General features: G+C 39.4%; 11 protein-coding genes and 1 long non-coding RNA gene across 24 annotated transcripts; 5 read left to right on the top strand and 7 right to left on the bottom strand.

Moving 5' to 3' along the window:
* Positions 1 to 37572: 37572 nt before the first annotated feature.
* On the bottom strand, positions 37573 to 42757 carry PDP2 (pyruvate dehyrogenase phosphatase catalytic subunit 2). Of its 8 annotated transcripts, none has more exons than XM_030470395.1 (3): positions 42637 to 42757; positions 41674 to 41729; positions 37573 to 39678 (listed from the first exon to the last, which is right to left on the bottom strand). In XM_030470395.1, the coding sequence occupies exon 3, from the start codon at positions 39620 to 39622 to the stop codon at positions 38021 to 38023; it is 1602 nt and encodes a 533-aa protein (XP_030326255.1). In that variant the 5' UTR covers positions 39623 to 39678; positions 41674 to 41729; positions 42637 to 42757; the 3' UTR covers positions 37573 to 38020. The 8 variants fall into 8 exon arrangements, with proteins under 8 accessions (XP_030326255.1, XP_030326251.1, XP_030326256.1 ...); XM_030470391.1 differs by having other exon boundaries at positions 41601 to 41729; positions 42637 to 42709; XM_030470396.1 differs by lacking the exon at positions 42637 to 42757 and adding an exon at positions 42418 to 42553.
* A 7400-nt stretch (positions 42758 to 50157) lies between these two features.
* Positions 50158 to 59286, bottom strand: CA7 (carbonic anhydrase 7). Its single transcript, XM_030469841.1, has 7 exons — positions 59212 to 59286; positions 57110 to 57307; positions 54499 to 54617; positions 52782 to 52877; positions 52474 to 52536; positions 50906 to 51061; positions 50158 to 50501 (listed from the first exon to the last, which is right to left on the bottom strand). The coding sequence occupies exons 1-7, from the start codon at positions 59249 to 59251 to the stop codon at positions 50379 to 50381; spliced, it is 795 nt and encodes a 264-aa protein (XP_030325701.1). The 5' UTR covers positions 59252 to 59286; the 3' UTR covers positions 50158 to 50378.
* Positions 59287 to 63764: 4478 nt separating this feature from the next.
* Positions 63765 to 78041, top strand: NAE1 (NEDD8 activating enzyme E1 subunit 1). The gene is made up of 20 exons (XM_030469840.1): positions 63765 to 63875; positions 64921 to 65024; positions 65115 to 65175; positions 66052 to 66082; positions 66520 to 66591; positions 66893 to 66972; positions 67684 to 67793; positions 68133 to 68242; positions 68841 to 68903; positions 69182 to 69245; positions 70369 to 70460; positions 71282 to 71341; positions 71437 to 71570; positions 72341 to 72416; positions 72762 to 72801; positions 73834 to 73920; positions 74951 to 75043; positions 75472 to 75586; positions 75662 to 75711; positions 76208 to 78041. The coding sequence occupies exons 1-20, from the start codon at positions 63787 to 63789 to the stop codon at positions 76315 to 76317; spliced, it is 1641 nt and encodes a 546-aa protein (XP_030325700.1). The 5' UTR covers positions 63765 to 63786; the 3' UTR covers positions 76318 to 78041.
* A 1012-nt stretch (positions 78042 to 79053) lies between these two features.
* On the top strand, positions 79054 to 95306 carry TERB1 (telomere repeat binding bouquet formation protein 1). Its single transcript, XM_030469838.1, has 19 exons — positions 79054 to 79381; positions 80221 to 80331; positions 80512 to 80640; positions 81105 to 81236; positions 81694 to 81754; positions 81848 to 81963; positions 82101 to 82223; positions 82778 to 82930; positions 84156 to 84287; positions 85556 to 85681; positions 86715 to 86872; positions 87640 to 87986; positions 89363 to 89424; positions 90446 to 90529; positions 91779 to 91949; positions 92320 to 92400; positions 93680 to 93793; positions 94192 to 94304; positions 94798 to 95306. The coding sequence occupies exons 1-19, from the start codon at positions 79348 to 79350 to the stop codon at positions 95098 to 95100; spliced, it is 2550 nt and encodes an 849-aa protein (XP_030325698.1). The 5' UTR covers positions 79054 to 79347; the 3' UTR covers positions 95101 to 95306.
* Positions 95307 to 97648: 2342 nt separating this feature from the next.
* DYNC1LI2 (dynein cytoplasmic 1 light intermediate chain 2) lies at positions 97649 to 124490 on the top strand. Of its 2 annotated transcripts, XM_030512795.1 has the most exons (13): positions 97649 to 97944; positions 98718 to 98791; positions 99975 to 100091; positions 106204 to 106434; positions 111418 to 111581; positions 111908 to 112001; positions 112452 to 112587; positions 112925 to 113036; positions 114137 to 114196; positions 114882 to 114923; positions 115347 to 115464; positions 116036 to 116152; positions 121480 to 124490. In XM_030512795.1, exons 1-13 carry the CDS (start codon positions 97817 to 97819, stop codon positions 121584 to 121586), a joined length of 1500 nt encoding a protein of 499 aa, XP_030368655.1. In that variant the 5' UTR covers positions 97649 to 97816; the 3' UTR covers positions 121587 to 124490. The 2 variants fall into 2 exon arrangements, with proteins under 2 accessions (XP_030368655.1, XP_030368656.1); XM_030512796.1 differs by lacking the exon at positions 97649 to 97944 and having other exon boundaries at positions 98731 to 98791; positions 99971 to 100091.
* Positions 124491 to 129750: 5260 nt separating this feature from the next.
* LOC115601405 lies at positions 129751 to 136978 on the bottom strand. The gene is made up of 2 exons (XR_003989336.1): positions 136880 to 136978; positions 129751 to 129859 (listed from the first exon to the last, which is right to left on the bottom strand). It is a non-coding gene; the product is annotated as an uncharacterized LOC115601405 (long non-coding RNA).
* CMTM4 (CKLF like MARVEL transmembrane domain containing 4) lies at positions 135659 to 174696 on the top strand. Its single transcript, XM_030471401.1, has 4 exons — positions 135659 to 136268; positions 155707 to 155883; positions 166158 to 166256; positions 167186 to 174696. Exons 1-4 carry the CDS (start codon positions 136083 to 136085, stop codon positions 167357 to 167359), a joined length of 636 nt encoding a protein of 211 aa, XP_030327261.1. The 5' UTR covers positions 135659 to 136082; the 3' UTR covers positions 167360 to 174696.
* Positions 174697 to 177030: 2334 nt separating this feature from the next.
* Positions 177031 to 195689, bottom strand: CMTM3 (CKLF like MARVEL transmembrane domain containing 3). Of its 3 annotated transcripts, XR_003989335.1 has the most exons (6): positions 195557 to 195661; positions 186103 to 186258; positions 184159 to 184254; positions 182801 to 182918; positions 180779 to 181140; positions 177038 to 177199 (listed from the first exon to the last, which is right to left on the bottom strand). XR_003989335.1 is itself a non-coding variant. In XM_030471398.1 (5 exons), exons 1-5 carry the CDS (start codon positions 195659 to 195661, stop codon positions 181112 to 181114), a joined length of 504 nt encoding a protein of 167 aa, XP_030327258.1. In that variant the 5' UTR covers positions 195662 to 195689; the 3' UTR covers positions 179215 to 181111. The 3 variants fall into 3 exon arrangements, 2 of the variants coding, with proteins under 2 accessions (XP_030327259.1, XP_030327258.1); XM_030471398.1 differs by lacking the exon at positions 177038 to 177199 and having other exon boundaries at positions 179215 to 181140; positions 195557 to 195689; XM_030471399.1 differs by lacking the exons at positions 180779 to 181140; positions 195557 to 195661 and having other exon boundaries at positions 177031 to 177199; positions 186103 to 186353.
* Positions 195690 to 196100: 411 nt separating this feature from the next.
* Positions 196101 to 199402, bottom strand: LOC115601403 (chemokine-like factor). The gene is made up of 4 exons (XM_030471400.2): positions 199201 to 199402; positions 198887 to 199045; positions 197851 to 197946; positions 196101 to 196431 (listed from the first exon to the last, which is right to left on the bottom strand). The coding sequence occupies exons 1-4, from the start codon at positions 199267 to 199269 to the stop codon at positions 196330 to 196332; spliced, it is 426 nt and encodes a 141-aa protein (XP_030327260.1). The 5' UTR covers positions 199270 to 199402; the 3' UTR covers positions 196101 to 196329.
* On the top strand, positions 199396 to 212002 carry TK2 (thymidine kinase 2). Of its 2 annotated transcripts, none has more exons than XM_030471396.1 (10): positions 199396 to 199644; positions 200524 to 200561; positions 201019 to 201093; positions 202473 to 202526; positions 204053 to 204142; positions 205629 to 205702; positions 207428 to 207516; positions 207818 to 207897; positions 209166 to 209246; positions 209642 to 212002. In XM_030471396.1, the coding sequence occupies exons 1-10, from the start codon at positions 199464 to 199466 to the stop codon at positions 209738 to 209740; spliced, it is 861 nt and encodes a 286-aa protein (XP_030327256.1). In that variant the 5' UTR covers positions 199396 to 199463; the 3' UTR covers positions 209741 to 212002. The 2 variants fall into 2 exon arrangements, with proteins under 2 accessions (XP_030327256.1, XP_030327257.1); XM_030471397.1 differs by having other exon boundaries at positions 199399 to 200313.
* On the bottom strand, positions 210608 to 220739 carry LOC115601400. The gene is made up of 2 exons (XM_030471394.1): positions 220373 to 220739; positions 210608 to 217680 (listed from the first exon to the last, which is right to left on the bottom strand). Exons 1-2 carry the CDS (start codon positions 220685 to 220687, stop codon positions 216175 to 216177), a joined length of 1821 nt encoding a protein of 606 aa, XP_030327254.1. The 5' UTR covers positions 220688 to 220739; the 3' UTR covers positions 210608 to 216174.
* Positions 220740 to 225174: 4435 nt separating this feature from the next.
* Positions 225175 to 282666, bottom strand: BEAN1 (brain expressed associated with NEDD4 1). 2 transcript variants are annotated; one of them, XM_030471392.1, is made up of 7 exons: positions 282574 to 282666; positions 281533 to 281606; positions 270600 to 270737; positions 257162 to 257254; positions 244369 to 244575; positions 241725 to 241869; positions 225175 to 228910 (listed from the first exon to the last, which is right to left on the bottom strand). In XM_030471392.1, exons 3-7 carry the CDS (start codon positions 270622 to 270624, stop codon positions 228571 to 228573), a joined length of 810 nt encoding a protein of 269 aa, XP_030327252.1. In that variant the 5' UTR covers positions 270625 to 270737; positions 281533 to 281606; positions 282574 to 282666; the 3' UTR covers positions 225175 to 228570. The 2 variants fall into 2 exon arrangements, with proteins under 2 accessions (XP_030327252.1, XP_030327253.1); XM_030471393.1 differs by lacking the exon at positions 282574 to 282666 and having other exon boundaries at positions 281533 to 281631.
* Between the last annotated feature and the right edge of the window lie 3817 nt (positions 282667 to 286483).

Here is a 286483-nt window from a genome sequence, read left to right as displayed (position 1 = left end):
TGCAGTTTGTTTCTATTTGCAATAGGATTAACAGGAAAGAAGCAATTACTGTTTAAACATGGAGGTTCAAAACTGGGTAAATTTTAAACTGTAATCAGCAAAAGCCCCAATTCACCCACTGCATTTTATAAATAGCAGTTTAAGTTTTGTTATTTGGGATTTGTTATTCAAATGGGAAAGGAAAGGAGGAATTGGAAAATCAATGTAAATGGGCAGATGAAAAATTTAAAAATAGTATGTTGGAAATGTATGAGCCTTGATTAAAAAAGAAAAAAAAAAAAAAAAGCCATCCCATCAAAATGCATCACTAACTAAATAGACGAAGGTATGTGTGCAGTAATAGCAACAAATAATTTAATCTACTCTTAAAATTTCCCAAACCAAGGCAAAGAGGTTACCCACATCTCTTAGTCATTAGGATGGAGAGATACTGTTTTGTCAACCCATTTACAAAAATAAAAACTATTAATTTTGGTTCAGATTTCAGGATAAAGATGGGGATGATAACAAGCAAGGGCTGTCATCAGGCTCTGCTAGTACATGGTGTGACAGAAGCTGGTTAAGCCACCCACAATTTGTGCTTCAGCTTTTCTGCCTGTTGGCTCTGAATTCCCCCCATGTAGGTGGGAGTTCCCCCTCTGAGTCACAGGGTAGCCTGGCAGCCTTCCTGATTCCGTCCCACCCACAGATCCTCTCAAAGGGAGCACTCCCTGAGCAGCTTCCTTTACCAAGCACACTTACTACAGTTCTTCTGTCAACACACTGTGTCTTCGTGGGTGTAAGGCTTCACACAGGAAATGCTCTGCTGTGTGTTTGCTTGCAGTTGTTCAGGAGTCCTTGCATGGCCTTCACGGATTGTGTAGACTTACAGACCATGGCTATGGTTAAACTTCCCATACAGTGGAGGAAAGGAGTACACATTAAAAATCCTAGGTTATTAACTTCAAAAAGTGATTCCTAATATCGACACATAAGATTCCTAATATCCACACATTCCTAATATCGACACAGCTTGGCTCTCACTAGGAATATGTGTTGGTAGAAAGTAGCATTTTGTACTTTATGCTTCCCTATGCAGCACACCGGGTGGCCTCATTTTAGTCCACATCACTTCGTTCCCAGGAGCTGATGGAATTAACAGAATGCCCTTGCCAGCTTAGCAGAGATGACAGGAACTAAGGAGCTGCAGGACTGTGACAGAGGCAGCTGGGTGCAGTATGCAGGCTGTGCTGTCCTTGCTCAATGGTAATACAGGAGCGCTTAATCTCTAGAGTCCTCCTTACAACACCTTTAGCCAACAGTCAATGTTTTCTGTGTAAAAAAATATCAGTCAAATATTTGGATGCTCCAGGCCTTTGGTCAAGATGTTTCTAAGTCGTATTCCAGAAATAGCACTAGCTTTTATTTACTCTGTAGCAGTCCACATTAATTTGCCAAGTGCCATTACGTAACAGCAATTAATTACATTATTTCTTCATTACTAGCTGTGAGCAGAGACTGTTTCCACAATGTGCTGAAATGTATTTCTGAAGCTCTTCTCAGTAGCTCTGAAGGGAAGATAAATGAGGACAAGCAGAGTGCCTAGATTAACAACAAATGATAAATTCAGGCCCCTTCATTGAAGCCAAATTAAATATTCTGTTGTAGGCCTTGACCTAATTCCAGCTACTTGTTATTTTTCTTGTAGTCTTTCATTAAACAGATTTTTTTAAAAACATCTGAGTGTGCCATGTGAATAGGCTACATACTTCCTTTAGACATATGCACCTTCAGAAATTATTCTTGCAAGCTATGGGTAATTTCAGATGGCTTCAAAAGTTGCCCCTAATTTTGCTAGAACCAGAATTCTACATCTAAAAAGAAAAACTCATGTTGTTAGAAATAGTGTTTTATCTACCTTGATTTTAATACTACAAGCTGTATCTGTTTGGAAACAACTCCAAATGTTAAGGATAGGATACTTAGTTTTAATCTTATAAAAAACCAAAAACCAAACTTCCTTTGTTTTTTGTGTTTTGTTTTGGTTCTTTAATTTTATTTTTTTTTTATTCCTACATTTTATTATACTCGCCCATCCAGAAGAAGTGTGTAAGCTAGTCTGTTGTATACCATGCTAACATATATCCTATACATGTAGCAGGCCAAAGGAGGTGATCCTGCCTTGTGAGACTCCACCTGGAGTACTGTGTGCAGTTCTGGCGTCCTCAGCGTAAGAAGGACGTGGAGCTGTTGGAGCAAATATAGAGGAGGCCACGAGGATGATCAGGGGCTGGAGCACCTCCCGTATGAAAACAGCATGAGGAAGTTGGGGCTGTTCAGCCTGGAGAAGAGAAGCTGCGTAGAGACCTCAGAGCAGGTTCCAGTATCTGAAGGGGGCCTGCAAGGATGCTGGAGAGGGACTCTTCATCAGGGATGTAGTGATAGGACAAAGCGTAATGGGTTCAGACTTAAACAGGGGAAGTTCAGGTTAGATATAAGGAAGAAGTTCTTTACTGTGAGGGTAGTGAGGCACTGGAACAGGCTGCCCAAAGAAGTGGTAAATGCTCCATCCCTGGCAGGTTCAAGGCCAGGTTGGACAGAGCCTTGGCCGACGTGGTCTAGTGTGAGGCATCCCTGCCCATGGCAGGGGGTTGGAACTGCATGATCCTAAGGTCCTTTCCAACCCAAACCATTCTATGATTCTATATACTGTACTGTACTGATTCATTGGAATTGTACTACCTTTCAAGCACTTGTAAATGGCAGCCAACACTGTATTGAATTACTTAGAAGTATTTAATTAATTTAATCTTGTCTGGTTTTGCAGCCTTAAAACCTCCTGAATTTCCTTTTTTAGGGCTCTTTTATATCTCTCGATATCTTCCCTGTAAAAACTAATCTCACTGTCCCTAGGATTCAGCCTTCTGTATTAGAAAAGTCTCCCGTGTCTCCTATCGCTTAGCTTCAAAAGCAACCCTAAACTACACTGACCTATTTTACCACTGTATCATTGTCAGAAAGGAGGTTTGCCAGATGTCTTAGACGTTTCATTATTCCCTCAAGGAACCTGACCTGTCCTATAATAAAACCGAGATTGCACAGGAAGGATCAAATAGAGTTTTCAGGAACAATGAATTTACTGGGCAAATTCAGACAGAGTTGGAAATTAACTTGTATTCATACAAGTTAATTAACTTGTATTCATACTGGTGGTGCAGCTGAGGTCAGAATCTGGCTAAAGATCTGTCTACTCTCAAACTAAAAGTTTTGCCAGCTGGTTACTAAACTAGATGCTAAACTGGCCCCCTGTATATTAAGCTCATACGCTCTTAAATTCCTTTTGGCCCAGGTAGGCTCCAGATACATGTTTGTGCGTGGAGGTGTTCGTGACATCTGTAGTGCATTTGTTGAGCAAAAGCTTGTTATTTAAACACAGTGTCAGTTCTGCTCCTCCAGAGGCAAAATTCCAACCGTGAGAGAGCATAATCACATAAGTAAATGGGTCCACACATATGCTTTTTAAGTCACTTAATAATACAGTTCTAAAAAAGCCCAAAATACTTGCACCATCACTGTTTTGGGTTTTTTTATTTGGGCTTAAGTTAGGGTCTTCGAGGACTCTCCTTCTTCTTCCCTCAGCCCTGATTATTTTCACTTACATATCACAGTTTATTTCTCTTGTGTAGCCCATATCTTTTGTCTTTGACTGGTACCCCAGCTGATTTTATTATGTTCAGAAGGAATTTCTTTCTCTTTTTTGGCCCTGACCATCACAGCTCTGTGTCCCTTGCAAGCCACCACTGCCACCTGATCACTCTTGTTGCTCTGCTTTGCTGTGCTTGCTGACTCCACATGTAAAGCTGGGATACAAATACGTTTCAAATGATCAAAACGTAATTGCTCTGTTGTTTGTCATTCCTCAGTTCAACTCAAAAAAAAAGAATGATGTGCACAGAAAGAAGAGAAAGTGCATTGTTCATCCTTCCTACTATCTGTAAGCTTCTAAGGGTATGCAACTTTTTTTGCTGATCTGAGTTAATAAGAGAAGATACACAGATAAGTTAAGTGACAGGACAGGCTTGAAGGCAGAATAACGTGATCTTTCTCCAAGATGCCATTTCTAGTGAAGCTTTTAGCATAGGGCCTCACAACGAAGGGAAGCTTACCCTGATTATTCTTCTGTCATACAAGTTATTAATTTGCCACAAAAACCAATTTACCCATCTAATCTAAAGAAAAAAATCAGTTCATAGGTAAAAGTACGTTTTTAGGCATGCTTGCAGTAAACAATTTACAAGGTGTTAACTAGATTTCCAGGGCTGGAAATAAATACAATCAGATCAGAGTTAGTAAGTCCAGAGTCCAAATAGAACAAACAGAAACTGTAATCTCTAACTATTCCCTATGGAAAACTTGTGTGTATCTTAATTTGGCATGTCAGTATTGAAAGGAAGAATCCTCTGATTTATGACAGCAATGAATTCATAGTCCATAGTCATAAGGTCTGGAAAATCTGTCCACTGCTTGAGGGGAAAGGAGACAGTGAAATCACATACACTGTGAAGATCCATACAAATTAGATAAGCAAATTCTTATTTTTAGCATTTGCCTGACAGCAAAGACAAAGGAAGAGCACATAAACAACTCATAAGGAACCAGTAACCTCAGCTATTCCAGGGTACACTGAAACAGTCAAGTTCCAGATGCAGGGTGTTCTCCTGTAACTGAAGAACATGTAACTCATATAACTGAAGAAAAATTGGAATAGATAATCAAATAGAGAAGACAAGCCACGTATTTCTGTCACTACCTTGCCACTCCAGGAGTGATCTAGCAAAATGCTAAGTGTCTTTTGCTCAAACTGAGGGATAGAGCGAATCAAAGACTTCACTTGCCCAGATTTATGAGAGTATTTTGGCACTTAACTCTCAGTGAAGTCAGATGGGTTTTAGGAAGATAAATCTCTGAAGATCCAGGCCTTTGGTACCTAAAATAAGACTTAGGCTTAATTTGAAAGCCAGCTCCAAAACAGTGATTTTGAATTTTTTTTAACCATCTGGAGATGCCTGACATTTTTAGATATAATTTTCCCTGCTTTTCTGATAGAGTCATAAAGATAGAAGAACTCTGTGGCATAGGGAATATGGAAATGAGTCTTCAGCTCTTTAACTCTGACATATTTTAAGCAAAAAGGATGAATAACACTCATTTCCTGAGCAACTGCCTTTACCAGAAAAGGAGATACCACCATACATTTCCTCTGAAGGAACCTCTCAAGATAAGAAAGGAAGCCCCACTCTGCTCTGTGAGTGAATGGGCAGAAGTGGCATCATTTGTAAGAGAAATCAAAGCTGTGGAATCTGAATGGACAGAAGATCCTCCTGACTGTAGAGAATAAAATTTCTTGCAACTCAGAGTGTAAGATGCATCTTGTATCCACTACTTCCCTAGAAAACAGCACACAGCTTTCTGCCAGCATGCAGGTCTCCAGATCCCTTCTGCTTGCTCTTCCAGATTCTCCTGTAGCACTGTATTATGAAGTCTGCTCCTGAGAACAAGCATTTGAACTTTAGGAATAGATCTGTTACACAAATCCTTCAAGGCCAGTCATAATTCCACACAGGTTGAAGCTCTCCTGGAATATCCAATAAAGTGCTATCATTTGATAACTTGCCCATCTGTTCCCATACGACTTCATAATGAGTTGGGTAAGACTCTGTAGAAATAAGCAGTGTCTCAGGTTGTGTTATAACGCCACCATTTCTGCTGTTACTGGTTTGCAGATGTCAGATAGAAGGGGGATTGTCCAAGCAAAGCTAACACTTCTTTTATCACTCATGTACTAATCCCATAATGCTACATATATGTAAAAGTCAAGGGACATAGATCCAAATGAGTCATTCCCTGTCCCAGATAATTGCAGTTTGTATTCTGCAATATATAGGAGAATATGGTACATATCTCCTAGGATATATTCTCGTAGGAGCTTATCTTGTTTAAAATAGCTAAAAAATTATCCAGATTTGCTCACACTATAAACAGAAGTAAATTGTAATTCTCTTCACTGGTTCAATTTTGTCTGTAAGTAAGGACAGCAATTAAAGATGCTATTAACCTAGTGATGGGTATGTTTCCATCCTCCACGTGACTCTTATTTGAGCATCTGTGTTCTTGTGAGCAATCCTGTGATTAAATTCATGATCTCCATAAAGATAATGTCCTAATTTCTGATTGCTTATTTTCTCTGAAAAATTATGTTTGTCTGTAACTTGAGGACCATACGAGTAAGTATCTGTAGCTTAATGTAAAGCGAAAATTGTATTAATTGTTCCTGTTGAATGATGTCGTCAATCCAAAACAGATTTTTTGTTAGGATGGGCCGAAGAGATTTTCAAAACACTATTGCTTCAGCTCTGTAGGATAAAAGGAAATGGTTCCTATATCTGCATTGTAAGAAATCTGAACAACAGCAATAAAAATATTTTCCAGAACAGAATCTTCTGGAATAGGAGCTGGTTTTTGTGTCAGTGTTTGGCAGTATAACCACACACTGCTTTAAAAAAAAAAAAAAAAAAATCTAAGGGAAGGCTCAGTACTTTTGAAGTACTTTTCTTGGAAGAGATCAACAAATGACAGTTCTGGAGAAGACTGAAGTGTTTATTACGTTTTTTTCATCACCCTTTTAAAAAAGATCAGTGACAATAACATGGGCCTAACATAATTAGTACCAGCGAGGGAGGGATAAGATCTTGACCTAGAAGAGGAAAAATACAGACTGGGGAGTTTTCACATTAACTGGGCTGAGTGAACTTTATCATCCTAGGATATTTGAAAAAAGTAACTGAAGCAGTTCTGCAGCTCGTAATACCTCTTTTTAAAAACTGGTACACAAAGGTACAAAGTGAAAAGGGAAAAAGAAATGTAGTGCCTATTCTCAGAAAAAGTGAAGCAGGTAGCATCTGGGACAGTATAAAGCACAACTCTTAATTAAAATTCCTGGAAAAATACTGAAATATTTTCCAAAACATTATATATGAGCACACTGGAAAACCCAAAGATTCACGGACATTGTATATTTATCGAGAACAAATTCAGTCAAGTCAATCTAATTCCATTCTGTCAAAGGTAACTGGCCCTGTGAATGGAGAAGAAGCAGTAGGAGTCAAATGTCTGGGGTCCAGTAAAGCCTTGGCCGCTGTCTCATATGTAACATACACAGAAGGAAGCGTCCTGGATGAAACTGCTGTAGGATGGGTGCAGGAGTGCTGGGAAACTATATTTAGATTGCAATCATCAATGATTGCTAATGAAAACTGAAGGACTTGCCATGCTGAGTTCTGCAGTGGTCTGTCCTGCACAAGTGCTGCTCACTGTTCTCAGTAGTGTCTTGGAAGACGGAATAGAGACTGTGCTTATTAAATTTGCAGATGCTAGCAAGCTGGGAGAGACTGCAAGTGCATAGTACAAATTTGGAAAGCCGTCTGAAAAGACATGCAGGTCGATGGGGATAAGTGCTATAATGTTCCAAACAGAAATAGCCAACTGCAGAAATAAAAGATGGGGAATAAATGATAAGGCAACATGAATGCTGAACCTGGGAGTATCAGTGACTCACAAGCTGGACATGAGTCAATACTGTTAATGCAGTCACAAAAAAATGGAAGATAGCATACTGAGAGGTTTAAATGAAAATGTAATCTAGAAGACATACATAAAGCAACCTTTTACTCTACAGTGGTGCAACTTTGGCTGAAATGCATTTTGGGCCTCAGTTTTGGAGGCCATTCTTCAAGAAAGCTGTTGCTGAGATTATGAAAATTCAGAGGAGGGCCACATGAGGCTTCTTTTGATTTCTATGCAAGAATGAACAAAACGGGATTGTATTGCTTAAAGCTTTGAAAACTGGGAAAGCTGTGAAATCCTGCCCAGGATGAACAGGAAAAGAACCAAAAAAAAGAAGTTCATGTTAGACATTAGAAAAGCTTTCCAATGATAATAGTGAAAGTCCAGACCAGTTGACTTGCATGCCACTGCAGGGCCAGGCATGCCAGACAGCCTACCAGCCTTGTTGAGCTGCTGGGCATAGTTGAATAAGTCATGTCCCTGTGTAATTCAGAGGGTGCTTGACAGTCATGCTTGTGGGGTGATCGATGGCATGGTCAGTGACTTTGGTCTAGATGGTGGTGTTGGACCACCCTAGAAAGAATAGCATTGATCTGCCATGGCCAATGAGTATTATCTTTGTGCTTTCACAAGAAACATTGAAGGCCAATTCCTGCCTCCCTCTAGACAATTCTAGCATCTGATTTCAAGGCAGTTATAAGCTACAAAGTTTCACACATTTACCATTCCTTAACACTTTATGTTCTGTTAAAGACAAAATCTCTTCCTAATGGCTTTATTTAAAATGTATTATCTTTCATTACAATTTTTATCTAATTTCAGGATGATGGATAAGAATTATCCAATATATTGATTGTAAAAAATGTAAGTTACCTTTCATAATGCAACAAAGTGGACATAAGCCCAATAGAGCTGCATGTAAAGATACTTGGACATAAATATGTTGTGAATTTAAACAGACACAAAAAGCAAGTTGTATAAATGTTTTAAAGCAATAAACCCTTGTTATTTAGGTGAGAAGGAAAACACTGCAACATTTCTGTTTATGTCGTGAGTGAGTTTACTTGAAACATACTCTCCTTGAACTAATAATCTCATAAATGGATCAAGCCTCAAGTGGCAGAGCTTTTCTCTGAAGTCAAAGCTGGCAATTTCCCCTTATATTATGCAAAACAGATAAACGCAGTGTTGCAGCTGCACAGAATATTCTTTGAAAACTTCACTCCTAAATAACACCAGGAGGAAAAAAAATAAAAGTTGAAAAGGCTCATACTAGTACAAGATCCCTCAAAAAAAAACCTCTCCGTGTATTAGATACCTTCTTGAATTTAAAATAAAATTATTTCTTTTGCTCTGTCCTATCAGTTAGGAATTTGCAATAAAGACAGTGACGTATCTATAAATGGACCATATAACAACTTAATAATTCTCTCATTTCCAATATAAAATTATTCTATATCAAGAAACACTGATTTAACAAAGTAAACTTCTTCTGTTTTTTATTTTTCAAAGGAATGTTTCAGAAAACCAGAAATCCATTAATTATAAAATGGCCTATTTATGCACTTACTGTATGTTTATCTCTATCATCAAGGGGTAATGGGTTCAAACTTAAACAGGGAAAGTTCAGGTTAGATATAAGGGAGAATTCCTTGCTGTGAGGGTGGTGAGGCACTGGAACAGGTTGCCCAAGGAAGTGGTAAATGCTCCATCCCTGGCAGGTTCAAGGCCAAGTTGGACGGAGCCTTGGGTGACATGGTCTAGGGTGAGGAGGCCCTGCCTTCACACCAACCCCTCCAGCAGGGTTGGATCTAGATGATCTTAAGGTCCTTTCTAACCCAAACCATTCTATGATTCTATGATCATATCTGATAACCTCATGAATAGCCTATTAATTTAGATTTTTCCACTAAATACTCTGGGCAAAATTTCAATTAGATTGAAAGCAACAAAGTGTCTGAGGCTACATTTAGTGCCTGTTGTCCAGAGTTCAGCTGTAGCAGTTATTTTTCTCCTTCTTAGTAGCTGGTGCAGTGCTGTGTTTTTGACTTTAGTCTGAGAACAACACTGATAACACACCGATGTTTTTAGTTGTTGCTAAGTGATGCTTACTGCAATCAAGGACTTTTCAGTCTCCAGCTCTGCCAGTGAGGAGGGGCACAGGAAGTCGGGAGGAAGCAGAGACAGGACACCTGACCCAAACTAGCCAAAGGGGTATTTCATACCACAGCACATCATGCCCAGTATAGAAACTGGGGGGAGTTACCTGGAAGGCCAAGATCACTGCTCGGGTCGGGCTGGGTATTGGTCAGCAGGTGGTGAGCAATTGTATTGTGCATCACTTGTGTTTATTGTTCTTTTTCCTTCCCCTTTTAGTTTTATATTCTCTCCCCTTCTTATTTCCCTTATCATCATTATAACTGGTGGTAGCAGTAGTAGTTTTGTATTATACCTTAGTTACTGGACTCTTCTTATCTCAACCCGTGCGATTGACATTCTTTCAATTCTCTTCCCCATCCCTCTGGGAACGGGTGGGGAAGAAGGCAGGGAGTGAGTGAGCGGCTGCATGGTTCTGAGTTACCGGCTGGGCTTAAACCATGACACCTATGCATACAGTGGTATCACCAGGGATTCTGTCCCTAAGTATTCCAAACATATATCGGCCCATAGAAGATATATTTTTTAGGAAGCTGAAAGAAATAGGGAAAAGTTCAGGAAGTGAGTCCCACCTCACTGAAATGCATGTTGTTCATTTCAGGAGAATTTACTTAAAGTGCATTTCACTTAAGTCTGTTTTAAAGCTTCTCAAATAGAGTAACTGAACTTTTGGTGAGGTTTGTTTGCTGTGTAACACTGAAATATTAATGTTTCCAAGTAATACACAATCTTTAAATTACAGGCAATTGATTAGCTCAATCCAAAAACCTTTTTCTGTGTGCTTAAGCTGCCCTATAACTCTCACCTTGTCTGAAAGTCACATGCATGCACAAGTAAGCGATTGCTCCCCTACTACTCATATTTTGCCTTACCTAGTTCATAGCTGCCTTCTGCTAAGTGGTAGTACGCAGGCATTTTACAAATATCACTGATAATTTAATGTACCTAGCCACTTTTCATACACTGCCTCCAAAATTATGAGAGTAGAACATATTATATGAAAGTCAAGGAAGAGTTGGTGAGAAAAAACAATGTACAAATCATAGAATCACAGAATAGTTAGGATTGGAAAGGACCTTAAGATCATCTAGTTCCACCCACCTCACCCTAGACCGTGTTGCCCAAGACTCGGTCCAGCCTGGCCTGGAACACTGCCAGGGACGGAGCATTTACCGCTTCTTTGGGCAACGTGTGCCAGCGCCTCACCACCCTCACAGGGAAGAACTTCTTCCTCATATCTAACCTGAACTTCCCCTGTTCAAGTTTGAACCCATTACCTCTTGTTCTATCAAGAATGTTGAAATGCACAGGATTTTGGTTTTGACTTCTCATGTACATTAGAGATTTCTGTTAACCCCAAATTCTTCTGAAAATCAAAAAAAAAAAAAACGGTTGTTTATGATCTGCTCGTGTGTCTAAGCACAGACAACTGGAGGAAATACTGGGTTACTAATCAAGGATCATTTTCTTTCTCAGTACTAGCCAAGCATGAATTCTGAAGAAAACAGTCACTTCCTAGCAATCATGGCTCATGGACTGAAGTATGAAATTCACTTCAGCTTGGGCCCTGTTACCAATACAACCTGAATGAACTACAATGTGAGCACAGCCAGAACTGATAAAGAACACACCCTTGCTAAAGACTGCCAGTAAAAATACAAAAATTCTCAGCGTACAATGAATGTGATGAGAACTTCCAAAGCTGGGTTCAACAGCATAAAAAAGAGAGACTTGGTTAACTCTCATCTCTTTTAGAACTAATGAATTTTTAGCAACCATTCCTGCTTCATGTGGGAAATCTCTCTTGTGGTTACAGCAACCAACTGACCTTCTTTAAAATATCATATACAGGGTAAAATGGAAAAGAATATCTTCTACTTAGATATCAGCCTGTTGTCAGCCATATGCAGTTTTGGGAATCACACTTCCAATACTGTAAGTCAAGTCAAGATATAAGCTGCTCTCAAGGAATCAGCTTTATATGAGTTAAAAGGACTTCAGGTTTTCTACCAAGATCTTAAAAAACTATTACTGTAAAGCTACGTGAATCAAGATTATAGTAATTTAGTAGGCTAATTATTTTTTAGTGAATAATATTATGTGTGCCTTTTTATGATATTTGGATACAGTTCAGGAAGGTACTTAAACAATTGTTTACTGCTAGTTTATACTTCAGGATATGTGTATGCGCCTCGCTGAAGTAAAACCCAAATTACTAAGGAGGAACTTTGGGGTCAAATTTTCAAAAGCAGCTTTTCATTTTATTGTTTGACCAAATTAATTTATTGCTAAAAGTTAAAGCACAACACTAGGGAAGAATTCCAGCATCTTTTCAGGTCTCCAGACTTCGTAAGACTCTGCTGATCAAAGACAAGTTCTTCTTTGAGCACTGGAAATAACGAGAGGCCTGCTTTCTATCAATTTGTGTTCTTTATCTCCACAAATGCTTACAAATACACATCATTGTAGTAACAGTTTCTCTCCCTGCATGTCTAAAACGTCCTCAGACAGCACTTTGTCTATAGATTGGTTAGCTGGCTTCTGATAAATGGGGTGTGTGCACCTCTGCATCCCTCAGTGATGGCACTATTGCAGATTTTCTCTTCTGTACAGGCTTCAGTTTTATTGAAACTTAATTATGAATTAGGCTTTTTTTTTTTTTTTTTTTTTTTTGTCAAATTTGGCTAAAATTATCCCAGGGGTGTTGAAACATCTTCAGGGAGATAAGACTGTGTTATTGCTAATAATATGATAGTATACATCTCATTTTCATAAGAAGCTAAGATATAAAGAAAATGACTGTCAGCATTAAAGAAATGTGCTTATAGGAGAAAGTTCTTTCGCAGAATAAATCTGGGACTGCTTTTCAGAAGTTAGTGATGTTTATACCAATGACTTGTAAGCATAAATCTTCTGTGCTATCAGAATGTAAGAATCTGCTTTAGCATGGAGTTCTAAATAATAAACAGAAAATAACTAACCACAGAGTGTCTGTCTGTGAAGAGAAGGAAAATGCAGGGGTGTGCGCAGAGAGCACAGGAAACAGACTAAGGAAGTAGTTCTCATCGTTTTATGTATTTACTTCTTTATTATTAGGTATTTGATTATGGGGACTACATTCTGAATGGACAAAACCTGCTGTGATTAGAACTTCTCTGTGCTCAGTGGAGTTCAAGTGCTTCGGTTGATTCCTCCTCTCAGAAGGCAAATCTGGGAGAGCATCAGTAGCCTCATTTCTTTCCTTGGCTGAGAATATCCAGTGATTTAAGTCACTGTCCTCAAAGAGAGCATTTTTACCATCTTGCCTAACAAATTCCAGAGACAGTGACCTCCTGAGTGTAAGATGTTTCTGCTGTCTGTAGATTTTCCAGAGGCACTGACAAAAGACAGATGGAAATGAAAAGTTCAGGGTGTACTGTGGGAAGGCCTGCTGAAGATTTTCTAGATCCAGCTCATTTTCTTTTTTTACTTTTTTACCTTTCCTTGGTAATTGGTGAGAAAAGAGATTAAAAGTCCCCAGAAAATGTATGGTTAGATATAAAAACTGAATAGTGCCTGACACTAGCAAGTCTCAAACAAGTGCCTGATGTCTGCTATTTTTACTGGACTCCTCAAAAATGTCTCTTACAATTAGCATTTGTGTCCTACCCAGTAGCTTACTTTCATAAATTCAAACAGACTTTGTTCTTATCTCTTCTTAGAGTTTAACAGTTTTATGACTTACTTTTACTAATCCCCTGAATGACCCAAACTGCACATTAATGTCACATTCCTTCTCTTCAGCCTCACAGGAAATCATTTTTCCTTATGTGATTCAATGCAGTATGCAGTACGCCAAGGGCTCTCATAAGCCTTTCCAGTTCTGTTTCAGATATATCTTGTAGGTAGAATGGAAGTCCAGGCAGCTGAGGTTTACTGCACGGAACCAGGGAACTTCCCTTCTCAGTACCTCAGCCTCCCCTTTTTGAACTGTGGGGAATGTTTTCCTGCCTCTCAAAGGGACTGTGAGACTTCTGAAAGAGCATGAGCTCATTGAAGAAGATACACTGGAAAGGTCCAGCTGTGCAAAGTGCTACCATATGTGAGGTTTCAGAACAGCAAAGGGAACTGAAAGCATTAGAGCTCCTCTGCGTTTTAGGTATTTCTCTTTTCGAAGTTCAGCTGGAACCTCAAATTCCATTATTAAAACACCTCAACATTTTTCCTCCTTGTTACTTTGGGTCAAATTCAAAGCATTATGCCAATAATGAAGAAACAGAGTAATCTTCCTAGTCACTTACTAAAAGCAAAAAGAAGAAAAGTTTCTGACACTAGAGTTCCCATCTGATTTTTCTTTTTTCCAATGCAAATGGCAAAAAATTACTAGAATTAGTAAGAAAAGAATAATAAGAAGTTCCAATAACATAGTTTGTTTGAGGTTATATTTTATGCTAACTTCATGACTACATAGAATGGGATAAGGCAACACCACTAAGATTTCCTGATTTGAACAGGCTAGATCTAAAGAACAGGGCTGACAATCCTAATAATGGTGCTACAAATGTTTCTTGGGGCTTCCAAACCTTCAAAGTTATCAAGCATTTCACTGATTTATTTTTTTAAATTGTAAATCATACTCAATTTAGAGAAAACTTTTACATCTTTTGCTCTAGTGACTCTTTCCTAGTAGGTTAGAATTGTGCTTTACATATAACACTTTCTAGAGGTGGGGTTTCATTTGAAATTGATGTCTGATTCTCTGTGCACATGGTCAAAACAACGCCAAGCTGTGAAAAATACCAAGATTCCTCCTAGTTGCAACTGTGTCTCTGGAAACTGTTCCCAAACATACTTACGGAGTTTACCTGTATCTTGTAACATCATTCCAGAATGCCACTGTAGTCTGGCTCACATCTAAGCAGTTTTGCAGAAAAGGTCTTATATTCCCTCTGGAGTTGGGCGTTGCCCAAGTGCACCCAAGCACAGGGTGCAATAGGGTAAGGTTTGCTTTCAGTAATGCCAATTGCCAGTAAACTCAAGAGGCCTATTAAAAATAGAAATTGTTAAGACAAGTGGTGTAGCCACACAACATTATCCTGGCAGGAAAGAAGAGGGGTGGACTGGAGCTGCGGTGTGAATTTCAGGTTCATGAGGATTCCCTCTGCTGTGATGATCTCACCATAACTTCTTAAGTCATCAAGAAGGGCTGCTTTGTAGGAGTGGTTTAGCTACAAAGGAACATTTTACCTTATTCAGTGAGGATGACAGAAACCCCAATTACCACCATCTGCCTTTTCTTCATTTCAAAATTCAGTCATTTCAATGACATACTCAGAAATCCAAGGTACGGGAATGAGTTTCTGTTTTTCCATCTCCTTATCATCCTCCAATTTTATTTATACTTCAGCAGTGTTTAAGATTAGGTCTTTTGATATATTGGAGTTTTGGGGAAATTGGATAAGACAGATTGATTTTTTCATTTCAGCTTATTGGGAATGAAGTTTTTGCAGTTATTTGATGACCTGACTGAGGAGCATTCACAGAGTAGAAGTAGAAGAAGGAATCAACTTTCACGGACAGAGTGAGTAGAAAGACACAAAATACTTATGTATTTCAGAGCTTTCCATAACTACAGCAAAAGTATGTTGTTCGTCTGGATTCAGGAAGCTCCAAAGGAACAGACCTAAGGAAGACACAAAACATGGTAAGATCACAGATTTGAGAAAGTGAGTAACAGCCACCTTCTTCCTCCAAAATGCCCTTCAAGCGTTGGCACACAAGGGGGGAATGAAAAAAAAGGCAAGCAATCAATCAGACAGAAACCTGCACTCAGACACTGATTCTTGCATTGCTGTTTTCTCCTCTCCCTGTTCCTGGAATGGAGTCCCCTTGCTGGGAGCTGCACTTCCTGTTAGGAACTAGTGTCTTAAGAGGGCTGTAGTGGTCTCCACATTGCTCCTTCCTCTGGAAGACCTAACCACCTCCCCAGTCAGATCAGCAGCTGCTCACTTCTTTTGTCCTCGTTACTCTGTGTTGCAAAGGTCCAGCTCTTTTCAGTGGTAGATCTGCTGGTACCAACTGGGACCCAATAGAGACCATAACTCAGTGTCTCACAGACCTTCTTGAACAGTCAGTCTGATCTCATTGTGGGGGAGTATCTTGAACTGAAGATATAAACAGCCTAGTAAAAGGACTGAAACCAGTTACTCAGCAGAAGGGAAACCTCCTTCCTCCCCCCCTCCCTTTAGTCTGAAAAGTCACCTTGCACATTGCAGGAAATTTCTCTGCCTAACCGACAACTTGGCATCCCTGACAAGAGCAGTTTGACTTTGGATGAAAGCTGGATCTGTGGCAAGCATATAGTTACAAAATAAGTCACGCTTTCCTTCCTTTGAGTGCATGTTCTATTTATAGTACATTCCAGATTATGCAAGGATTCCCAGAACACTGCAGGCCCTAGTTGAAAATTAGATCTGCAGAGCATGGAGTGTATCAAGCAATATTTTTAAAATCCCATTGTTAGCAAAATGAGCATCTTGCAGAAAAGCTGGGGTAAATTTGGAAAGATACAGCGTGGTAATGAAGGAAATGAATTACAGTTCATTTGATTTTGTTTGCCAAATCATTTTGATTAACTTTATCTTTTAAAAAAGCAAAACAGTAATTGCATAGAAAAAGCCTGAAAAGCCAAGGTAGATAGTTCATTTGGCTGAAAAGTGAGATTTTTCTGATGTTTCAGAGAGTATATATTTTAGAAAATATGAAGGAATGTTTTAGAATATGTATGATTTAGGACAAAAATAATTGAATTCTAATAGTTTAATATCAATTTCCTCTCAAAGTTCTGACAGAATACAGTATTTTTCTATCCATTCAGCCATGGGATAGAAACTTTCAGTGAAAGTTTGGTTTGTGATGCAAACATTACAAATTTCTTAAATTTATTGTTGAGAATGCCAAATACTAAATTATTTTCCAATACAGATAAGTACTGGAACTTAAAATATTTCAGAGACATTTAAGAAAAACAATATAGCAGGAGGCCATTCAGATATAGAAGTAAACCACATATATCATTGAATATACTTTTCAGTGCAAATACACTGTAAACACCTGCATCTATTTAGTTTCCCCCAGCTCTCATGTCATGTGAACTTAGTCTTCTGCTTTGAAATAGGCCAACTGGCAAAGCTTATTCTGAATTTTCAAAAGACTTACCACTCCTAAAGCATGGAGCAGGAATTTCTGAAAGTCAGACTTAGTAACAGCCATTTCGAAAATCTGGTTAAACAAAGAAGATTCGTAAATCTATTACAAAGTTTATTATCACTGAGTCATCACAGGTTTTCACTGAAACATCAAATACAGACATAGCTTTGGGTTAACACTATTCAAAAAACCAAACAACACGGACCACTTTCATGCCAGTGCATTCTGTCAGACTTCACAGTCTTGCCTCATTTTAAAAAATGGATGTATTGATTGGATGTCCCAGTCTATTTTAGACAGCAGATTCACTCTAAACTCTGGTAACTGGCGTGCTGGCTAACTAATCAATCCCAAAACACACCGTACTCTTTCAATATCTTTTTTAGTTTACTACACAATTGCCAAGCCCTGTTATAAAGTGAATATTACAGTCTAACAATAAAATACACCTATAGAGAAAGTCTGCAAAGTTCTCTTCAATAATAGGTTAAATTAGCAGTGTACTTGGGCTTAACTGTGCAATTTTATGAAGTGTGTTTAATGTGTTACAAAGCAGAGTTTATTCAACTAGAATTAAATAGCTTACCCTCGAAAGTCCCTTAGAAACTGGAGGTCAACAAAGTAATAATGCTGTTGCCTTTGTTAACACAGCATTCAGGCCTCTGTACCTATATATCAGATTCTGCAGGGTTTCAGTCCATTAAAAATACAAAATATATGGGAAGAGGGGAGAGAAGGAAGGGGGATATCTCTAGACCCCAGTGTACTTGGAAGGGCATTTCTGTGGTATTTTTGTTTAATGATATCACCTGTACTTCTCATGTCACTCGAATTTTAATCACTGAAGTGCTATTTTTCCATCAACAAACCATGGAAAGAAGGTGATGTGAGCTCCTCAGTTGTCTATCCAATTATTCATCATTAATGGGCTGAATCGCAATGCAAACCTTCATGCGTAACTCTAGAGTCAGAAAGGAGCCAGATTAGACAGTTTTAATTACCCAAGTCATCATTTGAGCTCTCTCTTCTCGTACCCTTTCAGTTTTAAATCAAACCTTTGGTCTCACATGTTAGTTTTTGCACATCATCCACATAGATACTGGAATAATTTACACAAGGTGTGAAGTAGTCTGTTTTTAGCTATCTGTTACAAAGTTAGCAATGTTACTATTCTTACTGGGCACAGTGTGTAAGATATATTCCCACACTAGGAGAGTATTTAGTAAGGTCACAAGGATGCCCAGTCCTTATCAAACACATTCCCTGGAAACTTGGCAGGGGTTTCATTTTACAAGAATTCAGGGGCAAATTAATGGTATTTGGTTTAGACTTATTTATTTTTTTTCAGTGTATGTGCAGAAGGTGATTTGTATTACCAACCTGTAACAGAAAATCTGTGGTCAGCCACATTCAAAGTCTAATTTTGCTTTGAGTAAATGGATTTTTAATTCATTTAAGTCACTAACTTCAGTGCTAGTGTTTCACATTTTCACTAGGCTGTATTCACACTACTAAGATTTATTTTAGTCTGTTTAACCATTTTGTAAGGAAGAAAACCGAGCTTTTCACATAATTTTAAAGATTATAACATTGAGACTGGAGGCAAACAGTAATATATGCAAGGACTGGATGCAAATATTTTCAATGTTTAAAAAGCATTTTATGTAACCCGGAGGAACAAAAGCAATAGAAGTGTGGCTCTAAATGGAAACAGAACCCTGCAGAAAGGCAGGACTCAGTGAGAGCTGTGCTTCTGCTTCTAATAATCTGTGGGAAAGAGGGAAGTCACACACCACTTCATTTCTTGGCATTTTTCTGACATTTTCCTTAGCCTCCATCCTGTTGACAGTGTCTGCGCATGGTGGGCTTGTTGCCAGAAATGGTGAGGTGGAACTTGAACACAGCCAACCGCTGAAGATTTTTGGGGGACCCCCAGGCAGTCTGTGTAATCAACAGGAGGCTCTTCAACTTCTGCTGCCAAGCCAGACCAAACTGTATGTCCTGAAAAGATGCATTAAATGACACAGCATGCTGTATCCAGTGGAAAAACATGGGAGCAGGGAAAGCCTTATTTTAGGAAAGAGTCTTTTTTAAAAACTTATAAAGATTAAAAAAAGAAGAGCAGGAGCAGAGTTACTTGTTACTACCTGCAGAAGCTGAAAATAGCCTCAGTAAATTAATAAGAAGACTCAGATCTCTCTGAGATCCCAAGAATGTGTATAAAATGAAGTCATGAAATTTGGCAAATACTATATTCAACTACGTATCCTGAAAGCAGAATATATACAGCTAACATGCAAAATCAAGTATTTGTTGTAACATCAGCTGGGTTTTGCCCATATCTCAGCCTCACAGCAAGAAATTGGAATTTGAAGCTGGATAATTCATTAGTTTCAATTAAAAGGAAAAGAACTAAGGCCTAAATCGTACCTTGGGCTACACCTGTGCAAATTAGGGACTGGGGGTCACCGCAAGTCCTTTCCTACCAGGCATACACCACCAGGCAGCACGCACTGTACAGCAGGCAACAGTGCTCAGGAAGAACCACCGGCCGAGCTGCCAGCCTTCAGTCTGCTCTGTTGCAGTGTTAGGTCTTCTTCCCCAGCACACTGGCATGGCATCTCGCCATATGCAGCATGTGCTGGCCAAAAGATGGCATTTGGGTACAACTGCACTCCAGAAATCCAGCAAAATATATTCACTCAGCCTGCCTGTCAGACGCAAGTCTTCTACCAAAGGATACCCTTTGTCAGATGTTGACAGTCCTGCAGAAGACAGCCACGCATAAGGAAACCTGCTTTCACATCCAGCACCATGAGAGATTTCTTCTGTGACCTTGAACAAGTTACTGGCTTGTCTGTGTCTCGATTTGCTGCCTGAAAAATATTTGCAGGGGTTCTTGAGGGTAAGAAAGATTGCAAAGCCCTCATATACAATGGTACTGAGGAGCAGAAAAGTGGACAACTTTTTTTGGAAACACAGCTTTCTACTTCAGCTATCAAAAAACCCCAACTGTCCCAGAGTTCAACTATGGAGGTCAAAAAAGGCTGTGATAATAGAGATCCTTCCAGCTCTCCTCTTAGGTAATGAACATGTCTTCTGACACTTAAACAGCCACTGCTGACTGATAAACAATGCAGCATCTTGCCCTTCTAGCCTACAGAAAGGGTCACCACATGTAGGGCCTTTGAGTTGTTCTGGGAAACACAGATCTTGGAAGACTTCACCAAGAACGATACAGTTCTGTGTTATATAATTATCATTTCTTCTCCAAGATACACAGCTCCCAGACAGTGACATTCCCTGGCTTTCCTCACGTGAGAGTCACAGTGCTCTTTGTGCAGCATTGCTCCACTCCTGGAGCTCACGGTTCAGTGACTTTCTGTCTGCCTTGATTGTAAGTGGCAGTGTCAACGCTCATGCCAAAAATAAACCATCCTGTCGAATGACATGGATACTCCACAGGCTTAGAGGCATCTTTTTATAGCAACCCTTTGATTTAAGATACCAAACATTGGCTATTTTTGGCACAGAGGCTTGGAGAAACTTTGATGATCTTTAGCCTACACGACTACATTTGCACACAGCTCAGGTGCTGTCAGAGGACTAGTGGCTTTTCCTAGGGAAATATGTTTATTCTACTAGCTATTTGTACTCACTAAAAGGAACAGCTGACCTAGAAAATAGAGACTGTGCTATCACATGAGGTTTTCCAAATCATCGCAGGGGTATTAAGGACTTGTCACTTCAAGAAGTTCTAAGATGTCTGATGGTCTGATACTTAATGTAACTGAAAATAATTTTAATTGAATTAACTAGAACTGAAATGTAACTATGGGATGACTCTGATACATTTCCTCATTTAATGACCTGGAGACAATATATATATTTATTTTAATAAGAAAATGTGGTGCTAATGGCAGATGCCAAATTCACCCTCTGGCAGATAAAAGCTCCCTATTTATTCATAGTGCAGATTGAAGATGTTCTTATCCAAACATATTTTTTTTAAAGTCATAATTTCCCACTATTACAACTCTACCAGCCATAAACAGCACCAGAAGCTAGTGCGTAGGCAGAGCTCCTGTTATTTTACCTCACATCATTCAGTACAACTAGATAACAGAACAGTAACATTTTGGCAGCACCACCCAATTTAGTCATTGCTATCAACATTATAGTGAATTATATCTCTGATATTTACTATTGTAGTCAGAGCCAAATCTCAGGGAAATGTGTATTGCTGCTAAATGTTCTGTAGCTTAAAAAATACTTCACAAATTAGACCTAGTTTACTACAGTACATACAGAGTCTGGAAAGTAATTTAATTTTCCCATCCTTATAAATCTTACTATCACTGGTAAGATTCTTTAAACAATTATGACCATTTTCGTGATGATGGTGTCATTTGCAGCTGACTAAGCCATTTGCAGCTGACAAGCCCAGACTATCAACTTTTACCTAGGAAAACATAATACGAGGAGACAGAAACAAGTAGACAATGTGAAAGGACAACTTTAAGAGAGAGAAGAGGCCATGTGAGGAGCCACATCTGGAATACTGTGTCCAGTTTTGGGTCTTTCAGCTCTCTCCATTGGAGAGAGTACAGTGGAGAGCCACAAGGATGGTAGAGTGTTTGAGCACATAACGTGTAAGAAGGTGGTGATGGAATGGGGTTTGTTTAGCCTGGAGAAGGCCATAAGAGAATTTAAGAGTTGTCTTCTGCTGTCTAAAGGTGGGGCTTATAGAGGAGACAGTGACAGACTATACCCAAAGGAATGCCACAAAAGCACAAAGAGCAGTAGGCACAAGTTGCAACAAGGGAAAGGCGTAAGACAAATATTCTTTATAACAAGGGTGGTTAAGAAAAGTAACAGATTACCCAGAGAGGTTTGAAAATCTCCAAGGCCATGAATTCAGCTGGCAAGGACGCACATCAGCCTATAAAGTTACAGTAGTTCCTTTGTGGTTAAAAGCTGTTGGTTGCCAAATCTGATTATTTCCAATGAATACATCTTTAAATTGTGGCAGAAATTGTGAGTTTTAAGAGGTCTCATTTCAGCACTGCTTCAGTTCTATGAGACTGAAGATTTGCTTTCAGCTTGCCTTCAGACAGTGTAATGCAAGTTACTGTATGGTTTGCTATTCTTTCATGCCTGCAGTTCACAAAGTCTCTAGCCCTTGTACTTGGCACCATACAGATGCAGAGGAAAGAGAGGAGTCCCTATACATCATTCAGGCCAGACAAATAGTGGGAAGATAAAAACAAACCCATGGCTCATCATCCAAAAAAACTGGAACAGATCCCCAGCTCTCCTTTTAATGCTTTATTTCCATTGAAGTTTCTTGCTCCTGTTCCCTTTTTCATCAATATGAGTTAACAGCCAATCTACGTAATAGAAGTACAAGGAAAAAAATACCAGTCTATGGACACTTTCCCAATAACTGAAATAATTTTAAAAGTTAATTTCACAAGAAATCTGTGAATAGAGACTTATTTCTTCTGTAAATAAATACGGTCCTAAATACCAGTGCATTAAGGCTGCTTAAGCCTGCAAGTAAGATGATTCCAACTTGTCCTATTTTAGCATACTCAAGGTATGCTTTTTAAGACTACTGAGTGCAATTCCTTTCACAATTACTTTGAAAGGATTGAAAGCTGACCAGATTAGATTCAAAGCCTGGGCAGCAATTGCTACAGCTGAAAACGGACCTATCTTAGTTGCTCACTGATGTTGATATCCACTGGTCATTAAGTAAAAATTCAGTCCTTTAGACTTTCCCCTCTAAGGCATACTAATGAATTTATTCATTAATGTTAATGCAACTAGTAAATTGTTCCTCTCCCTCTGTACATAATGTCCCTCTCCTTTAGCGTTTGACCATTTCAGATGCTGAAGGAGAGACTACAAAATCCCAAGGAAAGCTTTCCCTGTAAACACTAAAATGAAAAGAACAAAAGAAAGCAAAAGGATTGAAAAGTTACTATGCTTTTCGATGAGGCAAGTGAGAAACTCAGTTTTATTTCTAAAAGCTGACATACAATGCGTATTGTATATAACTATGCTTTAGCAGTATCTTCTTTGTCTTTTTCGGGTATTCACAGCCAGGTCTGACTACAGGAAACAGCCCATGGAAGAATACGTATTTTCTTATACCACATCTGCCAGGCTGCTTTATTTGGAAAAACAACACAAAACAGGCTCAAATAAAATTGAGTCATAATTTATCTTGTCCACCAGAATGTAGGCATCAGAAAAATATATTGTAAAACAATGAGCTGCTTTTGGGTAGGAGAATGTTCCCTTCCTTTACCTTAGAAATTTAGCAGTGGCTTTTAATTCTGACACTTACCAGAAAACATGCTAAAATACCACTAATTATCAGAGCTTGACAGATGCAGGAAGGAGCTGAACTATCATACACCAGATCTCTCTCATTTTTATTAATGTTATAAAATCTGAAAGTTAGAAAATTTCAGTACAATAAAACTCTCTTGCTGAACTCTTCTAGGGCAGACTGAGGAGTGACTAACAGGCTTGTTTACAGTACGACCACTAAGCCAGGGTAAGGAAATATTCTTATCATTTTGCACTACCTCCTGTGTGCAAACACTTCAAAAAGAAAAATCAGTCCACATGCACAAGGATGCTCCAAGCTGAAGGCATGCCTTCCGCTGAAGAATCTGTCCTAAAAAATAGATGCACTAGAAACACTTTTTTGCCTTCCCCTTAAAATGAAAGATAGTGCAGACCTCTTTCAGCAAGGTGGGGCCAGAAACAAACTCAAGCAGTCGTATCTATACAGCAATATACAAAAGGTCCCACCAACAGTGTTTTTGACTAAGCAGCAGCATTGCACTTCAGTAACTATTTGCTGTCTTTGGAGTTAAAGCTGGTCCCTCATTTAGTATATATATTGTTCAGTGAATGGTGTTGTATTCCTCTGCACAGCACTTTTAGTTGAAGAACTGCCCGTAGCAAAACAGACAGCAGGCAATTCATACCATTAATGTACAGTAATACACTTTGTAAACAAACTCCGGTTCAGACTGCTACTGATCTTACTATTGACTTACCAGCTTACATACTCACTTTAAAGAATGATGGTTATAACCTGCTGTGGATAACTTTCTGATACATTATGAAAACCTAAGCTAAGTCTCTGAGTACATTACACTTGTGTGTATCCAGTGACCCCTGGAATTTCTCCAGACTGATCCCCAAACAACAGGTCAAAGCCTTAACTCTTTTCTTCTTCTGCTGGCTTGGTTGTCTGTTTTTAACTAGGAACATTTTATATATCTTAAACACATAAGGTTCATGATTACATTACTCAGCCTGAGTTAGACAAGCAATAAGAATATTGGAACAATGCACACAGCTTGCAGTTGACAGCATGTTACCAGGTAGAGGGGAATTGTTCTGAATTCATTTCAAGCCTGAAATAATGCCAAAAAGGGTGAATGCCATTCTGCAAGCTACAGACAACTCATAATTAATGTCTGAAATCCCATTGTAATTTAGTCTTTAAAGGTGAAGAATCAAAACAACTATCAATTATAAAGACCATAGAGCAATATTAGACTGTTTTTACACATAAGTGTTACTGGTTTACTTTTAAGGTTTTTTAAAAACCTTGGTGTCATACGTGACCACCGTTGTCTGAGTACATCCATGCAAATTGTCAAGCACATAATCTTTACGGAGGCTTTTCTCATCCCCAGTTTGATGTGCTAGGTGGAAATGAGGACCCTGCTGACAGCAGGCCAGATAAAGTACACATCCAGTATTGAGTCAAATGCTCCCCAATCCCAACATGCACACTTGACAGACACAGACATTTGTGTAGTTAACATTTGGCAAGAGGCAGATGAGTCGGTGGTTTTCTGAGAACTGAATAGTTCTGGTCATCTGTGTAATATGTGCACCAGCTGCCAGTCAGAACTGGGGGGTTTCTCTAGACTGGTAGAGTCACATGTGTTCACCTTTTCTTAGCTCACAAAGGAAAAATCCTCCCTTTCCAGAAACAGACATAAATAGACTTTTCAGCAGACATGGATGCAATGGAGATTAGCAGATTTCTGAACACACAGGGTAAGGATTGGAATCACAGTGAACTTCCCTAGTTTAAAGTATTTCCATAGTCAGAACTATAAAAGTCTAAAGAATCTGTATTAAAAAAATTAGATGCACTAGAAACACATTTTTGGTACAAGTTCTCATTAAGGCTCCTTCCTTGTTTTCCCTTGCTAGAAACCAAGAGAAGTCCTGCAGGCGAAGCCCTATACACTGACAGCAAAGGGTGCAAACCTTGAATATTTTTACCTTTTCTTGGAGACAAGCATCTCTGAATACAGTACCTCTGCTCCTCTTACCTCAAGATTTACTGCCTCTTTTCTGGAAGAGCTGTGATATTTTTACTGTAAAGCAGACAATGTTCAGCATCACATTTCAAACAAGCTCTCTTGCCCAAATGCTCTGAGCTGGGAGGCAAAGCAACCTGTTTGTTTCCTGAAGCAAAAATCTGGAAAGATGCCTTTGCTCCCAGACACTGAGGCTTTCTTCCTTTGACTAACACACAGAGCCTAGAAATTCCACCCATAATTGACACGGTTCGTTCTTGTATCAGCACAAGTTCATATGCATCCAGTTGTGTTTTTAACTGAAACATGCCTTCTGATCTGTAAACAAATTATCTTCTGTTTGTTGCATTTCCCTGACTTTTTCTGTACAATTGTTGGTTTGAAACTGAGTTTTGGGTTAAATATAATGAGAACAACCCAAAACCTGTTACAGAATTAAGGTTTAAAATCCTTTGTGCATTAGGTTACAGGCACTATTAGTACATCTTATTACTTTACCATTGCCAATACCTTGTAAAAGATAAGATTATCTCATTAATCCTGTTGTGCTCCCTCTAAGAAGGTGAAACACTAGATAAAAGAACACAGAAATAAAGCAGTTGGTAAGTGGTGTCTGATACTAGAGTATCGGAGCAAAGCTGTGCATACTGCCAAAGCATCTCCAAAGTACAAATTAAAATCAGAGATCTTCACATTCTGTGTCTTCCAGCTGGACACAAATATAAGAGCAGTTCCTTTTGCCCAGTCTAAAGTGTGGTAGAAAACAGTTGTGTTTCACACACTGCTGCCGTTACACTCTAACTTTTTCTGTAAACATTTCACAGTTCTCAGAGAAAACTGTGCCTCAATTCAAAGACAAACAAGAAAAGATAGCTTAAAATATATTTTTATATATACTTATAACTAGATATGAGCCTGTTTTCTTTCCTACCCTCCTAATACTTTCATCTTGATAGCAATTATTATTTCAGAAGAAAATAACGAAAGGTGAAACATCTCATATCAATTAGCTGTATTTACATTTAAAAAAAATGCATAGAGGATTGTAAGAAAAACAAGTTAGAAGGATGTAGACTGCATAGTTACTGTCATACTGCTAAAGTAGTGGGAACTCTGCAGAGTTGGAAAATGCCACATTTCTGCTTGGGTTCCAGCAAGAGGAGGGGAATAACCAACTTTTTAAGCTTGACTGTACGGCCTTTGGGCAGAAATACATCCTGAAGGCACGGTATCTGAAAGCTTATAATGGATTTACTTTTACTCATGAAAACTCCATGTTTTAACATTGTCTTTTTACCCACTCCCGACACATTACAACTAAGAAGAAAAAGTAATTTCTAACAATCATTTCATATCAACAGGGAAAGCTTTCTGCTGTGGGAAACAGGACAAATCTGTTCTCAGATAATTACTTCACCGTATCATTGGTATAAATTCCATCCGCTCAAAACACAGTAACTTCTGCAAAGTTGCTAAGATCTGTCTCAGCAGTCACAGTCTCTGCAAGAGACATAGGGAGAACTAATAGTTACTGCTTGCCAAAGAGTATCTGAAAACTAAACAAAGCATTTTGGACCAAATTACAGGAATAATAAATGCTGTCAGATTTGCTTTTACTATCAACTTTTCTTATTATGAATACAAGTTTCCCAAAATGGGTCAGTTTCCTTAATCTTGAGATGCCGAAGAACATTCCCAATCTGATGCCATTTGTCACCTCAGCTCTCCCAGCATTATGCTGGACCCCTGGAATTGCCAGGCAATTTAGTAAAATGGGCACTAACACATAAAAACCCACAACAATCTCCCCATAAACCTCCTCATCATTGACTGCTAGTGACCCTTCATGAAGGGATTTGAAGTGAGCAGCTTTTCCATATGGAATGAACCAAACGTCTACTGTGCAGGAAGGAAGCGGGACAATTCAAATCCAGTTAGGGCACAAGCAGCAAGGTTCTTCACAAGGTAAGAAGGAACAAATGTGGCCTTAAAGACTAATGGCGCTGTGTTGTCATTATTCCACCTAAATTAGTCTGCTCAAGTTATAGACAGTGAAACTTTAAAAATGAATACTTCATTTCACCTAAGCTGTCCCTGAATAAGTAATTTAACTTTAAAAAGTGCTGATGGAATTTCTGAATTGCTTTTTTATAGAAAATTAAGGTTTTTCATCCCTTCCCTCAGGAAAACAAAAAATAATTGCAGGGTTTATTTTCCTGTAATACTTGTTGATTACCTCCAAACATTCTGATTTTTATCCAGTGAAAATTAGTGTGTGAGGCTGAAATGTGTGACTACAAAACATTTCCATTTAGCTAAATGAACATAAAATGATTGCATTTTTTATTTTTAAATGAAAGTTACAGTCCTATATGCTACTGAAAAGGCTGTGAATGCTTTGAAACCTTTTTTTTTTTTGATCTTTAAGAAAAACCTTTTCATAAATTGAAAATGACCACTTTAAATCACTTCAGCTAGAGATTGCTCTGATGCTGTAGCTTAGCAGGTTATAGGTTTTCCAGACAAGCTATAAATTCTCCAAGTAGACATCAATAATAGAAATAATTGCAGAGTCTTTACAAAGCAGTATGAACAATTATCCTGCAATATAAAAATCTATTTCCACTGTAACCGGCGATGAATCAGATGCCCATTAATGAATAAAGGTTGTGAATCATCATCTCGAAAAGATTTAAGACTATGAGACATAACAGTTTCTTAGAATTGGCTCCCTAGCTTGTACCTGTTAACAACTGCATGACCAGAGATTGTTAGTGTTACCCTTGGTGTTTGTCTCATGTGCACCAGGGTTGTTTTGGCGTGGCTTTGAGATCAGCTAACTCCCAAGGATACAGACCTTCTGGCAGTGCACTGGGAAAGGGCTGTGCTCTCGCCTAGACCACGCAGCATCACACCCGTCAGCAAGGCTCCTTCACAAAGCGAAAGGGCCTAGTTCAACACAACAACATCTGTAAGCAGTTTCTTATTTTAACTCAAACAATTCACTCACCCATCAGTATGCAGTTAAATGCAGGATGAGTCAGATGGTAGCACAATATCGGCTGCTGGTTACTAATGAGGCAGCTCAACATCTATACTTCAAATTGCGAAGTAATGGTGATTGGCAGCTTTGATTAGAGGCAGTGACTGAGCACAATATGTGCATTTTAAGGACGTGTATTATTATATTTAATCCACTAACATCTCATTTATATTTCACAGGCCCCTTATTTAAAGCACAATAATTTTAAGAATAGAAGTTAAGAAAATCATGTCATTAGTTTCTCTGACAAACTGTTGGTTCTAGAGGCAACACATGGACTTGACTGGTTTCAATACACAGTAAAAAAGCTAAAATTAAGACGTTCTGGGAGAACTGTAGAAAACAGTGAGATAAATAAATATCTAGAATAAATATCCTAGAAAAACAGTCTACAGCTCCTCCTCAGTTACTTGCTGTGTCTCACGTAGGGTCTTCTCCTGCCCAGTGTGCTTTGTTCCTCCGTAAGGAAGGAGGAAGTAAAGACATTAGTTAGGATGTTATCTCATTATAACAAAACTAACTGACTTAGCTTGGCATCCAACCACGTTTGAAGCTTGCCACTAAGGGAAGAATTAGGGCAAAGTCTTCATGCATGTCCCAACACCAGAGTTCCAGCTTCTGGAAGGCATGGTGTGCCAGACATTCAGAGCAGAATGTGCACACAGTTACTGCCAGTGTTCTCAGAGTACGTATTTCTGGCTGAGGCAGTAAGCCTTCAGTCTTCCATGACACTAGATAGTTTGAGGATTCATGCATTTTCCATTAGTAATTCTACTTGAGATATTGAAATAGAGTCACATACCCATAAATTGACTTCACCACTTCAGCACCAAGTGCTGATAGAGGAGACATGTCTGCCTCTTACATACGAAGAAGATAGGCAGAAGTTAACAAGATTTTAATTTTCGTCTGAAGAAGTTATCTCAGAATACCAGAAGATACCAGAAGCCATTTGTTTATCCCACTGTATACATTTCATATATTTTCTTTAACTACCCTAGTTTTCCTACTTCCCTTACAATATATGCCTTTAATCTCTTTTCCAGATGGTTTCTATCGCCGTTAACGGAAATACAAAAATAGCCCTTTCATAATGTAAAGGTTTAGAACCAATTAGCTAGGTCTTTGCTTTCATTTCATGAGCTCAAAACTTCTGTATATCAGATCACATTGTTCCAGCTGAGATCCTAATGAGCTGGAATTTCTCATTTTGGTGGCCCCTAAATTCTATTTATAGACTCTTGTCCAACAATGAATTCATCTGTTCAGAAAACAAGGTCTGACTGTGCTATAAAATAAGTTATAACAAGCCATGTCAGCAAATACTAGATAAAGGTAGTGCTGAAAGAGGGAAATGAATACTTCAAGCTCATTTATGATTTATGAGCTCAGGGTTGAAATGGAAATGGCATATAACAATGAACAATGGAAATACCTCTTGTTTGGAGAGTGAGGATGAATAGAATTCTGAGCTTGAATAGGTTATTAATAGGTTATTGATCTAACCTGTTTCTGCTACAGAAACAAAGAGCAAAGTTCAAAAACTGGTCAGCAATAAACAAAAATACACTGTATCAGCCAGTAGGCAAAATACTCCTGCACAGCCATAAGAACACAGATCTGTAATCATCAGTCATGGGCATTACACATCCAAAACTGCATCTCATTTACAGTTAGAATGTACATGTCCAGGGGTTTCACACTCTTCTCTCCTTCCAAGTTTTCAAGGAGAGGTCAATTGCCTCTGGACTGAGTCCCAGGATGTTATGGCAGTGAAAGCTTACATGAGCTTAAGGAAAACACAAGAGTGTGTTTCCTACTCCAGGCCACAGAATCAAAACTCCCATAACTTTTTAGAGGTGGACATTTTCTTATTTTCTACTCTACCGGCTTCATCCACTGCCAGAGCTCAGAGGATAATGATTCTATTGACCAGTGCCTCCAGAGATTTGACTTCAGAGGCAATGCCTGCATCATTGGCATGTTTTGTTTTAATTCAACACTATCTTGAAAATCAGAGTCAGACTTTGACGTGTTCCTGAGGAACATGTCAAAAACATGCAGTCATGCCTCTGATTAAGATCATGGGAGAGCACTTGAAGCAGCTGAACTTCCATCTAGTCAAGTATAGAAAGCCTTTTCAGGTAAAAGTTTAACTGTATGCACATTTGTACGTCTCCTTTCTCTTCACAGAGCATAAAAATCACATCTTCGTATCACAAGCATATAAAGTAGCAAGATCCTTGTACTCATGACCGTCTAGGACAGTGGCTTGCCTACAGTGCTTGCTTTCCATCTGTAGGCCAAATGATGGGTTTTAGATACACTTATGTAGAATATATAAAGCTGCATAAATCAGTTGGTGAGTACTAAAACCTGTTTCAAATGTATTTAGTAATATTGTTACATGTTTATCTAGATATGTAGGCTCCTGCAATAATTTACAGCTTTTACAAAATATATTTACAAAATACAACCAGAGAAAGGCTGCTTAATTACAGCAAAGTTGTGTGCTAGTTTCTAAATAAAGAGGTATGGCAATTAAAGCTGAGATCATGCTGTCAATAGCTTGCATAAACTAGCAATTTCCACTCAAGTATGAAAAAAGAATTATAACTTAGCTGGATTTCCACTGGATTTTCAGCTGGATTTAACTGGACACCACTGAATAGTGCTGTCTCCCCGAATTCCTACATAAACACACTCTTACCTAGATGGAAAGAAGAGGGTCAGTATTGTGAGTGCTTCCTTTTTTTCCATTAATAAACATTGACAATTAATTTATTCTCAGCTCCAGTTCCCAAGACACAAAACTTCACAAGTAATCATGTGTGGTACCACTGCCATAAAGCAAGAGCACCAGAATCTGAGGACTAAGGACTTGAGGTCCAGCTGCACCAATCCACACCTCTGAAGTTTTAAGGATAGAAGGGCAGCCAAGTTTTTATTTTGGTACAACGCTGGCATTTATGCAATAAGAACATACTAACCTGCAATAAGAGTCGGTTCGCCTGTCGCTGCATTGACCAGGCTGCATACTTTCTTTTGCTTTAATTAAACATCAGGACTTCACAATTCCTAACTTCAAAAATGTGTAACAAGGCCATAGGAAATTCACATTAAGCTGCTAAAGGATCTATTACATCCATAGCTGGTAAGTTTTTGAACTCTTTCGGCAATGGAAGTTTCACGGGAGATTGTTTTCATCAGCAGGATGAATAAAAGATGAGTTGGCAGGTGAATAAGGTAGAAATATTTATTACCAGCATTCACTGAAAATGACACTAGAATGACTCTAAAAGCCTGACTGGAAAAAAATAGAATAGAAAATTAACTTGGACTCCAGAAAAGGGAATGAAGATATCCGAGTACACCTACTTTTATGTCAGATAGTTGGAAAACCACATGGAAACTGAAGTCAAAAGGAAATTGAAACCCCTTTTGATTTTAGTAACATGGCTGTCAAAGGGCAGCAATGTCACATAGTTTTTGCTGGTTTTACAGAAGGTTCTACACTCTCTTCTGCATAATGTCACCAAGGAAACTTTCAGGCTATTGACTAGTGCAATCTGCTCTACTGTAGCCAAAGATTCCAAAGACATAGGGCCTGCTATAAACAAAGTCATAATAAAAATAAACTAACCTTTTCAGCACTGTCAGATGCATTTTTTAAAAAAGGAAGAGTGTCATTCAGGATTTACTCTCTATTATTATCACAGTTTGAAAAATACAGAATTATCTCCTACTTAAAAACATAGCTCTGCAAGTGAGAGACAGGTCCCACGTACATGCTGTAGGAGTTCACAAGGGATAGCACAGCACAGCAGGGAAAGCCACTGTTTCTTAAAGAACGGCACAGCAGAACTGGGGATGGATGCAAAGCTTTTATCTGCTTTTCATATGCTTGAGAACCGTAAGACATAATAATCCTGTTTTGTTTAAAATAAATGATGCAACATGAGCCCTAGCCCCAGAAGATTTTAATCATGACCTAGTTTCTCTGAAAATCTAGCCAAATGACTACATTTCACTTTTAATAGATCAGCAAAGATCTGATTAGCAAATATATCAGGTGGGCTTGCAATCAGAACCTGAACCAAGCCCATGTGTGGAGAAAGTCTGTGGAGGATCAGCTCTGTAACCCAAACACATCAGCTTTATTCTGCCTCATTACCACCTATCATTCTAATCTTCCAGTTGAGCTGTCTGATTATTTCACTTTCATAGTCAGTGGCTAGAAACAGAGACTCAAACATAGGCTGAATTTTGGGATTAAAAGGTAAAGTTGGTCTATAAGGAGGCTGCATCACTTACCTGTGATAACAAAGAAGACAAAGCAATCACTCTGTGTCACCCAGCACTCCAGAAGTTTGTTATTTGCTGTACTGCATTGCTGGGAAAAACTTTTATATAGCATTGTAGGATCACCCACATATGCCCCCAGCTGAAAGCATGTCTTGCCACACTAGAGAATTCCCTCACTGCTGTGTGTGGAAGACACAGTCCTAAAATCGGGAGTACTAATAAATCACATAGAATTTTTAAGATGTGTGTAGGTGATTTGTGGGGTTTTTAAACTCCATTTTTCAACAGCACCTGAAATTGAAGTTACGAACAGCACATACGCAGTAGAGAAGAGCCTGTTCACAACACAGCTCTCCTCTTGCAAAGCTCAGATGACATCTCCTGGCCAACCTCGGTTCTGCAGGTACGAAATCAAAGATTTTTTTGGTAACGCACTGAAATTGAGATCCTTTTTAAGAAAAACACCACAGAACTGTGGGGCATGAAGAGTGATGCAAGAGCCACCTCAAAGCAACAAAGGCCATTTCATAGAGCACGAAGCAAAGCATACTGAACAAGAACAGAAAAGAGCATGCTGATGGCTCCATCGGAGCTCGGAAACCCCTGAGCTGACAGCAAGGTGTGTGTTTCTAGTGCACTTAATAGCCTGCAGGAAGAACTGTTTCCACAGGCAGCATCTTGGCTGATCAGATAGAAGTCAGAGACTGAACTAACCAACCTACTCTAGAACTAGTCCCTATAGCGCTAACTGTAAAATGTCAGCAGGGAGGAATGAGAAGTACACTTTATGATCCATTCATCTGCTGCCTAGGGTTCCTTTTAAGCATTGTTTCTTGACCACATTTTCACCTTCTGCCTTGTTTCTAATTCGAAAAAGCTCACCAGTAGGCACAAAACATACTTCTCTTTTTTTGTTTTTCTATAAGAAAAGAGAAGTGCCTGCTTAACTTGGCTTAACCCGAATAGAAACCATAATAATTTTGCTTCCTCTCCACAATTGCTTGGCTCCCAGTCAACTTTCTTTCAAGCTATTCAAGAGCTTCAGCCAAAGCACTCTGAGTCTCCAACAGCACAGACTCAAAGCAGCCAAACCCAAGTAGACACCCCATTGCCTGTTAGCATGGTGCTGCAGTGCAGGCCAGGAGGCTGTAAAGTCCTTGAGCAGCAATTAGCTAATGCAATAAGAAATAACAGGCTGACAGTTACCTGACTGAGAACTGGAGAGACCTGACAGTAGCAATTTGAGCCAGTTCTTGAGGACAGAGAGAGAGATTTAGTAAAATTTCTTGTGTTCTATTTGACAATAATACTTCTTTTAAGGTTAACCTGCCACAAGAGGTATGAAGAAGGAAAAACTTCTTTTCTTTCATGTCACACCATGCTTCATAACCCCAAGAGAAACACATTTAGTTCACTACTGAACTATTAAGCCTGTGGTAGCAAAGAGCAGACACCACCAGTGTGACCAATTGATATGTGACAAACCCACAAGATGTGCACAGTTTACTTTCGGTTCTCAGTACAGCTATAGCTCTGAACAGAGAACCTCTGTTCAACTAAAGCAATACCAAAAAACTCGACCTCAACATTTAGACAAATATATTCTTTCTTGGGGGAAAAAACACAAACAAACAAACAAATCAAAACAAATACACACCCCCCCAAAAAACAAACAAAAAAAAAAACCAAAACCAAAAACAAAACAAAAAAAAACCCAAAAAAAACCCAAAACCAAAACCAAAAAAACCAACAAAACAAAAACCCACATAAAAAACCCCAACAAAACAACCCCAAACCCGCTTGGAATTAATGGAAATGAAGGTAAGCCTCAAAAGCTAAGTACTTGAACAGTTGCCTTACTACTTGTCTGTTGTAATTCAAGGATTTAATCAATGTTTCTATAGATGATGTATTTGTAGGAGTTTTTGCATGATTTTTAAGACAATTGCAGCACACACCTGATGTGAATGTTACAGTGATGTCTTCACTGTTGATGAACATGTACATGAATGTGACCCTACCAAGGTTAAAATACAAAACATATTTATGTAGACTGTGAAATTAACTAAAGCACAACTTGGATATTTTGGCGAGCGAACTCATGCTCCCTCTCCTGTCTGATTAACTTAGTGGAACCTCAATACTACTAAGATGCCTTTACTTGTGCGTATTAACAATGATTTCCATTGTGGGAAAAACACAGAACTATAAACCGCAGAGCAAACTTGCCATGCCTTCTCACACTATTCACTTTTACCTCAGTTTCAACATTTATGCTCTCCAACCTGGAATCTGGTGTCCTTTAACATGAGCATTCAGCAGAAAGAATGCCAGATTCCAGTACAGCAGCCAAAACATTGTCTTTCATCCATTTAATAAAGATTAGTTTTAAGTGTGAAATGAATATTTTTACTTAGAAAAAGAAAGTAGTTATTAAAAAAAACCAACCCAACCCAAAACTCCATATATAAGCAAGCATCATAATTTAGGAACATGGAATAAGAGTTCTGGAGTAGAAAAACCAAAGTGATTAAGTTGTATTTCAAACCAAGACTTAAGTTTTAAGAAGAAAACAGTATTCTTCCTGCTATTTACATCAGTACTTAACCTCAGATGTTTTGCTTCAGAGTCATAATGGCTGTAATTCCACATTTGAGAAACAGAATTTGTGTGACTTTTGGACTACTGCTTCTCTGGATTCCTATGAAATAAAGAAAATAAACACCAAGCAGAACTATCTAACCTAAACCGAACAGGCTGCTGCAAATACATGCGTTCCAATATCTTTCCAATATTGCAGGACTTGGATCTAAATATGCTATCAAATCTTCACATCACTGTACTTGCAGGAGCAGATTAATGCATTTAGTTCACTCATTTAAACACTGTTGATTCTCCAAGTCACAAAGTACTACTTGTATTAATGCCTATTAGCTGCATTTGCAGTTAGGAGATGAAAATGTCTATGATCCAGTTCAAATGAAGAGGATCATTATTTTCGTCACCACAAGTACAGATACATTGCTTTCATTGTCCTGCAACAAATTGCAGGGAGTGTGCAGTTAAATTTGTGATTTGTACTTAAAAACAAAACAAAGCACAAACCCCCTAACTAGTTTAATGTTATCCTTCTCCACGGTAGGATAATTATAGTGTTGTATGTTAGGCTGAGCAAAACTAACATGAAATTAGAAATAGTACTTTTCCGACTTTCAAACATGTTCCCCAAAACAATCATTATCAAGTTGCAGTTACAACAACCTACAATCAATAACATACCCAGGAGTAACACTTAGATAATGCAGTGCCACAAGGATTCTTCCAAAAGACACCCTAGATTTCACCTCTGAGTGGTGAAAAGAACGAAAGAGATTGTTCTTATTTTATGCCTATATACCAACAGGTTTGCTACATTACTTTAGTAGTTGTATGTTTACATCAAAAGTTTTCTAGATAATCTTCATGAGAAAAAAAATGCATCATTTCGTATCAGCAACAATGTGGGTTAGCCCCTTTGTTTCTTTAGCTACACTGTTAAGTAATTTCTCTATAAGAGGTAGTCTAGAAATGCATTCTTTTACTGCTTGATCTCTATCAAGCAATGAGGCATGTAACTAATCATGCAAAAGGGTTTGTAAGAGCAAATGGAAACAGCTCACTTAAAGCCGCAAAGGTTTTGGAATGCTGCTCTCCCCTCCTCACCAAATTGCCTCGTAGGTAGACCAGACCCCTCCTGAGGTGAACACAGGGCCTGACCTTCATTCCTCGCTGCCTGCTGGCAGATGAAACCTCCATTCCCACAGGACCAGCCTCACAGATGAGGGCACACTTTACAGTATGTAACTCTACTTACTGTACAAGACTCAAGCAACAAGAATTTCAGCAACCTCTATAACATCTTACACATACCTAAAGTCTTCCTGCTGTCCCTGTCACCAAGATTGGTCAGATTTCTTGAGGCAATCCTGTTTTGTTGTTATCAAAGGGAACAGACCTATTCATTTTGTCTGAAAAAGAGGGCTACGTGCCTCCTGGTTGCTGGATGCACTCCAACACATACTAGCTGAAAAAAACGTAAATTAGTTTTCGAGAACAGAGGGGTTTTTAAGGATGCATTCAGCGATAGTAATTGTAGCACTGATTACAGGTCAATCCTGACTAGTCAAAAGCATGTCTATTTTTAAAAGTTTTAGTTTCCTTCTAAATAATCTTTAAAACAGATTATTTAGATGCCTGAAAAACCAGTGAGAATTTTTATCTGGAGGAAAAGCATACAAAAAGCCCCAAATCCACAACTGCTACCTGTTTATGCCCCAAGATAGGATCTACTTAAGATCTTGAGAAAAATGTAAGTACTAGACATCTGCTAAACTGCAGAAGGAAACCACTTTTATTTTAAGTGAAATTCGGGGGTGGAAGGGAAGGCCATTTTTCTGTCTGCTGTGCTTGGTAGCAACAGCAGTGAACAGCCCTGTATTCCCACTGCTCACATTCTTGCTGTATCTATATTTAGATGAATTTTTGAACTTCTGGATCTGCCAAATTTCATTTAAATTACAGTTGACAGATTTGATGCACAGCACTTCATAGATCAATACTTAATAAAAGAGTATATTGTTTAAGCAAGTTAAACACTTAAATGCTTAAGTCTAGTACTGTTGATCCCTAAGCAGGGCATCGTGAAGTCCCTTGCGTGTGTTTGAGCTGTAAGTTGTCACACAAGTCTGCAGAGTTAGGAGAATATGCATTCACACTTCAAAATAATTGTGGAAGAAAATATCATTTTTCTTCCTAGCTTAAAAAGTAATAATTAGGAAAAAAGACAGACAATCCCAGAGCTCTGTGAACTGCCTTTTTTAGTGTTGTCTTCATATATACAAGTCAATTTGTTGAAGTATGTGACACATCAAATAGGGGTTTGATAGTTTATTTAATTAATTCAATACAGCGCTTCAATAGAATGCTACTCATTTTCCACAAAAGCAGAGCCTTTCTTACACTCCATGCAGCTACAAGTATTATCCATCTCTTAAATTGCACCAGTCTCAGTAAAATTTCTCTCTTTTGTTCATTTGGAAGGTTTTACCAGTGCTTCCCATGGAATCAGAACTGGGTCAGCAATCTTTAGTTCAGTTACATTTCAGTGAACTTTCATCAAAACATTTTTCTTCAGTAGGTACAGACCTGGAAAGCCAGGGAACTTTCAAACTCGCCTCTAGGAAGTTATTTTCAAGACTAGTAAGTAACAAAAAGATTTCAGAACTTCCAGACCGTAACACTGGTAACAGCTTGAGTATCAGAGAAAGACAGAAATGGTTTCAGTATCAAACTTGTGGCATAGAACAGCAGCAGCGCAGGTCTACTTATTGTTTCTGTAGTAATTTTCAATTGTTTCTGAATTAAAATACACCACAGTAACTGTGATATCATCTCTGTACATTCTCGCAAGGTCTTCAGGCAGTGTCAGCATTGCAGCAAGTTTCTCTTGGTCCACCTCCCCATACTCATTACTTCCAATTGCATGCCTTATTAAATGAGTAGCTATGTTCTGGTCAAGTGAGGCAATGCCTCTGTTTTTCCTCTGAAGTAACAAACTGTGCATGTAACCCAAATTAACTGGTTTCTCAAAAGCCAGTTGTGGTTTCTGCACATTAAGCTCTGTAAGGTGTCCAGCAACAAGTTTTACAACCTTCTCATTACTTAGCATCTCCCACAGTCCATCTGAAGCAAGAACTAGAAACTTATCCTTGCTTCTTAATTTGTGGTACGTGACTTCAGGCTCTGCAGTTAAATAAGGGGGTGTATGGTAGTTTGGAGGAACGTACTGATAAATATTTAAATCCTCAACATCACAGCTATTCTCAAGAACACTATGCTGCAATTCCTTACTCCACTTTAATTGCACATCTCCAAAAGCTCTGGAGGGCATAAGAATCCCCAATAACCTGTCATTCACAAAGAGGGTTTTCTCCTCAGATCTAGGATGTTCCCTTTTCAGTCTTCTAATTTCAAACTCATCAAAGGCATTGTGGTCTCGGGTCAGAGGGAGAGTAGACCATGTCCCATCTTCCTCACAAACCCCTAAAATTGCTCTGCAATCACCAGTATTTGCAACATGTAAGTGAACACCGTCAATGTGAGCTACACAGGCTGTTGCACCAGAAAAAGCTACCTGAAGGGCAACATTTCTCATCAACTCGTTTTCCTGGGGTGCCTGAACTTCCAGTGATATGTCTGAGTCTAACCTTTTGAATGCACATATCATGGCTTCTTCTAAACTAAATCCTGGCTCAGTGTCTAGGTCCAGTAAATGTTGCCAGTAAACCCGGAGGTTTTCAAAATATTGTGAAGTTATTTCTCGATACTCTACATCATTAGGATGCTTGTGCCACTGCAGAATAGGCAGAACTGGTTTCATGCACTCCACAGCAAGCTCAAGCTCTTCCAAGGTTTGCCGAGACATGAGAGAAACTGCTATATAATGAAGGAGCCTGTCACTCACTGCCTGAGCACACGCAGAACCTGCATGACCATCAAAGACCCCAAACATCATCCCTTTGGTCTGCAAACAAGTGGCTGCACTTCTGCGGTCTTCTATAGGAGTGTTGGATGCCAACTGGTTACTTTCAAACCTCAACACAGAATTTGCATTTTTACCATTGAAAGACAGTATTTTATGGGATAATTCGCCTGCTCTGAGTATATCATTGACTTGTGATGGAGACAACTGGAAAGAAAAATGCTCTTCTTCAGTAGAAGTGTGTCGAAATGCCTTTAAGGAAAAAATATTGTCTAAACTGCTGCTCCCAGCAGGGTAGAGACGTGTTTTGGAGAAAACAAGCTTCCATTTTATCTTGTTTCTGTTTGGGATACAGATGGAGTACAAACGTCCTCTTCCTTGTAAAACAATGCCATTTCTTGCCGAGCTTAAGATCCAGGATGACACAGTTCTTGACATCATAAGTCACTCCACAAACAGCAGCACTATCCTTCAGTCACACAGAATGCCCTTATGGCCTGGAATATAAGAAAAGGAAAGGCATAAAATTTAGAAGGCTCACAAGAAGCTTTCTACATAGTAATACAAAAACAAGTCTAAAGCTCACAGAAAAATTCAGAATTTTTTTTCCCAGAAGACCACTATAGAGGCATCTTAAAAGTGATACAGTTTCCACCACATAATTATAATCTTAGGAAAGGACTGCCCCTATCCAGTTAACTCATCAGGAAAGCTAACTTTTATCTTCCAGGCATGTTTTTCCTCATTGTGGCAAGGCTAAGAAGAAATTGCAACATTACAAGGAATGTAATTGTAAACTGCAAAGGAGAAAAGCCTTATCTAACAGAACAAGAACAAACAGATCCAACGAGTTTGAAAACAGGAACTTCAGTGACAATTAATGTGCAACTCCAAAAAGCCTGCCAGAGCACAACTCTGAGAGCACATTCCAGATACCAAAACCAAGAGGTGGTCAGTACTTAAACCCTATGGAGAAACGGAAAGATGTGGGAAATTAATGATCTTTACGGACTGCCATGATCCTCACATCTAGAACAAGCTAGTCTACCTTTCCAGTTCTGTTCTAGCTTATAAGCTTGACTGGTTTTCTGTGGTTGTTTTTGTTTTGGGTTTGGTTGTTGTTTTTTTTTTACTTTCAAGGTCATAACCAACCTTGACACAGGTAGGACTTTTTGTGCAGCTGAAGGCAGACTCCACTGCTAGCTAGTGAATGCATTTATCACAGCATTAGGTACTTTGATGCAGTGATAGTTACAGTACAGTTACATTGACAGCTTTTACAATTTTGCTTGTTCATTATGGGTGTGATTATTACAAGCAGCTGTGAAGAGCTCTGTGGCCAAGATCACTAAAACCCAGGGCACCCGAACAGCCGAAATACTTCAGTTGCTGTGGGGGAGGTCCATCATATTGTCTCTTACTTTAAATAAGGTATTCAAGCTGTGGGAAATGGCTAAGTACAACCAGATGCTTTCTCCACAACACAGTTTTGCCCCATGGACTTCAAAAGCTGACTGTAAAGTAGCACTGCCAGTACAGTTACTCCCAGAAGATCACTGTAGCAGCCAGTTAGAACAATACAGTTTTCTGTAAGCTCTGAACCACTTCCAGGTGGCCTGCAGCACAGTGCGCTCTAGGACTCAGGCCAAAGGTGCTACCTACCACTCCAATACTAGTTCTTTTAGCAGGGCACTTCATGAGAAACAAGCAGCCAGCCCTGCTGTTGCATTAAAGTGTTTCTAAGAAATCAGCAGGAGCTAAAAACAAACTTGAACTATTCTAAACAAAAGGCCTACTGATAGGACTCAAGGACTTTACTGAAATTTCATTTCAAAAACAAAAGCAACATGCAACGAAACATTTCTGAAGTGCATCACCCATGTTTCACAACAGAAAAGACAAGCCGTTCCAACAAGGACCCCACCACTATCATTCTGGAACCCTATAAGGACAGGCAAAAGCACAGCATAACTTTATCGCTGACATCAGGAGAGGCAGAAACAATGACGATTTCAATGTTCTTGACTCAAAAAGCCAATAGAAACAGTGTTTTAAGCAAACTTACCTTGCTCACATCAGCTGACTGACAGACACTGCAAGATAGTGGTTTTTTTCATAGAAGCAGAGTTGCCTAATACCCCGGAGGCATATGTTTGCCTAAGGTCAGGTAGCATTGATCTGTCCTGGGGCACATTTCTGAACTCGCTGCCATAACTACGATCTTCACACCCTTGGGTTCCTACCCAAGTGCAATGTGCAGATCCCACTGCTTCTGCCCAGGACTCCCACCCACATCCGTTAGCCACTGCAGCACAAGAGTGTTAGAACACAGTACCACTGCTAATAAAAGCAATGTGCTAAAGACCATTATGTAAGTGCCCATTACATAAAGCTTATGCTCCCCATGCAGCACACCTACCACTTCAACACTTCCTCATCAGATGAATTAGTGTAATCACTGAAACCCAAAATGCCACCGCAACACAGCCCACCTGCTGCTGGTTAGTCCGGGTGCACACTGGGGGCTCGCAGGAGAGAGGCGTCCACGCTGTGCAGTAAAATAACAGATATCCATTACATTTACCTTTACAGCCCTGCAACACCTCGAATTCCCCTCAACACCCCGAATTCCCCTCGCTCCCGACACTGCCTACACAGCCCCCACACACCCAACCCTCACCCCACACACACCCCACACCCAACAGCCCCAGCACACGACCTCTCCCACAAGCTCCCCACCGACCCCTCACACCCCATCACGCACACCCAGCTCCCGCCCCACACCTCCCCGCAGACCTCTCCCCTCAGACCCTCCCCGCGGCCTCCCTGCCTGCACCGCTCCGCGGTCCCGCTGCCGGGAGGCTGCCCCTTCCAGCAGGCTCATTAAGCCAGGCCCGACTCCGCTCCCTTTGCCCCGCGGCATCGCTCCCCGTCCGGCTCAGCCGGTGCCGCGGCGGAAGAGCCGGCGGCCACCGCCCAGGCGAGCCCCCGCGGCAAGGCGCGGCGCTGGGCTGCCCGGTGCGGCTCACCCGGCGCTGCGCTGTCCAGCGCGGCTCCGGCACCCGCTCCCTTCCCGCGCCGCGCTGAGGGACCCGCTCCCCGCGCCCGCACCCACCGTCCGCAGGTTCCGGGCTACCCGGTGCGGCGGCCGAGCACTGACGGCGCTGACTGACGGCCCCGCGGCCCAACCCGCGCCCCCTCCGCCAGCCCCGCCCCCGGCGCCCCGCCCCCGGTACCGGCCGCGCCCGGGGCGGTGCGCGGGGTCCTGTCAGGACGCGGCGGGACGCGTGAAGTGCGCGCGGCCGAGCGAGGCCTCCCGCCCGCCTTTCCCTCCCTCCGCCATGTTCTCCTCAGCGCCGGCCTCCGCACTGCGAGGTCGGGCACGGCTGCGGAGCTGCCGCCCGGCACAGCGGGGAGGAGGGATCCCCGGGGCGGGGCCCGGCGCCTCGTGTCACCTCAGCTGCCGGCGCTGGCCCGCGGAGCTTGGCCGCCTCATGGCTGAGGTGCTGGGGCGACCCCGGCCATCCGCTTCTTCCTTCCCTGCGTGCTTTTAAGCAGGGCAATAACGTAAGCGATAAAAGCGAGCAGATGAGATATGTTAGGGGGAAAACAATAAATCATTAGCTTTTTTTCCTTATGGGTAAGGTTCATAAAACGTTATTCTCTTGAGGCAGGGTCCTTAGGGTTTTTGTTTGCTTTGTTTAAATACGCAATTCCACACTTTTCAGTGCTGAGGCCACCAGCTGATGAGCCTCAAACTTGAAAAGCCCCTCTGAAAATGATAACATAATTTATGAAGAACAAAAATTAAAGGCTCATTTTGCTGGCTCCCTGTTCGTTTTTTGTTGGTGGTGGTTCATACGGCTGCTTGTCTTAGAATTTCCACTGAGTGGTTTTATAACATGTAACAAGACAAGGAAGAGGCCCAAAGTGCATGGTGGTTAATAAGTTATTGTGTATTACGGATTGGTTACTAAGTACTCCTTGCTTTAACCTGTCATGGTGATTTATGCGAAAACGGAGGCTCACAAGTCACAAGAGGCTTTGATATTACCAGTGCATTTTTTTTATTCTCCTGGCTTCTTGTACGGAAGCATGTTTCATTTAAATAATGAAGGTATCCTGGATGAGATGAATGTGTTCCCAGGTTATCTCAAGCGGAAGGATGTGCAATCACCTTCGTGAGTCTGAGCTTTCATTTGTTTCTTGTTTTTATTAATACAATGAAACATTTCATGTCAAATGGAAGACCAAACCAAGGGGGGGAAATAAATAAATAAATAAATAAATAAATAGAAGATCACTTTAAAGAAAAATTCCAGGACAATATTTTAGCACACATTAAAAAAAAAAAAAAAAAAAAAAAAATATGAAGTTTGACATAGTTATTTTATTTTCTGACAAATCTGTTGAACTGAACGAGGTCACTGACAGCAGCCCTTACCTGTATCTCTTCACTTTGCTCCACTGCTCAGGTATACCAGCAGTCATTTCTGGGTCTCAAAGCACTCTTCATTCTGACCTACCAATTTTTTTCAGCTTTTATACTGTTTACAACAGTGATAAAACCTCATAGAGCAGCCTAAAGACTAACTTAACTGCTCAAGAGTTTCCTGTGCTCCCAGCATGCTCAAATGCTTCTCTTCGGCTGACAGCTATTACTTATCATTCACTTCATGAAGTAATTCCATAAACTCATATGTATAAGCTGAAGTGATTTGGGAAATGTGTAAATGAAGGTGAAACAATTAACAGTCCTGCAGAAGAAGGTGTTGCTTTCATTTCCTATTTTCTAAACACAGGAAGGAATACTGTATTGAAGGCTTCCAGGAAACTTAATGGTTTTCAATGTGAATATACAGTACTTCACAAGTCTGGATAAGAAATTGAACTGAGATTTAGATTCTGCTTGGGAGTGTTTGCTTATGCTGATGAACCAAAGTGGCATATGATTAAAGATTTTAAAAGTAGAAATGCTACTCCTTGATGTGATTTGAGGAAAGAAACAATATTGCACAGGCTTGTAGTATTTTTGCCTTCAGGAATATCTAACTAAAATGGCAGATTTCTGTGGCAAGAGTGGCTTGGTTGCCATAGTGCTCTATCTTGTCAGTTTGTATTGAAAAAACAGTAACTCGAGTTTCTTTAAATAAAACTAAGGTTTGGCTTTGACTTCCCTGTTTATAGGTGAACTAACATTCAGTGTCAAATGTTTTCTGCCAGGAAAAAGCTGTTACCACTATTTATAAGCAAATGATTCTAATTCCCGGGGCATTGCCCTAAGGTGCAGAGATAGGTTAAAACATAGAAATGCTATATTTAGATTTTTTCAAGGTTTAATTTTATCTGTGGACTTGTAGTGTCAGCAACTTTGATTTTCTTTGCAAATACATTTTTCATGCTCATTTCTGTGTTGCTTGTTTAGGCCATGATCCAGCTCCTATTTAAGGCTTCAATAGGTTTCAGATAAAGTGAAAGGTTTATTTGAGCCTTGGAGGTCTGCATGACACAGGTTGCAGTGAGGACACTCAAGTACATGGCGACTTTACTTCTGAGCTGAAGTTACTACCTCAGGAGTTGGTAAGCAGGTAAATCCTGCCAGGCGTTTGAGACAGGAGTACACTGCTTAAGTTTTCTCAGCCAACTTGTATGTCTGTATGAATGGAGAAGTGTGAGACTGTGAAAGAGACTTCATTAGTTTCACTGTATGTTTCTAATTTTTCATGTCCTTTTATAAAAGGAAGCTAATTCTGTGACTAACCTGACAGGGAAACTTGAAGTTTTCTATCTGACTTTCCTCACAATGACACTGGGGGATTTCCTTGGAAATTTCCTTCCATGGAACATTACTTTTTTTTCCTCTGCTTGCATGTTTGGGCAACTGACTGTGGCTGATTTGGTGCAATATGTACAGCTTCTGCTTCCAGAAGCTGCAGATGCTTGTCGGTTGCCACTGCCTTCACAGCAGGTGCTATGATGGATTACTTTCCACTAACTAACTGATACTTGTGAAAGGTGTGGGACTACTAGTGCTTTGTAAACATTTCTTCTTATGGGGACTACAAATAACAGAACCATCAAATAAGCCTGATGTTCCTAAGACAGCAAGTTAAAAATCAGAATAATATTTCTAACAAAAAACTAATAATTTTCCCAAAAGCTGACTAGTAAAAAACACAATTTGAATTCAAAGAAAAGTAGTTTACTAGAAGTTTTCCTGAAGTAGAAAGGCTTAGTGTAGTGATACACATTAGAAAATGGCCAGAGATCCAAACCCTTTGGAAATGTGTGACTGACCATCATGCAGAGAAAGGTAAGTCCCTTGAATGAACTGACTCTGGTCCATCTTAGAGACTACAGACTGAGTTGGAACTTGCCTTTGACAAAGAGCACAACAGTCTAGCTAACCAGCTTCTGAAAGGAAACAAATACAACACCAGCTTACAAAATGCTTGGATATCTTCCTACTAAAAGCCTTTTAAGAATGTCAGCTATTTACTGTGTGCATTTTGCACTGTGAATAGTGACATACATGTAATTTGCTGTATATCACATTTTGAATTTTCACAGAAGGCTGATTAGCACCTTAGATGCAGAGATCTCAAGACAGACAAATAAATTTCCACTAGGTCTGTTAAAACAATTGCATTTCCTAGTTTGGTTACAGCAAACTCCAGTCTTTGATCTTCCTATATAATCTAAAACAAATACTCCGGTGCTAGGAAAGCAAAAAAGCTGCAAATGCCCACGAACAACCATAGGAAAAATGCCATTCCAACTCTCTAACTTCATTTAATCTCTGCTGCAACAGCAGAGTCTAAGCAGTGTGTCTACATACAAAGTTGCAGGGGTTAAACCAAAGATTCAGCTTAAGTTAATGTAATTGGACTGGTGCAAAGGCCTATCTAGTTGCTGTAATTGGATTTGAACTCCACATATAAAATTGTTAACTGGACATTGCTTACAAATTGGTTTGTTAAACTGAAATACGTGCTCAGTTAAGGTTCTGTGCTGCTGCAAAAATAAGTTTTTTTGGGGAATTTCTGGGGGACAGTTTACAAGTGCAGGAAAGTCTTATGTCTTGGTCTGAAGCGCTCATGCCTAGAAAAGTAATTATATTCCTTTCCTCCCTGTCCTCCTTTCACCTTCTTCCCCTCCAGCAGATGAACGGGCTGAGGTGACTCCTGAATTGCTTCATTTAATATTCCACTATATTAATGTGAAATTAAATAAAATGATAGTTTGCATCACTATGTTGCTGTTCACAACCTGGAGTGGGGCTGAAATTTTACTAAAATTGAAATGTAATGCAAGTAGCAGTGTAAATGGAACACCAGAGGAATAAACATTATCTGCCTCATAGCCATGCAAATTAAGAATATTTATGTTAAACTCAGGTTTCATCAGTATACAGTAGTTCCTTTAGGGTGAGAAAAAAACTTGAGACCCCTTCTTACAGGCAGCATAGAACAAGATGCTTTTTCTATGCTGCAGTGTCTTTACTAAATGGTCACTTTTGCATGAAGAAGGAATTAAGAGAGGAAAACAGCTAAGGTATAACATCCTCCCTCCCTCCCCCCCCCCCCCCCCCCGCCTTTTTTTTTCCAGGCTTATCTTTGCTTTTTTCCTGAAATGCTCCCTTTTTTTATCTTTCTGACCTCTGAACACCACCAAAAACACCACCTGGTGACAAGGCACCTTGCAACACTTTTCCCCTGATGCTTATATTTGGGTTAGTTTGCACTCATCACGAAATGTATCATTATAAATTACTGCTAGATCATACCAACTGTATCACTGAAACTGCCTAAAAATCTTTCTGCTTGCAGAGGATGGGGGAAAAAAAAACCCAAACCAACCAAACATAAAACCCAAAACTAAGTTGGACCTTAACCATAGCTATTAAAGTAAAAAAGTTAGTGTGCAGTTTACCAGGTAGAGGATATCTTCACTCTATCCGTGAAGAGAGGAACAAAAATTGTAACTGACTTTGTTTTGTCAGATTTATTTTTATCTGACAAAGGCATTTCAATGACTGTATATGCAGAGCCAGGACAGGGATTTCAATTACACTCACCTATATCTTTAAAAATAATTGTTGTCAAAGTTAATTCGCTCATCTGTTTTGTTTTGACTGAATTGGCCTTAAAAATTCTTTCAAGCACTGTGGTAAACAGACAGCCACTAGATGGCATTTCTAGTCTAGCATTTACAGCTGTGCAATTTCCGTCACTGTACTAAATATAAGGCCTCGTGTTCTCACAGTCATGACAACTGTGATCCTATTACAAGTTGAGCTAAGTCTTGCTGGAGTAGTTAAAGTCAACTGCTATTTTTCCTTTAACATAGCTGGTAGAAGATGGATGACCAAGGTTTCAAGAAACAAAGAATCTAAAGGGCTTCCTTTTATATTTTGCTTTACCATGGTAAAAATAGAATGTGTTCTTTAATTCAAATTAAAAAAAAATCAAAAACCAAAACTGAAAAAAAAAACAAAACAAAAAGAAAAAACAAAAAACCCCACGAAAACCAACCCTGTAAATAAAATCTATTTCTGAAGGAAGGTATAATTCAGTTTCTCCCAGGAACTGAACACCTTGGGGACAATTCAGCATTTAAAGCTCTTTACAATAGCTAAGCTTTTACAATAACCTTGCGAGCTAACCATTATCCTTCTGTTGTACATGATTAAGCCACCCTTAAAGAAGCTTAAGTACAGTGTTCAAGGTCACAGAATGGACACATTCTGTAGATAAGATTTTTATTTTATTAGACTGACTTCTTGTAGCTAGGGAATAAACAGACAAAGTGTTGGTATAAAAACTCTCTTTACCTTTTGTAGAGGGTAAGTGAGCAGAAATCTCCTAATATGCCTAGAATAAGAAAATTGAAAATATTAACCAGTGACTTGTCCTGTGAAAGTGTGTACTCATACTGATTCAGCAGTACTTGATTAAGCTATCTATGGTAAGTAATATTAGTTACACTTCAATGAGGAAAATATTTTAATTTACCCCTAGTAAAATGTATTTGGACCATCCAATATGTAGAGGTTCTTTTAAAAGACTTTTTACATTTTACAATTAGTCTTTTTACACAGTTTTAATTTTAACAGTGACATAAGAGTCATGACAACAACAATCTAACTGACTAGGCAATCCAGAGTTTCTTGAGTGAAAGCTTTAAGCTGAAAAAAAACCCTGTTAGTCCCAGAAGATGAGAAAAATTGTGATATAGACAAAAAATAATTTTTAAACAGAGGTAGGCTTTGTAGAAATTAAAAAAGCCCAGAAGTTTTGGGGGCATAACTTCTCTGTACTTTGATTATTCTACCGTAGCGTAGTCAAGTTTTCCATGAAACTGAAGGTAAACAATCAAAGCACTTGATCAAGAATAAATGCATCAGTTGAAGATACCAAACAGCATTTGTGTTAACGAAAGTCCAAGAAAAAGAGTGCTGTAAGTAGGGAGAGGTAGATTTAATCAAAATAAAGGACAGAGATGCACACTAATTTTTCATTTGTTAAAGAAATCAAGATACATTAAATTGATTTTCTGCAATACCAGTTTGTATTACTAGTAAATTTACATTCAGAATAGCTAAACACATGGCATTTTTGTGATTACTTTCTGTTTCCCTTAGCATCTGTTATATAAGAATCTCACATCTAAAACAATGCTGGATTAGCTCTCACAACATCTTTGTGAGGTAGGTCTCTGTTACCTTCCTTTTCATAGAATGGTTTGGGTTGGAAAGGGCCTTAAGATCATCTATTTCCAACCCCGCTGCCAGGGGCAGGGACATCTCCCACTGGATCATGTTGCTCAAGGCTCTGTCCAACCTGGCCTTGAACACTGCCACGATGGAGCATTTACCGCTTCTTTGGGCAACCTGTGCCAGTGCCTCACCAACCTCACAGTAAAGAACTTCTTTCTTATATCTAATCTGAATTTCCCCTGTTTAAGTTTGAAACCATTTATCACCCCTTGTCCTATTGCTACAGTCCCTGATGAAGAGTCCCTCTCTGGCATTCTTGTAGGCCCCCTTCAGATACTGGAAGGCTGCTCTGAGGTCTTTTATATAAGAGGAAAGTGAGGAATGGGAAGATTTAAGTCAGTGTACCAGAGAAACTGTAGAAGAGTTAGATCTAGAATTCTAGTCTTCCATTCCTTGTACTGTGCTTCATATCTAGTGTGTTTCTCCCTTTTTGAGAAAGGGGAACAGCCTACAGTAGCTGGTGTTCTCATCACATCCCCCTTCCCCTTGCTTTACATTGTACATCTTTGACGATTTCTCCATCTAAGCTGATGAAAATTGATAAATATCATTAATTTCTATCTGAACTATACAGATGAAGTAGAACATTTGAAGCTCAAAATTGAAGTATCTGAAATTAGACTGTGGGTAGTTACAGAGAACATCACCGTATTTAGTACACAAATCTGAATTTGTCACACAGCTGCAGAAGCAGTAGTGCTAACACGTGGTTTTTCTAAATCAACTTTCTTTCCAAGAGGTAAAAGGATGAAACCTCACATCTGCAGGGAGTATCCCTGACAGACAGTCATAGTGAGGGGATGAATTGTGCAGCAATGTACATTCAGTGCAGTCATGGTCTATCCATATTAGGTCCTTAGAGTACACAAAATTCCTACTTTTCTAGGGCAGACAGTGAATGAGGTCATATTGCAGAGCAAATCACGTAACTGAGGTAGAATCTGAAAATTGAGAACCACAAAACACATACCTGAATTGCTAGAGATGTTCTTTAAAAGAAAACTCACTAGGGCATTATAGGTATATATGCTGCGTGGCTAAAAAAAGTGTCTGAACAACACTGTGCAATAAAGTGGCCTGCTTTTAAACACAGCATTTGTTATTTTAAATTATTTGTAAATATAGATAAACATATACATGGTTTTCATATCAGTGGCTACTTGCTTAATTTTTAGAGTTTCAGGTCTTGGAGACATGGTGGTTTACTCAACTATTCCTTTTATTAAAAATATGCCATTTCTGAAAAGAATGAGCAATTCAAATAAAATATAAAGTCAGAAGATTATCCCCCTCCAAGTTGAGTTTTCATGGAAATGGTTATCTTGTGTGTTCCAGAAGTAATCTGAAGACCAGAGTTCCTGTTTATAGTATCTCAGATGTGGAAGCTCTTGGATATCTCAGTGCCATTATCAGTTTTCTTCAGGCCTTGAAGGAAGCTCGAACTACTCTCCCCTTAAGAGGCTGAGGGGGGCGGAAATTATTCACCATTTGGATCCTTTGGTCTTCCTCACTGGTGAAGAGGAGCATGCGAAATTTCTCCAGCTGTAAATTCAGGCAAAATATTTCACTTAAGAGGGCAATCAATATTAAAGTTTTTGGGGTTTTTTGTTTGGTTTTTTGGGGTTTTTTTTTTGTTTTGTTTTGGGTTTTTATTTGGGGGGAGGGGATGTTTAGGGGTTTTTTTGGGGGTTTTTTTTGTTTTGTTTGGTTTGGTTTTTTTTTCTTTAAAGACAAAAGGAGAGTATTCAGTACATTTTAATCTATTAATAGAACTGGTTCAAGCAAAGATCCTACAGAGTATTAACAGAAAAATCAAAAGCCCTGGTTATTGAGCAGCCTGATTATTCACAAGCTAATGGTCTTTCAACTTAGCCCCACTGCAAATCTAATCAGTCGCTGCCTGTTTATCCAGCCTTCAGTCCTACAAGAGCTAATCAGAAGTTTACCTGTTTCTCAGAAATGCTGATGGGTTCTTTCAGCACTATCCATGTTACACTCTCATTAAGGGGTGGTGTTGTCAAAGAACCAAGGTATGTCCAGTAATCTAGACTCAATGGCAGGAGACATTTGGGGTTGAAGCTACTAAATTGAGCTTTTGTTCCCTGGAAAAAAAAGATACTTGAAATTTATCTTTTTACTCTTAAGTGCAGATTAAATATATATATATAATTTTTTAAAATAAGAAATGTTAACATAGCATTAAAAACTAGCAGAAAGGAAAAGTCTATAAAGCTTTGGCTGCCTTATAACAAGTTATCTAAGAGTAGCATGGCAAGTATGATTCCTGCTGCTAGCATACTGGACTTTGAGTTCTTGCCCCATTACCTCTACCAAAGTTCAGCTCTTGCCACAAAAGGTCTAAAAAAAGTGTTCAGTGTGAGCTCTAGATATCATCATAGCAGAATTCCTTGTCTCATTACTTGCTATTTTCTATTCTTCCTCATCTATTTTGGTGGAGAATATAAACTATGGAAAACTTAGCCCCAGACAGTCATTGTCTGCTAGGACGAATACTTCTTTAAAAATCAAATGTTCAAGTCTAAAATTAGAGACAGGTTGGTGAACCTAAAAGCCAGTAGAAATAGGAGTTACTGCCAGAAGTGATTGCCTTAATTACCATAGTCTAGGGCAAGATTTTTCAGCTTGTAGGAATATCTGAAAGGTACTTGGTCACTCAAAAAGGACTGCCCAATTGTCTGTAAAATTACTTATATGGAACAGACCACGCAGCTTATTCCCAGTCACAAACCTGCAGAACTTCCATCACTACAGCTGCGGGATAACTATTTCTTTCCTGCACGTGGAAGAAATCACTTAAACATCAAAGTGTCATTAGTGTGTCTGCAGCCTACATACTGCTGTGTAACTGCCTTCATTTCTTGTCTTTCTTAAGCACTATACAGAGGAGCAAGAAATAATATGCCCACTCGAGCATTAGATATAATTTTGCATAATAGAACATATGCATGTTATAGAATGCATTAGCCTCATGTAAATCCAGAAAGGATAACATTTGTAGTGGTCTGATCAGTCTGCACTTGAGAAAGCACAGCAGGTATCAATCTTCAAAGCTCTCCGGTACATCTGGTTAAAGACCACCCTCAAGTATCACTGCAAGATTAGACTGGCTCAGGACCTCAAGATTGTCCCCTAACAGAGCTTTGCAGCAAAAGATAGACAGCCAACTTTGGCTTGTTCAAGGTGAAGCTCAATGGAAAAGGATTATTTTGCCAAGTCTAAGAGCTGAGCCTGAAGGGTCATGGAGCTTTGGATTTTTAGATACTCTGGGAAAGGCACAACCTCTGAATGACCAGGGGGACCAGCACAGATTTGTGAGGCATGTGAGATTAGGCAAGTGACATGAACTTTGGAGGAGAAGAGAATACAACTACAGTGATGTTCTAATGATGAGAGGATTTGTGGTGGGTGTTTTTCCATTTTTGTCTCAAACATATACATGAGCCTGATTTTTAAAGGATATCCCAAAAACAAATATAAAGAGCTTAAGACTTACTTTAAATTTTACCATGTAAAAAGCATCAGTGAGTCTGTTCATACTGGTATGTTCTTGCCCAATCTAAAATAATGGAATAGACAAATTGAATAAGAATGACTATAATTATGCTTTGAATAGGTGTTGTTTTCTTATCTGAATCTCAACATTCCTACTGAAGTAAGTTTAACAGCAATTTGCAATGAGTTACTGCCTCCAATAAGTCATCTGTTTTCCTTAAGCACTTCTTAAATATGCAGCTTGGTTCTCAAACACTTGACAGCATAATGCCTTTCATCATATAAACATGCTATTTTTGCAATTCTTACCTCCAAGAAAACAGCAACTACTGCCAAGCCATCTGGAGCTGCTGCTGCTTCTCCAAATGTTGCATATTTTCTGGCATTCCAGTGAACTAAGTGGAGCTTTAAAGGAAAATAACAAATAGGAATTAAACAAATTAGTAATAGAAGCTGCAAACATAGTTTGTCTCACGTGAACAGGCACTAATAGTCATTTATAACATAATGTAGGTTTTGCTCCAAAGGCATCTTTGGAAAGATGAGCGAGTTCAAACTTTTGGACCAGTCCATCAGCACTGGCAGACACTGAACAAAGTTGCTGTATATCAACCTGTATTGGGTTTGCATGGCAAGGTCTTGGTAGCAGGTGGGCTACAGGGGTGGCTTCTGTGAGAAGCTACTGGAAGCTCTCCCTATGCCCAATAGAGCCAATGCCAGCCAGCTCCAAGACAGATCACACCACTGGCCAAGGCTGAGCCCATCAGTGATGGTAGCACCTCTGGGACAACATATTTAAGGGGAAAGAAACCCCATGCAACTTCAGCTGGAGAGATGAGTGAGAATAAATGAGAGAAACAGCCCTGCAGACACCAAGATCAGTGCAGAAGGAGGGAGGAGGTGCTCCAAACACCTGAGTGGAGATTCCCCTGCAGCCCATGGTGCACACTATGGTGAGGCAGGCTGTGCCCCTGCAGCCCATGGAGGTCCATGGTGCAGCAGATATCTACCTGCAGCCCAGAGTTGAACCCACACCAGAGCAGGGGGATGCCCAAAGGAAGTTGTGACCCTGTGGGAAGCCCGTGGTGGAGCAGATTTGCTGTCAGGACTGATGACCCCATGGGGGATCCCAGCTGGAGCAGTCTGTGCCTGAAGGACTGCACCCTGTGGAAGGGACCCACACTGGAGCAGTTCATGAAGAACTGCAGCCCAGGGAAAGGACTCGTGTTGTAGAAGTTCATGGAGGACTGTCTCGCATGGGAGAGACCCCATGCTGGAGCAGGCAAAGACCATGAAGAGTCCTCTCCTGAGGAGGAAGGAGCAGCAGAGAACTTGTGATGAACTGACCACAACCTTTACTCCCTATACCCCTGTGCCAGTGGGAGGAAGGCAGTAGAGAAAATCAAGAGTAAAGCTAAGCCTGGGAAGAAGGTGTTTAACAAAGATTTGGTTTTCTTTCTCATTACCCTATTCTGATTTGTTTGGTAATGAATTAAGTTAATTTTCCCCAAGTCAAGCCTGTTTTGCCCATTACTAATTAGGGAGTGATCTCTCCCTTCCTGATCTTGACCTCCTTCTTTCCTCTGCCCAGCTGAGGAGGGGAATGAAAGCAGCTTGGCTGGACACCAGGTGCCCACCAAGAGTCAACCCACCACACAGCTTTAATTGAAAGAAATCAGGCATTAAGCTGTGACCTATCTTCCCCAGTATAGGCCTTCATCCCATGAAGCACTATGCTCTGGTACTCACTGGTAGACTCTGGGATGCCATGCTACCGTAGTATTTGGCATAGACTGAGCTGGGAAAGGTCTGTGCCTTGTCCTAGCTTCGCAGAACTTTCTCAAGAGCCCCCAGACGAAGACATTTCTAAGCTATGTATAGCACTGGCCCATTAACATCTGTGCTGACCTAACCATGGTGAGTAAGCAATCAGAATCTTAAAGGACATTCGGTCCCCACTGCAGACAAAGTGATTTGTCAACAGCATTTGCATGAATTAATCCATGTGTAAACAACACACTGTTACCTCACAGGGAAAAGGTTTGCCATCAATTGTGTGCTCCGATCCCTGGCTGCGATTTGTCCCCCAGTGAAAGTGAAACTGCTTTAGCCGAAATGGATTCTCAAGGGGACCACCGCTGATAGCTAGGCAAAAACAAAGGAAAAAGCTTAAGCATTCTGTCTTTTTAGCTCCTGTTAGTAAAGACTAAGTGTTGTTGGCACAATAGTGGAAAAAAGCCAACAGCATTTCCTAATTGCCAATATAAAAAAGGTGCATTATCCAGACATTTAGAAGGGTTAGATTCCTTAATGGAAAGCACCTGAATTCATGCAAAATTTTAAATTAAAAAGAGTGAGTGGCTATTTATACAGAATTTTGTAGGTTTTTTCAAAGGGGATATATGAAGATGTCAAAGCCATAGTTATTGTTATGCTTTCCTGTTAAACATAATAAACTCAAGTTGAATATTAAAAAAACCCCAGCAATTTAAAACTCATGTACCTAAAGTATTTTTGACGGGGTTCTTGAGAGTTTGTGCAAAAGAGTGTAGATATCTTCACATCAGGCAGGCAGTTCAGCTAAGAATTTCCTTTTTAGAGTACCTGTACATCCAGCAGAGGTTATCTATATTCTGTCTCCTTTAAAAACTTGATCCCATAAAAGAGGTAATATAATAGGCTGTACTTCACATGACACCATTCGGAATCTCAAATTGCCTTATAAAAGTGAGGAAATGCTACAGAGAAACTTCATACATCATTTAGAAATAACACTTAAGAACTGATTAATGTTTAAGATGCCACCTATAGAAGATACTTTACCAACAGCATCCGTCACCCTCCTGTAATTTTATATGGCACTAAAACAAATTAATTTTGCTCAACAGACAAGAAAACCTGATCAAAGTCTTATTTCAAGAAAATTAGAATGACATTTAGTTTCTGTAAAGCACTCATCCTTGGTGTAGTCAGTAATATTTTGTTTAAAAAAATTAAAGCCTAGGCTTCCACAGAGCTACCACATGTGAATAGTTCCAGCTGGCCTTTATGCAGGAAACTGGTGTTGCCAAATCAAAGGATTTAGTATTAATTAGGAATCTAAGTATCTCCTCATACTTTTTTCTGAACTTAGCAATAAAATGCATCACCTGTCTCAAATATTATTTTAAGAAATCTAGCTATGATGGCTTACTGTCAAAATTCTGTTGTGCCATTTATGCAGAGCTGTGAGTCACCAGATCTATTTCAACACAACTAAAACCACTTTAAACCATGTCTTCCACTGCTAGCAATCTTCTTCTTTAAAAGCATTATTAAAACAAGGCATGTGCTTAGTGTAGCAAGGGCAGAGGTCTTCATTCCCACATGAGTCTGTATCACTTAATGCAGTTTAATAGATGTTCTCAAGCTTCTAAAGCTGCATAAAGTTCACTGTTATGTAGATCAAGTTCAGGTTTGAATTGCATTAAAGTATTTAGCAAGCTAAGATAATACTTCCACACACATTTTACAAATTCTCTTTTGTAGGACGGCATGCTTAATCGATCTGTGTAGTAAGATTTTTGGGAAAATGCACATCCAGTCTTCTTTTCAAACTTGGTAATGATGCTTGAAAACCTGATCATTTGGTTGGGTGGTTTCTTAGATCCATTCAAGAAGAGAAATTTTAAACCAGAATGGCTGGAATTTTAACTTCCAGCCCTTATTTCAAAAGGTTACCAGCACAGACAAATCACTTACTCAAAACAAGTTACGTTCTCTGATCTAGGATATCCTATTTAGCTAGAATCAATAAACACACGCAAATGAAATCGGCTTATAGGTTAAAAAGTTATCATCTCCATTTGAATGCTCCTCTCCTACCCCGCAGATGCAAAAGCAAGGTCTACCATGGAAGTAGGATTAACAGAAGTAATCAATCACTTAAGCGTTTATATTCTCTGCCAAGAGCTAAGAGACAAGAATAATACACAACTGCAGATAGTCCAACATCCACAAGCTGCTGCCAACTCAGAATTGGCTGAAGGCTTTATAATTTCTGAGGAAATTGAATTGCTATGAGGCAGGGACGAAAGAAGAAAACAACACAAGGTTAATAGCTATTGGTCCAGATACAACTTGGTGTAGTGACTATGATTATAATGACCTGATCTCTGCTAATGCTTTTCTCTTCCTTATCCCTGTCAATGGAAACTGGGCAGAGAGCCAGACAGGACTGGCATGTCTGTTGGCATCTTTGATTTGGATGATCATGGAAAGAGGGCAGTGAGGAGTGTAGGTAGTGCTCTGCATGCTGATGTGGTCTAGGAGCACTGGAGAGATGCATGGATTCCCTGCCTAGCAAACTGACAACCCCCACTTAAAAGGTAAGCATGGCAAACAATCTTCTGATTTCCCTAATGCAAGAGCTTTTCCAAACACAGAGTTCTGATGTGCCATATTGCATTGCTAGCGACTCAAGTGAAGACAAAAAACATGGTGGTCACAAAGACAAAATATAAAGGGTTCTGGTCATATGCGCTGTTCTAAACTGAAATTATGTATCATAAATATACCACACAGAACATACTTACTTGTTTCCCTTCACTAAGTCACAAAACAGTATTCCACGTTAGTTGGCTGTGTGTTAGTCTCACCTGTCTTGTCATCGGTATCTTCAAACTCAACCATAACTGAATGGCCATTGTTGGAGATGTTAAGAGAGGCACATGACTCATAGGAGAAAACAAGTGGCTTCAGGTTAGGGTCATAAACTGCTCTTGCAGAAACTATATCAATAGGTGACTGGCGGTTCCCTTGGGCAATAGGATAAGATCTGTGCCACTCTGAAGGTCCTTCAAAAGGAAAAAAAGGAAAGAAAGGAGAACACCATTATTTTCTTCCTACTATACACAAAATAAACATTACCAATTTTCATGAGGCTTGAAATAAAGGTTGGTGAGCAGGAGTGACTCAAAAGTTTGGTCTCTAAGAAGTTCATTTAAATTCTAAGCTGGTGTGTTTTTATTAGCACAAACAGGCTGCAGCAAGATAGGGGATTCAAATGTCTTGTACAAAACACACTAATGGCGTCACAGAACATCCACAGACTGCTGTATGTTTAGTTACTCGTGCCACTCATTCTCTGCAGAGTTTGTAATTACACTGCTAAGGTATCTGAAGACCATCCAAGGTGGCGCAGGTGTAAACTCACTCACATGCACACATGCACTCCTCAAAGAAACTGCATTTAATTCTTCCTGGGAAAGACAGTGTAAAAGCTCTGGTGATTCAAATTAGATGCAGATGACTCAATCTCTTAGCTACTGACTATGCAGTTATTTTTAACGTAATTTTATGACTGCAGTAAATCTTTGAGGCAGCTTCATTCTTTACTCATGCCCATTATGGTATCTCTCTACCCAGAGTGAAGGGTACAGTGTGATAATCAACATTTTTGGACTTTCTGACCTCAACAGAGTTGTGAGAAAGACCAATTTAATAACAGCTCTCTGCTGCCGGAGCTGGAACACTCTTATGGTGTTTGAGATAACAAAAACCTTATCTGTACCAAAGACTTACTTATGACTTTTTCTACTTCGGTATGGTACTGCAAGAAGCAATTAAAATCTTCTACTGCTTATGTTCATAAAGTATTAAGAGTAACAATTTTACTTTAAGACTCCCACATACCTTCATGAGCAGAAACTTTTTTAAATCAAGCACATGTGTTTACCCTCCTTGAGTTTACATAACAAAACAAGTGATCTATTATGCTTTTATTTGTCTTTGGCATTTTCTCAAAAGCTAAGCTGATAGAATAGTATCTTTTCTCAGCCTGACTATACAGCAGATTCAGGATTTAAATGCTGTTACACAAGCTTAGGCAATATCATTTGTGTCTTACAAGCTGGCTTTGTTACTATAACCTATATGCCCAAACACATAACGCTGTCTACTAACACTAACTGGCTTCACTTAGCATTCAAACTTGCTTTTGGACTCACAGAAACTAAAATAATGGCTGTTAAGAGAGACTGGCTCCTGAAGGTTATGCAAAAGACTGTCTTACTGGACATCAGTCACTCATCCATCCTTCTCTGTAAAGGACACAGGTGCTATAAAATACTGTTGTAGGAATCTCTCAGTAGCTTCACGTATCCTCTCACTTTGTGACATACATCCTTGGAGGCGGGAAGCAAAGGAGGATGACTAAATTAAAAACTGTCAAATCAGAAAGCATAAACTGTTCTATAGAGATCTCTGAGACTCATCTGTACAATTTACTCGTTCTAGAAATATAACATATACCTTACTTGGTTCACATCTGTGGAAGCATAGATATTACATTTCAACTGTTGTACAGGATCAGAAGATCTATTACTGCTCTACTAAATCTTTACTTAAAAGAGTTGCTTTTGGAAAGACAGACACAGTTAATCCTCTTCCTAACAGCTTTTTGGAAAGGGACCCATCTGTAATAGCTGCAGCCTGAAAAAAACCCACTCAGTATTGCTTCCCTCAGTTCAGGGACATTGATTCCAACAACGAAAGGCAGCAGGCATACATTTGTGCCTCTTTTGGGGTCACTTTCTGGGTGCTATTTATTATCAAGAAAGTAATTAATTACCTGCTGTACATACTTGGTGCTTGCAGACATCAAAATGCAGAGGAGCTCTGCAGGGCTTAGGCAACAGCTCTAGAAAGAAAACGAGTGGGGGAAGAGAGAGAGATGCAGCACGGAAATGCTAAAACCTACCGTCATCCTTCCCATATCCCCAACTGCGGTGGCCAGTCATTATAGGGAGCTGCGCCCCGCTCTGCTGCCAGCTCTTTGCTCAGGGCACCGTTGCTCTACCTGCCCTTATAACGGCTCACGGCGGGATAGGGTCAGCCCCTTAAAGGTACAGAGCACCAAAGCAGCTCCTGCCCGACAGGGAAAGCACCTGCGTTCCTCCTGCTCACTCTGATAACTCAGCACAGGAGAAGGACAATATAAAACTGAGATAACTGAAGTCCCAGGACGTAGAGAAGAACCGAGACTGTCCAGCTGGCATTTAGGAAAAAGTTATTTTTTCCCATTCTACACCACATGGGAGCAAGAGCCTGGTAACCTGCTCTGAACATCAGGGCACAGTAATGTGCTTTTATGTTCTGCAGGGAGAAACATCACTGTCTCTCTTTTCTTCAGCACTCTTTCCAGCTGAAAAAAAAAAAATAAAATTAATGATGTTTCCACCTAATTTGTAATTAAAACTTCAGAATCGGCACTTAGGTGAAAAGGAGAACATTCTCATCTCAGAAAAGATTAGTTGTGCTACTTTGAAAGAATGTAAAAATCACACCATTAAGGATAAATTTGCAATTTTTTTTTTAAGGGTTTTTTTTGTGGGTTTTTTTTTTTTTTTTTTTTAGTTTGTAACTGAAGAAACTTTTCAAAAAGACAAAATTAAAACTGGTTATATTAGGGAACAGAACACAGCTGATTTGTGAAGCCCCAGTTATCTGCTATGATCCGGTAGTTGCCTGCAGCCTGCTAAACCTGTGAAGAGGCTACAATGAGATACCCAATCTGTAGCTGTAAAATGTCTTAAGACATCTTTGTGGCAAGAAAAATGTCTCCTTGGTAGGAATTTTGTTAGATCTGAGGAAAACTGTCAGTCAAGGCTACATTTTATAAACATATTGATTTTCACAAAAACAGAAGCACACAGTAATAGGGATTCTTCTATTATGCAATCAATAAAATGGAAAGAAAAAAAATCAATGAAAGCATTTTATGCAACTTTTATATTGTGGTACTGCATTGTAAGAATTAACTTCCTTTTCCATAGAAGCTTTCCATAGGAGTCAGCTATAAAACTTTTGAGATTCACTGATGCAAGCTGTATCACTCAATAAGGGATGTAAACCACTGTAAAAGTGTCCAAAGGATAGTTCTACAGTGACTCACTCAGGCCAACTTCTTCATTTATTTCTGTTCAACTTCCGTGATCGACTCGTCCCTGCAGGACACATGCACCAGGCACGGACACTGCAGGTATGTCTGTGGCCAAATAGTCTGCGCACACCTCGGGGTAACTCAGGTACGGGAAGGAGTACAGCAGCACTGCTGTTGGGTTAAAGTACCTTGCTGCTCAGTAGGACAAATGAGCTGGGAGAAGTTTTGATGCTTTGGTTCTTACTCTTGTGTGGCTCTGTGCTGTGATTGTAGCCAGGCAAGCCAGACATAGAGAGAGTCCGTCAAATGGAAATACTCAGGAAAGCTGTTCGAGATCACGGGAAATGATCAACTTACCAGTGAAAAGATGAAACGGAAGAGGAATTTTCTAAGTTAAAAAAGCAAACTATACTTTGGGGAAAAAACATGCCAGATAGAGAATACTGAGCAACTATTTTCAAGAAAAACTTGAAAATTGAGCCTCAGCTCTTGCTCACAGGGCACAGTCCCACTGAAGTGGCCCTACATGCATTTGACACCATTCATCGTTTCAGCTAAACATTCAAAACCACACAGATGTCTATACATGACATACATGGACTGCTAAGGCAGGGCACAGGAAGAACTCTAAAACAAGGGAAAACATGCTGAAGACATGGCAGGCAGTAGACTCCACAAAATGGATGTTTGATTGGTTGGATTTAGAAAAAGTGAAAAAGGGGGAATGACAATACCTAAGAGGAAAAGAATAGCTTGAATAAAATTTTAGCTACAAATGACAGCCAGCGTGTATATGATAGCTTAAGGTACTCACCCAACCATTCAGCCTTGTTTTTAAGGAAAACAGGAAGCTTTCCTTAAAGTGAGAGTAAAATGGCTGCTTATACAAATGTCTCATTATTCTGTAACCCTGATGCCTCTTGATAGTGGCTGCCTCTAAGAAAGGATTTTCACTGATTCTGTCCTCAAACTATCATTCATCACTTCAAAGGTTGTGGTAGCAACCTAATTCCGATTTCAGTTTTACTAGCTTGCATCTAGGATAATTACATCACACTCATGAACTTCTGGAAGTGAGAAGAACAGAGTGGTAGGTGCTTAAAGGCTGGATTTCTACAGGGCTGAGCTAAAAGTGAAGTACTCCTGATTGATATCCACAAATTTCTCACAGGCTTTGACTATGTCTCAAAGCGTCTGCTTGGCGGTGAATGACAAGAAGACATAATTCCATCCACTACAATGTAGCGTTTCAATCCATCTTAAAGAATAATTCTGTCTTCCCCTGTCTTCATAATTACAGTTTTATTCCTCTTTGACAGTAATAATGAGTGGAGAGAACAGCAGCCTAGGACAAATACCTGGGTTCTTCTGGACCTGTCACTGTGTTATGATCTGAACTAACCACAAATGCTCCAGTTCTCCCATCCCTATATATGGAATAATTTTATGATTTAATTTGGGCTCTCTTTATTAAAAATGCTGTCTAGAACTGAGCATTATAGTCACACAGCTCCAAGTAAGGTTGGAATGTGGAACCGAAGTTGAACATATTAAGCTTTGCAGGTTACAGGAAATTGGATTTTTGAATCTCTAAGGCAAGTTATCTCTGTAATGCAGATCTCGAGTCATTGAGAGGTATTCACACAAGGACATGATGTCTCTTGAGGATAATGCTGTTGGTGTACAACTGCATCACTATAGGGGGGCAGAGCTGCATTTTAGGAGATGTAAAATGAAGGAATAGTTGTTTGGTTTCGAGGTGAATGGCTAAATGGCACTCAAAGTGTATTTGCTTTGGTAACTTGGCAATTATCTTTGATGAGCATCCTTATGTAACGGCAACATACATTTGAACGAAGTGTCTTGTGCCTTCTTTAACGCATATGAGTGTGTCTGATGTGTCATTGCCTATTAACAAAAATATGGCAGAAATACCATCAGTACCACCAGGCTGCTCACTCTGGAGCCTTTGAAGTACAGTAGGTAGGAGCAGATTAAATGTTAAAACATTCATCACTCCAGAGCTTGCCTACACCTCGGGTTCTTGAAAGAGTATCTTGTTTATCCAGGCAGCTCGTCTCTCTCCTTACATTGCTGTTACGAGTGCTGGCAGTTTCCAACAGGGAGTTACACTAAGGTGACATCTGTTCTTTATGTTTGTGTTAAAATAATTTATAACGAACCCACAAACTGCACAAAAAATACTTCGCAAGGTAAATACAAACAGGAGGGTGAACTGCCAACGCAGAACAGAAAAAGCAGAATCGTTACAGATTTTTTTATAACTGTTTTAGTATTTAAAAAGTGACTGCCTACACTTGGTGATTGATGATAGAAATCTCCATTTTATATTCTTATTTTTCTTTGCAAACACGAAAACACCAGAAATGGGGACTATATTTTGGAACTAGCTCTGAAATACTAATTCTTGTGATTTATGGCTTATCCATTTGAAACTGTATAATCGCAGCAGATAGTGAGAACCCAACAAGACAACTTTTGATTTAGGTAAAGAGAACATTCCCACATATATTGCAACAACGACTGAATTTTCAACAGAAGGATTTACTATGAGAAAAAGGAACTTTGGAGAAGATACCGTGTATGGGAAAGCAGAAGAGGAAGCGCTCTTTTTTATTACAACGTCATCTGCAAGGTATAAAACACTGAATTGCACTGTTTTTTCCTTCATTCCAGCAGATAAATAGCAAATCAAATTTATACTGAAGAGAAGCAGATTAAAAGGATGACTGAACAGGCTTTCACAGGCTGGAACCACGAACGTACTTCTCTTCTGCTGTTGAAACTTTGTGCCAGAGACATTCGTTGCGGTTTTTAAAGACTTTTTTTTTTTTTTTCTCTTTTTTTGCACACTTTGATAGTCCAACATGTACTGATCCTGTATGGGAAGCTTTTCATAACAGAAAGATGCAGATTTCAAATTATACTGTCTCAATACTAAAAAGAATTCTACCAGCACACACCACCTGCAACACACATCTAAGCTGATGTATCTGAGCTCAGGCATCTGCAGAGCTTCCGCGAAATGCTTCAAACCTCCGCACCATAAAGCGTGCAGGGAGCTGAACCGAAATGCCACCTGAACGCGGACGGTGGGAACGGCACACACTTTCAGCAGCACCTTTCCGCAGGGCACGGCATCCCGCAGCCGCCCGGGTCCGCCTGCCCAGCACAGGGGCTTTCTACCGCCTTCCAAGCCGCCGCCTCACGCTCCAGCAAGACGACGGTGGCGGCAGCACCCGCCCCGCCCCGCCCCTGCCGGCGCCAGCTCCGCGGCAGCACCACGCTCCGCATCGCAGACCCGCCGGGACACGCGGGGACACCTCACCCCAGCGCCACGGGGCCCCCGCGCATGCGCCCTCTCCGTAGCGCATGCGCAGCGCGCACGGCGGGGAGCGTGTAGCAATGGCGGAGCCGGGCAGGGCCAGCATGAAAGAGCAGCGATACGACCGGCAGCTGAGGTAGCGCCGCGGGCCCCGAGCTGCTGGGGTGTGCCCGGGCTCCGCGGGGCTGCCGCCGTCACTGCCGGGCGGCCAGCGGGCTGCTGTGGTGGCTGGTCCTGCCTCTCGCCGCAGGCCGGGCCGCTGCTGCCGGCTCTGGTTGCTGGTTCTAGCACGGGCCTCCCCCGGGGCCGCTCGCGAGGAGAGGTGCCGCGCTGCGCTTCGTGGGCAGGGCCGCTCGCCACCCGCTGAGCCCCCCGCGCCGGGGGCTGTGTCCGGACCGGGCGGGCTGCTCCGGGCCGGCCGCTTTCGACTGTGCGAATGTGTGCGCCGGCAGAGGGGAGAAAGGCAGAAAAGAGGCTAAACGGGAGAAGGGCTATAGTGGTGAGAGCGGTGTGCCGAGTGTGGCATGGGTTAATTCTCGCAGGCTGGTATGCATCTGAAAGTCGTGGTAGTGGTTATGCTTTTCTGCACCTTCAGTAACCTTTTGTGCAGCTGAAGAGACAAAAGTTACTGCCCCTGTGAAATCAGTGGGGCGTTGTGACCGAGTACTGTCAAGTCCTGATTCCAGGCTGAATATTGTTTTATAGGTGTCTTCAACACATTGCCAAACTCATCGAGACTGATTTACATCTGCTTGTGCTGTGCAGTGTCTCATAATACAAATTATATGAAAACAAAAATTATTTCTAGTAAAACTTACGAAAAAGAGAACATTCAGTTTCCATGACACAATTTGTGTAAGGGGTGTTTTGGCTCATGCTGGTTTTTAAGCAGTTAAATGTTATGACAGAAAAAGGTGTGAGTGTTCACGGGGTGTAAGAGTGGGGAAATGAAATGACAGGAGCATTGGGTTGCTTTTTAGAAAGCTTCAAGTTTGCCACAGTGTGTTTTCTTAAGGAAAGCTTATTCTGGTTACTGCTATTTAGCTTCTCTCATCAGTGAATGGAAAGTAGTATGCTAGCCTCCATTGGCGACTGTTGACTTTTATATTTATTTCTTTATGTTGGCTTTACAACCTGAAATGAAATCATTTCATCATGTTTTGGTTTCCATCCCAATATAGGCTGTGGGGTGACCACGGACAAGAAGCATTAGAATCTGCCCATGTTTGTGTGATAAATGCAACAGCAACAGGAACTGAAATACTCAAAAACTTGGTGCTACCAGGTAAGTAGATAGCTCTTTTGTATTTTCTTTGTAATGCATCTAGTAGCTTCATAATGCCTAGTTATTAATGGTAATTTTTTTTTCCACAAGGTATTGGTTCTTTTACAATTGTCGATGGGAATCGGGTCTCTGGAGAAGATGTTGGAAATAAGTAGGTTTGTTAGTGATTTCTTTTACAAATAGAGAAGTAACAGAGTTTCATAAGTAGTTCCATCTCTATAATGTTAATTCTATAAAATTATTTTAAAAGCCTCTATATGTTTCTCCAAGTTTTTTGTGGTTTTGGATGTTGGTGACATACAAAGCATGCACGATCACTTTGGTATTGGCTGCTAAATTTGACATTTTTTTTTAGTTGCTGTTTTTCTATCTCACAGGTCTATTTGCTTCTCTCAATATAAAAATATTTTTAAAAAACTTGTTTGCTGCAGTCTTGAGACATGACAGTGCAAGATTTACTTGTGTTTCAGCATGGGTAAATGTATTCTCTTTAATTTTGGTGATGAAGATAATTTACTTTTCATTAGTTTACCATTGTGAAACTGTGACTGAAAGCCATTTATTGGCTTTCATAGCTTTGAAAGAGTGTGTGCAGCAGGGGAAAGGATGAGAAACTCTTTAGACATCCTATAAAAATAATTTGTTTACTAAGTCTAGATCACTTTCTCTTATGGCTCAGGTAGATGACCCCTGTAAGTACAGGTATTTTTGTAGGTATATGAGGGGGAAGCGTATTCCATAGCATGAAAAAATTAGTACTAATAAGTCTGCAGGATGATCCTGGCTTCCAGAGGAGTTTGGCAGGTCTTATTTTCCAAATTTGTGGCTTGGGTACGGAAAAGTTTTCTTAAGTAACTTTTCTTAGGAAAATATAACAGTGGTGGGGAGCAGAAAAGAAGATTTAAGGGACAACTTGGTTTCTTGTGTGTGAGAGTCAACAACATGTTCTGCACTACAAAATGTAGCTTTAAAGTTGTTCTGCAGAATAAAAATTCACATATAACCCTTTTTCTTGTGTCCTTTTCAGTTTCTTTCTACAAAAAACCCATATTGGAAAGGTAAGGAGATAATGTCACTTCAGGTGTATGAAAAGCATGGAAGTATTGAGTACTCAAATGTAGTATTATGAGTAATGCTAGAAACATGTATGTGTAGGTTAAAGTCTGTTTGTTCTTTGACATAATTCCCCATGCTTCCCTTTTAATTGCTTATAAGTGAAAAGATAAGCTTAATTTTGGCTAGACTGAATGGAAAAAATGAACAGGGTATGGTTAAGAAAATCTTTGTAAGGATAAGGCAGAAGAGCATTGTGGTTGAAGGAGTAAAGCTAAGAATAGAGAATGGGGAAAAAAATCACGAAAGTCGCAGGGTACAAGAGGCACATTTTTGGGGTTTTTTTAGTTTTGTTTTTTTTTAGCATGTAACATGTATTACTGATGTACTGGATAAATTACATTTCAAGAGGCTAAACACTGTTTTTATTGTTCTGAAACAGAATCGTGCCCAGAGTGCCACTGACCTCTTGCAAGAATTGAATAATGATGTTTCTGGAAACTATGTCGAAGAGGTTTGTTTTCCTAAATTAGTTATATGTTTCTTGTTACACAATGTGATAAAAATATGAAATAATAGCTGTGTGTTGTCTTTGTAACAATGCAATTTAAGTAGCTTTATGATAAAAACATTTGAGGAAGAACATCTTAATTTATTTGCAAAAAGTCAATTTATGTATTTTAAACATTATTTTGTAACTTCATCGTAATTTTATAACTTTAACTTAACGCTTTATATTCAGTGTTGAACAGACTTGCTGTGTATTCAGAAATTTTCACAGTGTTTCCTGGCATATTTTTTTCCCTACTCTGTAGAGTCCAGAAGTACTTCTAGACAATAACCCTTCCTTTTTCAATCGTTTTAACTTGGTGGTTGCAACACAACTCCCAGAAAGGTATGTTTGTTTTCCTTCAGTTGTAAAAGCAGGTGTTAACTGCAGGCATATTCTTGCAGGGAAACTGATGCAAAACAGAACTGTGCCATTGTGAAGGAATGTTGCAATAAATTATGGCCTTTTCCTATAGACTTTTTTATATGTTAGTATGTAGTTTAAAATCTTTTTCAAATCCATGCCTGACTACTAGGTGATGTTTCCAGGTGTATTTTTCTATGTCAGGTACTCCTCTGAAATGAAAGATGTCTCTGATTCTGGTTCTCCTTCCCTCTACTTAGAGAGGAGTTGGAGATACTCTCTCTTATGAAGAGCCAACTTGCCTTTCTGAAGAGGTGATTCCCTTGTGAATAGAGTATTTTTTATGTCCTATTTGGAAACCTCTGATAGGAACTGCCTCTGCTAGAACTTACCATTGTGCAACACACAGATCTAATTCTTCTGTTTCTTTCACAATTCATTTAAGTTTTTAGTTAGATGTTTGGAGCATTTTGGTGGATGGACTGAAATACGAGTAAGCTAATGGATAAGCATATTCCTAACCTAGTAAATTCACATATAAAATTACCTTATATGTGTTTAGAGTCATAATAATGTTAGAGTTCTCTGAGGAGACTTCTCTTTAAGTAACCTGTGTAAGAGTTAACTTTATAGGTAATTGTCCTCTTGTACATCTGAAAAAAACCTCAAACCAAAAAATGTTTTTCCTTACAGTACGTTGTTGCGCTTGGCTGAACTTCTCTGGAATTCTAACATTCCTCTGCTGGTCTGCAGGACTTATGGGCTGGTTGGTTATATGAGAGTCATTATTAAAGAACATACAGGTTAGAGGGTTTTTTGGGATAAAGACTTTTCTAAAAGGTTTAAAGCTTCAATATGTAATGTCCCTTTGATTGTTTTTTAAGTATTTTTAAGTATTTTTTAAGTTTTACGTAGCTTGCAGTTCATCACCAGGAGCATTCTTTGAGAAATGTATAGAAATTACAGACTGCAACAAATATTAAAATTAAAGATTATCCTGACATTAAATGTAACTTACACAAAACACTTATATTGAGAATCAAGCAGTTGAACGAGCAGGCAATGAACTGTATTTGATGTATAGCTCTGTTCTGGAGCCGAACATAAAACTGAAACGCGTTGTGTAATGGTTTTTTTCACAGTTGTGGAATCTCATCCTGATAATAAGTTAGAAGATCTGAGGCTGGACAAACAATTTCCAGAACTGAGAGAACACATTCAGTCTTATGACTTGGATAATATGGACAGAAAGGTTGGTATGTGGTTTGCACTATGTTCTCGAAGACAGATGAAGACATAGAACAGGGATTCTGTGAAAATGACTCTTGGCAGATGACTTTTTTTGGTGCCTGAACAGAGGCAACTGTAGAATCACTTGTGAAGTACTATTTTTGGCCTGTGCCTGAAATGTTACAGTCTGCATTTAAATCTTAAGCAAATGGGGGTCTTGGGAAGTAAGGAATGTTCTTGGAACAACTTGATTTTTCATTAGATAGATTCCCCCTAAACCTCCCATCCCCCTTTTTTTTTCTTTTTTTTTTTCTTCTTTTAATTTTTATGGTTACCTACTGCTGCAGAACTCTGCAGTGTAGGTATTTGTGCACAGCATAAGTTCCACTCAAAAAAAAAGGACTGGAGAGCTTGGCTCAGACACCCTTATTTTAAGTAAAGGAATAGTAATTTGATAATTTGTTTTATAATAGAGAACATTATTTCTGAATCAAATCTGGAACATGTGTCTTTAGAATAGTGGAAGGGATGTTAGTTTACATTTAAAATAGGCTTTTAATTTGTTTCTTGTTTTTATCTTTTCTCACCTTGACAAAGATTTCTCTGCTGTTTGATTACAGGACCATAGCCACACTCCATGGATTGTGATTGTAGCCAAGTATCTAACAAAATGGCTCAATGAGGTATATTGCAAAATTGGATAAGTCATCAGGCTTATCATTATTATTGTTATTACTTTAGATATGTCTTTTCTAAACTAAGTGGTTGTTTTGGCAATGTGTCACAAATACAGAAGGCAAGGTGGAATCAGTTAAAAAAACCCTACTAATTGAGACACAAGTGAATGTATGTGAACAGTGACAGACTCCTAGAGTTCATCAGTCTGGACACTCATGAAGCCAGAAGTAGATGTTTTAAAGACAGTATCTTTTTAGTGTGGTTTTCTTTTTCTTTAATTTAGAAGAATGAGCAGTTTCCTAAGAGTTACAAAGAAAAAGAAGCCTTCAGACAACTGATTCGTCAAGGTAAATATATGTCCCAGGAGTCACTTATACTGGCAGAAGCGTGTAAGGCAGCATGTGGAAAATAATCAGAAGTTCTGTCAGGGTTAATTTATGAAAATTTCACTGGCGTATGCAGTATGACTCATCTGCTAAATGAATGTTTCATACAGGTGGATCTTAAGATCTCAGACTTGCTTATAAATGCAGTTTGGCAGTGTTTCATACTGCTTGCTGTTTAAGATCAAGAGTACATTTTGATTTGGGTGGAAAGGCCTTAAGAGCAAATCTTGTGGAAAATGTTGAAGTTCAACATGGAAAATGTGATAGAGAGGAAGGCAAGTGGCTTTTGACACTAGACTTGTTAACAACTGCAAGTAGATGGTTGGTCAGTTGACCCAACAAGACATGGTGATCATTGCATCTCAAAATGACCAGTTCAGAGAGAGAGAGAAAGATGATGTAGCTACTGAAATAGTCTGTAACCGCTATGTGAACAGACCTAATTTTTGGAGATGCTTCAATCTAATACCTTTTGTCAGTGCTAAAAGTAATGAGGCATTTTTAAGATCTAGAAATACATTATCTTTAAATGGCTGTAGAATAAAAACATGAACTGAAATTTCTGTATTTCCTCGCTTAATGCTGGCCCGTGTGCAAATTGCTGAGTGATTCTGTCATCCTTATCCCCAGATTGGGCTAGGGAACTCATCTGAGCTGTACTAATTACCTCTGGTTAGATTAGGTTTTAAGTTGAGGCCATTTCTTGGTCTGGCTTGCTGTGTGGTTTCGTGTTTGCCAAATTTGAGCAAAAAACCCCAACAAAACACGAGTGGGGATGGGAAGGAGACTTGAATTGCCTCTTTACCACCATCTGTGCTAATTTAGGGATTATTAAGCTTTTTCTCACACAAACTGGTATTTTGGGGGTAAGTAACCTCTACTTAACATCACAGGAAGATTAATCATATGCAGAATGTACATGTAGTTAGTTTTATCAGTACATCTTATTGGTAATTCAATTTTTTGCTGATTAGCTCTTATGCCACAAATACATTCAAAGCCAGTCTGCTCTGTTGGTAAGACCTAAATGAGATGTAAGTCAGGGGATTGTGTATTTTTAATTCTTTTTTTTTTTTTCAAAAAGGTATCTTAAAGAATGAAAATGGGGCCCCAGAAGATGAGGAAAACTTTGAAGAAGCTATAAAAAATGTGAACACAGCATTAAATACTACAGAGGTAACAAACATACGATAAAATCTAACTGCTTTGGGTTTTTTTCAGGACATACTATGCACATATAGGGCAGGAATTCCATTTGTCCTATATGTATTTACATTTATATTTAAGTAAAACAGGATTAGTGCAATTTTAAAAATTGAATAAACCAGCTCTAGACTAGGTGGCACTGTAGCTTATGGAAATTCTTCCATTTCCTTGCTCATGCAAAAAAGTTACATTTCCTTCCTAAAGACTTGAATCCAAGTATAGAATGAATCAATAACCAGAGTCCATTAGTAGTGTGTTCCTGTTGTAGACTTTTACAGTTTACTCCTTAAAAGAAGATCTGTGAAGTGCTTGGTACAATTATGAAGAATTACCAGTCACTGTTGTGGGTGGTGTCTGATGTAAATACGTGGCTAGGAAAGAGACTCAGAAAGCATTTGTTGAAATTGTGCTATATTGAAGCTGGTTGCTATAGTATTTACTCTGTGTAGAAATGAAGGGCTTTAAGGGACTTCTGACTTGGCAAGCTCAGTACCTTCCTCTTGACGAAACATTATGAAATTCCTTTCCTAAACTGATCAAGCTTAGAAATATTAGAAGTGAAGTTTTCATTGTTTTTAAGTAATCTTGAAGTAGTAGCTCAGTCAGTGCTACTATTTGAAATATGTCTGAGAAGCAGGGATTATGTAAGATTCAGAGGAGATTTTGGTATGAAACTGAGGTCATTTAGAGTTGGTTCACCTATGTAAAGTGTTGAGATAATTCAAGAAATCAGAAGTCAAGTACATACAACCTTTTTTTTTTTTTTTTTTTTTATTTTTAATTATTCACAGATTCCAAAAGGCATTGAAGAGATTTTTAATGATGATTGCTGTGTAAAACTCACAGAGCAGGTAATGAGTAGTTAAGGGTAAAGGGTAAGACTTAAGTGTAGACAAAGCATCATAAGTAACATCTGTGTACATGATTGCCTCTTGTGTATTTGCAGTCACCTTCCTTCTGGATATTGGCTCGAGCTGTAAAGGAATTTGTGGCAAATGAGGGGCAAGGAAGCTTGCCTGTCCGGGGCACTATACCTGATATGATAGCAGACTCCAACAAATTTATTGAATTGCAAAATGTGTAAGTATACCGTTTTCTCTTTAACAGTTACTAATGATAGTAGATGGTGATGACTTCAGACCTCACAAAGTGTGTGAATTCCTGTGTTTAAAATAACAAAAAAAGAGTGTATGTGGGCCTGAGGTGAGGAGGGGTGTGGGAAGCATGGCAGCCTGGAACTATGCTCCCGGTGTAGATTGTCTGCTGTTTGGAACCAGGGCAAAAGCCTTCAGTGTATCCTGTTTCCTAAGGTTGGCAGTAAGTGACCAATTCCCTTAATTACAGGTCTAGTAAAAACCTTGCTATAGGTAGTAGATCCCATAGCACAGCTACTGCTGTCCAAAGCAAACTGTTGCTTAAACACAGCCTTTGTTTTTTGTCTTCAGTGTGTATGTTTACCTGGTTGCAGAAATTCTATTTTCCTCGATACTTAATTCTAAATACTAATAAATGCCCTTTCAAGGGACTGCTTGGTACATCAGGAAGGGCAAAAACTTTGTGGAGGAACATTAACTGCAAATTCTAAACAGCATCAGTGTGGATCAAGATTTTAGAAGGTCATCTTTGAACACAGGTATCCTCAACATGAACTTAGGATTCCTGTGCATCCTGGACATGATGCAAATAATTGGGCCCAAAAGACTTTCTTACAGTATTACCACATTTTCTTGGCAGGTTCTTCCTCCTTTTTTTTTTAATCTTTAAAATGAAGCAGTATCGTGCAGAAGACTTACATTTATTGTCTGTGCAATTGTGCTGTTGAATTAGTAAGGCTTCTTTATTATTAACAGGTACCGTGAAAAAGCAAAGAAGGATATTGCTGCTGTGGGTAACCATGCTGCTAAATTGCTACAGTCCCTAGGCAAGGTAATTACAAATGTGTGGCTGTTCATACAGGTTACAAATATTTTTTTCCTGACATTCTATACAGACATAAGTCACAGGCGACGGATATGAGAAGGCTTAATTACCTCATTCTCTTTAAAAGGCTTAAGTAAGTTGTAATGAAATTTAGTATTTGTGGTCTGTTTTACCATTTTTGGTTTGGTCATGTAAAAGGCATACAGTGATATATTATTTACAATTTAAAAAGTCTCTTTTTTTTACAAGAATTAGTTACTTCACAATGAATATATTAATAACTTTGAAAATATGAATTCTCTGACATGTGGTCATTGTATGTACTGGAATTGAGTATATGGTCTCTTTTAGGCACCCGAGTCCATTTCAGAGAGAGAATTAAAATTGCTTTGTGAGTATACTTGGGATTCTGTTGCTGTGTTTATGCAAATGATAAAATTAATTAACAAAATTTGAATTATAATGTAGTTATTAATCAGTAATTCAATATTTGAATTTTTCAAGTAAGTGCTTAGCACTTGCATCCGTCATCTCCAATGGAAGTAGCAAGTGTTCAGCACTTCTCAGTAGTGAGTCTATAAAGGTTGGCTTTTAATGATAGTTTTTCAGGTCCAAACAACAGGTAGCAGGTGTCCTCTACTTTCTGTGATTAGTACCTAGTCACTTTTGCCCATTCTGTGATACTGACTTCGGAGTGTGGGCTTTGTAAACTGGTAGTCTGAAAAGGTAAAACAGTGATGCAGGGAGTAGTACTGATGGTGGCATTTTAGGTTATGTCTGTTCCAGACGTGTATACGTGTCCACAGTGCAGCCTTGCTAAGTCTCCTTGCAACTGGAAAACTTCCCTATAAGCCTATAGCCAAGAGCATGCTGCCCCTGCGTTCATAGATCATTTGCTGGGGGGATTGAGAACCAATCAGTTTGTCTTTTTTGAGTGGTAGGTAGTAGCTGCACTTTGGGTTGTTTCATAGCCATGACACTGGAGAAGAGCCTTTTCCTGCTCATAGCTGTGCTATTAGAATGTTAATTGAGAGTATGTGAGGCAGCAGTAGGTATTTCAGGAGATTAAAAGAACCCATGTTCAGTTGCAGCATGGGAGAGGAAAACATGAAGTTGCGGAAGTGGTTGATGAATTGCTGTAGAAGAGCTACACACATGAGCTGTTACATTTATGCGGCAGATGTGTAGATTCTAGAAGTAAATAAGCACAATGTATTTCACTACAATATTTGTGATTGTAGACCTAAATGTAGCTTAATAGATTTTATTACTGCAAGCTACTGGAAGAAACAGAAAAGCGTTAAATAGAGTTATCATGAGTTTGTCTTTCATGTTTAGCACATCAGAGATACAGACTTAAAAAGAGTTAGTAACTGGTGATGCTTTCAAGAGGGTGACATTCTCCTTTCCGCACTCTGCTTAGGCAGCAATGCTGCTTTCCTCCGGGTAGTGCGATGTAGATCTCTGTCTGAAGAATACGGCTTAAACACGTTTAACAAGGATAAAATCAGTAAGTACGCCTTTTTGGTGCATACTTTTAATTGAATTTTCAACTTGAAATGCTTTTGTGATCCAAAAGAATTGTATATTAAAACATTCTATTTCATCATGCAGTTTTGGAATTTGGCATCAACTAGAAGTATGGGGTTTTAAGTCTAGAGTGTTGAATTCAATTTGATTTTGAAAGACTTTATTTTTGATATAATATAAATAAAACATTTTTCTTCAAACTTTTCTGTACTTCAGTCATTTCTGATGGAGCTGGAAAGGTGCTTTCACCTAACCAAAGATAGGAGAATAATTGTCTTGCCCACTCTCAGCTTATCTTTTCAGCATGTGAACTAGCAAACTAGTTACTTAATATTGTATTTTATTTTTTTAACCTGCATAAATTAGTAAGTAATACTAAAAAAGCTGGAAATACTTTTTATCAGGTTAAATTAAACATATATATGTTCCCTGAATGTTTTGGACAAAAGGAATATGCAGAGTGTATACATTTTGTGCTTACATACATTTTATAATATTTATCATTTAAAGTGAAAGCTCCTTGAATAAGTTGCTATTATGCAATGTGATTTAAGTAGTAGTTAACGTTCAGAAAGATTACTGAGCTGTATGTATGTTAAGGGAGGTAAGACGTCCTTTATAATTACAGTCATTACAGTTAAATATATGAAACGAGAGTTTCAAATCCCAAAATTATAGCTAAGCATTATCCTATTTAATGTTATAGCAGCTGTCAGAGTTGAAACATGAGTATCTTCACAGAACAGTATGTCAAATACATACAATATGGTTTGTCTTACGCTATGGAGTCAAAATCATGTATCTGAGAGTTGACTTACTGAGATTCTTAGCTGCAGGTTTTTTTCATTAAAATTTCTTTTTACTGCAGATTTTACAGTTTAAGCACATGGGAAATACTTGATTTAAAGTAATTGATTAAAGTAATACTTGATTAAAGTAATTAGAAAATTCTTTTTTTTTTTTTCCCCATTTCATCTGTACCAGCTAATCAGTTCTCTTGCTGTTTTCAGTTTCCTATATGGATAACCCAGACAGTGAAATAGTTCTGTACTTGATGCTGCGGGCTGTAGATAGATTTTATAAGCAGCATGGCAGGTACCCAGGTATGTAAATACCAGAGTTACTTAACATCATCAAAAGAAATCTAAACATCCAATAGTTACTATAATACTAGTTATAAACTATAAATATATTATTAGCTGTGGGTTTGTTTCCATATTAATGTAACATTAAGATTGTGAAAATTAAAGTGAGAATTTTGTGTCTTTGGGAACTTAAAGGATGTATCTGTATTGATACTACTGAAATGGGTTGCATGGATTATGAATTCAGATATGCAATGAACATAATGACAAAATGATTTGTCATTACCATGAGTCACATCACCAGAATATTCAGTTATTATTAGTCTCGTATTAATATATTAATTGGCTTAGAAACTTTCCAGAAAAATACTATGCTGCCATGTAAACCCATTAAGTGGGAATATGGTGTTGCAATTGTGTGATGAACCAGTTAACTTATTTTCTAGGTGTCTACAACTATCAGGTAGAAGATGATATTGGAAAACTAAAATCATGCCTTGCTGGTTTCTTGCAAGAACATGGGTTGTCTGTGGTGGTGAAAGATGACTATGTTCAAGAGTTGTAAGTATTCTATCTGAAGTGTCACGTTGTTGGTAAAACTGACCCCAAAATACTAACTGTTACTTTGCTGTCTAGTTGCCGCTATGGAGCTGCTGAGCCACATGCTATTGCTGCCCTTGTGGGAGGTAAGAATGCCGTGGTATTTCTAAGGTCCATACAAACAAACCAGCCTGCTGCGGTACATGCTTGAGTCCAAATCTCCACTCTGTTAATTAGTTTGTAACTGTTGTAATCACAGACTGTTGTCAAAGATAGCATTAGAACAAAATCCTCCCTCTGCTTTCTCCAGATGTGACCTCCTTTGATAAACAGAAGAAGTGGAAACAGCGAGGGTTTAAAGTCAGCAAAATAAACCAAATAAATAATCTCAGTAGATCAATTCTATGTGTATATGTAAAGCTGACTTTTGAAGTAACAGTTTTCTGAGCCTCTTCAATGTGGGAAGTACTGAAAGGCAGTTTTTCCCCCCCCTAGGAGTTGTGTCAGGTGCTGCTGAAAAAATTCCAGTGTAGTGAGTTCTAGTTAAATAAGATTCTTTTACTGGCTTTTAAATGTAATGCACTAACCACCTTCTGTGTTATCTTTTTTTCTTTGTTTTCCTTTCCTTTGTTTCTTTTACAGGAGCTGCTGCACAGGAGGTTATCAAAGTCATTACAGGGCAGTTTGTAATTTTTAATAACACCTACATTTACAGTGGGATGTCACAGACTTCAGCAACTTTCCAGCTGTAGGATAAGGATCTTGCACTCGTTGCCACCAAGCGATGCTGCTGCAGTGTTCTGTAAATACTGAGGTGTTCTGCCACTGACTGTTCTGTATTACCTGCCAATTAAAGTTCCTTTATTTGTAGCGATTTTTCCCCCCCACACACCCCCCGAGGACAAAAAAAAAAAAACAAACAAAAAAAAAACCCAAAAAAAAACCTGCATACCAAAACCTGGTTAATATTTTTTTCATCTGGAATTTTCAGATCCACCTTTGAAAGAAAGCATCTGTGGCTGTTCTCTGTCAGGGTAGGTGCATTTACAAATTGGCCGACCTGGTTTGCAGCAGAGCTGATTTTTATAGTTTTATTTTCTTCCTGAAAAAGCTGTTCTTCAGGTTGAGGGGGGAGGGCTCCCAAAAGGTTGAAAAAGGCCACTGTAACCATGATGGACTGAGGATCCAGCCGTGAGAACAGCTAGGGAAAGCTGCACTACCTTTTACAGAGTTCAGGGAGGTTGCAGATGGGGATTGTGTGCCTGGAAGCTTGGTTTGCAGCTCTGTTCCTATACTAAAAGATTCTTTTTCCTGCACCATTGATGTCCGTGGAATGTCAGGTGATGGCTCACTGCGGTTTGGGGTGGTGCTGTAGTTTCCAAGACACAGGGTATGGAAACACCGCACTGAAACCGAGTGACTGCGGCCCGGCCAGGGCCTGGCGCCGCGGTGCGGCTCGGGGGGCGCTCGGAGGGGGCTGGCACGGGTCCCGGTGCCCGAGAACAGCCGCGTCCGCCGGCGCTCCGCGCCCGTGGCCCCGCCCGACAGGGCTCCTGAGGGGCCGCGCGCCGCGGCTGGGCGGGAAAGGCGCGCAGCTCAGGCCGGGGCCGCGGCCGTTCGGTCTCCTCAGGCCGGCAGGCGGGAGCGGCCCGGGGCGCCTCGGTGTGTGAGCGGAGCCGCTGCCGGAGCGGCAGGTAGGTGTGACCTGGTTCACGTCCTCTTGAAATTCCTCGCTCCTCCCGAAAGCTGGCCGGAGAATGTTGTTTCATCCTTAGACAGTTGGCACTTCTTTTTAAAAAAATCTTTTAAATATTCTTTCCTTTTCATATTTGGGGTGATCTCGAGTGCTTGTTAAGACTTCAAAGTGAAGCTCCGGTAATGAGTTCTAAATCATACGTACAGGGAGGAGGGGTGGAATGAATGCTGAAATAGCACTGGAGGACTTCAAAGGTCTGTTGCGCTGAGGAGTGTTTCACCAAAGTTAGCAGGCACATCCTCAGCTGGTGGCGCGCATTTGGGTTTCCACAGGACGCCGACTGTCCGGACTTCTTCCACTGTATAGGATTTGACCATAGGGTTTTAAAAAGGAAAAATCCTCCTGAGACTGGCTGTTCTTAGCCCGGCGTGGCTGTGCAGGGGCATGAATATATCTGAGCTGCTTCTAAGAGTGGGGGTTTTTTGAGTTCTGAAGGGATGTTACTGGTTATTTTCCATAACTGATGGGGAAGAGGTAATCTATTTTCTTTTATACACAGCATTTGCCAGAAGTCTGTTGCAGCAAATCCTGTTACTTATCTTTTCATCTTTACCCTGTGATGCAACAACAGAGTTCAGCTATTTGTATTTTGATGTAGGCTGGCTTATAACTATATTTTGTGTACCTTCCATATGTAGCAAAAGATTCAGCTGAGGTCAAGACATCTTTCTATAGTGTTTAAAAAACCCCTGTTCTTATATTAAAGGCTCTTTAATTGTATGCATGTGTATTTAATTAAATGAAATTAGCTCCAAAGTGAGCTCATTTTTGCAGCCTTTCTTTTGTTGAGGAATATGTGGGTAGTTTTTTTTTTTTAGGCTAGCAGGGTGGTAGCAGTAGGGGCAAAAGATGTGAGGAAGACTTGCAAGCTTTCTGCTGTTGTGACAGGGTTAGATTTGCAAGAAAATTAAATTATTTGTATTATCACTTATGGAAGGGTAAAGGAAGATGAACTCTTTAAACATTCCCTCTCAAAACACACACTTCACCAATGCCATTGTAAGGATGCATGTGGAGTATTTGAACTAATGGAAGCAGGAAAGGAATGGAGACAATCAGTAACGAAATTAAAAACAGACCTGGCTGTGTTCATGAAGATGGCACTGATACTTTCTTAAGGCCTTTGGTCTACATGGAGAAGAATAACTAATCCATTACCAAGCTGGATACAAAGTTTCTACATGGAGCTAGATAATTACTGACATATTGAAGTACGTTACTGTGGTGCTTGCATCAACCTTTTGTGTCTGGGACCTGGGGCATGGTGAAGGGACCATCTGTCCATTTCCAAACCTCAGTTTCACTCTGCTGTTCAACGAACTTTCAGATGCTGGCACATTAGGTTTATGTAGAATCAATGTGGGGTTTTCTGGTTTGCATACTTAATGTAACGTCGTAATTTCTTCGGTGAATTAAAATAAATTCTTAGTTTAAGAAATAACAGTTGATGCTTGTTGTCTTTTGTTTTGGTCAGTACTGATGAAACAACACAATCATAGTTTAGTGGCTTACTGAGTAGCAGTAGAAGGCTGCAGGTTTTATAGTCGATATTGGACACAACTGACCCTCTGCATAAGATTACTTGGTGGTCTTACTGCCACCAGTACGTTGCCACAGGTGTTGGCTCATGACAGTTGTCAACCTAGTGCAAGGAAAACTGGATCAGATTTATTGTGATAATGACACAGAACTAAGTATATTTTTAATGACAGGGACATTTTTGGTGCCCACGTGGAATCACTTGATTTCTGCTAAATGTTAACTTTCAAAAGATAGTAGTAACACGATAGTTACAAATGCAGTGTTAATATAAAATACTGTGTTTCCAAAGGAAATCTTCTACATGCAAAAGCGTTATTAAACTCTGCATGTGTCAGACGATAGAGTAAAACCATAAAACGGGAAAGAGTGTATTTAAGAAAGCATATTTAGTTTATACTGTGTACGGTGTTATAAATGATGCTAATCTGAACAGAAAACACTTTTTCCTTGCTGTTGTAGAGCAAGAACAGAGATACAACCAAAAATGGAAACTCAGAAGGTGCAGAAAAAACAGTGTGGTAAGATACTCAACATAATTTGCCATTTCTTACCTGCACCAATTTTACAAAGTTTTACTAGACTGTGATAGGTTTATCATGGATGGTGAGCTGCTGGGGAAATGTTCTTTTTCCATGTCTGTATTGGAAAATCTAATGACAAACTTTCAGGCAGTAAACAATACCTCCACAGTCACTTCTTGTTTTGCTAATATTAACCTACATTTTTATTGTATTTTAACTTATTTAAGAAACCCCAAATCTTAAAAATGTTTACAAATCTGTGCTTGCTATCCCAAATGATTATCAAATAAGTCTTTTTATTATACCCAAATGACTAAGAAACAGATTTTCAAACTTGTCTACCTACCTAGGCTTGTGTGTAGGTGCCCAGAAAATGTTTTGTCTTAATAATATAACAACTCGATTTAAGATTCTAGCTGCTGTGGTAAGGGATTAAGTTTTCTGTAAGTAAATATCATTTAGTGAGCCTTGCTTTGTTGGATTCTTTCAATCTATTTTCACGGTTCTATTTTACTTACTTAAACACCCTTAATGCACCTTGCAGTTGCATCACATTTACTGTTACTGGTAATTAAAGGACAGAAATATGAAAAGGGGGCTGTAACTTTAGCAAACGAAATTATGCTCAAATAACAAACTATGGAGAGGAATATTTTTAGGTTAAGTATGTTTGTTATTTGTGGATAGAGAGAAATGGTGTAGCTCCATCTTTGCTCACAGTTTTTTACTTTAAAAAACACATACTTACTACATTTTTGGTCAGATTTATTGTAATACTAAATAGATTATAAAGAAGAGCTAACAATTTTCATGAAGTTTTTTGTGTTTGCTCATAGATGTGAAAACAGATCTGAACTTACTGCTTGAATGCCTTAAATATCAGATGGACTGCCCTGTATCTCAGAAAGAGGCTTTGATTACTATTTACTCAATTTGTCAACAAAACAGTAAGAAGAGTTTTTCCTTAGAAAAAACACAATCATTATGTTCACAATATATGTTAAGAAGTTGATTGTCACTGTAAAAAAAAAAAAAAAAAAAAAAACCTAAAGGATCTTGGAAGGTTTTAATTTTAAATAGAAATAGAAGCAAAACTTTAATTTTTGTTCTTTTTTTTTCTGTTATAGGTGAAGCAAGTGAATATTTTCGAGAAATTGGTGGTTTGATGTTTATAAATGATCTTGCAAAGTCAAGTATTCATGGCATAGTAAAGGAAGCAGCTTTGTTTACATTAGGAGTTATAATGGAGAGTAATGGTAATAAGTAATATTATTTGTATTTCTGGGTAATTATTGCATCTTATTACCTCTGCTGTGCTTAGTCTCTGTTACTTTTTTGTCTCAAAAAATCAGATTATAAGATTCTCGTGTCAAGCAAAGGGCAGTAGGAGTGCCACTGTGTCAAAGTCTATCCCCAGATCTGGAGAAATACCTTGCTGAATTGTGTAGGCAGCATGCCTTGATGCTACCAGACAGTTGTACTACTTACCTTCTTCAGCAGCAAGTGTTACATGACTTGTAGATTGTTTCAGAGTTTGCCTAGGTCGTGGCTGGTTTAGCACTGACTACAGGAGAAGCACTCAGGCACTTTGTAGTCCTGTTTTGTCTCCACTCACCACATATTGGATGCAACCAAGACTCTTGTTAATATATTACAAATATAATTTAGGATTATGAATGGCTTGCTTTAGGACTTACTGATTTTTATTTTCTGGTTTCAGTTTATTGTCAACAAACTTTGTGTACTTCTGCATTGTTTGAAGACCTCATTTTATTTTTAATTAATAAGGATTCTGGTGTGAACTTGAAACGAATGTCTGTTTATGTCATCTTAGTACTGGTTACCAATAATAGTAAGTTCGTTTTGTTGGGGTTTTTTCTGTGTTACACCTTTTTTTTTTCTATTTGCCAATCTGCAGTACAGAAACTTGGAACATTCAATAAGTAATGTTTTGGTAAAGTTAATTTCTAAAAATGAATGATTGCCTGTAACTCAACCTGAATTGTGTAAGTAGATCATCGCTCACTGGGATTTCCTTAAATAGTGGAAAGTGGTTTAGTTCTAAAAATTATAGTTAAAAAATAATGCAAACCAGTAGTTTCTGACAATGTATAAGAAAAAGCAGACATAAATATTGAACATTTTTGCCGATGGGTTCGCATGTGTTGTGAGTTTGTATTTGTTTTTTGGGGGGTGGGATATATGCTTAGGAAGTGGGAATGGAATGTATATATGTAAATTAAACTTGACATTAAGATTTTGTCTCAAGTTGCATATGTCTTATGAGTCTTGCGTGTGTTCTTTTTTAGGAAGTGGGCAAACCTATGTCAGAGACACAGGCTGCATTGGCCTGCTGCTACAGTTATTCAGGTGAGCAGTTGCAATTCAAACAGAAAAATTATAGACTATTTAACACTTAGGTCTGTCTGACTATTTGGGACTTGTTTGCATTGTTCTTACCAGGACAACTCTTTCCACATATGAGATCAATCTGTCAGATGAAGATACTAATCAGTGCTATCAGCTCTGGTCCTCAGTCTGCAGTACTCTCTGTGCCTGTGTCAACAATCCCCAGAATGGTAAGTGTTGCTGTTAAAAGTGTGGCAAAAGTTTAAAGTATTTCTCCAAAGTGACAACAGTTTGTTTTAATTTTTACTGTTCAATTGAAATTTAATACTACATTTTGATTGGGAGTTACTTGTTTTCACTTTTCTAGAAGATAATCAAAACATTTGCTCTTCAATTTTCCCATATGCCAAAGAGTGGCTGGAAAGTTGCACGAAGCCTGAGATAGTTCGTCCTATTTGTTCATTTGTTGGTCTCACAGTTGCAAATAACTGTAAGTGCAGCTTGAGCTCTAAATAGTTTTTTATTTTGGAAAAGTAAGTTTAATTTGATATTAAATGTTTAATTTGTTTTTGTCAATCTCTACAATTTTGCTGTTCTTCCAACTTTAGTTGCGAAAACTATATTCCACCATCTTCATTCAGAGTGCATTCATTGTGCTTAAGCCCACAAATAGCCACAAACTGACTACATTTAGTGATGTTAGTAAGAAAATTTTGGAAGCTGTTTTGATTAAAAGTATTTTACAAATACAAGACGTTATTACAGCTCTGAAAACAATGACTTCTGTAGAACTCGGGCATAACATTTGCCGTTTGTATGCTAGCATTAGGGCCATGTGTTCCCTGTAACTATTTTGTATGACAATTACTACATTTCTTGAGAGTGACATATATTCAACTTCTGTTGCATGGGTGGAAATGTAATGATTAATACATGCACAGAAAAAATTGTGATGAGCCTAATTGATAAAATACTAAAACAGTTTGCGACTCGTATTATACCTTTTGAGACACTTTCAGTTTGTTTCTTGTTTTTTTCACTCAGCATATGTGCAGAAATATTTTGTTTCTGTTGGAGGACTGGATACATTAGCTAGAGTTCTTACCAGGCTTATGCATGATTCCAGTATGAGTCACTCCAGCACAAAACTTGCAATAGTAGTAACAAAGACTCTGGATGCCTGCATTGCTAACAACTGTGAGTGAAAAGACCACTACCATTTTTTATATATGTTAATTTTAAAATGAGATTTTTCAAGTCTAGTTTTCATGGAAAGGTGGTAAGATGGATGCTGAAAGGCATTGTTACATACATCACAGTTGATATTGCAGATTTTTTTAAAAATCAGACAAGTATATGGGGAATATCTGAATATTCAGTTCATCTGAGCTGAGTTACGTTCCCATTATTGCTGAAATAAATATAATGAAATTTATATTGAAAATTAAAAATAAGATGCTTGTTTTGTGTAAGTAAAGCTGAGAACTGTGTGTGGCAGTCAGCTTGGATCCTGGAGTTGGAGCTCTATTTCTATAGGTCTGTGCCTAAACTAATAAGCTTTGTAAGCTTTGGGAGGCTTTAGTAACTCAGATATGAAGCTGAACAGATGTAGTATTTTTGCATAACACATCTTTACTTTGATTTACTGTCTGGAGAGTGCTATCCTAATGAGGTCTTTGTGTATTCCATCAGATTTTGAGAACCCTGTGAGCCTGATCAATCCGTGCTGTTGACTGTGATTATTATATTTGACACTTGTGCTCTAAGTGCTTGTGAATGGAAGTTCAAAAAAATTTAAAAGCGTATACCTGCACTAGTTTTGAGCTTAGTTTCAAAGAAGTTGATGTGGGACAGGATTAGGTGTCAGCATGTATGTACTAGCAGTGGTGTTACTGGTTTCAGGAAGTGGTTGCCCCCTACCAGAAACATTGGTAGCTACTTTTGTGGCAGATAGTCCATGTGTCAAACCTTATTCTACTCTTTTACTCTATTCTGGAGCTGATAAAAGATGTGGACAAACTCAGCAGAGGTCTGCAAAACCTGCACATTGCAAAGGCCTTGTTTGTCAGATATTTTGCCGCATCTCTATACCACACAATCTGGGAGAAAGGGCAGTGTCGGCTATGGGGCAGAACTGCTGCTCCAGGAAGGATGTGGTGATTTGAAGTGTTAAAATGAAACAGAAGACAAAGACCGTGCAGGCCCAAGGCTTTTAGAGGGCTGCAGAGTTCCCTTGGAAAACAACATTTTATACTTGGATGATGCCTATATACTTATTATTGTGTTTATTTGTCTTTATCAAATTATAGTTTATATTATTAAAATTATATTTATATTATATTATTTAAATATTTATATTCTATTATTAAAACATATATTATTGTGTTTATTTTTCTTTTTCAAATTATTTTTAACATAATAGCTACCATAGGTGTTGTCTTGACAAAGTACCACACTGTGTCAGAGCTACTAAAGCTGCTGTCCTATGACACTCTGGATACAAGAGAAAAAATGAGTATTATTCTAACCATTGGACACTGTACTGAAGTTTGTGGTAAGATTTTTTTTTTTCTTTCTGTCAGTCTCTACTGGATTGTTATACACTAACTACTTCAATGGTGTCATGTCATCAAGAGTGGAAAATGAAGGGAAATTCTATTAAATAATGTAATACTAATATTTAGAAAAAGCAGACTATTATGCAGGAATTCAGAGCTGGGCTTAGGTATCACAGAATAAAATCCATCCAGACCTGAAAAACACTACAAAACATACACACCACGCAAGTCTTTTTGAGCTTTGTTTTAACGGTCCTTGATATATACAGCTTCTCTCCACTGCTTACATAGCTATTAATTTTTTTTAAAAGCTATGTAAAAGTATTGGTGTTGAAGTAAGGTAAGCAGTAGGTAATCCTGAAGTGTTTTTGCCAGGCTCCTCAGGGCTTTCCCAAGGATAAAAACATTAAACACTTCAGTTGGTATTTTATGGTAGTAAAAGCAACAGAATGGGAACTTGTGACATACTAATCATTATTTATACTACTGTTTTTTCACATGTATGTTCAGAGATGCAAGAAAAAGGGATTATGTTCAAAAATCTTCATTGATTATCATCCTCTAAATGTCAATAACAAGTTCAATAATTAGCTCAGTAGGTCATAAATGAGATAGTTTAAAAGATGCTTTTCCATGAAGAATTAAAACATCTTAATTGAAAATGTTTTTCAAATAGAAATATGATAAAACCGACAGAATGAAAGTTTCTCTTTAAATGTCACCACTGACAAAATAACCGTATTTCATCCTTTTTTTTTTAATTCCTTTGTTTTATTTAGACAACAAAGAACTATTTTTTGGAGAGTTGTCAGGTGTATGAATATATACAGCAAATGACATCACAATAAAAAATTTAGCTAATTACATAGTTAACAAGGAGGAACAGATTAGTTAGATTGGGATTAAACTACTAATTTTATTAGAGTTTTGCCAATTACAAATTTTTTATTTTTCTGCATCTCAAGGTCTACATAAATATAGTGTATATACTTTAGTAGTATATACCAGACGAAAAGAAATACAGAAGCCAGAATTCAAATATTTTAGGCAACAATTAAATGAGTTTGGATTGCTATCATAATTTGTCTCAGTCCTCCTTCAGTTTTCTTACAAGAACTTTGAGCTATGGTCAAATCATCATGTGTGATCTAAAGTGCTTTTGCTGCAACTTGGGTGGTAGGTTGTTACAGCATGTTTGGATCCATAATGAAAGTGTGTATGAAGCTGAAAACAATCTATTTTCCATTACGATGTCCTATTTTAGAAGAAAACCAGTGTGAGCTACTCCGGAACAATGGTCTTCCACTTATGATTCAGGTATTAACCGAGTCTCAGGATGAGGAACTTAACAAAGCTGCGACTTTTGTGCTCCAAAACTGCAAACAAATGAGTAAGCTTACTGTTCTTGCTTTAAAAGTTACAGAGATTATTTCCATCTTTAAGTTCTGTTGACTTTCTAAATAATTTTCACAGTGGCAACTTTGTAACTCTCTGTACTCCAAGTGATGTTTGTTTTCTGCAGGAAAGTTGCATGTTTGCTACCATGGACTGATTATGGCATTTAGACCAAAAAAAAAAAAAAAAAAAAGTAAAAATTCCAACAATGTTGCAATGATGCATTTATGAAATCTATATATGTAGGGCCAGTTCTTGAAAGCTTTCCCATCTATAAATTATGTGCAAAATATTGACACTGTAGTCTAACACGCAGTTGGTGCTCTATTTCTGGGTACATACCCTGATATATAAAGGCTAAACCAGAAGATAATCAAGCCCAAAATCACCATGACTACAATTATTTTGCAACATGAAAAAAATACTTTTTTTTTTTTTAATAAGGTGTATTTTGAAGTATCCTTTTTAAGTTTTTTTGATGCTTTTTTTTTGTTTGTTTGTTTGCTTTTAATTAGCTGTAGAATACTACCAATGAAACAGAAAGACATGTCCTTTAATCTCTAAAGCGTGGAAGTATTATGCAGTTGATAATTAGTAAAAAGCATGTATCTACATTTTTGTACTATAAACATAACTGAGAGTTTTGTATAAGATTGAGGGGGTGTGGTGATTTTCAGTGCCCATTAATATGGAGTTGTTTCTTGAAAAAAAACAGAGACACATACAGGTAAAGGACTTACAGAATGAGGATTAAGTCTATGATAAAGTTTTTAGAGAACATTGTTGTGTAAAAAGCTTATAGCAACTATAATTGCAAGCTCACCTCTTGTAACTGCAGTTTATATTTGAAGTTTATAAACATTTACGTGTACATTAAGTTATATTAAAATTATTATTCAGAGATTATATTTTGCATTAAATTATCAGGGCTGTCTCTCAGAATACTAAAATATAATAAATGTTTATTTAAGTGTTCATTAAAAAGCCTTGTAATATTAATATTGTTTTATTTTTTATGATTTATAAAGCTAAACAATTGTTCCTGAAAATAAATGATAATTCATTAAATGTAACCAACACAGAGGAGTTGGACATGCAAGTCAGAAAAAGAAGTCTAGAAGACTACTGGAAGGAAGCAAAAGAAATTTTGTACAGAATAAACTTGCTTGAAAAAGACTATAATGAGGTTGGCCCATTTACCAAACTAGATAAAATTAAGCAAATTTTCCCAGAGTTTAGGGTTAAATAGAATGTAAACCCTTAAGGTATTTCAGTGTAAGCTAGAAAAGCAGGGAAAACATTGGATGTGTGTGACACTACAATCTGCAACTTCTACCATTATATCATACAAAATTAGAAGTATGCAGGGCAATTGTAGGATATAGACATCTGTGTTTTTATGAAGCATTTTAATTTATTGTAAAACCACATTTTCTACAAATTTGAAATCATTTAGGTTGGAGAAAAAAAGAGTTGGATTTATTTTTAATTGCCAAACATTTGAAGCAATAATTTTAAGATTTGCAAGCATGAAATGCCCATGATTGTACAGCTGTGAGATAGATGATAATGGAAAATGGGGGCATAAACTAAAATAAAGTTGTTGCATATTTTCCTCATACTGTATAACTACTTGGTATCTCTGGGTGTGGAACAGCAAGTTTTTTAGTTATTCAGCTGGATCTTAATTAAATATTTTCATTTCTAGAAGTGCCTTGTATTAGTAGCAAATCCATTGCTTCAGCCTGGAATTATCACTTAATAACTACTCCTTTCAACACCTTCGGGAGCACTGCTGTCTTGTGGGCTCTTAACTCAGGGGTTTCTGAAGCTTCTCTGGAATTTCTGTTACCTCCACAGTTAGACTGGTCTATCCTAGTTAATCTTGTTACTAGGTTTATTTAATATTTTTATAGAGCTTGTATAGTCACTAACTAGTATTTTTCAATACAGGAAAGAGTGCCAGGAAGAGTATTTGTAGAAAGATCTTCAGAGGCCAATACTGAAGCATCAAAATACTATGAGGTGAATCCTGCTGATCCAGAAACTTACATACCAAGAACACATAAAGAAATACATTTTCCACAGTTGGATGATCAGGTTCTTTCTCCATCTGTAAATTCTTCTGCACTGAAAAATGAAATAGTTAACACTATAAATCTAGTAAATGCTTCTGTGAGACAAAGTGAACAGAGGAATAGTCTGTGTTCAGTTAAGGACCTGCAAACAGACAGTGTACTTCAAAGTCACACTGTGAATGAAAGAACTGCTTGTGTAAAAAATCAGTCTATTCAAGTAAGGTAAGTGTCTTACACCTAAGCAGAAATACTAAGTTGCTTTTCTTTAGTAATTTCCAAATTGAATGTCAGCCTTTTACATTAGCATTTACTAAGTAGGTCTTTTTCTCCTAGTGAAAAGGCATAGCCTTTTGGTGGCTCACTAGAAAGTATTTTGTGGAAGTGTTTTTGAAGTCACAGATGATAGACACGGTAGTAATAAAATACTATCTTTTTCTCTGAATGATAGCTTCTGACATTGTATAGCGAAACAGTACAGGCCATGTTCTAATGCCTTCAACAGTCGTGAAAAATCATCCATCGTTTTTGCCTCAAAATTCTCACTGATTTAGTAGATAAAAATTTCAGCCATTGGTTTGGATGAAGCCACAAAGACTTCTGAAATATGCACTTCCTAGCAAAACAGCAGTTACAGATCTGCCCTGCAAAAAATTGAAATTGGAGTGCCTACGAACTACAGAAAAAAGCCTCCACGCTCTGCTTTTCTCCTCTCATATTCAATTGCTTCCCTGCATGGGAAGAGAAAGATAGAACCTTGTTTAGTCATTCACTGTTCTCTTGCTCATTGGTCTCACACAAATGTGGCTGGCTGGACCCTGCTCCTGGGCAGCTTCCTTGCATGCATTATATTGTAACTTTGCAACCACCACAGAAATTACCAAAAGCCTATGATATTTTCCATGGTACATTCAGATAAATTTTGCTTTGCTACTGATTAGCATAATTTCACACAGACTATTTTTCTTCTGGACTCTGAAGCACAAAACTATTAAGAATTTTTTTTTTTTTGGGTGAGGGGGGAAAAAAGCTCTCTCCTTGCACATGTATTTGTGTGACAAAAGGAGTTAACTAAGGATAACCATGGATTAGGGTCCTTGCTCTTGCAGCATTTGGAGGTAGTCAGTGACATAGAAAAATATATGATCACCGTATCATAGGAGTATGTAGGTAGCATAGATGTTAGTGTAAGAAAAAAAAGAAAAATCAATTGCTTTTTAGAGCAATTGCTATATCTACTTAAGGCTACAGTATTTGGAAGAGATTGTGAAAGTTTTATGGGTGCTAAGTACTCTTCATGTGAATCAGGATTGCAAATGAGCCAGTGTCCCTTGAAAGCACTGTACTCCCAATGCTGAGCAGCACTGCAAGGAGTGTTTATCACAGATCTCTGGTAAACTGAGTTCCAACACACAGTGATTACATGCTGGATACTACAAGCCCAGTAACTTGGAATAATTAGAATATTTTTTTAAGTTTCATCTTTTATATACTTAATACGTGTTATATTTTGCCTTTGGAATGTGTGTATTGATTTACAGGTAAATCTATATTGGAAAATGTGATTTTTTTTCACTTTGTTTATATTCTGATCTTCCCAGTGAACACTTATTTAAAAAACCAGCAGAGATCATTAAAAACATGAAACAGACATGCACATCAGGTATAAATAGCTAAACATATTCCTTTCTTAGATAATCTTGTTCTTAAACAGATTTTAATTAGGTTTGTGTGCTTTTATCACTATTTTTTAATCAAAATTTATCTATCATTAGATGATGGAGTACATTATGTGTAATGTATCACTTAACTGCTTGCATAGTTTGGGAATTTTATATTGTGTGCAATTTTACCAGGAGAATATTTATTTTCCTTTTCTTCTAATACATATTTTAGCTTTCTTTTTTTTAATTGATTTTAACTATTCACATGAATGTATCACAGATAAATGTTTTAAGTTCGGTCTGAATGCAATCTATACTGAGCAATGAAAGCCAGAATAGAAAATGTGTAAGGATGCTGGTTTTGTTCTGTTATTGTCAGACGGGGGATAGAACCTGCCTGTGAGCATGACTTGCCTGAAGCTATTCCTACATCTTGAACATGTGTTTAAGATAAATGTTTTGCAGATTTGCATTGATACTTTTAGTCTGATACATTTATTTCAGAATTGGGACCTGTTTGATCAAATCTTTATTCATAATGTAGTTTCCTGTTAATTTATAAAATTTATAATTATTCATTAGATTAGTATTTGCCAGAATGGTAGCTTTACAGGTGAGTAAGCTTATGTCCAGGATATATCTATTTAAATTGAGAATAAGTATTATTCCAGCACATTGTATTTTTCAGCATCTGATTCCATATAGAAGTAAAGTTTATAGGGCTTAGTTAAGCGATACAAGTTTACAGGGTTCTTTTGCTCTGTTCAAGTAGAAGTAATATGCTTTGGGAGAATGATGAAAAAGTTCTGAATTAAACGTAATTATTCTGGATTTACAAAAATGTAAATGTGATCCATTTAACTTCAGGAATTTCATTTGGATTTTCAGCTATTATGTAAATTAAACTTTAATAACCTACAAATAGAAAATGCAGTTGAATACAGGTGTGCTGATGCATGATTGCCATGGCAAAAGATGGGTTACATTTTCTTAGTGTTTTTTTTTTCCTTCCTAATTTAGATCAACACTCAGAGATAACCAAAGGAGAAAGAAGTACTTCAGCTACATCTGCATCCCATAAAATGGGAGATTTCAGGTGTTCAGGTAGGTATTATCCTAGGTCTTCTCTTCCTGAGTCCATAAAAGAAGGCTTAAAGAGATTTTAACGCATCTACTGGATTACCCATTATGTAATTCTTAACTGCTTCCTTTCCTTTTCCTGCCCCTAAAATAAAAACTAAATGTTGAAATAAAGCTTACATATTCCAGTTCCGGTCTGTGTACCTTTTAATGTGGGTTTACTAACAAACAGAATATACAACAGCTTAAAAGATGACATGCTACTACAAGAACAGTTAAGAGCAGGTGTTTTCCTCCTTTCTCTGATTGGAAAGAGGAAGGAAAAACTTGGAGCCTTGCTCAGTTCCCTCATGTATTCCTCTGCTAAGCCTCCTGACTACTCTGCAGCCGTTCTGTTTTCTCTGCCTTACTGCTTTTAAGTACAGTCAGTCAGTTTTATAGTAATCCATGACTGCAGCCTTCAGTTACCCCATCTTCTACTACCTAACCACAGTTTATCAGTAGGTTCTAAGAATGCTGCTGGCACTCAGGATTTGTAACTGTATTTTGTAACTAAGTCTATGTATCTTGATTAAAAAAAAAAGGGGGGGGGGGAGGGGGGAGGGGGGAGGGGAGTGCCATAAGCCACCTTTGAACATCATGTAGGCATAGAGCTGTCAAACTAAGTTCAACTTGAGCTCTAGCACTGCTTTGTCTTAGGCTAGAACATTGCAGTTACGTACCAGTGACCTTCTTATAACTCCGCACTGTGAAGAAGTGCACCTTCGGCTGATGTAACTAACTCTGAGAACATCCAAGAATAACTAAACCATACATTACCCTAGGAATGTCCCCAGAAACAAACATGAAGGCTTCCTGTGAGGAAGTTCATACCTAAGATAGATGTTGTTTATTCAGGTTAATGCAGGTAACTCTTACAATACAGAGAAAGTTTCAAAGAATAGCAAAGACATCTTTTATATTTTGGCTACTGGATAAATCTGCAAAGAGAACTGAGGCCCCTTTCTTCCAATCCTGCTAATATTTTCACTTCCCTAGAGGATCCATGCCTCATTTAGTACTTCTGGATTTGAAGTGCAGTGTAAGAGAGCAAGTACAAACCAAGAAGTATTTTCAAGAAGGCACATAAAAGTGTTACTTCTTTTGAGATGTGTATATGGAAAACTGGAGGTTAAATTGTAGATCATAGTGAGCAAAATAACACACTGGATTTTGTGATGGCTTCTACAACATTCATGGTTTCTGTTTCTACAATATGCTACTGTTTTTCCAGGTTGTAAAGCAGGAGGACTGTCCTTCAATAGTAAAACCTTTACCAAGATGTTGCAAAGTTGTCCACACCAGTGTGACCATCACAAAGTCATTCTGGAAGCTGAAGAAAGATATAAAAAGGGCCTTCAAAAATTGACTGTTTGTAACAACAGGAGATATGCAGCTTCTGAGAGTAATTATATTTTTATTTTTTAGTGGTTGTAACTAGTGTTTTAAATCATATTTAAAATTCTGAACTTATTTTAGTCTGATTCTGATTGTCCTGCTCTTGTAAACTCACTCATTTCATTTGCTTTAGCCATGATTTGTACTATGTGAGGTCAGAACTAGCCACTTCTGTTTGAGGATCTTGTGTGTTTCTTGGATGTATGACATTATAACAAGGTAATTTCATTCTAATATTACATATTCATGGATGTGAGCATCTTATAATTATTAATGAATAAAAGTGCATCCTATATTTATTTGGTTTAAAGGAGACCTTTTGAAAATTAAGCAGTTATTACTGGCAATTGTACTGGTGTCCATCTTATATTTTGCAGAAATACTGCTGACCCCAGTGAAGAAAGAAAGACTGCATGCAGAAATACCAACTTTTAGGAGCAAACTGGACAGTTTTCAAAGTAAGAGCTTATTCAGGTACTAATAAAGGGAATATGTTAAGTTGAAATAAGTGTGAATGAATGTATGACATTATCACAAGGTAATTTCATTCTAATATTACATATTTATGGATGTGAAGCTTATAGTTCCTAATGAAGGAAATAAAAGCGCATCCTATATTTTTTTGGTTTAAAGGAGCGTTTTGAAAATTCAACAGTTATTACTTACTGGCATTTGTACCGGTGTCCATCTTATATTTTGCAGAAATACTGCTGACCCCAGAGAAGAAAGAAAGACTGCATGCAGAAATACCAACTTTTAGGAGTGAAATGGATGATTTTCAAAGTAAGGACTTGGTTTAGAAATTAATGCAAAAAGCCCTTACCATCCAAATAATTCTTTTGCAGAACTTTACCGTGGGAGGCTGTGGATAGGGAATTATGTTGTGGGGGGGGTTTCTGTAGATTCTGTGAAAAAATCTGTATATCAATAGGCCAGAAAAATGCTATTTTGTAATCATTAAATTGTGTTATGCACATTAGTTCACAACGAATTTGTCTGGCACTTGCTTTGAAGATACTTCTTTGAATCCTGACAGGGTTGCTTCCATGCCATCTGCTATTTTCAGTTTTGTGGTGTTAATTTTTAAGATGGAGAGGTATAGACAGGGCCAGAGCACCGTACAGTTCCTGTTCCCGGATTGAGCATCACTTTATTATACATTTATAGCCATGTTATCCTGTCATACCTGTTTCTGTTCCAGCTTGGAGCTCTGCTAAGGACTTGTGCCTCTGTGTCCTGAATAGCTAAAAGGGTAAACCTTAATGTATACATCAATACTAGAGCAAGTAACTGAAAACAACCTGTCAGAAAATTAAGTACAGGAGATCTGTTTACCTGTCCTGTATTATGAGGTGTTGAATAAGATGTTACTAACAAGGTAGAGTTGTGAATATCATTATTTTATTTAATTAATTTCTGGTAAAAGCTAGTAGATTTTTTTTTTTTTTTCCTTCCAGATTCAGAAATTAATTTTGCTATGATAGCTATGGAGGTCTCTTAAGATACATAAATAAACCCCAATTGTATTTCATGTCAAGAGCCTACTACACTAATATATTACCTTTAGCAAGTAAATATTTTCTGAAGTAAACTGAATTTTTCATTCTTTCTCCGAAGACCTGATTGCAGCTTGGCTCAAAAGATGGTTCTCTCTTAAATTTTAATTCCTAAAACATTACCCGTGTTTTGGTTTTTTAAGAAAGATGCATAATGTTTTATTGTTTGGGTTTTTTTAAGGTATTATTTTGACTCCCATTAGAAAAAAACAATCAAATACTTCAAATAGAGATGGACATAGTAAAAATGCTGGGTTGACTGATGACTGTAACTTGATACCTACGTATAAAAAGTGTGAGTATTACCAGAAAATTAATTCTGTAATAAGTGTAACTTAAAAATCAGGCTGTGCATTTAGGCCAGGGCTTTGAGAAAAGCACCTGTGGTTGCTGCTGGAGACAAATGGCTAAGAATTAAAATAGGTATGTTCTGGTACCTTCAGCCATAGTATTATTAATGTTGGAGTTAATTCCTATAATTTGCTAGTTGCTTCCAATGCATAAACAATCCTCATGTTTTAATGTCAATGATGAGAAAAAGAGCTAATGAAAATGAGGTATGACTAATAAAACAACATTCACATATTCAAGTTCATTAGCATAAATATTCCTTTGCAACACTATATTCAGTCGTGCAGTAGATTTCAGTCAGTTTAATGTAACTAAGAGGTGGCCTTGTTCATAATTTCATAGCTTTCCAAAAAAGCCGAGATCCTAACTTCAAGAGGCAGAGAATCAAAAAAATGTGCAACCAGGAATGTCCGCGCTTAAAAGAAAATCATGTGTATTCAACTGACAGAGATGAGGTTAGTTATGCAAAGCCTAATCATACACTCACCTATTTATAAATGTCCAAAGAAAATCACTGTGAATTGCATAAATTCTTTTTAAGTCACCTTTAACAGGAGCCTGGTAGCAAAGTGGACCTTCTTAGAGATATTCCTCTGTTAATTCTACTCCAGTCATATTGATTTATTCCTGAAATGAAGTAAGCATTTTCAACTGACAGTCCTTTCTAAATAAAAGATATGGAGGTATGCTTTTTCTGCATTAAAGAAAACGTGCATGGAAATAACAGAAATATGCTAAAAATTTGAACTATGTAGGCACAACAGAAATGAAGGTATGGAAAAGTACTGTATTTCAGTAAGTGGGTGACAGTGGAGAAACTGCGAAGAACCATTGCTATCTTGACAAAGCGATCATTTCTTTAGAACTGCTTCAGATTGTATTGACAGTAATAATGTGTTATTTCTAAACGCAAAACAGTGTGCAAATTTACATAATTTTTAATTCCACCAAAATAAATATTTGCAGAACAATGAAAAATGTTCCCTGTACACAAACACAAAAACTTTAAACAAGAGAAGAACCCGAAAAGATTTTACAGCTGAAGAAATAAACTATCTTTTGAGTGGAGTGAGAAGAATAGGTAACCATTGGAATGTAATTTTGTGGTCTTATCCATTTCAGAAAGGACGGACAAATGTTGACCTTTCAAAGAAGTACTACAGGTTACAGTTGCAAGTAATCATAATTTTTTTTCTACTAATCATATATGTATGCTGTCAGCTCTGTTTTCAGCTTTTGCCCCTGAACTGACAAGGGAAAAAAAGACAGGCTATCATAACTTGCAACCCATGGGATTGTGCTTGGTGTCAGTTCAGTGCTATGCATGCTGAGCACTAGAACGGTCTCTGGTGTAATCCAATCAGGGCTGGTGCTTGGAGAGGGAGAACTGAACTAGGGAAATACTAGAGAGCATTTGAACCTTTCAGTGCCACCTGGCAGGATACAAAGGATAAGAGTTTCAATTAAGGAGTCTAAATTAATCCCTGTTTTTATTAGGAAGTTGATCTCTCTGTTCAGTCCCTTTTCTGATGATGGTTGGTGAAAATCTCCCTGGCAATTTTCACCATGTTTGACATGCGCACTTGGTACAGGGAGATGCTGCATATGGGTTGGGTGGGCAGCATTTCTGCTGTGCCTCAGGTGTGCAGGGCAGTGTTCATTGGGACGCCTTTTGCTACTGAAATGTTTTCTGAAATTTTGCAGTGGTTTGTGTCACCATTTGTATTGACATTTTCACAGAATCATAGAATCCCAGACTGGTTTGGGTTGGAAGGGACATCAAAGACCATCCAGCTCGAAGCCCCTGCCACGGGCAGGGACACCTTCCACTAGACCAGGTTGCTCCGAGCCCCTGTGTCCAACCTGGCCTTGAACACTGCCAGGGATGGGGCAGCTACAGCTTCTCTGGGCACTCTATGCCAGCGCCTCAGCACCCTCATAGGGAAGAACTTCTGCCTAAGATCTAATCTAAATCTCCCCTCTGTCAGTTTAAAATCATTCCCCCTTGTCCTATTACTGCTTGCTCTTATAAAAATTTTATCTTTCAAAAATTTTCTTTTATCTCCATTTTATAGAGGCGAGAAAAAACCAAAGATCAATAACGCCTTTCAAGAGTATTTTGGATCTTGTTGCAGAACGTTGAAGAACAGCATTTTTAACAGTGACGCACTGTCGCAGCAATACAAGCCCTTGGAGAATTTAGATTGGCTTGGACTCCTGTTTTCAGTGATAACATTCATGACAGAGTTGTTCCGCTTTGTAAATTGAAGTAACATGTCATTGCCTACGTTTGTTATTTTGGCGGGGGGTTTTGCCTGCCCTTTTTTTTTTTTTTTTTTTTTTGATAATGCTGTGTAGCTGACAAAATACCAGTAGAATTTATGAGGTTCTTTGAACCTTCTTGAATGTTTGATTTATGTAACATTGATTTGGCTTTTTGTTTGAAGCTCTCTATAGTTTGCTTTTATAACATTTGTAAGAAAAGGCTCTATTACTAAAATGATTATTTTATGTCAGAAACTGGTGTTAAATGTTTTGTCTTAATTTGTTTCCTCTTAATCAGTGAAATATTTAAAGTAGGTAAAATATTTTGTTGTAGGTTTCATGTGCCATATGTGCATAAAAATGTATCTATGACAGAAAATACCAAATGTATGTAGTAGCATGTAGCAGGCAAGTCGCAGTTGGCACAGGATGGGAATTGGAAAAGAAAGCTTGTGGAAATGTCAGAACTTCTGGGTAGAAGACTTGGTGTCAGGTGCAGCTGTGATGTTTCGTTAATGATTGGGTTAACTGTCCTAGATCTACCTAAAATACTTTGGTGTTGAACTAGGTAAATTGCAGGTACTGGTAGAAGTTGGCTTCTGTTGACAGCTGGGCATTTTTTGGTGTATTGCTCAAGTAAATGGGCAGAACTGCCATTTCTGCTCATTACACAATTTTTATAGAAAGCTTTATTGAAACCCTTAAGCACTTGATTTTTCAGTGATAGCCTTAGTATTTAATTTGCATATCTTATCTGTTCTGATAAAGGGGTGATTAATTGATAGTTAATTTGTTACGAAAAAATTTTAGTTACCTTATTAGCACTAGGTTTTCACCTTTCAGGGAGCTGGAGAGAGCGATAAGGTCCGTCCTGAGCCTTCTCCTGTCCAGACTAAACACCTCAGGTTCCTCATCACACTTGTGCTCCAGGCCCTTCACTAGCTTTGTTGCCCTTCTCTGGACCTGCTCCAGCACCTCAATGTCTCTCTTGCAGTGACGGGCCTAGGGCTGAACACAGGATTGGAGGTGCAGCCTCACCAGTGCCCAGTGCAGGGGGATGATCACTGCCCTGGCCCTGCTGACAACGCTATTGCTGATACAGGCCAGGATGCCCAGCACTTTGCCTTGTTAAATTCCCAGGACCTTTCCTGGTGTTTCAGCTGCTCTCGCCATGCAAGTTGCTGATAACGGCATCATTAAAAATTACTGTGTAATCCAGAAGGGAAGAGTCCTGCATGAAAGTGAGCAGAAACCTGTTGTGTGCATCTCTGCAAGTCAGTCTTTTTCTCTCTTTTTGATTGACTGTGCAATCTCGATCCTTATTTTCTTGCATGAAGTGCTTTGACATCCACACATAACGGGCATCATGAATATATAACTGCATAAGAGTAATTAATGTCATGTTTAGGCGGCTTGAGCTACCCAGCACAACAGGCTCTTAGGAGCGGCGGCGAGCGCTCCTCCCCGGCGCCAGGGGGCGCTGCGCGACGTGGCCTCCCTCTCTGCCTTCCCCGCCGCGGCAGGCACCGCCCAGGGCGGGGCGCGCTGCCGGGGCTGCCCGCACTCCGCCTGATCGGAAACCAGCGCGGCCGCGGGGGCGGGGAGCGGCGGCGGCTTCGCGCGGGGCGGCGGCGGGTCCGGCAGCGCGGGGCGCCCCCGAGAGCGGGCGGGACAGGGCGGAGCGGGGTCCTCGCGGGCCCGGATGAGGTCACTCTTTGTGGCTGCAGTTGGCAAGATGGCGCCGGTGCTGGTGGAGAAGAAGCTGCTGGGGCCGGACGGGCCCGGCGGCTCCGAGCTCCCCAGCGAGGAGGAGGAGGGGCAGAACCTCTGGTGAGTGCCCGCGGCGGGCGGGGGGAGGCCTCCGGGGCCGCGGCCACGCCGGCAGCTGAGCTTAGCGGCCGCTGTCGGGAGTCCGGTACCTGTCACGGCGGGGTCTCTTCGCGCCGCCTCAGCCCTCGCCCCGCCCGGGCGGGCAGGGGGCGGTGGGCGCCGGCTGCGGGCCGCGCTCGGGTCCCGCTGACAGGAGCGCCGCGGCAGCGACCGGCCCAGGCGGCAGGGCCAGTGAGGAATGCTGTCCTTCCCGGCTCTGGAGGGAGCCCCGCGCTTGCGGGATGAGGCAGCATCGCTACAGGGTGGGGAGGGCAGGCGTGCGGGGCCCCTGACATGTGGCTTCTGCGAGAAAGGCTCTGCGGGACTGGGTCTCTGGTGTGCCCGTCTCTTGTCTCTGAGTTAACGCTTTTGAAAACAGTAATAACGGCAGAAAAAGCTATGTGTAAAATACAGTAATGGATTGTGGGAAGAGTTAGTCTTTAGTTGAAAACTAATGTTTTGCAGTAATATGGCCTCTTACAATGGGAGAAAAAACGTTACTGCATGTGTTTTAGAAACTGTAAAACATTTTCTTGAAAAGGTGGCATACTTTCGGCCTTTTAAAATGAATTTACATCTCTAACTGTAACATCATATCCAGTTTGTAAATAGCCTGAATGTAACCAGATTGGTCCGTGCCGATCTGCTGAGCTCATCGGTGCTGTCAAATGGGCAGTGTGTGGGTTGTGTTTATGCATATGTGTGGCCTAACAACAGTGATGCTGTTTTTCTAGGTCTTCAATACTGAGCGAAGTTTCTACCCGGTCAAGATCTAAATTGCCATCAGGCAAGAATATTCTCGTTTTTGGTAAGTAACACATGCGGGCAGTTCGTTGGTTGGGGCTGGTTTTTTGTAGAAACAAAGGTGTTTAAAGCAGTGATGTGAACAAACTGATGTGTCAGTTCAAATCAGGTTATGCAACATGATCTATGCTGTTATTGTCTTCAGGCTCATAGATCTACTTTTTCGTTTGCGCTGTGAGATTTATAACATTCAGTTTACATTCAGTTTGTTTAAATATATGTAATAATTACATATAATAATAATGTATGTAATAATTACATATAATATATGTAATAACTGACAGAGGGTAGGTTTAGGTTAGATATTAGGAAGAAGTTCTTCCCTGTGAGGGTGCTGAGGTGCTGGCACAGGTTGCCCAGAGAAGCTGTTACTGCCCCATCTGTGGAAGTGTTCAGGGCTGGACTGTTACCATAGAAGTTGGTTGGAGAAACTCTCTAAGACTCAATTTGGAGTTCTAGCAAGCAGGCATTCTTTCCTGCAGCGCTGGGCACACGCGGATTATTTCACGAAGGTGAGCACACCCGATACTTGCCAGCAGCAGCTATATATTTAGCAGACTCATGCATATACATACCTTTCCCAAGAACTAATTATAATATTTACATCCAAATTAGAGATGCGCTTCCTTGCTGAGTGGGGGTCTTTGGTGGTCATTGATAGTCTTCCTCACTGTGTTTACTGAATGACCTCAGTGCTTGCACACGCTTGCAAGGTCCTAGTGCCGAGTTAGCAGTTTGTATGTCCTTGCTTCTGTTCTGTTCCAGTCTTGCTCCATGCTGGGTGCCGCTCTGCTGTCTTGAAGGCTAGCATCCTTGGTCTTATTTACTGTCTTTTTAGTTGTTATCAGTCCCATGATATTCCTTCCCTCATCAGCCGAACATTCCTGTCTCTCTACGTGTTAGTAAGTTAGAACAGTTTGGTTTATTCTACTGTGTTAAAGGCACACATGCTATTGTTAGTTTAAGATTTAAGGTTACAAGACCATTCTGTGATTCTATAATAGAAAATAATTGAGTCATGGTATAAGCTATTGGATTCAGCTGTAGTACTTAAAAGAAAATAACAAGTATGGTCTGAAAATGTACAAGGATACTTCTGGTTACTTAAAGATTTGAAAAATCTTTTTTTTTACAAGTTAAAAATTGTTCTGAAAATGTCTTTTTTCCCTATAAAAACTTACTGGCAGGTGACGATGGTTCAGGTAAAACCACACTTATGACCAAAATACAGGGAGCAGAGCATGGCAAGAAAGGAAGAGGGCTGGAATACTTGTATCTGAATATTCATGATGAGGACAGAGATGGTAAGTTCATTTTATATGCCATCTCTTTACTGTAATTAAGTAACTGATATGCTTTTTTAATAACTGTGGTTTCATCAGTGTATTTTCGGTTACACCCAAGTAGCTTGTTCCAGCATTGCTCTGTATCTTTTAGAAGCTGTATCAGTTTCTTATAAGTGAAATGTATTTTACCTTCAGTGTGCATTCTCCTCTTGCCTTTCTTACAGCTTGACCTGTGTATAAGGGAAAAGTATACTTGAGCAGCTCTCAGGATCCATTTACTTTCAGGGTAGATACGTTTGCTGATGTTGACTTACTAGCAGATATATTGTCATTTAGTATGGCTACTTGTTAACTATACAAAGTAAGTGATACATCCATGAGAATTCAATTTTCGGTATGGATTTCTGGGCAGGGAGTTTTGTTTCCTCGTGGGGCCTGTGAGCAGAATTTTGGTTAACTATAACTGAAATGTTTTGTTAGAATGACTGAGTGAAGAACAGTACTTAAAAGTCAAAATTAGTATTTCCTTTTCTCAAATTGAAGCTTGTCTCTTTGCCCCTTATTTTTCTGCTTGTTGCTGTTGATGATTGCTTGTCTTTTCTATATGGGAGGGGAATGATGACAAGAGGCTGTTTAAAAGTAGGTCTGATGATCAGAACACCTCTATTGTTAGGAAGGTTAGGGATAGGAAGAGATGGGGAGCAAGTTCCTGGCTCGTAAATCTGCCTCTGCTTGTCTCATTTTGAGCAAACTGCTGGGACCAATTTTGTGCCAGTTTCCATCTTCAAAAACGAGGAATGGCAATCTTCCTGTTCATGACTTCCTTCAAAGTTTTCAGTTCAATGAAGAGAAGCAATGGTGGCAGTTCATCCATGTTCCTGAAATCACATCAACTAGGAAGATCATATAATGGTATTCTGGAAATGGAAATGTACTGAAGGCTTGCTGGAGTGATTAAATACCATATGTGACTGGTTGTTATGGAGATTGGTCCTGTGCTCACATGATAATAAACTGCCTTTGGATACTAACTTAGGCACAATGAAAAGATGAGTATATTGCCTGTGTTTTCAGTGGCCACCTGATCTTGCAGTTCCTAAAAATCTCTTGTGCTGTAACTTCAAATGCTGAGCCATTCTTGACTCCTTGAGATTCTTGGTCTCAGTGCTTTTTCACCGTGCACAAGCTTCTTTAGTACTGCAAAATACTTCAGGGGAAGAAACCGCTACGATTAGGAGTGTTAAGACAGCCTGTGACGTCAGGCTTCTTGCAATATCAAAGGAGATGATATTATAAGCAGAAAAATGTTTGGTGTGCTATTTTTCCTGGTGCTGTCTATCAAACCTCAAGTATGTCCCTTTGGAAACATTTTGGGGCTATTGCTGAGTATCTGGAGGTGATGAGTATTCGAGGTGATTAGGAGAAGCCTGTCATAAGAACTCAGGCAGCACTAGCAGAAAAAAAAAAGACCTTTTTGACTACCAGACTCAGCTGGAGAATTCAGGTCTTTATGCATCCCTTTAATGGATGTGTTAGGATCTAATAATACATGCCTTTTTCTTTTCTGTCTCATTAATGTCATCAGCAAGCGAAATAAATAGCAAAGTGGGTCAGGACCTCCTAGCAGGCAAAGATAGCACTCTTCCTTCTCTGGGGCAAGTTTGGGTTTTTTTCTTTGAACTCTTTGCATGCTTTAGGTGTGTGTTTGCTTGGATGTGTATTTGGGAACAAAACCTTTAGAACTGACCCACAGTTCTTGTAAGCCATAAAGAAACTCAAGATAGGCATTCAGGAGCTTACTATCACATGTTCATTTTTGAGGGTATCTGCTTCTCATTATGCTCCAACCTGTTCAAGGCCAGCAAACCATGAGGATTTCCAGGAGTGTCAAATCCACACTGGTAACAAGCTGCATAGTGGAGTGAGATCTTTCCAGCCTCTTTACCAGGTGCTGGAAGATTTCTTTGCTCTCTTTGCCTGTTTCTTCTTCATTTCAGAAGGGTTTATTCTGTCCAGGAGAAATATTTTGGTCATAATGCTGAAATACGGAGGAAAATCTTCTGTGTTATTTCTTATCCTACCTCTGCTTCCTCCTTAAAGGATAATTGAGTCTGGCTCCTCCTACTTTTAAAGTAGAATTACTCTAGATTGCTAGGTGTTTATCTTAGTTTACAGTTAGTTTTGTCTTTTCCCCTAAAGATTAGATCAGTGCTTAAATTTTGTTTGGGTTTTTTTGGGGGGAGGTTTGTTGTGGTTTTTTGTTTTGTTGTTTTTATTTTTTGTTTGTTTTGTTGTTTGTTTTGGTTTTAGGAAACTTCAGCGCATAGAAAGCACCTCTTTTATGAAGGACCCCTGTGGCTAATACAGGTGCCCACTAACATTTTAGTTTCCACTGTCATCTCCTTGTTTCTTGACAGTGGCTGTTACCTAGCTTAGATGACAAGATACACATCACCACTGCGTTCGTAATTAGCTGGTTCAGTTCTGTTAGATATTTTTTCAGTGTAGTGTGCAGTAGTTCCTTAGGTCTCAGGATAACTTAGAATAAGACCACTACTGAATCTCTACCTGAAAAATCTCCTCCGTAGGATACTATCCCAAATTCTGCCTCAGGTAAGACATTTGTTCAAGACAAGGTTTAGGGGATGCGTGAGAAACAATTCTGAGAGAGAGATGATTCTCCTAGATCATTAGCCCCAGGTACAATATCCTTGGAGCATATGGCTTTTTCTGCTTACATGACACCATAGTTCATCTGGATGAAAACACAGCACTACCTGTGAAGTTAACTGGGAATGTTGAAGTGACTGTGCAGCTCAGGCCTGAGAGTCCTCTATTACTGGAACCTGTCAGGGAGTGTGGCCAGTTTTTATTTTTTGCCTTTCTTTGTGATGAGCAGATGTTTTGTGTCTATGCTGGCCAGTCTGCTTTTGGGAGCTGAGAATCTTAATTTGTAGGAAGTAGAAGAGAGGCTCTGCATAATTTTCCTAAAGGATATGTATTTCTAGAGTACCTTTTAGAGTCTCATGCAGAGTAGTTAAAAGTGAGGATGTACAGCAGGACAGTGAGACAAACATTGACTGGTTTTGCAGCAGTACTGTGTGGGTTAGTTGGCAATTATAAACACCACAGAGAACTTTGAGTTGAACTGCCTCAAATTATAGATGCAGTACAGCTGTCCCAACTGTGCCAAATGTGCCAGTGAAATAAAGCCATTCTGTTGTGTTCTTACTTGTCACAAAGTCAAGTAGTCTTGGTTTTTGCCTGAGGTTTGGACTGGCCTCAGTCATATCATATGCATATTCTAGACAAACTGGTTGTTCCAGATTGAGCCAAGTGCTGCTGGTACAGTGGGTTTCTAATGCGAAAATTGTCTTTTTGTCAACATCTCAAAGTAGTTTTCTTGGAAATTATTTTTCCCTGTTTTGCTTCTCTTCACAGCTTGGACAAGGGTTGTCTAATTACCACTGATACTTTTTGAATAAACACAGGAGTTGTAGTTGCAGTTCACAGAATCAACCATCTTCGGTAAAATTGATCAAAACTGGAAATCTTTCATGGCTAAAGGGATAATGAATTATTGACAGTTTAGAAGTGTAGTTTTAGCACCTATTGAAGTAGTGTTTAATAAGTAGCACCTGCTTTTCCAGAAGGATCTGGTAATTGTTTGCTGTTTTGGTGTCTCTGTCATAGACACTGTGAAAGGTTCAGTTACTGTTCACATCATACGACTAACTGGGAGCTTAATGCAGTGCTGACAAAGTTGAATTTTGTAATCAAGTCCGTGCCAAATTGAGAACAACTAGTACTGTATTTTTAAGTGTAGCGAATGTAAATCACAAGCCATACTTCTTTACTTTAGGAAAGGAGCAAAACCTTTGGTTTTCATACAATTCTATACTATTCTTTTAAAGTATACTTCATGTGAGTGCTAGGCTTCCAGTCTTCCTAGCAGATTGATTTCATTTGAGTGAGAGTTCCAACTGCATTCTAGTTCTACCTCTATTCTAGTCCCAGTCTGTATTCTAGATGTTAAGCAGAAATTAAAACCTTAAGTAGGACAAACTCTATGATAGTGCTGATGAAAGTTCTAAACATTCATAGCCTCTGGGTAGACTTAAGTTAGGTTTTTGAAATTTGCACGTTTGCTTCATAGAGACAGTTGTGCATAGAGATAGTTAATGTCTATTAATAACCTTTAACTCACAGAAAGCTCACAGGGTTTCTGTTCACTGGCACTGGTAGATTTCTGCTTTTGGGAATATACAAAGGGTGCTTCTGGAATGTGGAGGATAACAGACTCCTTCCTGCACAGGTGTCTCATTTACAATAGTAAACAGTAATATAGTAAATATATGTATGTTCACATTATGTCCTAGCTTAATTTCTGTTTTTTCCAAAGTTTTACCAGACTTTCCTCTGCCCTTAGAGGTCTTCCAAAAGCTTTAGAATCGTACATCCAGTGCTGTGAGAATCCTGTGTGATGTCGGTTTGTGAGACAGTTTCCGGAAGTGGGGTGGAGGGATGAGGGAAACAATTGACAAATATGCAGAAGCGCATTTCTTAGATACACCACCATTATCGTCACTTGTTTACTGCAAATAATAGATTTGAGATGTGCAGCTGGCAGAGATCTTTCAAGGCATAACTGTTGGCCTATTTGTGTGATGACTGGTAGTTGAATGTCTTAGGACAACCTAACAGTACTTAAGTAGGAGCATGACAATGCTAAATGAAGACTGCCTGTGTATAGCATCTTGATGTAATCTGTCTGTAACTTGGCTGCTCAGTAATTTTATCCAACATCTGATGAGAAGGGTGGTATGTGTATCTCTGTACCCATTTCTCATTCCAACTTGGTCAAGTTTTTGCCTTTTCTAGAGCGAGTGGTTTTGATCCTGGTGGATTCTTTCCTAGAGTAAAGCTATGATAGCCACAGCAACTGGATTTATTTTATGAAGTTGAAAGATTAGGAGCACAGGGCAGAGGAATATATTGAGGCAGAGTAATGACAAAGCTCAGTGGCTGCTTTGAAAATCTGAGCTCTGTAGTAATTGGTTTGCTGAATTCACATATCAGAATTCATGTATCTTGTATTTAATACTTATGGAGACCCACTGTTCCCTCTGGACAGCTATAGTAGAATAGGGAATATTTTGAAAGAGGTACTAGGAAAAGTCTAGAAGATAGAAAAAAAGTAAGGTGTTCCTTTTAAGGAGGAAGTTCTGAAGATACTGTAATTTATTTATTTTATTCATTTACAGCAACAGAACTGGTTGTTCATTTTGCCTGATACATCATTTCTAGTTGATGCTTCATTTTCAGTTTCTTCTGGTTTTGCTGAAGTTCAGGTTTGGGGTAAAACTTCTCATGCCAGCTGTCTGTTCTAGGTGATTTTTCCCACCCCCCCACCTTGCATTTCAGCAAAAAGTGTCCAATCGCTACCAAAACACTGGGAGGGGGGAGAAACACGAAAACTAAAATTCCAAATGGTTTGTCCAGTACTCATTCTGTAAGGAGTCTGCAAGTAGAGGCCAATGTGAATTAAGAGCAGGTAGCACAACTTTAAGGTTTGGTCAGTTGTAAGTTTATCCTGTGTTTGCTCCTCCTACTTCTGTGCTAGAAACCTAGGCTGCTTATTGCTTGTATCTTGTTTGCAGCTTATTTCTGTTGTGAGATGTCTTTAGTATGTTAAACCAGCTTATGTGTCTGAGGGACATCTAAGGCTTCCCCGCTGGACTCAGCTATAACCACCCCTTTGGAACTTGGACTTAGATGTGGTACATGTATTCTGCTTTCACCTGTAATAAGTATCTTTCAAATTCAGGAATGCTGTGCAGTGTCTTAAAGCTGTTGTGCCAGCTGTCCTTAGTGAAAGCCAAAGAACAGAAATTATTTCTGTTTTTTAGAAGAAAAGATTCTGAACCAAGATAAAAATTCTGTTAAACAAAAGCATCTACTGAGTAATGTAGGCATTTACACATGCACCTGTCTTAATAAACAGGCAAGGTCTGCTGGTAGCTGGGCTTTGGCCTTCCATTTAACGCTAGTGTACTCCTCTAATCACTCACAGACTAGCAAAGCAAAAAGTTGGCATCTGTTGAATTACAACTGTACCTTTCCCTTTCAGATCATACTCGCTGTAACGTTTGGATTCTGGATGGAGACTTATACCATAAAGGGCTATTGAAGTTTGCAGTTTCTGCAGAATCCCTGCAAGACACCATTGTAGTCTTTGTTGCAGATATGTCTAGACCTTGGACTGTTATGGAGTCTTTACAAAAATGGGCCAGTGTCTTGCAAGAACATATTGATAAGATGAAAATTCCTCCAGAAGAGATGAGAGACATGGAACGGAAGTGTAAGTCTTTGTGCATCCATAGTCTTTTTTTCTTTTTTTTTTTTTTTTACTAGCTGTTGCAGCTTTCTTTTGTAATGATAAATTTCTTCAGATTAGTGTTTTGAGAATGGGTTGGATAAGAATTACTTTGAAGTTGTGATTGTAACTCTAATTCGGATAGACTCTATTAGGCTTTAAAACAACTCTTCCAGTTTCACTGTGCTAACAAAACATCAGGTGAATTAATGGTCTAAATCCCCTGCAGTAATGAGATTTTGATAATTTGATTTTTATAAAGGCCAATTTTTTAAAAAATATAACTCCATACAGAATCACATTTTTAAAAACAGTGACAAATTTCAGTAGCATAGTGAGCTGTCTGCTTTCCAGTGGTATCTAAGCCAGGTCCCATTCCCGTACTGTGTGTGTTTTCCAGTTGGTCTCTCTGCCTTTGTTTTTCACATGGCTCAGGCTGTGATCCTGGTACATCTAATTGTCTCTCACTACAGCGTCTCCTATCCTGTGACTTTAGGAATGTTGTATAAACTAACTTTCTTTCCTGGCATATCTGTGGCAGGAAAGAATCTGGCACTGGCAAGCAGACGTTGCTGCAGTATTGTTATGTCCTGCAGCTTCTTTTCTCTTCTAAAATGGTTTTGAATGTTTCTTGAGTGTTTTTTCTGTTTTCATACTGAATTACTCCAAAATAAAGTCCTTCAGTGGAAAATACCTTAGCCCCATGGATTCATCTTCAGCTGAAGTGTAGATTCATGCTGATCCTTGCTCTTTGCTGCTTTCGTTCAGGGTGGGTGACCGGCTGTATTGGAGTGCTTCAACCTTGCAAATACTATCCAGTAGCTTCCTTAGATTCACTTTAGCGAGCAGTGTAATCTGTTTGGTCTGTGAGCATTCAGATGTATTTCTGTTGCTGGTATTCTTTCCAAATGTTAAATATTACTTTCCTGAAAGGCTTGTGCCTACAGCATACTAGCTAGAGTTTAAAATTAATGACTGAAACCACCTGGGTTTGGTCACCTGGTTAGATAAAAAGGTAAAATCTGACAATCTGAAGAGAAAAAGCATTCTTTTCTTTTTTTTTTTTTCCTTGTGTGTGGGAGATTTGGGGGGAATGGGAGATAGAAAGGCAGTTTTAGTCTCGCAATACAGCAGCTAACCTGATTTGCGCTTTTCTGAGGCACACCAAATGTTACGGCAATCCAAATAAATACAGAGTGTTTTCAGCCTTCGCTAAGACTGTACTGTGTGAAGGAGCCAGTTACACCTATGGCAAAGCTTTCCCACCATGTTTGGGGAACTTAGAAGACATTCCAGTAGTGTTGTCTCAAAGATTTCTAAATTAAAGTGTGGAAATTCCTGGTTTCTCTTGTGCTTTGATGAAAGACAAGGGAAAAGAAAAATTGGAGAGCCAGTTCACACGCTTGCAGGACTCTGCTGCCATCCCATGGCTAGGCGGTGAACTTCGGTCCAATATCAGCATCCAGATGAAACAGGGGCCTTAATGTCTCCATTCCCGAACTTCCATCTCACTCCTTTTCTCAGACACTGTGTAGGACACTTTTGTCATCTCAGATATTTGTCTCTGACTTCTTGCAGACTGTCCCTAAGGCCAGATCTGTGATCAAAACTTTGACCACCGTAGCTTGTAATTCTTCTAACAGCAAGCTGTGCTAAAAGAAACTTGTAACTCTGTATTAATGTAACTGCTTAGACAATATAGAGCACACATGCCTGAAGAATGCCTTGTGACCACAGTCCATCGGTAGAGCAATACCAGCAAAGTTTTCCTTACTAAAATCCTGCTTCATACACTGTCTGAGATAAGCTGCCACTTAGAAAATGAAGAATCACTATGTTGCAATAGCCTGGATGTGAAAAACCTGGGATAATAAAGCACATATGCAAAGCAGGCAGTCAGAGAAACAGGCTGCAGAGTGGAGAGATGTGCTAAATTCACTCCAGTAAAGCCCCACTGCAGCATAACATCGCATGGATGCATGTTCAATTTGCAGAACCATGTTCCCTTTGTGCTTGTTTCTAGATACAAGCTGTGGCATGTGGACCAAGCTCAATACCCATGGTGCTTTCTGGTACCAGTACCCACTAGTTCTTGTTGACCCTGAAGAAACATTTTTGTCCCATTAGCATCTGTTTAAGTGCTGCTAGGTTGTTTTCTTTCTTCATTACTGAGATGTTACTAACAGTTTCCAGAATTCCTTTTGTTAGCTCACCATTCTCAATGGAATTGAACTTTGGACTGCTCGTCTTTGCTTTCAAGGTTTTTGTGGCCTTTCTCCACTCAGCCTTTTGTGTTGTGTTTGCTATTTGAGATACTGACTCTTGGCTTTACTGAACAGATGATGCTAGGCTCCATCTGGTATATGAGCAGCTTTCCTTTTGTGCTTAAAGAGCTTCCAGAGTGGGAGGCAGGACACACATGTGGAAGCAACAGGCTGCCTTGAGAGAAATTGAATTATTCAGAGTATACCAGCAGCACTGTTAGTCTGCTCTCACTCTTATCAGTGAGCTGCTCTGGAAATTCCTTGCGAAAAGCTTGGCTAGTGTGGGTTCAGATAAATAATGTCAGTTTAAATGTTCTAATTTAATTCAGGCTCAATTATGATAAATCATTTTTTAAATAACACACATTTGAATAACTATTTCAGGGAAGATCTAAATTTTGCCTTCCCGTATATGACAGCAAAGCAGAAGACTGTCAAGAATCAAGAAATGCAGAAAGGAAGTATACTGGTAAAATGGCTGTTATATTAATGTCCTCGGGAGCTCTACAAGATAAATACTTGAAACAATAGCATATTTTCCTGAAAATTAAGCACTGCCCCATGCAAGCTGAATTAGTTATTAGTTTTGGGTTTGGTGGTGGTTTTTTTTTTTCTGTGTGACATACAGCTGGAAGAATTCTTAAGCTAAAAGCTAAAAGAAACTTACTTTGCCCAGACATCTGTTGTCTGGGAATTCTTTTCACAAGACTAAAACTTACGATCAGTAAAGATAGCACACAAAAGCATAAAGCCAAAAGCTGCATGAATGTGAAACTAATAGAGTGTAAATAGGGAATGATTGTCTCGGAAAAAGAATTCAGCATTTTTCTTGCTCTGCTGCTCGGGCCTTTGTGACCTGTCTAGTTCAGTAAGTTATAGTGTTTACCATTTCCGTACTGCAGTTATACAGTGATCCAAGACTGAGGTTTTTATTGTAACTAAAACAATTAAACCTAACAGTAATTGTGGATTGATTTCTTGGTGGTACTTGGAGTAAATTGTTCCTGTGACATGAATGATTCCTGTTATAGTTAGCTTTCAGGAGCTTGTGTAAATAAGCAGGAACGTGAGAACAAACCAGTTAATTGGAAACTTCCATTCATTTGCTGTGTTAAGTGCAAAATTTCGCATAAAGGGCTTTTTCCTAGATAAGCCACAAGTCTGGTAGATAAATCAGCATACTAATTTTTATGTCTGATTTTTATGGCACATCATCACCTGGTGATAATTTTTCAAATTTGCTTTCTGTGAGGTCGTCAGTAAACATACTTAATGTGCACAATGTGTAATGGAATTTTGATTTCCAGTTGCTGAATATGAAACAGTACTAAAGGAAAGCATCTCTCTGAAAGCACTGTTGTTTCTGCTCCACCAGAAGGCACTGCCTCCCCAAGTTCAAAAGCAGCTGCATTTGACTTTTTTAAATTTAAATTTGTTTCCTTGGACCTTGAGATATACTGTAGTGGTGATCTGAGTCTTACAGTCTATATTTAATATGGGTTTTTAAGCCTTTCTCTGGACTAAGGCTCTTGTTTTCCCCAGGAATCACACAGATTTATATTTCAAATAAAAATTATGGATTGTGGAGCCTTGAACAGAAGCCTTTTTCTGCTCTGTTCTTCCTTCCACATGCCCATTCTGTTGCAGGAATGGTTTCTATTTTGAAAAGGTACAGTGACTTCATTTTGCAAGATTTGTATTACAAACCTTTCAGAGGTTTTACCACTTCCTAAACCTCAGGAGGAACAGATGGCCTGCAGTACAGTTGCAGTTCCTTCCCTGTCACATGGATGGATGTACTGAACAACACTGTCTTTGTGACCAAGACTGGGAGCTTTTTTGGAGAGTTTTCCTTACTGTATGTACAGTCAGCCTGCTCCCACTGTTTCTAAAATAAAGTTGCTTTCGTGGGAGCAAATCGTGGAGCTTTGCTTGCCTCTCTTCTGAGAGCTTCTCATGGCTGAGCAAGAAGGAGGCTTCAGGTGGGGTTGTCATGTGAGGGAAAGCCCTGGGCCTTTGGGAAGTGCTGAGCTGGGAACAGACACATCCAGTAGGCAGATTGATCTGGTCTGTGGCTTTCCCTCTGAAAAAAGACATAAAGGCTGTAAGTTGCAGCCCAGTTTTGATAAAGCATGTGTGGGGTCACAGTGCACTTCCAAAATGTAACTGAGTCTCTTCAGATAATATTTAGAAGTGCTTGAGTCTGTATTTACGCAGTGTAGTTTTTATATGCCTAGCACTGGACTCCTGCAACACAAATAGAAGCTTAAGTTGAGTTATAGTTTGTAAGAAAGAGTGGCTGTTTCAGCTTGGTGTTTTCTGGGTCCATTTACATTTTCACCATACTTTCTTCCCAAACCAGGTGCGAATTGCACTGAGTGTAAGCTGTGTTGCTAAACTACATTTATGTTTTCTGTTTTCAGCTGCCCAATAATGAAATGCATTGAGTTGAGGAATGTGCATTTGTGTATACTATAGCTCTTGCAGCTATAAATGCACTTAATTTAGCTTGCTGAAAGTTTTGCTGGAAGAGAATTGTGTTTGAAGGGGCCACGAGGCTGAAGTTTGTGTTCTGTTCTCATGGAGTACCTCATTATGAAAGGAGGAAAAAAAAAAAAGTTGAGATTTCTAGTTAGTCATGGGTTAATTATGGTTTGAGAAGAACTAGTTCCTTTGTTGTGCCTTAAGATCTCTTTCTTAATAGTTATAAAGGAGTTTCAAGAGTATGTAGAACCTGAAGAAGGCTACCAAGGATCACCGCAGAGAAGAGGCCCTTCTGGCCAAGAGGATGAACATGTTTCTTTGCCACTTGGAGAAAATGTGCTGACTCACAACCTTGGTATTCCTGTGCTGGTAGTTTGTACAAAAGTGAGTTTCTAGTTCTGTTTGCTACTACAGAAAAGTTTAATTACTTTTCTTCTAGAAGACATGCTTTATACAGATATGCAGAATGAATTCTGGATTAATAGTAAAGGGATTTATTTTAAAAGTAAGTAAATTTTTAATTCTGCAGAAAGGGTAATAACCTTATCAATTATATGTTAATTGCTTTCTCTTTTGAGTTATTGGTGGCATTTTAAAACCAAAGGTTCACAGTAAATGTGATGTGTGTGTAATATTCAGGAAGATGTTTTAGGATGTGCAGGAATTAAATGACTGGGTTTTCTGGTTTTGTTTTTCTCCCTTTCTGCCAGTGCGATGCAGTGAGTGTACTAGAGAAGGAGCATGATTACAGAGAAGAACACTTCGACTTCATTCAGTCACACATTCGTAGATTCTGCTTACAGTGTATCCTTTCCTGTGCTGAAGAGATTTGCTGTAATCTGGAAGCAAGAAAATATGTTTTAGTGTTGAATTGCACGTAAAGTTAATCTGAGAAGTTGCACTTCAAGATTGCTTGTGTCGTGGTATTTAGTTATTTACTATGTAGCATTTGTTGTTTTGAAGTTGTTGATAAATGTTTTTAAATTGTGCATGGGATTTGGCGCTTATGTTCCTTTACAGTGGATTTGTCTTGCATTGTTTGATGTTTTTTCCTTGGTTTTCCCTTCAGAACTTGCAATTTCCATGTAAACCTGAGATCTCAGCTGTCTCCTAATACTAAATGGCTTTAACTATTGCCTTGAACTGCTTCTCAAAATTGGGTCTAGTCCTAATATCTCTTGTTAGCTTCTGTTCTGAAATTCTTACTGTAATTTAAAAACTATGTTACAGAATTTTCCTTAAATAAATAATCAGATGGGGCTGCCTTGATTTATACATCAGTTAAGGAGGAAAAGAACCTTGATCTGTTGTATAAGTACATTGTACATAAAACATATGGTTTTCAGTTTACCACACCTGCCTTAGTGGTAGAAAAGGATGCAGTTTTTATGTAAGTCAATTGTATGAGCAGCATGGTTTCAGATTGTTTTCTGTTAAGCACTGTGCTTCATATAGCACATATGTAAAAATAACTTGAATTGTTTGTGTCATTCAAAAGCTTATTATGTGAGTCTTCTGAAATTCTGAGTTAAAAAAAAAACGTAGTGCATATTGTTTAGGTTACTTAGAGTATACCATTCCAACTTCTTAGTATCTTTGGAATTTAGCTGAGAACTAGGACTGACCTGTAATAAAATTGCCTTATTGAGGCAGTGGACATTAAATAAATGGTCTCTGTAGAAGTGTTTTTTATGACTGAAAAGCCTAAGCTTTCCTTCCTTTTATAGACCTGCTGGTTGGGACAATGAAAAGAAAATTGCCATTTTACATGAAAATTTCACAACAGTGAAACCAGAAGATGCATATGAGGACTTCATTGTAAAACCTCCTGTGAGAAAGGTAAAAAGGAGTAAAGTTTTCCCTCTGCCCTGACACATAAGTAAAGTTTGCTTGAGTGGCTGCAAATACCTATTAATATTGAAGAACTCTGAATTAAATATGCGGGGTTTTTGTATCCAAATGTGTGAAACATGAGGCTTCCATTTTCCAGTTGTTTAAAATACTGCAGGCAAACACAGAAATCATTCACTTCAGTGAATGAAAGGCTGTCCGAAAATAACCATTTCACATGAACCCCTCTGCATGTGTGGGGCAAAATCACCTTTTGAAAATGGAGAATACCTTTGTAGGACTTCAGCAATTTACATACATACACACATGGCATTGAGGTTACCATGTAAAGGCAAATCTTTTAAAACAAGACAGTCTGTCACTATTGCATTAATGTACTATTAATAACAGATTTCTTTATGTAGGGCAAGAGCAGTAAATGATCCATATAAATTCTGTTTATTGCAAATTTTGCGAGTATAGGCACACAGGATTAGGATATGTGTAAAATGGATAATATGGAAAATTGTAAAGGAAATTTTCTGGTTTCTATCAGAAAGCTTCTTTTACAACTTCTGTACACACCTAAAGTTTCTAGATCAAGCCCCAGTCTTGGGAAAAGGGAAGAGCCGTTTGAAGCTTTCATGGAAGGGAAAGGTTTAATCCTGTTTGTAACTCATGGCACCTATAGGAAATAATCAGTGCCTAATAGCAGTGTTAGGACTGATAAGAGCTAGTATAATACTTTTGGGGCTGAGGAATTGAGTGTGCGGTTTTACAGGGTAAGGTCATCTCGAGTCTTTGCAGGGATGCTGATAAGATTGATAGTTAAAAAGATGAATGTGGCTACTTACCAAGTACTCATCTTTCTAGGAGAATACCCACAGGCCGGCATCAATGCTAGTCTACTCCATTCACTTACAATATTTTTTTTTTTAATGACAACTTCTTTAATGTCACTACTTTTAAATATGAAAAATTGGGGTTTGTTGGGGTTTTTTAGTGGTATTAAAGATTTGCCTCTTTTTCTTCTTTTGATTACCAAAACATAAAAACAGTTAAGGTAGTTTCAGTTTTTACTTCTAATAACAAGATATGTTGTTCCACAGTTAGTCCATGATAAAGAGCTGGCAGCAGAAGATGAACAAGTATTTCTTATGAAGCAGCAGGTAAGAATGGATGAAAATAAGTCCTTACTAAAAAAGATTTCACTTTAAGCTCTGCATTATTATTGCCTTCAGGTTTTCATGCCTCATTTAAATCACTAGAAAGTCTCACTTTTCAGCTTTGCAAATTCAGACGTAATTGCGAAATAATTACTTTATTTTAAGTAATACAGATAGAAAACATGGCCATGTATCTTGGCAAGTTGAAAGGAAAATATGCTGAGAACAGAAATAATTCACATTTCGAAGAAGAGCAAGATGATTTGAAATTTTGCAACACAGCTGTATTGATTGTGAAATATAAATACTAAAACTTAGGGTTGTGGTTTTGTTACAGGCAGATGCTTGAAAGACTTTAAGGTGTCAAATTTGGCTGTTCCGTTTCTTGCCGTTTTCTTTATTGCTCTGTTGTTTAAAAAAAACTATTAACACTTTCCTGTATAGTTGATTATAAATTTTGTAGAGGTTACAGACTTGGGTGTTATGGTTCTGGTTTATAGTTCTGGAACGGCTGTGTAAGACAACTGATTTACTCATTTTAACTCTGTCCTCTAGTGGTGAAGTCTGGAAGTATATAAATGTCAAAGAGGAAGCCTGTAAATATCGGAAAAAATATCAAATATCACTGTATTTTATTCCTTTATATTTTTTAAAGTATATTTATTATTTTAATATGTTGTTTTTGCAGTCATTCCTTGCCAAACAGCCAGCAACGCCTACAAGAGCATCAGTAAGTAAATCTAAGAGAAGAGTAGGAGGTGTTGTTTTCTGCTAGGAAAGAGGGGAATGATTCTAATCTGTGGAGGTTCATTTTGTAAACGTAAGTGTAAAATACATAATCTCCCCAAAACTGCAGGAAATAAAAACAAAAAAGGTGGCAATATTTTAAAACGTTGCTTATAAATTTCTTCATTCTAATTCACTGTGGAAACATAGTGAAATCTGATGATTATTGAACTGAAAACTTCCTGCAGTGGAGGAACATGCCCAGAATAACTGGTGGTGGTTTTTTGTTTATTTTCCCCAGTGTGCATACACTACAGTGCTAATATAAAGGTTTAAAAAGTAATTTGTACGTAGTGTTACATTTGCTTTATGTAATTAACCCATTTAAGTTCTTCTCTGATTTGTGCGATTTTTGACTTGTTTTAAGGAATCTCCTGCAAGAGGTCCTGCAGGGTCCCCAAGAACTCAAGGCAGAGCTGGTCCCGCCAATGTACCCAGTGCCTCACCAATAACATCAGTTAAGAAACCAGATCCAAATATTAAAAGTATGAATAATCATTTTACTGTTTTTATCATGTGTTGCTTACGTTAAAAAAAAAAAATCCTTTTTTGTAGAAAGATTTTTGAATTTATTCATGAATGGTTTAGTTTAATAACAGGAATGAATTTATGACATAGCTTCAGGTTTGATTTTTTTCTTTCTTTTTTCCTCATTTTTTGTCATTCATATGACTTGAAACAGAGCAGTCAGAGTTCAGAATACATTATTTTCTTAAGTTGCCTAAACATACATAATACTTTGTTTCTTAGCTACTACATTTAGAAAAAACACAAGCATATAAATAGATTAAGGTTTTGTGACAACCCCACATTTGAAAAGAGCAGTAATATGCTTTCATTCATCTTTGACTTTACCAAAGAATGCAAAGGACTAGTGTCTTTAAATTGAGCAAGGAGAGACTCTCATATTTGCGGTTTATTTGCTTGATTGGTAGAAGTTATGTATGTATGTAAAGAGTAAGTTACACCATTTACCAGCAGTAACTATTCTGTGAAAATATACATATATATGAATATATATATATGTTCTTTGTTGTTTGGTTTTTTCTTATTCAGATAACGCTGCAAGTGAAGGTGTCTTGGCTAGTTTCTTTAACAGTCTCTTGAGCAAAAAGACTGGCTCTCCTGGGAGTCCTGGTGCTGGCGGAGTGCAAAGTACAGCCAAGAAATCAGGTATTGGACTTGTTATTGCAGGCTGTTTTGCATATTTTCAATGATTTATTAGGTCCACATTGGTTTAACTGCATCTGTCTTTTAAACTGGTTGTCGAAGTGACAGACCTTGACAGATGACAGTGCCAAATTGTGCTGTCTTTAAAAAAAGAACTAAACTACTTCAATTTCACAACTCCAGGACTTCTGTTAAGCCTGTTATAACTTGATTCTTTTAAGAAGTTATACTGCTGGGATATAAATAACATTTGAATCTTGATCATATTCAGAAAGTGCTCATTTCCTTTTGTGCTTTAGAATTCCTTCCTTTCTTGACACTTAACTGTTGCTTCAAGGAAATGCAGTTTATTGGATTTGGACTGCAGTTTCTAGTCAAACTATTGACTAGAAACTTGAACTCTCTCCAGGGTTCAAGTTAAATGAATTACTTCTTATCACAGCTTGAGGTTATTCTCTCATTAATTAGTATTTTATTGTGATCCAACACAATAAAATCCAACTGGATTTGTTCTGTGTATGTGCTTATGACTGCACTGTATGAGGTATTTGCTGGAAAGTAATTGCACTGGTCTTGGTGAAAATAAAAGAAGCCTGTCAGAATACTTGGAACCTTTACTGAACTCAGTGTTGTAAAATGTGTGGTTGTTCCATCTGATATTAGCAATTTAATACTTGGAGTATTTAACTGTTTCATTTTGATTTGGCATTCCCATCACACTTAACATTCACGAGATTTCTTTCCAGAGTTATTTCACTACTAAATTATTGATAGAAAGCCTACTTCTGATCCCAGACTTGTGAAACCATGTAAAATGTAATGGTGATGCCAAAGCCACGGTGTGTGATACTTAGAGGAGAGTGCAAGGCCCAGGCATTCTGAACTGGAAATGAAAAGTATTTGAAGCCAGCCACAGTGATGGTATTGCCAGTAAGAGAACTAGAGCAGCTGTTGGAGTGTGGGAGTTTAAACTGAAACTATTCCTGGAGAGGGGAAGTAAGGATTTTTGGTTTTTTAGGGGGAAAGGTTTTATATGACATTCTGTGCTCTGAAAGCTCAAAAGCGGCTAGAATTTGGCTTCTGGCAAGGCAGTATTTTGTTGTTGGTTTGGTTTTTTTTGTTCATCATGATGAATTCTGTAATTTATCTTTAAAAAAAATATTTTAAAGATAACAAAGCACTATTTGTGTTATTTACATAGTATTACTGTATCTGCATTATAAAAATACTGAATTCTTTCTTAATCCAGAATACCCTCTTCAGTCAAATACTGGTGTCCCAGTGTCCCCTGCTTCATCAAGTGCAACCTTGTGCTATTACTGACCACAGTGTCAAATTAACTGTTTTAATAAAAATAGAACTAGAAATAATTTCTAAGGATTATTTATTTCATGCATGCTCTTTATCTACAGCAGAATCAGTTATGAGTTCCTGGCTAGCAGTTAAAACAAACTGAAATAGAAGATCTAATGTCATCTCCCCATTATGTCTATTCTAGTACTTAATTTCTTAGTTATTTTTTTCTCTTGTACAGTCAGTATTTCTTAATCCCAGTACTATTTGTCTTGTTCAAGTGGAGACAGATGAGCGTAGCCCCTTTGTCTTTGCAGCAGCCTGTTGCATATTTGAAAGCTATTACCCTTTTGCCTGTGACTTTTGTCTGGACTACAAAAATACATTTCTGTTGGCCTTTCCTCATAGGACTTGTGTTTATGGCTCTTACAGTTCTTACTGGTCTTGTTTGGAATGCCTTCTCACATGAGCTGTTCCTTTTGGTACTGAGAAGTGAATGCAGTACATCAGACAAGGCTTTGATGCCCTAAATAGGGGTTACTTAATCTGTGTTATGTATTGTGCTTCTGTTTAGATGTCTTATTGTGATGCTAGTTTTTATCTGTATGATGTTAAACAGGATTTATTATAACGATACAGTCAGTTTAATACAATTTCTGCCTCCTAGTACGAGGTTTTCTAGTCTGTATCAAATTATCTTAGTATTTCAAAAGGTCATACATTTGCTTAATCATTGTTTTCCATTCTATTATTATGGCCCATTTTATAATTTATATGAATAACTTTTACCTTCAAACCTGTCTTTCAAAATCCTTTGTATTCCCTCCATGCATGATTGCCTACATATCTGATATCTTCAACAGTTGGACAGGGTAGATTGCTGAATAGTACTGACTAGTACTATGGATAACTAATGGGTGATGTTATCAATTACAATACATTCATTTTTCTGAAATATCAAGACTGTTTTTTGTCTAGTTTATTTATATGAAGGTCATGTAAGATGTCATATAGACCACTTCTCCATTCTCCACAGGACCTGTTATCCTATCATAGAAAGAAATTTGGTTGGCTTGACACAACTTGTTGGTAACAGATCCCTGTTGGTGGTTGTGCTGGTAGGCTGTTCGTAAGCACCTAAAACATAATTGCAATTTCTGGAAGAAATACTAGAGCAAAAACTAAGTGGTCTGTAATGGGCTTTACTCTTTCCTCTCTGTCTTCTAGAACATTATGTGCCTTTCAGGAGTTTTTCAAAGATAATGAATGGCTGTGTGTACTTCTTTTTTCTCTCCTTGTGTCAGCATTAACTTCTAATTTAAATAGATTATTTCTCTCCTGAAACATCTAGACGCAGCAGTTATAGATCCTTCCTTAACTTTGTTGTTTTGTTAGACTAAATTAGACAATTTCTCTCTTAGTCTCCTCTTAGAGGTTGAGCTCTGTTTTCCCTACTAGTTTCTTCTTCATTAGTTCTTATCATTGGTTTATCTTTTCCTGAACATGAGTGATAAAATTGCGTGCAGCACTCCAGATATCTCATTGTAGTGTCTGGTACAGCAGTTCTCTTTCTTTGCTGGAAGCACTTCTGAGTGATCTCAAGATTGCAGTTGGCTTTTCTTGGCTGCATCAAGTTGGCAGCTCACGCTTGTTCCCTGACTTTCAGAACAGAACAACCGTCTTTCATTTGCAAGAGAATATGCCTGTTCCTTATCAGCTGATGTGCTCGTGACTTATATTCAGCCAATATAAGATTAAACTTTCCTGAGAAGGTAAGGGCTCCTAACACAGGTTTTTGAAAAGCTCTTGTTGAAATTATAAGGTAGCTGGTGCTGATGATAAGGGAAAAGATTGCTTGCCCTTTTGTGGAAGTTGAGGAGGATATCTTGGAGAAAGTCTTATTTATGGTAGCATCCTCTCTGCAAGTAAATGTGCTAAAATGATGTTTGTGGACATTTAAAATGTCTAAACTGTTTAAAGAGCCCTAAGTTTTCAGAAGGTTGACACCAAAAATATTTGGCTTTAAAGAGACCATCTGTTTCTCCCACAGCTATGAATATCCTGCAGTTGAAATGTTGAGATTCCGTCACAGGATGAGAGAGACATTGTGGATGTCAACATCCTGGTCAGCCTAATTGATTGACTGGTTTCTCCTATGTCAGTTCTTACTTGAGAAAACTCTCTCATCTGCACACATGCTGCAATGTCATGTCCGTTTTTCATGCTGTGTCATTCCTCACCCATCTTATTTGTCTTTGTTTCTGGACTGTCTTTCTTCCATGTGTAGACCATGGTGTTTCAAAGAACTTCAGTTTGTGGTTTCTGTGGGAGATTGTTTTAGTTCACGTGAACTTCTAGACTTGAAAAATTTCATTTATATTAACAAGCAGGTTCTTGCAAATTGTAGGATTTGCCTTCACCCATCTATTCCTGTGCAATAGATAAAGAAGTACAGTTCCCTGCTGTCACTCTATTCTAGAAAGGAGAATGCATACAATTGTATAGAACACATCTAATTGACTAAGGCCATTACTGTCCTTGACAATATTTTTGTAGGGAAATTGAAAACAAGGATCAATTCATAATAGGGAGAATTCATATTTTCTTAAAAACAGCTCCTTGTATTTCTTCTCCTTTGAAAGGTGCTCACCCATGATGATGGTAAAGGGCAGTATGTAAACCCACGTGTCATTGAACAGCTTGGCAATGTTTTTCTGTCCAGATTGAGGTAGTTGCAGGAGACAGCTGCTTGGTATTATTTTGGAGGCTGAAGGATCCACTTCATCTAGCATAAAAAAGCCACAGTTTTTCAGTTTTTATTTAGATTTACTTTTGTTGCAGCAAGAAGTTTGTATGTTTTTTATCGTTTTAGGGTTTTTAACTCCAAGGTACCATTAATCTACGTGTGAAGTGTTTTGTATTGCAAGTTATACTATAGTTAACGTCCTAATCTTTTAATTTCGTTTAAATACTCATGTTTTGAATACACGCTACTAAGAGTACTGTGGCTTACGATGTACTTATAGTGATTAAAGGTAAACTTTTTGCTTAGTTATGTCTTCGTACTTTGGAAAAAACCACTTAAATATCTAACAGTCAAATCTTGCCTTCTTAATGTTTTCAGCATGTACCCTGGACAAAATCCACCTAATATTTCACACACATTTGAGCTGGAAAACAGATGCTTGTCAAATTCTTTGGCTATGTAAGGAAGCTGTACATGGTTATATAATCTACTTTTTGTCTAAAAATATAGCTTTCTAATCTTAAATGCTTGTATGGTCTAAGCATTAGAATATACTGTTCCAGTTTTAGTGATTAACTTGTTTGTGGGTTTATAATTTCCAGAATAAGAGAATTAAACTGATGGTTCAGTTACAGAATTGGTAAGAAGTTTTGAGTCTAATATAAAAATGTAAGATACACCTTATCATGAAATACTTCAGTGTGTCTGTTTCCAATTGAAGAAGTCCTTTGAAATGACTGCTCTGAGATATTACATGAATATGTAATCATGTCCCCTTTTTTAAGGGAAACATTGTCTGCAGACATAAAAGAGTTCTTCCTGTTAGTTGTTTAATATTAAATGCAGCAAGTATAAGTGTGACCAAACAAATGTGATTTTTGCAGCAGGTGTCTTACATACCTTGGAAAACTTGTGGTTAAAATCTGGTTTTAAATAAAGTCCTTGCTAGTCAGTACCACTAATAGAATGTAGCACTGTTTAGGTTGTGTACTGTTGATTTTTATAGAAAATTCTAAATGTGGTAGTTACTGTAAAATATATCACAGATATTTTTGTGTTTTATGCTGCTGTATACTTCAGTATTTCATCTCTTTAAAGTTAATCAAACCTTAGTATTTATTAGTCTTCACCTTGCATTATGTCAGGCCCTGCGTTCTTGGGTAGGTGGTGAAATAATGAGAAATTAAATAATATAGTGCCATATAAAGGTGATTTTAGGAATACTTGTATTTATTGGTTAAAACATTTCATTGAAATAAGATTGTTTTAACCTTGTTCTCTTTCTTTTCAGGACAAAAACCAGTTTTGACAAATGTTCAAGAGGAATTGGATAGGATGACTCGCAAGCCAGACTCTATGGTAACAACAAACTCTCCTCCAACAGAGAACGAAGCTTGATAACGCATAAAAAATGCATATGTAAATGACCAAATAACTATATATATTGATCTGATAAGACCAGGAATTTTCTGCTATGGCAGATGCTATCAGTTTTCTTGGGGCAGGGGAAATGAGCTTACTACATCATTGCCTTGTCCCAGTAAAAAGTGCACATTCAGGAAGTTTGCATATAAAATCCCTCTGTATAAGATAACCATTTAGAGTTTATATAGGGCAATTCTTTTGGTTTTGGAGGTAAGCAGGTGCAGCTGCCATTTCCTGTCGTGAAGAACACAGAGAAGCAAAATGGAGAATTCTCATTGAAATACTACTACTGACTGCACGCAAGGCAAGAAGGAGAAATGAAATCCACTTTGGGAGTTTGGCTACTTGTATGTTTGCAAATGAGTTATATTCTTGGAGTGGTGGTGGTGGTGTAGCAGAGCATTAATTATGTGAAAGAAGCCTAGGTAGGGAATGGAGCCCTAAAAGCGGAAACAGATTTGGGACAGTGAGAAACTAGTATGTTGGATTGACTGGAGAGGAGCAATGTTGTTAAATCCTGTGTTTCACACAGGGTAAATAATCACTGTTTTATTAAAAAGACTACTTTACATTGGAGAATTCCAGGCCAAACACTAAGCATCGTGGGAATTTATTCTTGTTATAACTCTTGTTTTAGTTTTTAAAAAACTCTTTAAGAGAGTGGATGCCCTTTCTGGTGTAGCTGACAAAGGGATAAACTACAACTTGTTTAGATCCAAGTGCCTGGCACAGTGTGTGATGTGTCTTTAGAAGGTGCTTGAACTTATTGTGCACTGTAGTACAAACAGTCACTGTTTGGTTTTATTTTAAAACAGTAGTTTGGCAATTTGTATTTAATTTTAAATCCTGTTTTCTGATAGCTTCTGCCTTTTTTTTTAATGCCAAGAGGCTAGCCTATGAAAAATGGTGGGTGACATTATCATTTTCCCATAATGAAATGTGCTACAGAACACTCTCAGTATTTTTTTTTCTTACTTTTTGTAACTAAATATTAGCTATCAAGCTAAAATTGATTCCTGCCTTACACCTGTGGAGGTTTTTAAAAAAAAAACTTTCAAGGCCCTAGCTCCAACCACATCTGCTGCAGGTGCAGCCAACTCCAATTCTGAAGGTAACCTAAAAAAGCATGAATGTGTACATGATGAACATAGTAACTTGTTTTGTATTTTCTTTAATGTAGCATTTCATTTGGAAAAATGGGTTGTGGTTGTCCCTGTTGCTCTAACAGAGCTCTGTCCATGGTCACATAAAACCATTGTGTAAGAAACAAAACTGCTATGGTTACTGAAATGGCACTTTGATTTTATATACGGTATGCTTGTTTCACATGTACACACTACCAGAAATTAAAAATACCAAGCATATTCTGTGCTCTTAATGCTGAAGGGAAAAACCACAATTTGAATTTTACAGAGTTTACTTTTTATTGATATGAATTTGCTGTACTAAATCTGATGTCTGGATATAACTTCCCTAATATATGCTGTTACTTAAATATACAGAATTAGATTGACCACTAACACAGTACTGGATGTTAATTTAAATCCTATGTTACATCAAGAGGCTGTTCTTGTAAGTCTTATGTAAACATCTAGAAAGCTAAGAGTATTTACTTGCCTCTTTGACAAACATTAACATGAGTATGTTATTTGTGCCAGGTTTTTTGTTGAAAATACTGTTTTGTTTTTTACTTTTTCTTTTTTTATAAATGGTAGGACCTGAAGTTATACTGTTGCCTAGATAACAGTTAGGCTAAGACTGTGGATGGCTGATGGGAAACGTGGATGTACTTCCTGGTGTAACGGGTGCCAGTTGCAAGTTACCACGCCAGAAGTAATTACACACTGTCCTCCTGACACTGAGAATTGAGATTAGAGACTAAAACATCAAAAACTTGGCAGGAAAATTGAACAAGTGTGTGATTATAATGGGATATAGTTTGAAAACCTCAGTCTGAAACTGCATTTTTTTGTCATCTAATGATAAGCACTTTCTCTAGCAACATGGCAAAAACGTACAATTGAAGTACTTTCCACTTCTATAAAAATGTTAAATATACTACAGTTGATCACAACTGATAATGTATGATGACTTACCAGCTTGGCAGAAAGATGCTTCTGACAAAACAGGAACAGATTTCTGGTTTCTAATTGCAAGTGAATGCTCCTAGTTTATGAAAGTAAGTTGTAAGTAATGTAGCATCCATGGTTGCCAAAGTCTGTCAACTTTGGTGAGCTGCACAGTTGTTATTCTGGTGTCTTCAAGCATTGGAACCAAAGGCCAAATTGCAAACAGCCTTTACATTTTCAAGTGAAACTTCATTTTATTTGCAGATACACTTGTATGGTAGACTGTTTAAACTATTATATGACTATATTTATATGCATTATAGTGACTGCATCTACTGTTCACGTTTAAACTAAGAAAATAAAAGATGATGAAAGCATTCAACTTGAAGCAAATAGAAAAGTTTAAAGATTGGCCCTCCATAAAAATGCTGTGGTTATGCTGCTTGATTTTAAGTTTGCACTTTTTTTATTGGCATTAAAAAATAAATTAAAAAAAAAAACAAACCTGTTTAAACTGAACAGAATTTCATATTTTATTTAATTTAACTACGTTGAAAGTGACTGCTCTGTACATCATTAACTTAACAATATACATGCTGTAAATGAAAGTTCACTGTCCTGTATACTAAGTTTATTGGGTTTTTTTTCCAACTTACAATTAGGACTGCAAATGTATCAAACAAACCTTAGTCCAGTTGTATGGCTTTAACCAGGTGCAGTATGCAGTCATGTGGAATCTTGCTTTCTAGTGCTGGCAAAATGGGGACGTCTTTACTGGCTTCAATAAACACGAATCCAGACTGCTTTATGCTGTGCTTTTTTCTTGTTTTTAAGATCCCTCTTCAGACCTGTTTCTGTGGGAGCAGAGTATTAGTGAGTTCTCTGAATAGGAGAAATAAGTTAGCTTGCATAATTGTGTACCTCAGTAAAAACTTCCTTCTTTGGAGTTTTTGTACCAGCCTTTGCTAATGGAACTCCTGTCTGGACTTCAGAGCGTGCACCTTGTATAAGTACAGGCAAGTTGGTATAGCAGAGAGAGGTGTGCTCATGACAGCTTACACATAAACAGTTACATCAAGAGGCTGTTCTTGTAAGTCTATGTAAACATCTAGAAAGCTAAGAGTATTTACTTGCCTCTTTGACAAACATTAACATGAGTATGTTATTTGTGCCAGGTTTTTTGTTGAAAATACTGTTTTGTTTTTTACTTTTTCTTTTTTTATAAATGGTAGGACCTGAAGTTATACTGTTGCCTAGATAACAGTTAGGCTAAGACTGTGGATGGCTGATGGGAAACGTGGATGTACTTCCTGGTGTAACGGGTGCCAGTTGCAAGTTACCACGCCAGAAGTAATTACACACTGTCCTCCTGACAAAAGCAGAACTGCTTTTGATGTAACACATTTCATGAGAATGGGGAAACAGCTGTATATTTTCCCAGGCTAAGATACATCCTTTCTAATATATTTTGTGGAATGCTGTATCCAGGCAGAGCACCGGTCCCAAATTTGCAGCATTAAATTCCAAGTTAGGAGAAGTTTAAGGAGTAAATTGCTTGAGCAGTGCAAATGCCTCTTCTCTGCCAATAGCAGAGCTAAGTTTTCTCCCTTTGTGGGTGTAACAAGTTCATCCTAGTAAGCATAGAAATAGTAGACTGATATAATTAGGATTCTGTTCATTTAATTCATTGTTACTTTAACTGGATGCCTATATCTTCCTCTGCACAGATTGAAGTTCTAGTTACTAATGTTTCTTGAGTCACCCTGCTTTGAAATATAAATCAACTAAGCTTTTGGTTTCTAAAATATGTAGTTTCTCTAGAAGTGAATCCTTGTGAGGCCACAAAACAATTATAATTTTAGAATTGCCATAATGCTTTATGTTTTAGTAAGTTTGTTAATGTAAAGAATTAATTGTAGTCCTTTAAGATGGGATTTAGAAAATATTTTTAGAATATATGAAGAGAATTATCTATTATGTTAATTTGGGAGGAAACTAAATGAAGTCTTCATCTTCAGTCATACTGAAGTTCAGAGTTACTTTCTTCAGAAAGACTGTAACAGTGAATTGAAAGGAAAGAACACCCTTGAAACTCTTAGGTTTACTTTGCTGTTGTTAATTTGTAATTGGCATTTTTGGGTTTTTTGGGTTTTTGGGGGTTTTTTTAAGCAAAATGTCTCCAAATCTAAAATAGAAAAATTGGGATAATAAGGTTTTGGTGTGGAAAACATCTTGCTGGAAGCTCTAAGCTGCTCTTACAAGATGAATCTTTTGCTGCTGTACTGTTCCAGATGGTGGTGTTAACCCTTCTGGTGCTTCAGCCATGGCAGGGTTTTGTTAGGGAAACTTCTTGGATAAGAACCTCTGCTTGAATAAAATAATTGATTTCTGAGTCTTTGTAGTTCAAACACATACAAGGGAAAGGCTATAGATCACTAGGTTGCTATTTATGACCTAAACCAGACTCTGGTTGTATGGGTCTATATGTAGAGCAGCGTGGAATATTTAAATTGAGTATGTAACACTAAAAACAGAACTTGTCTGTTATTCAGTCTTTTTAATTAAAAAATAAATAATATATTCATAGGATAGAGGCAGGTTAATTCCAAAAGCACACTTTTGATGGAATTCAGTTGCCCCTTCAAGGAAGCATTGACAAAACTTCCAGCCTGTTCTACAGCCTTCATGATAATTAATGACAACTTCTCTGATCTATTCAGACTGCGGAGAAGATAATATAAACACAAATAATGAAGAAGGGCCATAGTCTGAAACTAAGGCTTTGGGACACCGTGTGGTCTGGTCTCACAAACATCTGAGATTTCTGCAGTCAAATATTACTATAGCTTATAAGCAGCTGTTCCATGTAATGGGAGCTACAGTAGTGCAGGTGAGTGCAGAATCTGATCTAGCATGCCTTCTCTTCTGTGGAAAAGTGAAATGGAGCAAGCTCTGACTTGCACATGTACATCAATGCCTCTTGAAACTCAAATGCTTAAAAACAGCCACGGAAGTTAATTTTTGCAAATGAAGCGCTTTACAAGTGGTAGTATAAATGCGCTGTTACAATGCTTCAAAATCAAGCATGTCTCTGTAAATCTTAACTATAAGGCAGCTAATTCTGCCTTAAAATGAGCTTAAAAAAAAAGTTACTCTTTTGCCAAATACAACAGTGCACCAAAGAGAATGGTGCTGACACTCTTTAGAAGTTACTGATGCAAAAGCTTTGACTTGTCAGTGTAAATTGATACGTAGCACTGCTGATCTCTGAAACAGCTATGTAATCACTTTGTGTCCCAGTATTCCTAGTCGGAGACTTCGAGTCACTGGATACTGTTATAGTGGGTCATATTGAAACCACACTAGTAGTTTCATGGAAGAGGTCTGCAAGATAATGTCATAAACAAGGGAAGCAATTAATTTTCTCCGTTGCCTTTCTTTGCAGACTTTCTATGTGTCAGAATCAACATTTTAGTTGTAACTATTTATTTGAAAAAAAAGCACCTTGACTCCCCTTTCCCTGACAAATAATTATGTTTTGGTGGAGGTTTCTGGAGATTGAATCTTCCAACTCCAGAAGGTAGCAGGCTTGAGATCCATGCCTATAGGTGATGCTGCTTAACGTGCCATTGTGAGATGCTATGTGCATTGCTTGTGATGTTCCCTTAATAATTCTTACTTGGTAGATTATTTTTTTTTTCTTTTTTTAGGCTAAGTATCTTTCAAAGAGTGAATTGCTGAATTTTTCCCAAGCAAAACCAGTTTCATTCAGGTATTAGAATTTTATTAACATAGATTAAGCTTTTTGACTTTCAAATTTTGAGTTGTCTTAATACACTCCTTCCTTTCAGAACAAAAGCTGGAATAGCAATGTCCAGCCCTGAAAGAACACAGTTGTATCTGTACGCAAGAAAGCTGAATTAGGTTGCGTAAGCTACCTTAGAAAAGTTTTTGATTTTTCAGTATGAATATTCAGTAATTAAACTGTTGGTACATGTTCATATGTAACACTTGGTGTAGCTTTATGATGCATGTAAAATGTCATCCTTGTCCAAGACTTGCCAAAAGCTTAAAAACAAAAAAATCCTTCAGAATGACCCAAAAAGGTGGTTGCATCTAAAAGGTGCTAGGAATAGTCTTGTGTGGATATTTGCAAGAATGTGCAGTAAAATACTTTTCTTGAGAAAAGGAGACATGCGATTGTACATCTCTGGCACTTGGCTTGTCAGATAGACAGCGTTCCAAAAAAGAGGGTCTTCCCTTTTAGAGAGGGAATGAAATGATGGCATTAGAATTGAGTTAATTGATAGAATAGAGCTAGTAAGACCACTGAAAAGATAATGGATGGAGATGGCTACTGAGGCTTGGACAAGGTCAACTCTATATATAGTTCACTGGACTGACAGCCCGAGGGACTAGAGGACAGAGCACTCTGTAACTTGCATTCATTGGCCCAAGTGACTGGCTACAATTTTTGGTTTGCCTTTTGTTGCCTCTTTCACTCTGTGAAAGAGCCCAGCCAAGTTTTAAGTCACACACCAGCCTTTTGGCTGTCCTGCGAGGCAGGCTGGGATAGGTATGGAGAATTCACAGCACAGTCACAGTGCTGACAGGAAGGGTGAGTACATGCGGTAGGAGGAAAATGTACACCCAGGCAGAGGTCTGTATATCTGAACACAGACTTAATGCACATTTTGGTTGCAGAGTAAACTTAGATGTTGCACTCAAGTTTAAATGACCATATTGATCATGTATGTCCTAAATGGTAGGACAAAGGTGGGGATGAATGTTACTTGCTGTAGTTGGTTAGTAAAAACTGTTTTCCATTGATACAGATCATCAAGTACTATCAAATTAAAACCTCTCTTTTCCAAAGGAATCAAATTATTATCCTTGAAGGGCTCACTATACAGGCTGTGTATTAGAAAGTGAGGATGTTCAGTATTTTCAGATGATCTGAAAGACTTAAGTTATTCTGCCCATAGGCAGAAAGGGAGAAGTAGGAAAAAACCTCCATTTTATTAAGATCAATCATTGACTACACAGAAAATCTCTTAAATCCAAAGGCAAAGGATGGGGAAAGCTCTTGGCACCTCCAGCCAAACCCAGAGCTGGATTTATCTAGCTTAGGTGTGGAGGCTGGTAAGGAGAGTGATCTTTTATCATTTGTGCTGTAATCTCATTGTGTGACCCAACTCACAAATACTCAACAGCTGTCAGCTGGCAGCATCTGGTGGTAATAATTGTTAGTTCCTGTTGTAATGGGCTGGTTCTGAAACAAGTGGTATATTAGCCTTTGGTGTATGTAAGCGATTGGGGTTACTGAATTAATACTGAGGTATGTGTGTGTTATAAACCTGGATTGCTACATGCAGGTTTATTTTCCTGGGAAAAGCACAGATGCCCCAGGAAAAGACTGCATTGTCAGTAGGCAACTATAATTAGCAACTGTTTAACTACCTGTATTAGGATGTTTTGACCCATACCTTGCAATGTGGGGCTGAGAAGTTGCCAGTGAAATCACCAGGATGTGATGTATTTCAGACTTAGCAAAAGCCTGTCAAAATCTCTCCAAGTCACCTTTTAGCTGAACAGAGGTATAGCACAACTATTAAGAGAATGCTGTCATATTTAAAATATTTTTAGCATGGTTTCCTCTGCTTTTGCATTTGTGCTCTGTCCTGTTCTCTTCCCTCCTCAAAAATAATGTAGATCTCGTGGCCAACTTCAGTAACAAGAGCGAGCTCGCAGATAGCTGACTTAATACCAGTTGCATGAAAATTAGTGCCTTGGTGGAGACAATAAATCCAAAGACTTCCTCTGCTTTAGGTAGGGATTGCCAAATAAGTTTGGCTAGTTCATAGCCGAGACAGGCCAAACAACAATCTGTCGGTCTGCGCACATGGAACCTGGCATAGTGCTTGCTTCCTTTTGCTCAAGCAGTAGTTTGAGGACATAAATAGGAGCTAAGCCTGCTGTGTGTGAAAATGGACCCTTGGGAGGGTGCTGGGTTGTTGGGCTCAGTGGGAGGGGTGAGGTGGGGAACGTAGTAGGAGAAGACATAAGTCTGCAAGAAATCAGGATTTATTAGTTCCGCTGTGTATGGCTTTGTAGAGTTGGGGCCATATGCCTGCCTTGAGTTTATAGCCACTGATGGAAGACTTGAAATTATTTTTCCTGTTTAAAAAAAAGAAAGAAAGAAAAAATAATTAAAAAAAAAAAAACAAAAAACCAAAACTTTCCCGTGCATGTTGAAGACCCACATAACTGAAGAAATACTCTGCAAGGGAATGAGCCAAATTAGCTGAGTATAAAGCTCTGTCGCATGGAGGAATTAAGTGCTGTTGAAAAAAAGGAATATTCTTTGAACTGTTGTCATGCTAGCTGATGTTAGCAATAAACTGCAGTTTAGCTGCAAGTGAAACAGATTCAGAAGGATAATTAAAAAATGAACTTGTTGAATGCTTGCAGCTCCCCACGAGGAGCGCGGGGCACGGATTGGATTGGTTAGGTAACAGCCCACACAGTATTAAACCAGTTGAGGTCAGTTGTTTTCGCTGGCCCATTTCGTCTGTGGAAAGAAAGAATGTACTTCATCTTTTTTTTATATATATGTTTTTTTTTTTCTCTTAAGCCTGCTAAGGGACCTTTAAAACTTTGCTTATAAAATATGGTTTATACAATTTTTTTCATCCTCCCCTTCAGCTTCCATCTCTTCAACAAATAAAAATGGGCTTTTTCTCTCCAAAGGCCTGCTGTACCCTACACGCTCTATCTCTTGCCGTAAAAACACAGGATATCACAGGGGCAGCATGACCATGCCCACAGAGTCAGAGGGAACGAGTGTATTCTGACCTTCTGTTCTAGGCCTGTGTGTTTTTATGGTACGGTTGGAAGAAGACCATCTTTTTTCTCAGCGCCGGGCTTTTTTTTTCCTCTGTTCCCTGAGTAAATGTAGTGCCATGAATAAAATAAACACTGCTGTCAGTCTCTCTGCATATTTTTCAGCGTGCTTCATTATACAGGATTCTTTCAAATGAAACATAACTCTCAGTCTTGGCTGGTTCCCGGCACTGTTAAAGGTCTACTGGCACTTTTCTTAAAAATATAAGAGATTGCTTCTACTTTTTAGGAATAGAAGGAATTAGTTTCACCTCCTTACTATGTAGAATGTCTGCTGGACACCTCTACCTGTCGTCTTAAGGGTGAGGCCAACCCATACTGGGACAGGTCCTGTGGTGAACTCCAGCCAGCGCTGTCAGACCTGATGGCTGCCTGTGGTGCTCGTACTGGGGGAATCTGTAACCCAAGCATACGAGGCCAGTACGGCCTTCCATTCATTTTCCAAAGCATGAGGGCTGGAATACAGGTGATGGTGTTGAAACTGCACTATGGGGTAATGTTATAGTGCAGCTGCAGAACAGGAATAGAATTCATCAACACTTTCTGTTACTGAAGCTGCACTTTTCTAACCAGACAAGAAGCCAAGAGATTATGTGCTGTGCTGTGTCTACGTGCCTGAAGCACCCTGACCAAACCCGCAGATTTGAGAAGCAGGCACTATGCTGTCAGCATGTGAAACTTCTCTGAATATTCAGTGGAAGAGGCTTTTATAGGTTGCCCTTCAAATTTCTTTCTGTCCTCCTCTCTGCTTCTCTTGGTACTTTCCTCAGTTGGTGTGACTGAGGTGAGGCGCTGGCACAGGTTGCCCAGAGAAGCTGTGGTTGCCCCATCCCTGGCAGTGTTCAAGGCCAGGTTGGACGGGGCTTGGAGCAACCTGGTCTAGTGGAAGGTGTCCCTGCCCGTTGCAGGGGCTTAAAACTGGATGAGCTTTAAGGTCCCTTCGAACCCAAACCAGTCTGTGATTCTATGAATTCAGCTCGTCATTGTTCCTTAGATGCCTTTATGCTGAGCGGTCTTACCCTGGGAGGTTGCACAGTGCTCCTCCAGCTGTGGTTGGACATGGGGAAGTAGCAATCAGCACTGCTGTACTGCTGTACCATTCAACAGCAATTATCCTCTAGCAGTTAGAGATGCCTGGCTGCATGACTCCCCACCGTTCTGTCCAATTTTCCTTCTGCTTAAAGTCCATGTGAGAACTTACAGCTTATTCCTGTTGCATTAATTCCTAACTCTGACACAGCAAAATTATTTGTCTGCTTCCCATGTTGCTCATGGCTACAGAATCAAAGTGTGCATGCCACACTGTGAAAATGGACAGTTTACTCAAGCCACTTAAAACTACCAGATGTTTTCCTAAAGCAAGTTATTTATTAGCTTCTTAGGGTGGGGTTTAGTAGGGTTTCTTTTTTCTCCAACTGAAAAGTTGAGAAAAAGCTTCAGCATTTTTTACAGTGAGAAATTCAAGTGGGAAAAAGCCTCCTCTCCGATGCCAGAGTTAAACTCTAATCACTGCTCAGCTCTCTTGGAATTTGGCAGCATACCAGTGCTCCTTCCCTTTGGTAGGTCATGTGGAAATACCGGAGCATTTTCTTAAAGAACCTCTGAGCAATTTTCAGGTACTTGCACAGACGTAACTTTCCTGTTAGGATTCTAATTCCTTTCGCACTCTTAACTACACTTAAGCACCATTCGTAATAAGCACCATTCAGAACTACAAAATTTTATGTGTAAACATTAGATTACTTTTAAGTGTGTTGTAACAACATTAATGCAGCTTTAAAAATCTGGTTTTAAGTCGGTATTCCTATCCAGTTGCAACAGAATCACACACTTTAATCTTGAAAATATGTGCTTAATGAAATGAACCCACAAGGAGTTCACAAGTTTATTAAAAGCTTTATGAGTAACCGAGATGAAACATGAGAGATGAGGGTGGTTTTGTTCAGTTTGATCAGTGATAAAATTTAAGATTCTCTTTCCACTGCTTTTTACACCTACATCACCCGCTGGTTTTCGTTTATCACCAGTGGCCTGGAGATTCTTTCTGATGGGGAATGTTTAATTCTGTCAAAGCTGACTTGGCCATTCTGTAAAAATACAGATTTTTGATCATATAATTATAGTGCCTACAAATAGCATACTTGGATTTCCTTCCATTTTCTCCACCTCTGTGCTGTTTCTTCCTTGCTTTTACTGTTCAGTCATACTTCAGCTGGATACGAAGCCCACTCTGATGACTTCTGTGATGTGATTAGTGTGGTGGTGTTTTCAGTGCTGATCGTTGACCCAGTTCCCCATTGTCCTAGTCTGCAGTGGCAGGCTGTGCTTGAAAAGCTTATGAACGTGTAAAAACAAAGGTATCAGAAAACAATGTGATTTGTCTTGGATGAACGCAATGACCTTTTTACTGGATCAATACTTTTATTTACATATTAAACTTGGAAGTTGTTTTCCTTCAAGTGCTACAGAGCAGGCTGAAAAGGTGCTGTTTTGGGCAAGAATGTGTGTAAAGGATTCCTTTCTTAAATGCTGGCAGCAATCTCATGAGCCCTTGCCAAGTCTGTCCAGCCCACCCACCCATCCAGGAGGACACCAGAAGCCCCCCGCTATGGCTCAGTGTTGGCATGGTGCCGTTTGGAGCAAGGGGGATGTCTGCTGTTCCATACTGGAAGCGGCACGGTTGCCATGGGTGGCGATGCCTGTGTCCCATTGCCCCGGAATGGCTGTGAAACCACTGTCCGTGGCGCTGTGCAAACAGCCCTCACAATTTTTCAGGTAACACTTCAAACAAGAGCAGAGAGAACACGCTGCGCCTTTGCTAGCCGGGTGGTTAGCTCTCTGAAGAATAGAGGGGCTTCAGGGTGCCCGTACTGCATCGGATTCTCAAAATGCTCTAATGATTTTAAATACATTTCAACTTTGCTTCCTCCACCTCACCTAGCCGCCTTCTTAAATCATTCAACCATATCTCCCTTTATCCTTCATTTGCCCTCTGCAATTCCACCTTTTGATTATCTTTCAACACACTGATGTGTTTTGGTTAGAACTGAAAAAGACGCACCAAAATAACACTGCTTGTTTCAGAAATGTCATCACTGTTTTGCTCAGGATAATTTTCTACAACCGCCACAGGAGTCCCTCAAAACAAACGGTACATGTCTCTATAGGCGAATGTGGGTAACCTGTGTTCCCAAAAGAGCTGTGGAGCCTTGGTTAAAAATAATCCAGAAACCTTTGTGAGGCTTCTGGTTTCCCCAGAGTTATACAAGAACTGAAATAAGACTGAAAACCTGCTAGCCCATCATGGCCAGCCCTGTGCCAGCACAGGACTTTTCCCTTTCATTTATGGTTTCACATTGTTAGGCTAGTTTCATGTGACCCAAGCAAGAGTTACCATCCTTCACGCCCTGCTCAGGTTTTCTTTTTTTCTTTTCATTTCCCTGCCATTTGCTCTTCACCAAAGGGCAATGTCTGTGTTCTCTCAGGCATGTCTCCGAACTCTTCATCTTACTAGAGAATATTGGCCTCTTCCAGCAGCCGGGTGTAGCAGAGAAGCTATGGAGCTTTCTCTTGCCTGCATGCTCCCAACTGTGTCTCCAGTTAACCAAGCAGTGATTGTTAATGGTAGATAAAACCCCAAGTCTTTCACTGATGTGCAATCTGAGTCTGTCTCTTTGGCCCTGCTTCCTGGGTTTGATTCATCCAGGGGCTAAAGAAGAAAAATATCTTTTGAAATTAAAATTCATACAGTACTGGGCAGAACCCTCAAAAAGAAGGATTAAAGGGTTTTCAAGGGAACTGAAAGGGAGAAATGAAGCAAAACACAAAGATAACTAGAAAGGAAATAAATCCCAAGGTTCATAACCCATAGTGTTCATGGAAAAGAGAAAACTGTACCAGTAAGAAAGGCTCGTGGAGGTCAGAGGAAGATGTTGGAAGAATAATGCATGTGAAAGTCCTGTATTGGTAATGTGAAATAAGAGAAAACGGTGTAGACTGTCCATGAAAGAAGAAGAGCGGGGATCTGTCAGATAAAGCTGGCACATCATGGGGTGCAACACTGAACACTTGAATTTCAGCTCTGGCTGTGTTGCACAGCAGCCTGCCTGGCTCTCCTCACGTAAAAACTTCTTCAGCTGCATTTCGTACACCTGTATTTGCCAGATTATGTCGTGATTTCTCCTTATTTATGGTGACACAGCAGAAGTGTCTCCAAAAAGTGGTTCACACCCTGTCAAAGTGAACCATTCGCTACTTAAAATTACACTTTAAAGTGTTGCAACACTCATGGAAGAATACCCTGAAGGTTTTCAATGATCAAACTACTGTGACTGCAGCATCCTAACAAAAGCTTCAAAGTGTAATTCTGAGTGGTGTGAACTGCTTCGTGTGTCTCAAGGGACTAATCCTGAGCTATGATCAGACTTTAAAATACCAGTATCACAGAATCACAGAATAATCTGGGTTGGAAGGGACCTGCAAAGGCCGTCCAGTTCCACCCCCCTGCAACGAGCAGGGACATCTTCAAGGAGCTCAGGTTGCCCATAACCACATCCAGCCTGGCCTTGAATGTGTCCAGGGATGGTACATCCACCACCTCCCTGCGCAGGCTGTGCCAGGATTTTACCACCCTCATTCTAAATAATTCTCCCTCATGTTCAGCCTGAATCTCCCCTCTTTTAGTTTAAAACCATCATATCTCGTCCTATCGCTACAGGCCCTGCTAAAGAGTCTCTCCCCGTCTTTCTTATAGGCCCCTTTTAAGAACTGAAAGGCTGCAATAAGGTCTCCAGGAGCCTTCTCCAGGCTGCACAGCCCCAGCTCTCCCAGCCGCTCCCCGCAGGAAGGCTCACTGACTCGCAGTGTCGGCGCTCTAAACCCCTGCTGACGCCTACTCGGCTGCCAGAACCCCGGGCGACACCAGCCGTGACCGCCGCCCGCCGAGCGCACGGACCCGGCGCCGGGCGGGGCGGGGGCAGGTGCCGGCTGCGGGGCGGGGCGGGGCGGGCGGGCGCGGGCCGGTGGAGGCACCGCCCGGTGTCGGCGCGCCCGGCGGGGCGGGCTCTCCCCGCCCTTTCCGCTGAGCGCAAGGGGAGGAGCGGCGGCGGCAGCGGCCCCGGTCGGAGCGGAGCGGAACGCGGCAGAGCTGCCCTTGCCGGGACCGGAGTGAACCGCGGAGTGCGGGTGACGACGGTGCCTCAGTGCCTGCCCCAGCTCCAGCCCGGCCCGGGCGCGCCGCGGCAGCCCCGGGCACGGCGGCTCCTTCGAGTCCCTGTGCGGGGCGAGTGCGCCCCCGAGCGGTGGGGCGCGGCGCTCTCCTCCTCTTTCCGCACCTCACCATGTTGCCCTCGCTGTCCCCGCACCGCTCCGCCTGACGCGGGGACGGGGGTAGCCATGCAGCCGGCGCTCCGCTAGGTAAGCGCGGCGCGGCTCAGCTCGGGCCGGAGCTCCGCGGTCATCCCCTCAGCAGCGCGGCGGCACCAGCACCACCGGCACCATGAGGAACGGCGATGACTTGGAGGGCTTCGATGGCGAGGCGTCTAGCACCTCCATGATCTCGGGGACCAGCAGTCCCTACCAGCCCACCACGGAGCCCGTCAGCCAGCGCCGGGGGCTCGGCGGCCTCCGCTGCGACCTGGACTACCTGCGGGGCACCTTCGGCAAGATCAAGCTGGCCGAGGTGGTAGGTACCGCGGGCGGGGAGCGGGCCCGGGGTGCCCGGCGGGGCTCCTTCCCCCGCACCGGTGCGGGCGGGGAGCGGAGGAAAAGCCCCCTCGGCGGTGAGGCCGTGCCGCTCGCCCGGCGACGAGGTGCGTACCTGCGGGTGCGGCGCTGGCCGCGGCCCAACGTCCTCCATTTCAGGCGGCTGGGCAGCCCCGCGCGGGCCGGGAGCGCCGTGTCACCCACCGGCTGCGCGGGGCTGGGTCACCCCGATGCGGGGAGCGGAGGGCGGTTCGGCGCGAGAGCGGCCCGGGCTGCCTTCCCGGCTCCCGCCGTTCTGCCCCGCTGCCGTCCCCGGCGCTGGGGAAGCGCTGCTGGGTCTGCGGTGGCTCGAGGTTCGCCCGGGTTTGCCCCGTCGGGTGGTGCGGCTTCCCCTTGGAGTGGGAAACGGCCCGGGTCAGGCCTCCATTACGGTGGGTTTTGCAGGGGCGTTCCGCTGTGCCGGTGGGGTTTAGGAACGGATTTTACCTCAGCATGCGTGCCAGGGCCTCCCCGTGCCCATGGTCACTGGGCTGTTGGGAGAACTCCACCACTGCAGCTTCTGTATAGCTTAAAACCAAAAGGGCAACTCACCAGTATGTAAATGCTTCAATTCCAGTATTAACTGTGGTTTCACGTTGATGATTTACTGTAGAAGCGTTGGCGAGCGGCGCGGCTGTGGCTGGAGGTGTCCCAGTGCCTGGTGTGTGCGGGGTCCCGGCTGCGGTCCCGCGGGGGAGGTCCCTGCTGGGTCACCCCTGCGCTCCGCTGGGCTGCACAGCGGTGGCCCCTGTGCTTGTAAGAGGGCTTGAGTGTGTTGAAGTGCACAGTGGAGAAGAAAAGAAACCCTGGGGAAAAACCCAACCACACAACAGAACAAAACAACCCCAAACCCGTGTTTGCTGTTCTGAAATAGACTGTGAGCTGCATTTGTTCATGTACTTTGAACAGCTAAACTATTGAGTTCAATGGAGTCGGTGCAAGTCTTGGAGCACCACAGCAGCTAAACGTGTGTGGTGACACCTAAGGGTTTTCTTCGGTTTTTTTCTGGTGATGGTGCTGATGGTTGTCCTCATCGATCCATTTTCTAAGTCACTGTGATACTAGTTTGTTTGTTTTCTTTTAATCAACAGATGTATTTTTCAGGATATTTTAAAATGTGCGTTTCATGAAAATGCCAGTAAGTTTGAAATGAATTTTTACGTAGTTTCTTATAGAGTACTACAGATTGTTTTCCCTTAAAATGGGTGAGTTCTTTAAGGACAGAAACATTTTAATATTTAATATATTTAACTTCAGCATTTAAAACCACTGCTGGTTAGTACAAGACAAAGCTTGCAGATACAGGTTTCATGTAAAATACATTCCAAGTATCCTAGGTTCAGCGGTGACACAAGTTTATAAAGGGCTGTGGTGATGAATATGCAATAATTTTTTTCTGAATACCGAGTAAAATCCAGGGTTTGGAAGTGCAGTTTGGTTCCTTTTCATCTCCTCAGTGTAGAATAGAATCTGTGGTCTGTGAGTGGTAGCAACGAGTGTGTTACCTGAGTAGTCTTAACAACAGGGAATAGCTGTATCTGTGTTAAGTGTTTTCAGGATTGAAGCCAAAACATCTGTCATCACTGTGCAACATCTACCTGTTGTGGAACTGTTAAAAGCTGCCCATGTGGTAGAAATCCCGGGGTGGTGCTGCATAATGTGCTGAAATAATCTGCCCTCAGGATTTTTGTTTCTCTTCCTACTGCTGATCCTTTCTGTAGTACACTGATAATTGTGGCAAGTCACATTAAAAGCTTGTAATTAAAATGGGTGATTACTGATGATTGGTAAGTGAATGCTATATTATTAAACTGTGATTTGCTTGGAACAAGTTCCAAAGATAACATGGAGTACAGTTCTTAAGTTTTTAAGCCTTGTAAGGAATGATAGGGGAAACCCACGCTGTAGTGGCGTTGCACGTACAGGAGTTTTCTTGTCTGTGAATAAAGACATCGCTATTTTCAGGACATTGATAGGAAGACATGCATATTGGTATCTTCAGAGGAACTGAGTAATGTTTTGTGCCTTATTAAAAAGAGGGATATGAGCTGTTGCGTGTGGTTTCTATGGAGTGTATGAATCCAGTAGGCCAGAAGCTAATAAGAATTAAAAGCTAACAAGAATTAAATTAGCTAGTATTGGGTGGAAGCCTATGTACCAGCCTGGCATGTTAAGTTTCTGCATAGTTGTACTCAAAAGAAGCTCTAATTCATGGTAATGACTGGTACAGCAAGCTGCTGAAGTTTGCAGACCAATGGAAAACTGAGCAATTTTGGAAAAGAAAGAACACATTCTGCAGTGTACTTAATTTGCTTATTTGCCAAGTATCATTATTTTAATTATCACGTTTAATAACACCTTTACAAAAATACTCTAGGCACTAAAATGTGTCAAAGGCCGTAGTATAGAACTCTAGCTCTTAAAAACAAGGAAGAACTCGTTTATTGCACCCTTTATTGCACACAAGAAAACTTAAAGAAGACAAGTATTGGTTTAGATAAAAAGTCTCTTAAGTATATTCTAGTAAAAAGAATGCTACAGGAAAAATTACAAGGCCTGTGCTTAATTTAGCATCAGGATTTGTCTAAAATACATACGTGATTGGCAGACAAAAGTATCAGCTCAAGACAAACATTGCTGTTTATTCTAATCTTCAGTTGAAGGACTTCCCTCAAATTAGTTCCTAGTGCTGTGTGTGAAGGATGATTGTGTGAACCGGTGTGGCTTAAATGGTTCTTCTAAATGTCCATTCAAATTTGAAGGAACAGGGAATGCAGGAAAAAAAACAACCATGTAACTGAAAAAGTGATTGTAGATCTTTATTATTTTTCGTGGTAATTTGTCTTTATTCAAAATATTGTTACAAGAGAGAAAGCAGTATGACATTTTTGGCATGTGGAGTAATTAAAGTGCTGCTAGAGAGGAGAATAGTTTTAACTCGTGTTTATTAACATTTCAAGAGACTATGCCCTAAAGTGCCCTTTAAAGGGGCACTAACCTAATGGATTATGATAACAATTCATGTATAGGGCAGCTTATTTCTGAGTCTTGGTTTAGTTTTCTTTCCCTGGACTCCCAGAAAATGTTGCATAGCATTATGGGGTTTTGTTAGTTTTAAATTGGGTATGCAAACTAATAAAACTGCATTTTACTATTTAGGGCTTCTTATTCATATTCATGGCTAAGTTGAACAGTTAGGTAGTACATATGTCTGATTGCTAATGATCAGTAGTATCAATATGAAGAACAGCAAGGAAGTACTAAAAAGGCTCTGTGTGGAACAGCTTAGTGTTGAACCAGTTTTCCTCTTCTTGGAAGTTGTATTGGTGGGTGATCTTCTCAGAAAGTAGCTCTTTTGCCTATGAATTACTGTTCTGCTGAAAAAGTTGTGTGTGTGTTAATTTGGATCTCTGAGGGAACATCTGCTGTAACTGGGGCTGCAGCTGTAAGCCTCTTTAAGGAAGAAGCTTCAAGGAAGGAAGATGGTGCATGTTGGATCATACCAGGAAAGGAGTGTTCAGGGCTGCTGGGGTGGCTGGGACACCTGACGGGGTCATCAGGCAGGTGGGAAGTAAATGGCATGGGAGGAAAGGATGTAAAGTAGTGTGGAGCTCTCATGTTTGCTGTTGTGCCTTTTTTTAATGAGGGTTTGAACTTGAAAGCCGGTATGCATGTGTACTAACCAAATAAATGGTTTTGCTTTGGGGAGGTTGAAATCTAGGTGGAAATTGTCTCAGCTGACTTCGTAGCATTTAGACGGAGCAGTACCTTGCCTTACGGCAGATGTGAGAGATCAAATAGCTGCCCTTGGAGACCAGAGCAGAAAAGCTCGTTAGAGTTTATTTTCATTGCTCTCTGGCATGATTTTATGTTTCTCATGCTTTCAGGGGCTTTAATACTTCCCATGGAGATTATTGTACAATAATCAGATATCCCTGGAAAACTTTTCTATGGACATCCTCAAATGATTTGTTTCACTTCGTTCCCTTGAATTTCTTACGGAGAGTCTCTTCTTTTTATGAGTGTCGTTGCTGAAGGAAGGTGTTTACTATGTGAGGAATCAGGAGGGGCCCATTGCTGTCATCCTGAAGAGACAGGCTGGTGCAGGTACCACCTCTTTGCTAGAAATAGTTTCTCTTTAGATGAGATTGCTTGCTTTTCTCCCCCCGACTTTATTTTTCTCTTCAGCTTTTCTAAATGTGTTATTATTTTCCCTTGATTATTATAATTCTGCACCTTCAACGCTCTTACTATCATTAAAGTTGGGTATAGATGTATATTTCCCGCCGAAATTCCCATGGTGAGTTGTGGCTGCTTGTTCTCTGCTTTTCTGTTTCTTTGGGAACCGTAGCTTCAGGTGAGCGGTTCATCAGGCCACGAGGTGAGTTGGAAGGAAACAAAGCAGGATCCTGTTGGGAGCCTCACTGGTTATCACCTGGTGCCAGGTTTTCACAGGCACTTTATTTAGAGTGACATCTCTCACCTCTAACAGCTGATGTGAAAAATTGTTCCTGGTCAGTTCTTGTGATACTGGTGGTAGATAGGAGTGGTTTAACTGGAGCAGTAAGATCCCAGAGCAACCGTCTGATGGAAGGAGCAAGCGTGAGAAACCCCTTACTGCGTGCTGGCTTAAAAGAGGATGACATTTGTGGTGATTAGTGATGGCATCTGTGGATTGAACAGTTCTAGGCTTTATTTTCTTTATGTGTCTATTCCAAATGCTACGAAAATCCATCAGAGATTCCTTTTAAAGAAGATAATACTTCTGCTTGGGAGGTCTCCGAGCTACAAGTTGCTGATGAGCGTACTGGGAAGTATCACTGCATGCTTGCTCTTGTTGTCTTCTCTATAAGCATATGCTATTGCCCATTAGTGGAGGCAAGATTTTGAGATAAATGAAATCTGGTGGGAATAGCGGTTCATATGTTCACAATTTTCAGAATAAAAAGTTCCATCTTCATTGGTGGAGAGTAACTGAGTGTTGGAAAAAGTTGTTTTGTGGCTTACTGTCATTACATGTTTCCAGATCCAGAAATTGGTTAAGGCCAAGACTACAGTAAAATTCTTTTCTATCAGGATCTATTGTAATGAAGAAAACAAAATTCAGAAAGCCTGTAATACATGCCTACATGGGTAATAAGAGTATTGACAATTCACATTAAGAAATTAGAGTACTAACATTTCTGTTCCAAGAAGTAAGGTAATTGCTAACCATTAGAATCCAGTTGGTGACTATGATGAGGTGTTCATATATCTCATATTGAATTATTGCCCCCTTCTTGTGCCTTCAGCTCAGCATCTCATTGTGATCACGGCCCGGTGTGTCACATCTTGTGTGTCTAACTTTCCCACTCCTTTCTCCCTGGGTCTCTCTGCAGTACTCCTGTGCAGCTGCACAGCAGCATGACTCTTCATCTGCTTCGATTGCAGCAGTGTGACTTCTCATCTGTAACTTTCATGTTGTAGTGAGGAGCCGATGCTTTACAGACAGTTGTCATTCTGTAAACCATAGAAGTTACCAGTTGGACAATGAATGTGATGTGAAGAAATTGATAGTTACTGTAAAGTTTGTTTTTATGTAAATGGGGTGTTAACTAAGCTACAGGAAACTAGATTGTACCTAGTAGAGGTCAGCGGCTGACATTCTCTGCCTGGTAAGGTCATTCCACAGAGGTCATGTTATCCTGGTGTAAAGCATTCAGTGGGAATTCACATTCAGAGCACTGCAGGAGACATCTGAGCTTTCTAAGGTAGCCCTGTACCTGAAGGTTTTTTCCAGAACTGATAGTTTCACCTTAAAGTTAGCTTTTGTTTATTTGTTCTGCACTTGGGAGGTACAGAAACCTTCCTCATTTCTGGCGAACATAATTCTAGCAAATGTATAGCTAGTTGTTCTTGTGTTAACATTGCCGCTTTCCATAACTGCTTCTTACTGCTTCATGCACTTTGAAACAGCTGTCTGCACTCAACCAACCTTCCTCTTCCTGCACAAGGCAAGACAAAATTGTTTTAGGCTGTGCTCGTAAGGAGGACTCTCTAGTCTCGGGACCGTCCAGCAGCTCGTCTGACTGAGGTAATCGTTTCTCAGTAGGCACAACCTGAGTAGTAGGTGACCTTCCAAGTGTGTCTTACCAGTGTGTAGAAATGTCACTTTTCAAGCCTCAGCTAGAGATACCTCTCCTGTTACATTCTAGGGTTGCATTGGTAATTTATGTGTGATAAACTGTATCAGTGATAAACTGTATCATCCATACTTATTCTCTACTATTTCCAACCAGTAAATGTGCATTTATGTAAGAAATCCTTGTGACTTTGTGTGTTGTACATTGAGCTTTGATTCTCAGTGGTATTTGTAGCTGCTTGCTCAGAAGATGTTAAGTATGACAGTGGAGACTGGTGATCTTTGACATTTGGTCTTAGAAAAAGACTGTTACAATATTGTATTTAAAGGATTGAGTGTGTAATACACAATATGTTTAAGATCACAGAATCATAGAATAGTAAGGGTTGGAAAGGACCTTAAGATCATCTAGTTCCAAACCCCCTGCCATGGGCAGGGACACCTTGCACTAAACCATGTGGCCCAAGGCTCTGTCCAACCTGGCCTTGAACACCGCCAGGGATGGAGCATCCACAACCTCCCTGGGCAACCCATTCCAGTGCTTCACCACCCTCACAGTAAAGAACTTCTTCCTTATATCTAATCTAAATTTCTCCTCTTTAAGTTTGAAGCCATTACCCCTTGTCCTACCACTGCAGTCCCTGATGAAGAGTCCCTCCCGAGCATCCTTGTAGGCCTTCAGATACTGGAAGGCTACTATGAGGTCTCCATGCAGCCTTCTCTTCTCCAGGCTGAACAGCCCCAACTCTCTCAGCCTGTCTTCATATGGGAGGTGCTCCAGCCCTCTTATCATCCTCATGGCCCTCCTCTGGACTCGCTCCAACAGCTCCATGTCCTTTTTATGTTGAGGACACCAGAACTGTACACAGTACTCCAAGTGAGGTCTCACGAGAGCAGAGTAGAGGGGCAGGATCACCTCCTTTGACCTGCTGGTCACGCTTCTTTTGATGCAGCCCAGGATACGGTTGGCTTTCTGGGCTGCAAGCGCACACTGCCGGCTCATGTTAATAAATAAAGAATTGAATTTAAGTTGATGAATAATATACATATACATATGAGTGGGTGCTTCATCACATTCTCTAAAGAAGAAGATGGATCAGGTGAGGCAGATATGCTGACCAACAATGTCAGATATCCCTCATGCTAAACCTTCTTTGTGATCACTTGCACATGCGGCACGCTCCAACCTCTTCATACCTACAGAGCCAATGTAACCTGTGTTGCTGATTTGCTAATGCCATGAATGATTTTACAAGAACAACAGCAAACAAAGAACAGTCAATAGTAAGAAGTGCCCTTTCATCACAAGCTTTGAAATCAGTGTACCTTATGGAAAGGACAGTGTGTGCCTTTGAGTTCCCCACTGAATTTGAAACAAAACCTGCCATGAATAGGCAATGCCCTGTGAAAATAAGAGTAAATGTAAAATTAAATACAGAATGTCCTCTTTATGTTTCAGATGTCCTCTTTACGTAAACCATGTTTTTTCAGTGTCTCAAATTCCTGATTACTCTTTGGAAAGATTTTTGTTTAAAGGTTGTAGATCTACATTGCTGTGTGGTGATATTTTTATACTGACATTTGCCATAGAGGGAAGAACAATGAAACAACTCTGTTTAGCCTTGCTTTCCATTGTTTCTGTGTGCAATTAAAGAAAAGACTGTGGTTGTCTTCCCACACAAAGGTGAATGGGTTTTGATCTCTTTCATGGTGTCTCTTAACTACCATCTGGCCATGGGCTGTGTTCTACTGTCAGTAAACTCCAAATTCCTGTTACGGATTTCTCTCTTAGATGGTGGATAGCTTTAAATTCTGCTTTCAGAAGAAATTTCTATAATTTCTGTAATAAGGATGCTCTATTTCTTCTTCCAGTTCTGAACCAGTGTGATGGTAATAGATACACTATTGTAATCGTAGATGCTACAGTAAGGAATCTACCTCTAGTATTTGGAAAACTATTTTTTTTTTCTTCTTACCTTTCTGGTAATATCTTTTCTTGATGAGTCTCCCTAGTTATTTAATTATCATCTTAAGAAGACAAGGAGGACTAGAGATTTAAGAGGTGCTTTTCTTGTAACAACACCAGTATAGGAGGAACTTCTTATTTCTAATGCAAGTTAATGAATCATTTTGTCCAATCAGCTTGCACGCTTTGTCATCCCGTGCTCAAAATTGCATTCAGAAATACCTGCTTCGCTTCAAGACCTCAACGAATCATTTTGTACTGAAATTTTGTATACGAAGAGGACTAGACATGCAATGAATAGACATCTTAATAGTGGGTCACCTGCTGTTAACTCTGTAGCGGTAGTACTCACTACTTCTAAATTAGAGCTGGATTAAAAAAATCTATACATTCTGGGTTTTTTTTTTTTTTGTTTTGTTTTGTTTTGTTTTTTTTTTATTTTTCTCAGATGGTTTGTGCAGTCAGTTGCTTCAAAACCATGGAAGTAATGTTGGGGCTTCTCTGGAACTTACACCATTAGCTCTTCAGAATATGGGAGGAGGAAAGGAAAAGCTGGATAACACAAACCTGGTTAGGTGTAGGAACGTACAACCATGAGCAGAGGAGCGATGAGTCAAAAATATTATGGGCAAAGAGGTCCTAGAGCGCTAGTGCAGTGCTCACTCAAGCTGAGAAGCGCGCACGCATATGCAGTGTCAGGAATCAAGTAATGCAGTCTTTACTGTGGCAGATCTCAAGCATTGCTTAATTTAATACATGTCCAGGGTGAAATTACTCCCTCTGCAGTATGGTACCGGAATGGCACGGTGCCTGAAGTGCGGTTTCAGGTGAGCAGAGTAACTCAATGTTTTCATCTCGCTGTGTGCAGGTTAAACTGGAACTATGGCTCTTATGTATCACATTTCTGACTATTGTATTTAATTGTAATTAAGACTCTGGTATTTAATGCCTTGGTTTGTGGGAAAATGTGACGCATTTTTACCCAAGCAAGTGTCTTCAGCATTGTCTGCAGTTAGACTTTTTTTAGTATATAGCTTAATATTCAGGTGTTGATGCTTGAATAATATTGTGTTCAAGAGACACTTTACATTTTCTTTAGCTTGTATATATGTTCACAATGTGTTTAGCTTGCAAGTGAGCTGAACTTGTCTGTGATAGTTCCCTCCATTAAGCTATCCATAAGGATAGCTTAAAAGCACAGCAGCCATGTGCCTGGTATGTAGAAACATGTCCTGTGCTTAGATCTGGAATTGCATATGGTGATATTCTGCTGCAGCTTTCATTTAAGGTAAACATTGTTATTTTCAAATGCTATAAATTTACCAGTGATACAGCACTGCTCGTAACAGTTCTGTCATCTTTTTGTGAAATTATTTTATGAATCAACTGCAAGCATTCCCGTATTAATAGTTTTCTGTACTTTTGTACATTCTGAACAGAAATGCTCATTCAACATAGCAACAAGCACAGTTGTGAATATCACGAAATACTTGAGTTCTGCAAGTGTTTAATAGCCTTCAGTAACTTATCTTTATGAAATTATTTTCATGCTAGGAACTGATATTGCCATTTGAATGTTGTGAGTAAATTAATTGCTTGATCATATAACTAGTTTCTTCTAAAAGAAAGATCATATAACTAGTTTCTTTTCTTCTAAAAGAAACTAGTTGTTGCATTTAATGCTTAGAAACTTCTTATTTAAGGTAGAGGAAATCTTTAATTAAACATTGGCATCTTTCACTGTTTAATGTTTTTTAGTAATATCTTTAAAGTATTTTGGAATAAGTGCTCTTCCAGAATCACAGGATAGTGTCCTAAGTCTTTGGGATGTTCAGTATGTTTAGTTCATGGCAGTACAGTAAGAATAGTGACTGACAAGGTGAAGGTGGTGTTGCCAGAGCCTTATGACTTGTGTGTTGTTAACAACATTTTATAGTCCTCTGTTTGCAGTGTGCCAAGTTTGTTTGCAGTCTTCAGACAGATCTGTTCTTGAGTAGGTGGATTTGCAGTTATGCAATGGAAGTTTGTGGGCTCTTTTCTATTTTGGATGAGATACTACTGTGTAAGGCTTCTAAGACAGTCTAAACAGCAAGCTGGGCTTGAAGGTTTCATGCATTCCCCAGTACAGCTGGCAGTGCTCTTTAATGTTCTGGCCTACATCTATTTTTTTTTTAATGTTCTGTTTTACCAGTATGTCTAGACTCCTTTTGCCTTTTAAGGCATGGCATTTAAGGGGGCCTTCAGATTGCAATCTTGGGAACGTTGGGATCGCAAGGACAGTTTGCACCATTTCCTTTAAACAAAAACAAACCCAAAAAACTTTAATAGATTCCTTAGGACTACTTTAAGTTCTTGATTGTTTTCTCATTAAAATTCTTTTCTTGTTTTAGTATTTGTGGGCTGTTTGATGTTTAGTCATAATTGGGATTAAATGGGGTTTTGAAGGCTACAGAGTAATTCTGATAGTCTTAAAATAGAACTTTCACTTTTTAAAATAGCTGCACAGGCTAGTTAAACAAGAGGCTGCACAGATCAAATACTTGACAAATTTTATGAGGGCACCTTTACTTCTTAAACCCAAGTAATTTATCCTACTGTACATTACAGATTTACAGTACTCTGTTTGAATACTGTTTTGACTAGCCAGGTTTCTAACATGGGTTGGCCTATGTACGTGGATGGGAACATAAAGCAAGGTCAAAAGTGTTGCTTTTTCTCTTTATAAGAGCTGAGTAGAGAATTCTCAGAAGTGAAGCAATAGCCAAGGTTTTTTGTTTTTTTTTCTTTGATTAAAAATTACACAAACACAATCTCAGTAACTTGCTGTGTTCCAGCAGGAAGCATGTGTCTATGTACCATAGAGAACATGTGTGTGCAGCCTGAAGACAAAAATAGGGTAACCGTATTTATCCATTTAGTTTAAATAGCAAAGATAAGAAGTTACGAGTTCTTACAGCTTGACTTCATAGAAAATCCTAGGAAATGGACTGGGAAGGGTACTGTACCCTTGCTGGAAGATTGGGGATGGGAAGTTGGACAATGTACTGAGAGATACCTTTCCTGGAACATGCTCTTTTGAGCATCCTGCACAGTTGTTATTAACAAACTACTAAATGCTGATACAAGACTAGTGGCTTTCAGTGACACTATTAAATTAGCCTTTAGGACATATCAGGAGTTACCAATGATTCTTGAGGAAGCTGGCTTGTATCTTCTCTGCTGTGGTGACTGAAAGTGAGGGTTATTAAACTTTTTTGAACCTGTCTGTTAAGCTAGACTTTTTTTTTTCTCATTTTGTTTCCTGTAGGCAGTTTTTAATTTGTATTACTATTGTAATAAAGCCTGCATGAGTAGGACTAATGGAAAAATATTCTCCCACCCTTCTGCTCTCTACTACATGTAGTTGACAGTGGCTGAGGAAGATGCAGAGGACTCAGTGCATACAAAATTATATTTACGGCAGCACTGAAGAAATACATGATATTTTTCTGACCTGTTTTTCCCTAGCTTGTCTAAGAACATGGCATGCAAATGCTAGTCAAATTGTGACAAAAGTAGACTTGAAGAAGCTCAGTTGAGTACTTTTACTGTTTTAAGAATTTCCACTTCTGTTATATGCATGATTTAATTATGGTTTTTACCAGCACTCTAGAGCACTATTCTGAAGTCTGATGTGGACATATTGCAGTGGTTAGACTGCAAGAGTTCCCTTTGCCTTGTGGAGTGTCTTTCTGCTCCTCTGGCGTAGGCATGGGTATGCTGAGGCTTACTGGTTTGTGTCCATTCCCTGAAGCAATGGGCATAGTTCAGTATTCTGTATGTACAGAAGAAGCCATTCCATTTAGGAGCTGTTTATTTCACTAGGTTGCATAGGAATTAAGTGATTAATACAGCATATAAATGGGGAAGTTAGAAATGTATAACTCCCTGCTGGGATTTCATTCATGATTGTCTTGCAGGACCTGTTGCTTATGAAAATATTTTGAATTCTCATACACATGTATTATAGTTTCTGGGGACTGAAGACACAGGTTCCTGTGCAAAGAAATTGGTGGGAGAAACTGGTTGCATTTTTCATGTTTTGCTTGCTGCTATTTAAAGTATGGCTCTCTGTGATCTTCAAATGAATGTTCCAAAAGGATGGGGTTAGTACAAAGCTATTGACGGGCTTTTGTTTATGGGACAGGTGGCATTTTACATTCCTTTTTTGTCTCATCTGGAAGGTGTGTTTGAACCTGACTGAGGTTTCTGCAAGGAAATGTAATGTGCCTAAGCCAAATACCTTGTTGCAATGTGTCTTGGCTTCAGATTCTGTTCAGTGGTTCTTTTGGTCATCTGCTTGGTTGGATAAAACCTGAAATATTCCTAAATCAGAGTGGGGTTTTTTGGTTGTTATTTGCTTGCTTGTTTGTGGTGTGTGTTTGTTTTGTTAGGAACATGGTTGTGTTTTCATTGGGTGTGAAAAAAGCCCCTTAAATTATTTATGTGTAACAGGAAGAACTGTGTTTATTTTTTCTTTCAAAAAACCTCAAACCGTAAAATATTTCCATGCTGTAAAACACTGTTTGTTTAATGGCATCTGAACTGGCATTAGTTTTACATTTATCTAGCAGATAAGAATGTTTGTTGAATAGATGTAGTCAAGCAATAAGCAAAACACTGCACTGATGCATAGTTAGCAGGAAATAAGTCACTACTTCATGTCTGCAGCTTTTTTCTTTTTTTTTTTTTTTTTGTTTTTTGATTGTAGATCCTGTGATTAAGTCCACTTTGAAGATGGATGCAGTTCTGGTATAGCCAGTTGAGAATCTCTTCTGCTCCTCTTATTTCAGACCAGTTAGCTTTTTTTTTTTTTTTTTTTATTTTTTTTTTTTTTTTAGAGTAAGTATTAGTTTTGGGGTACTTAGTGTTTTAAAACAACTATCATTCAGTTATTAATTTTGAGTGTTGATTGCCTCATTCTTAAGTACGATCCTTTCTCATAGTACGCCATTAAAATGTTTCTGGCCTCAGAAATACGTTCTGTATTTAGAATTGGTCTTTTGCCTAAGTTGAGAAGGAGAAGTCAGCAGTAGCTGTATCTTTCAAGGATTACAGAAAACTGCTGGAGGTGGCAAAAGATCAGCAGATTTAATAAAGATTTCACAATATTTAATGCACTGAAGTCTTGCCACATTATATCCAAACATGAACTAAGAAATAATGAAAATTTGAAGATTGCAGCTACATGTAAACAGCTGGAGGTGCAATGAAGATCTGAAATGTCAATATTCTGCTATTTCTATTGTCAGCACCAAAACCAAATCAGAGTTGGATTTGGAGCTCTGATTGAGTTTCTCTGGATTTGTTCAGTGTTGTATTTTGTACTATTAGAGCACAGTTCAGTTTATTCAGGATGCTGAATCACTGGTGCTTCTTAAGCTGCCCTCTCTGGTGAGTGCCCTTTTCCTAAATTTTTTATTTTATAAGAAAAGTTTAATACTCATTTGTGATTTAAGGCTCCTTGCAGTCCAATTACCAGAGTTAATAACACATTTCTTTTGGTCTTAAGGATGCAGACTAGGAACAGGCAGGAAGTCAGTCATTCTTCTGTGTAGAGTAAAAGATGGTTTCCTGCTGGAGAAGCAGAACTGTGTTTAAGCCATATGATCCCAAATATTCATATCTGTGCCAGCTGTTTTAGATGTGGGAAACGCTTTGCAAGGAATGAGACCCACTTGGTTTCGTACACTAAGTTAGGACTGCTGGGCCAAGTAAATGAGAACAATAAATCTAGATTTTAATTCAGGGAAGTTTAATGTCTTCAGATACTTTTGGTGTAAAAGCAATTTACTTCTTCTCTATTTTGTGCATATGTGTCCTACTGTACCATTAATTTAAACAGTGTGGATGTAAAGATGTCATGGTAGTGTGACATTCTTACTGAAATTCTGTGGGTATTTTTCAGGCAGAAAAAATGCTGACCATTTTGTGGTTTTTTGGAAATCATGCGTAATTATGTCATTTAACCACACAATAAGGCTTTCTGTGGTAACGTTTTAGATAAACAGGAAAGCTCATTTTTTACTTTGTTTTCATTGCCGAACTGTTTTTTATTTTTAGTGCAAAGTTGTTTATTTTCTTCAAAAATAAACCACAACATATTCTGACAGGAAAAATACACCATTAGCAACCTCCTAAAAGCTCTCTTTCAGCATTGGTGCCTGTCATAGCACATTTTCTCCATTTTGGGGAAATACAGTGTTTTATGTCTGACCTGCCAGTGTTGCCAAGAAAGTGATGTAAATATAAGCCATTTACATAGCCCTAAGGCAGATGATTTCTTCATTAAGGGCCCTTCTCCAGGGGAATTTACAGGAAAGTTGAGATGAATACTGTAGTGGCAGGAGGATAATGTGGCTAAATTAAAGGACATTGGATCCCAGTATAGAGGCTCTCTTTCAGGAATTAAATGCCCCTAAATTGTGGTTGCTTCATCCCCTTCCAGCAAGGGGCTGCTTTACTCTGAATGGAGCCTTCAGTTGGCATTCAGTGCTGTTTAATAGAAGTGCAATACCCTTGCACTGTATCTTAGCAATTCTGAAAATCCCAAACAATAAAAGTGAATAACACTTTGCCAGTTTATTCAAGACAAAAAGCACAAAACATGATTATTGGGTAATACATCTCATGCTTAATCCTCTACTTGGAGGTTTTTTTTTTTCTTCTGCCTTTGCATCATGTGGTGGTGGGAGATGAGGGGTGAAGGGCAGGGCACCATTGCTCTGTTTACAGAGCAAGCTCTGCCTGTCACAGAGTTAGAGCTGTATTGCACACATTGAGTTCCAAGTCTGGGCAGACGCAGACCTTTGCTTAGCTTACCCTGAAGCTCATTCTTGTTGATCCTTTTTTCTTGACCAGACTCTTGTATGTCTCTTGTTCAAGAAAAAGGTGGTATTGCAGGCAGCCTAGGATGCCTCTGCACAGACCTGAGCGTCTGGTAGAATAAGCAGCTGTTTCCAGCGTGACACAGTTATGTATCAGTGCAAAATCCACTGTACTTCAAGAAGAGTAGAAGTAGAAGGGAAACCAAAAGCAACTGTTAAAGATAGTAATGAAAGAGAGTTATACAGATCTTAGGGCATAGGGTGAGTTAGGGTGGAATAGAAAACTCTCCAAAGTACTCAAGTTCAGAGAAAAACAGATGAAAAGGTTTGTTTCATCCAACAGAGGAAACTTGCTGTATTGGCTGTGCCTGAGAAAGCTGTAGCTGTGTTGTTTGTGGGAGAGAGCAGTAACACTGGTAAGAGGAGATCTCCTCCACGTTCAACTTCTCATTTTTATGCAGTATAGAAGCCTTGAAACTTCTGCTTGTGGAAAAACTTGTCAAAACTCATCACTGTAAATTATGAGGTGTGACTTGGAGGCGAGGGTCGGCTCTTGCACTGGACAAATGGCAGCATGCATTTTGTCAGCCGAAATTTGTGCTCTGGAGCCATACCCTGTAACTGCAGTTATGAGAGGCACACACAGGCCCAGTCTACTTTTTTTTCCGAGGTAGCACTGGTGACTTGTGTTACAAAGCAAGAGCAAAGCTTTAGCAGCTGGGGAGTGAGGGTTTTCTCTGCTGCCGCTTTGTGCCGCAGTCACCTGGAGCAGTGTGAGTCTCTGCACCCTCAAGTGGTGTCTGGATGGAGCATGGAGCCTTCCCAGGGGAGTTGAAGTATCTTTGTCCTGTTTCTTTTCTCCCCCAGAGAACATGTACAGTCAACGTGGTAAGGCAAGGCACCAGTTTTTATCTTGGATGTGGTGTGACAGAGGGAATTGCATAGGAAGTGACTTTTTACGTCTTTGAGCCTCAGTAAGCTGTGAGCTGCATGTAGATTAGCTAATTCAGTAGGCAGTGATGGGTGGAAGACAGGCAGTGGAGGTAAACATAGGTTAGAAAGATGTTTTCATTATAGTTACAGAGCTCCGTGAGAGAACAGGAGAAAAAGGTTAGTGCTAAACCTGCACTGAAGTCCCTCAGAAAATAAGCTGGGGTAGCTGGCACCAGGACTGCCTTCTGGTCTGTCTGCAGTTTGCAGTGGGACACTCTGGGGGCACGCTTATGATCACATCAGTTTGCTTAATGGCCATGTCAATCAAGTGGTATTTTGGGTAGCAGAATTGTAGTAATTCACTACTGCATGAACCAGCAGTGGTTCCTCATGGCCTTTGGCAAGCTGTTTTGGCTCATGTTAGAGCATTTACACAACACTTTAAAGTAATTTAGTTGAATGAGCCATGGGTTTGATTCTATAATGTATTTCATGTTCATTTCATATGTTCAGAGTAGTTTGCTTTATTTATTAGAAAGAAACTGAAATTCATCTCAGAGTGGAATTGCCAGTGAAAGCAGCATTAATGTGCTTTTATGGAAGATTCACATTACTAGTAGTTAATTGAAAGGATGTTTCTGGCAAGTTCATAAATGTGTAGGAGGAGAAGATTACACCGATGCTTCAAAGAGAAAGTATTTTTTATTAAAGACTAAGTTTTCTATTGTGTTTATGAAAAGGGAAGTTTTTGTGGGAGGATAGCGCTTTCTGGTGTGGCAGTGAATTCAGATTTCATTTTTTGTCATAGCATTCATTGTGAAACATAATGGGCAGTTAACAGGAAGGTGTTATCTGTAGCACTGGCAAAATGGGTGATCTTTGAGAAGGGTGAAATACATTTTTATTTCAAGAGAAACAGTAACACAGTTGGAATCTTACTTGAAGTACAAGTGTTACAAGTAAATCGTATTCATGGGAATGTTCTCCTTTTCCTGTCCCCCAGCCAACAAATGTTCAGGAGTCCCAACCTGCTCTGTGATAATAATACTTCTGTTGATAGTTATTGTGCGTGTTTCCAAAATACAGCCTCCACTTTATGGCTGAAGCAATTGATGTTTTCTCCCAGCCTTTCTGATAAACATATCAATAGATTTGGGCTGCCCCAACCTAGACCACTGTGTGCTAATGCCACTGCATGTTGCTTAAACTGATGACACATCTTTGCCTGCCTTTGGAATGGTTTGGGTTAAGTCAAACTTAAGTGTTCACACCTTTTTTTCTTCCCCCCCCCCCTTCCCCCCATACCAGGGTGTGAAAGGTGTCACAGGCAAATGTATTTTATAATTTCTTAAGCAATAAAATGAAGTCTTAAGGTAGAATTGCGCTGAAGTTTATTAACTATTCTGAGCTTGGGAGTACATAACATACGATGATTAGGATTCATTGCTTCAAGTGCCTCTTCAGCGCATAATTTATTTCTAACCCTGTATGCAAGAAAATCTTTCATCTTTTTTGAGCTTTGACTGCTAAGATGGATACATTAGCCTTGAAGAAGCAATGCTGTCTGGTATGGATAAGGGTCAGTGTAAGATTTTTATCAGCAAGACAGTAGAGACTCTGTGTGCCAAGTAGCAGTTGTCCAGAGTAGTGATTGCCAGAGCTTCTGGCTCCTTCAGCCTAACGTTGGTGGCATTCCGAGCTGTTCATATTTTCAGAAAATGAACCTAATATTGTTTGGGCTTGTGCTACAGTATTTTTAGAGAATATTGCAGAACCATTGCTCTTAGAACAATAAAAATTTTAGAAGTGTCATATCAAAAATTGTGGCAAGAACAGTGGAGACTGTATTGTAACATTGAAAAGGTAAAGTTTTGCCAGTTCCTGCTTGAAATGGCTAAGATTTTTTTGAGCTTTAAAAAGATTACTCATGTGAAAGAGAGTGTGCAGAGTGAACTGTGGGAGACTTTCTACCCAAGTGTCAGGTTTTTTTGATAAAAACTGTTCTGGTTTGGTTTAATTTATTTTTAAACTTAAATTAGCTGCTGTATTCTGAAGTCTGTGGCAAATGATGCATGTGGGTATTGTCCTTAGAATTACCATTTTTGTCAAAATGGTAACATCTTTCAAAATCCTCTTTCTTCATTTTTTTAGTTCTATTGCAGAAGACAGACAAATTAATAGATGAAGCGTAAAAAAGTGCTGGAAGAAAGTTTATCTGCAAAACATTACTGAAATTGGCAAAGAAGGATTTAGAAATTGAGTTGTATTGTGGCTTCTGTCAGTCTTTTAAACTTAGGTTTTGTTTGTGCAAAGCCTTCAAACTGGGGTATATTTAGCTCTGAGGAGGCTGTCATCCTCAAATTGAAACGACTTACTACAGTCTCAGTAGAATTTTGTGGCAGAGCAAAAAAATGAATTCTTTCTGAAAAATGTAAGTGGGTGGGTGGGGGGGTGGTTGTCTTGAAAACTGAAGCAAAACACTCTTACGGCCTCCTTGCTTGCAGTGGAACATTAAAAATACCCAATAACACAAAACTGTCCATGCCACTGTTTTCTTTTACCAGTTATATTTAGAAAGGAATCCTTTGAAATGTAGGCTTAGGTATGTAAGTTGTATACTCTGTGGTAGCGAATCAGTGGCATCTAAGTGATAGCTGTCAGTGGAAGATAATACTGATGTGTGGTTTTTATATGTTTTAGTTTCATCCATTGGGCAGATTAAATATAGTGAGATTCACTGATTTATCCTAAACAGTAAATTAAACTCTTTTCTTGCAAAAGTCTGCATTTAACCCTACCAAGATTCTTCTGAATTTAGTGTGACTAACAGTTATCCCATTTATATGTATGTGTTTGCAGCACCAGAAGTTTTTCCTTGATCTGTTAGCTGCTGATTTTATTGTCTTACAAGGGAATGACAAAATATGTTCTAATATTAAATATAGCATATTGATGATAAACATGAAAAGGCATTTTTGGAGGCTGGTAGAGATCCTGAATCTATTTGATTTTGAATATATTTAGATCTCAAGTTGATAGTGAAATTTAAGTAATAGCTTGTTTGAAATGTCTTTCACAGTCACACTATGTTCATATTATGTAGTTGAGCTTGAGGTTGGCCCAACAGACAAATGCATTCCAAGTTTTGGAATTGCATATTATGAGTGAAAAATGAAATAAAATGTTTGAGGTGCTGTTTGCCTATTAAGCCAATGCCCTGAAGGGGTTTCATGCCTTTCTGGGTGTCTCAGTTATTTTGATGTTAGACTGCTTGTAATTTTGCTAAAATATACTTTGTTGAATGGGAGATATCCAGAAAGTCTTGCATTAATTTGCTTTTTTCTCTTTAGACAGTGCCTTGTTATAAACTAAAATCACACATTCCTGAGTGTAAACTGATCATGTTCCCAATGGAAATTTCAGGAATACTTGTGGCTACTTTCAAAATGTGGAAATCTATTTATTTTTTTTTTCCACTTGTTTTTCTTCCTAGGTTTTGGCACTGATTGCGTTCATCTGCATAGAGACCATCATGGAATGCTCCCCTTGTGAAGGCCTTTATTTCTTTGAGTTTGTGAGCTGTAGTGCGTTGGTGGTTACTGGAGTTCTGTTGCTTATGTTCAGTCTAAATCTTCACACAAGAATACCACAGATCAACTGGAATCTTACTGTAAGTTCATACAGATTCTTACTCTCTTAAAAATAGCTGCAAATCTTTTTTTAAGTTTGGGCTTTGAACTTTACTTTCTACTGTTGTTAAAGATTGTATATGAGTGTTGTCTATGCTGAGTAAAGTAGACATTTTGCTTATATATAATTTGAATACTAACAGCAGAATGAGCTTTGAAATGTGGCAGAATTAAACTAAATAATAATGGAGCTAAAATTGTCTTCGGGTAGACTCTCTTTGGAAGGAAAAACCTCCTGCTAATGCCAGTAATTACTGTTTGTGGATGAAGTGGATAAAAATGCAGGCTGTAGTTACTTAACTTTGACAGATGCTGTATTTACAGTAGCCTGTTGTTCTCTCTTAAGCTGTGTTTTTATACTGGGACAGCTATGCTGCATATATTTTCTTACACAGATTAATACAATCATCAGGTAGTGTAAAAAATTACATGCTTTCTGTGAAAATCAGGTGTTTGAATTGCTTACACACATAACTATTAAACATTGACTGGCAATGCTTAATGCATTCTCAAATATGAAAAGTTTTAGGAAGAGAACTGCTGGCAGTGCACATTCCTTTTGTACAAGTCTCTATTCCCATGCTGTATTATAAGTTAAACTTTCAGATTGGGTTGCATAAATACAGGTCACAAAATCAACATGTTAAGTCACTCTTGCAAAAGATCTGTCAGCTTCAAGGACAATATTTATATCAACTTCTTTGGACAGTACAGATACATGTATGGCCATGTTCTGTTTTTATTTTGTAACAGTAATTTTGTAAGTGCTATTGGAGACCAGTCCCAGAGGTTTTTAGACTTCTTCATGATTTTTTTTTATAGGTTTGCTTCTAATGTAATTTATTAATGTTGCGATTTGTGCATGTGCAGTAACTGTTTATAAGCCTAAATGACTTGTCAAAAATGAGCCTAGAATATGGAATTAGATGATCTTTGTGCCCTGGGGATGCATGATCTATGGAGAAACTCTTCCTAAGAATACTTAGTAGATAGATTAGATGAACTGAGAGCTATTCTGCAAGCCAACTGAGAGGTGGCTTGCAGAATAGAACCGGTGCAATCACTGGAATGTTACTGGGCTGTCTTACTTTTGCTGCTTATGTCTCCATTCTGCCAGTATTGTCACCACTTACCTCGGCAAATTGAAAAGCAGCAGCTGCAGGGAGAAGGTAGTCTCTGTTTCTGTTGCCAGGTTGTTTGTTTTTTTTTGTGTTTTTTTTTTTTTTTTTTTTTTTTAACAAGCATCCCAACAGCTTGACAACTGATAACAATTGAAGAGCATTTTTTTTTATGCCACACAGTTCTATACATGCTAGTAGGATGTACAAGAGCATGAGAACAAGTGTGTATAGGACCATCAGCATAAAACACATGATGGCTTTGCTGGTGTAATGCGAGTGGTTTCACATTGAACAGTAGATCTAGCTCATGTTCAAAGTAAGTTAGACAGACCTCTTATCAAGAGACTGGAGAGTGGTATACATGGTGCCCATAACTGAGCTGAAGTTGTACCTCTGGAAGAGATGGTTTAATGACTTTGCATACCCTTGGTTCTGCATGTCTCCATCTTTTGTTCTGTTGTTGAACCCTGCGGCACACTCCTACTGCCTGCCAGGACGCTTTCACAATATGTTGGACATACTTAAGTACAGAATCCTAAATGCAGCTCTCTTCTTTCCCCCCAAATAATGCAGTAGATGTCAGTGTGTAACTGGCAGGTCCTTTCAGCCACTCTGACTTCTTAAAGTATTTGCGTGTCAAGAATTGCCACTTTGCAGTGTTACTGGTTTCTGCATAACACTGTTAGAGGTATTTAGAGAAAAGAGGGCTTAAAAATCCAACGAATTGTGGTATGTGGTCTTTTGTGGGTTTTTTTTTTTTTTTGGTTTTTGTTTGTTTGTTTGTTTGTTGTAAGTATTTTCAGTTTGAGGGAAATGGTTACACTCTGAACCCTTTTACCTAAACAGCATGGAGTAACATACATGGTTGGAGTTCGACCTTATGGGCAACTGGAAATGCTTTTGCTTCAGTCTATATTACAGTAACAGAGGTAGAAGTAAACTGTCATGATCTCACAAGTCTCATTCTTTTAGTTATGTACTGAAGATTAAATGCTTCTTCCATCATTATACCAGAGATCTCTAACAGAAGTGAGAAGAGAACTGGAAGCTTCTGATTTCCATTAACTGATGAGACCATCCTTCTTCCTGGTATTTCTTACTGAATTTAACAATCATTAATCTGTTAGGATTATTACTCCAAGAGGAATGTGGGAGTATCTTCATTATTCAGTTAGCTGTAGTCTGCTGTTGCATGTACAGAGAGGGAGATTGAAGGCTGCTGATAAAAAACCTCTGGGAGATAACTTTGGCAAAGTTGTGAGAAAATTTAAGAATGTAGAGTTGTGGCTGAATGCCTTTTTGGCTTATTTTGGCATTTTATTCTTTACAATTTAGATTTATATTCATACATTATTTGCCTCTTTCAATACTTAGTATTTCCCTGTGCTTTGATGGTTATTCTGGTAATTTTACAGCATCTGAATATGACACAGTTATCACAGGAGTTGCTTTCTGAGCAGTCTTTGACACTCCTGAATGCTTTAGGTGGAAGTCAGTCCTGCTTTTGCATAAATTCAGTAATATACATGCTTTAAAAAAATATTTATGACTTTATAATGGGTATTTCCTTTGTGAAAAGTCTCAAACTTTGCTTTTAAAAGCTGTGTGAGAAGAAGAGGCTGTTACAGTGCTTGAAAGAATTTGAGAAGTCTTTCTTCAAACACAGCATCGCACAGACTTCCTAGAAACTATTTGAATCTGTTTGCTTTCAAATGATTCTATGTATTAGAAAGTACTAGGCAATCATCTGCCATTGTCCAACACAGGATTGTTTCCTTTAGTGCTTTATTAAAATTAGACTTTTTTCTAATGAGTTGTGGCTGTTGTTTGATGTCCACTATCGTTGGTCGTAATGAAAATGTGGATCAGTGTGTACTAATACCTAACAGATACACAAATTTAGTAAGGTTTTTTCAATGCATATTTTTAGCTATATATGGAAAAGAGTTTTGTTTTGTTCCTAATTAGAGACTTGCCAACCATTTTCACATCTTCCTGAGGTAAACATTAAAGAAACATGGAGATGGTTAGGCCAGGAAAGAACCTTGCTTGGGTGTGTTGGAAAGAGGCAGGTCTGTTACAGTAAGATGAAAGAACAGTCACTTGTCTGTGTTGTGCAGTGCTACCAATATTATGCAAAAATGCAAAAGCTGAAAAACCTGTCAGTGGAAATTTCCATTTCTTTTATGCTTCACAGCTCAGAGCCTGTTCTCAAGGAGACTAGCAAGTGGCATGAGGGAGTGAGCAGTATACCACAGCAGAGATTCCTGCGTCACTGATGAGCTGCTGCTTTGAAATGTTTGTTTTCAGAGCTAACTAATAACTGAATATTTGCTATAATTTTGTTTGTCTAACTTATCTTTTTTTTATTATTATTATATTCACGATTTGAATCTCATGTGATCTACGGGGAAAACTTAAGATCTTGCAGCCAAGCTATGAGCATGACATAGCCCTCTAGAAGTAGGGAAGGGGTAGGAAAGTTAACAGAAGCATCTGTAGTAACTTTGTGGTGAATTTGCATGTGGTTTGCCAGGCTTTCTGACAGTTACTGGCGCTGCAGAGTGGGTTCACGGTGATGCTGTGGTATCTTTTTCCAACTGAGATGCCTTGGAGAAGGTGAAAAGTGATGGCAAATACCTGAGAATACTGGAATTGGACAGTATTGACAGTTTGTATGATGAGAGACATAAGAGTCAATACAGATGTAAATCACTGTATAATCAGCCAGTAGAATGGACTTTTTATGTCTGTGTAGGAAAAAAAAAATCCACTGGAGCAGTGGTAGTGTATTCTCTGTGTGCGCAGTTTGGATTGTAGGCTTTTCAGCCTACAGCAGCCTCAAAGATGAGGCACAGAACTGAGCACAGCAATTAAGAGTTCTGCCAGGCTTATTAGCCTGGGCTCAGTCCCAGGGAGCCACTGCTACAGGGAGGAAACACAAGGACTCAGGTGTGCCTTTTAGAAGACACAGATCAGTGGTTGTGTCTTGTGCTGCCTGAAAACTTACTTCTTCATCTTTGCAGGGTTGTTTTTTTCCCCTCAGTTATTGCAGGGATGAAACCTTTGTGTGTGAGCAACTAACACTTGAAGTAGTTGACCGCAAGTTTGATGCAGTGCCAGAATAGCAAGCTGTCTTATGCCAGCTTTAGCTATAAAGAGTGTAATTACAAAGCTGTAGTTCAGAGGCCTTCACAGGATAATCTTAATTTTTTTTTTTTTAATTTATTTTTTCCCCTTCTGTTTTGATAAAAGATCCTAGTTTTCTTTGGCTTGCTTAGCTGTTGGATGAGAAATTAAGTCAGTCATCCTTCACTTCTATGTTTACTGCTGTTAAAATAGCAATAACTATTACGGATAAAAATTAATATTTTATAAATTTTAATAAATTGTCAGAATTCATTTTCTCTGGGTTGGTGCTCTTTTTGGTGTTCTCATTTGGTGCAGCATGGTGTAAATGATGCATTATTCTGTAAGAAATACAAACACAAGTTTTAAATACAAGAAATATTACATGGTTTGTTAGTTACTGCTAATAAGGTGTGTTGCTTTCTGGCTGTAGCTGTTAGTCCTGTCTGTGTGCAGGACTGCTGATTGGAAAATTATGCAGGGAAAGCAGTGAGGAGCAGCTAAGAGAGAATCAAGAGGGAAATGGGTGATCTACAAGACACTAAAATGAAATCGGGTTGTATAAGCATTCCTTAATTCAGGAATGTGTTTTGTCATTTGCAGCAGAGCATCCAGCAGAGCTTGTATTTCAACTCAAAAGCGGTTAAAAATAAGAATAAAGTCATATGAATCTTGGTTGCAAGGCCACTTCTTCCATTTCTTTAAAAATTATAGCTTGTCCCTGACCTTTTGGAGAGCTGACGAAGGCTTTTGAACATCACTTGCGTTAATTCAGGGTTCTTTACATACTTGGCTTGCGATGCTGGAAATAGAACCGATTTCAGCAAGTGCCTGGGACTGCATTGAAGCATCTGAACAGGAGCACCTGCAGAGAGACCTTTGGGGGCTGCTATGTGCAACATGGGACCCGTGGGGACCTTCAGCCTTGCATGGGGATGAGGCACTGTAGTCCCACACTGAGATGGGCACTAAGATATCCCTGTTTGCACAAGGCTCCTTTACCTCTATAAGCCTAAATAAATGAGAAAAAGAGACAGGAATTAGTGCTCATACAGTTAATTTAGTTCTTTCTACGCAGGACTGACTTTTTCTTGAGAAACCTTGTTTCCATTTTTGTGCTGCAAAATACTCATACAATGTTTAATAATACGATTACAGAGTAAAATTGCAGGAGTTTGACAGTGCTGGTGTAGAAGACTGGCTGGTATGTTTGTAAACTTCAGGTTAATAGCTTCATATAGAAACAAGGGAAAAAGTTCCCAAACTTTGCAAGTAAAAATAAAAAATAATAAAAAAATCAGTAACCACACTCGCCCTCCCTTTTCCTGCCAACTACAAAGCAAACCTCCAAAACCCAAAGACCTGAAAGGAAATGTTACTTTTGAGTACTCTCTTTTGTGGAAAATAACCTGGACAGCAGCATGCCGCTAACTTTTGCCACCTTTTGTGGGAAAGTCCAGCTGTTGAAATGTGTAGGTTTCTTCCGCAGATTATGTAAATTTAGCTACTTTGAACTCCATGTAAATATAAACTCTTGGATTTCAGACCAAAGCAATCACCAGTTTAAATGTAATATTTTTGTTAATGCAAATTACAATTGCAATATGGCAATGTCTCCCTTTTAAGTAGTCACTTGTGCAGCCTCTTCACAACAAAATACAGGATAAAAAGGCAGAGCATGTCGTTTGGTTGAATGTCTCTTAAAAGTTTGCATGTGTGAAGTCATGGAGAGTGATGGATAAAGGCACGTGGATGTTACTGATGTATCTTGAGCAACAGAGCCAACTCCTGGTAACATACCGAACTAGAGGATTAAACAGAAGCTTTGAAAGCTGATGTGCCTTGCAGCTTTCAGGAGTGACTTAATGGGAGTTTTTCATGGGAGTCTGTTAGCAGACCTCTAATTTATAGCACCAGTTCAGCTTTTCTGTCTTCATTAATGTAGGAACCATACCAGACCCTTAAAATGAAAGACTGTAGGATGCTGTCCACTTTCCGTTTCTAGAGTTTCCCACCTTTACAGCAGAATCAGCAGAAGAGCCTCACCCTTTTTTAGTATGAAATGCTGTCTTGGCATAAACTCATCTTCATTCACAAGTTAAGATGCTTCCTCTGCTTTATGCTCCTTCTCAGTGGAACAGATAGCTGGTGATGGCAGTAGTAAATACTTGTCCTGGGATACTCTGTTTTGGACTAATAGGACCATTGGTGAGTGAACAGAATGACTTGCAAACAACTAGCAAGTGACCAGAAGTCCGTCTTTTATTTTAAATCATTTTGGAAAGGAGAAAGGGAGCAGCAGCAGTCTAGAGAGGATTTGATTCAGCTTGTAGATTTTCTCTGTTATGGATGGCAGCTTTGTACAGTATTTTATGGCGCAGCAGACTGTCTCATGAGGTTGCTGTAATTTCAGCAGAAATTCTTCTATCTGTGTGATGTGGTTTTTACTTTGTCTATAAATATAATAGCAAGAACTTCAGCTACATTGTGGCCAGATTTGAAACAGCTCATCTTTTTTCAATTAGTTTATTCTTTTTATTGTCATGATTATTCATTTTCTTTTACGTGGAAAAAAGCTACATTATTTTAGGGAGTGTCCTTTTCTTCTTGAATTCTTGCTGTAGTTCCCTCCTTTTTGGTTTTGCTCTCACTTTGTCCAAAACCACTGTATTTTTTTCTTATCTTTCTGCTCTTAGTAGTAAGCACCAAATTTCAGGTTAAAAACTGCCACTGATATTTTGTCTCTGTTCTTACCATTATGTATCTGTATGACGATGTTATTGATAAATGTCGTAAGCTCCAAACAATCCGATCTGTGGATATGAAAGATTGTGTTAGTTTTAGCTTTTTAAGAAACAAGCCTTATTGCATGAATGTGATTCAATTGTTAATTGCATTAAAAAGGTTTGACCTAAACAGGGAGAATGGAATTGCAGTTCTTTAGTTTTGAATTGTTGGCTTTTTGCAAGGACAAACTTAATATTCTTGGTAAAGATTGCAACTAAATAAAATGCCAGGTGATGATGAGAAAGTTTCTAATGTAGTTATATCTTTGGTTTCCTGGAAGAATCGTGACAAAGGCACCAGCAGTCTAATTTCAGCAATATTTCATACTCAGCTGTATCTCAAACTTCTTACAAGAAGCCTTTGACTTGATTTGTAGCATGGAGATAGGTGATAATGTCTGTCATGTTGTGGTTAGGTCAGGCTGTCTGTCTGTCTTCTGTTCTCCTCTGGCAAGGTAATTAAGCTGGTGGATTCAGAAAGTCATGAGTTAATAAGCACATCTGACCCCATAAATCATAGTATATTATGTGTCAACCACTTAGTCTTTAAGTATGGTACTAAGGAAGTACAGAATGTCTGAAAAACAAATTTGGATTATAGGAAGTGAAAAAGTGGAATAGTAAGCACATCTTTGTTCTGATGGTTAGTTCCCTTAGAATTAGAACTTACTTCATTTTGACTATGACTTGTCTTAACTCTGCAGCTGTTAATTTTGCTATTCTGTTAAATTTGTTGTGCTTTTCTATGTTAAACTTTGAAAACAGCTAGTGTTTTTTTGATGGTTTGAACACTGAAGTCTTCATGTACACAGCTCAACCTTATTAATATTCAAAGCAGTTTAGGTTCTTTGATTCATACTGTGAGAAACTGTCTCCTCCTTTCAAGTAACTTCTGTGGCTCTTCTCTGTACCCTGTCCAATGTTTCAACATGCTTTTAAAAATGTGGATACTGGAACAGGACACAGCATTGCAATGTCCCTTGAACAGATAAGATTACAGCCTTACACCTGTCATGTCCATATGTCCAAAGGAATGTGTAAGTGCTTTTTCTTCCTTTTTTTTTTGGTCATGGCATCACCTCTTGAGATGCTTACCTACCATAACTACTGAGTTCTTCTGAGTTTTTTCTTCTAAGATTTTGTCTCCATTCTGTACAGATGTACCTTGGTAGTAAAATACAAAACTTGGCCTTGGGTTGAACTAATTCTTAATTATTTTGGTTTTAATTATTCAAGAGCATAGCTGCCCTCTCCTCAGTACTTAGTTTCAACATTCTTGGTGACATGCATATGTTTACGCTAGAGACTTGGTGGAAATGTTGAATACTGTTGAGCCTGGTGTCTGTTGTCATATATAGTGACACTTTCCCTCTAGTGGGGAAAGGTTTGTGCAGATGAGAACCACAGCTCTTTGCTGGCAACTGCAGAGGCACAGTTAGAGCTGCTAAACTCAGAGTTTCATAGGATACTTGGAAAAATTGTAAAATGCCATTTATTTTCTGATATCTCTATTTCTTGTCTCTGCAAAACAAGTTAAAACTGCAATAGCTATTTAATAAAATTACTTTTTTTCTTTTTTTTCTTTTGTGTTTGTGTGTTTTTTTTTTTTTTTTTTTTTTTTTTTTTTTAATGCTGTAAATACCGAACAATATCTGTCTTGGTAAGCTTGAGCAGAGAGAAAAGCTATTTCTCTAATTATACGTTGGCAGGTAGAAAGATGGTAGGAGTTCGAGACCCACAATTTGCTTTTGTTCCTTTACTATTTGGGAAGACAGTTTGGGTATTATTTGGCTCATGAAATCTGAACATGTCTGTGGAAATAGCAATGAGCAATGGAAGTCTCTCAGATTTCTTGGAAAGGTCCCCCTTTTAGATGAGGATTAGGCCACAGTGGTATAACATACAATTTATTGCCAGGTACACTTAATTGTGATAACCAGCTGTCCCTGGGTCAGTACCTTCAAAATAGATAGCTTTCCCTGCGAATAACACAGCACCAGAAACTCAGATTTTATAATTACTTTCTAAAGCATTCTTCAGTCATGGCACGGAAAACGGATATTTTGGGGGTAGCTGGATGACAATGGTCTTTCAAAGTCTTTGTGCAATGTAGCTGGAATATAGTCATGGGATTCATACCCAGGGAATAAGTTTAGGTTTGTATCTTCAGTTTTCTGTGCCTAACTTCTTACAGCACTTCACAAGATGCACTTTGGTGAAAAATAAAATAGAACAAAAAAATAAATCCTGCTTGTAGTAAGTGGAGGAGCAGGAACAGGAAGTAAGTCTGGCTTGTATGTGAAAAAAGAGAGTCAAATAGAATAGATTTATCCTTGAATTCTAATCAGAGTGGTGATGAGATTTTGTTTGTAATGGTGGGAGTTGCCATGTTCAGAGTGGTTTTGTTGTGGGGTTTTTTTTCTTTAACTAAAACCTTCGTTGCACAGTGGACATTCAGAATTTTTACTTATGTTCCAATGATATGTTAATGATGCTGCTTTAAGTAAGCTACAGCAACATAATCATCAAAGATACTGACATGAGCAGCATATATGTAACTGAATTGGATGTTGCCTGTCATTTTTCTGTGCTTGGAGCAAAGCAAGGATTTTCCCTGAACACAGGTGCCATGGGGTGTTGCTGTGCTTATGTTCTAAAATGTCTGCTTGAAACATTAATCTTAATAAATATGTAAAAATCTCTGTATTTTCACAATCCGGGCAGCTGTTACTCATAGAAATGGCGTAGGACATGCAATCTTCTACAATGAAGGCCTCAAAGAATTGGTAGAAAAATTCCTGATGGTTATCTGGGCAGTGCATGGAGCACTGTTGTGATGTGAATGAGAACAAAGGGTTCCTGGAGTGCTAAAGTTTGATATTGAGGTTACTTCAGCGTCAGCTGAGTTGGAACAGCTTTGCTGATTGTTCACGCTGACAGTACTTTGCTAACAAACCCAGTAGAAATTGAAGTAACTCATCCAGAACCTGCACTGGTGCTTTATGTGTACATGCTATTTGACTGCAGTTCACAGACTAATGTGTGCATATGCTATATTTCCTGTGTAATGATCTTTGCCTTTTGTGTGAGTGGTAAACTGCATAGAAAGTGGGAAAGTATTGCTATAGTTCTTGTTCTAACCTTCTTCTGTTTCATCACTTCTAATAAAAGCAAGCAAAGAATCTTTCTTTAGTAATGCTAATTAATTTATTTTTTTAGGATCTGGTCAACACTGGACTCAGCACTTTCTTCTTTTTCATTGCCTCTGTAGTACTTGCTGCTTTAAACCATAAAACTGGAGCAGAAATTGCTGCTGTGGTAAGAATTTGAACTTCTTTATATATGACTCATCTATTAAAACTAAGAATAACTTTCCCTTGTGCTCATTGAATACTCCTGTTGCCTTTGACATGACAATTTATTTCTAATTTTACAGTTGGCTATAAGGTAATTCTGATTTGAAAAGTACTGACATCCTTTGAGTTGTATGTCTTAAAGCTTGAGGCAAGAACAAACAGAAAATTGACTTGCAGAGATCACTTTTAGCAGTTGAGCTTGCCTTCTTTCTCTATAGCCAGCTTAGATGATACTGCTCTATATTGTAAACCTATGGAAAACATAGAGCCAAAAATTCACAAAAAATTGGAGCTCCTTACACATAATTTGCTGAATTCTTCTTGCTCATTACAGACAATTTTTGTTCTGTGGAGTGAGTATTGTAGTACTTCAAGATTTTAAATCTAGACCAGTAAGTTCAAACAGATTAATTTTGTGCTTGAGTTGGCAACCTCTTTATACCTCTTTATTAACCCTCCCTCCTTTTAAACCTGGATGTTGAAAATCACACGACAGTTCTGCCGAAGCATATAGGAAAAATTGCAGATTAGCTCCTTCTCCAGGCTAATGGTCCGGACTGGTCATCTCTTCTCTTGTAATTTATTCACTGTTATTTTTACCCTGTGGAATGAATTATTGGATGAAGAGCTATATTCTTTGTTTGTATATTTCTTGTATATTGTTGAATATTTCTATGTTTGTAGACAGAGAACTTTGTTTTCTGGAGTCATTGATGTTGGTCACTTCTTCAATGAACCAGAAAATCTGCAGAAAAACATCAATTTTTACAGACCTGATGATCTGTCAGTGCAAATAAAGTAGAAAACCAAGCTTCTGAAGAATTTGTTGCAAAACTACTCTTGTTCTTGTTTTCAAAAGTTGTCTTTGACAATTCTTTCTACTTCTTGTAGATATTTGGTTTCTTGGCAATGGCAGCGTATGCTGTGAACACATATTTAGCTATTAAAAAGTGGCGAATGAACAGCAGACAACAAAGTAGTCGGCAGACCAGTGATTACATACGTGCTCGGACAGAGTCCAGAGAAGTGGATCATCACCCTGAGATTCAGCGTCTGGATGCATGAAAGCGACATTCAAATGGGACTGAAAAGGGAAAAGATGTGCTTAACTCCCTCATGGAATAAAGGGTTTTGTCTTTATTTAAAGAAGAAAAGGAAGATCCCATGGTGGCAAAGAATGCCCAGCCCTGCATATGTGCAGAGGTGCATTGAGTCAGAAGCTGTTGTCATAAAAGCAGTAAATGTTGGTCATTCAAAAGATCTGATTAAGATGTCCACATATATATACATATATTATATAGTTTATATAATATATAACATATATATGTTTTGAAGTATGTTATTGTTTTGGATTAACTGCACAGTACTTTCCTTCCCTCTCCCAAGTGCAGGTTCTGAATATACATGTTCTGCCACTGTTTCTTCACCTGTTGTAGACGCTAAGACCAGCACTGCATGGGTTGGTTAATATAAGAAAGAAAACCACCAAAAGGAAATCTAATACATGTGAAAAGGAAGTGAACGGCAAATAGCAATAATTTTAACCATGTTACGTCTAGCCAACTCTCTGTATCCATCTTCGTGCAGCCTCAGCAGTGCAATTCAATTCTTGTCTGCAAGATCTCCTGCAGTTTCACTCTTGGTGCACTTATACAGCTGAAATGGACAACCATATCCCATTTTTTTGTTTGATGGATGTAGTGTTGAGGTAGTTACTCTGTGGGTTACTCTGGAATTGCCATTCATGCACAAGTTCATGCATGAATTTGTGCAAAGTTAGCAAGTTTCTTGAATGGTCACCGTAATGCATCAAATGCAAGTATGTGTTTTTCTGCAGATGTTGGGATACATTCTACTTTTCATTCCGAAATAGGGAGATAAATATGGTTGGAAGGTGGGGTAGAGAAAAGGGGGTTGAAGGGCACAGTACAGAAAGAGGAGGTTGTCATCCAATAAATTTGCATTCCAGCCATAGATTTTTTTTTTAATTTTTTTTTTTAATGCTTAACATTTCTGAGGAGCCTGGGGTGAGCAAGAACCAGCATGGACGTATAAAGTGTGTTTCTAAGGTTTCAATATTGTTATTCATGCAAGGTAAATATTGTCCTTTTTGGAAGGTTGGCTGCTGCTTCTAAAATTAAAACTGTTGGTAGTAGGTAAAACTGAATTTTTAAAGATTTTTTTTTTTTTTTTTTTTAATTGGGTGTTTCTGCAATTTTTCCCTTAATATTTCTATGGAAAATGAGTTAATTGGAGGATAATATGGTTGCATTGGTTTGTTCAGAAATAGTTTTACCTAACTGTTTCTTATTTCAATTGTACTTCCAGTGAAGAGGAGGATATCTTGTCTGGTCAAAACTGAAATTCTGTAGTAGTTGGTCAGACAAAATCATAACTTTATTAGGAAGATGTCCATTGATATTTTTCTGGACTTATTTGATTGGTGTTTTTTATCTTCGTAGTGCATTATTTGGCATATGCATGCAGGCATGTTACAGGAAGAATATATTTGGTGGAGAAGATCTCTAGAGCTGGATTCCTTTCTGGTATAAGCTGCTGAGATCTCTAAGATGAGCAGAACTGTGTGCCCTGTCTGCCTGAATTTATCTCATGCTTGACCTGAACACTTTTTGCATTGTGTTCTTGTGTAGCTGTATTCTTAAGTGGATGAATAGACAAGAGCAAACAGCAGTACGTGGCAGATAGGTCACTTACAAATGTGAAAACCAGGTTATACTGAACAGTAGGTCAGTAGAAGTGCCTGGGCTTTTTTAATACCGGAATGAACTGGGATAGCAACAGTTGTGAACCTAATGCTGCAATGTTTGAATCAAGCAACAGAGAATTACTTTGTGTGAAAAACTGGTGACAAAACTGATGTCTTCTCATTTTCAATTTACTGATGTCTGCAGTGCATTTCACCTTAATGGCTAAGATAGAGATCAAAATTCAGAAAGAGATACTAATGAGGTTAAAGAAAGCTTGCATTTTCTTAAGGACTAACGGTTTACCAGTTACTACAGGAACATTTTCTTGTGCTGCTTCAAAGTCAATGCCAAAGGGAACACCAATTTAAAAAAAAAAAGATGGAATGGTATAAGCCAATGTCTGGTGTTGGGTTTAGAACAGAGACATTTTACTGAGATGGTGTCTCACCAGGATTACTGTGCATTTTGGAGAAGTAAATAAATGACAGTTGCATGTTCAGTGTGGTATGAAATAACAAAGTTTGTTATTGCCAGTGCAGATGTTACAGCCCTGCTGTTTATCAGCACTCTGCCTAATATTGGCGAAGTTTGCAATGAGAGTTCATGGACAGTGTCAGTGACTTATAAGAACCTTTCAGAATGTTGTCCTTCAGAAGATCCATGCTTTTAGCGTGGAATCCTCATCTGAAATCAAGAAATAGAAATTAGGTGATGCATGGCAAAGGCTTTTCATTAGGAGTGTATCCTGTTTGCTGGATAGCAAGGACAGAAATGGTGCGTACCTTCCCTTCCTGTACTCTGTACCAGAATCAACCCTTCCTGTGTTGATTCTGGTTTTTTTCAGAGGAGTGGGAAGTCTCATGCATCTATAAGCTTATGAATTTGGTCTCTTTCAAATGCTTGCACCTTTTCATGGCAACATCACCCAGCTTTTTCTGGAGTGAGATCGTGAAAAGCTTTTGTTACCTTTTAGCTGGAATGGCAAATGCAGAGTGATATTTCTAATACAGTGTAATACTTCATCATGTAGTATCGTGTACCTGAATGACCCTGAGTGAAATGTTTCCTTCAGCTGAGAACAGAAGGCTGTTATTTATTGCTTACATCATGACTTGAGCTTAGCACAGCTTTTGGGTAGAATTCAAAGAGAGTATTAATTTAAAAAATGCTATCTGATACACTTTGTAAAACAAAAACAAATGTAATTTTGTAATTTCCTTATTTTGGGGACCAAAGACGATTTTAGTCTTTTACAGTATATACTTTCTAAAAATCTAAGTTAAGCATGTATTACTCTACGGAGGCATTGCTTACTATTTGGATTATAGAGAAGGGAAAATTAAATAGCTGTGAAAGACAACTGAATTTGAAATATTAAGATCATTTATATATATACTTAGTTGATTCCTCCCCCAGACTCAATTTTACACAGTGTATTGAAGAGGTAATATTTTGAGACTCTTACACAAACTGCAGTCATAATAAAAAAAAATAACTTTGAAGGAAGAAAATAGGGGAGATATTTTTTAATTTGAAGCTTGCTTAGAAAAGTGACATTAAATTGCTTCTCCCAACCAGTTAGCCTGGTAATTTGTGAGCACATAGAGATAATTCTTTTCAGTCCTAGAGTGTGATGTTTATTTCCATAAAGGGACTCAAAACCCACTGTTAATAAAACTAAATTAAAGTTAAACAGTTGAAACTTGTAGTAACAGGATGCTCAAAACTGTAATGGTTCTGATTTGTCCTGTTTCTTCAAACTAAGCCCTGAGATATGCAATCTCCATGTATTTCTGTGTGTAGAAGAAACTAAATTGTGCAACCTATGCACAACAGACATCAAAGGACTAAACAGTAAAATATGATTGGAGCAACAGCATAATAATTGTTGTATAGAGTTCTAGTAAGATATATTTTCCTGTTTATGCTGTGTATGCTCAGTTTTGTCAGCCTTGGTTCAAATTTCTCGTAGGTTCCTGTAATGATGTGCAAAGTGCCTACAATAGGAGTTTCTAAACCCCATAATTAAGAACTGATTTGACTGTTTAATTGCTTCTTTGTAAAGTTGATTCCTTCTTTCTCTCTTCACTTGTTCCTTTCATTTTGTCTATTCACACCTCATCTATCTTATGTTTTAATATTTAATTTATTTTAAGCCTTCTTCATTGATTCTGTGTTGTGTCTGCTTCAACAGAGGGAAGATAAGAATACTGTGTCCTTTTGTTTATAGTACTCTTCTCTTTCTTGATAGCTTTTGATGTTTGGGCTGGATGTGCTGGGGGAAATGTTATTCTTTCCCCTGGGACATTGGAAGCTAGCTGGCATACGGCATGTCCTTCTGTGTGAGCTTTTGGGTAGGAGCCTCATGTTTAGAGTTTGAGAGGATTAGAGATCATCTACCTCTGCCTTCTTTGAAAGACAAGATACAGACTCTAGAGATTAGGTGCCTGTGTTTCACTCTGTGCTGTTCATCGTAGTCTTTGTGTTCAGAAGCATGGCATGAGCAATGAGCTGTGTCTTGGAAGCAGCTTCTCATCTTTTGCATATGTCTCTTACATGTGCACTTAAATCAGCAACATGGGGTGCTTCTTCATAGGCTTTGGTGTGTGTGCATCTCATGATATGATCTATAGTTTTTTCATCTGTTTATTTCATTGTTGATTCTAGAAAGAAGAGGGGAAAACTGGGGAAAGTTTTTCAGTCTTCCTCAGATAACCTTATTTTAACCTGCCTTCCCTGTGAATTATTTTGTACCATATGATGATCACTCATTTCTAATGCATCAGACTTACTGCTTCTTAAAGTGCTGTGGAACACAGCAGGAGATTTGACCTTCTACAAGCTGCATGTCAACTGTTACGAGTGAATTAACCATTAGTTTTCCATGAACTTTAAGGTCCTTAAACAAATTCGGTAATTATCACCTTCGTGCCATTTTGGGAATGTGCAGGTACAGCAAATGCTTATCTAATATGTGATTTTATTAATGTAACCCTTCTTCCTTAGTCTTTGTTCTGTATCATTTTCTTGTCTCATGACAACTTTGTAAACTTTCCTACTTGTTCTTTTTTGTGAGGGGGAAAGGAACCAACCCACCATAAGTAAGAATAGTGTTTTGGGGGCATAATAATGGAAAAAAACCCAAACCCACAATTCAAGTAGTGTAGAAAACATATACTCTCCTACTCAGATGAGATACTGAACAGCTTTGTACATGAAAATCAGAGCACAAAGGACAGGGTTTATGCTGAACGCTCTGGATCCAAACATCTTCAGGTATTTCAGATAACTAAAAAGGCAGGCACAATCTGATGATAAATTTGAGATGTGATAAAAAAGTGAGGAGAGAACCCTGAACTTGATTGTTAATAATCTAGTGCTTTCATAATGATACGTGAACATTAATAGTCCCCAGCCGCAGATGGAGAGATTGCTTCTGCGCTTTGTAGAGACACTCAATCAGTAGTAAAAGTAGGTGTAGGAGGGTTTCTCTGTTCTTAACTCTGGAGCAGTGCTGGCTGCGTAATACAGTTGGAGAGATTCTACACCAGTGTTGCTAATGGTGGATCTTAAAAGCTGAGGTGTATGGACGAATCAGTGTGATTTTCAAATAACTTCTGCTCAGCTGTAGTGTGGTAGTTGATTAGAGAGACCTGCAGGACATAGGCACTGCACCACAAGGGCTCTATATGTCTAGAAGAAAGGATAGTTTCAGATTAATTTCTACTCAGTCCCACTGAAGTGAGTAGAGCCATCAAACAGCATTTTCTGAAAACTGGGTACATGGCTCTTGCTGTTTAGAGCATAAAATAATGGATTGTTTGGAGGACCAGCAAAGCTTAAATCACCTGTGCAGATAGAGATCTTGTGTGTATGAATTTTAATGGCAACAAAAGTAAGAATTTAAAAACAAAACTGAAATAGGTACAGCAGAATGTTTGAAAATACTTTGTTCAAATTATGCCATATTCCTCTTTCTGTTTTAACAGAGGGATTGATTAAAAATGAATTTATACAAATATTCAGGAAGTCTCTGAATGCCATTTAAGCTCTTCCACGGTATGTTGTTTTCCCTGTTAGCTGCTTGGCCACCTCGATAGATCTATTTGGCAGGGTGCAGTGTTGTCCAACCTCAAAGGGTTCCTTTGTTGTTTTGGTCTTATTTTTGCATTGTCTTTTTAAAATTTGTCTATAATTTAACCATTCTAAAAATAATCTTTAAAAAATCTGCTTACACTGTGATTTATGATAGCCTTTAATTTAGAGTATACAACACAATCTGAATTTTCTTTTGGGATATGCAGCTTTCAAAAGTGTTCTTATATATGCCCAGAAATGAAAGTTGTCTATTTATCATAAGAATGTGATTAGATGAAGTTACCTATCCAGAATCCCAGTGCAGCTCTTAGAGATGTGCTGGATGGATGAGTTAGAGAAATTGCCTTTTAGTCTCTATGGGTTAATAAATATTTTTTTATAACTAGCCACAGATATTCCTTTTTAAATTATACTTGGCAAACAGAAGATATTTAATTTTATATACAATATACATAGTTACCTTGATTGACATATTTATAACATAGAGCTTTGTGTTTACTATGAAGGTTTTATCTGTATACCATGGACTTCATGGGTAAAATTTTAAAAAGCCAGTTAGCATATATGGAAGGATATGGAAAACATCTTCACAAATTCAGAATGAGGACTTAGGAGCATTAAAAAAAGCAGTAGCCAGGTTGTATTAACAGTGTATCTGGGGTTTTTCTTATTTTTTTGATTGGGGCTGGTCCCTACAGCTATTTTAATAACATCTGGATGTGAGTAACAATGAAATACGACCATCTGCCTCTTCTGACTGTCACAGACTGTTGTCTAGAATATGGGAGATTTCAGGGTATTGTATTTACAATTTTGCTTTGGACAAATGTCTCAACAGACATATTTAATTAAAACCTTCATGTGTTTGGAAGAAAATACCCTCCCTTAACTAGGCTGATTTATCACTTTTGGTAACCTTTTAATCCCAAAATAGTATAGTCTAAATACTTGTAGTAATGCTACATTTATCCTGATGTCTGCAGGTTAAAGTGAATCTGGCTAGCACCCTTTTATTACAACAATTGCTACCTTCATTTTTCTACTGTTTATACTTTAATCTTGAATGTTTACCGGTTTCTACTTGTTGGATATTGTGGAGGGAGCACTACAGTTCATCCAGCTTTAACTCATGCATCATGGTTCTGGAGTAAGAAAATATTTTGATTTATATATTGTGGCCAATTTATTGCATTTTAAAATTATTTCTATACTTAAGACACAACATTTATGACATAATATAACGAATGACTTAGCTAATCATTATATCTGTCTAGGCTTACTCTCTTCTGTGTTAGTGTCACTTTGAAACTATTTGTATATGTTGAAGTTTGTAAGGGTTCAGGAACCCACAATAAAATAGTAAAGTATGTATTTATTTCTCATAATAGTGCTCAATTTTGATTTGAAAGTTGACACTTTGTATGTCTTTTCACAGAATTGTAAACAAATACCGAGAAAACTGCTTCACCTAGGGTGCCTTCATGTGTGGTATAAATACGTGTCATTCACAAAAAGAGAGATGTAAATTTATTAAACCAGTAAACACTGTTTTTGTAATGTGAGTCACTAATACATCTCTGGCTTTGTTGTGCTTTGTTTATGGCTACTGTAGTCATTGACTTCCCTTTGTGCACTATAAATAGTAAATCCAATCTCATGGCCAATCAAAAGGTTGTATGGCTTTTGCTCTGCTCTGCCTTCAGCTGCTATCTGCAAGATGGAGATGAAGCACACTGCTGATGTGAGCTAGAAGGTACTCCACATTTCTTTCCTTGAGACTTGTGTAAAGAGATGCTCAGTGTGGGGTATCTGTGTCCTCGGTGCTGATTCTGGGTCCTCCAGAAAAATGTAGCAGGTGTAACCTAAACATTCTCATTATAGCTCATCATTTATGATTTATGGTGTCTGAGGAAGGAGTATCCAGACCTGACTGAGAGACCTGATCTCTTGGGATATAGGTCTTACACTGTCAGAGTTATAATTGTGAACAGCTCAGAACTAGTGGGTTAGAGTTCTGTCTTGCGCTGAGCAAAGGGGATGCAATTTTTCTTTTATCATTTGATCACAAGTCTGCTGTGTAACACCCTTGGTATTTTGCTGTTGAAGAAAGAAAAATTGTAATGTCTTGCCAAGGAAAATCTTACAAGCATTCTCTGTGTGTGTAGAACCTGAATCTGTTGTCCTCACTCAGGCAAAATTCCCCATTGACTTAGGGGACTGCAGATCAGGTACCCGTTTATCACGAAATCCTGATCAAGGATTTAAAGACTATCATTAGTTAGCAAATGTTGATATAGAAACTATTTACAGCCTTGAAGCAATTTCACATTATTTTGTTAAGTGTTCTTGAAGTTCTCAAACTGCACACGAGGCCAGCTGATAAAATAGATGCTTCCTGTAGCCGTACCTACCAGCTGTGATCACTGTCATCTCAGGATTGACAGCTGGAACTTATATGTGTGCGTAGCATCTTCAGCTTTGTACGTGCAAGTTGTGCCATTAATGCTTGACCAATTCCATGGGCAAGGTAACTCTACAAAAAAGTGTAACCCCAGCTTGGTTTTACACCAGTAACAATTTGTCAATGTGTGTGTGCTTCTTTTCTATTGGTGTTTATGCTAAACAAAAGCCACGAGCTGAAGAATTGTCATGTCTTGCAATACAGAAAGCAGTCTTTGCTCTTAAAATCCATACTGTTACAGCATAATTTAAATGGTGTATTTATCAGTTTTAAATGTCATTTTGCCTTTCCAGTCTTTTGTATATGGGCACAATACTTTTTGTAAATTTTTTTTTTTTAATTGTCTTTCTGTTTTTTCTTTCTGATATTTGAAGATTTGAGCTCTACAGATTTTCATGGTACTCTTCTGATCATGTCTTCATAGTGGTAAAAGTCTGTATTTTTGTATGTAGGGAAAATGGTAGTTTTCTAACACTTATCTTGATCAATATAGTATGGAATCATTTGTGAAGGACTTCCTGTTTAATAAATGGACATATTAAAGTACTAAAACATTGTCTTCATCTGTAAAGGCAACATATAAACTCAGTATGCCAGATGTGGTGGTCAGTTGATAATCCAGTAAGTACCATTGCTAAATGCATTTCCTATGTAAGACAACAGCAGAGGGGTTAGACATCAAACCAGCCAACCCTGAGTTGTGACTGTCTCTGACAAGACAAACTTTGTAGATAGAGGATTTAATGAAAAGCCATGTGTAAGCAGTCCTTGAGAGGTTACATGTAGCAGAAAGCACATGGTACTGCTTTATTGCTGAAGGGCATTGCTCTTGTGTAAGTTTCTCCCTCTGGTACACTGTAACAGGCTGAAATGCTGTGTCTTGTGGGTGGCAGCATCACGTTCTGGACTGAAAAGGAATTTTGGGGCTGAAATGCCAGAACGAGTGGGTAGTACTCTGTCCCTCATGGGCTGTAGGTTCCAAGTCCCATCTTGATTCAGTTGGGATTTTTGGTATGCAGGCACTTTAGGTGTGAGGCGAAAGCAGTGAGTTAATAAGGGTAAGAACTGCAGAAACCCATGGATGATTGAGTGAGTGTTGTGGAAAGATTTGGGAATATGGGTGATGCTCTTGAAACACTGCTTAGGAATAACATGCGGGAGGTGGCGAGGTGGGCAAAGGTGCAATTGAGCTTCTAAAGAAGGATTAACAAAGGAGACTCCTGTGCTCCTAAGGCTTTTCTGCTACAAGATGGGCTGGGACATTCTGCATGTGTGGGGCTGTTGGGAGTGCTGAAGTCGTCTCTTGTGGTGGTGCATCCTTTGGACCAGCTTAGAGATCAGACCTTAATGTAATTGATGCTAATTCTGTGAGTAGCATTGTTTTACCTTCTGACCTAGAAGTTTTACAGAGAACTCGGTGTGCTGTGAATTCTTCCAGTAAAGGAGGAGTCTGTGTTGCAGCGTGTGGGTTTTTTGATGCAGTCCTGTTTATTTAGAAATAAAATGAGATAGATGGTGTCTCCATCCTGTTTTTTAAACCAATACTCCCTACTAAGAGGTGTCTCAAGCATTTGTAACAAGATAATCTAATTTTTTTTCTGCTTCCTTGATGTGTTCTCTCTTGTTCTCTCTCCATACCTAAAAAAAAAAAAAAAAAAAAAAAAAAGAAGAAAAAAAGATTAAAGGAAGGCTAGGTGGAGCTGCTGCTTGTACTTTTACATAAGCATGGTGATATGTATCTTGCATTTGCTCTTTGGGGACAGTTTGTATCCCGGGCTTTGGAATGAAGCTCTTAATTTTATTACTTTCAGCCTCTGGTGAGGTTGGTTACTAGCTGCCTGCTATGAGGTTTATCTCAGCTTAGTAGCAATGGGTATGTGTTCTCATTTATTTCTGCACTTTAGAAGTGCAGGTGTTTGTTAGAAACACGCACTGTCAGTGTTTGGTTACAAGTACATGCTTGCTTAATGATACACGCTGTTGGCCTCCTAGCAGGGGAAGATGCAGCTGTAAAATTCAGGCTTAGAAATTTGCACAATGAATGCTTACCAGAAGCATAATGAAAAAAACATCTGCTTGCTATGCAGAGCATTAAATTGTCTTCTGCCTCCCAGCACACCAGGCTGGTGGAAGCATTCTTCTCAAATACCACGTAGGCTGAGATACACAGTGCTTCATTTGGTGTCTTGGAATTTCCTTTGTCAGTTGGAAATTTAAGACTTCCAGAACTTTGAACAGTGTCAGGTGAAAAGCAGAATTAAGTGGAGTAATGGACAGAGTGTAACAAGGGCAGTTGAGCCTCTTAGTCAGAATCTAAAAAGGCTGCTCGGAAAGGTCTTGAGAATTTCTTAACATCACCTGAGCATAATCACTGCACAAGACTGGAGCAATCTTCCATAGGGAAGTATGTATAAAAGCTTTTTGATAGGAGAAGGTAGGAGAGAGAGTGTTGAACAGCATGAGAATTGTGTGAAGTATTCACCTGTGATGCCAGCTGATCCATTTTCCTTCCTGTTAGTGGCTTTGATTCACAGTGGCTAGATCATAAGAGTTCTTGTGTTGTTTCTACACAGATTTGTTCCACATTGAAACCTCACTGCTCCCCGGGTTTGTCTGCTGGTTAGTGCTCTTCAACAAGCATGGAATAAAACGGGAATAGCTGTGTGCTTTAGGTGCAGCTTCTGTCACGAACCTTGAATCTCAGCTATTTTGGTCTTCTTAGTTGAGGAAAAACAACCAATAAACATACAAGCTGAAAAAACAAGTAGACTCTTCCTCTCCCTACACTAGACTCTGAGCTTAGTGCAATATTGCTGGCAGGAGATGAATGAAAGACTGAGCCAATTCACCCCAAATCAGAACTGGCTTTAAAGTAATTGTTTTTAATTGAATTTTCTATTCTGAAATTCATAAAATACAGAAGTGTATTTTATTTCAACCATGGGAACAGATCTTTTTAAATAAAATGCTGGAATCTTACACAAGTGCTTGACCCTGGGAGGCAAACTGCTTAGAAATAGACTCATCAAATACTTGAATGCTAGTAACAAAATTCTCTGGACAGGCAATTAATTCCCTGCCTACCTGCCAGAGTAGTCCTGAAGCAGCTCATGAGCAATTTTGTTTGCCTCTTCTGTGGATTTTAGGTAGAGCATGAGAGACTGAAAAGTCCTTGATCGGGCTAAGTGTTACTTAGCAACAACTAAAAACATCAGTGTATTATCAGCATTGTTCTCAGACTAAAGCCGAAACACAGCACTGCACCAGCTACTAAGGAGAAAAATAACTGCTACAGCTGAACCCATGACAAAAACCTTAGCAGATTTTAGGTTCTAACATGTCTGTGACAGGTAATCCCAAAGGAGATTGCTGGTTGCAGTGGTGGTAGTTGCCAAGTAGGAGCACAGTATCTCCAATGTCTACTGAATATGCTAAAACTGATTCTTGCTTAAGTTCTTTCATGCTTATGTGCTAGAGATGAAGTTTCTCCTTTCAAGCTGTGTGAGTGTTGAGTCTTCAGTGCTGGTTCTGGGCTATTGGCCACCTCCCCAGCACACAGAATCCTGCCTGATGGAGCTCCTTGAAACACCATTAATCCCACTGGGCAGAGGCAAGGCAATAAACCCAGGTCTTTAAGTAAAGACACCCAACGCTTCTATTAAAAGAGGTTTAATCCAGCATGGTTTCTAAATATTAACCATGTACTAGTATCCAGCTGTAACATGCAGTACAATTTTTTTAATTAAAAAAGAGAAATACAAAATAATTGACTATAAAAATGAGCCCAGGTCCCCTGTTATCACAGTACGTGCCAGTAAAGTACGACAAAAGAAAAGAAACATGGAATCTCATACAGGAAGAGGTCCAAAGAGCTTTTTCTCATAATAGTGAAGATGATTTGTTGCAACGCTTCGTTTTTTGCTTCTATTCCCCCAGTGGTCTGGAAACGAGATGTGGAGCTGCCTGATGGACAGCTCTTGTGTCTGACAGCACCTTCCCAGGCCCCTGCTTGCTGTTGGGTACCGTATTCTGCCTGTCAGCAGCCAGCTGCTAACAGGGAATTGAAACCCAAGTGGTGATATCATTCCAAAGGAAATCTGCCTTTATTGGTTTATCCCTGTTTTCCATTTACTCTTGTTAGTACCATCTGCTCTCATTTTAATTACTTCTTCTGAAGGCCACCTGTTCTGGTACTATATCAATTATTCAAAATGTATACAGGTTTCTTTGAAATAGACCTGTCTGATGCCATATGCAGGAAGCACATCGTGCTTTTTCCAAGCAGTGTGTGGTGGACACAAATATTTCAAGATAGGTTGTGCTACCCATGAGAACACCTTCAGAAAATTCAAATGCAGAAGGCTTTTCCCCCAGAATACTACACCAGTGACATAAATCATGTCGTTCTGGGGTGGGTGGAAAAAACCCAGCACACCAAAACACACACAGCAAAAACGGGGTCTGGGAAAATGAATTTCATTGCAGACATCCTTCAGTTTGGAGGTTGTTTTTTTGGCCTTTCACAGTGGGGAAGATGCATTGCCCTCCTGGGGCCCAGGTATCCTGAGTTTTACAGAAAGAGCTGTCTGTTTTGCAAACCCAGCAGACCAAGTCCAGCACTGCTCCTCCTGGGAGGACTGGCATTTGCACCACCAGAGCATGAGATCAGACAGTGGTTGAGATCTTGCACACAAATATCTGCAGGCTTCAATAGGCAGCTGTTGGATGGTATTCCTTCCCTGTATGTGCAAACACATACAAGGGCTTCCACGCAAATGGTAGAGAGGAGGCTGGTAAGATGATGCCTCATCTGTTCTACCTCATATCATCTGTGGTGAAATTGCAGAAGATGGGATGTGACTCCATGCAAGCAGCTTAAAAAAATGATACTGAACATTTGATGAGGCAGCTATGCTATGGCAGTTACACTCTGAGCTTTGTTCTTGCTGCAGATTTCCAGTTGTCACTTTTTCTTGTCGCAGATAGGCAGTAGATATAAATGTATTGAAACCAACCTATTAGCTATAACCTATGCCTTCAGTGCTTGAGATAGTGGAATACTCAGACTTCAGACAAAGAAATACTGTTAGTTAATCAAGAAAAATACAAATAAAGTAGAGGCATTCCGAGCCTCTCTTCTTTGGCACAGCAATAAGTATAAAAGCTATACGTGTTACAGATTTGGAATTAATAAAGCATATTAAAAGCTCCACTTACATGATTAAAATATTATGATCCTGTTTACTCAGTACACTGTAGTGCTGAGGAAGGATGGGCAATGGAGAATTGAGATGTGTTGTCTGGATACAGACCTCTGGGAGAGGTTGAACTACTGTAAAATGCGTAGTTCTGAAGGATTGTCTAATGGCAATGGGAATAGTCTCCTCTTCCACATCACTGCCCTGTTTGTGCTTTCATGATTCCATAAACAGTGAGGTGGAAAGAGAATACCAAGGCTGAAATAAGGGAGATATTTCAATTGGCAGTGCATTCCGCAAAGAGGAAAGTGCCTGATGATCTTCCCTTCACGCTTGGTTGCTGCTCAGTTCTTCAGTCTGAGTCGGAATTAGAGTCCTCATCTAAAATGTAAACCAAGAAACAATAGTGAAAATGAAAACTGCCCACCTCCATGCCAGCTTCTACTCTTGCTGGGAGAGGTACACTGCTATTCAGCAGGCACCTGCTTCAAAGGATGTGGCATATTTCAGAAAAGGCTGGTAATATGACAGTTCTTACTAATATGATGGAGCTTTAAATGGTGTTTCAAAGGACTAGAGAAATGCTGCTCAGAGGTACTTAGACCACTCCAATGTACGTAACAGTTCAGATGCAAGAAGTTGCAGAGGTATTACTGTTAGTGTGACCACCAAGAGGAAGTCTGCTTAAGATATGCTTCCTGTACTAGAATGTTGATGGGGGTCACGGTTACGCACTGCCAGTTAAACGTATCTGAAAGCTTTAAGATGTTAAGAAATCCCAATAGGCCCATAGAGGTACATCTTGCCCAAGCTCAAGACTCCACTTGCAAGGAAGCAAGGGATTTCTGGCGTCAGCAGTTGAAAGTCCCAATGTGAACATGAGTTTGGTGCTGGAGGAGCAGTGCTGGAAGAGCAGTGCATGACTGCATGTTATATTTATATTTATAAATTTGTCTCTTCATCTCCAGGGAAATTTGATCTAATCTTTAGCCTGAATTTGTACGCTTGTCACCTGATTTTCTTCTGAGGTTTGTGGGGATGAACAGTTTTTAGTCTTGTCTGTTTCCTATGATGTGTTCCTTTAATTCGTCATTTCTTTGTTTCTCTTTTTGGCCTAAAGCTTGCAAAACATTTAACAGTCTACTAAAATACCTAGAAAAGACTGTTAGCATTACTATAGATCTTCAAGGATTCTGTACACATCTGGGGTGTTTGTTTTTGAGAGTTTTTTGGGGGGAGGTTTTTTGGGGGGTGAGATTTTTTTGGTCTGTTTTTAGATGTGGAGCAGTCTTTTCCATCTGTGTGGGTGCAATGAGTAGTATCGGAGCGTGATGCCTGATTTGGACTTCTGGGTACTGCAAAATAGCTACCTATGTTCTGACTTGACTTGAAATGGGTTTGAACTTCCAACAGCGGGTTCCTCTTTTTGTCTGGGTGGATCTGTCTAATCTGAGGCAGACTGTACCTCCTATATTAAAAAGAAATTTGGTAACAATGCTGTTAATTTTATGCTGTGTGGCTTTCAGATTTCAAGGCCATTTGCCCACAGATGGTTAAAGCTTGACCCTAAATAAGAGGTAATCATGATAAAGAGATGGTAAAAAGAAAGGGATATACAAAACTGTGGACTAATGGATGTTAAGTTATTAAAAAATATTTTTAAAGTTATCAAAATTAAGTGAATTATTAAGTTATCAAAAAAAGGGAGACTTTGTGCTTGAAGTAAGATACTTTGGGAAGAAAAAGGTCTGTTCTGCACAGTAATTTCTATAATGGGATTCGGGGCCTTCCAAAGTTAGACTCTTGAGAAACTTCACACTCCTGGCTTGCTAGTTCTCTTTGTAAATCACTGAAATTCCAGATGTATTTTAAGACTACGCAGCTTCATAATTCAGTATAGTTGTGGCATACAAACCCAAGGTAGCCAAGAATAGAAACTGTTCTTACTGAGCGAGTGCTCTTGCTCCCCTGTGAAGGGTGAAATGGAGAGGAAAATCTCACGTTGCATGCTCATATAACCAAAACTAGGAATTTTACCTACCCTCTGACTTGTGCCCTTCAGGGGAATCAGAACTGCCTTGCTTGAGAAAAGTAACCAGGTCATTGAAGGTTATGTAGAAATCAATGGCGTACACTATTGTGGCTATAAATCCAAACACCTAAAATGGGAAAATAATACTCTCTTTAACAACAGGTCATGTCCAAAACAAACCAAAATCAGCCTAACCAATACAACAATTCTTAAGGAAAAGTGAGGCTAGATTTTTTTTGGCCTGTGCCTTGCTAAAAAGACAGGGAAGGGAAATGCCTTGTGACCCAGTGGCATCGATTAAGTTACAGCTAATTTGAGTGCCTGAGTAGCAATGTCTGCTGTTGCTCTGTCAGATGCATCCTTAACTATTCCCCAGGCTACATCCTTCCCTGGCTCTGGGCACATTCTGAGCTTGAGCATCAGCACTGCCCTGTGCTGGGAGCTAACAGAGATTGTAGCCTACCCCTCCACCCTCACCTCAGTTTCTCTGGAAATTTTTTTTACTGGTTTGCAAGGAGACATGTCTATTGCAGAGTGAACTAGACTGAGATGAAATGATCCTGCAGTAACCTATTTAGTGTCAAAGAAGTGCCAGTGTGGCAAGAATAGGCTGGCTTTCACTCTGAGAAGCTAGGGTAAATGCTGGGTGTGTTGCACCACGTCTAAATGGAGTGACAAAGATTGAAACAAGGTCTTTGTTTTGAAATCGTGTATGACTTGGGATGGTTTGGTATGGGCTGCCAGCTAACACTACTGGGTATTGTTCTTCCCTATCTTTTAAAATTATTATGCAAATTTTATTTATGTTGCATACATTATTGATGCTTAGAGTCAAGTTGCGGGTGGAGAGGCTGTATCTTATTTCTGAACACAAGATGCTGTTGATGAAGGCTCTCTCGGGGGCAGTCCATATACTGGAGTGTAAAATGACCCTGCTCTTGTTTCTACTCATCCAAGTAAAATGAAGCAGTAGAGGCAGGAGTTTGAAATTACTTAATTTAGCTGTCCTTAGTAGTCACATGTTTGTTTTTTCATAATTATTATTATTATTCCCTCCATTCAAGGAACTTGTTGTTCTTTGCAGCAACAGGAAAGTTTATCTTCCCTGTACAGCTGATGAAATTAAAAAGCAGAATAGGTGCCTTCCATAAGTAGTACAGTTAACACTGAGCAGCACTGTCAGGATGAAAAAGCTATTCATTGATCCAAAACCTGTTTTTCTTCCTTGCTTTAGGCAAATCTAAACCTCAGTTAGTTAATTGAAGAAACATCTGATACTTGCAACGGGGTCAAAATTGAATTGTTTCTGAAGTACGTCCATACTCATTTCACCAAAATACTCAAGTGGAAAGCTCACATCTACTTACTCCTGCTGCTTTAGATGCTCCGTCGTTATATTTTGAGACAGCAGCAATTGAAATGGCGAAGTAAATAATGGCAGCAGTGACACACCGCAAGAAATCCTGTAAAATAGGCAATGTTGCATTCTCAGATTAGTCATGAATTCCAACATAGAAGATCCTGTAAAAATGATTTCAGAAATGACCACTAAAACCCTCTGTTGTTGTGTCAGTGGACTTGCCTGATGCTGCAGCATGACTGCAGACTGCTGTTTTGTAGCAGATGAATTGCTCATCTGGGAAATACTTTTAAATGAGAGACGACCAGAATCTTGGCATAAGCTTCTGCTCTTACAGATGTTGGTATAAATCCTACTTTTACCAGGCTTATGACACGCAGACCTTTCTTCAGGCTGAGAAGGGCTAGCTTTCTGTGAGGCTTAGCCTGGAGCACAGCAATGTCTGCTCTAGTGGAAGAATCATTTGAAATACCTCAAGAAGTCTCATCTTTAAGCAGAACTCCTGCGGTACCGGAGGCTCTGGAGGAGCATACCAGTTCCCATGGGGAACCGGTGTGTGCCTGTTTCTGTATACAAGTAAGCCTGTCTGTAGGAACTGTAATATTTAGGAATGAACTACTTTTAGCATTTAAAACTATGATCTATACTTAGTATATACACTTGTAATTCCACAGGCTAGCCTGAAATGAATGTACCTGTTGCTGTCACAGAAATACATGCTTCTGTGGATGAGACTGCAGCTTGGCAGGGTAGGGGTCATGCCCTATAACACCAGCAGTGGTGTGCTGGGGAAACTGTCTCTGAACTGTGTATTAAATAAGGAGCTGTGATTCCCAGGGCATGTGTAAATCATGTGAGCTGGAATACTGGTATCCTGACCTCTGTTCACAATTAGATCTTCTGCCTTTTCAGAAGGCAGATGGATAAGTAAGATACTGTCCTAGAATACAAATCTTACAAGAATTTCGACTCTTCTGAAGTCAGGACAAGGTCAGTTATCTACATTCTGCAGCTGGAGTATATTATGGTAATGGACATAATAAACACACAAGAGCTTTTTTTGGTCTTAGTTCTGGAATCAGAGGCATGTAAAAAACAGGAAAATGATGGGACTGAGATTACCAGCTGGAAACCACGCACAGTCATAGTCAAAGTCACTGCTATCGTTTTATCCACCAGTGGACTTGCTAATGTTATTTTTATACGTTGAGAGCTCTAATTCAAATCTCACTATGATGAACTATTGCTAGACAGTACCAAAAGAGAATCCAGATCGATTAGATTAGATTAGCATTCTTTTTTGATGTATTTGTACTGCTAGGCAAATGCTCCCTTTTGAATGTACATTTGAAGCAACAGAGACATCCAGTGGCCAGCGAGCAGTAACCACCTGCAACTACGAACCTGGAAACTGCCCAAGGAATAGCCAGCCAGTGGTTTCCTTTGTGTGAATGAGCATCCGCTGGCAAGAGCTGCAGGACTTCCCTCTTAATGAGATAGCTGTCAGCTGATGTATGTGAGTATGACTGCATCTCAACAGCACTTACCTGAGAATTTACAAACACTAGTAAAGTATATGCATCACTATATAGCCTGCCCCGGCTTCCCCATTTGTAAGGGTGGCTATATGAAGGAGCCCTGAGCAGTGGTCAGACTTAGGCTGATGTTGCCTGCTTCTGAAAATCCAGCCCTAAGCCATTTGCCTGGAATACGGCATAAATTCCTTGCTTTAATAAAACCATGCTTTGTGTCAGCACCAAGAAAGCTATAGTACATAATACAGCATAGTTTAAAGAGTGCTCTGGGTCCTTTTGAGTAAGAGGCAATGCAGACAAGTTTCTAATAAGAGGGAGAAGTTTTTAACAGTCAGCCTAAATTCCTGTACAGTCTCTTTTACTCATGTTACACTGTACAGTGAAATCTGTGTTTTTATATTGCACATTTCACTTACCATCAAAGGCCAGTAGAGTCCTTTAAACTTCTCATTAAGTTTGGAAGCGTAGGCAAAAAAAAGAAACAGTGCCAGCAGAAACTCAAGGAGTGGTGCCGTCATGAAAGAGGTAGCTAGAGACGCAATATAGCAGATAAAGATGATAAATGACAGCACCTAGAGTAAAGAGAAAACTAGTTATTCGCTTGGAATAGCAGAGCCTCAGGCAGCTGAGCAGCTTTGAAGCAGTATTCTGCCAGTGCCGCTGGCGATAGCATTATCTTGCTTCCTTTTTACTTTTTTTTTCCCTTAGGCCAAATGGGTTTTCTCATTTAGCATGGAATAAATCTAAAGTAATGGCATTTATTTCAATGTGTATGAAATTGACTTTCCGGAGCACGCAGTGGATTTGCACCTCTCCGAGTCAGTAATTTGCTCTGGATTGTGAACACTGCTGACAACATAATTCTGAAAATAGAGTGGGGTATTGCCAAGCAAACAGAGCTTTAAGCTTTCAACTGTGACTGTTCTCATTTGAAACCCAAATCATTGCTCAGATAGCCCAAAGTAACTCAGCACTGACAATCTTCTTAGAGTTGAAAGAAAAAAGTCTGCTGTTGATGGATAGAAAAGAGCTGAGAAGTAATTATTCTGTGATTTCTGGAAGTCTCAGGTTCTAGTCTTCCAGTGTAGGCAGCTGGTTTAGAGACTAATTGGATAGATAACTCCCATACATTTGTTTTATCTTTATGACGTTTCCTAAATCTACAAATATAATAAAAAATGGCATTTTTTACCCCATTCAATTAAAAGATCTTTAGAGTACAGCTTATAGCTTAAACCAGAAAGTTTCACAATGGGAAAATGGCTAAAGAAAATGCATTTTCACCTAAACCACAGCACCGAAGTGCTTCTGGACTTTCAGCTACTGTATTTGTGAAAGTGGGAGGTAAGGAAACCATGGAGAAACTTAATAACATTTTCAAATGATACGCTGCAAGTTAGTCACCTCTGGGAAGAGGCTCCAGCCCTGCTGCTCTACTGCCTTGCGTGGGAACAGGTTGCTGTTTTCTTCAAATTAGCTCAAAATAATAATGCTAATAAAACATAGCTAGCATGCTGAATAAAACACCTCCTGCAAGTGTGAGTATTATGTGCTAGTTTACAGCTGAGCTGCTCTGTTCAGCCTTTCTTCTTGGAGACAAATCTCTGCCCAAGCAATGGTCAGAGTTGCTTTTGGTCAACGTAGCAGTAGGTGCTGTTTGAGCATTAGATTACAAGGAATTTCTGAACTTCCAAATTCTAAACTGGGACACTGACATTCTCACTCATATAATACTGAAAAGAGATGTGTTATTTTCCCCCAGATGGCATGGCTGAAGGCAGATGTGGCTTCTTGAAAAGAATAAATGTTTGTACTGTGATGATCAATGCGTTTGCCTCATTCAATGTCAGATCTATGGATTTCTTTGCTTGCTGCTATCACGTATACCTGGGAACCAACTGTACCTCAAAAAAACCCATTATTATACTTGAATGAAAAGGATCCTAGAATTAATAAATAGTCCTATGAGCGGTCAGTCAACCTTCAAATACATGTATCAAGCGAGGCCATTTAGGTTTAGGGGCCAACTAAGCAGTTCAACCCTGTTGAAATAATTTCTTAATTAACAAGCCTTTATTCTAAGCCTGGGTTTTGGGGAAAGCTGTCAATTCTTTACCAGGATGGTAATAGCTGGAGTATATTGTTTATATCCATTAGGACTGGGTGGGGAAGTTTGAGAGGATGTGACATTTTTAGTAAGATACTATATTTATCTTTATGTCTATGCATTGTTCTTGTTTCACTGGGTTGTATGAACTGATCTGGATAATATATAGACTTCACTTTTACATCTAGGCCTGTTACCCTATTTGTTGTTATTTATCCTATTTTTATTTGCTTATTGCTTCCATAGCCTCTTTGCAGCTTTTTCTAGGGTTTTCATATAGTGGAGGGACCTTGTTCACTGTATCTTATCCTTAATGTGGTATTGTATTTCTGTAAATGAAAACAGTGAGTTCTGTTTGAAAAGAAGTGGGTATAACAGAACTTGCAAAACTACTAAAAGGAAAGAGTGGACTTCCTCCTTCCTATTCCCTTCCCACCTCCAAGGAATTAAGCTAGAAAGAAAGACTGGACTTTAACTTTGGCAATCTGCTTCACTCGCATGTGTGGAACATAATTTAGACATGGTTTCATGTTTTCTTGGTTTAAAAAGAACGTAGTTAGGACATTTTTTCTTTCTTGTTCTGGTGTTTAAAAGGAAAAGAAATCTCTTCCTTTTTCTGGCTAAAGGCAAGTCTGATAGCTGAGATGTATAGACAGAGAAGTATGCAGGGACAAACAGCAGCAGGGAGGAGACGCCTTCAGGATAGCTCCCACCTACCCACCCCCTTTCAATAGGTGGGGGTGAATGTTAGACCTAAACTGAACTTCGTAGATCACTTATGAAAGGATTAATGGAGTGTTAAATAATACATCATACTACAGCAATGAGGGTAGGTAGAGAAGCAAATTTCAGATATGTAAGTTGATGACGCAGAGGGAGATCGCTTTGATCTTGATTCTGTTTGATACAGTAACTCCTGTGCTCTGCCTGCCTTTATACAGAGAAAAAGTTTTCCTGTCAAAAGCCTTAACTATTAGGTGAAACGAAGAGCCTTTGTGTTCTCTTCAGACCAGCCTTATGGTAGTTCGTGCAACTTAAGGTTCCTGCTGTCTTCCCCTAACCTTGATGGCCCTGGGCAAGTCTCTGTGGTTTGAAATGCAGTGCAGTGCCTGAGACCCTGCTGTTAACGTTGTTCAGGATGCAACAGAAACTTGTTTTGTGACAAGAGTACGCCGAGGGGCTCCTGCTCTGATGTGCTGGTGGGATTCCTGCTTTGGTGCAAGAGCTGAAGAAACAAAAAGAGAAGAGACATTGCTGAAGAGACAAATGCATCAGTCTGAGCATTTCGGCTTTCTAATTTGGTCTGATCCAGAAAACTTGGCATCTGGGGAAATACTAGTTGTCCATTTGAAAATCCGGTTAACAGGCCAGTTACTTGCTTAAACAAACCCCTCGGTTACTGGTAGGATCGCAGCAATCTCCTGCTGCCTGTTCCTCAGCCCTGATGAACAGTACCTGTACTCTCGCTATCACCACCACGAGTGGTGGGCTAAAGTCCAGCCCATCACAGCTCTCTGCTCCTCACTCTACTTATCAGCATGCTGTTGTTGTGCACGGGAAGTGCACATCAAAGCCACATTAAAAAAACCCCAACACCCTTGATTTGCAAGAAGTCCCTTGATTTCAATGGATTCCTGATGACAACAGTAAAAGAGAAAGAATCTGGCATGAAGTGCGATTACTGCTCTCTCATTTTGGAGGCATTCAGAGACTGAAAAGGCCCAAGGAAGATTTTGTGAAATACCTACCTATAGAATAGTGGACTAGAGTTTGAGAATGAAGGTTAAGAGATGGTATTTTAGATGCTAACAGCCTTCATTGAGGCAAGGCTGGAAGGGCAGGCAGGCATTAGAAAGAGCAAGAGAAATAAAAAGAAGGAGGTGCCTGATAGCTCTGTCACTACCAGGTAGGGCTTGTTCTTTGTTTGTTTACTTTCTGTCTCCCTGGTGGCAGTGTCACAGGCCTGATGTGGATTTTGATGCCAGATTTGCTAGGTAACTTGGGGACAGCCCTATGTAATACAAGAACCCCAAAGCTGCTGGCTTTTGACAATGTTTCTCGTTTCTTCGATTAGAGCTCATTTCCCCTTCTGATAAGTGGAGCACATGAACTCCCTGAGCAATAGTGGATATTACCTATTACTGCCTTTTCTGAATTATAGAAGTGAGTAGGTACCTTATCTTGTCTGACCATTTAATTGCAGTGCCACTAACTGCAGCACTTGATGTCATATAAAAATTTGGTAATTAAAAAAAATACACCTCTCCCCCCCACAATACACTGATCTGCCAGTCTGTATCCAGAACTAATGAACACCTACTTACTATTCTAGACTTCAAGTCTTTGAGACAAATATCTGCCACACTAAAAGTTGCTCAAAACTGACAAACTCTAAAGCAACATTCAGAATTTAGCCTGACCCTTCTAAAGACCGTCAGATGATCAAAGCACATCAAACTTGTTCTGCACCTTTTTACTGCAGCTGCATGTTTAAAAATTATTTCAGAGAAGGCCAAGCAATGGGATCTTGTAATTTTAACACAGCTCTCTGTCTGTGCTAAAAAAACAAACCAAACCAAAACCAAAACCCAATAGCTAGAGAGGAAGCTTGTGAGGCTCAATGCATTTGCAAGTTAATTTCTAGCACTTTCAGACTCAGAAAGAACTGCTGCTTCTGGGATTAAAAAAATGTAGTGTTTTATCAGTTTTGTCCACTTTCTCCCTTGGGATTACATCCTCAGCATTGATAGTAGCTAGGAGTCCGAGTTGTTCCTGCGCTGTTATTGAAAGTGAAGCGTGATTGCCAGCTTTACTGTGGAGTAATATGTGGATGCAGAAAGCTCTAGTGCAGTGAAGCACAGAACAGGATCCTTTCATAGTCTGGCAGTGGTAAGATTATAAAAAATCCTGGCAAAAAAAAAAGAAGCCCGATTTGTTCACTAAGCATCTCTTTTTTTGTGTATGGGAATGGGAATGTACATAAAAAAGAAAAAACTATTAAATGTTACTTTTTCTTTTTTAAAGGAACTTCTTTGGTATTGTGTTTCAAAAAGAAATTTTCTCCCACATAATTATTACTTAACATTGTGTTGCTGGGCTTCTTCAACGGGCCAGGCATTATGAAGTTATACTTCATCATATAACTAGCTTGCACTGGAAGGTATAAAAAATAATGTGTTGCAGTGGTTACAGAGCACTGGGCTCCTTAAGGGCGGGAGGACTGATGAAGTGCTGAGATCACGGCTGAGCGAGAAGGCGTTAGCTCCGTGCAGGGAGAACAGAGCCACTGCAGCCCGCTGGAGACAATGCGGATGCCGGGAAGCAGCTGACATCATTGCACGCTACTACACACGCCCCAATGCCCTCCGCTTGCTGCTCTGCACCATCAAATGCATCAAGTGCTCCTCATGTGCCCTCCATGGAAAAGAACAGGTTTCTTAACAGTTTTAAAAGTGGCTTGTGGTGATCTCTTTTGGGCAAGAGTGCATTTTGTTATTGCTTATTTGCAGAGAGAGAAAGTAGGTCACAGACTGGTTTTGGCTGGAGGACACCTTAAAGCTCATCCAGTTCCAACCCCCTGCCATGGGCAGGGGCACCTTCCACTAGAGCAGGTTGCTCCAAGCCCTGTCCAGCCTAGCCTTGAACACAGCCAGAGATGGGGCAGCCACAGCTTCTCTGGGCAACCTGTGCCAGCACCTCACCACCCTCAGAGGGAAGAATTTCTTCCTAATATCTAATGTAAATCTCCCCTCTGTCAGCATCAAGCCATTGCCCTTGTCCTACCCCTACATGACCCTCTCCAGCTTTTTTGCAGGGCCCCCTTTAGGCACTGGAAGCTGCTCTAAGGCTCAACAAGTCGAACTCAGCTTGTCTCCATAGAAGAGGTGCTCACTCAGTGGTCCCCGCTATTTTACTTCTCTGTCATACTTGTCATGGAGGTGAAGTTCTTGGTTTACCCAGAGTTAGCTGCAAAAGTTGCCTTCTGGCTACAGACCCAGTTAAAGGCATAGGGGTTGTCTTCAAAGGAGGCTTTACACAGAGCAGCTGGAAGTTTCATTTATGAAGGTCAGTTCAGAGGAAACTGAAAAGACAGAAGAGAGACAGGAAAAGAGAAGAAAAACAGGCACAATGATTTCTACATTCTCTATGTGACCACAAAGGTGACACAACCTTATTCAGGACAACCTTACATAGTCATTCTACACTTCTATTAAAAAAATACATAGTGCCACTGTGTACTGACTTCAGGGGACTAAGGAGATCACAATTACAGTAGTTGCCAGGACAAACACAAAAGCTTGACTGAAACAGCTCTGGTGAGCAGCAGAATGCATAAATGTGGATCTTGCCTGGACAAGCTCTGGTGGCAGGTATGAGAGTGGCTGTTAAATGGTTCCAACACGGGACAGAGGGAACTGAAAAATGCATCTCTTAAGGAGGGAAAAGAGCATGGATGAGATGCTGACCTTCAAGACAGCAACTTGAGTATTCAGAAAAAATAAGTAGCTTAAGAGGAGTGTTAAAATATATGGAAGAAATAATGGTATGGGGAGAGGACAGAAAGGGAAGAAAACCAACCTGGGAGATTAAAAATGGTGATTAGAAAGTGGAGGTGCAAGACAGTGAGCATAAATAGGCTCAAGAGAGACAGCAAAGCTTATACATGTATTTGATGTTACTGCTTTGTGGCTGTGCAGCTATCCCAGGTGGAATAAAAAATTAATGAGGCAGGAAGATGAGAAGGAAGAGGAACAGAGGGATAGGGGGAACTTCCTTCTCTGAATAAAATTTGAGATTCTAATTAACCTTCTCGCTGTAATCGGCTTCACCACCAGCCTAACTTGTTCTAGAGGAAGCACCAGAATGCCCAGACCTGATAGCCCCCAGAGCAGTTTGCACGCTGGCATGAAAACTGCACCTGAACATTGTGAAGATCCATACTCCATGTGAAAATGTATGAAAATGTTACTTTTAAAAGCAAGTGGCTATAGCAGTTTCCTTCAATCTGAACAAAGCAATCCTCGCCGGCTGAGGGAATTTGCTGAAACTGACTCCTGTTCCCTTTCTGCTGTAGACGGAAAAGCAGAAGTGTAACCATCTACCCCAGTCAAGACACGTCTGCAAGTCACTGCTTTGCTTCGGTGGTAATATATTTTTCAGTATGTGGTGGTTTGTGTTTTGTATGTTGAAAAAGCTGACTTGGCATTTCCTGAAGCGGAACAGAAAGCCTCTGATCTACCTGCAGACATGCCAGTATTTGCATGACTTTAAATACAGAGAAATAAAGCACATCCCTTGGGACTTGCCAAGCTGCCGAATAATAATAATGTGACAGAGGTATTTGGTAACAATAATGAGAGCCCCATTTTCTTTCTAAACAAAAGACACTATTCAAAATCTGTATCCCATGAATTATTATTTACACATGTTTATGCAGAACCCAACCCCACCCCACATTAGTGCTGTGTCAAAGAGGGAAAAAATCACACATTCGAGAGGAGAAATACAAAGCTAAAGATGAAACACAGATATAAACTGTGATTGATAGACTTAACTTGGACTCATCTTCAGCTATTTGGCACTGCATTTCTCTAATTGTACACAGACTGGATTTGTTCTGGGCCCTGTGTTGCCTTCAAGGATTTCTTCTGGTAAAGCTGAGACAACAGGAGAGAAACTACTGCTGCCTCCCCTCTGCCAGGAAACGACACCCTTGGTATGTGGGCTAGCCCACAAAGAGCCACAGAAAGCTTTGCAGCAGCCTCGGCAGATGGGATTTTAGTGCTGCATCCAGCCAGCCAAACCCTCAGGAAGCCCCAAGTGGTCTTACATAGGATAAGCCCCTGTTTCGTCAAGACAGAGCAGTTTTTATTACTCCAAGGAGGCATAATCAGTACTTCTCTATGACAACAAAAGGGTGAGTCTGATCCCATGACCAAAACAGTATCCTCAAATATGTCATCATTTAGAGATGTTAAAAAGCCAGCCCGTCTGAAAGTCATCATCCATGGGCTGTAGGCTTCTATAGGAAATTCCAGTATATGTTATAGTACATAACAAAAATGAGTGCCAAAGGAGGAAAGATAGTTGGTTTGGTATCTTCTAAACGTGTTTTTGCAAACTGCAGATGAGTGATGGGGGTACATGGAGCTTTTACAGCACTTCTGCTGGAACTGGTGAAGCCTGTGGCCTCTGGTCCTCAGCCCAAGGTCTGTGTTCCCCACTGCAGAAGTCATCCTCATCTCCTGGACGAATGGGTTTTCCTCTCAAAGCCAGCCTTGCACCTCCTGGCTGTTCCCAACAGCTTCACAAACTCACAGGGCTAGTGAGGGAGCCAGATGGCACTGCCTCCTTCTGCCCATACCTTCCCTTTCTCCTGCCTGAATTTCCTCATTTCCTTCTCTGAGCCAGCACAGTGGATAGTCAGAGACACCTTACACGTCTAAACAGTGCTCCACGTACCTGACTATTAGTTTGAGCTGTCCTGATATGTGACTACTTGCTGTCAAAAAATTACAGACAACTTAGCATTTAAGTTTCTCATTATTTCTAGTACAAATGATAGAAGGTCTAATTTCAATCAACTAATGTCCTCTTAAATGTTAACTTTTGATTGTGAAATACCCACTGCCCATGGCGTTAAGTTTTCTTAAAACACCACCAGTACCTTAAGGGGAGCTGCAAGACATCTGGAGAGGGACTTCTGACAAAGGCATGTAGTGACAGGACAAAGGAAGTGGGCTTTTAAACTGTCAGAGGGAAGACTTACATTAGACATTAGGAAGAAATTCTTCCCTGTGAGGCTGGTGAGGCTGTGGCCCAGGTTGCCCAGAGGAGCTGTGGCTGCCCCATCCCTGGCAGTGTTCAAGGCGAGGTTGAATGGGGCTTGGAGCAGCCTGCTGTAGTGGAAGGTGTCCCTGCCTGTGGCAGGGGCTTGGAACTGGGTGAGTTTTAAGGTCCTGTCCAATCTAAACCAGTCTGTGGTTCTCTTTCTCTACCAGGAAGGTACTCTGTCAGCTGTCAGGCTTTAAGCCTTTACAAGTAAAATACCAGAAAGTGTTACACTAAAAATCAGCAGCCCTGATCTCAGGATTTGGACCTAGAGGAACAAATGTGGGGTAGTTCTGGGGGAGCAGTGTTTCCATCATTGCTGCTGCTGATTGTTTGGTCCTTTCACAGTAAATAAACTGTCCCCACAGTGTGTCCCTCTGTGAGGTCAGGGCAAACACAGCTTTTGGAATGCTCAGGACTGTGGCTGGTAGATAATGATGCCCTATGTAATGCCACGCACCATCAGCTGGTGAGTACACCTTCCTGACATACTGAGGACATACTCATACTGTCTTGTAGACCATGCCTCCCCCATGGCACTAGGAGATAAACCCAATCTGGTCAGCTGTGGTCACTGTATCCACACTGCGGGTAGGTTAAAACGAAATCAAAGCCGTTTTCAACCGAAGAGCGTTCCTGCCAACGGGGAACACGCCGGAGGCACCGGGAGCTTAACGTGACCGGTCAGTCGGTTTCCTAACGCGCCTGCGAGGACAGGCTCAGCGGCGCTTCACCCCGAGCTCTCCCCAAGCAGAACGCGTGCTCCCGGTCTGCCCCTCAGCCGTGTCTGCCTCCGCCACACCGCGCTGCAGCCGGGCGGCCCCGCTGAGGCAGCCGCCGGAGCCTGCTCCGCGAGTGGGGGCTGCGATCCGGCCCCGGCCGCCCCCAGCTCCGTGCGGGCCCCCCGCTGCCCGCCCCGCTCCCGCCCTTACCGACTCGGCGAGCAGGAGCCGCCCCTTGCGGGAGCGCAGCAGCTCCCCCGGCAGCAGCAGCGGGCGCGGCCCGGGCGGCGGCTCGGCGGCCCCCGGCTCCTCCATGGCGGCGAGCGGCGGCCGCGGGGCGCGGGCGGGTGCGGGGTGTTTTTTGAAGGAGGGAAGCGGAAATCGTGACACTGCGGAAACGTGAAAAAAAGTTTCAGCATCCCCAAATCTGGGGGGTGGCGGCGGCGCCGCGCGCACGGGATGCGCCCTGCGACACCCGTTTGACCGTACCCACCCTCCCCACGGCGTGGCCGCGCTGCGCTAGGGGGACGCTGCCGGTGTTTTCGGCGCTATCCTGAACACGAAAGTTAAAGTTGAGGGATCAAAACGCTTCGGCAAGGAAGTGTTCACACGGGCTGAGGCAGCAGTCAGGCGGGAGGCTGGTCTGCGGAGCGAGGAGCGCAGCAAGGGGGGAAAAACTGTTCCCAACAGTGTTTACTGGTACATTAAATATTTCGTTTCAGTACACTTAATAAATAAGTATTAAATAATGCACTTAAGCCCATTTGTATTTTTATTACAGAAAGACAATTGTGAAATTAATCTTCATTCGGGTAAAAGTTAACCTTCATACACATAAAAATGTAATTAAGCTCAGAAAACAGAAGTTTCTGTGAAGTTTATACTTGTGAACAAAGGTGAACATATGAAAATACAAATTCTTTAAAAAAGAACAGTAAACCAGTCATCAGTGGAGAAATCGTTCTTTTACTAAAACATTACTCTTATTTGGCAGGAGCATTCCTTTCTCTTTGTCCACCAAAGCTAATCTTCCAGAAAACAACTGCATCCACAACACAGAGAATAAGCAATATAAACCCAAACACCTATAAAAATAATAATAATGTTAGTTTCACCATGGAATCTCTTTTACTGTAGTGACTCATCTACCATTCCTCAAAGCAGCAGTACATACATGTTCCTAACCTGGTTCTGGTATAATGTAAATATATGTGAGATTTGAGACAGCTGGTAAGTAACGTCTGTATTTAAACCCCATCAGCCTTTCACACAGCAGTCCACACGCTGGCTTTGCCCAAAGTCTATGTGAAGCCCTGGAGATTACGAGTTCTCTTTGAAAACTAACGCTGCATGATGCCAGACAGTGCTTTTATCCTAAATTAAAACTTTTCTGTCTCTTCAAGGATGCCTAATTAATGGTACTGGCCTGGAGAAAAGGCAACATTTGTAGAAACAAGCCTATCAGGAAAAAAAAGATAGCACTCCTCTCCTCTAAAGCTCTGAATGGGAAACATTCCAAATTGAAAATACACGTATCTTAAAAATACACATGGAAGATGTCAGATGTTCTGCCCAAACTTGTTTTCCAAGCTACTTGCTCAGTCTCCTGCTTCCAACTTAATTTCTATTAACTTCACAACTGACAATACAAATTATATCCTAGCACTTTATCAGGAAGTTTCCTTTCTGCTCAGGATGGAGTTGTCAGTGAGAACATCAGCCTTCCCTCTCGTCAAGTCTCTTAAGCTGATTTTGAAAAACTCCTGAGGCAAGTTGTGGGTTTCTGATGGTTGCTTGTCACATTTGAGCTTTTCTTGTACTTCAGGAGACTTATGTACTTTCAAAACTGAGGGCCTCCCCCTTATTGTTTCTTAATGTTACTATTTTTCATTTGAATTAAAAATTACAGTTGCTTAAACTATTAAACTGGTTTGATCTTAAGTACACAAAAATCTAATAGTTTGAAAAAACCACCCAACCCTTTTCAACTGCCAGGATTTCTCAGTTTGTGTCAGAAAAAAATAATAACACACGTCAGGAGGGAGGTATCAGCATGTCTGTTAAAAAGTTTCGACCCTCTTTTTAGCTGGAGTGTAGGATTTTCTTCTTAAATGCTGTAACCAAACAGGATAGTCCTAAAAGAGCTACAGATTCTCCCACTGAGGATTGATGGAAGATTTATTCCATATTCCAAGCTGTGGAAGCAAATGTCAGTAACTCCAATCAGTTACACTCTAGGAGTTTTCAGTGTTAGTACTTCTCAATAGCAACTCACAAGTCTAGTAATATGTTTAAATTATGGGTGATTTGAAGATGATTTTTTTAGTGAGATTCAATTTAGTGAGATTTAGTGAGATTAAAATTTTTACTGAGATTGAATGTGTATTCACTTTTGTTCTTCCACAACCATTATTTTCATGGTCTTATCACAACAGAAGGATACCAAGAGGTTCAAATCCTGTCCACTTTAAGAACTGAAATGCTTTAACAATGTTGCTACTTACTCCTCCTGCCAGTGTCGCGTTGTTGGTCTTGATTACTACTGCAAACAAGCACACAACGAGGAGGAACAACGCTGCAATCACCGAGTTAAAAATATCCTGAAACAGCCAGCGGAAGCAAAATATTTATTCTGAAATACACACCTGAAGAACATGTATAGCTCCCAGTTTCGTACAAATCATTAAAAATAGCTGGTTTGCTACGACAGTGGAATTACAGATACCCATGTAAGATCGCTAGTGACACCCAGTGGTTTGATGTTAAAAGGGGAACATTTGCGATGAAACTTCGTCATTTTACCCTTTTTTTTTTTTCCCCAGCCAAATTTATGCAACATGGCTACACTTGATAGACTAAAGCAGCAAATAAATATTTCAGTGAAAGTGTATGGTTAGTTTGTGGTGTGAAAGATGAAAATACGGTATTACAAAGTTAAGCGAATGATGCTCATTGCAGGAGGAGCTGCTGGTGGACACAAGCCAGCTGTTTAGATATCAACGTGAAAGAACCTCTAGGAAAAAACTGGATCAAGAACAATGGAACTCAGGTTTGCTTTAACTTTATGGCAACGGTGCCTGAGATAGCTAACCACAACCCTCACAATGAGGCTGAGTGCTGGGGTTGTTCAGCCTGGGGAAGAGAAGGCTCCAGGGAGACCTTAAAGCAGCTTCCAGTGCCTAAAGGGGACAAGAAGAAACATGGAGAGGGGCTTTTGACAGGACAAGGGGGAATGGCTCTAAACTGACAGATGGAAGATTTAGATTAGACATTAGGCAGAAGTTCTTCCCTGTGAGGGTGCTGAGGTGCTGGCACAGGTTGCCCAGAGAACACTGGCTGCCCCATCCCTGGCAGTGTCCAAGGCCAAGCTGGACGGGACTTGGAGCAACCTGGCCTATGGAAGGTGTCCCTGCCCATGGCAGGGGGTTGGAACTGGATGAGCTTCGAGGTCCCTCCCAACCGAAACCGTTCTATGATTCTATGCACAGGCAATCACCGGGTGGGTGAGATCCCTTCATCTCAGGGCCCGCCAGTACTCACGGCCAGCGGCCAGAACAGCCAGTTCATCTTTTTATCGAGCTTCAGCAAGTACAGGAGGAAGAACAGGGTCGTGATCACCACCTCCATGCCGGCCAGCGCCCTGTACGTCCCGCGGGAGCGGGAGCCCAGGAAGCAGAAGAACATCACCCACGCCACGAGCTGCGGGGACACGGGAAGAGTAACGGGCCGGGGGGGGGGGGGTGTTACCGCTGCGCCGATCCCCGCCCGCACCCCTGGGCCGCCGCCGCCCGCTCGGCAGCGCAAGGCCCGCGGGGAGACCCGCCCGGCCCCGCCCCGCTCCCCTCGGCGCTTACCATACGGGCGATCTTGATGGAGCCCCGCACGGAGCGGGGGAAGGCGCTGTCCACCTCCACCAGCGCCATGGCGGCCGCACCTCGCAGCACCCGCGCCCGCCCGCTGGAGCTGGAGCTGGAGCTGGAGCTGGGGCCGGGGATGGGGATAGAGATAGCGCTAGAACCGGCTCCGCCCCGGCGCTCCCCCGGCGGCGGAAGTGAGCGCGCAACGCCCGGAAGCGGTGCTGGGCGGGTGGTGCCGGGGCCGGCGGCGGGGATGGGCGATGTGGCGGCTGGGCGCGGCCTGGGCGCGGCCCGGGGCGCTGCGTGGGGCCCGGGGCCGGCGAGGCCGGGGTCGGGGTAGCGGCGCGGCGGGGGCCGCCTGTGCGGGCGGAGCGGCCGCGGGCTCCCCGGCAGGCGGCCTGGTCTTGCGCTCCCGGCCCGGCCCGAGCGGCGCTGGCGGCTGTAAGTCCGCGTGCGGGGGGCCGGGCCCGCGGGTCGGGGCGGCGGCGGGACCCCGCGGGACAGGGAGGTGCGGGAGCGGCGGCCGGGGAGGTGACAGCCGCCCCCCGCGCAACGACAGGCAGTGGTGGCGGTGGCGGCAGGGGAGGAAGAGGGGCTTCACCGCTCAGCGCTCTTGAATCCCGCAGCGGCGGTGACACGGGTGTGAGGAGCCACCGCGTCTTGTAAGAGGGCGGCGGCAGGACCCCCCTTCCCCTCTGCAGCCTGAGCAAACCTGCGTCTGATTTCTTGCACGTCGTGGCCCTTGTAGGCTTTGTGGTCCCTCAGAGGCAGCGTTGGGGTACCAAACCCACCTTTGTTGTGTGATTTGTTTTGTTAAGGGTCTGGTAATCCCAGCGTTGCTTGCGTAAGATTTGTATAGGCAGTTTTGGGATGTAAGGCGTCTAAATTACGTGTCTTGGAGGTGTGCTAGCATCTTCAGCCTTGCCTAACTTTGTAGCCAGGGCTGTGAAATCGTCAGGCCCCACACCACGACTGGTATTTCCAAAATTAATTGGTTTTTTTCCCCCAATGTAAACTAAGTGAGGAGCAATAAGTGTAACAGAACTCTGAATGAGCATGGACATTCACCATTTGACTTTTTGTAGCGTTAAGGACAACAGAGAACTTAAGGTAAACCATTGTCCGTGTATGCTATAACGTGTCTATTGCATGACCCGGTCATTATGCAATCCCTTAAAGATTGGTAATTTGGCAAATATTTGTATTAAGCAATAGGGAACCTAAAAACCTCATGGAGGGACTGACATTAAGAGGCTTGGTATAGCTTTAAGTTATAAAGACGTCCTTCTTGGTTGTAACTCCTGTTTATTTCCATTCTAGATAAACACCTGATAAATGAAGATGGTAGGAAGACAGTTGTGAGTATTTGTTTTACTTGTGGTGTTCAGGTGGTGGGTCTCATGCTGGGTCTTACTCAGCACAAGGCTACGCTTGCTGTGTTCTGTGAACTGCAGTACAGCCATGAGGGATTTGTGCCAGTGCATGGTGTTGTGTAGGGACAGGTGTCAGCTGAAAATAAACAATGCATCTGAAGTGATAAGCTGTCTGTGTAATGGATGCTGAAATTACTGCTTCAGTTGGCACTTATTTTAAGTTGAACTGTTGAAGTGTTGCAGTTTCAGAGGTGAGTTGTGGCACACAGTGTGGAGGAGCGGCAGCCCGCCGATGACCTTCCGAAGCTCTTGGGGTCTGTGGGAAGGGGCTGGGAAGTCGGAATGTCTTCCTATGAAATAATCTAATTGCATTATAGAGAAATAGTATGCTTGATATGGAAATAATAACACATTTTTTAACAGTGATGCTCTTTTTCATCAGGTGTGTGTTGAGGGGAACATCGCGAGTGGAAAAACAACATGCCTGGATTATTTTGCACAAACTACTAACATTGAGGTACTGGGTGTGCATTTGTCTTTATGCACATCATTAAGCAGCTGCTTGTCTTGACAAAATTGACAGTAAACTTGTAAGTGTTGTCCTTTGGTGGGCTAATGGAGGAGCAGACTATAGGCCAGTGCACATACTGGTGCCTCCCCTGCAACTACATCCAGCCAAACTGTAGAACAGAAATTTAGGTCATCTGTAATAGAGTACAAGATGCCCAAGTATCAGTAAAACCTGTGGATTACAGGTTGTACCTCTGTAAAGTAACAGCAGCCCATGTTCGTTGGTCATGTTTTGGTGTGCTTGTTTGCTCTTTCATCTCACATCTTAGATATATCTTGTAATAAACAAAGAAGTAATGATGTAAAAATTCTGATGTCGTGTAATGGACATCCCAATAATTGGATGGCTTGTTTTAAAAAATGAAAAATCTGTTAGAATTTTTTCTGGAGCTTGTATGGTATTTGATTTCATATTGCTTAGAACAAGATTAAGGGAAGGGCAGGCACCCTGTATTTTAGACAAAATCAAGATCAGACTTTAGTGAGGTATTGCTTTTGTGGACATCAGGTATTCCCTCACAGGCCTGGAAACACATTGATAGAAAGTCTTAGGATTCCTCATAGAAGTGCTGGGTTGCCAGATGTTATTTGGCAATTTAACAGGTATGATCCCTATGGAGTCAATAACTATTAACCCAACGGGTAGCAAACTTTAATTTGCATGTAGTGCAGCATTTTTTAAAAAGCCACTGAACTTCCCAGGCTTATCAGCTTCTCTTAGGCCTGGCTCTGTAGTGTCGTTGGAGTTTTAGACCCTGTTTGAGCTAGATAAGTCTCTTGTGATTTTACCTATTAAGGGTAGAAGCTTTTCTGATTAATTTCATAAAAGTTTTGAGTACATTTTGTTTGTCAGATCACAAAAATAAAATGAGAAGTAATGTGATAGCAGTCTTATCCTCTTTGCCGATTTTTCTCTGAAACTTTAATTTGTGAGGGAATGAGCCGGTCATTGAAATGCATTCAGGACTCAGCTAAGTCATTCCTTCCCTTACATGGGGCTGTTTTTGGCTTCTTTTTCACTTTTGAAAAAATGAAATTATATCCAGGCTCATTAGGTAATTAATCCAGTGTTTTATTTTGGCTGTTTAAAAATGCTAAAAAGAAATTGTATATTGATATTTCTCTATTTTTTGAGTGTTCGTTATTACTTTTTGTAGTAGGGGATTCAGTGCTGTTTTCTGATGAGGGATGAGCTTTCTAATACAAGTCCTGAATAGTCTGACTTACTGAATGAGTGTTTGTTAAAAATAATTGTAGGTCCATAGGGTCAAATTAGGTATTTTGGATCTAAACCATGTTTAACATGGAGTAATTATTTTTAACAAGGTTTTGACAGAACCGGTGGCAAAGTGGAGGAATGTTCGTGGTCATAATATCCTGGTAAGTCATGGGAATTTTTTCTACAATTATAATTACTGTTCTTTTAGAAAGACAAGCATGAGGACTTCTTATTGATCAGCAAAACTGTTACGAAAGGTGTGGTCATAAACTCATACAGCAAAAGATCTGTTTCTGTGATGAAGACATGCATATAATAGAAACATTGCATATGTGGTTTTATCAAGGACTGGGTCTTGTATTGAGTATGAGGTAAAGAAATTCACAGAAAGGTAAGTCCGGAGTGTGACAGTTGTTTCTGAATCTCGTTACGTGTATTTCAGACAAGGGAAGAAGGTCACTTGGAAAGTGAGGGGTGGATCTGATAGGTTGATACTGTTTGACTGCTGAAGATAAGGAAAATTCAGTCCTGTGAGGTGTCAGGAGCTTCTGATGCCTCGTGGGTAGTCCTCGTTTCTTGGAACTGTTCTCCGCAAGTATGACCCTGTGTCACAGCTGTGCTTGGGGACAGCAGTTAGGGCTCTGGATACATCTGCAGATCTGCTTTTGCTGGGGTGGTAGAAGTGGATTCTGATGTCAGTCTTTGCTGCTTTTGTGGTCACCTCCATTGCAAAACTCTCATTGCTGCCTGAGATGGGTATCCTATGCTCAAGCTCATGTGGAATTTGCTGTCAGTGCAATGGTGTGGATACACCCCAAACCACACATGCCCAAACGTGTATTTGATACATAGCATAGGTGCTCCAGAAAAGTAAGTTCTCCCTGCTAGGAGTTGCTGATGCTTTACTCTCTTATTATTTGTAAAGGGATGGGGCATGCTTAGCTGTGTCACACATTATCACAGCAATCTGCACACGTGAGAATGTTTTCTCATTCTGATCTTGGGTAGGGAGAAAAGGAGGAGGTCAGGTCTGTGGACTGAAGCCATGCTGCTGACTTAAAGCTTGTCACCTCAGCAAAATAGACAATGAATGATGTATTATTTTGAGTCAGATCTTTTTCTCTGCTTTGCAGGATAGACTGTTGCTTATAAGTGTATGTGTGTGTGGAATTGCAGTGGTAAGAAAGTGGAAGATATGAGAACTGCTTTGAGGATCCTTTGGGAAGAACAGTTGTCTGTGTTAAAAGACACCTTTTCTGAGGCCCAGACCATCCTGGAATCACGTATGCATTTTTGGATGGACTGGGTATTCTGGGAGTCTGTTGGTACATAAAAACGGAGTAGCAGATACGTTTTTTTTTTTTAATTACTAAATATATTTGAACTGTCTCAAATGAGCTATACTTTGGTCCTCACCATTCCAGGTGCAGAAACTAGTTCCTCTTGACTTCAGAGAGAGTTCCAAGCACCCCACTTAGGCGCTCTAAGGACCAGGACTGTAACTCTTGCATCAGTGTTGTGGAGAGCAAATGATCACTTAATTCTTGCCAAATCTGGTGGTGTTTCAGTGCACTTCTTTTAGCAATTCTGTTGTAGAGCAAAAGCTTACTAAATACTGACGTTCACTTTTTTGGCTGTTTGACCTAACAAAAATGCCTGTCTGTCTCGCTTGCATCTCTAACCCCAGGGCTTAATGTACCAAGATGCCTCAAGATGGGGGATAACATTACAGACTTACATACAGCTTACCATGTTGGAGCAGCATACCAGACCAATGGTAAATAAACTTACTTTTATTTTAAAAAAGAATTAGGTGTGATTATGAGTAATAAACATATTTAACCTTGTATTCAAAAGTCCATATGCTGTTTCTGTTCTTTCCTTCTTCCTGTAGTGAGTATGAATTTTTATAGTGCAGAGACATTGTTGATATGCTCAACATGTGCTCCAGGGGTGAAACATCTGCCTCCTGGCTGCTCAGAACTTCTAGTTGCCCAAACAAATACTGCTTTTTTATCACCACCCTTACGAGCTAGACTTGCACAGATCTCTTCCATCATCACACGTCCGTGACTTGTCTGTAATCGGCATCTATGTAAATTTAGCTCAGATCTTTGGGAAACATTAGGTAATCTTAAAGATAGTGCTAGTATTCATTCTGCTGCTTTCTGCTGTCTACCACAAATTTAGCCAGTGTCTTGTGTTTATCCAAAACACTTCCATTAAATTTTATATTGCATTGTTTTTATCCCAAATGGTTTGCATCCTTTTTTTCTTGTATTTTTTTTAATTTTTCTGTATCTATTTTCACATTCTACCTTTTTATCAAGATCAGTTCATTTTCTCTTTCGTTCAAACACCTTCTGTTACGTTCTGTGCTAAATCTTCCATTCCCTGATGACAAGATCTGAACTTAGGTGGCATGCTTGTATCTCAGTGATTGTTCTTGCATTATACTTTCTGAGTTTGTGTCAGGGCAAACTTTCAGAAGTACCACACATGATAGTGATACTGCGTGTATAATCATTAACTTTTTGGAAGAGGTGTTTTTCCAAGGCAAATCTCATTCTGCTGCAGAAGAAGTTCATTCAGAAATTCCTGAGGATTGCCGTGTGTTTCAGTCTGAGCTTTGCTGTCTTTTGTCTCTTGAACCTTGCTGGAGCAGTGTTGCTTCCATGATCATCAACATGCAGATTACCTGATTGGAAGGAGCTGTGCCGAGTTACCTTGCTCTGCAGGGGCTAGAGAGTGTCAGAGAATCTCTCCTCTATATGAAGTGCTGTTTGAACACATGCAAGACTGGCTAAGGCCAGTGCTTTGTCAGGTGCAATTACTTTTTTAGAAAGTTCTGTTTCTTGGTACAGTTTTCCTGATGTTAGGCCTGTGCTGTTGACACAGGAACACACCTGAAGGTGTCGACGATTCAGGCAGCAATAGTTCCTGGTGCTCTGCAAATCCTAAATGGATTGCTGCTTTTTTTATACTCCTAGTTAACCTCAGCACCTCAGCTGAAAGTTACCTTTAAAACTTGCATATGAATAACAAATTAGTTTTGTAGGTCATTAATAATGCAGTGACCATAAGTAAGATTAAGAATACTTGCTTTTTGTTGTTCTGACCCTCCCAGTAAATTTGTTTATTACAAGATCTGGAAGAACTGAGAATGTTATGTATTTCATAATGTAAAGGACATTATGTGCAGTATGAGCCTGAAAAGAAACAAACATGCTGAAAAATGCAGATTGTCAAGTTTTATTTCCTAGATTTCCCCCGTAAGAATGATGGAGCGATCAATTCACAGTGCAAGATATATTTTTGTAGAAAATTTGTATCAAAGGTACAGTATATAGTTTTATACTTTCTTGAATTAATGAAAAATGTATGTATAATGGACTGATGATGTCTTTGGTAATCTAAGTGGAGTGTGAGATCTGTCAGTTCTCTGTTGGAGTGGCAGTGTGTTTTGTACAGCACGTGCTGCCCACTGATAGAATACATGGGCCAGTCAGGAGCCTTTTTCAGAAGTACTCTTGAATACCAAGAACATCTTACTATTCAGAACACCATTTCTTGAGATTATCTGTTCTGCAGCTGAACACAAATATCTTACTTAAATCAGAGACACATAATGAATAGGAAAAAACCATGAGGATATAAAGAACAACTCTGTAGGAGGAGACAACTACATAGCGTTATCCAGCCTAGCATCCATGATTGGCATTTCTTGCAAGCAGGAAATTGAGCGACAAGCAGGAAATTGAGTCCCATGCTGTTGCTCAGAATCAGGATTCCTAGGACCAAAATAAACTGCAAACCTCATAGGCCAATGAGTAAAGAAAGCACAAGAGCTGTTTGTCTCTAAATGTTGCCTCCTGAATCGGGTCCTTGCCCCCAGATGTGCTTGGGCCAGAGGCAGAGGAATCAGGCCTAACTGCGAGAGAAGATTGTGGCCTGAAATAGATAAAGCATTTATTACCTGGCTGATGTGTAACTCGCCCATCCCATACTAACTAAAATAGTGCAGTAATCAGTAGTATTTGCTTGGTTGTTTTTTTTTTTTGTTTTGTTTAGATTGCTGAGTTTCTATTGAGAAGTGTATGTAACAGACTTGTTTTAATGGATTTTGCAGTGGTTTTAAGGGACAAAACCAGTTTCTTGTCCCTGCCTGCAAGGAGAATGGCTGCATGCCACAAGGTGGCATCCATGCTACATAAGCTGCTAGTCTGTTACTGGAACTGCTTTCAAAGTCGAGAGAAACAGTAAGATGTGAGGCAAACTTTAGAAAGAGACATCATTTATCCCAGTCTGTATACAGTGGAAATGTACTGGAATGTCTTTCTCATTTTTAATTACTGATTCTTAATACGTCCTCTATAGGCTCGCTTTTACATAAGTTTGGTATTTTATTGTTCTTACTGAGATAACTCTCTGACAGTTGTCTCCAATATTGTCTGTGCTCTCCGAATACTGAGTTCAGATTAAGCATGTTGAATATTTCACTACTCTTTCCACAAATATTTTTTTACAGTGGGAGTAAATTTTATTTACCTGGTGGTGTTATTTTTTACTGCTCTTTACTGTGGCTCCTGTAATGAATTGTCAGTGCTGCTCTGTAAATCAAGCCTTTCTGGCTTTCTGTCACACACTGCAGTAGCTCAGATCTGTCTGAAATGATCCTCGTATAAAGAACTTGAGCAATAAATACCATTGACACTAATTCATTGTTATTGTATAAATGTCAATGTGGTTAATGTTTTTCTTCTTAGTCACCAGATAATAATTTTTTAACTGTTAATGAAAATAATTAATGTTTGTAACTGTTAATAATAGAAACATTGTGTTGGGGTTTTTTTTGTTTTTGTTTTTAAAAAAGATTTGGTCTTTTTATTGTATAAACCATACGTTATGAGGCCTTCAGTTTGGGCAGGTGTAATATTGCTCATGTTTTCGTTTCATGTATGGTGGAGTAAATTTGGAGTAATTCTAGTCAGGTGAAAAAAAAATCAGTTTAGGTTCGATCTGTGCATGCTGTTCAGTGACTGGTGCTTTTATGTTTATTCAGCGGAAAAATGCCAGAGGTGGATTATATTGTCTTAAGTGAATGGTTTGACTGGATCCAGAACAACACTGATGTTTCGGTTGATTTGATAGGTAAATTCTGATGGGATCTGGAGGGGCATGTTTGTGGGTGGGTTTCCTTCCTGGGAGAAAAAACAATTCTTGTTTTTTGGTTCATAAATAATATAATTCAGTATAATAGTGCTTGCAAAGTGTAGCATCATAACAGCATGAAATTGTGGATGGTTCATAGACTGATTAACAGTAACTTCAAAGGGGAGGTTCAGTGGTGTACCCAAGTCAGGATTCTTCCCTTCTACCGTTTGTGAAGTAAGTTTCTTTGCTTTTAAAGCTGATCACGTGAACATAACTATTATAATTTTTATCATGACAGTTTATTTGCAGACTTCTCCTGAAGTTTGTTATGAGAGGTTAAAGAGAAGATGCAGAGAAGAGGAAAAGGTCATTCCTCTGGTAAGGAGTTCCTTCAATATAGGTGGTTACAATGAGCATTAAAACCATAATTATTCCAATCTAGATACTAAAATCATATCCTGAGTGTATTGCCAAAATGTGGTGCAGATGTTTCCGTTGCAAACTGAAACTTCAGTATTTAATTTTATTTAAAAAAAAAAAAAAGTCATGCACACTGACTTTCCCAAGTATTATGTTTTAGTGATGTGATGTGTACCATAGCTGACTATTTAGGTGGAGTATTAACTGTTAATCTTCTCTAAGATGTAAAAAAGCAGTTGCTTTAGTATCATTAAATGGCATAAAATCACCCAGTTAGCACAGATACCTGTGCATGCAGATGCTGAAAATCTCTGTGGGCATTTTCTGTTGTCTGCTGTTACCAGGATGTTTATGGATGAAAAGTGTCTCTGTTCGTGTCTATAAAGAAGAAACATCTTGAAAATCGTTAGTGTGGGAATCTGCTTAAAAATAAACTGGTAACTGAATGATCACTTTCAGTGTCACAGTTTAGAGAATGTGCCTTCATTAAATGAGAAGCCTAACCAGAAATAAATATAGTTACCTTTGCAGCACATGGTATGTCTTCTGTATCTCCAGTGTCAGGTAGTTCAGTAGAAGCAATTGTCAGCTGAAGATACATGCAAAGAGCTAAATTTTGGGCCATGTGAAATTTTGCCTTGGAGAATAATCCTTGCTGTAATGGATTTGAAGAGACATTGTGTTACTTTGCAGCTCTACTGAGGAGAGTGGGGGAAAAATTATGAAAGAAAATGATAACTGGTCTCCATGAAAAAAAGCCCCAACCTAATAGTTGATGACAAGCAGAAATGCTTTTAAAGGAAATTCAGTCAGATTTAGGAGGAAGTGATTTGGGAATTTTAGGGAAATACATTGATACAGAAAGTGCCTTCAGTACATACTCTTTGCAGTCTTGCCCTTTTTGTCCTTACGTCTCTTTGTTGTATATTTCTCTGTAAAATCTTAAGCGACACTATACCTCTGAGAAAGAAAGAAGTTTCTTGATCTTAAAAGGAGTTGAGAGCCCTGTACTTCTGTAAGCTGTGTCTTTGAGGTTCTTCATGGAGTGAAACCTTATACTGGAAGTTAATTTTTCTCAGAAACCTTCTGATGCTTTTTATTTTTGCTAGTGGAAATATCTGATGCGGGCTTTTATATGTAGTTCTTAACTACTTACCAAATATATAAAAATTGCAATGTGTGTTTCATCCCTGGGCTTACATGTTATTTGAATGCCTCTTTTTTAGGAGTATTTAGAAGCTATTCATCAGCTCTATGAAGAGTGGCTCATTAAACATACACGGTTTGAAGTTTCCTGTCCAGTGCTTGTGAGTATTATTTCAGTTATAACCAGTTACGCATATGGAGGATTGTACTCTTCAAATACCAACTGTTACTTAGTGGCAAAAGTAAATAAATCTGCTTTAGTAATAACCTTGGGAGAAGGAAAACCTCAGAAAAATGTTTACAGCTGTCCATAACATATAGCATGGAAGCCTGGTCTTCCATCTCTTTGGAATTTGAGGGTCTGTTCAGTGTGATTGTTTACAGGATCAGACGTGTAGCTTTTCAGTGAATGCCCAATTCTGAGCAGAATGCTAACTGGACAGATCTCAAGGAGTATATCTGTTTGGCTTCAGTTGTAATCCTGTTCTGTTTTGTTCAAAACTAATCATGTTTTATGGTTTCAATTATTTCTAATGTTTATGTTCTTCTTTTCAAGGTTATTGGAGCTGATCTTGACATGCAGAAAATGGTAGAAAAGTATGAGGAAAACAGGGACCAGATACTAAACCCATCTAATATGCAACACCATTTGTAGAAGTCTGCAGTTGTTGTATTTTATAAAACATGTTAATGAAGTCTGCTTTAAAGGCAATTTTGAGTATTTTAAGTATTTCTAAATATAATGGGTTTTGCTCTTGAATTACGCTTTGTAGAATGTTTTGTGAACTTAGTGCTATGAAATGTTCAGATACAAGTCATAAACGGAATATAAGTTAATTCCCTTTCATGTTTTTAGATGCTCCGTCAGCTTTACTGTGTCAGTTTTACTCAGCTAAAATGTCGGTTTTCTCCTATTTCACTGCTGCTTCCTATAAGTAACCAAAGTTTCTTCTTTTTTGATCCCCAAAGACAACCCTATTTTTATAATTCAAAAGAAATAGTTCCATACAAGAGGTGGGATGTCCTTTTTTATTATTAGTGGAAGCAAATGAAGTGCATTAAGTTAAAGTAGCTTTGTTAAATAGGTCTTTTCAAGTTGAAATAGGGAGTCTTACTCTAATCCTACCTATGCTAGTACAATTTCATTGAGTTCAGTAAATTTCTTCTGCTTTGCATGAAATCACAACATAGCTGTAGTTATGAGGATAACTACACGGTAGTATAGTCCCACTGAATTCAGTGGCAGAAAAAGAATAACAGTTTTCACAAGTGATTGCAGAGTGGCTCTGAGGCTTTTTTTTAAGCTAGGTTTTTAAAAGGGCTAATTTCTCTCCAGTGCTCATGAAATCACTGGCCCTGCTATGGCTTAGTAGAGGACTAGTTAAAATACAAGGTGCATAGAAGTGTATTTGTTGTTCTTTTCAAATGGTTATAAAAATCCTAGAGTTAATTGATTTCTTAACTATTTTGGATTCTTCAATTGTACTTTTGTTTTTTTTTAAACAAAGAATACAGATGGTTCTTTGCATTTATATCTTGATCATTTTATTGTGACTTACAGGTATTTGGACAGTAGGGAAAAATACCGGGGATTTCCTGTTAGCTGAAGTGTTTAGTTGCCCTTAATTTCTGTTTAACCTTGTCAGTGTTGTCTTCAAGATAATCCTTTTAATGCAGCAGTTCTGTTTTCATGTTACTTTTTCTGTTTGAGGGTAATGATTCCTGTAGTACAGTATATATGTGTGTATTTTTTTCTGTAATAGTTTTGGTTGGTTTAACTGGAGCAACCATGGTTAGCAGTGCTTAAAAACACACAGTTGAGCATCTGTCATGCCTTTGTAGTGAATGCTTCTACATCCAGTGAATGGCTAACATCCAGGACTTAAGTGATCAAAGTACTAACTGACTGTGGACATTTGTCTGTAACTTGTTGGAGAATACAAATTTTCAGTTACTTGGCTTTTCCCTGTTCCACCTGATTTTGAACAGTATCTGATGGTGTCACTTTCGGAAATCACTTCACTGCTTTTATTTTAGTTGTGTGATGGCTGGTTTTGTGATATGCCTAAAAAGCATTGTCTTGAAATGACTGCACCGTTTTCCGAGTCAGGAAATGCAGTTAATGTCTCATTTCCATATTTCCATTTTTCCCTCCCCCAAATCTGTACAACTTAATAACGACTAGAGCACTGAGACAGCATTTCCTAGTGAAGTACTAAATTAGTATACTAAAGCTTGTGAACCAAGTACTGCCATTCTAGTGTTCTGTTGTAAATCTTTAGAATTCTAGCTTAAACATAAGATTTTGTGTGTTAAGTAATTATCTTATTGAAGCTTATTTGTTAGGAGGATACTAGTCATTCTTTGAACCTTCTGTCAAACTTTCAGCATTTTTTCTTCTGTAAGTGACCAAAAGAACTATTTCTTTGGAAATAGTTTTATAAATTTGAAGTTCAGTCACCTGCAGTTTGTTCCTAATTGTAATTTCATTATGGGTTGTATTAGCCTAGGATGTATATTTTGCAAACAGTTCAATTGTTTTGTACAGAGAATCTTATAGTACAAAGAATGTCACTGTTACCTTTATGCTTTTTTGTCAGATCCCCCGCTCCCCTTTATTATATCAAACCAGTAGTTTGGATGGAGGTTACTGATATTCACAGCTATAATGGAACATAGAGGACTCATTTATGTAAATTATTTATTAAAAATACAGATGTGATGGCTACAGAGAGCACGTTTATTTTGTTTTGCTATCTATTATTTTTGTGTATAGATTTTCATGTTCAGGAAGGTTGGGGTATTTAATGAAAACTGGGAACAAAACCAAACAGGTTGCTTGTTATGTGTCATAAATGTAAAATGTTTGCAATCTGCTATAGATGTATAGATAAAAATACTTCAGTAATCGTAAGTAGCTGTTTTTAAACCTGGAATCTGGAATGTATTTGCTTTTCCATCTTGAAATCTCTCGATTGATGACAAGAGGGGAAAAAAGGGCAATCAGCATTAGTCTGATACGTATTTTGTTTCTTTTGTAACTAAGAAGATGGGGTAGCATGTTGCAAAAGTACTCGTTTCTGTAGGCAGATTGACCTTCATTACCAGTGGAATGGATCATAGAATATAAACAACTCACTACTGCTGTTTGCTCTTACAATTTAGTCTGTAGTTTGGATGTAGCTTATGCTTGTGGACTGAGCCACAAATAACTGGTTTTGCATGCATTTTGGCTGTTCTGGAGTATACTGTAGGAATACTTGAGATGAGTAAAAATTGTGGGTTTTAATTACTTCTGTCACAATGAGTTCCACATCTCAACTGCAATGTGTGAAAAGTGGTTATCTCCTCCTGTATTGCCTTTTCTTTATTACATACTTAAGTCTGAACAGATGATGTTTTCTCCAGACTTTGTCCCGGTCAGGGCGTCTTACCAGATGAGTAACATCTGGGAGCAGTATATGAACTGATCTGAAGTAAGATAGAGAGACTGGCAAAAATGATAATATTTAATATTTGCACTGTCTTAGCCTGGCCTTTCGTGTCCTTTCTTCCAGCATGAGAAGCAGGTTCAGGAAATCTTCCTTGTTTAATTAAACTTTTCAGAAGTTATATAGTCCAAAACTATAGGTCATGAGAAACCTTGAAAATTGTTTTTTCACCAGTATAATTACCACACAGACTACTGCCAACACCAGGGAACAATCCAGCATCTCTCTTCAGTGCACCTCCTCCTGCAGAGAGAGTAGGAAGTGCTGGGTAATCTAATGTCAGTTGCTACTAAAGATTCAGACCTAAGGTCTCGTAACTCTCCTGAATAATGGCTGTTCTAGCAAGTTACTGTCCTGTTTCATGACTTGGAGAATCCAGTCCTTCCTGTAATGTGGGAGGTTTAAGTAAACATAGTGCATTTCTAAAGCTGGATAAAATTGGGTGAGAATTGTGGTGGTGGTTTTTCCACCCCAGCATTTGAGGGGGCTGAAAGTTACGGGCCTTTTCTGAAGATGGAAAGTTTAGCTTCAGAACAAAACCTAGCAGTTAGTACATTAGTTCCTACTAATTGAGTGGCATTACTAAAGAGAAATATAGTCTTATGTCTTTTTCTGTCTTGTTTGTTTTCTGTCTTAATGCTGAAATTTGGTTTTCATTCTTGGCCTTAAAAACAACAAAGTTTGCTCTAAAACGAAGCTTTGCTCCTTGAGCGTCCTAAGGACAAGTCCAGATAGGGCGAAGGTCTATGTGTGATATGAATGTTAAGGGGAAGAAAAATTACTATTGCAAGAGACCCAGGAGGGAGAGGTTGTGAGTGACTATCACCCAGCTACCAGGTGTGCTGCCTGAGCTCTGTATCTACACTCATTGAAAGAGAATTACTCTAATCCAATGCTTGGGAGATCTGAGCCATTCAGAGTGGTTGTGTGTAGCACACACGTTTGGAACAGAATTGGCCCAGAGTCTCTGTGATGGAAAGGCATCCAATCAGTCAGTAAATCCTCATTCAATTCAGACAATCAGGACCAGCTGTAGCACAATTGAAGTTGACAGCTCACCAGAGGATAGACACATATTTTAGAAACACAAACCACCTTCCTTTAGAAAGGGCCCCAGGCAGCCCTCTTGCTGTCTAGCAGCACTGCCTAAGTGGCTACTCTTACTTAAGTTAATTAGCCAAGGAGAGGTGCAGTGTTTACTACCAACAGGGACAGGAGGGCACTGGCAGGTCAGAAATCTTATGGTCCTTTTTGCCTGTCCCTCTTCTCAGGTCTGTCTGTCTTTACAACTAGGATTTTAAACCTGCCACTCATGTGGAAGCAGCTGCACAAAGGACTGCTGCCTGTAAGTATGACTTATCTTTTGCTTCAGCTGGTTTTCAGATTCCTTTTCTTCATTCTTCAGCTTTAACTATGTATCAGTTGCTAATGCAACAGTAGTTTCTAATACAAGACCTCAAAATTCTACCATTTGTACAAGAAGAGAAGTTTTCTAGCAGCAAGGAAGAAATTTTTTACTGTGAGGATAGTGAGGCACTAGAACAGGGTGCCCAGAGAAGCTGTAGCTACCCCATCCCTGTGTTCAAGGCCAGGCGGGACAGGGCTTGAGTGTGTGAGGCATCCCTGCCCATAGCAGCAGGGGAGTGGAAGTAGATGATCTTAAAAGTCCATTCCAACCCAAACCATTCTGTGATTCTGTGTATAACAAACTCACATGAAAATATCCAGAAGACTTAAGTGCATAGTAGCTCTTCCTATAAAGGTAGACACTTAATTAAACCACAAAATTTTAATAACCCCCACAGGGAGAAAATACAGCTTTATAAAACCAAAATAGGAAGAACAGATAGTTTCTTGAATGAATTGCTCGGAGGCTGCTTGCTCCCTCCTTCCCCAACAGGATAGGGGAGACTAGGAAGAACAAAAGCAAGAAAGCTTTTCAGTTGAGATAGAGATTTAAGAACCAAAGGAAAGAGGGAGAAAAAAACCCCAAGTGATGCAATGGCAGTAACTTACCACCAGACACAAGTAGACAGGTGCCCTGCCAGTCTCTCAGCAATGGCCATCTTGGTAGAGAAAACCCCCACCTTCTTTTGCCACCCCAGTTTTACTGCTGAGCACGATGTTATACGGTATGGTGTATCCCTTTGGCTAGTTCAGCTCAGCTGGGTCCTCTCCCGGTTACTCATCACAGGGTATAGTTAGAAGACTGTGACACTGCAAGCACTCCTCAGCAACAGCCAGAACGCTGGTGTATTATCAACAATTTTAGCCACAAATTCTGAACATACCACTCCAAGGGCTGCTACGAAGAAAGTTATGTCAATCCTAGCCAGACCCAGTACAGAAGTACTAATTTGTATGTCCATGTTCATAATACCTGTTTCTCCCAACCTCACCCAAAGCTGAAGGCAGTCCTGTCACTTGATGTTAGTTTGGTCAAAATTTTATTCCTCCTCCACTGCTGGAATCAGGTGGTGAGGGAACCTCAACAATTAGTTGTTCAAAAAGCAGAGCTTTAATTCTTAGCTCCTGTGTTTTTTCTAGTGTAACCCATGTGCTCCTCTTTGAATTTCTGGGGGATTAAAGTCAATTATAAACAATTTCAGCTAATTATACATGAAACAAAACATTTTAAGCATTGAAGTGCTACTGGAAGTTATTTCAAGCAGTATTAAACTGTCTTTCTAGGTAGGAAGTGTATAAACACACATTGAAGACTGTGCAGAAATACAGTACCAGTGACTGTGTGCTTTTCTGAACTTAATTAAATGTGGTGTATGACAGGTTCTCAGTGCTGAGACTCCAGCTTACAGCTGATCTGATCTAATACTCCTGCTTCCTTTCCTTCTCAGCACAATGCTTTTCACACAGCACTCCCACCTAAGGATAGCCCTTATCCCAGCACTAATACTCACTGGGACCCTTCTCTGATCTCATTTTTTTCCTGCCACTAAAATGGCAGAGAATAGCAGTTTTCCCCCTTCATGTCAGCAAAATGAACTGGCTTACAGAAAAGTCCAGTTACAGAGAAGTGAAATCTAGAGCTGGTGCAGAACGAGGCGGCAGGAACAGAGGTGAAGGAAGTGACAGCAGTAGCTGGATCTCCTTCTTCTAGTAGCAGTGAACAACTACGATGCTCAGTGCTTCTGACTTTTGTGGTGGTAGCCACAAAACATTTTGGTAATGAGTAGAGACAAGTATAAAACCTGCAATACAGGTTATTTCCTCTAGAAAACTGGAAGTGTTCATAGGGTTGTTTCCTTCTTTAAACCTAAAAGAATGTTACAGAACTTTATGAACTTGTTTTCAACTGAAAACAGGAACATAATTAGCTCAGAGCACAGCTTCATGCGAGTGTAATGAGTTAACAGAAGTACACTCCAGTATAGCATTTGTAAAGCTATAAAGTGGGTCTTGCAGCTTAGAAACTCTCAGCTGTTTCTATCATTGTACAGCATGCTATACTTGAAGAATACTTCAGAAATAGGTCCGTAAAACTGTTTTCACAAAGCCAATTAGCTCTTTGAAAAGATGATCAAGGCCACAAGTGAGAGGAAAAAAACCCAGGCAGATTACAAACAGGAGCACTGGAGACTCAAGTGTGATGGCATAACATTCCTTGGTCGGTTTTGTCAATAATGACATAAGGCTCCTGGATTTCATTTCCTTTTGAATTACAGTTCTCCAGCTTTACTTCACTGGATTTGGGAGAGTCACATTCAGGCTGCAAGAGGTTCCTTCTGGCCTCTGTGCTGGTCCTTCTTATGCGTGAAGACTGAACATCAATACTTTGTGGTGGAATGTAGGTGAGGTTAGGGGGCTCTCTAATGTGTCTGAAGCACGCAGAAGCTGTATGTGCATTAGGAGTATCCATTAATAGTCTTTTGCTATCAGAACCATTAGTGGAATCCTCCACATTCCCAGTAGCACAGCATAGATCTGAAGATGGCTCAGTATGTGCAGCTGCTCTCTTCTGCATCTGAGCATTAGTCATATATGTATGGTTTATTTTGGAGTTATTAAATTCTCTTACATGCCTGTCACTTGTACTTGCAGATGATACTGACCCAGGTTGTTCAGTTTCCTCTACTGGATACATAAGGTCTTCCTGAGTGTCCTTGATTTGTAGTTTTGTGAAGGTTAAAGACAGCTCACAAATTTCCTCTTCCCTAGGGACACTGCAGTTTTTGACAGATGCAATGTCCTTGTATGGCAGAGACTTCAGCTCATTGGGTTCATCTGCAGGGTCCGGGTCTATGCAATTTATGGCATCATTAATTTCTGCTTCAATTGATCCTTCAGGGACTTCTTCAGCTTGGTACTCCAAAGTGGTTTTACTGTCACAAGAGCTGTCAGCAAATATTGCAAAGGCTGGTGGACCGCTTGCTCCTGGTGAGAGTGGCACAGGCCTGACCTCATTTGCAGTTGACTCTGCAGTGCCTGCCAGAACACATTCTTCACTTAGACTGGCTCTTGGCTTTTTTTCAAAAGCTTTTGGGGAAAGATTCTCATTGAAAACAGGTGTTTGTCTTATCACGATGTCACTGTATTTGATCAAGAAGTCCTCGCTGTCTGAGCATTTGCCTGGCAAATGTACAGTGTTAATGATTTGTCTTTGGTGTTCCAGAAGCCTGTTAGTGGATTGAGCAACTGCTAACTGAGGCACATCATCTTTGATCTTCAGATTCCCAGCAGCTTCAAAGGATGTATCACTAGTAGATGAAGATTTCTGTTGAGTAGCAAGGCACAAAGATGTCTCACTGTTTTCTTTATTTTCTAGATTTTCAGTGTCTTCTCTCTGGGGTGTCTGATCCTCTTTGTCTTTATTTCTATGATGCTGGTGCATTTGTGTTCTCTTCTGTAAGGTCCCCTCCAAATTGCCATGTTTTTCTTCATTTGTCATTTCGAGGATGGTTTCACACTCAATTCTTGCCAGGAATATTTCAAATGCAGTCTGCTTCGTTTCTTCATTGTTTCTCTTTCTGACAAGTGAAAACTCTGTTGCTGTTGTTGCAATGTAACCTATTTTCTCCAGTACTGTTTTTACAATGTCATCTGGGAGCACAGATTGAATATAGTAGACAAAATTGCCGGTGAATGTCTGAAACAGAATGCAACATGGAAAAAACAGATGAACACTGGGGGAGTGTGGAGTGGAGGAAAGCGTGAAAGACTTCTTAAAATGAAAAGTACTTCAAAAATTACTTAAATCTTAAAAAAGCCTATGTTCCTTAGAGTCTGAATTTTGAACCAAAGTGAGTTGGGCTTTTCTAACAACAGCACTATTTTGTCAGACTCTCAAGCATTATAGCTTTGCTATAAATAGCACAGTAATTTCAGTGAAGTAATGCCAGTTTAAAGCTGCTGAGATATGGGCTAAGACCATCAATATTCAAAAAGGAATAGAGTAAGAAAATCATTTCAGTCAAACCAGAGAAACTCAGAAATAAGTCTTATGTGCTCTGGGAAGAACGGAAGATTTTTAAACAAAGAGCCATAGAATAAATCACTGAGGTCTAATCTTTTCCTAAAGAAAGACACGATGCACACACTGTTGATTGTATTTCTCAATTCATGACAAGACTAACTTTTTTTTTTTCCCCATGATTCAGACTCCTGCTGTAACTTTACTACCCTCAGATTAAGTTGCTGTTTCTTTGAAAGCACTTTTTGGAAGGAGGACTATTCCAGCAGAAGTACTGCCAAAACACACTCTCTTTGCACAAGCTGTCTGCAAAACATAACTTGAATAAAATGCTGCTGCTGTGTAACAGTTTAAAAAAATTGTTCAACATCTGCTTGGTTTTGGAGCTATCCCAGGCACGAAGCCTGGTTTGTAAAGTAGAAGTGGTTTTTGGTTTCATCTGAAACGCTACAACAGGAGAGACTATGCTGACCTAAGCATGACCAACTCTCGGCAAGTTAGAACAGAATGGAGGAAGCAAGGCATGTCAAGAACTTCCAGAATTGGGGTACCTTATTTTCAGGCTACCCAGCTTCAGACTGACTTACCTACTTCCTAGACCGAGACCTAAGCGTTGGTCTCATGAGCACAAGCTTGAGGGAGAACAAAATTGATCCCCCAAAAGGCCATAGTATAATGTAGGACTACACCTCAGTCCATTCCCAGATACATTTGTCGGCAGTGGCTTTCGTTCCCCAGCTCCTATTCTTTCTAGAGGGAAAGTACGGAGCAGGCACTACTTGGGGGGTGTGTGTGATATCAGAGCAGATGAGAGACGCAAAATGTGAACTAAACCAGTAATCTTTTACCAAAACTGAATGTACACAAGATACTGGTTTTTCTCCAACTTGTGCCTTGCAGTAGAATTATTTCAGGCCTTCAGCAGGCTGTCTGGCACTCTGGATTACCCCTAGTGGTCATCAAAGTTTGATTTTTTAAATGAAGACTGGGATCCTTGTGTTACGAAAGCTGAGCCCACGAGCTGTAGACCTGACTACCTTATGCTTTGCCCTGTTTTAGGGAGATGAACGAGAATAGGATTCTAAAGCTGTTTGAATCTGCAGATTGGATCTAAAGGCAAGAAGAAGAAAAGAAGTGGCTTTTCCTTACCAGCACCTGTTGCTGTAAGAAGGGAAATTAATTTGCTTCTTGGTCTTCAGGGATTTTGTTTAGATACAGTAGATTTTGCATGTGTTTAAGATTGCTGTTCTTTTCTGGGCAATGACATGTGTTCAGTGTACTAGGGAAGCAGGGTGACCTTGACCACCCTGCTGCCAAAACCAACAGCATTTCCTCTCTCAGAGGGGATTTTCCTATCTACTTGACCAGCTGCAGCCACCAGAGCTAAGATAGATGGTAAAATCACTGGAGTTGTGAGCAAGTCCAGAGGAGGGCCACAAGGATGGTAAGAGGGCTGGAGCACCTCCCATATGAAGACAGGCTGAGGAAGTTGGGGCTGTTCAGCCTGGAGAAGAGAAGGCTGCGTGGAGACCTCATAGCAGCCTTCCAGTATCTGAAGGGGGCCTATAAGGATGCTGGGGAGGGACTCTTCCGTAGGGACTGTAGTGGTAGGACAAGGGGTAATGGCTTCAAACTTAAACAGGGAAAGCTTAGATTAGATATAAGGAAGAAGTTCTTTACTGTGAGGGTGGTGAGGCACTGGAATGGGCTGCCCAGGGAGGTTGTGGATGCTCCATCCCTGGTGGTGTTCAAGGACAAGCTGGACAGAGCCTTGGGTGACATGGTTTAGTGCAAGGTGTCCCTGCCCATGGCAGGGGGGTTGGAACTAGATGATCTTAAGGTCCTTTCCAACCCCAACTATTCTATGATTCTATGACCAGAGAGACACTGACTCACCTGGCCTTTGGCATCAAACTGTTAGCAAAAGTGACAACTAACACTAAAAAGCATCCCTTCCTAAAGGCAAATTAAGGTTAAAACTCAGACTGTTCAGAGTTTAAGCCTTTCACGGCATCTTTTTACTTCTCGGCCGTCTCACAACAACGGAAGGTCTCTGCAAGCCCCTGCGCCGCCCAGCGCGCCCGGGAAGGCCCCCGAAGGCCCGGCCTTAGCGAGGACAAGCCTGCAAAGACAACGAACACCTCGCTGCGCTCAGGGCACTCGTAACCTCAGGGCACCCCTAAACCGTCCTAGATGGGCTCCTTAAACGCTGCCCCTGGCTCCCGGAGCGCGTGCGCTGAGGCCGTGCCTTCTGCGCCACAGGCCCGGGGATGAGGCCTCCGCAGGCCGCGGCCGCCCAAACCCGAGGCCGAAGCAGCCCCCCCAGGGCCGGCTGCGCCCATGCCCGAGCCCTTAGGCGCTCCCCTACCTTCAGCGACCTGATCTCTTTCCGCCACGGGGAGAGCAGCAGGTTTACGCAGAGCAACTCCAGCACCTCCAGCGCCTTGCACAGGTCGCTGAGGACGCTGCCGCCCCGCTCTCCGCGGGCCCCCCGGCACCGCTCCGCCATGCAGCGCACGTCCAGGGCGCCGCGCCGCCGCGGGCCCAACAGCCGTCGCGCTCTCGCCTTCAGGGAGGCCTCATCGCACACCGCCAGCTCCCCCTCCGCCCCTCGGGCCGCGTAATAGGCCAGATAATCCCGCAACACCTCCTCAACCCCCTCGGCCACCGCCAACTCCTTCATGACGGCGCCAGGCGAGCCCCGCCGCTCGCCCTCCCGCCCGCAGGCGCTGCCCCCGCCCGGCCCCGGCAGGGCTCGGCCCGCCATTGGCAGCTGCTCCGCGACGCCGCGCGGTCAGTGGTGCGGCGCCGTGTCAGTCAGGCCGGGGGGCGGGTGCCGCAGCGAACCGAAAGTGAAAGGCGGGAGGGCAGCGCAGCGCAGCGCAGCGCGGGGCGGGGCGTAGTGCTGGGCGCGTGGAGGTGGTGTCCTGAGGTAACTCCCGTCGCCCAGCGCCTCCGGCACCGCCGTGTTACCGGTCTCCCCCAGCCCTCGGCTGCCTCTTTCCTCCGCTGTGGCCCCGGCTGATCCCCTGACCGGCCACGAGGTCCCCACAGCCCCGGAGGCAGGTGTCTGCTACGGGTGGAAGGCGAGGCTTGTGCTCGAGGGCTGGTGTGAGGGGGAGAGCTGCGCTAATAGTGATTGTAGTGTGGGGTGAAATGAGACCACCTGTAATATTGCCTGGTCCTTGTGCCTGTTTTGTTGTTCTTGCATGTTGCCTCTGACTTCCTGGGCTACGTTTGAGTAACGATTGGCTGAAAGAGACTCGTGTCTTCTGCTGTGGTGGCTGAAGTTTCCTGGAGAGGATTTGAAGTGGCGGTCCGGCAGCTGGGAAACAAACCTAACCTTCATACAGATGATGTTGCTAATCTTGATTTTTGGAATGTGAAGTTTAGAGCCGTTACCTATGGCTGCTATGATGTGCACCCATGTGGTTTCATTAATGAGTGTGGCATTGGGCTCCCATGACGTTAATTTTTGTTGTAGACCAGCTGGGCTCGTGGCCTCAGCAGTGTCTCCACTGACTTGACTTACTGCAAGCGTGAGTTTTACTCGATGTTTTTTTAATGGCTCATCTTCTTAAACATTGTCTTCATTACATGATAAATTTTAAAACGAGTATCTGTCTCACTGTTAACCACTGGGAATGTATGGCATCTTGTGATTAAGTGAAATTTTGGCTTACCTGACTGCCGTCCTATTTCTTTCCTTGTGGAAAGAGGCTGTGTGGTGTTGCAAGCAAACTGGTTTTCTCTCTGACTTTCCAGGCAAGGGGGCTTTCCAAAAACATATGCTTTTGATCATCGTTCCAAGTGAAATGTCATTAGGAAATACTTTTGTAGAATTTGTGTATGGATAAGTGCTATATAAAAATTGCTGATCTAGCCAAGAGGGAAGGGGGGACAAATCCCCATGCTACCATCACGTGTTCAAATGAGGCCATCTGGCCATCTGCTGCAATGTCTGAGTTTCCTTCCCTCCCGTATGTGCATGCACACGCAGGCAAGCTTGGCTGTGCTCTTAGCAGGGTGCCTGCAGGCGGCTGGGCTCTCTTCTCACCATGTGCAAAACTTTATTGACCCAAACAAGAGGGCTGGATTTTATGTTTCTGCTCACCCAATCCCACAGGGGCAGGACTGGATTTTTCAACTTTGCAGTTTTTGTTAACATATAGAATAGCTGTGTTTTGTTAAAGCCTGGTGCATTACAGTAGAATGATGTAAGGAATCTTGCTTTGTTGCTGGTTCTTTTATTTCACTTCTCAGTCAAGTGTGTTTGCATAAACAGTAAATACTGAGTTGTCTCATCTGTCTAGCTATTGCTTTATTGTTATTCTCTGAATTAGTTCCCTGCTACAGCTTCCAAGGATGCAATTTTTCTGTGTTTTGAAGGTCCTAATACTTTAAAAGCTTGGTTTCTAAAAGGGAAGCTTAATCAATTCCTTGCCATGCATGTGTGTGTGGTACCAATCCCTTCACTGCCAGTGGGGCAGAATACTTGCTCATGACCCAGGTCCGCGAAAGTCCCATGGCAGTTCCCTGAGCGATGAGTTTTCCCATCTTCCTCCTCCTTCTTCAGTGCGATTTTTTTTTTTAAATGTTTTGCAAAGAAATTTTGCTCTTTTCTGAGTGCATTAATTTTGCTTATTACTGATTTCAATCTCTTCCAGAAATCCTGCTAGGAACTGTGACAAAATACTCTTAATTTTTACAGTGTTCTTCCACTGCTTTTCTGTTATTTGGATTTAGATTAAAACAAAAAAATAAAAGTCCTTTGTGAATGTATTGGGTTCATTTGGAGTGTAAGAGAAGATAGAATCTATCAAAATTATTAATTTTTTTTTTTTTTTCTTAAAAGACTACAGCAAGGCAGAAGCCTAGTCATTCATCCTAGGAATGAAGAAGAATTCGGCAGAAAGGAATGGCGACTTCCAGGTGTGTATGCAACCTGTTGCTGTTTGCCTGAACTTCAGAAGTTCACTATGTCAGTACCCGGTGAATTGCATCAGGCTATATACCTGACTGTTTCGTTGCAGTTGGGCAGAGGAGGGTTATTGAAAACATGTTAATAGGAGATGCAGGAGAGCAAATAAGGGAATCAAGGCATTGGACCCAAAACATGAATGGACCACAATGGATACTTCTAGGTTCCTTAAGGCTTTAATTTGTTAAACTTTTTTTTTTAACAAATTAAAATTTGTTAAATTTTAATTTGTTAAATTTAATCTCATGGACGTGGAAGCTATTTTTCTTGTTACTTTTTCTTGCTTTAATGGAAGTGAGATTATATATGCATATGGACCTGTCTGAAATCTGAACTGTGAATTTATTGTATGCATATTAGTTCAGTAGCCAATGTTCAAGCATTCATTACTGTGAGCTGAGTAAGAGGGAAATGAATATGAACTTTGCTGGCTGAGAAGTTTTAATTCATGAGATGCTATTGGGAACTCAGAAAACATGGATTTAGTTTCTGATCTATTTACAATTCCCTCTTCACATGTAGCTAGAGCTATAGGTGCTTGGTTTTAATTGTGATGAATATTTTCACTGAAAGCTCTTTGCTGCAACAACAGTATGGTGTTAGAAATCGCGTAGTTCTCAGTGGGTCACTAATGCGGCCTGGGCTAAGAGAACCCTCTTTTCCCAGAGGGTATTGGCAGATCATGTAGGGTTTGTAGAGCTGCTAATATTCAGTGACAAAAGTACAACTGCCAATTCCCAGGCTGTGAAGCAGTGTTAGACACTGATGGATAGTGTTAAAGAGAGGACATGGAAAGCTCCACTTGGAGAAGACTGAAACTTGGCCTTTCCGTTCCCAGTAACGTGGAATCTTTCTTTCTCTACAATGTATAAAATACCAATTCCCCATTTCCCTGCGGTTCTAGTATCTAATTTCTACATGGCAATGGAGAAGAACAGCTTTCTATTCACTGTCATGCAAAACCAAGAAAAATAACAACTTTTTTTTCCTTTTCTCTAGGCAGTTGGGTTTGCCAGCCTCCTTGACTTGTAGACCCTTGGCCTGGATTCTATTTTCTAATGGGGCAGTAGTGAGTGGAGAGCTATTTTGAATGATTTAGGACAAATAGTGCTGTTTATATGCTTAGGCTGCTGTTATTCACTTTTCTTCATTTCTTTTCCTTGCAGTATGACATTGTTGGCTGCTAGTTAGCCCATATTGGTCTCAGTATAATTCTCAGACATTCTCCTGCAGTCTAGCAGGTTGCTTCGTGTTGTGTGTTTGTGAATTTGAGCCTGCATTTCTGAAGTGCAGGAATTGTATTTGGTTCACTGAATCGTACCTTGTTCTTTCCAGGTTATTTCTGTGTCTCTTCAAATCCCAGTCCTGCCCTCCTGCATACTCCTGCCTCTCCTAGTTTAATTTTTAATTTAATTTAAGTTTAATTTGCCAATTTTAATAGGTCCCCATTCTCTTTCAAAGCTCTGAAAACCAGCAACACTCAGTATTTTCATTAGGGCATAGGTGATCCCACCTGATGCATTGTTTAAAAGTAACATAGAGCATCCTGTGTGATGATTATTATTTTAATTTACAGAAGTCTGTGGTTATAATTTTATGTAGAGAGTGTTTATCCAGTTTAAGAAGGGTAATGGTTTGTCAGGCTGTACTGTGACCAGTTAGATCATTTTGATGTGGTTTCCATTCAGGAAATACACTGTTACTCACATTGCTGTGCTAAAAAATTATCTGTTTGAATATTTCTGGAAATATTGGCCTGTTATTTCCTATTTTTTCCTCTTTTTCCTAGGTGGTATGTTGCCATTTGCCAGTCTTCTGACCATAGTAATTTTCAGAGGTACTAATGAATGTGTTTGTGAGGGTTTCTGATGCTTTTTGAAATGCCTGAGAGTACTTCAAAGGTAATAATTTTCACTGCAGCAGAATTGCAGAGTCTTCTCTTTCTGCTCTTGTGGAGCTAGGCTAGGCTGATCCTGCCTTAATGGTCTCCCTGAGCAGTAGAGACCTGACTGCTCTGATTGCTGCTTATTTCTGTGATTTCTGACAAATGTAAAATCCAAATGTAAGTGGCTGAAGCACGATGTTGCGTAGTCAACAGTTGCTCAGTTGCCCCACTAATAGGAATCTAAAGGCTATGGGTCGTACCAAAGTGATGCTGACGCAATAGAAAGCACAGAAGCTGTATCAAATACACGTACATTCTTTACTAAAAGCTTTGTTTAAAGATCAGTACACTAAAAATTGAAGCAAAAGAGTTTACAGAAATACAGTATTGTTACCACGTAGCAAGAAACAGCATATCCAAACAGTTTTCTTTCTGATATTAGTGATATAATACATGAAAGGCCCACGTTAAGCCTGTTTTAGCACTTGCATTAAAATTATGCGACAGCTTACAATAGAATCACAGACTGGTTTGGGTTGGAAGGGACCTTAAAGCTCATCTAGTTCCAATCCCCTGCCACTGGCAGGGACTCCTTCCACTAGACCAGTTTGCTCAAAGCCATATACAATCTGATAGAAAGATAAAAGTTTCTTAAAAGGAGCATCAGAAGACGCTCTCGTCAACTGTGCTGAGATTTATCCAGGATCTTAATTATTTTCCAAGAAATGAAACCATATTCTTTTTGCACCATTACAAGAAATCTCAACACTTTTCCAGTAGTAGCATTGGAAGCTGTTAGAGCAGCTTTAGAGGTGTGAACTTCTCTTTCTAGAATTGTATGTTTGCAGAGGTATATGGGTTGAATTTAGAAGCCTTTTTTCTCACAACTTTGTTGGATATCACCTAGTTAAAAAGATTAACAAGAGTAGAAAATTCTAAGCTACTCCTGCCAGTGATTGTGGTAAGATAACGCTCAAGGTTATCTTACATTCTACTTTAAAATCACAGTTTGTTTTTTCAAGATTTTTTTTTTTATAATGAATGACATGACATACGCATTTAGTGCTAACTTGGAAAAATGCTACAGTATGGAAGTGTATGTTTTGGTTGGTTTCCATATTTCGATGTACTGGTCCCTCATCGTAAACATAACTAGAAGGCTTGACTTTACGATGTGGTATACCACAAGAGGGAGTAGACGGCTAATTGTAAGTTATGCTGCTACATACAATGGAGATCACAATGCTAAGGATGCCTAACTTACAAAGTGAAGAAAGACTTACTATTTTTCTATAATACTAATAATGCATTTCTATCATGAGGTAAAATACAAATCCCCTATTTCATCAGAGGACTACTTAAAAGCAGCTTAATTTGTAAACAACAGATAGAAAGTTAGCAGAATAGCGTAAGATCCCCATCAAGTTAAAAGGCAAACAGGTTGAAAGGACTTCCCAACATGCACACACACTGTAAGCATATATAACAGAACACAGGCTTGCCTGACAGAGGTGAAAAGCTCTCTGTGTTAGTCTTCAGAAGAACCTTCAGGTTTGCTATGTTACAGCAAAAGACTCAAATTTTTGGAGGCGGGAATCACATTTGCCTTCTAATATTTATTAGATTTTCCCCCTCCACCTCCTCAGTAGCAGCCTGAAGTAAGCAGCTAATGCCTTAGCCTGTTCTAGGCAGGTCTCCAAGAACTGCAGGAAGACACAGCTATGAAAGCATGTCCTATCCTGCATAAATAAACCCTTGTACTTGCTTTCACTTTTTATATTCCTGCCAATAAACTGGCTGGTACATTTTTATGCTGGTTTTCATTTCTCACCCCTAATAAATAGATGGTGAGATGGTGTAGAGTTTTGAAAATAGATAATAGTTTTAATTCTCATTGCAGGGTACTTTGCATACCACAAAACTGTGTACACTAGTACTTTACACAGAGGAATAGTTCTGTCTATTAAAGATACAAATGTGGAATACAGCCTACATTCTGGCAATCCCTGCCAGCAGTTTTGCAATGCTAAACTGTAATGATTTTTTTTTTTGTTGTTGTTGTTTTGTGTATAGTGTCCTGAGAATATTGAAAATCTTGCTGAACTGCAAAAGAATTTTCTTATTTTAGCAAAATACATATTCACTCTCATCTATTTAGCAAAAAATGCATCCTTACCTTATCTCATAATGTGCATATCACTCAGTAATGGTATAATCTATACAGCAGTAAGAACCATATAATTAGTTCTCATCTAAGTATTAATTATAATTGTGTCAATCTTTGGAGTGTTGAACGATGATTACAGTTGAAAATTATTTGGTATTTACAGAAAAATCTAAGTGCAACTTTAATAATTTGGATGATACTTCCTTTTAAACACAATTACATATTTACTGTACTCATTTTTATATATTCTTTAATGGGGGTAGTAAACTGAAGTCCATTTTATCAATGTAAAATTATTATTTTTTTTTTTAATCAGTAAAAATACCTCCAAGCGATTAGTGGAGATGATCCTCCGATAGTTCTACTAACTAGTACTGGATGAAGATGTATTTTAGTCCATAAGTGGAGGTACAGTTCTTGTGTACCATGCAAGATTAAACTCTCACATCTGCAGTTTACCTCTGCTGTTCAGGCTAGTGTGGATCTCCAATTTGTATGCAGTTATCAAATGAATGTGCGAGAAGTCCAGGTTTAAGAACCACAAAGATTTGTGGGTAGCAAAATTTCAATGGAAAGGATCATGCCTAATAAAAGAGGTTTCTGCACGAAGTGAGGTTCTCTGTTACTGTGCATGCCAAGTCCAGCATCTGCTATTTACATCACTCTAATGCAATTACTAGACGTCAAGATCCTTTGTAACGCTACAGGCTCCTTACCGAAGAAAGAGACCAGTTAGTGCCTGAAATGCAGTCATGCATGGGAATTAACATAAAGCATCTTCTGGGATTCCAGACATTGCCCTTCCCTTGGCACTAGCAAGTCCCTCTGAAGGGCATGCAGCTCCCAAGCCTGCACACAGCTGTAGTACAGCTTCTGTAGGTAAAGCCAATTAGTGTTTTGGGGATCCGCTGCCACCTTGTCATCACTTGCCACTAGTTTCTTCTGAGGAAGCCTTACAGCAGGCTCTGCAATGGTCTGTAAAGCATGGTAGTGGCCAGGCTTTCCAAAGGAAAAATGTAATTGTCAAAACATTCTTCTTTTCCTTTTGCTCCTATATGGCACTGTTAGTCATGCTTCGCAGGCAGCGCCTCTGTCTACTCAAAATACATATTTAGACAAAGAGTTATTTTAAAATGTCTTGTTGCCAAGACACTGAATGAAATGTACTACAAAGACAACAAAATACTCTTCCTTCTGCTTGAAAACATGCAAAGTATCATAAAATCAACAAGTAGTCTTGACCAGGTAACACGTATCTACATTAACAGTGGCTGATTTCATTGTGTTTTGAAATGCTTCAAAAAGGTCAGATATGCTGATTGTCACTGTTTCTCTTTGATGCTGTGTAATGTCATCGAACTTTGAAGCCAAAAAGGGAAATTTAGTTAAACTTTCAAAATTTTCTGTAAAAAATAAAATCTCATTGCAACCCTGTTTAAAGATATAAAATAGGTAAAACCTTCAGAGGTTTTATTCTTCTTTAAATGGTTTTTGTTGGTTCTTCAGAAGAGTTGAAGGAAAGAGCCACTTTAATTATATGACCTGATTCAGAATAGCTTGATAGGTAGGAGAAGAATTTTTCAGCACTTCAACTGGAACAAGTGATACAGGGGTATTCTGTTGACGTGCCACTGTCTCGTACCGGGAAGTAGCCCCCAGAGTGAGAGGTGACAAAGAGATGGATGAAGTGGGCTGCTGCAAATTCTGCAGCCTGACTGCACAATTTGCAGTGCATGTAGACCCACATGCTGCTTCCAGGCCAATGTTTATAGATGTTTCATTTCTTCGACAAGGGTCCGTAACAGAATATGGGGGAGGATTATCTGTGGGAATATACATTTGTCTTGCTCCTGGCCCCACGCATTCATCATAGCTGACAGAAAAAAGGAATTTTTCATTAGATACCAGTGAAAAATGCCACAGTACATTATTTTCAGCATAACGGGGGCAGGTAAAGTGAGAAGGAAAGGATCGTCTAGTGTTTTGTTCTTCAGCCCACACTCTTGCTTACTCTGCCATGTGAGACACTTGAGAACATAATACTTAAAAGCACATCTCCAAATACCTAAAGATCATCCCAGAGGTCTTGGTGAAAGTTCAGACCCCATTCTCCTACATGAAGGTAACATCTGTGGCAGCACTATTCAGCTGAGGTGCCTGGGCATAAGCCCAGTTCCTTATATCTGGTCATGCAGGAGCAAGAGGACCGATGCTGCGGCCTTCAACAAACCTGTGCATGCTAAAGCCCCAGCACAGTGGGGGTTCGTTCCTGTTCTCACATGCGTATAAGTAGCTGAGTTAGAATATGGCTGGGGAAGAAGGAAGTGGTGTTCTAGTTATAAAAAAAGCAATGGAGAGCTTTAGATGAAGTAAAGTTGTCACATTAAATGCAGTCCTCCTGACCCAAAGATCTCTGGTGCTCAGCCAGCTACATGTGGTGGGTTGTTTGGGTAGCAGATCTATGCTGGCAGGGGCAGCAGGATTTCTTGCTGAGGTGCAGAGCTGTGATGAATAATCTTGACAGACTCATGCTGGTCATTCAGAGACTTGGGAGACTACCTGTCACATTCCTCCCGTGAAGGAGGAATGCAAGACAGACCAATTTGTGTGGTTTATGTCAGGAGATACTGCAGGTCTATCCAGGCTTCATAGATCTGTGCCACCAAGCTAGAGCCAAACTATTACCTCCTCACTCTGCTACCATGCTCAGTGCTTGCTGTCCTGCTGTGAATGCAGACAGGCACCTTAGATTGGAGCTTGGACTGCAAAGCCTAGTAAATAATGAGCCTACATAGACCAGCGTGTCTTTGTGTTTTCCCATGATCTGTGTTGCAGGGATGGGAGCGGACAGAGTGGACATAAGCAGGTTCTCTGTGCATTTGTACTGTGCTGCGCTGGCACTGCCAGCCCTCTGAGCTAAAGGGCTCTGCCGGGATGGCACTGCAGTCCTAGGGAGGGCTGAACCAGAGCTGGTGAATTCGGTCTGTTACCTGGACGGTCCACTGTCTGGCTATCCTGACATCACCTGTTTGTTCACAAATTAAAGCTGACTCCAGTTTTGCTATCAAACCAGTCCAGGCCTGGTGGTATGAAGTAAGGTCCTGTTTTCCTGGCTCACTGGCTACAGGCAAAGTGATGGAAGAGTCATAACATCATGATCTTAAATGTTGGACCTGCTTTGTGGCTGCCTTGTTTAATTGCGTCAAATCTCTCAATTCTGAAGGAGGGAATGTTTCCTGTAAATAATCATTGCCTACTCAGTTAACCTGAAAAACAGTTCTGCTGGAGCCAGACAAATTAAGAATCCATTTCCTCAACCACACTAACTGCAGAGCTATTAAGATCTAGGATATTTCCTGAAACTTTGGATATTTAGCATATGCCTTCCCAACAGACTGCAGGCAGTTATTCTGCCCCCTGTAATTGCATTTCTGCCAGGCTAAACCCAAGCTAATAAACCCTACTTGTAGATTGTAAGCTGCTTGTGGCAGGGCAGCTTGCGTTGGTTAGCGTGAGCTCAAATCTGCTGCAAGTAGAAAAATGCTTGTTTCTGCTGTGCTCATTCACACCTTTCTCTGAGCACTCCTAAGGATTTTGATAGTATTGTTCCTAGTCTGAGTGATGGAAGTGGGTTTTGGAGAAGGTAGTACTAGGTTGCTAAATAATTCAAATATCCACAGGTGTGTTTATTTTTACATCCCTTTTATCTTTATATTCATGAGGAGAATGGTTTTGAATTCAGACTAAAAATTTCAATTTCCCCATCAGAAAGAATGCTATTCAAAAACAACTCTGTTCTGAAGATCACGAATAGGGTTTCTAGATACTTCAGAAACAAGTCCAGTACGCAGGAGGTTGAATTGCTTTTATCTAGCATAGATAAATGGATAAGGGAAAAGATTTGATAATTTCATAGATAATGGAAAAGATTTCAGTCCAGCCTCTACTAAACCCATTGACACTTTCAAGCATACCTGATATTCTTTTAAAAGATCTTAGACCTTAGTCAGAGATCAAGGACCTGATGTCCTTAACTCTTAATGAACTAAGTGAAGGAAGAGCCGCTCTTCGCAGGGTTACTTACTGTAAGCTGCATCTTTACTTATGTTTTGCTCACCCAAAGCCCAGTGAACTTACTTAAAATCTTTCCACAGATTTTTACTAGCTTAATCAGGCTAATGAAGAGCACCTACTGGGTCCTGTAACCACAGTAGAAAGAGTTTCAGTTTTTGAAAGGCCACAGTAAAGTTTCAAGGTGAAAAATGTTAAATCCTTTTGCTAAGATGCAAAGGGGAAGAAACATTTATGTCTCCCTATTCTGGGGCTGGGCCCAGCACACGGAAAATCTGCTACTGACCTAAAAGAGAAATGGGCACAGCATGAACCTTCTTACTGTTATCTGATCATCTGCATTTCTTTCCCTTGCATTTACTTTAATATCTTTCACAGACTGCAGCTCAGCTCTGTAGAACTAAAATGCTCAGTGGGATAAACAGTGAAATGATCTTTTGTGAAGGAGGCTTTTAAGCATCAAGGCAAATGGGTAGCAAATTATGGTTTTCAAGACCTGGCATTTTAGTGTTTAGTTCCAAATATCAATTATATTAGTATTAGGGCACTTTTTCTTCATACATACAATGGATAAAAAATAATTATCTCTTTTCAACAAACTTAAATGCAAGTAATATTCCCCCCTCATTTTTGGCAATTAAGATCACATTTTAAAAATTGAATAGGGCAGTAAAGAACACATACCAGATTTTCAATTCGGTAACTTTTTGGCACCTTCACAGCTGTACCTACAGATCATTGTGACCAAGGAGACAACTACAAATCATTCATCAAGTAGTTGTTTGTTTTTTAAATAACTTCTTAAATTTCATTAGCAATTTATGATCTTGATACTCAGTTTCCCATAATCTCTTCTAAGCAGGGTATCTTTGCTTGTAGTACTGACATTGCAAACAGCTATTGCTATGATACTAGTAGCGGAGGCTGCAGATAAGGTTCCTAGAGTTTTCTGTTCAGGATAGAAGGGAGATGAATTAAGGTCATGCAAGAAACTTTAACTTTGTAGGTTTTTCCCTAGCTTCCAGATGTTTTGTGTGTGGTTTTTTTTCTTTCCTCTCCTCTGTTTAACAGCCTCAGTAAATTGGTTGTGCTTTAAGTGCTATTCTAGAGGTATTCCTGTAGTATGACTAACTACAAGCATTAATTTTATTTTGCAGTCTCTCCTTCAAAGAAACCATAATATGTAAACTTATACAGCTTTACCAGGATTCTAAGCAAGTATTGTAAGAAGTAGTATGCGGTTCTACAGGCACCCACTGTCCAAGTCTGTTGGTGGCTGGAGAACCATTCCTCAAAAGAGGAATTTAACGGATTACTTACTAAAAATTATAATAGCAATCATTTCTTGCAGTTGATTACCATGTATTCAAGTGACTGATACTGGACTAAATCTTTACTGTTATCTTAAAATGAAGCTTCATGTTTGAGGAGAAGAGGCGAATGGACTCTTGCATTTTACCGCAGTGAGGTGTCTATCATGAACTAAGTGGTACTGCGAAGTTGTCCTGCAGTGTGGGGTCTGCACATTTCGGCATACCTTTTAGGTTTCTTTCCTTTGCTGCTGTCTACAGTTTTTTTGGGTTTTTTTAGTACTTTTTTTGGCCTGGTTTCTTGTCAGAATAACTTTATTGTCACTGTAGACTATGCTATTCAGTTTTTAAGGGATAATTATATGAGGAAAGGCAAGGAGGGCTGATGTCTCTTATCTTACTATCATCTTACCACATATAAACATGATCTGCAAAGAGAAGAATGTCGCTTAAAAAATATAGCAGCTCCTCGAGCTGACCTTGTTGACTCAGAAGGTTGAGGAAGGCGAAATAACTTCATGAATTTGTCAGGTCTCATTGCAATAAATATTAGGGTAAGCTTGTTGCTAAGGAAACCCAAAAGCTTATTTAACTAGCTGTCATTCAGAAATTATGACCCACTCTGGGGAAAGAAGGTTCTGCTTACAGAACTTCTTAAGATACAAACAATAGCTAGTGAAAAAAAGGCAAATCTGGGGAATGAATACTTCTTTGTGAAATAGATGTCATTTTGTTTACTCTATTAATTTGCTATAGGTTATGACTCTACTGAAATTGCTCCTGTTGCATTGTTTCCATTTTGCTGATGCTGGACTGTCCTCTTTTAATAATGGTAAACAGAATCACTAAATCTGGAAAATACATGTGCTGACAGATTTAAGCTCTGATGAAAACGACACAGAAGATATTTGTATGATGTTGTTACCTAAAAAAGGAAAGCTGAAACTAGAAAAATATACTGTAGCTCTGTAGAAGAAGGATCAAAGGAAAAAAATAATGATGCGTTTGATGCCTATATATGTAGTTCAGCTCATGATGCCATCTCTGATCATGCAATCTACTGATGATGCTAGCTCTGATCGTGCAATCTACTAACAGCTGGGTTTGTAGGACAGCAGCTTGGGAGTCTGCCAGTGTTTCCTTTGAGGTGTTTTTTCTTAGAATGCATCTATGGTGATGTTATACATCTTTGGTGATGTATAACTGCCACGAGGAAATGTATCATTTTTGACAGAACTGCTCTTACAGTTACATAAGTCAAGAGATGAGATATTTTTCTACATTTATTTTTGATACTGACAATTTCCATTTAAGATTCTAGGTGCATTTCAATTCTATTACTTTTTGGCACCTTCACAGCCCTACCTACAGATCATTGTGGCCAAGGAGACAACTACAAATCATTGAAGTAGTTGTTGAACTACTAACTATATTTTGAGTTTTCTTTTGCATGCTTTGTCAGTGATTATAAAGAGATTAAAGCATTAGTTTAATATTCTAATATAAAAGCAATCCCTTCCATATTAGTGAGTGTCTCAGTCATTCTTTTAGTTCCATTCTTGAACAGTGACTTAGAATAAAGAGCCAGAACATCTTTATTAAAAAAGAAACACCCTGAACTGCAGGGGCCTAGTAATTAGGAGAATGGTAGTGCAAGAATAAGCAAATGTAGTTAAGTGGCACCTCCTTCTATGAGTTTCAGTCCTCTTAGTTACTGTGTTAGCATGAAATCAAGATCCATTTGTCTTTGGGCCTGGATAATACATGAGAATTTTCTGCTATGATCCCAAAGTACAGTGAGTGAGGGGCTAAGTAACAAACATATAACACCTGTAGGAGACAGCGTCAGCCAAGACAAGGCCCTGAGAATGATCCAAAGCTCTGCAGTATTGTCTGGGAATGTTTGGTTGCACAAATGTGGCTATTTAAACAAGGGGGAGACTCCTTTTAAGGTACTCTGAAGGAACCTCTCTGTTTGTATTAGCTGTAAAACAACACTGACCTCCTAATTTAATTGACTTCTGAGCTCCCAAAGGTGTGGTAAATTGACCTCCAAGCTGCCCACCTGATCTTGAAATAGGTAACCTGAACAAATAACACTGGTTTCTTTTTTTTCCTCTATCTTAAAGTTTTTAAGTAGTAAAAAATATAACCCAAGGTATTGTTCAAGGAAACATCTAGGGTTTAAATAACTTAACCTTTGAAGAGACAGGAAACCTAGAATGATTTTTTTTTTTTTCTTTCCACTTGCTTTTTTTCTGTTCATAGTTATTTCTGGAATTTCTGAATGCACGTAACTATAATAAGACTATTTGTGTTAATAAGCACTAAAAGTCTGGATCTTTATTCTGTGCTATGTGTCAAGATAATCTTGAGGAAGTTGTGACTCTTTGATGAATAAATATTCCAGATGAAAAATGAAATTAAATGTAAACCAGATAGCATTTGAAACTGATACCATACAGTTTCAACATAATCGTGCAGCTTTAAATAACTAAAATAAATATTTTAAATCAAACTAGTCATTCTATGGTGAAGGGTTGGAACTAGATGATCTTAAGGTCCTTTCCAACCCTAACTATTCTATGATTCTATGATTTTCTGTGATACATTTCAGCCTGGCAACAATTTTATATAGTAAGAACCACTTGATCAAAAACAGTGTTAGGTCTCTGGATTTGGGTAACCATTATTCAGTAAATGACAGTGAAGGTATGGGTACTTGTTGAGTAATAATAATTAGTTAAGACAAAATAATCTCTTGTAGCCTCCCAAGCCATGGGGTTAATTCTCAAACAGGGTTCTAAACAACAATACCGTTCTTTGCATGTCAGCAGGAATGCTTGACACCTGTTGATATTTGAGGAAGTTTGCCATGTGACATGTTTTAGAATCATATTCCTAGAAAAAGCTTTGCTTTGATTATTCTAGAAATGAATTCTGAGCAGGTGAAGGAAATACTAGCTGCAATATGCAACAGAAAGTCTAACTACTGGGAAATTGGAGAAAAATACTCCTTTTCTCTGTTATCAATGTTATCTGTTATCACGCTGTTATCAATGGCTTAACAGCTTTCAGTTGTGATTGTTCTCCATGGCACAAGAAATTTCTGGTTAGAAGTGCTTGGTGTCTCTCATCATGGTTTTCTGCTTTCACTGCTGCAGGCTTGTGTTGGGTTTTTTTTTTATATATACAGCAATAGTTTGCACTTCTAGAGTGAAACTGGGGCAGGTGTAGGGAAAGGCTGGTCAGACGAGACAGCCTCCCAGCAGAAATTTTTGATGACAGAAAGCAAAGAGAACTTTGTGCCTTAGCCTCGCAACGTGCAGGCTGAGGTGTGAGAAGATTTTTGACTAAAATACAAGAAGCTTGGAAAAAGAAAGATATGGGTATTTAAGATGAATGGAAATGCCACAAGAAGAAACTGTCAGAAAATGACTATAAACAAATCTAAGCTGGAAATAAGAAGGTTGCCATAATAATTAGGAATTAGGTCTGTCCATGGGTATTCTGGAATAAGCATAATGGGGACAAAAGATCTTTACAAACTCTGTGATGGAATAGGTAAATTTCTGTTAAAAATGATTACTTGCAGCAGCAGTGGTGGATTGGGTACCTGCATAAGATCCTTTCAAGCCTGTGTTCCTCTGACTGAAATGGCTTCCTGAAGGATGATCTGTTAGTAAAAGATAGCAAGATGAAGGCAATGTCAGGGAAAACCTGTCCATAGAGTGGACAGAACTTGATGGTGCTGCCACTGATGTGTCATCAGCTGAGAACCTTACTAGGGCAGGGCTCTGTTTGGAGATATACCAGAGACATCTGAAGTACCAGTCTGGATACACTCGTTGGAATCTGACCTTTCCAAGGGCTGCCTTAATCTCAGGCACTAAGACAATCTATCTGTGCTCATTAGATGGGCTGTGAAATGTGGATTTTGGGTAAAAATCCCTTCACAGCAGAGAGGAAATAACTAATCAAGAAGCAATTAACTTGTTTCTATACATAATATTAATTAGGAGCAGCTCCAGGACGTGAAGGGAGTCCCCAGCTTTTGGGGATCTAGCTGCTCAGAATTTGGAGTTGAAAGAAGTAAGAGTTTTATCTCATGTCATGATTTTCAGTGAATTTCACTGTCGTATTTCCAGTGGTATTTTTTACTTTACTGATTGCAAATCTTGGGATGTTGAAGTGAAATCTGAACTTAACCACAGACGTCCGTCTCATGCTTTGCCAACTGTCACTGGAATGTGCCAGAAACTACTAACCCTGCATGCTTGTAGGAAAAGTGGCCTTGGCAAAGGAATACAGCACGACATAGCAAGTTTTTAAGTTACTTTCCAGAAAGCCTAGTTCTGTCAGTCAGGAAAATCTAGGAAGCTGTACAAGCCTTCTTCCCTCTGATACAGCTAACTTGCATTCTCAGAAGTGAGGGAGGGAAAAAATATCTTAGAAAGTATCTTAAGTAGTTTGTTTGGGTTTTTTTTTGTTTTCATATTTTGAGAGATATTAGGGCCTGTCTTTAAGACATGAGCATTTCCTTTTGCCGCTTTAATATTTAAATGGATTTGTCTGTTTAAACATTGCAGACTGAGCATGGGTATTAAGAGTACTGGAATTCATCAAACCTAAACCACACAATTTTCTATGGAATTAACCCTATATAGATTGGGTAAGATGACCAGATGAGGTAGAGTGTGCACACTTAATTGTGCAGTCTTTTGCCCCCCAACATTTTTAATGTGAATACTAGGATAATGGGTGACTAACAGGTTTTTATCATACTGTGCCCTGCAGGACGCATTTCAATGTGAAATAGAGAGGGCTTTTGTGGCTTCCATTAAAACTATTCCTGAAGCTAAATCCCTCCATCTTGCTTAGGAGTCATTCCTTAGTGATGTTCTGTATTAGACAGTCATGAGTCACAGATGAAAAACGTGATAACCTTGGTTGCCTGAAGCTCTGTACATACCATTAATATCCAATCACTAAAGAGTAAAAAAGCACTCAGTTGACTAGGGTGAAATGCATTTCCTCTGCCCAAAAGGTGAAAAACTGATAAAATTCCTTTTGTGCAGGGAACCTCAAATCTCGTTAATGTTAGGATTTTAGAGGCTCTCATCAAAAAAATGCAATAGTTTTTAATTTACTTGGTCCTTGATTGGTACTGTACTTCAAGCCATTTAAAATATGTAAGATCAAATTATTTTTAAATAGCTTTCTTATTATGTATGTATGAAAAGATAGCAAAGATAAAGGAAAGCTCACTCTAAGTGTGTGTGTTACAATGAGCTCTAGGCACAGTGAACATGAGCACGAGCTTGTGATTTCTATCTATAAAGGTATTATCCACACAGTGTCAACAGCATGTGTTTGGGATATGTAAAATGACAACTACAGCCATCTGATCAAACCCTAGAAGCCTTTTTTTGGTTAAAGGTCTGCTGCCTGCCATGTAATTCCAAATAATACTCCTTTTTTTTTTTTTTTCTTCAATGATTTTACCCATACCATCACAATTAATATTGAACAAATTTGCAAACATTGGATTTACAGGCTTTCCAGTATTTCTTTCAGTCATATTTACTATGATGATAGTTAAGCTGTGGCAGGGAGATTGTTCTTATATTTTGTCCTCATTGAATTTATTCAAGTTTCCTAATTTGGGGGGAGAAGAATTATGTGGTTTAGAATTATTGCTATATCACCTGGATCATCTTTCTCAGATGACTGAAGTTCTTAGAAACAAATACTTTGCCATCTCTGGTAACACAGGCTATGAAACATTAACTTCCAGCACTGCTACATATACTATAGGTACATATTAAAAACAGGTTCTTGAATACAAATCCCAAATGTCTTGAAAGTGCTTTGTTCATGCCCACTGTATTTTGTTTTTATATTTCCCTTTTACACCTCATGTAAAATCAATCTGACAAATACTAACACAGATCTGAGATTCATTAGGAAGTCATTAGTTATCCTAAAGGGATGTTTATGGATAGAAGCACTGTATATTTTGGGCTGTCAAGACAAATTGACCAAATGGCTTCTCTGTAACCACCTTCCAACTGTGGCAGGCTAATGTCAAAACTCAGCACATGGTATTCCTTTAACTCTAATGTAAGAAAGTGGTTAGTGGAAGTGTCTATGGTGATAATCAAATGGAGCCTGAAATGAAATTTGTGATTTAGATATCAATACAGTTAAACTATTAACATCCCAAGGCATTTTTCAGAAATTATTTTCCCAATTAAAGTTTTTATGTAAGTAGTATTTTGTATTGGACTTTCAACTGGAGAGTCAAGACTCTCTCAACTGGGCAGGCCTGAACAGCTGGTGCTCTCTCGGCCATAGAAATGGGTACTCTTTACTTTGTTTCATCAGCCTTCCCCTAAACTTCCTTTTCCACTCATTTCATGGTTTAAAGCCCGGCTGTAAAATCTAGAGAAAATATTCAACACTGATTATAATCATCCCTTTGGCCAAATAGAAGTGGTGTGCTTTCTTCTGAAATAATTTCAGAAAGTATCGTTTTAGCAAAAATAGTCCGCTCAAGAACACCTGGCTCCGCAGCACCTGGTACACAGTGTTGTAATACTGTGGCCTTTTGCAGGCTGTATTAGAGCCAGGTGATTAAATGAAGTTAATGCCTTGGTGTCTGTTTGGGGCAGCAGGACATTGGTTTTCACTCACTGAATTCTTTCACTTCAAGTATGTTAAGTGTTATTTTGCCAATGCGGTTGCTTTCCTCACTGCTCTTCACTCTTGTTCATGCTACAGGCGCATTATTAGCTTTTGGGCATGCTAGTTTAGCTTCAAATGACATGAATTAGAAAGAGGAATAGCCAGTGCTACATTTCAGTAAATATACTCTTCAAAACATATGTAACGAGATTGATCCCAGTGAGTTAATATTTTAAATAGAGAAGGTCAATTGTGTCTTGTTTTTGCTTCAAGGCCATGTCTGGCAGTCAGTTTTCCTGCTGTTAGCACCCATCAGTCCAAATAATCTCCATGCTCTACTAATTAGAAAAAATACACTTTAGGTTATGCCATTGTGGGGAGTGTAAAGGTAGCTATGCCAAAAGTTTTCAGGATCTTACATAATGCAGTGTATTCATACAATGGTTTTCAACGAATGCTTTTTTGAACAGAAAGTTACAATGGACTTTATAATGTATTATTTGTAAGTTTAAATGTGTCTCTACGTGGCTTTGCTTTCAGCCATCTGCTAAGCTTTACTTTTCCTGAAGTTCTGTTCAAGTTGTATTGCTAAGATATAAAACAATAAGATTTTGATGACTTGTCCAAACTACTTTTTCTAAAATATTTAACTCGAGTAGTGGTGAGAAAATAGCACATGTGACCTGTGATGCAGAACTACAATTAATGGGATAAGTATTTGCTTGTGTATGCCAAATCGGATCTTGGGCCCCTCAAGGGCTCTTGAGGAAGCAGTGGTTGGACACCTTCATGTCTCTCTGATCCTCATATTGAGGTCCCAGAATAGTTTATTAGAACAAGATAGGTCACAAGACTTTTAACTTGTGCTGGACTTATTGCAGAAGAAGCTGGAGAATTTACAGGGAAGCATAGATCATCTAGTGCTATCCTATAATAGTCACAGATCTCCTTTCAAACAGAGAACTCCATAGAGGTGGAAAATCCTTCTTTGTTTCTGTTTCAAACTAGAAATGGAAGCAACCTATAGTTTAATCGTAGGAGACCTGTCTGCTCAAGAAATTTTCAGAGCTTGTTCTCAGAAACGTGTCTGACTACCCACTCTAGCTGTTGCTTGGGTGGCAGCTGGCTGGCTTTTATTAGTGAAGACTTGTGAGTATGGGTCCGAAGAACAGTCTAAATTTTTAAGTGGATTTATATGAAGTTCTACAAATTTAGATGCCAGGCTCAGAATAATTTTTCACATGTGAGCTTTAAGCTAAAATATTTACACCATCTCTAAAAGCCCATTTATTATATAGTTTGACTTTGTAATACATAAAGGGTTGCTTCTAGACCATGCATAGAATTGAAAAAGCAAAGATCTACATATTGTATGTTAATACTACTGACTTTCTCTAGATTGCATATGTATACAAGCAGTCAGGAAAGAGATGGTCTTATGAATATATTGGTTTAACTCAAATCAGAGCCTGCTTAGAAGGAATAAAAGAGAAAAAAAAAAAAAAAGGAGGGGGGGCGCTATGGCTGTTTAACCATTATTTGGTGTTTGTAAGATACAGCACTACAGAAAGCCTGAAGTGATGTTCTGTTTAAAACAATTTCTGTTGATTCTTTGGAAGGAGTAACTGAATTACTTCATTTATTAAGCTCAAGGTGCAGGAGCCATATAGAAGGGATAGAGATGGTCTGAAGTACAACTCCTCTCTCTCACAATGGCCATTCTTGTATTGTGTGAATGCAGGCACCCAAATGTGGAAGGAGCTGCTATATAATTTCTGGAGTAAGTGTCTTTCGAAAGAGCCTCTTATAGTGATGTTTCCTCCCCAGGCAATTAGAACTGCCTGATACTTGAAGGATGCTCTTCTCTGAAGATGCTACTACAATCCTGGCAACTATGGCTCTCCAGAGCAGGTTTGGGTTAAACAGCTAAAGTGGTAGTTATCCTTTGCAGATTACTGATACAAGATGAACAATCCCAAACAATTTCCTCCCTATCCTAAATTAGGAGGTTAAGTACAGTTACTAGGTGTGTCAGAAAGGTGTGTTTTCTTCAGTCCTGCTTTCTGGTAGAATACTGGGGCTAAGAAAGCTGAGAAGTCAAACTTGCTGAAAAATATAGGAAGGTTTCTTGTACTTCTTCCCCTCCTGCCTACCCCCTCCCCCCTCCCTTTTTTTTTTGTTTTGTTTTGGTTTGTTTTGGCTTTTGTTTTTTCCCTGATCTGAAACTGATCTGAACTTTCTCAAGGTCAGTAATAAATGTAACCTGGAAGATCTTGGAAAAAAATTGGTATTTTTTTCCTGGAAGTGAAACTTTGACTTGTAAAATAATTTCTTTCAAGGAAATATGTTAATAAGTGATTTTACGTTTGTGTTTCATTATGCCATCATTATGATAAATTTTAATATGAATGTTACTAAAAGAGAATTGGCTGTACACATGTCTTTAGTAAAGATACTGTCTGCTGAGGAAAACTTGTACTCAAACTAAACAAAGGTCTGTATTTGGAGTTTGCGTGACCTGCATTTTTGTAATGGGTATAGGTCTAGCAGTTTTATTTTCTTCTTTAACAAGCTTTGTACATGCAAGACTATAACACCGATTCTTAGAAAAGTGCTTACCGTGGAGGTGCATCGGAATATATGACGTTGACCACACGTTGACGTGTATCCACACTGGAACCAAGCTCAAGAGTTGGGGGATACTCCTCTATGCAGGTGGCTCTCAGCTCTCCAAAAGAGCCACCATAAGAGAAGCCATCTGGAGCTGGAAAACAAGCAATCAGTACTTGCTGCTCTTTTCCTCTATGGTTTCTCTGAGGCAGTATCACTGTTAATAACACTGCCATAGATCAGAAAATAAAATCTACCAGAGGCAGAGGAATTACTGGTGTTCTGGAACAATCACGTTTCACAGAACATTTCTACTCTTTTAAGAGCTAAGTAGCATCATCTGTAGACAAACTATGGTGTTTCAGCTATGGCACTATATATTTAGTGCTGCTCTACAAGATGCAAGTGTCTAAAGCTTTTCTTGTGGCTCAAGGGTTGAAAAGGAGCGTAGGTTCTGCTGCGTGCAGCTTCAAACAGTAGCAGCATTGCTGAAGCTCCCAGGAGTTGCATACATTGAAACCTTTTCAATTCTTGCAGGTTTTTAACAGAAAGCCTATCTGTTTGATTGTAGGTCTGTGTCTTGAGAAAAAGCTTTTCTCAATAAAAACACAAAAAGTGCAAAGCATGGAAAATAGTAGAGAAAATCACCCTGCTGCCTGCTTCGGGCCTTTCTTAATGCTTCCATGCAAGAGCTTCATAGCTCCACAAAAAACAAGAAGTGAGTGCTATTTTCTGTTTTAGAGCATATTTAGCTAATGCTCAACATTCCAGGGTAAATTTCCCTAAGAATGTCCCAAAGTGTGGAAATGCAGCAATCTCTGCTCCCCTGCCCCCTGCAATTGTCTTCCAAATAAAGTGATCCCTCCTTTTCACTTGATGCATTAAAATACTACCTGGAGAGAAGGGCCAGCTTCTAAAGTGATATTGAAATAGCAGTGGGTAGAGGACAGGATTCACTTGAACTGCCTGTTCCTCCTTCTGGCAATTTTCATTTCTGCCAGTGTGTTCTTGAGGAATTTACCAGGACTAATCCAGTCTGTCATGCACTGTGCTTTCCTTTGGCTTGATGAGTGAAGGAAGCCAACTTTGCAGTGACTCCCACTGCTCCCATGCTGGCCAGTGGAAGTGTGCTGCGATATTAGGATAGCTTGTGCTAATGTAAAATTTTCACTTAGGTAGACTGGCTCGATTTAGTTTCAGATAATTCTTTTGAATTTCCCTGAAAATATCACCATACTTTTCTTTTTCCGTTTCTCTAGCATTGATACTTCTAATGAGTAGTTTGAAAATTGCCTATGTTTTCACCTGGCTTCAGGGTTTTTAAAGGGGCTGAAATTAGTAATGATTGAATTTTAATGATATTTTATCATGCCAAAATATTTCTGTTCATGGGTAAAAAACAGTAATTCCAATTTGGGTTTAACTGTTTAATTCCAAATTTAGATACAGAAAAGTAGGAAAAATAGATGTTACAATAATAATAGACATTAGTTTTCTGGACATTTTTTTCCCATTTTTTACCATGGGAGTTTGCATTTCACTTCTTTTTGAGTCTAAAATTTATTCCCAAAACAAGGTGTTATTCGTTTATCTAGATGAATGCTTCTAGAAAAGCCAAAAATAATTTTTCCTGGCTCCAGGTGGACAAACTGATCCTAGGAAATGTGTTTCTTTTAGACACAAAAATACTGGTCCAAATAATTAAATGACTGACTTCAGTGGATACTTGATTTACCTTAGTGAAATCAGGATTTGAGCCAATGCTTTTTTATGTAGCTCACTACTATTATTTTTTCTATATAAAGAAAAAACCTCAACAATATGCAAAGCACAAAACCTGCAGATATAGGAGCCTAACCACAGGTGACATAACTGTTGTTGCTCTACTCAATTCATTAACCCATTTATCTTTTGAATTTTTACTAGCTGAAGACTTAGAGTATCTTTTTGTAACTGTTTCTTCCTTAAATATAGAAATAATCAGATCCTGTAATTTCCTTGACAAAGTGGCTTTTAACTTCTGGTCAGCAAACCCAAAATTGGCCAAAAATAAAATTCTATAATTAACTCCTTCCTATTCCCAAATTCTTTTGAGGTACCAGGGGTTTTGTTATGTGGGGGAGGAATCAGGGGGATAGCAATTGTCACTTTTTTGATAGAAACCCAGTGTCTTGAATGATGATGACAGTCGTAATGACATTCTGATGCCCTATTTTTCTGTTTATATCCAGTTATTAACTTGTGGTCAGAGGAGTAGTAATTGCCCAGTCACTGTTGTAGGTTGTAGGAAATTAAAACATTCTTGGCTTTCCAACAAATACAAATTACATTATATGCTGTACCAAGGCTATAATGGGATATGAAAATCAACTTATCAGGAGTCTAGCAATGGAGAAGAAATATTATACTGTATCAAGGGAAAATAAGCTGCTCAAGAAATGCTGTTGGCATTGGCCTTGTATGGAACTTGTACTACGTGAATTCAGTGCCAGCACAAAGATGCTATTAAACTACAAAGCTGCCTGTGACCTACTTATCCTATTTTTTTAATTATATTTTTATCCCTTGCACAGCAGCCAGATGCTTTTTGTTGCCTATAGCACCAGATTATTAATAAAGTTAAGCATTACCTTGCTATAACTAGCGATCTTACCATAAACAACATCTGTTCTCGGACGTCGGCGTCTCAACCGCCTTTCCTTTCGCAGACCGCCAACAATGATTGTAATACAGGACAGAAACAGCACAATTCCGATCACAACTCCAGCCACCAGAATAGGTGAAAAAAATACATGGGTTTCATTTCCGTGATCACTGTAGTTGGGGAATTCACTAGCTGAGTCGCTCTCATTCAAGACTTCTGTACAGCAGAGAGAGAAAGAACATGTGAGTTGTGAAAAAAGACATTTACAAAGTGTGGTTATACAGATGCCAAAACTAAGGGCTTTCAAAGCCCTAAGAGACAGCCTGAGAAAGATCAGTTGTATGATTTCATGCTTTTATGGACAACCTATTTACTAGACTGCTTTCTGGAGCTGTTAGTAACTGACTCTGGGGGAGCCACTCAGCAATTGTTTCCCTGTTATTGGGGAATATCCTGCTGGAGTTGATGTATGTTACATAATTCTGATTACTTATTCCTGGAAAGATTCTTTGTATAATTATGCTGAAAGAACTGAAGTGCATAAGGAGCAATGTGAACACTCAAAAACTTGGACTCCACCTGGAACAGAGGAACTGTGTGTTGTTATGAAGTGTGAAAAGCCTCCAAGGTTTTGCAGACAAGAGTGAAACAGAGGGGCATGCTTTCATTTGTGGAGAGAGTTAACATTCCAAGAAACTGATTTGAGGCAGAGGGGTGAAGAGACTCGTTATTAAGTGAGGCACTGGATTTTCATAAGACATAACTTTTTATTAGCAGAAGCTTGGGCAATATGGCCTTAACATCTAATAAATTGTCAAAATAGAAAACCACCTTAATGAGACTTAAAATTTACTCCTTAAAAACCTGAAAGTAAATAAGCTTAATTTATTGCCCGTTGGGCTCCTCCTTATATTTAAATAGTAACCCAAGGGTGGTGCCACATCTGTGCTTTAGTCCAGGCTTTGCTAGTATTCAAACTGCCTACCTGCCTTACGGAGAGATTAGGTTTCATGCAGTGATTCTCATTTCATCCTCCCTCTAGTTTGGCCTAATACTGTATAAGGAAGGAGCTGTGTGGGCAGGCAGACCTTGCCTTCAAACAGTGTTGTGGAGCAGCAGGTATGTCCTGTGCTTCACCAGGTGACTGCAGACTGAGCTGAGCTCTACCTGACTGTGTGCCTTTGTTCTGCCAAGCAGTTCTACACAGCAACATTACTACTCTTACTTCTACCCCATTTTGATTTTTCAGTTGAAAGGCACTCATGGTGTATGTGGCAAAAACTATAACTGCTTTCCTCTGTTAACAAAAACCAACAAACCCTCAAGAGGTATTATTTAAATTCAATAATAAATCACTTAAAGGAGAAAAATGGAAAAGCCAAGGATATTCCAAACTATGAAAAGTCAGAATACCTCCAGTAATTTACTCCCAGGTCAAATAAGCTTTTGAGACAAGCTAAAGAGAGAGCATCCAAAATTAAACAGTAAGGTTCCTCTAGAGAACCAACTGGTGGGTATACACTTATACATGTGAATTAATTGCCCACAGATGTGTTTATGAGGGATTGTGCTGCTGATGGAGGGGAGGTAAATGTTAGAAATTATGGGAAAAAGGGGATTTCAGCAGATAGAATCCCTGCTTAAGTAGAAGGCTCTGTATGTTTATTTGTGGAAAAAAGTTTGGGCATGCAGTAAAGGTAACTAAATTTGGGCCTAGGTCTTGAAAACAAATTGCAAACCCCACCCATTTTCCTAGCCTTAATCCATAGTTTATTAAAAAAACCCAAACAAACCAACAAACTACAAACAGACACTTCCGCCAGATTAAAAGAAATCTCCCACTAACTGCTCATTATCAGATTTATGTACCAAGTAAACCAGAATTTTATCTTTTTATGCATAATTTCTTTGATGTAAGAAATTATTAGAGATGCTGATGTACCAAGACTAGCTTTAAATGTGGCATGGGTTTATTTTTATATCTGGCTATATGGCAGTTGAACAGGTAAATAATTTGTTTCCTACAGAAGCTAAGGCTAACAATATTTTGCTCTTTTCAGTGTTTTGTAAAGTGATTATATGCTTTTGGAAGTGCAAGTGCTTTTTGTATGGATAGATGTTAGCAGATAGTTTTCAGCAATGTTTTCCCCACTCTTTTCCTTTGGGATATACCACTTAGTGTCTTGCAGTCACAATAAGCTTTAAAAAAATTATGGCTTCAAGCCAATGTATATTATCATTGGCTCATGCTCGGCATTAAAAGCACTAACTAGAAATAGAAAATAACTGGGGAATTAGCATGTAGTAGAGCTTTTGTTAATTTTTTAGAATCACTTGACTGTTGGCTGAGAATCTTTATGAGCAATTAAGATAGCCAGGAAATGTGCTGAGCTTTTACAAAGCATGTTATGCCAAAAGAGAAGACTGGACTCTCTGAAAATTCAACCAGTTCTGTAACATTAAATCAAAAGGGTGTGAAAACCTGTCGTGCTTCGTACTCTTAGCACAAAGAGTTTATGGGCATGGGATATGTTTGAGGGGTAGATTCTGCTGATCTTGCAGATCAGCAACAGGGTTCAGCAGTGTGTACTCCCACTGGCCTTCCACAGCCTTGTTTATTCAGGCTTTTGTAAATTCTGTCTTTTGAAAGATGCGAATATCACAGCAGTGCCAGTTTGTTTAAATCACAGTCGCAGGGAATTGACACCTAAACTGAAAGCACTGGTGGATGCTTTACTGGTCATTTTGGCTGACTGGCAAAGATAAATGGAATAATTAACTTTGTTGCCATCATGGTGAGAACATGAGCTTGTTCGGTTTCTTTTTTTGTGTGTGTGTTTGTGTTTTTGTGTTGTTTTTGATTTTTTTAGTTGTGTATGGAAGCCAGCTGGTATCTTAACACATTGACTAGTTTGGAGATTCCTGTAGTGTCACCCAGCGGGAGCACTAGTATTTGGTCTTATTTTGCTTTATGGGAATTTAGCAGATTAGCAGTGACTTCAGATAGCAAGTACTCTCTCTTATACTCTCCACTTGTACTTGAGGTGATATATTTAAGTTTCAAGACAGCCCATTTATCTAGCATGTTCTCAGGGCTTCCTTAGCTGTTCCAAATGTTGTTTATTTTATCTTGTTTCTCACCATCATGACTCTTTCTCTTTTTTTATGGTCTTAATCTAATTGAACCCAGTGTCTGGTAAAGACAAAATATATTGCAATATTGCGCTTATTAGAAGGAATGAATAACTCCCCTTAGCCTAGATCCTAAAACAATATGCGGTTGATAAACTTCTCTTATGGTGTTATTTTCAATTTGACAGTGAGTCTAGTCCTCCAGACTTTAGACTGACTTACTACTGTGGGAATTGCTCAGGTGGCTAACTACTACAGAATGAAATACTACGTTGATATAAATTCTGTGGGTTTCACTTGGGGGGGGGGGGGGGGAGAAAGATGTTTGCATTACTTTTGGCAATCAAATGCCTTATTAATTTTTCTCTTATCCAAATACATCTTTTTTTGATAAGCTGTACATTTCTGTATATAAAAATGTGATGTGTTTTCATTCAGAATAGAAGCATCTGGAAATGTATGTAAAGCCCATAAATATAACAGCAATAGCAGAGTGCTAACATACTATTTTTTTTTTTTTTTTTTTTTTTTTTTTTTGGTAAGCTGTATTTTTTCCATGAAACAGCGAATGGTAAACAATAACATGCATAAATATGAATACTTTATACCTAATCCTCTAAATATGAATTACACAGGATGCAGAAACCATTGTTTCTCTCCAGTTATGGGAGTTGCGTAACTAACCAGACATGGCACAAACAGAATGTGCTGGCTGTTGCAGCGGTGAATACAGTGCAAGGGGCACATATGGCTGAGCGAACACTTAATTTATGATGAGAGTACTAGTGGGAAATTGCCTACACTGTCTATTCAGTGTTAGACAATAAGTTATCAATCTGAAAAATCCCTTAAGTATCACATTATATTATTTTGCCCAGCGTTCCTGCATCTCAACAGACCAACTTGTGAAGTAGCTCCATGTAACTGAAGGAGGTGTAGTACAACTCAATTTCCTTGGTGTATATTGTGCTCTCTCCTTCTCATTAACCTGTCTTTGAAGGGGACCCTTCTTACCCATTCTAACTTGGCACTAAGTAATGCTGAGGTTTCAGTTGGGTCAGATCCTGTCAGAGTGAAATGTCTTGGTGTGCAGCTGTGTTATGGAAGCTTGGTACATCCAAGTTACAGCCCTTCATTAGGAGCAGCTTCCCTCTTACTCACTGGCTTTTACCTGCTTGTATCACAGATGGGACAGAAGGGAAGCACTACATATAAATGAGTATCACTTCTCTCCATACTGACATAGTTCTGGTTTTGTTCTTTTTTGTTTGTTTTGTTCTTGCTTTTTGTTGTTGGCTTTTTGTGGGGTTTTTTTTTCCCTCTGAAGGTACATCAGCACTAGTGAAGCCTCAACAGTCTCTCTAATTGTTTTTCTTTGTTCTCTTTATAAATCAGAGATAATTTTAAGGCTGGATCTTAGTAAGATAACCAAATCTCTTTCTCTGGTTTCTTTATCTTAATAAAGATGATAATTCATGTTATCACTGGAGAGGATGAGACATGGTTTTGTTTCCTGGACTGAAATGTGCCTGAACAGCTTATGAAGAAGTGCTGATGTCTTGTACTGGAAGGATTTTGTGTGTGGAATTGTACACCAGTACATCCCTGCCAGCCTCAGTTAAGCCTTGGCTGAGGACAGAATGAGGTTAGTGATTTCTTGCTGAACTAGAGCTGATGCACACTGACAGAACAATGTTGTAGTACATGCACACCCTGGGTCAGTACAAGTTGTTTGGGTTGATGATCTAGCACCTCCTATTGCTTTAAAATATGGTATGTTAACAAAGTGTATAGGACTGGAAATGAATAGGAAGAAGGTCAGTATAGGACAGTGCATAGTATGCTTTGATTTTTAAATAGTCACAGCAAAGTGTCTCAAACACTGAGGCAATTTAAAGCATGTTTTTGATATTCTTATTTTTCTTAATCAGTGGTGGGGACAGTGTTGGAATATGCAGTCTCTTTACCAAGGGGAGGAGATTGACAGATGGCAAGAAGGAGTTGAGAGGTCCAAGCAAGGCACACTGGGATAGATAAGCTATATTAGTGGAATTGATGAAGATTTTGTTGATCCTGCCTTTATGAACAGTTCCTGTTCAAAGATGATTTAGTCTGGGCAAGAGTGACCAATTGGATTCTGCACTTGCTGCTGTACTGTGAAATAAGCCTCTGGCTGCAGCTGCTATCAAGCTGCTATCGCACTGCTTATTTCTGTAGCTCCCAGGCAGGAGTTCACAAAATGAGTAAGTTAGGTGCATTACAGAAACAAGCTGAAAAAGGTTTTTGGATCACAGGCCCTGGCTTTGTACAAAGCATCACTGTAGCAAGGGAGAGGGGGATATTATTCAAGTCATTGAATGCAAAGGGCCCATAGGAGCTGAATCTTTAAAAAAACCCCACAAAAACAAACAATAAAAAACCCAAACCCTCTGCTGGATTTAAAGCTATTTCATCTGGCTCCTGAGAAAGGTTGTAACCCCTCACACTAGATAAATGCCAGGATATCATCTGCTTATGGGGCTTACCTTGGTTATCCCAAGTGTACACCAGGAGTGGCTTCAGACTGAAATCTGTCCTGTATTTGATTTACACTTTTACTTTATTCAACTCTTATTTTATGCAAACAATCTGCCAGTTTTAAATGGAATTGCAATTTAACAGGTTTTGATTTTATTTTTTAACCTCTCCAATCCCTTGGTGTAGTGAAAGTATTTAAAAAAAATCAGTAATTCCAGAAAAGGAAACGCTGAGGAGGAACATAAAAGGCACAGCTCAGCTCTCAGCCATGGTACTGAAATCAGCACATTTTCCATGGTATACTTTAAGTTTCTCTGCAGCTCACACTGCCTCTTTGATACTTTTTGCTGCATGTTCTAATCATAATTAAAACTTTTCACTGATTAACAGTAAAAAATCAAAACCTTATTCAGACATGAGACTGTGTGATAGGGACATTTCAGTTTTATCTGATGCACTCAGCTTAAAGTGAATCTGGAGTATACTTACAGGTACAAAGGCTGCCCATGACCTTGAGAAGCTCATCCAAGGCAGAAAGGGTGGCCTTTCCTCTGAGATATCTAACTCTACCTTTTTATCATGTCTGCTGGCTATCAGATAATGACTTTTCTCTTCTTGCATTGACATCCTTATTATAGAGCCAGAATGAATAAGATTGGATCACCAGCAGCCTGCAAGTTGAGAATGTCAGGAGCAAAGAGAATGTGGCTGCATAGGGGCTCAGAAAATAAATCTTTTCAGATGCTGTGGCTTTAGGGTATTATGTTGATGTCACAGCAGCATGTATAGGTGCTGTTTCAAATTAACGGGAAAAATCTTCCCATTTTCAGATCCTTGGTCTATTTTATCAACATGATAAATACCACTGCAGTGAAACAAATCACTCTGGAAGTATAACAGCCCACTTTGTGATGGACAATATATTTCCTCCCCTATTTTCTCATATACAAACAACATTGAACTAATACAATTTTATAAGCAGGACCTGAACCTATTACTTATTTCAGAAACTCTTTATTAGGGCTTGGAAATAAGTATCATGAGAATCCTATTTTACCCATTAAAGTAAAGTTACCTTCATAAGCGCAGATCCACCTTAGGTTGGTAGTGACTGACTGGGGCAAAAGCAGGTTTTGTGGGTTTTTTTTTTTTTTTTTTTGTGAAAAACTCAGGTATTTTGGCACATAAACTTCTTACACAGAATTTGGCGGGCAAAAAATTAGCAATATAATATTTTATCTTTTTATTATGAGAAGGGAAGGTTTGAATAAAATGCAATTGGCAAATAATTCTATGTTTTAGAATGTCTTCTCTGTAGGAGGTTGAGCTCTGTCTGCACTGTATCTAATGTGACTTAAAGAGGTAGCTATAGGGCAGATGACAGCTCATGGAAGATACAGCTCTGGCAGGAAACCTAATCTGTACTGGGGGAGGGAGCTCAGGGATGGGAGTCACACAGGATGAAAAAAAAGCTGAAATTTTCCACAGAAAAGTTCCATTCTTTACAAACTTTACTTTCCACCTCCACAGAAAAAGTGAAGGCAGCGATGAAATTCTTGCTAGTGCTATCAGTAACAACTGGTGAGCAGCTGACTTGTGTCCTCTTGCTCACTATATGCATTTAGGAATCTGTACATCAGCCATCCACTTCTGATTACTATTAAATTGGCTCAAATTTCTGATAGTTTTTAAATTACAAAGTTTTGTATTTTCCTTGTGTTGTGCTGAACTATTCAATTGACTGTATTAATGAGCATATTTCAGCAATTTTTAACCTGCTCATGTTATTTGAAACTCTGGAAAAGAGCTAATAAAGATATCTGCAATAAAATTCTGAGACTGAACTAACAACTGGGCTTCAGGAATCATATCCACCTTACAGGTACCCCAAACACTCCTTCTATAGTGCTTGTGGCTGTGTGGTGCCTCTCATTTAGGGCTTTTCTATCGAAATAATCCTATCTCTTTTTCCAACCTCATCTCCAGTCTTCAATAGTAGTAATCTACTAAAAAAAGAATATGTAGAGTAATGATTGGCACTTATTGCTTAGAAAATAATGACAACTTAAATACTGATCTAGCTAGTTATGTAAGGAACTGGGTGCTAAGACAGAAACCTGTTAACAAATGCTGGAATCCAAAGATCTTTCTTTAAGGGGTGATATCATATTTGATATATCACAGTTTGTCTTTCCAGGTGACGTGATTTTTAAAAAATAATTAAAACTGTTTTGCAGTGTTGTTATGCACTTCCATATGAACTATGGTGTTGATCTTACGGGCTATACAAGGCCTATAGTATGACTTAGGTTATCATTTGTATCTGTAAAAGCTACAGCAGTATCTGCCCACATAAATCGAGGAGTTTTCTCATACCATTAAGGAACGATTTCATTCCCTCAAATTTTGTTTGAATAGGACTAGGACTTCTGCTTAGACAGCTGCAGGAAATGTCAATAATAGCAAACCAGATATTGATTCCTGGGACGTTTTCGATCACTTAGTCTTTTTGTTGCTAAAGGAACCACCACAATTCAAGGACACTGAAGGATCTATAGAAAAACCACGGGGAAAAAATCCTTTTCTTTAAAATCCCTATTGCTTATTATAAAAGACCCGTTTGGTTAGAGGGTTGGTAAATTGGGGTACAGAACTTCCTGTACAGCCAAACACTATTCCGTATATATGCTGGGCTGCTTGGTACATGCCCTGTGTTCTGCACTCTCCCATATTTATCTTTGGCCAGCACAGATGAATCGGGCTTAAAAAAGAGTGTTTCAGACATTCAGCTGCCTTCCATATACAGCTTATTTTATAGGTTCCATGTAGTACCTAATAAATAATTTTATGTTGTTTTGAGATGGCAGAGGAAGGACTTTAAAAATAAGCCAACCAACCAAGTGTAGCCTGTAGGAAAGTACATTTATTCACCTTTCTATATCAACTGCAGTATATATATGTGTGTATTTCAAATATAAAAATGTAGTTTCTGATTCAAGGCTAATTTAGCATAGGGTAAACACCGATAGCTGCTAGAGATGAGGTGCTACACCTTCCTGTCTGCTGGGAAGTTGGGAGAGATCCTGGGTTGCTCCCCAAACAGAAGACACATGCTAAGAAGGACTCTCATTTACAGATGTCCTGAGAAACATCTGTGTATGCTGCACCACTTTCCCAGCAATCAGAAGTCTAGGCTGTGGGTAGTCCTCCCTGTTCTTAAAACTAACCTATTTATTATTTTTAAAGAGGATTTTAAAAAGAGAATAGATTTCTAAAGGAAACAAATTGCAGTGTGCATCGTTCTGCATTGCTACCAGTTGAGACTGAGTGTGAATAATAACAGAAAGATATGGAGAAGGCTAGAACAAGAACCCTGGCTTTTCCTGCGAGCACACTCTCTCTTAGATTAGAGTCCATTTAAATAATTATACATTATGGGAAAGTTGATTAAATTTTGAATTAGAAAGGTTTTATAAATCTCTCTGTAATGAATGGTGTTGCATATAGGTTAGAACCTCTGTGATGCCCACAGAGCACCCTTGGCAATGTCTTAACCTGGAATGCTGACTGGTTTTAAGGTTAGCTAGTTTTTGTGACCTTTTGCACAAAAGGGACCAGAAAATGGTTTGGTCCCAGAAAATAAGTGTGCCCTGCAGGGGTGGTTCTAATAAAGCTATGTAAATGAAAGCTCTTTTAGGGATACTGCCTGGAATAACATGGAGAGGGGAATTCCATCCAGCTTCCACCTGCATGTTCACATCATATATGTGCTTTGTATCTTTAGTCTAATGTTAAAAGTCACTAACTGCTGTTGCAGTTTATCAGAGAATCGTGATTTCATCTCTGGACACCATTTGCTATTTTGGATGAGGCCAAATGATCTTCCTTTGACTATTAACCCACCACTGCAGCACAAATTGACCCTTGATTGTTTCCTGAGCCTCCTGTTAACTCCTAACATGCCTGTATGCAAACCATCCTACCTCCCTTACTTCCATTAATACTTATATTGGAAATGTGTCTGTTAAACTGTTCCTGTTCACCCACTGGAGGAAAAGGGGGAAAAAAAAAAAAAAGGAATCTTTGAAAAATGCTATAGGAATCTTGGTGGAAAAACTATTATCTTTGCTGGTGTAAAATACATCCAATCTTCCATCCCCTTTCCAGTGCATGGGTAAATACATGTAGAAAGATACAGCCAACTTTATAATAGAAAAGGAAGTTATTTCTGTCCCTGATCATACATGACTGCAAAGGAATTTTCATTTACATACCTGCTAACAGCAAAGACTTTTACAAATGTCGGTTAACGAAAAAGAATCACACCTCCCACTTGCTCCCCCCAAAAAAGATAATATCTCCCCCCCCGCCAACCCCCCAAAAGGAACCCTTTATTCAGTTTTCTCTTACCTGCTTTAATTATTCATTTTAACTATGTGCTGACAGATGTGTTGCGTTGATAGGCTCCTTCTCATTGTTAGGCCAAGAGGATTCACATGGTGTGACCAGTTTAGGTGATTCAACTCAACCTAGCTAAATATACTTCTTCGCTACCAAAAAGGTATATATTACATTATATATGCAATATAGAGGAGAACTCACAATGTCCTTCAATGTGAGGGCAATGTAAAGAGTTCACATTAGAAGAATTTATCACCATCTCAAAAGAGATTGCTAAATATGTGCTAGATATGTGAACCGTATGCACCTGCTCTTACGTTGAGTAATATTTGCATAAGAGCTGGATAACTGCGACTTCAGTTCTGGCATCTTCAGTTTCTTGCGCATGAACAACCAGATTAAAAAGCAGTCAAAGATTAAAAGCAAATTTAACTTTTATATTGTTTACATTAGTAGACAGTGATTTTCTTTGTGAAGAAACTGACAGCATGAAAATAGCTCCTATTTGGTATAACACAGTAAAAATACAATGTGTGAGCTGGAGAAAAGTGAATGCTATTCTGAAAAAGGCTTATTCATGAAAGTGATGTAGCATTGAAGGTAATAAAACGGGGACAATGGTACTCCATGGTTACTAAAGAAATACCAAATCCTACCAAGACACAACAGGATGTGTGTCATCTGTACTAGATGCTATCTTCATAGTGACCTTGCAATTAAGGACTTGGGAAAAATCCCTTCCAACAGCAGTAGAGTCCCAGAGCTTTGAACAGCTTTAAAAACCTGGACGTTTTTCCTGTGAAGGAAAAGAACCTCAAGAGGTATCTTTTAAGGGGTCCTAACCAAGAGTGGTGGGGGTGTTTTGAAACTGTACCACAATGACATGTCGTTCATGACTTGGAGCAGGAAGAGGTAAATTGGTATGGGAAGGTGAACGAATGTGGTTTGAAGTTACGTGGGGTTTTTTGGTTCGTTGGTTTGTGAGAGTCTTTCTCTGGTTATTTTGTGTGTGGTTTTTGTTAGTTTGTGTTTTCTGTTGTTTGGGTGTTTGTCCTGTCTCCCTCACTCCCCAAGGAAAGTACAAATGCTGTCCAAAAATAAAATCCCACCTTCTAAATAGCTTCTGCATTGCTATTAATTGGAGAAATGTGCTAGAAATGTTAAGAATGGTAACCAGAATGTTTTATGGAGCTATACCTACAGCTTTATCATATTCAGCCTGTGCATGTTGTCGTACTACAATTAGTCCTAAAGACTGTACTGAGTATCACATAGTGCAAGGACTTTCACTTTAGATCCTCTGGTCTCCCTTGTGCTAACAGCATATGATACAAGAATTATCATGCTGTTTGGATTATTAAATTGATGTGTTTGTATTTACTGTGTTGCTTGTCAGTACTATCTTGTTAAATCCTTCTGGGGATGAGATCAGAGTTTTCTAACGAGCAGCTGCTGCATAGTTTTCCGAAATGTCAGATTTTAGGCTTGGGCCAGGGAAGACAGGGTTGGTGATAAAAGCAGATGGCCTAATTGCTAGCAATACATCTGAGCCTGCAAACCCTAAATGCTTGTGAAGGTATGGGAAACATCGCTGATGCAGGAAGTGCTTAGGCTGTTCAGTGAGCTTTGTGGTTCTAAAGTCACTGCTCCTGTTCATCTCCTGTGTTACTTGGAGATAAACCCTCTGTGACAAAAGATTAGAGATAGCCTAATAATGTGTTTTTTCCTCATGTTGCCCTTTATCAGTGTTTAGTTACCCAAAAACTGCTAAGAGAAACATATACGTATAATTCAGGAAGCACAGGGTACCCTGTAATTCCTTTTGCACTGCTTCTCCTCTATCTGAACAAATCTTCAGTTCATGAATCATTATCGGATGAATCAATACAGTGTCCAGTCAAATTATCTTGTGCACTGGCTCAGTTATCTGCTTATTTCTCAATTATTCCCAAACATAAAATTACAAAGAAGCAGACACTTCACCGAGGTAGAATTCCAAAGGAGCAGGATGCCAGTAAGATGTGCTGGGGGAATGCTGTCTTTTTCAAAGCTGCATTCATACCAGTTTTACATGTGCAGTGTTCATGTACATGCACAGCGATCATGATATGATATTAGATGAATTATTCATCCATGCAAGCATCTTTAGGTCAGGAACATGACTACAATCATTATTTGTAAGCCTATCAAATTAGATTTGAAATGACTTTTTTGTTATGGTTGTATCTTTCAATTAAATTTTTATTTTTCTCCACTGGAATTTTGGCAAATTGTTTTTGATCTTAGTAATCTTTTTTTTTTTTTTTTTCTGTAACTCTAAAAGCAATTTTAAGGAGCAAAATATGACTTAAAGGTTTTTGCCTCATCCTGAAGTAACAACTTTTAATTCTAATTAATATGTTCCTGTAAAGAAACATATTTCTTTACTTAATATATAATTTTATATATATTAAGTATATATATTAATATATATTTGTATATATATTAATATACTTAATTTTCATTATTAGTATTGAATTACAAGAATAAGTGTGGGAGAAGGGTGCTTGAAACTTGGAATAACATGTAGTTGAACTGTCACATTTGCTTTAGATGTGGCTTCTTCAGTGTGACAATAACTTCCTGAGTGGAAGGAGGAAATCATGGAGGAGATATTAAGGAAATCCTCATCTGCAACAATGGGATCTTTATTTTCAAAGACCATTTGTACCAGTTGTTCCATTAAGCTTTGTCCAAATAAAAATACACTTACTTGTCCCAGTAGTTAACATTGAAGAGCCAGTGAAAACACTAATACCTCTTCCATCTGCTACAGTACCTCTTCTCTGCTCCTCGCACAGAACAGCTTGGTTAGGGTGGATAGGAGAAAGATGCAAGAAGGTCAGTCACCAGGCTGTTCAGTTAGGTCAAAGACTGGGTTAAAAGGATTAGTTGTGTTATCACAAAAAGCAGTCCTGGCTGCAGTGGGCAATTTGGGGCTCAGAGGCTTGGGGAGAGAGGAATGGGTTGCATCCATGGGCCCCATCAGCATGCATGCGATGTTTGTATGGAACCTCCTTCTATGGTAGGGATGTGGTGACATTTGTGATAGATGTCTTTGAATTAATGGAATATTTCATTAGTCTTATTTACTCTGTAGACACCATCCTTTGGATTCTCACTCAAGATAATTTAATATGAATACATCAAACCCATAAAACCTATGTCTGCCTCCTACAAATGTGTATATACATATATTATCACAAACAGTTGCTGTGCTATGATCCCAAATCAAGATTAATATGAAATCAGTTTGCCTAATGTCAGCCTTCATCTTACCTTTCACTTATCATCCTTTAATGAAAAGGTCTTCTCATCCTTGTTGGCAATGTCTGCTGATAAAATTAGGCTTTTTCTGCAGCTTAGCAGACTGAAGCAAGGTTTTCATGTTTCCATGAAGTGGTAGGAAAGATACTGACTTTAAAGCATGTTACACTTCCATTTGGTGAATGCCAGTTTGCCTGTCCTTCATAACTGCAGAGGCAGGCGTCTCACCCATCTCTTCTCTTCTGGCTTGGATGAAACAACTGCTAAAGGGCTGAGAGGAGAACTATCACCATACAACTCTGATGCTGTAGGTGCCCTATTTTTCTAAGTAAAGTGTGGCAGGCCATTCTGGTTCCCAATATAAGAGGTCACATGGCTTTTCATAGGTTGTGGAAGGAAAATCTGTGGACTTATTTTGCATTGTGTGAGCTCCCTGTTAGGATAAAATAGTGTCCTACACAATGGGGGGATGTGGTGCTTGCTAGACTTTGCAGTGCAATGGGCAGCTACATGATCAGAAATCTACCACGATTATAACCAGCATACTTTCTTCTGTCCCGCTAGAAGAGATGATGTATCAGGAACTTGGCACCCAAAGTCTAAATGCTAGTTCCCCTTTTCAAAGAGAAGGCATGGTATTAGTGCCAAAGAGTAGTGTGTTACCCAACACCACATCATCAGGATGTTAGCACCTCTCAGGAGACAAGTCCATTGCTCAAGCACCAAACAATAAACGAATTCTGCACAATTTTAGCACATCAAGACTATAAGCCCCCAACCTCCCCTTTTTTTTTGGCTTGTTCAGTCATGAAATCCCATGCTGACTCTTCGTACAAGGATGATCCAGTTTTGTCAGAAGAACTCTACTGTGTGCCTTTGTGCCTACTGAAAGGGCCAGCAGTGTTCAAATTGCATTGCAGTCCTCTCAGGACAGATGGTAGCACTGAGGCTGTGAACTGACACACCAATGCATTTGAGTAGAATGGGGCTTTAACTGCATGTGTTTCATAAGTCAGTAACCAAAAGGGTAATACCTTAACTCTGCTCTTTGTTGAATTGACTTGTGATTTAAATGAAACCCAACCAACACTGTCTGCAGCACATCATATATGTCTTATGCTATATGTTAAGTCACATTCTAATTTTCCTGCTGTGTCCTGTAGAAGAAGGATCAGTTATGAGCACACTTTACCTTACGCTGAGCAATTACTTCTAATGAATAATACATAGGTTATGTGAAGATAGAAAATAGGAAACAAAGAGTCTAGCTATGGAAATATGGTTTGGTTGGGTTTTATTTTTATTTTTATTTTAATATGCTTTCATCTCTTCTGTAGTGAGCATTACTGTGCTGTTTATTCTTTATGGAGAACGTATGACACTTACACCTGTTAGTTTTTGCTCTATATTTTTTAAAAAGTGGGAAATGTAAGTAACATTCCCATACTATCTCTGTGTATTTTGGTTTTATCCCGAGGATCTTTCCTTTCTCCAGACAACAAAAATTAAGATGTTGCATTGTACCTAAATCGTTCATGCGTTTTTATCATCAGGTGAACTTCTTGTCCTTCTTGTTAACTCATGTTCCAGAGAATATTTCCAGAATGGGGTTTCTGCAGTACTGTACAGGCCAATGCTGACTACTATCCCCAGTGTAGTACTTGGGGCAAAAAAACATTTGGAGCCCCAACAAAAGCTTGTGGACTGTCCTCACTGCATCTTACTGCATCTTACTGAAGTGATGAATCTCTTTGTATTTTTGTTAAGTGACCTTTTTGTTTCTGTACCAACTATATACTTCTGCGTGTTTCTGTTGTACTATATAATATACTGTATTCTTAGTTATTGAGAATCAGGATTCCTGCAGCAAAATATGTGTGAAAAAGAGCTGGCTGACAAGCACAGGGGTACACACTTTATTATCTTGGTATTAAACTAGTTTCAAGAAAAAGAAATACATCTCTGCACTGTTGACACTGAGCCAACAGTTTCAGTCTGAGAGGAGGAGAAAATACAATGATATTTGTAATTCCCTGTGAAATGCAAATAAGTTATGTGTCTCTCTCTGATTACTTCCCTGAGTCAGTGGAGTTCATTTACATTTTGGTGACATCTACGAGAATTTTGCCAACACAGCTTATTACTGCAAACATTGTGTCAGATCTGACATTGCTCTTTCCTGGGAGAATCCCCAGAATGGCTATTTAGTTTCTCAGTAGCAGACTTGCAGCTTCACTAGCAGATGCACACAGAAAGCAATTCCAACCCTAACCATTACTGTCCCTCATCCAGTTGAGCTCCATTCCCTGGGTTAAGCCACCACAACTTTTCATGGCCATGGTGTGAAGCACACGGTGTGAATACAGCCCCTCCCCAGAACAGTTTTATTCCGGAAGCAAGATCGGCACCCTGACCTTGCCCCTTGAGCAGACATGGGACTGGTCCCCAGGCCTTGTTTCTAGAGCAGATGCACAACCAACTACATCGACACAACCTGGGAGGGCCACACTGCTGCAGTGTGGCTCACCTACAAACACCAGGCAGATTCAGCTCCCAAACAGGCATGTAATTCAACTTTAATCCTGCATTCCTGGGGCCAGATAACTGAATCCATGGAAAACAAAGGCTATTCCTGTAACTGCACTGAAGGGTGTTATAAAAGGATGCTTAATTCCCAGCAAAGAATCTTTTTTTCCCCATGTAACTGTTATGGCAAGTGCAGCAATAAAAAGGATTTACTAGTGCTTTAGGTCAGAAACATCATTTAAGTTAGATCCTGAACTCTTTAGTCTTTGTTTCACATATCACTGGTTTGCGCATTTCTTTGGCTTTCCCATGCAGAATGATTGAGGGGATTACTTCTACTTCTCTCCTCAGAGAGGGTGTCATCAGGGTTTCATTAATTTATAAACATCATTTACTACTGCTATGAATTACTGTTGTTTATGAGAGTCTCCGATAATGCTTAGTAAGATAGATCAGGACAATACTTCGTTGTCTACCATTAGATATTTTAAATACTTTTTTTCCTACCCTGCTCATATGTTTATATATAATATGCATTTATTTGCCACTCTTCTCTCTGGAACAAAGCCTGGCAGCTACAAACACTTCTTTTGCAATGTAATGATCTGACAAGCCTCTTCTGTTAGCCACTCGGATGAAATCAACCAGATTATTTCAGTCATGACTTAAGGCATATTTGAATTTCGGATTTCGAGGAGGCTTTATGCCCCCTGGCCCTGCTAACTCTTCTCTATTTACTCTGTGTTTTTCATCTTATTCTCAATTCTACTGCATACAGTGTTTTCCACTAACTCATGTTCTGTAAAGCTAATGTGCCAAAAAGGTGGATTCTGCTATTTATTCATAAAGAGGCTGTGGACAGAGATGTTAGGTCTCAATTCAGAAAAGTGCTTATGTGCATAGTTTATGCACTGTAAATGCATTCTTGATTTTACTCATACAAAATCTTCCAATTCAGCAAGCACTGAGATGCATTTTCAAGAACTGTCTCTATTTGACCGATTTACATTGTGGGAAAATATTTGCCCAGCTGATGGGATCTTTTTCTTGTCTTGCTGTTCTGAAAGTTTATATTATAGAAGTGTTATAATAAAAATCACTGAAATTTGTAGACTTCATATTATAAATGAAGGAAAAGGCCTATCAATATAACTCTTTATTTCAAAATATAACAACAATACTGATAATTTCCCCTGTGAAACTGAACTAGTCATTCTTTATATCCTATCAAATAGTTTAGTATTATTACCTCTACCTTGAAAATAGCTCTATTTAGGAGAATTGAGCATTTTCTAAGTTCATGGAGTAAGACATGTGTGTGTCTTATTGTCAGAACGACGGCCCTATTTCAGGAAGACCTAGCACTGGCATCTTTGCTTGATAGTACCTGATCACATTCCTTTCTTAAGGTGACTGGTTTCCATTAGCCATTACTAATGTATCTAGCTAGGAGACAAAGGTTGCCAGAGCCATACAGGCTTGCCTTTTATATTTACTGTATGCCAGAATTCCATGCTTAGTTGTTATTTTTTAAACCCACTATTCTTTTAAACTATGTGCTTATGAAAAGACAAGTTGTCAAATTAAAGATATGTAATACGGAGAAAAGTTCTGCTCTACTTAACAGTTACTTGAGGGCTACTTCAATTATGGCCGTTTTTTGTTTCTCCTTACAGAAGTTGGTAGCATGCGAGTAGGATTTTTCTATCAGGATTAACAAACACTGACCATCAGCTGGCAGTACCTTATGCATCAAATAAAACCTAATGTCAGAAAACAGAAGAGAAAAATACCCTGAATAAACATAACAGCACTGGAAGAAGTAGTCTTCCAAATTAATCTTTAGAAGAATAAATAAAGGTTGTAAGAGAAGAGGATATTGTTGTCATTAGTTTTGATAATCCAGACTAAGGTTTGGACATGTTTATAAACAAGTCCAGCAACAGCATTCTTGTATGTAATAGACTGCATATTATTGTACCAGGAAAAGAGTAGATAGTAATTTTAACAACAATTGAAGTTCTCCTAATAAAACAGAAATAAATTTCGTGAATACCCCAAAGAACTGAAATCTAACTGGGGGCCAAAGCATCTTCTCGTGACTAAGCAAGCAAAGACTCTCTGTAGTCAGAGGGTCTATATACCTTCCCTAAAACTGCAAGGACTAGGAGAAGTCTTGATACAAATTTGCAAGGAGATTATGAAATGAGAAATTCCTTTTCTTCAGTTGGAATAACTTTAAAAGGACATCTAATGGACTTAATTTTGAATGAATGGGAAAAAAAAAAAAGCATTCATTAGGTTAAATTTAGTATTTTCAGTGACTGTTGTCACTCTATAATCTCAAGCGCTGTTATGTTCATGTAATAGCTGTTTAAAATAACAGTACTATGCCTCCCTTGAAATCTGCTTTTCTGGCAGGAAGTGTCCAAAATCAGAGTCTGATAGTACTCGAACATGCATTTCTCAATAGGCTCATGACAAGATTATGTTAACCAACCTGGTTGACTCTAGGCAGAATTCACTAGAGAGAACTTCCTGTAGGCAGGATTACCTACATGACTTTATATAAAGAAGCTGCATAGAGAATGATGGATATTATTAATCCAAATGGCGTGTGGTACTTAATAGAAAGGCAGTCTGCATAGATGCAGCTTTTAGAACAAATATAAACCTGATTCTGGTTAATATGAGCCTTAAGTAAAGTCTTCATGACAGAGTCATTTTAAGGTTTTGTGCAGTGTTTAATTACTTTAATAATGAACAGAGAAGTATCAAGTGACATAAAAGACACCTAATTTCTTTGGTACAAAAGACTCCAGTCACGTAACCCTTGGAAGTGGGAGCAATGATTGCACAGATTCTGACCCTCTGGCTTCAGAGGGCAAATTCTTTGGTTCCAATGAAAATGTAGGTTTAACTATGAAGCAGAATTTTAGTCTTTAATACTAATTTCTCATGGTTTTAGGAAAGTCTCTAGATAGATAATACAGCCATTAAAAAAAAGCTCATAGGTAAGTTGAGACACTAAAATATAACTAAAATCTTTGTACGCTTGTAAGCTTCTGTGCTAGAAGACTGGAAAAAGAGGAGGTGAAGGCAAGTACATCTGAAGTGCTACAGGCCAATACTATTTTGCTGAGTGTATGTTCTGAGAAATGATGTATGGTTAACCCTTGAGCAAAGATTATACATTTGATTTTCTCTTACAGCAAGGGAAATATTAGCTTGTTTTCTCAACTGGAACCAATCCATGCATTGCTTCTCAGGACAGCTTTCCTTGAGTACATGCAATACAATGCTTTTGTTAGGACTTAGCAGTGGTTCTATTTCTGATTCGAGAGGATTTAACAGGAAAAAAATCACCATCAGTCAAGTTAAGAAAAGAGAGCACAAGAATGCATTTTTTTCAAATGGTGATTCTGGTTGACCAATACAAGAAGGAATAGGCAAATATATTCATACTGAAAAACACTTTAAATAGTTCATGTTCTTTCCCATTAGGCTGAATTTCATGGTAGCTGTACATTAAATGAAATACTTTTATGTCAGTGTTTTGCTTCTTAAATGAAAAAATTAAGCTCTCAGAGTAAGCTAAGGAAGTAACTATTTTGTGTCTGAAAGATAACTACGGAGGGTAAAACCAAACTGAATTGTAGAGACTTATAATCTTGCAATATGAATTAATATCTGTTTTATTTTTTCTTTCTATGTTAAGGCAGATCTTCTGTGCAGCTGTGTTTATATATCTGTGTGCACACATCCCTTGTTGTAAGCATATCGTGTTCGTTGTATAAGAATCATCTTACAAATGCACACACATAGCTTGTTGTTGGTGCCATAAACAGCCTTTTAGGAATATCAGAGCTATGGCTCAACACACCAACTGGCACTGTTTTTTTTTAATTCTATTACCCTGAGGCCTAGAAGCCATGGTTAAGAAACTGGATGTGTGAGGTGTTACAAAAAGAGAAAAGATTCCATCCTCTAAAAAAAAAATTAGCCCACATTCTTCTTGTTCACTCCACTGCTTGTTCAGGCTCTCCCTGCCACAGTTAGACTATGGTTTGCAGCAAGAGAATGGAGATTTTCCATCTTGTAGCAATATCCTAAACATATGATGGAAATCTCTCCTGGAATATAGCCTCACTGGAAAGTCTGCTCTAACTTTAAGTAGATACTGTAGATGTTGATTTTGGGGATCCAAGATTTTCCCGATTCCCTTCCCTTCCCTGAAAATTGACTTTACTGTGGCTAGCTGCAAAGTTTTTCCCATACATGCCTATAAATTACTGTAGTCTGTCTTTCCTTTATAAGCACCATTCTGTGCGTAAGCCCTCTGGAATCTTTCTGACTGTCTTAAATAGGAAACATTGAGTGTCTCTGCCATTTGCTCATAACTGGACAAGTAATAATGTCAAGAGTTCCAGTGTGACTGGAGTGCCCACAATAGTGGTGGATAGCCTCAAAACATCATGGCCTCATTCTTGTCTTACAGCAGTGGGCCACCAGAGACTTCAGTGAGCTACATGATAGTAAAACTGGTGTAATACTGTTGAGAAAGAGCTCTCACTTTTGGTTTCCCCCCTTCCTAGGTATTTAGTTCTAAATCCCTTTCTTAGCAACTTTTTTCCCTTTGCCCTTTCCATTTCTGAGATCCCCCTAACCTGCATAGCTGATACCAAGAAATGTCTTAGTCTAAATGAGTACCAAGACCACACAGCAGTGGTTACTGATACAGGGAGCCCCCATTATAAACACAATCATATCCGATTTTATAAATGCTGGAACAAAAGGTTCTCATTTTATTCCCTCCCAATGCCTAAGTATGTGAATCTTAAATATTAGGTTAGGCATTAATGACACAGTGGGCAGGAGGTGATTTTTAAAGTAATTTCCCTTTTACTCTATCATTAGTCTGCTTCTGTGGTTGATGTACTGTCAGTGTTTTAAGAAGCAGATCTCGTGCATTCCACTTAGCTGCTGACAATAGTGAATGCATGGGCATAGTGAGCGCATGTAACAGACTGAGGAACTTCGCCATTTATTTCTCTGTTTAAATAATAAAAGGCTTTCTCAGACCAAAAAAAAAAAAAAAAAAAAGAAAACTGTTGGGCAAACTTCTAATGTGTACACTATAGAAAAGCCTTTTGTTTTTGTGCAAGAAGCACAACCTTCCTTCCTTGCTTTTGGATTCTATAATCTGAAGTTGTGTGTTTGCTTAAAGGCCTGAATAGTCACACCAGAGCTGCTAGTTTAAACCTAAGTAGCATCAGAGAGGATCTAGTTCAGTCCAAAGCAAAAACCCACCATGCTTCTATGATGCATTTTTAAGAACTCTGGTGTTGACAGGAATGATTGACCAGTTTTCAGACTGATGGGATATTTTTCTTGGGGCAATAGGAAAGACAGCCCTTCCTCTTACTTTGGTGGCTATATTTTATCCCAGTGGTTCTGGGTGACTGTTCTGTTGTATTAGTTGATAGCTGAGACTGAATTGCTGTTTTATTCCAGCTTTGCCAAATGAAGTTGCATGTGATCAGCTTCCCTGGGAATCCCTGTGTAGCTGCAGTCCACCAAATGTTCTGCAGTCTCAAATGCTGATGACAGGCTTGCCTGTGAGTAGAAACAATTAAGTACCTAAGTCCTGACTGTGGGTACTTACTGGGGAGTGAACTGTTTTTTGAACTGCTTTTCAGAAGTATCTGAAAAGGTTCTCACTTTCCAGTTTGATGCATGTTGGTGTACGTTTGAAAGTAAAATTATTGTCCACCTTTTTTGATGTGGCTGCAAAATATGTGTGTCTGTGTGCTGCATAAACATTAGGTGTTGTATAGAAACAGTACTGCTACTGCTCTTTCAGCTTTACTAAAAGGTATCTTGGGTTTCTAGAAAGCCAGACGTGGGGGAAAGAAGTAGAACAAAATTAAAATGGAAAAAGCAAAACAAAATAACACAGTAAAGCATGTTATCAGCATTAGAAGTATTTTTGGACTTTGCTAAACATTCCATATAATGAATTTAAGAACTAGACCTCTACAAACTATGTGACAGTATCACCAGCTGCTTGGCAATGTAATTAATTGATCCTGTCACAAAAGTGCTTGGCTAATTACATGGAAGACAGTCTTGTGAGTAGATTCAGAGGGTTCATTTTCTGTCCTGTTGAGTGCTGTACAATATGCTTGTATGCTTAATCCTTCCATTAGAAGCAGGGATTGTGATCTCAACAGCATTTATGGACAGTTCTCTATATAGTACAATATATAGAGAGGACCTCTATACAGACATCGGGACCTCCTGCACTTAGGAATTTCTAGGCTCAAGAAGTCATCTCGAGCCTACTTTCTTGAGGTCAAGCTTTCAATAAGCTATGCTTCAACCAGAACAGGTGCTTGTGAAGATACTACCATCTTCTTTTATTGTTTTTCTCCTTTTGCTAGGGATTACTCTCCACGTAATTCTTAAGGCTCACAGAAAACTTCCTAATAAACTTCTGGCAAAATCTGAGGAGCTGATTCAACCCCCCTAAATAAACATAAAGCTAACCTCTCCAGCTAGTATTGTCTTTAGCACAGATTAGGGAGCACTCATTTTAAGCACTCCATCAACTGGTTTATGAGGATGACTCTTTCTAGTTAGTGGATGGAGGTGAGCAGCTGTGATGGCACGATCTTTGTCAGAGCTTGCCCTGGAGGAAAGAGGTGGTCTATATACTAGTTCTGCATTATGATTTATGATGAGAATTATAAACTTCCACCCCAATGGAAACTCATTTCAAAACATCAGCTTAGCATCCATTGAGGCTTTTTTAGTCAAGGTATACCATATTGCATGGTATAAATTTGGACTGTAGCTTTTGTTTGAGTTTAAAACAGGCCCAGTCAACAGCTGTCTTTTTCCTTCTCCTTTCCAGTTAATTCATCATAACTACAGGTGGTAATAAGCTCTACTGCATGTTAGTAATGTGTGTTCATAAATACACAGACTAGTGATGACACTGCTGACTGCCAGAATTTTGATTCAGAAAATATTACTTCAGCTTTTGTCCTTGAAGAAATGGGAATTTAGCTGAGAGTCAAAATTTTCACTGGGAATTTGTGTGTGTGAGTGTGGGGAAATGCAGATGTGGTCTCTGTACATATGCAGGGGGATGACTGCTACACATTTTCTACTAGCAATAGTTTTGATAGGTGTAGCTTTACAGTATGCTACACTCACCTGTTGTTAAAAAACAAGTATAAGTGACTTTAAGTGACTTAATGCCAGTTATCAAAACTTTCTTAGGTTTTTGAAATAATCAATGAAAGTAAATTTCTACTATTTTCATATGTCTATAAAAAATCCTTTTCAATTAAAAAAAAAAATGACAATACCCATGTCTCTGAAAACATAAAAAAGAGATAGATCTATTTGTATTTTTAATCAATTTCCTTAAACAGCATGACAAATTGTCCAAGAACACACAAAGTAATAGATATGATTGAGAAAGGCTTTAAAGATGTCTATTACTACTGCTTTAACAGAAAAACATGCAATAAGGAACTACACTTCCTTCTTGGTACCTGGTTTTTTAGTATTTATGGGTTTCATATGAAGTAGATGAAGTTTTTCTTGGCCAAAATAAAAAGAAAATTAGATTTCTGAATGGTGATGCCACTAAGTGTAAAGTAAATATATCAAATTTAAGATGAGAAAGGATAATGGTAACTGATATGTAAAAGCCTTGTATTTTCCTTCATACTTGATGGCTCAAGGGTGCAGTACTTTACATGACTGGTGCCTTCAATGAGCATCACAAGTTCTTAAAATTTCTGCCAGGAAATTCTAAAAGGTATCAGATTGAAACAGACAGAATGACTAAAAGTATTTTCTAACTCACGGGCTAAACGTTTAGTATTCAAAAGCAGAAAGTTAGAAATAACGACAGTAACTCAAGTGGAGTGCCTCTATCTTGTACACATACCGAAAGAAAAAGAGTAAAGATGATACATACATATTTATATATATTCACACAGACCCTTCTATACTTATTACAGAATGTTATCTATAGATTAGTCACAAAGGGATTTTTTTTTTATTCTACACAATGAAAGTACTTTTTTCATGTGCTCATTTAGCCATGTCATGTTCAGACATAGTGCGAATGCAAACTACCTATGGAAATATAGCTGTCAGCTTTTGAATTCTACCTGTCCCCTTGTCCTTTATTACTGCGTAGCAGTGCTAGTCTGAACAGTATGAGACAGAAGGAGATAGTACACCTGATCTAATTGCCTCGTCATTCTGGAGAGATTTTCTGTTGGTGCTGATTTTCTAGAAGGTCTTGCTGTTATTCAGCAAAACCAGCACATGATAGAGGTGCTTTGGCACTCATCTTGTCTGAACCATTTGTGTGTCTGTGAAGTATATATGAAGTGACAGATGTTAGTACCTCGCTGGATGACATTCTGCTCTCAGGTTCATCTGTGAAGAGCAAATCAGACTTTCCATTGAAAAATAATGAATTTTTCCTCTAGGCAATTTCTGCTTTGTGTGCACTGTAACCATCGCAAATGATCTGTTGGTTTTGTATATTTGAGCTCTTAACTACTGTAACATTTTCAAAGCAAACGTGTGACTGCTTGACTGTATGTTATAGTCAGCTGTCATTGTAGTTTTTTCTTATTAGCATTGAATTGAGACCTTTACATTTAGAAAAAAATATATATTTACATATATTAAAAAGAGTTTGTTGCTACTCACTACTTACTTTATGCACACCTTTATAGAAGGGCAGAAAATAATGCATAGTATGTGTGATGTAAGTTGCTGAAACGATTTCATGTGGTCCAGGCAAGACACAATGTCATCGAAAGTGACGTGCTCCCACTAAATCTTCCACAACCACACCAAATATGTTTTGTCAGAGAAAAAAAAATAAACCACATGCCTAGCTCTAATGTCTGCTGATTAGATAAGGAATTAAGAGCATAAAATCCTGAAGTCTTGCCTGAATTCAAGTCTTGTGTGTCCTCCCATGCATGTTAGCAATAGCCCTTCTGAATTCTCAATTATAAACTCAGAATCTTTCATGCTCCATGGATCTGACCTGAATCCTGCTCTACTTAATGGACTGTGATCAGTTCTACAGAGTTCTCGTGTTGTGTAAGTGCTCGAACTCCACTCGAAAGGCAGGTAGTGGGTTGTCACAAGCAGGGATCAGCAAGACTAAGCAGGTAAGGCAGCTTGCTGCCTACACCATGCATGTTCCAGAGGGTTTTACTTTGGATTAGCGCTATCTTGCCTCCATGCATCTGAATGAATGCCCATTAGAGGCTGGAGTGTACTTGGCACACTCCTGAAACTCATCTTCTGGTTTACTTTCATCTGCTAGTAGCTTTCAGTCTGCTCTCCCTGTGGTAGCTTCTGGTCTTTTTGCAAGACTTCAGCTATGTTCTTCAATGTACATTGTTGTGTTAGCTAAAAACCCCAAGTCTGGAAATACTTCTGGCAAGTAATTAGTGACAGCAGTAGGTCATCAGTTCTGTTTGTAGTGCAGCATAGAGGTCTAAAAGTCATCAAGTCATTTGTCCCCTTAGATGTTGCCAGTTACAAAATGGGTATGTTACAAGGAAGGTCTGAGATAAAACTGTAGCTTGACATTAACAATTAAACATAACAAGCAAAAAGTAAGAACAGGAAAAGCAGAGATGGTTATATCACCAAGTGTTCTAGAAAACAGCAAACATTGAGATTACAAGCCACTTTTGTATATTTGCGACAAATCTGGTTCTGAATAAAATGGACAAACTATCTTCACTGTTTATTAAAGTTACCCTATGACTCCTTTAAATACACTGGGTATCTCTGACTTGACAGTAATTCTTACCTCTCCACTGCCCAAATATTACTTTAAACAGCTGGCACTTTGTTGATTCACATTAATATTTCCAAATGCAGAGTGCCCAGCCAGCAGTCACTGCCCTGCAGAGCTGCCAGTGTCTAATTGTTTCTGGCAATGGTGACTGCCTTTTTTAGGCCCTTTATTTATTTATTTTTCTTGTCCCCCTCAACTGGTGTTTAAGAGCAGCAGCCTTCACAATACATTAGCTTAATGCATGTTGAGCTCAACCAAATCTTCTATTCCCACTACTGCTGATATTTGTCTACTAATCTACTTGGAATCAGCTTGCAGTATAAATGATTTAGACATATGAATAAATAAACCTCTAAATATGCATATCCTTGCAACAGCAAAACCAGATAAAATGTAACGTTTAGAACAGTACATTGCTACAAACACTGATTTGGTGAGCAAATGGATTCACATTTGTAGGCTGTTGTGTCACAATTTAGGCAAGTGAAGGGTAACTTACTTGAGCATGTCAGTTTGACAGACATGTAGTCTCTTTCACAGTCCTTCTTACAGCAGCAGAGCAATCAGTTTAAGAGGCAGAGCCTGTCACCACACTGTAGTTCTTCTTTTCTGCCACACGGCAGAATGCTCTGTTCATCTGAAAGGAGGAGAAACAATAGATGACTTTGTGTAACAAGAACTCCTTTCAGAGCAACAAAACCACAAGTCAGCTGAAACTTAATCTTCCTGCTTTTGAAAGCCCTGGGTTGATGAAGACATCTCTGTCAGATTTAAAAAGGGTCTCAGACTCAAACAAATATTTCCTATACTGTTGTTGCTGATCACTTAAATAGTGTTTGAGACAGGTGAGGTCTAGGTGAAGCACACCAAAGAACTCACAAAGAACTCTGAGGCACCTGGCCTTCTGACTGGCTTACATGCTTTAGCATCCAAACCAAAACAATTAATCTTTTCCCCAGCTTAACACACAAAATGGATAAATGAGGGGGAAAAAAGGCAGATCTGCTATCTTGCATAAACCTGAAGGATTTAGCTGTAAGTATAACTGCCTCACAACCGCTTTCCAGTTTGTCAACTAAGGGTGGGAGCTCAGTCTGATAGAGTGGGGAAAGATTTTTGAATAATCTTAATAAAACCTTGGGTAATTTTCTGGAGACAAACTCAGGTTTGGTTTGCAGAGACACTAAATTCTATATAGTAGGGTCTGCAGCAAGCCAAATCTTTGACTGGCTTCTCAGTTGTGGCCACTTCCCAACACTGCTGTTGATTCTAAGGGGCTGAGTAGAAAACTGAATCACTTATCTCTGCCTAGAGACGGGATAAAAAAGGAGTAGTTTTATCTTATTCTTTGGTAGTGTACAATGGTTCCTTTTCTATTTATGCATACACACAAACCGAAATTTCCTACTCTCAAAGGGAGAGACGATACCAGCCTAAGCTCTGTAACTTGTGAGGCGCTGGAACAGGTTGCACAGAGAAGAGGTAAATGCTCCATCCCTGGCAGTGTTCAAGGTCAGGCTGGACAGAGCCTTGGGTGACATGGTCTAGTGTGAGGCGTCCCTGCCCATGGCAGGGGGTTGGAACTAGATGATCTTAAGGTCCTTTCCAACCTTTCTATGATTCTCTGATTCTGGCTTAAGAAAAGCAGAGTTTCAGCTCATGTCAATATTCACCTGTGCAAAACATTTACACAAGAAGTGTGAGTGTTGGGTGGGAGTGTCATCACTTGTCATATCGTAACAGGATCACCCCTTCCTAGTTAGTTTGTAATTTATTTTTTTTCACGTTTCACCAGTAGTGCTACTGAAAGTGGTCTTGTTTTGATGGTAGATAAACTGTTTTCTGACAAGTGCATCTGGGTGTGTAAATGTACATACACTGACATCATTTAGTTGTACAGTTTTGTAGGGCCTTCCAATAATAAGAAAAAGAATTAAAATAGATGGAAAACAGTTCATTAATGACAGAATAAAAAGTTTTTAAGTTTGTCAAGGAAGACATTTGCGCAGGCAAGCTCTTTGAAAATCCATTTTAAATTTCATGAGAGTATTAGAACTGTATCCAGGTTACTTTATGTGAGAAGTCTAAAACATTCCAAATACAGGCAAACAAAAGGTCAAGCCCAACTTGAAAAACACTCACTCTTGAAAGTAAAGGCACAGAGGGCTACTGTGCATATTGGTACCCAACAGAAGATGAACAGTTCCGCTACATCACCGTTTTGTTTGCTCTCCAATATTTTTAATTTGGGGTCTTTTTGCCATCCTTTGTAGCTGCAGAATCATGGAGTTTGGACTAATTGTTTGAGATTTCCAATTCTCCACACAGCTGCTCCAGTGGAAGATGTCAGTACCCTCAAATGCGTTTATAAATATGACCAGCACTGGGGGAGGTGGTATGGTGGTTATTTTGGGTTTTTTGTTAAAATATTATAGAAGCAGCAGCTAAGCTGTGGTACCAATATAGCCATTGTGTAAATGAGATCAACTTTTGTTAATTTTAGAGCAGTTACACAGTGATTGCAAATACCAAAAAGGAATTCACCTGCAAGAAAATGATGCAAAAGATAAAAATAATATATTAGCTAATATATTAGCAAATTAATTAGAGTAATTTGTGCTGGTATGTATCTCACATATTTACTTCTCCCATAAAGTCTGTTTAGTTTGTAATCTACTTTGCAGTTGCCCTAATTATTTTAAGCCTCTTTGAACTTCCTCCAGTCTACACCTTTTTGTATCTTTTTTGTTCACTGTTCCTATTTTCACTAGTTCAACACCATTCTCCTCTATTACTGCTATGATTTCACCACTTTTGGACTGTAAGAAAGTTTTCTACAGTTCCGGCAACATAAAATTCTGTTTTACTTTTCACCGCTTTACTGGCTTTACTTTGAAGGTCACTTGAAGACAAATGCTGCTTCTCTCTCATCCAGAACGTCATACTTGCTTTCTGTTTCTGCTAGTTGTTGTTGAACTGTGTAAGTCACTTTGGGATACAGTCTTTATGAAAATACTAGAAAACCACTGCAATGTTTTATTATCTTCAGGGAGAACCATTAGGATTGTAAGCTATAAGAAATTATATGGGCAGATACAATTTTGTATTTCCCAGTTGTAGCAAGAGCAAATTATGTCTTTTCTGAATCCAGATGATACAAATCTTCCATCTGTTCTCAAGGGGAGCTGCAAAATAACAAAAAACTCCATGAAGACTTAAAATGTGTAAATGTTTTTTTGAGGAAGAAACTGAGGCACAAGCCTATAGTTGTGTAAGAGGCAGAGACAGAGGTGGGCATCACGTTCAGTGTGGTACTGACTGAACAAATAACAATGTTTAAGCCCTGTGCCACGAAAATTGTTTTGAAACTGATAGCTACATTTGTGAGAAAATGGCATGACTTTCCAAGATGATGTTTCTATATCACTAGAGGCTAGCACAAAGTATTTTTTCTTCAAAGTATGTTTTACCCTTAGGTAAGGTTGATTTGAAAACAATTTTTACTACAGGTGACAGGGAGCTAACAAAGACCCTTTTGGAGAAGCAGTTCTCAGTACTAAGCCCACCTGCTCCTAACTGGAGCATGCCACACAATGGTGTGCTGATAGTTTTCAACGTTTGTATTCTAAATCAGCACACGTTTGAATGAATTTCTGAAGTGAAAATTAATAATTTAAGAACATCAAAATGATCATATCAAATTTAGGTTAAGGTGTAGTATTCTAGACATGTGATGCATAAGATTAATCTACAAGTTGAAAATTAACCTGCACCATTAAATTACACAAAATAGTTTACAGCTATTTTACAGTATCCAAATTTGTATTTTTCCTATGTTAGTAATACTACTTTTTTTTAATTCATATGACCATTGAATTGTGTCTGTTAAAGTGGGTATGCACTTCTTGCATCAACCACCGAGTCTTGTAATGCCCTCATCAGCCACCAGCAGGAACTGTTCTCTGCAGCAGAACCCTCTGCACTGTCTAAAAATCAGTCTTCTTTGTTGCCTGCAGTCTGGCTTTGAACCCTTTGTAGCCAGCTGTGGTAAGACAGTCGTGGTGCAGAAGGATCCTGCAGTGACACATAGATGATTTAACAACTCTTGAGCATGACGAGAGGATAAGAGAATAAACAACACATGGCACATTTTAGTTGAATGCTTAATGCTCTGCAGTGCTTATATGATTTAGATGAACATGGCACACAAACCTGTGCAAAACACAATATAAGGAAGAGATATTCTTATCTCTCTGGTGACTTCCTGTGCCCCTCAATTCTTTGGTATTTTTGCATTGACGGCAACTAAAGAAATTTGCAATAACCACAAATCAGAGGACAGACACAGATGTTATTTCTATACTATTATGGTAGCTTGATACTACCTTTAGCCCTGCATTTTACCATGCTGTACTTAGCTGTATTTGGGAATCACAGTTTTACATGTTTGAAATTCTGGGGAAAAGTTCTTATTTCTACCTCTATAGATGCTCCAGCACTCCTGAAGCATGATATTGTGCCTCCAACTTTGGGAAAGTTCCAATTTACGTCTGGCTTAATTCAGTAGGAACTTTTTCTTTTTGTTTATAATCAGAAGGACAGAAATGCAGCTCTGAACATAGCTTTTTTTTTTTTTTTTTTTTCCTTTTTAATTTTAGACTTCTGTCAGGTTTTTTGACATCTTTCAGGCTGGCTAATAGGATCAAGTTGCAGAAGTACAGTTTCCACTCATGTTTCTGTTGAGGATTGTGCTGTTCTATGTATATACGAAATCTTTGTCAGTTGTATTCTGATTTTGTGCTCCCCTAAACACTGGGACAGTTTCTGACTGCGATTGATGCTAAGAAATTTACTATACAGCACATACCCCAGCACACAATAGCATGAATATTTTGTAACTGCTTCTTCAGTCTATTATTTAACATCCCATATTCTTTCTGAAGGAACATTTGATGCAATAAATGTGTTTAGTGTGAGGAGCGTGATTATTAGTGTAGGTTAACATACTCTTTGTGCTCCTCTTTGCAGTGTGTGTGTTCTTTCTTTAGCACCAAGTTCCAGGCCAAATCAGAAGCCACTTTGGATTCACATTCTTCACCTGGTGTGTCTCTGAGGCATAGTTATAATTACAGTACTAAATGACTAGACATTGTTGGGCTACTTGTCAACGTGGCACCTGCAATAAATCAGAAGTGTTAATTTGTCATTCAGAGCTTTTATTATCTGTTCAAGTCTGCAGGGTTTTTACATTTGTTTGCTGAGCAGGGAATGAGGATAGCATAATAGGCTACCTACTCACTGCACCTTTACAGGCAAGTTTCAAGCCAATACATTAAGATGACAACAAGGAAACATGGTTTACAAATTTCTAAAACCTTGAGTCTCTTCTGCATTGGGCTTTCCGTGACCTACTTCTTAAATAAAATCTTGTACTTGCCAGTTGTTTGGGCCAGTGACTTGTGTACTGTGTATATTTGGAAAGTGAAAATGGCCATTGTGTACCTCAGTAGTCTGACTTGTAAATAACCCCAAATGGGGAGCATTTAGCCCCAAATACTGAATTCTGCTAATAAGAGGAGATGGTTAAGTGTAGATTAGAAGCAAAATTCAATATGAGCTTGCCCTAGTCTTCCTACCGGGACTAAATAGCTCACAATCTGCTGGATGCTCTGCCGGGTACTGTATTAGTCTCCTCCTGAGAAGATCTGGGATGTCTGTTGTAAAGCTCACCTCTCTAAGATCCTAAGTTCTTGGCTCTAGAAATTTCTGATTTAACCCATTCTGTAAGTAGGGGCCTGTTTTTGATGTTTAAATAGAAGCAGCCTATTGAATGATTCACAGTGACTCAGAAAGCTCTTCTACTGTCTGAAGTGTTTAACTTTCTGATGGAAAATATCTAATTTTTCTATATCCCTTGGGTTCTTCAGTGGAAGGGAGACTCACCTGTGTTTATGATCTAACTAGAAAAACAATACAGGCTAGCTGTAGCTACTTTTCTGTCTAAGGAAGTGGGAACTGAAAGTTGAGGTTAAGTGTAACTAACTTCAGAATAATTCTGTCAGGTTTTAACCAGATGGATGACAACCCCAAGAACAAAGACAGATATGGGATTGGACAAAGATGGAAAAAAAGATGCTACAAGAGAAAACAGCTAGTGCAGCTAGCATGTTAGCAAGAGTCAGAGCCAAGTAATGGACAGATACCAGTCCAGGAGCCAGAAGGGCCTTACTTTCTCCTTAAATAGCTATGTAATCTAAAGCAATTAATTTTTCTGCCAGCCTTTTTTTCTCCACCCACCTATTGTGTTATCTGGATGCCTGCACACCTGCAGTCTGGATGGACAAGGCCAATGACCTTGTGCAGGACCTAGTGCAATAAAGCTTTTCTCTTAGTTGTGTCGTTAAAGTAGAAGTAATCCTGTAAGTGTTTTGCAGCTAATTTAAACTAAAGCTAGGATGCTGAAAACCTGTAAAGATCATGTGCTCTCAGAGCTGCTTCTCTTAAACCATGAAACTGGAAAAGATTTATGGCCAATAGGAGAAATTAGAAAGTAAAAAAAGAAACTAAATACTGCAGGTATTTTACTATTTCTTTTTATAATATTTATACAAAGAAAGAAAACAGCTGCTGAAAGGAAACTCCTAATTTTAACGATAGAAGTAAAGGGGTTAACATACTTGCCACTAAAACCAGCGATTAAAAGATAAGAAACTTAGCACTGGAGACCAAAGAAACAAAGTATCATAGAAGCACTATTTGCATTAAAAGCAGACAGTAGTCATGCAGTTTTGCTGGAGTGTCCTCCTGTGAGCTACCTTGACACGCACTCCTTGAAGACTGTAGGAGTCACAATGTCATATGATGTCATTGTTTTTGAAAAACAGTTTGAGGGGTTTCAGGAAGTTCTAGCTTGTATAAGATGTGTAAATACTAATCCTCATCAAGAAGCAGCATTGAATATCGGTTGGAATGTGCACAACATGCTGTAAACTAATGCAGTGTAAGAAGTTCAAAGATGAGCTATGGCTTAGGAGGAAGAAGTATCTTAAAGTTTCTTTCTCCAGAGAGATACAGAGGTCAGCCTAGCATGGTGCTGGCAGCTTTATAGTGTTAAAGCCATCTTCATTATTATTAGATAAAGCTGCAAGTGTGAAGCTGCTGTCATTATACTGATCCCAGGTCTGAACAATAGCAACAGCAAGAAAGATGGAGGGACGGAGGACTATTTATTCTATAATTCTATTCCCTGCCCATGGCAGGGGCTTGGAACTAGATGATCTTAAGGTCCTTTCCAACCCTAACCATTCTATGATTCTATGATATGTATTAAGTCTGGAAGATAGAATCACTGTTTGCATAAATGCTGTCAAAGCCAACTGAATTGCTTGCTTCTGCGAGCTCTGAATTTGAGGCCAAATTCTGAAAGCATCTGAGGACAGAAACTCTTAAGTAGGCTTTGCAAAAGCTCATCATCAATTAGGTGTCTATATCTCATTGAAAGATGCTCTGCATATACACATCTGGTCATCTACTGCATTTTTAGGTGTTTGAACATATAGCTCAAATAGGATAATTACATAATACTTAAATGTTAGACTGCAAGAGTTAATAGTGCTCAGCCCCTCTAAAACCTACTTCTTCCAACCCCACTCTTCTGAGAGGTTTCTCAGTATGGCTGCTTCTACCACTTTGAGATCCTTTTCAAAAACTAAAGCATCATTTCTATGTATTTGATAGGGAGCAGTCTTGAACTCTAATCTGTGTTTTGCATAGTAGTTGCATAGGAATGAATTCTAATCTATTAATCTCTCCACTAAAAAAAAAAAAAAAATCAGGAATGGGTGGTAGGAGTTGGGAGAAGCTGCTGAAACTAAAACATTTAATCAGTAGTTACAGTGGAAATGAGCTATTTGGAGTTGTCAGCCTACATCCTCATGAACAACAAGAAATTTTCAGGCTTGGAGAGAAACTGATACTTTCCTGGTGCAGATTCCAGTCTAATAAATGAAAAGGTGAAAAAAATCATTCTTGATGTAACAGATGATTTCAAGCCATCATAAAACAAATTGATGGCAGAAAGATACTGAGCAGGACATGACTTAATAGGGTAGAAGAGCTAAGATTTCTGAGGTGGGGTTCTGGAGGCATTTGAACATCCTTCCTTCTGCAGTTGGAGTCACTAAAGCCTGAAATGAAAACTATAGGGAGATATGGGGTATGGTTTTAAGGAAAGGGAGATGGGAGCCTCTTTGGTGCCTTCAGAAAAAGTCCACACTTTGAGGAGGGAGAGGGAGGAAATCATTGAAGGAAAATAAGGAGCAGATTACTCTGGGCATTGAATTTTGCTGTGCACTTGGAGAAGAGGGGGCAACTAGAATGTGTGCTTCCCTTGCTGTCTGGCATCACCTACATGGTTTCTGGCATTCCCTGTTAGAGAAAAGGCTGGTGTTGGATGGTAGATGTTGGTGCTTTGATCACTGATACTTCTCAAGGCATTCCACAAGCGCAAAGGAATATACTGCTGTAGTGTGCAGATCTATCAGTCTGTCTGTTAAACTTACTTGCATAATGTACTTGCTCCAGGACTCCAGCTCACAGCAAAGATGTCACACACAGGCTTGAAGCAATATCATCTTTCTGTATTTCTCAAATCTGGTGCAGCCAGCAGAACCATTGTAAGATATTTGCACAAACCCCAGAGCCTCCAGTTTCTTCATATGTTTGAACTGAGGCACTGGGCTCAAATATGAATGCGAGGTTGTGTTCACTGAGTACTGACCTCCAGACAACGTGTTAAACCAACTGAGTTAGGAGATAATTCTGGGGAAAACACGGGATTTGCTATCAAGAACATGAGTAACAGACTCCTCAGCCTGCAGCAGTGGAGAAAGTGGTTTATTCTTGCTGTGTACAGAAAGATTTCCTTGATTATGAATAGAAGTCTATTGCACCTTTGCCCCGTCATCCTGGGGTCTCAGAGCACAGCTAGCAGTGCTGTAGTCAGTGACAACACAGCTGGCAGCCAGCTGTGCTGTTACTGTGTGAGCCAAATGCTGAGGGACAGCATCCAAAGTGTCTACTCAAGAGCCTTATGGTTTTAGGTCAGGATTTTCTGCACCTTTCCTTTGTAATAAGTATGTCCCTTTGACTGGCTTATGTGGGCTTTCATGCAGAAAGAGGAGAGCCACAGTATGAACCTTTTTGTTCCTTCTTGATTTTTGTGAGATAATGCTGTTTAGCAAGAGTAAGTTTGTAAGATCTATAAGGGTTATAACACAGGAATCTTAATACTGGATTTTAAAATGATGTCTGCATATTTTATAATTTGTTTTTCCTGATTCATGCATCCAAATGGATGTTTTATGTATCTCTGGACGTCCCTTGTGCGCTTAGATGTAACAGCAGAGACATAGTTGAATGCAGTTATCATAAAGATTTACCAATATTTAGATACATAACTAATAGTAATTTACTCTGAACTGTTTTACTGCAACAGTTCTATTACAAAACTCCACTAATGTAAAGTTAATACAATACAGAGTTGTCTTGCCATGAAGTGGTCTCTCAGGGAGAGGCAGTGGCAGGGAAAAGTGTGAGCTTAAGGGTCAAGGAACATGAAAGTGAGGAATGGATAAGAAATTGTATTGTTCTGATATGAATCCCCAAATTAAACATATAGTGGCTACACATGTAATGAAGTGCTACGAAATGTCATTTTGTGCATAATGTAAATCCAGTAGTTCTGTGGAAAAGTAACCTGAACAGTATTTTTGCACTATTAACCTGTAACAATGTGTGTTACAAGTATTCTTCTTGCCAGGTCTACAGGCAATTCACTAACATATGAGCAGACTGCCACGTGTAGCTATACCAATGCAAGCATTTACAATTTCTTGGAATTTTTGTATTGTTACTATGTATTTTCTATGACTTAGGCGCTGCCAGTTCATCATCTATTAGGGAGCTGGTGAGGGAACAATTTTAATCAGCAGCTCCTGATTTTGCATTTGCTCCTGAGCCCAACTTCAACATGTTCTTTCTAGGAGTTTACGGGATTACCAAGCAATCTGAAAGACACCACTTTGCATTTCCTTGATTTTGCATTGTCTTCAGCTTTACCAACCCAACTCTGCTCCTAGTTACCCAAGTTATCTTCGGGTTAGAGCCTATGAATACCTAGTGTTGACAGTGTGAGTAATGTCTCCAAGTTGGTGGGTTGTGGCGTCAAATGTTAAGCTTAACAATATTTCTAGTCATGACCGATAGCAGCTGCCTGACTTTATTGTTCCTTTATGTATGTTCTGAAGTAAATAACATAACCTTTACCTCTTCTTTCTTTAAACTTCAGGTTTAATCGTACAATTTCTCTTGCCCTCTTAAGGTGGGCATCTTAGCTTGAAAGCTGTTACTGAAGTAATAATTAGATGACTAGATATTAGGAAGAAATTCTTACCTGTGAGGGTGGTGAGGCGCTGGCACAGGTTGCCCAGAGAAGCTGTGGCTGCCCCACCCCTGGCAGTGTTCAAGGCCAGGTTGGACACAGGGGCTTGGAGCAACCTGCTCTAGTGGAAGGTGTCTGTGCCCATGGCAGGGGGTTGGAACTGGATGAGTTTTAAGGTCCCTTCCAACCCAAACCAGTCTGGGATTCTATGATTCTATGACAATCTAGTTACAACATTTCAGCATGGCTTTTCTTGAGCTAAAGCACTTCCTCCGAGAGAGATCTTGGTTGTTTTAATTGTTGTGAATACAGTTTTACCAATGCTCATTCTTTCATCTAAGAGATTGGTCATGCTGCTCTGCTTCCCTGCACACGTGGTTTTCTGCCAAAACAGTGACATGGGCAGAATCGGCTCTTGTAATGTTATATTTCCTTTCAAATAACTTTCATGTAATTACTACAAAAGTCAGTCATAAAAAGGAGAGTAGGAGGAAGTCAAGTGTCAGGAATCGTTTTATTTCAATGACTGGAAGTAATTTTTAACCATACTTGTTTCACTAGTGAGTGCCAAAATGATACAAATTTTGACTGATGTCAGTGCTCTCAATTTGTAAATGGGGTTTAGCAGTAATGTGCTAACTTCTTCTTGTAGGAGAAAATGCTGAAAAGGATGGGGTTTTTTTTGGTTTTTTTTTTTTTTTTTTAAAGAAACTATTGAAGTACTTGTACCTGGCACTAAATTTTACAGTCCTCTTTCAGACAACCCTCTCACTCATTTCTGTGAGTTTTGTCTGTATATAGATCACAAGGTTAAGTCAATTTCTGTTAACCCAGTTGTTTTCTTAGCCAGGAAGCTGTTTGCTTTTTAATGGATTGATGTTTATCTGCTGGAGGACTTTAAATATAATATTCCTACAGCTGTACATGGCTGCAAGGCATGCTGTTAATGCAGTTAAAGAAAAAAAAAAAGAAAAGAAAAAAGACTACTTACAGAGATTGGAATAATTGCTGGTTATTCCAATACGGATGGAGCTTCCAGAGATGAGGGTAGATGGAGGAAAATAACTGAGGAGGGAAAAATCAAAAAAAAAAAAAAAAGTTTCTTAATAGCAGTTTAGCAGTTTGGTTTTGTTTTGCAACCAGCTGTCAACTGAAGAACACTATGGTGTTAACATGCACCCACTCTTGGGAGCAGGATTAGGCATTTCAGGCTCTGAATATACACATAGATGTGGCTTGAATGGGGGTGAAAAACCAAAACAAGTTGTTGCTCCGAACTTCCACAAATCACTCCAATTCAGGAAACGATACTCTATGTGACTTTAGTGCCTCTCGGATTCAAATCCCCGTCTATACACACCAATGTGTTACATAAATATGCTAATTATTGTTAAGTTATGCCCCAGCCTCTGAAACAGGCACCTACCATTGTAAAACAAAATAACTGTTTCCTAATTTAAGTGCATCTTGAATACATTAGGAGGCTGTATGTGTCAAACTGGGTTGGAATAAATTTATTCTAAAATTTGATACCCATACTCCCCCTATGCATTTGAGCTTTAATATTTATAACTTGTACTTCAAAAATTTATACTTGTTTGTTGCAGGCAACAAAACAAAACACACGAGTAAAAGGTGTCCTCAATAACGAACCCGCTAGGTTTCTTCTAAGAGGGGCTCGTTTGCTCCTGCAGTTGCATCTGTAACACACGAGCTCCTGGCAGTCAGTCAGCTGTAGTACAGCCTCTGTACTGTGTTTACACCCAGCGGCAGCACGCTATTCCCATGCCCTGTGCCTCGGCGATATTCGCAGCTCTCGCCCTCTCTAGCCCGCATCCCGCCGCTGACCTGCCTCGGCGGCTCCCCTGAGCCCGGTCTTCCCGCTCCGCACTGAGCCCCCGGCACGACTCGAGGCTGCTTCCCCTTTTTCTCGGAACGGGGTTTCCCGAGTACCGGAAAGTTTCCGCAGAACACTGCCCGGCTGCGGCCGAGCCCGCCCCCCCGCTGCTGCTCGCCGCTCAGTGCGCCTTACCCTAGTACACAGCGGTGACCGGTGCCTCCATCCAACTCCGCCGCGGCTGGCTGGCGGGTTCGGGCGCAGCCGGGAGATGCGCCCCTCCGACTCCTCCTGCGTGCAGGGCCGGAGTGGCGGTGGCGGTTGGACGGAGTTGAAGCCCATTAGCGGAGGGCGGGGGCAAACGGCTGACCCCCGCCCCATGGGGGCCGGCCGGCGCGCCCCCTGCCCTGCCCTGCCTCCCCCCGCGTCGGGCAGGGACCGAGCCGGGGGCGGCGGAGCCCGGAGGTGGTGGGGCGGGCGCAGGCCGAGGGGTGCGTCGCGGAGTGCTCGGGGTTGCGTACATGTGGGTCCCTGGCCCGGCCTGGGGGGACCGCTGAGCTGAGGGGGTCTGGGGGAACCCCGGAACTCCAGCTCCGCTCCTTCTCCTCCCTCTTGCAGCCCCTGGGGAAAGGGAAGTGTTAGGGAGTCTGCGGAGATTTGCTGCTTAGATGAGGAGCCGTAGGCGGATAACGGCGCTGGAAAGCCGAGCCCAGACCAGCAGTTTGACTGAAAGGGAGGGTACTGCCTGGGAATAAACCCCCGGGGATGGACCGGATTAGAGGGACTAATTCGCGGTGTCTGGATGGGGGCCAGGACAAGAATGTAGTCCAAGTGAGAGCTAAAATCATTTTACAATAGCAAGATGTACTTGTTACCAGGGATGCTGGCAACGTATCTTACTGTGAATGACAAATGCCCTAGTGCTAAAGACAGAGAAAATAGGGTTCAGTGGGTACTAAAGTATGTGAGCTTTCATAATTAGTTGTTTACCTCTAAGAAAAACATGTTGTTAGCTGCTTAGGTAGAAAATGCAAGAAATAAGGTCTTTTTGTTTTTGCATATCCTGTCAACAGCTTGGACTTTTTTAGGAACCAAGTTACATTGGGAGTTTCTTTCCCTTGTGCATCTGTTAGCCCCTGAAGGCACTTGCAGAGTGGTCCCACCGATGCTGTGAGTGAGAGAAATGGAAATGAATGCTTACGAGTATGTAGGCAGCCTGCTTTACTTCCCTGCCCCTTGGTGGCTCTGTAGCCCTGAGAGCATGTTCTCTCACACTGGGACAACTTTGCTGTCAGTATGTAGGCTGTTTAATTTCTCCTTGGTTTAGCAGTGATAGGTTCAAAGTTGTGATGAAGTTTGGAGTGGATGGAAAGCTTGTGGACTGTGCTCTTTCTGTAAAGTTTCCTGCTGCCATTCTGCCACTGATCAGCTTCCCCCCCTCCCTTTTTTTTTTTTTTCCTTTTTAATTCCAGGCAAGCAGCAAGCAAGTTGAAATGAAGGTTTGCTGGAAGTTCACAAACGTGTTTCATTGTGGCTCAAGGCTACCTGTACCTTTTGCCAAAACTACAGTACCTTGGTTCTTAATTAACACATCACTATCCTAAAATCCCTCAAAATGCTGCTGCAAAAGTTATCTTGTGATTAATTTCTTCAAACCCTTAAAATACTTGACTCCTTGAAAGATATTCTTCTATATCTTCTATAATTTCTCTAATCTTCTTCTATAACTTCTCTATAATTTCAGTAAATGGAAACAGTATAACTTCAGTTTAGGGCTCCTTGTTGTTTAGTTACAGTGTGAAGGTGTGAATCTATACATGCATCAGAAAAGCTGATTTTCTGTGTGTTGTTTTTTTGGATCTGTACCCCCTTGGCCTCATTCTGCAGGTGAAAAGTCATGTATGCATGTAATACTGTACTTAAGATTATTAAAATATTCTTTCCCCTTTAAATTTCAGAGATTTCTAATGATTAGCTCTTCTGCAAGTTTTGGTAATGGCATCTTTCCCAAATGGCACCTTACATTTAGCCACAGTGTCAGTAAATTAACTTTAACCCTGACAGACTTGGAGACTTGTGTTTGACTGCAAAATCTACGCTTAGACAATTACATAATCTGACAAAATGTGGGAAATACAGAGACTTTAGTAACTGCCTTGGAATGCAGGGGGATTGCTCAGTGTTTGGCAATTCTGAAAAACATCCCTGTCCCGGCCTGCCTTTAGACCCCTTTCTGTGACAGTCTTGTCCCTTGCCTCCAGGAGCAGTTTCAACTACTTCTGAGATCGTGGACATTTACTTCTGTGCAACATGTGGTCCACCAAATCCTGCAGAAACATCACCATAGTGAACAGTCACTTCCCTGGTACTTACTGGTGCTCAGCATGCTCATCTTGAATCTACTGAAATGTTGGAGGTTTTGCTGACCCTCCTCATTTCCAAATCTGCATCACATGTGGGTGGAGATGGGGCTGGGTTTTACCCCTTTATCCTGCGTGGTTTTCAGCTTTTAGGGATTCCTGTTTTCTCATTCAGTTGTGGACCTCAGTGCAACCTGGGTAGGTTGTGGAATTCAGACCAGACTCTAATTTGCACATTTAGTGCAGTATCCCAGCAACTATGTATTGTATCAGGGTTATATTATGGGTAATTTACATTGTTACTTGGTTCTTTTTGTTGCGTCTGCTTTTCTGTTTTGGTAAAGTAGATCTGTATTACAGAAATTTTCCACAAATAAATGATTTGTTACATAGGGGTTTGTTTATGAACTCTATCTGGGAGAGCCAGAACAAAGATAAACAATACTCAGAATTTCTGCTGCTCACAGCTATTTACATTATGGGTCAGCTTGTCTTTCTCGTACCATCATGAAACCAGGAGGACTAAAGTAGAGTCAGTCTCCAGTGGTTACAGATGGGACTGTACAAAGTCACTGTCCTTGGTGGGTATTTCTCAATTTAGTGATAAGGGAAGATCAGTGAGAAACCCTTGCTGAAGACAGTTTTATTCTTGGATGTTTTCACATTTTCTTCAATCTAGGGACTTCATTATAAAACTGTACCACTAGTGCAGGCTGCTCCAGTGACAGCCCTCAGCTCAGCTCACCATCTCCTGTGGTTTGATTGAGATTCTGGGAGCTCAGTGCTGGTGCTTAGGTGTGGTAGCTGCTATGGTACCTACATGGACTTCTTGTGACAGTCAATTTTTGTAAGGCATAATAACTTTTATTGCTATAATGAGATCTCATTTTGACTGAGAATTTTTATGGATTAGTAACGAGACGTTTGGGGGATGCTGTTCATCCTTTTTTATTTTTTAGGGAAAAGTTGGTGGTGAAATAACTGTCAGTTTGATTAAACAATTACTTTTAGATAGAATGCCCCAGGATGAGTAAAATTGATTAACTGTTTTTTATAGGAACAGGAAAGTATTTCCTGCGTAGAAATTTGATAAGAGGCATCTCATGTTTTCACAGCTCACCATGTTCTGAAATGTAATAAAAACAATCCTTTGAAGAAAAATTTTTCAAATTATTGCCTTTTAGAAAAAAAGAAATGTTCATTCTGCTTTCTAAGAAGTGTGCTTAAAATAAGACAGTAATTTCTGCATGGAGAATCTTCATGCCTAACTTTTATTTTCAACTTAATTTTTCTGAAAAGCTTCAAATTTTTTTGAAAGTGTTTTTTGGATATTTTTAACATTCCATTAAAGAATGGAGCAGCAGTAAGAATGTGCTATTTATGCCTACAGCATAAATTTGTGCACTAATTATTTTTTTCCATCCTTGTTTCCATCATTCAATTGAAGACCTTTCCCACTGATCTCAAGGACCTGTGGAACAGTGTAGGTTGGACAGGTCTTCTGGAAGTCATTTTGTTCATCCTCTGGCTAGAAGCAGGTCTAGTTAGAGGAGATTGTCAGAACCTTGTCCAGTTGAATTTTTTAATGGAAAGGTTGCAATTTTAGAAATACGAAGTTACTGTGTAACATTTTTCAGCTTTTATAGAACATTTATAGAACAGGTAAATTTGTTTTGAAAAATATTTTCTTGAGGTTTAAATCAAGTGATTCAGTTCTTTAGGAATAAAATCTTTCAAGAGGCAAA

Source organism: Strigops habroptila, chromosome Z, assembly GCF_004027225.2.
Source record: "Strigops habroptila isolate Jane chromosome Z, bStrHab1.2.pri, whole genome shotgun sequence".
Taxonomy (NCBI): domain Eukaryota; kingdom Metazoa; phylum Chordata; class Aves; order Psittaciformes; family Psittacidae; genus Strigops; species Strigops habroptila.
Note: the sequence above shows the minus strand (reverse complement) of the source record. Positions and strands in the feature narration are given on the sequence as shown.

Excerpts from the sequence above, each read along its gene's own strand:
- PDP2 (XM_030470395.1), bottom strand. The coding sequence starts at position 39,622 with ATGATGTCAAGAACTGTGTCATCCTGGATCTTAAGCTCGGCAAGAAAT.
- CA7 (XM_030469841.1), bottom strand. The coding sequence starts at position 59,251 with ATGACTGGCCACCGCAGTTGGGGATATGGGAAGGATGACG. Across the intron at positions 52,878-54,498 it reads GCAAACCTTTTCCCTGTGAG|CTCCACTTAGTTCACTGGAA; the intron begins GTAACAGTGTGT and ends TTTCCTTTAAAG. Across the intron at positions 51,062-52,473 it reads TTTACATGGTAAAATTTAAA|GGAACAAAAGCTCAATTTAG; the intron begins GTAAGTCTTAAG and ends TTTTTTTTCCAG.
- NAE1 (XM_030469840.1), top strand. The coding sequence starts at position 63,787 with ATGCGCAGCGCGCACGGCGGGGAGCGTGTAGCAATGGCGGAGCCGGGC. Across the intron at positions 71,342-71,436 it reads GTGTAAAACTCACAGAGCAG|TCACCTTCCTTCTGGATATT; the intron begins GTAATGAGTAGT and ends GTGTATTTGCAG. Across the intron at positions 73,921-74,950 it reads GTTTAACAAGGATAAAATCA|TTTCCTATATGGATAACCCA; the intron begins GTAAGTACGCCT and ends TGCTGTTTTCAG.
- TERB1 (XM_030469838.1), top strand. The coding sequence starts at position 79,348 with ATGGAAACTCAGAAGGTGCAGAAAAAACAGTGTG. Across the intron at positions 79,382-80,220 it reads GGTGCAGAAAAAACAGTGTG|ATGTGAAAACAGATCTGAAC; the intron begins GTAAGATACTCA and ends GTTTGCTCATAG. Across the intron at positions 82,224-82,777 it reads TCTCACAGTTGCAAATAACT|CATATGTGCAGAAATATTTT; the intron begins GTAAGTGCAGCT and ends TTTTTCACTCAG.
- DYNC1LI2 (XM_030512795.1), top strand. The coding sequence starts at position 97,817 with ATGAGGTCACTCTTTGTGGCTGCAGTTGGCAAGATGGCGCCGGTGCTG. Across the intron at positions 98,792-99,974 it reads CAAGAATATTCTCGTTTTTG|GTGACGATGGTTCAGGTAAA; the intron begins GTAAGTAACACA and ends ACTTACTGGCAG. Across the intron at positions 112,002-112,451 it reads TCGTAGATTCTGCTTACAGT|ATGGGGCTGCCTTGATTTAT; the intron begins GTATCCTTTCCT and ends ATAAATAATCAG.
- CMTM4 (XM_030471401.1), top strand. The coding sequence starts at position 136,083 with ATGAGGAACGGCGATGACTTGGAGGGCTTCGATGGCGAGGCGTCTAGC. Across the intron at positions 155,884-166,157 it reads AGATCAACTGGAATCTTACT|GATCTGGTCAACACTGGACT; the intron begins GTAAGTTCATAC and ends TTATTTTTTTAG. Across the intron at positions 166,257-167,185 it reads GAGCAGAAATTGCTGCTGTG|ATATTTGGTTTCTTGGCAAT; the intron begins GTAAGAATTTGA and ends TACTTCTTGTAG.
- CMTM3 (XM_030471398.1), bottom strand. The coding sequence starts at position 195,661 with ATGGAGGAGCCGGGGGCCGCCGAGCCGCCGCCCGGGCCGCGCCCGCTG. Across the intron at positions 184,255-186,102 it reads GACTCTACTGGCCTTTGATG|GATTTCTTGCGGTGTGTCAC; the intron begins GTAAGTGAAATG and ends CCTATTTTACAG. Across the intron at positions 181,141-182,800 it reads TGAAGGGCACAAGTCAGAGG|ATGAGGACTCTAATTCCGAC; the intron begins GTAGGTAAAATT and ends TTTACATTTTAG.
- LOC115601403 (XM_030471400.2), bottom strand. The coding sequence starts at position 199,269 with ATGGCGCTGGTGGAGGTGGACAGCGCCTTCCCCCGCTCCGTGCGGGGC. Across the intron at positions 199,046-199,200 it reads CCATCAAGATCGCCCGTATG|CTCGTGGCGTGGGTGATGTT; the intron begins GTAAGCGCCGAG and ends GTGTCCCCGCAG. Across the intron at positions 197,947-198,886 it reads GGCTGTTCTGGCCGCTGGCC|GATATTTTTAACTCGGTGAT; the intron begins GTGAGTACTGGC and ends TGGCTGTTTCAG.
- TK2 (XM_030471396.1), top strand. The coding sequence starts at position 199,464 with ATGTGGCGGCTGGGCGCGGCCTGGGCGCGGCCCGGGGCGCTGCGTGGG. Across the intron at positions 200,562-201,018 it reads AAGATGGTAGGAAGACAGTT|GTGTGTGTTGAGGGGAACAT; the intron begins GTGAGTATTTGT and ends CTTTTTCATCAG. Across the intron at positions 209,247-209,641 it reads AAGTTTCCTGTCCAGTGCTT|GTTATTGGAGCTGATCTTGA; the intron begins GTGAGTATTATT and ends CTTCTTTTCAAG.
- LOC115601400 (XM_030471394.1), bottom strand. The coding sequence starts at position 220,687 with ATGAAGGAGTTGGCGGTGGCCGAGGGGGTTGAGGAGGTGTTGCGGGAT. Across the intron at positions 217,681-220,372 it reads AAGAGATCAGGTCGCTGAAG|ACATTCACCGGCAATTTTGT; the intron begins GTAGGGGAGCGC and ends ATTCTGTTTCAG.
- BEAN1 (XM_030471392.1), bottom strand. The coding sequence starts at position 270,624 with ATGTCTGTCAAACTGACATGCTCAA. Across the intron at positions 244,576-257,161 it reads AATGTTAACTACTGGGACAA|AAGTCTTGAATGAGAGCGAC; the intron begins GTAAGTGTATTT and ends TCTGCTGTACAG. Across the intron at positions 228,911-241,724 it reads TATTCCGATGCACCTCCACG|CTATGATGAATGCGTGGGGC; the intron begins GTAAGCACTTTT and ends TTTTTCTGTCAG.